Genomic DNA, 283,314 nt, shown 5'->3' on the forward strand with positions numbered 1-283,314 from the left:
TGTCAGCCGCTATGGATGAAAGATATTTTGGGAATTGCTTATTGTTTGTCTGTTTAGCTGCACCAGATCAAGAGCATTCTTACAGGTATTCTTGTGAAGGTGGTTAAGCAATGTTATGTGCAGACTAAATTCCATGAATGGTGGAAAACTATGTAAACTCTAGAAAGCTTTTTGTGCTACCACTTGAAGGTACCTTGAAAAACATGATACCATATGAATGAGAAAGTGATGTATGTTTTTATGTTTTACACAGAAAATTTGTACTATAGTTTATATTTGGTCTCGCAATAAATTATACATCCATATATATCAGAACACAAACCTATCTGTACTTTAGTTTCCAGTAAGTTGACCCAGTATAAAAACCACGAGTTGGCCCAATGTAAAAACCACACATTGGGCCAATGTTGGAACCACAGCAAAAATTACTGTTGCCGAACGTTGTGTTCTTAAATTTGGCCAACCATTTTCCATACAGTTGGCCCAACCACGTTTGGTTACTTGGGATACATTTATATTATAATTTATACTTTGGATGCAATTAGCATGTGTACAACATTTTACCAATTTTTAGAAATTCTAAATCTTACAGATCAATATGATTAACAATTTTTATTGTAATAACATTGCTGTAGGAAAAATAAGTCAGGAACAGAAGCAAATATGAAAATACTGCTACTTTACACTGTAAACAGTGAAATTACAAAATCAGACAATTAACTGCCATCAAACATTATCAACCATTGGACAAATCCAATGTGAGGTAATGAAAATATGACAGGAAATAGAAGATTCATCACAGAAAAAGAAATATGTTTCTTCAATACTAAATAATATAAAATTATAACTCTGAAAATGTATGTAAAAAGTTTATTGAAAAATTGACATCACTCTAGAAATACAATAAAATGTATGCCTACATTTATTTGAGCTACCATAAATTTATATAGATCTATACTTAATGATTAGGAATATTCACACTTCTCTTCATCTGCATAGCTAACTTCCCGCTTCTTTTGGACCCAAAAGAATCTCACTTTCCTTTTTTATACATAGCAATTGCACTAAGATGAATCTATCATTTGTTTAATGATACAGTTCTTTTTTAATTCTTGGGCACTTAAAGAATGAATTGCAGAAAAGAATCACACAATGTGATTGGTTCACTTTGTGCTTCTTTGGTAGAGTGAGGAACACAATGAACTACACAATTAAATAAATATTTATACATTTTGTTAGCGAATAAAGGCATGTCAAAACTTTGTATTGCAGGCATTTTTTCCAATAGCATTACATTCTATTGTTTGCAGTATTTTGTGCAGTTACTTTATGTTTTTTAAAACATAATTATCTATAAACATAAAATGTGTATTTTGAGGACAAGTGAAAACATACCAGAACAAGACTTTTACCAGTCTACTAAAATAAATGTCTTAACTATATTACCCTTCTTTCCCACCACCAAATTTATGAAAACTGTATCCATAAACATACGAGTCAAAAATCACAACTCGAGATCTAAACATTTTTATCAGGTGTTAGTTGGAAGACATTCCCCATAGGCTATTTACTGTTGGTTTCACCTTACAAAAACATGTAGATCTCAATGTTTTTGGCATAGCTCCTTGATTCTTTTTTCTTTTTAATGCTTCTTTACAAAACACAAATATATATGTATACATGCATGTGATTTTTAAAGTATAAATTTAGAGTGTATTTACCCAATGTAAGATGAAATTGGGATTTCAAGAAATATTTCTGTGCTCAATATTACTAGTGCACTTAGTGAAATGTATACTCAAATGAAAACATCTTTTTTTGGTAATGCTGTTGGTAAGAAGCCTGCAGACATTATCTTAATTTTGTTTTAACATTACAAAGCAGTAGCAGCCAAAGATTTTGAACTAACACCTTCCAAGGCTAGTACAAGTACATTAAATTTAACAAACAGTATATAAACACACAATTTAGAGGGATTAACTGAATTAGTAGTTTAACACAAGTTTTGGTTTATCTTGCATGAACTTATGATGAAGTAAAACTGCAGTAAATAAGAATCTTCTCCACTGTAGTTGTAATTTAATAAAGCATAAAACAACCCTCAATTGTAGTTAATTTATGAAACTCCAGTTTGTTTCTGTATCTTTTTATAGACATACATTGAATTTTTAATTAAATTTATCAAAGACATCAGAGTGTCTACTTTACAGTGACAGATGTCAAGGCAGATATCAAAATACAGATACAATGAAATCTAAAATAGTTGAATAATATCTTGTTCATTCTGCGATGTAGATGAAATGTTTCATTTTTATTTGAAGCAACCCCAAGTTCAAATAAATATTATTATTATTAAATGTTTCTCTACATTCTATAATTGTTCTCTTCAGATTATATTATCATAGTTTAAAACAATCTACCACATGTGCTATACACCGTAAATAAATTACTGTGCCATAAAAAAGAAGTGCATTCACAAGTAAGTTTTTTTTACTTCAACCTTGAATTATAGAAGTATGTTCAATGTACACTTGTACTGTTTTTTCTTCCTATGCTGAATACTTTGTACTAACCTTGCCTTAAAACTATTTGAATTAAGTGACAAAATATTTGGCTACTATTACACAAAATGTATGGATTGGTAGATAGACATTTGAAGAGTATAGCATAAACACAGAAGGACATAAATGCTAAAACAGACACACTGATTCACAAAATTCCTTTAAGATTTTTAAATCATGTATTATACAAGCTTGGTGTTCAAGTAGCTGAAAAAAAAATATATATCATAGTTTTTCTTCTGATAATTCACACAATATATTGTAACACATACTATCAATTTTCTTCTGATGTCCGACAATATCTGACCAATAATTCGAGCTTGAAGATCTTTAGACATAATTTTGCTGAAATAAATCTTCACCTTTTGTTGCCAGTTTGTCACCACCACAACAGTACAACTTTTCTGTCTCCAGCAAGTAATCCTTTCAATAGAAATGAGACATTCAACTGGCAGTCTCATATATCGGATTACTTGACGTCAAGTTTCCTTGTCCCGTGCTCGACAAATGACCAAGTGTAGAGAACGTGGGATTGGGTGGCAATCGGTCATACACATTTCGGAAAAGAACTTCCGGAGCAAACATGGCAGGACGAGCAGAGTTATTTGGTGGGGGACTGATTCCAACATTTTCTATGCTGGATAGTTTCTCCCACTGCTTCTTTTTCACTCTGTAGAAGAATATAAAACCTCCGACGAGGCCAGCATTGAAAAAGAGCAGAGTAAGAACCGAGGCAATCACTGTAGACTTTGGACTGCACACATATCCATCTTCAGTGTAAGCATCTGAAAAGGGAAGTGTGTCATTTGAAATTGTATTGATACAAAAAGAATTGAAAGCTACATTCAAGATTATATGCATTACATAAATGATGTTTATTAGAAGGTAGCATAAAAAAAAAGTATGCCATTATATTCATGCCAACATTAATTGTTACACACAAATAGTTAAGTATTTTTATGAAATTAATATACTTTTCAATACAAATACAGATGAACAATCAAGTAAAATTTGTTCACTTGGCTGAAACATAGCAAAAATCAGAAACTAAATACAGAATAATATATCACTTGGAAAACAATATAATTATTGCTGCTATTGGTATTGGCTAAAATAGGTTTATGGGTGTATCAAGTTTATTGCAAAAATTGTTTCTTTTTAATACTCACTTTCACCATAAGGTCCTGCTGGATAGAATTCTGGTCTGGTACCCTTTCCACCTAGTCCATTCATAGGACCCCGATTCTTATCATTGTTCTTTGTTGGTTTGGGTATGGAATCTTCACCAACAACCAGCTACAAACAGAAATCATACATAAATTTAATTCTTGTTAAAAAAAAATACTTGAAGATGAGACAAAAGGTATTCTTTTGAAATCTAGTGTTAGAATAAATAAACTAGATAATGGATAATGTCCAATTAAGATTGCATGCTAATAGAGAACCATTATCACCAACATTCAAACAAATTTTAAATGAATCTATTAATTTTCCTCCCAAAGGCCAGAAAACCCATGTTCACACCACCAGAGTAAATGCCTCAGATATAATTTATAATGGTATATTTTAACTACAAAATAACTAAATTGCATAATTATAAACAACTGTGTATGTATACTAATATTGTGTAATCCAGTAGTTTCTTAAAAGAAAATTGCTGGCTCGGGGGCCAAGCACGTTTAGAGATCAACTTTTGATCTTGCCTCTGAAGTTCCCAGATTCAAGTCCTGGTGTGGACATGGGTATTCATTGTGAGTGTTTGTCATTAATTTCATGTAATCATCATGTGTGACAAATTGAATTGAATTGAAATGTTGTTTTAAGTCCACGTTATGTATAGAAAGGCTAATTTGGACTGGATCTACAGTTTAAAGTGGGATCCGAACCACTATGTGCCTCCACTGGGTATCGAACCCAGGGCTCCTTGATTGCAAGGTGATGATGCTACACAGCGCCAGCAGGGAGGCCTATCATATGTGATGATTATGTGCAAAAAGTGGCAGAATAGAAACGTAAAAGGGAAATAAAAAAATACAGAAAAATAAAAATGGGATCTATTTTCATTTACCTGAAGCTGAAGAGGAAGCTCGTTGGGAATCCCAGGCATAGGTGCAGGTTCCCTGACATTTGGAGGCTCTTTCCCACTTGCAGGGACTTTTGTGCTTGTAGGACTTTTCGTACTAGTTGTAGTTGGACGTGGTGGTGCTCGTGTTGATAGTTCATTTCTGATTTCAGGACCACGTGGATGAAAGTCATTGGACGGATTCAAGGGCAGTTCAGTTGAAGTACTACTTGTAGGACTTGATGAAGTAGTTTCATTTCCTAAGGAAGAAGTTACAACATTGTAGAACTTCAAAATAATCCTTCAATACAGAATGGAATATGTTGCATATATTTCACAAAATACCAAGAAGAGTACAACTACAAAAAGGGTATTTACCACATCCAATTTAATAAATGATAATCTACAACATTTGTTCAAGCATATTCACCCCCTCTATATTTTGCGAGAACAAGCATGTTTTACAGAAATGGCTGCACATAATTAAAAATATTAATTTACTGCAAGACTCCTGCATAGCTGAAGAGTCTGGTGTGGTTAAAAGTTCAATCCCCGGTGAGAGCTCCAAAATCTCAATGTTGACCTAGTATGAGGTGTGACAATTTAATTCCCAGAATGGCCACTGCATGTTGCTAGGGTGTTGAGTCAGGCAAACGCATGTACCCAACTATGTTTGGACTTGTTCCAACTTGCAGTTACCAGCCACTGATCTATTCATTATTAAGCAGTTGAGGAAGTAAAGGGTGGCCACTCTAGGACCATGATAAAATTCAAGAATAATCCCGGGTTTTCAAGGCAAACTTTCCAAAAAGTCAAGGGTACAAGAGATATTTTCTCTATTTCAACCTTAGGTATTACCACCTCTTACCATCCACACACACCACACACACACAAACATATTAACAATATGAAGGGTCTGTGTGATTCCAATGTATACAAAAATTCAAATTCAATTAAATTGAACAGTGTATACATATTTAGCATATTTAATTTAAAATGCAGAGTTCACATGTGCCATTTCACATACTCAGACTCGAAATACATCTACAAACACAAATCCCAAATGTTATGGGATATTTAAATATTAACCTACGAAAAATTCTTAATTGTATAAAGAATTTCAAACTCAAATTTATCTAATCAACTTCATGATATCTTATCTTGCAATAATCTTCTGTCTGCCAGAACGACACTACTTATAACAAAGTAAATGGATTGAGAGAATTCTGTTTCATTTTCCATGCAGCTTTCTTTTCTTTACCTTCCTCGATAAAAACAAAAGCTAAACTGTGAAAAACTTGCCTCAGGGCATTAATAAATATGTATTAATAAAAGTTGCAATTTTTCATGACTACGTAGAAAAATTCAAGCATATTTCCCGGAGCCAATAATTTATGCAGAATTAACAGAATTCAAGGAATTCCTGGTGAGTAGACACCCTGAAGTAGCATGTGTCCTTGGTATACTGTTGGAGAAAAAAATCTGCAAAAAAATGGTGCCTGAAACCTTGACAAAGTACTGGAAACAACGTTGGCTTCACATTTCATCTGGTGTTTTACACAATGCAGAGGTGTTTGATAGTCATTACCGTGTTTATTTTCAATACAACTGGAAACAAAATGCCAGAGCAAGCAGTGGAAAACACAGAATTCACTTTGGCCAACAAAATCAAGAAAAGCAGGCAGTTCAAGACCATGTTTGTGTGTTTCTTCAATCACAAGGGATAGTTCACTATGAATTCATTGCACAAGACAGTGAATCAACAGTTTTCTTTGGAAGTGCTGATAAGTTACGGGAATTTATTAACTGAACTCTGGCATGGCAAGTGGATTCTCCACTTCAACAATGTCCTTGCACATGATGCATTGAGAGTTCCTGACTAAGAAATCCATTACAAAATTGAACCAACCACCTTATTCACCCCTGTGATATTTGGCTTGAACAAAATTAAAAAATGCCGGCCGGTTCAAATCCGGGAACTTTTCTAACGGTGAAAGCGGCCCCGGCGCCCACCCAGCGTCGAATAACATGGGTACCTGGGGGAAACCCTGGGGGGTAAAGGCGGTCAGGGGCGTGATGCTGATCACATCACCCCCACTCACGACCGGATCAAGAAAGTGTGGGGCGTTACCCCCACACCCCCTATACGACTTCATGGCATGGTGCTATGCACAGGGGAACACTTTACCTTTTTTTTTACCTTTTTTGAAGGGTCAAAGCTTTGCTGATCTTCCTGACAACCAATGCAATATGACAATGTTACTAAAGGTATTCTGGAAAACAATTTTCAAGACTGTTTCTAGCAGTGGCACCATTGTCTCATGATGTGCATAACTTCACAAGGAGAGTATTTGAAGGTGACAGCAGTCGCTAATGCATAGGTAAGTAAATTTTGCTTTCACAGTGCCATTCTGGTTATTAAATAAATTGTCTTCTCATATTATAAGGACAATTGATAGGTCTTGGCTCTCGGACAGCTGCTTTGTCAAGCAATTTAGTTTTTTGTGCAATACTACTTAATTGTAAAGTTGGCTTTTTGCATGTAACTAAATTAGCATTATACAAATTACTCCCTCTGTCCCATAATTATTGTCCGGTACACCTTTGTTGGTTGTCTCATAATATTTGCCCGATATTCAAACTGTGACAAAGAACATGAAACACGAGAATGAGTCGTACAACTTTATTACTCAAGGATCAGTACAAATTGTGCTTTCCATGTGCCTCTTCGTCTTTCATTCCTGTACTACCTTTTTGGCATACCGGACTTTAATTATGGGACAGAGGGAGTAGTTTATATCTGAATGTATATATCTATAAATTAATGAGACTAACAAGACAGATATACAAAAAATTAATACAGGATATATTGGAAAATAGTTTAAGGCTAATGACAATACACTCTATTAAATATAGTTCAAGATATTAGAGCCATATGTAATATTGTATACTGTAATTACTTTGAGATTGTTGTGCAAATTATTACTACAGTAATTGGGCATAGATATGAATATTTGTACCTTGGGATAATGCACTGCCTTCACTGTTACTAACATCTTCTGGCATGGGCTCTGTGCTGGTCATTTCTTCTTGTACAAAAGTAGCCACTGTCTCAGATGTTGTGGGTGATGTTGTTATTTCTGTGTGAGGATTTTCTTCTGTAGACATCGGCCCATCTGTTTCTTCCAAAGTCATGTTGCCAGCAGAACGCCTACGTCTTCCATAGGAAGGAACACCATTGTAACAACGAACCTGAAAGAAAAATGTGTAGATTGTAATTTCACATTTTCCTGTTCTTCTTTGACCAGGTGACAATGATCCGTACATTATTTTTATCTTTGGCTTTGTGCCCCAAGATATAATATTGCAACTAAACATTTTTATATGATGATAATATGCACATTTCAATATAATTAATAAAAATGAAACATGAAAGTTATGCAACCGATTGTGAACTATATTTTATGGCTTGGCTCTAATGTTTGGTTGGATCATTCCAGGTTCACTTTTGTACTCTGTCTTACATCTAAACTGCAACCCACTTTTTTGTGATTGTACATATCTATTCAGATAAAGTGGCAGTGTACCCTGATGGCATAGTGGTAATGTAATCACTAGGGATAGGATTTTTATGACCTAAAAATCACCACGATATGCAAAATAAAATATGCTCTTATGACCTAAAATTGTACAAAATATGCACTATAATTTGAAAAATATGCCCTTATAACTGGACTGTTTCACACATCAATATCTAAATGCTGAGATATTTTACATATGTACTGTTTTTAGTTCACTTTATGGGCCCTGAGTTGCAATGCACAATTAATACTTTCTGTAAATTTTCAAATAAAAATGAAAAAGATTTTGCTGCAGTCCAAAAAAACAACAAATGAGTGAAAGTGGGAGTAAGAATGAATCCACTTCGAAAATGACTGTGTATTTCTTGAAAAAGGGAAAATAAGCTGGATATGACTGAAAATCCATCAAAATATGCTCTATCATGCAGAAATGGCCAAATATGCCAAAATGTGCCTTTAAAAAGCACCTTAATTTAATTAGTTTCTTCATAATATGAATTTCTATATATTTAGGGAACACATCACCCTCACCAAAAAAAATATGCTGTCATGAAAATCCTGGCTCTAGTAATCACCTTGTAATCAAGGGATCCCAGGTTCAATACCTGGTGGAGGCACATAGTGGTTCAGATCCAACTTAAAACTGTACGTCAAGTCCTGATTAACCTATCTGTGCATAAAGTGGACTTGAAACAAAAACTCAAAACCCACTAAGATAAAGTGGCAGGTACTTTACTTTACAACCCTATCAAGTGTGAAACTTATTTCTTCTATTTCAGTTATTTTACATCACATTTCTACATCTGGGGTTAATCACAATGATGAGAATGAACGATGAACTGATGAAATGGAAGCTGAGACAAACACAATGATACATCCATGCCGTGCCCAGGCTTCAAACCTAAGACCTCTGGCTTCACATGAACAGGAGTGCATATACTAGAGGTGATCAGAAGAAAAGGTTACAAGGGGTATAAATTTCAGTGTAGTGGTAGTAGTCAAGTAAATATGTGTTGTATGTAGTGATATCATGTATATCGAATTGCATGTCTAGGTGTGTCCCATTCTGAGCAGAAGTAGCTGTTGAAAATAGTTGCACATTTGAAATATTGGCCAAGGACAAAAGTGAGGGTTGCGATTCATTTTTTTTGGGCCAAAAATGTTTCAGCTGTCCAGATTCATAGCAAAGTGGTGGAAGTTTATGGTGAAGATGTGATACAAAGACAGCATGTAGCAAAATGGTGTCATGCCTTTGAAGTGACACAGTAAGAAGTTTAAAGTGATCCCATCAGCCAGAAAAAGTTCTGGATACTGTTTTCTGGGACACGTCTGGCCTCTTGCTGGAATACCTCGAAATACGGATGCACTGTTAATGTCGATGCCTATTGACAGATGCTTCAGTATTTGCGGGAGGCCATCAGGAGGAAAGAGACAGAGCTCTAAAGGAACATATGTCTGGACATTACTTACAGAACAATGAAGATGTGAAAACTTTTACCTCCAGATGGTACCAAAATCATGATGCAAAATTTTGATCAACCAACATGAATAACTTAATTGAGAGGTGCTTGAACATGAATGGTGATTACGTGGAGCGGTAGTGCCATGTACCCACTTTCAACCCCACACACTCATTTCACACTATAAACAGTACTCTGTCATTTACAGGCTTCGTAACCTTTTATTTGATCACCCCTACTACTATTTTGAGTAAAAATCTGTTTATAACTTTTGATTACATACTGGTTCACACCCATCTTGACAGAAGTGAATTGTTGACACAAAGTTGACAGTAGCTGTTGAAGGAAACCGGAAAGCCTTAAATTCTGCAATCAAGTCTTTAGAACCTGGTTCCAATTCCAAGGAAGGAAAGATATCTGGATCTCTGGGACATCTGCAAAGAAAGGAGAAATTTTATTAGCATATATATGTAATTAAAATAAAAGGACAAAATATTCTTCAGTATAGTAATAACACCAAGCACAAAGTATATTGATAAAGACAAATAGGAACACCAAAAAAGGCAATGGAATGATGAATGAAGAAGGACTTTAGAAATTGTTCATACCAAAGAAACAAGAAATTATTATTAAGCATAAATTAAATGGCATGAATGACACGAGAGACTGAAAAGTGTGGATATAAAAACATACAAGTGATAGTTTGATTTGTTTTATTTTACTTTGCTTCTCTGCCACTTTTGGCTAATTGCAGAAATAAGAATGAAAGTGATGAAATGAAATTTGTGAAAGGACACTCACAAACATACAACCAGGACACAAATTTTGTCTGTATTTCAGGGTATGACAGTCAGTACAGCATAGTTCTTATTTCTGTAACGTTTGAACTGAAATTTCAAGGTGTATGTGAATTAAGTATAAAAATCTGTAAAAATCTTAACTTATTCAAAATTATTGCAGTAGGTAATGTCGAGTGGCATGTTGCTTTGCTCCTACAATCACATAGCAATATAATTTTTGTTTTCATTGATACAGACATCAAGCGATAAATGTCAGTTCCTGGCTAAAAATGAGTGAGTGGAACGTAATGCAATTACATTACTCTTTTTTTTTGCAATTATGCAAATAAAAGACTAGAAAAACAAGTAACATGCGAAAAATGATGAAAAACTTGAAGAAATGGCCTAAAACTTAAAAAAAATAGAAAATATGATGAAAAAATGAACAATAAAATTCACATTTGTATAATCAGAGGTTCATATTCAGGATTTTTATACTCAGGAGCAATGCACACTACATAAGGAAAAATAGATGACATGTCATCAAAATCTGGGCCCTGCTCATTAGTCTGCAAAATGCAGTTCAGGATGTACAATGTGGAAGAGAGGTTGATATTTGTGTGCCTTCAGAAAGGTTCACCCCTTACACCCTCAAAGTGGAAAACTACATGAAAAAGCACATTAAGTTAATGACTGACTTCATAGAACTAACTTACCCCGAGTTATCAATAAGAGTAAGAAGTTCTCCATTGTCTGTTCTAGCTTCTAGGTTACGAGCATAAATTCCAAATGCACTTGATGGGTCACTTTCAATTCGGAGTTGCAGAGGCTCACCAAGACCTACTATAGCTGCTTCTTGGCCATTTCTCAATAAGATTCTCATTCTTACGTTAGGAGTTGGGGCTGTGTTTGTTACAATATTTGTTCCTGATGGTCTGAAAGGTACTCTGTGGAAAAACAAGAAACATTATTAAAGCATATCTGTTCATATAGAGCAAAGCATAACATCCATACACATATATTACATGTTTTTACATTACATAAATTACTTGACATTTTTGTCAAGGAATGTGAAGTTCTAACAGGAGTATTATTTTTTTAAAAAAATAGCCATAATGAAAGAATGAGACTGTATAATGTTGATAAAAATTTCATAAATGAATGAATTAACATAATGTAAAGGCAATAGATATGAATTCCATTAACAAATGAAAAGTTGTTTCAGTTCACCAAATTTACTGCAATAATTTCAACTTGAAATAGTATTATGGCAACTAGTAAATATTATAAATTTAATAGGGATAGGAATATTATAATTTACCAATATAGGCATATTGGGGTCTACTGGCAAAACTTATCAGAGCCACGGTTACATGCATGAGGATGAAGCAAACATTTAGGTTATTTATATCAGACTGGTATATTATTGGTTATTGCTAAATTTTATATCTAGTTTATGACAGCATGCATTTTTGTGTGCATGCATCTGTGGAGAAACATAAATGTGCATGAAATGTATAAATACCGTATTTACACGTGTATAATGCACGTGCATGTATAATGCGCACCCTGGTTTTTGATGGGAAAAAGCAACAAAAATTATATCTCGTATATAATGCGCAGCATAATCCAGGTTCAAGAAATCGCTCTCTTAATTGTAGGTCGTAAAGCTGTTGCTACGCCGATCAAGAGTGAATGACACCATTCCTATTCAGTGAGTCACCTGTTGCGTCTTGTGTAAACAATAAGCCACCAACAGATGCCATCTGCCCCCTCTCCCTCCACTGTGTTTAGCATCTCAAAGCTCTCACTCTTTAACCACCTTATTTATTCTGTAATGTAGTAGAAAGCGAGATCAAAATTACATTATGGATTTGCAGTGATCAGGAAGTTATTTTCTATTATTTCTTGCCCAACAAATACCGGTGATACGCATCCCACATGACGGAAGGTGCATGCTTGAATTCCACCAGAACGGCACTGCTTTTCTTGGTGTTGCAGAACATTACATCACTAAGTGAAAAATTGTGGGACATGGCCTTTAAATTTTTATACATGGTTTTGCTCATTTCCTCTTTACTTTTTCTAAAAGAACTTCAAAATGTATATATTTTTCATGACTAACATAACATTTATTACACACATTCAAGACCCTCAAACTAGCAGTTACCAGAACAAAATTTCTTCCATGTATGTCATATTATTTGGCCAGTAATACAATTTAATTATTAATTTCTATTTCCTTATCTTTTCTTTCATCCAAAGTACAATAAAAATCAGAATGTTCCTTCATTTTGTGATGAGCTTATTTCAATCTCATTGCACATTAGTGTTGCCATCTTGAATGGAATACTGTTGCCATATTCAGAAACTGCATAATTCAAGCTTTATAATGATATTTAACATGATAGGGTTCCGTAAACATGAAAAATCAATGCAAGTGTCACAAAATCGTGGAATGACCCTGTACGGTTTCATGTTCGCTGTCTGAATTATTCCATGTATAATATGCATCCCAGTTTTTGGGAGCAAAAATTTTGGAAAAAGTGTGCATTATACATGAGTAAATATGGTAGTAAGTGCTAAAGTAACTGGCCTAACCTAGTCACGTTAGCATTAGGAGCATAACTTAAATCTAAGAACAAATATACAACTCATCTAACTTACTCATGGTACATATAAGAGTGGTATTATGACTGGAAGTAATTTTTCACAAGGCAAAGAAAAAAAGGATGGAAATATTAATGGAAGCTCATTTTAATCGCACAAAAAGTCAATCAAACCACTTTGTGCAAGTAGTCTGTATCCCATGTAACAGTAAAAAAAATGGCTGAGAAATTTGTACATTGAACTATGTGGAAATGACAAATCATTCTGTACAAATTGTGCAGCAAGTCATCAGTAAGCCTCTTCCGAACATGCTTATACACATATGAAGAACTCAATCCATGGAGAAAATAACTGTATGTAATGATGCTATCTGAATTACACAGTCAAAACTTAGGGTACTTTTTTGCATAAATTGTCAGAATACTTAAACTTTTTGTAAATTCTGAGTCATGATGCCCACACTCCAGAAAAGTACTAACCTGTATTGGTAATGAAATTCAAACCAATACTTTTCAATACCAAGACAATGGTCAATTCTGGTTGGCTCTACTAACATACATAGTTCCCTAGATCAATACAATTCCACAGTGAAACTACATACTATAACATTTTGCTCCACTTGTTGACAATTTCTCTTGCATATAAGTAAACAAAGTACAAAATTAACATGCAAACCTACACAAGAAACAAATTTATGTAAGAATATATAAAATGAATGTAAAAGAAGAGAAGAAAGAAAAGTACAATATATAGGGTGCAACACAAACAGGGGTCAATATTTTGAGAATTAACTGTACCCAATGTATTAGGAAGAATAATGTGTGAAATTCTAGGAGACATGCAGTAATGGACAGGAACAGTACAAACAAAATGTAATATGGGAAAACCACAGAACTACATAAAAAAACACACACTGTATTATGTAAGACAATTTAGTATTTATCAAACCTCTTTCTTATTCTAAGAGAAAATAATTAGAAAATGCAGCCAAGACTTACCTTCAATCTACATGCACTGGTGACCGTATATAAAGGCAACAATACTTCAAAGTGAAAGCAGCATTGGAAACCAACCATCAAAGATCTTGCAAATGATGTTGTAATGCAACTTATATTTCCATTTTTTATACGTATATTTTTTTATAAATCAATTTGTTGGAGTAAAATAGACACCAGGTAGGATTGCATTTAGCAGTGGTGGAAGCTTACTTCCATGATCACTTCTTGCTTTAGTATTTTTACTTTCTGATACCATAACTTCACTGTGAATATTATTTCAGTTTATTCCACTTTTCATTTGTTGTATTAACATTAAAGTCTGTTCCTTGAATTTCGATCTTCTAAACATGTGCAACACAATATCCTCAGTTTCTTCCATACAAGGCTTCAACCACATCCATCTTCTTCCCAGTATAAACTATTCTGAAGGTTAGTTCACCACTTGATAATATAGGAGTATCCTCTTCAATCATGGGCATTGTTCCCATATTATATACACATAATGGTTATAGCATTTGTCAACATTTATGTTGAGGATTCACTTTCAACATCAGCAGCATGTCATTGTATGACAATACTGTTCCAAAATAACACACACAGAAAAACCAAGGAAGTTAAATCTTCCTCCACCTCTAAAACAATACCCACCGTACAACTAACTGTGTCTATTTTACTCTAACAAATTGTTGATGATGCAATATAATCAATGAATTTGATAACAGAATTATGCGATTAATATTATGAATGCTTTTCCTGAATATCTGTATATTTTCTGTGTAATATTCATCAATGATAAAATTCCTCTCTCTTGGAAAACTTACATCACTTATATTTATTGTATCTGTATTTAGGGCATTTTTTATTAAAATATCTTATTTGTTTGTAAATGGCATGTATTTTTTTGGTTTAAATTTTATATAAATTCTCATTTCATAAACACATATTTCCAGTATTTTAATAATTTTCTTATGTATTGTCTGATATGCATGGTGCTTTTTTTACTATTTCACAAATGCCACACCATAGAGGCTGGATAGGAAGATGAATTTTTAAAATATTTTCTGTGATATCAAGATATGCTATATCTTTAAATAAGTATTGCACATAACATTTAAGGTCTCAATTTGTTCATACAATTAATTCTTGACTTTCTCACTGGATATTATGATAATACTTGTTTTAACTTTTGTGAATTCACATTGTGCATAATGTCTATAATTGATAGTTCTTGTAATATTTTGGTTGAGTTGAACCCAGTTTATTCTGATAAATTCATAATATAAATTTAATATATTTTACATATTTGCCTTGCACAATCACTAAAATTGAATTGTCCTCCATTTTCCAGTTTATTTGGAATTTCCATGGCTAGACTTGTTAGTAAACTAATCCATTCACAATAATACGCAACAGTATTTTATTTTATTTGCCTTTTTCATCACATCAGCTGATTGTGAAGCTCCTTGTTGTTTATCCTTACATGCTTTCTGTTTTAAATAAACTAGCCCTATGTAATACTATGTGTTAATAAGTTCTATTATGATAAACTTGATGATTGTCATTGACAGTTACAGGCTCCATATTGAAGACGTAATTTCCAACAGATCATTCTCTTCTTTTTCCATTGACTTATATGATCCATTCATTGAAGTAATCTGCTACATGGAAGTAGTATTCTAATAGTTTTCTTTTGATTTTGTACAAAGCCATGCATACTTTTCACAAATAATTTGTATTTATATATAACAAATTACACTCTTGCTAGAAATACTGGAAACTATTTTTGAGTTGAAACTAACATCCCAGCACAGTTCGTATTCAATGTTTCTATTAGTTTTAGAGAAATTAAAAATATTTTGTTTTGTTTATTCTGTCAATTTGCTGTTCTGTATTAAACAGTAATTTACTTTTTTTTTAAATCTTATTTTTGGCCTGTGTTATTTACACAAAATAATATAATTAGTCTGTACTTGCTTTAGAAAGTAAGAAAACATTCTCTTGAAGTTACTGTTTTACCCTCTAGTGCATACATATGGATTTCAGGCACCCCAAATATAATTTTGCTGGTTTTATTCATAATTTAAAGAATTTCAACATTACCAAGTTGTCAATGATATTAGGCATATACATTCATATTAGTGACATTTAGTTTCTGTTTAGCACCATTTGATATTGAAGATCTTAGAACTTAATTTGTGTGCAAATGTATTGCTGGTTCATAATTCCCAAATGAAAAATAATTGTTATATTTGTCCTTCCAAATATTGTGATGATAATTGCTGAAAATTCATCACATGATCCTTAATTTTGAATTTGTTTAAGGTTCTTCATGTAATTTCTTCTGATATCACTTAATTTCCCAAAACTTCCATTGTGCATTCCTTCTCTTTTAATGTTCTTCTTGCAGCTGAAGTTGTGGAATAAACGGTTCACAATTTTATCTTGCTTTATGAATATTTTGTGTAAACTGAATTTTAATATCCACTTGTTGTACTCTCCTTATAGTTACATTATTACAATTAAAATGAATCATTATTGACAACTCCTTTTAAGATCTTGCTAACATACACATCCAACCTGGTGACTATAATGTCCAACAAGTAAATGTTTATAAATTCAAACAGGATTATAGAAGGTTTCCTCAGCTGTTTTTGCTTATTGTAAAATCTAACTGAAACCTTGCTCTTCATTTATGGAACAAATAATAACCAACAATGACATATAAGCTAAAAATTATTTGCATAATTATAACTTATGTTCATTGTTTAGATTTAGATGCATTTGTATTTTAAGTACATCTTCAATGAATAGATTCTATTGTGATTATTTCAATAAGTGTTGTTCTACAATAGATATTTATGCAACAGCCATCTCATAATGCAGTATCACATCTCAATCTATGATCTGCTCTTATATTTTTGCTTCCATGAAAGTGACCTCTTCCATTGAATTTCATAATTTGGAAGGAAGCTCCTCTGATTGCTTTGTAGGAGACCCCATTCCTACTTTATCTTCACGTGCCTTTGATAAGGACTTTTCCATCCATTTGTCTCAGAAAAACATTGGTTTGTTACTCACGTGACACTGATTCCACCCCCTTCTTGCTCACGAGTTCCAGATGGTGCGTAAGAAACTGTCTGGTCACTGGCATCGAACGAACATTCCACCCTCACCGTCTTATCTGTTTCTTGCATAATTACTGGATTTTGCTGGATTACAACATGGTTTACATATCTTCCACGGCCCTGTAACAGAGAAGTAAATGCATAAAATTGATTATGCACAAGTATCAATATGGATTTCTAAAGTCAGATTTGTAAATCTCTCATTTTCTAATAATTTTCTGCTCAAGTCATTTTTATTAAGTGATCCAATACTTTTTTAATGAAAAACACAGAATCACTGAAATTACACTTTGAAATAATATAAAGAAAAAGGAACATAAGACATAGGTGAATGATTACTCGGTACAGTCGCAAGAAGTACTAGCATATTCATTATGGACACCAACCACAATGACTTCATAATGAATTCTCTATGTAACCAGTGGCCAACCATGTAGGATTTGACCAGTTCCTTAACAACCATGCACCAATTATAAATTGGTATCAAGGATAAATTGACAAGTTTAACTGATTATGCAATCAAGAATGTTTTAAATTATACATATTTTCCACTTTATTAGGGACGATGTAGCTTATGATATCCCACGATTGCTTTATTTATAATGTGACATTTCTAAGCAAGTATGAAATTGACAAACACAATTCCTCCCACACGAAGTTAGTATTTGCAAAATATGTCAAAGCTGACCAGCTAACATTCATTAAGGGCCTTACCATTGTAAATTAGAATGCACAATTCAAGATAAAAAAAAAAAGCATGAAATGTATAATTTTAACCATATGTAATACTTCGTAATCATCATGTTGCCACAGTAAGAGAGACAAGCACATTTATTCAAAAGCACATGCTAAATTGTTTGCCACTAACATGCATTTCAAATATTTCTTTAATTCTACAAAACCTCTATTAACTTATGCATTGATTACAATATGATAACAAACTTGAGTTTGAAATTACACTTTAGAGGGCAAAAGAAAATGTATCTGTCACTTACAAATTCTGAAGCAGACAAAAATCAGATTATTTTTACAAGTAGCAGATTTATTTCATCCTAATAGGGATGAGCCGATATGAAAATCTGGCCAATACCAATATAAAATTCCAAATGGTACGTGAAGAACCTGAATGGATCACTGACCTCCTTAATAAATGCATGTTTCGAGGTGACTGCAGTGCAAAAAGATGTTGCATATTTAGAAATTTACTTTTTTAAAAAAGTAGGGCATGGAGATTATTCATAACAATTATACAAAATGGCAAAATTTTGCACTAAATAATAAGATATTTATTTATAGATGTATCGGATCAGTAAAATAATCATTAATTTTACTGATAAACCAATACACAGATATACCTATATCAACCGATACCGAGAGATAACTGTCCCATCCCCACATCCTACCAAACAACCCTTCAAAGAAATGCAATGAACCGTGTCATGAATGAATGCAGCACTGCGTTTTACATGCAATAGTGCTGCAGATTGTTAAAAAAAAAGTGGGTGTGGGAAGCCAAAAGAATTTAAAATTGCTCATTTCATTGTATCATTCTTACTGTGGTACAGTTACATGCATTTATATTCCAAGGTTTGTTAATGGGGACGAGTCAAGTAGTATTGTAGTACAGAGCTTCATATCACTTGGCTCTTACCCAGGAATACAAAAGCTTCTGACTAACTTCATACAGATGAACAAGCTTACCTGTTGCACAGTTCCACATTGTGTACCCATGGGTATCCTAAGTACAAGCTGTGATTGTCCACTACCCATTTCAAAGCAAGCTTGTGGGTTTCCTGTAGCATACACTCGCCCTTCAAAAGGAGCTCCAAACAGGAATGTGACCAGCATATCTGATTGTGTGCAATCGACTCGCACTAAAGAGAAATTACATTTATTAAAATAATTGAAAAATATTTGGCCCTTATAAAATACTAGCAACAAATTGTGACATTTGTTACTGACATTTTTAAATTTTATTTACTGGCTTTAAGGAAGAATTCACACCAAAGAGACATGTGACATGAGAGTTTCACACCAAAGAGACAAGGTGGATGTGACATGCAGCAAACGACACTTGTTTCTTTACTCAATTCGAATAATGATATCGATATAATTGCATGAATCAGGTTATTAGTCACCCCAAAAAAAAAAAAAAAAAATGTAACAAGAGACATTGTTACATGTAAATAGAGTTTTAAAATTTGTGCAAGTTATTGAAACTTGAGAGAGGCATGTTGTGCATGAGAAAAACAGAAAGAATATGCATATTACTTATGTGAAATTTAGAAAATTTTGCACTTCCGCATTGCACAATTTAATGGTTAAATCCTATTAATTTCGAAGATTCACTGTCTTCATTCACAAAAGGGTACGACGTTTGAAGCAGAGATGGTGCCACATCACTGCATTGTTTGTTCCCGGGCGGTGGTAGTTGCGATTTCTCCCATTCAGTGCCGCTACTACCGCCGCCCGGGAACAAAAAATGCAGTGATGTGGCACCATCACCCCTTCAAACGCCGTACCCTTTTCTGAATGAAGACAGTGGATCTTTGAAATTAATACAATTTAACCATTAAATTGTGCAATGCGGAAGTGCGAAATTTTCTAAATTTCACGTAAGTAATTTTAAACTGCGTTTACCACATCCATCATGAATAATATGCATATACACTATACTTTCCAGCCTGGATAAAGTGAAGACAAACGCTAGAGAAATGGTTCTCAACCTTCGTGAAACCATGTCCTGGTATTTTTTCTCTTTCATGATTTTTCTTTAAAGTCAAGGCCTTTAGTCCAAGAATTTTCCTTGTAAATACCTTTCCAGTATTTAAGATTTTATGCATAATTTAACATGTACCCATGAAATTAAATATTGATAAATAAATTCTGACAATCAAAAAGAGTAATAATACGTAGTTGGATTATGTGTAGGATTGTTGACAAATATAAAAATATGAATGACGAAGCTGTAACGTCGTCTCCTTGTAATTAAGTGATCCCAGGTTCAATACCCAGTGGAGGCACATAGTGGTGTGGGTCCCACTTGAAACTGTATCTCGAGTTCTGATTAGTCTATTTCTGCATAAAATTGACTTAAATAACAAAAACTCACAACTCAAATATGATACTGGGATTGTGTTATTTGTCAATCAATTACATGAAAACCTTTTGCAGCTCGGTATAGTTGATACAAGGGCCCGGGTACTTTACCACATTGACTGATCTAATTTGGACTAAAGTGCCTCCATCTGCTGGCTTTTATAAAATAAAAGTAGTGACTCCTTAAATGGCCAAAACACGGCCTCTGTACACATGTTGAAGGCAAATTACAGCCAATAACTGCATGAAAATACTTGATACAGCGAAAAGAACGTTGTGTTTAAATCTTATATCAACAAATTAAAGGTTCAAACTTGTTGTGAGGCCTCCAGTTGGTCTCTCTGATAATAGCTCATTGAGGTAACGCATTCACTGCGCATACGCGAACAGCAAACTGAGGAAACACGATGCACGGTATTGAGGAAATGGCACAGTCCGAGCAACACACAAGCGACATGAGACATGTGCAGCTTGTCATGTCTCTTTGGTTCGAAAGGTTCAATTGATTACCGGGTGTTCGCTTGCAAGAGACATGTGTCTCTTGCAGTGCATCGCATGTCACGTCTCTCTTTGGTGTGAATTCTCCCTTAGACTTACAGATACACAAGATTGGTGTGTATAGTGAGAGAATGTACAAAATATTGGCAGAGAACAATGGAATTAAAAATCACTTGATTAATTGAAAAATAACTGGACAAAAGATTAATGAAAAGGAAGATATTTTAACCCAGTTTGTATCATGCTGTGTGTCGTGATTGTGATTATTGCAGTAAAATTACACAAGAAAGTTATACATTAAATATATTATTAGCATATTAGTTCTTGAGTGAATCTGAAAACAACAACAATGGATAAAAATATGCATCTACGAGGGGATATCAAAAAGTAATAAAGTAATTGAGTAAATTTTTTACAGCCACATGGAAATGTATTCACAAAAACTGAAATATATATATTTGGAAGTACATGTATTTTGCCACCTTTCCACGAGATGGCAGGTGTTTGCACCTCGCGCAAGTCGAGAGGCAGTTGTTTCAAAATGGCAGTTATGCTTGAGAAGTTCGACACAGGTGAGCTGTAGTGTGATTCTGATTCTGTGGTCAAAAGGACAGAAACCACCTGAAATCTATCATGACTTGTGTGCAGTGTATGGTGAGGTGTGCATGACATTCACAAATGTCTGTAACTGGTGTGCAAAGTTCAATGTAGGGTGTGTAAATGTCTTCGATGAACCCCGTTCTGGACGGCCTCACACATTCCACACACAGAGCAATGTTGACGCAGTGGAGACATTGATTCAGGAGGACCGGTGGTCATCAATCCGAAGAACAGTGGATGCAGTGGGCATTTCATATGGCAGTGCATACACCATCATCCATGAAGAAATTTGGGTATCGTAAAGTGTCAGCGAGATGGGTCCCCATACAGCTCACACCACAGCATATGGCGGACCATATGGGCATTTGCTCTGGTACCATAGGGCTGGAAACGCATTCCTCGACCTCATTGTTACCAGGGATGAATCGTGGGTTTTTCATTACACCTCTGAACGAAAGCAACATAGTATGGTATGTTAAACACACAAACTCATCCCACCCAAAAAATTCAGGACAACCCCCTCTGCAGGAAAGGTCTTGCTTACCATTTTCTGGGACAGCCAGGGTGTCATTCTTGCTGATATTGTGGTAAAAAGAGCAACTGTAAATGCTGCTGCATATTGTGCCACACTGGATCGTCTATGAGCTGCTCTGCACCGTAAACGTCCAACAAAATCTCTGGAGGCAGTCATCATTCTCCATGACAATGCTCGTCCCCATGTGGCTGCATCAGTGATGCAAAAAGTCAATTCTTGGCCTTGGGAAATTCTCAAGCATCCAGTCCAGACCTGGCCCCATCAGACTTTCACCTGTTCGGCCCACTGAAGGAACACCTTGCTGGAAAACAATTCAGCTGCAACACGGAAGTTGTGACAGCCATGCGTTGTTGGTTACGCGTCCAGCCAAATGATTTCTACTGCATGGGCATCGAAAAATTGGTGTCACGGTGGGACGAATGTATAAATATGAATGCATGTTATGTATGTTTCAGTTTTTGTTAATACATTTCTGTTTGGCTGTAAAAAAATTAATCAATTACTTTTCGATATCCCTAGTAAATAAAGTTGCATGAGTATGTGCGTAAAGTATTACTGAAATTATACTCAGTCCAGTGCTCAAAGTGAAGGGGAATGTGAAAAATTGGCAAAACATCTCTCCAGCTATCTCACTGTCACCATGTTAAACCGTAGGAGCATCCCTTCAGCTATCCCCAAGGTTCAAGCAAACATCCCCCAGCTAACATTACCCACTTCAAGCACTGATCTATCATGTGTCTAACCCCAAATGTCACTGCATGCTACAGGTAATAGATTAGATCACAGAAATTATATAAAAGAAATAGTGATAAAGAATATCATATTCACATTTCTTTTGTACAGTATCAGGTACTCTACAAAGTATCTGAAGAGATTAGGATAACTCATAGTGACAGAGCCCGTGAGGGCCAGGGCATACCAGTCTACTGACTGCCAGCCTCACTCCCACCTGTTGAGGTGGGAGATCACCCAACCAGTTATGAGGTGACATGTGGTCAGCACAACAAACCTCCAGTCATTGTAGGTTTCCATGAGGTTTCTACTCATTCATAGCTCCCCAATTTGCTCATGATGGTGGGTGGCCACCAGTCCCATACACAGGCCAAAATCTCAGGAGAAAAATTGTCCCACTTCCCCCAGGAGACCCGAATCTGCACACGTTCTGCAGCTGGAGTCCAAGGCATGATGCCATGGTGTGGGACAAGAGATTAGGATAGCCAAGCTTTTATAGTAAAACTGTACAGCAATTACCTTCACGCAGCTAATGAATCAACCTTAGCCTCATATATATTAGTTAGTACAAGTTTGTCAAATATATCCATGTATCAATGAAAAGATTGCTTAAATCATAAACAATTGGGGTAAATCTAAATCAAACATATTTGAAAAATGGTGAGCAACAATATCTATTCATTCATAAAAATACAATAATAATGTACTTACCATTACTACAACTGCCTCTCTCACTGTAAAAGAAATCTCTGTCTGATAACAATGCTGATCTGTCTGCAGTAAAGGCATCGTCAGAGCTGAGGAAGCATTCCCGTCGTACAATATGGAAGTTAAATGAGCGGCACTGAAATTCACGTTCTTGATCACAGAGTCTGCGGCATTCATTAACATCATAAGCCCGAGCCACAAAACGGTCGCTATAAGGTAGAAATCGACCTGGTTGGTCTGTATATTCACAGTTTGGAGGCTCTGCAAAATACAATGGGAAAAGTTAATAACAGTGTCAATTACTATTTGAGGAAGGTATGAAAGTTAAGTAACACAAGTGAGGAACCTGCCAATTAATTTTAATTGCATTATTTTGTATTTTACTTATTTTGTGTTGCTTTTTCTGCCACTTATGGCTTATCATAATGGCAAGGATGAGTGCCGATTAAATGAAATTGATGAAGGAACACTCACAAAGAAACACCATGCACAGGCCAGGACTTGAACCAAAACTTTTGGTGGCAAGACGGTGAGTTGAGCACCAAGGTACAAAGTATGGGTAGTGATATTTTTTTCTTAATTCTTGCATCATTCTTTCCATCATTGAAGCAAGTCTGGATTCACTATTTATTGATAGATTGTATTATGTGTTAACATTAGATGTACTCATTTCTATCCTTTAGCAAATTGAATTGATGTCCTGCAGCAAGATTTTATTCATTTAAATAAACAAATTACTAAGTACCTGAAAGATGGTAAAACAATATAGCTTAAGATTAAACCTAGAAAAACTAGTGACAAACTTTGGATTTTACACTGAAGAGTTTATAAAATATACATGTCTACTTTTGGATATTATAGGTGGAAAGTTTTGATATGGAAAAAACTGTAAACAATGAGCAACTCAAAATTTAATTTTTTTAAAATTTATTTTTTTACACTAAAAGTAGAAGCAGTAATGTAATTTGATATTTGCACTGAACACTAACTAGAAATTGAATCTATATACTTTACTTCACATTCCCTATAATTACACAAATATATTCACTGCATACTATTATGTACAGTCACGGACACTTCTGGGTTGTAATGATCTCATTGAAAGTCAATGAGATTGTTACAACCCAGAAATGTCCGTGACTGTACCTTAACACAGTACATACCATATTATGGCAATATCCATTACATGCTAATTTCATTAACACAATATTACTGCACAAGTTCTACAATACAGAATTTTGATTTCAAGTGGCTCTTATAAATTGCATAAATTAACTACTTACGTGGTGCACATTCATTCTCCATGTAATCCACATCACTGGAAGTCCTGTGGAAACCTTCAGGATGTGTTCTTCGAGTGTCAGGGCTCAACTTACAGATGCGATCTCTTTTGTAGTAAGTAGCTGATCTGGAAATGAAAATAACAATTACCTTTCTGAAGTAATTTATCTATCTTTAGATTCTTCAGAAACTACTTGCATGTCAGTGTGGGTTCTTTTTCTAACTCAAATACCCATTCCTTTCACAATTAGAATAAAATTGGTTTATATTACTTGGAAAATATGGTAAGAAATCAAATTTTATGTAAAGCAAAATCTGTATGTATATCTAGACACATGTCTTTCACAATAGCAAAGTTATTATATTGTTATTAAACATGTATCATGGTTTCTTACCCTGTTATAAATGGAGTAAAGTTGCAAGTAAGTTTCTCTGTAAAATTTTACTAAAACAACATATGACGCACATGATTACAGTAAAATGTCCAAATGATAACACTCGACTTAGTAATACAGCAAAGATTTAATTTGCAACAAAGTAAACTGTATAACTTATTTGACTCTCCAAACAATAATAATAATAGTGTGAAAAAATATAATGTAGCCACATACTATAAATAAAATAATATAAAATATTATATTTTCCTGTAGGTCTATAACAACATCAGTTTCTCAAAAAAGAGTACTATGTTATGTAGGTTTCATTTTAGCTGACTTACCTGCAAGTGATCCGTGCAGCTCTTAGACATTCATCTTGACACTGTCGACGACTGAAGACATTTCTAATATCAACAGAATTTGGTGCTACAAACTCATAGCTTGGAACTCTCGTGAATGCCCAGGCTTTTGCACATGGTCTCTCTGGAAAAACAATTATCTGATTGTATAGAAGTTTTACATAATATGTGAAATTAGTACACATCTGTGTAAGCTGCACTTAGAATGAGTAGTGATCAAGAGTTAAATCATAATTGCAGCATTTTCTAAATGCTAATACCGTATTTACACATGTATAATGCTCACCCTGGATTTTGATGGGGAAAAATTACAATTATATCTTGTATATAATGTGCAGTATAATTCAGATGCAAGAAATAGCTTTCTTAGTTGTACAAAGTGCATGCATGAATTCCACCAGGACATACTGCTTTTGTTAGTGTAGCAGAACATTACATTACATTACAAAGTGAAAAATTGTGGGATATGTCCTTTAAACTTTTATATGCAGTTTTGCTAATTTCCTATTTACTTTTTCTAAAAAGAACTTCAAAATATATACTTTTTCCATGACTAACATAACATTTATAGGAGGCACATTCAGGACCTTAAAATTAGCAGTTAGCAGCACAAGATTTCTTCTATTAAGGCATTTACACACTTCAAATATGCGTATTGATAGAAGGAATATAATCCAACCGAAGTAAGACATCCTCGCTTCGTGTCTGAAACAAAGGAGAATGAGACTCATCAGTAAATTTGCAAAATTGATGCGGTTGCTAGGTGTAAATTGCATTTCATATGACCAAGAGATGTAGGCGTGGAAAAAAAAATGAAACAAACAAAAAAATCAATCAAAGATTTCAACCAAGGCTAATTAAGCCAAAACGGGCTGTTGTGGGGAATCCACAACGGTCCGGACGGTACGCCCCTGACTCGAGAGTCATTGGGACACGGTCAACCCCCGGTATCAATTCGCGTACTGTCGCAATATGCGTCGTGATGTGCGTTGCAATTAGCCAAAGGTAATAAAACACACGACGGTTTAAGAAATTGATTAAATTTACAGTTACGTCGTCTCTTAATAATGCCATTTGAATTTGTAAATGTAATATGAACCTAAATCTGCCCGTGGACTTTTGAGTATAATTCTACGAATGTTTAATTTACGCACGAAGGCATTGGAAGAGGCCAGCCATCATTATGAGTACTGAAATGATGATGAATTATAATCGCCAACTAGTAAATAAAATTTCGACCGCAGCTTCGATGCGAGTGATGGCTTGAAGTGCAAGAAATTGTGGCGTCAGGATAATTCTCGTAAATATTCTGGGGTGGGGAAATTCTAAAAGCTAAGCATGCTGGAACATGGTTCGATCTTGTCCGGCTGCGAGAGCAATACAGTCGCCGCTAGGCAACAGATTATGCGAAGTCAGGAAAAGGTAACGGGAGATGTATTGTTCTGCTCAGAGTCGGTTGCTTGGAAAAGGAGCGGAGTTAGCCATTGTGCATTGTCATATTGCAATCCTGTCATTGTATCAATTTTCACCTCTCGGCCGGAACTGTCCAAGGTTACTGGGTGTATGGGAACGCTGAATCGTAGCCGTCAGAGTTTGCTGGAATTAACTAACGCTGGTAAAAACGGAATGGAGGAAATTAACTTGCAAGAAATGTGAGTTATTGCGTTCTTGCGGTTCTCCGCTGGGTACTAGGAGGGGGGAGGGGTAAGAGAGAGAGAAAAAAAAATAAAAAAAATTGTAAGGAAAAGAGAAACGTGACGACGCTTGCAGAAATGTGTACTGAACCGTGCACCAAGAACTCGCGTGCAAATCTGGGGTGTAGACATAATGGAAACTATAAATTTATCGCAATGAAAAAAAATTTATAAACATTTTATATTGGCACGTAAATCAATTATAAATCATCATACATATCGTGATGGACAAAAGCAATAGGTTGATCCTGAGCTAAGATATTAACTGAAATTGGTATTAAATAAGACTCAGTAACACCTTCATCCATTACGTCAGGTAACTGTCTTTCAGGAGCACAGGTGGGAGGAGCAGGGTGCTGACTACACTCAATCTCAACAAATGGTATTGGAGAAGGGTTTAGTGGTACTATCCCCTGGGTGTTTGTTTCGAGTTCCATGCAAACATTTTCATAAACATGATTCATTTCTGAGTTAACTTCGCTAGCTATGTCATGTAGTACCACAATGTCTTGTACTTGAAGCTTCTTTGTTGCAGGCTTAGAGCGATAAAAACGAGAACAGAGTAAAATAATTACTAAAATAAAACATATAACAAAGGTTGCAATGACCAAACTGGTACAGATTACATACGGGAATTGGAACGCTTCTGAAAGTATCTGTGTAAATGATAACGCCTGAACTGATGGGAAATTAATATATAATACTATAAGTACTCCCAAACTATTCATAGTAGGATTGTTGCAATCCATTCCTGACCACTTAGTACACTAAATTTTCGTTAATTAGGCGTGCTATGAGCTCTATATATATATTTTTAAAAGATACCGTAGCTGTGCGTTTCCTATTCGGTTCTTAAATATAAGTAATCCTATTCTGTTTTTGCATTATAAAATTTATTATTAGAGGCGGGTAAAAGGAAAAAAGTTGGGAAGATGTAAATCCGATGATCTGGAAATAAAAAAAATCGACGCTAATAAATATGTGAATGTGTTGTTCAGTCATGAAAATTCTCTAACACTAAAATTACAGTGGAACATCTTATGTTCACATTTCATTATTTATATGTGCTTAGCACATTTATTTGAAAAATATAACTAAAGTCTTCTGGAGACCTACATCTTATGCCATTTCGTCGATAACGAAAGGTACTTTCACCAGTTAATTGGGATCCCTGGGTAACTGGAGAAAGGATAATCAAAAGGCGCATTAAATTATATTTCGTACGTATCACTACTATTATAGTATTGTGTAGGTACTAAATAAACTCCTGGTGTCCATGCGCATTACAGAAAATATATATATCGGTGTTGTTGAAAGTCAATGTTGCTTTCATCTGACGATGTAATTTAGTGTGCATGACTGAATATTTCACTTAGTGGCAACCGTTTGGTTAGTAACAATTGATTATTCACACATAAAATTTATTAACAAATGAAAAGGTAAAGAAATGTTACTCGTATTTTATCTTTAAGTGAAAAGGATGTTGTAAAACCTATATGACGAGATAACGCGCGTACATGCATTGTTTTTAATCCTCGATTTGCTCCCCTTCTTCCGTTATGGGCAGATCTTCGTCGCCATCTCCATCTGAAGGTGGGTGATAAATCTTCAAGCGTTGGACAGCAATCTCATCGATGACGGTTTTACCCCGCTTGTTCGTGAATTCCACCTTGTACATGTTGGGGTTTATTTTTCCTAAAATTGTAGCAGGCCCGCGGAAAATATTACTGAAACATCGCGCCCCGCCGATGCGGTTTGTAGGATCAAATATCAAGACCTGGTCCCCTTGATTGAAGTTCACAGACTTATGCCGTTTGTCGTAGTATTTCTTAGTCTCCTTGAATCGTTTCTGTAGGCATTCGGCCGCTGATAAACGTGCTTTTTCCAGGATGCGTATCTTCGTCTCGTTGGACGGGTGGTCACACGGTGTTGCGTGGAGAGCCGCTTCCGCCGGAGTCCGGGGTTCAAAGCCGTGAAGTAGGAAAAATGGTGAACTCTTCAAATTCTCATTCCTGCTAATATTACAGGAAAAAATAGCGGGTTGCAGGTAATCGCTCCAGTTACAGTGTGAGCTCGAGACAAATCTCTTGAGAATCTGTTGCAAAGTGCCATGTGATTTTTCAATAATCCCGATTCTATTGTGGAATTGAGCGGGCGCAAACTTAAGCTGTATCCCCATTCTAGAGTTCAATTCCTGGAATACTTTTGAGGTAAATCCTGTACCTCTGTCCGTAGTGATTTCTAGCGGACAACCAAATTTAAGTATTACTTCCTCGTAAATAAAATCAGCAGCGGTCGCAGCTGAAACGTCGGATACTGCCTTGCCAATGAGAAAACGGGTCGCAAAATCCGAGCACGCTAAAATATACTTGTGGCGTAACATGCCACTCGCAGGATAGGGGCCGCTAAAATCGACCGCAATTCTCTCAAAAGGTTTTTGTCGGGGGAAGGTTAAAAGCTCGCCATTTGGGAATCCGACAGGTCTCTTATGCTGCTGACAAACAATACATTCCCTGACAATTTTCTGTATGAGATTCTTCATGAAAGGGAAATAGAATCTAGAAAGAGCATTATGATACGTCTTGGTAAAGCCGAAGTGAGCTCCACCTATAGGAGAACAATGAATCGATTCGACAACCGATTTTTGCAAGGATCGGGGTATACATAGTAGTTTCCGAGATCCACCCGCCATTTTATGTTGCCTATATAGCAAATTATTTTCCAGTGTGTAGGAGCACGCTTGTCTCTGAAGGGTTGGCGAAATGTCCACATTTTCGTCTTCTGGGCTTTCCAAAACTTTAATAATATCACCAAAAAATGAATCTGCACGCTGGTGTGAGGCGACGTCCACAGTGGTGTCCTGCAATAAAAACATGCGTGGTTCTGGCAACTCTGGCTCATTGTCGGCAGGCAAATTGCCACACTCTCTGCTAAGTGAATCTGCTATATTTTGAGTAGATCTACAGTGTGATACAGTATAATTGTACTCTTCGAGAATGGAAGACCACCTTAAGAGTTTAGCAGAAAGATGACGTGATGTGCGAATATAGGTAATAGCTCGGTTGTCTGTAAATAAATCGAACTCCCTGCCAAGTAAGTAGAATCTAAAGCTTTTAAAAGCATATAGAATTGCAGTAAGTTCCAATTCAATTATTCCTAGCTTCTTTTCATGTTCTTTTAACGTGCGACTACAATATGCGATAGGTTGAAATTCATTCTGGGCGTTAGGCTGCATTAAAACGCCAGAAATCGCCTTTGTGCTTGCATCGGTATAAAGACGCGTTTCCTTGCCGGGGCTGTATGGTAACAGAACCGGGGCTGTAATCAGTGCATGTTTTAACTTCTCGAAGGCTGCTTGTTGCTCGTCAGTCCATACGAATTTCTTGTTTTTACCGATCAATCTTTGTAGTGGTTCAGCTATTTCTGAAAAGGATTTGATGAATTTTCGGACATAAGAACAAAGTCCTAAAAAACGGCGGACCTGCTTTGTAGTAGTTGGAACTTTGTAGTTGGTGATGGAGTCAATTATTTTGTCAGACACGGAAAAGCCATGCTTTCCGATTTTGTGCCCAAGTGCCATAATTTGAAAATATGCAAAATGACATTTGTGTGGGGCCAGGCGTAATCCTGCAGCAATCAGGCATTGAAATAGCCGTTCAAGTGTTGTTAACATATCTGAAAATTTGTCGGAATAGCAGAAGAGATCATCCATGTAGGATGAAAAATGGTCGTTATTTAAGCCAGAGCAAGCCAATTGAAGGCAGCGGGTTAACGCTGCTGGAGATGTAATATGGCCTTGTACCGCATACTGCATTTCATAGTGACCTTTCCCAGGAATTGTGAATGCTGTGTACTGTTTTGAACTCTCCGATAATGGTATTTGAAAAAATCCGCTGCGGAGATCACACGAAGTATAGTACCGCTTGCCACCCATGTTGTAGAGCGTTTCCTGGAGATTATTTATCGAAAGCGCGTCAAAGACAGTACGTGAATTGAGAAATCTCATATCTTGGAGTAATCTGTAACCACCATCTTTTTTACGAACTAAAAATACAGGAGAATTGAAGGGTGAGGTGCTCGGACGAATTACGCCTTGCCGTAACAAAGTATCAACTTGATCATAAAGTTGCGCACGAAGATGAATCGGTACTTGATAAGGTGGCAAATGAAAATCTGAATCATCCTTTAGCCTGATTTTGTGCTCATAATTTGTCGCTTTACCCATATCATCTTCGGACCACGAAAAAACCTGTTTATATTTGTGCAGTAATTGTAGCAATTGTTCTTTCTCTTCGGGTTGCAGTTCGGGATTAATGTCAAGTGTAGTGACGTCGGGCTGCACGCCACTGGGTTGTTGTGATTCTGCTGTGATATTAACCTGTGCATTTTTAGTACTTTCTCCAAAACTTTCTTTCTGAACATAGATTTCACTTAAACTTTCCCTACTTGCGTCCGTGCACTGGCTAGAGCTGTCACGAGTGCAAAGAGGATGCCAAAGTTCGGCCTGTCCTAGTCTTGTCCCCTTTTTAATAATAATGTTATGCATAAGTGGATTGGTTACCCAAATCAGGGGTGAATCCGAGTTGAGAAGAGCCCGGGGGATTAGCAAGCCGGATTTAGTCTGAAATCGTTGATCTGGTTCTAAAAGATTCCTAGCCTTATCGTGAGTATTAACTAATTTCACGGGAATGCATAAGTGAGATCTAGGTTTTACTCTAATCTTTTTAGGGGCCACAAATTCTGGCCGTAAAAGGTGTTGTAGCATATTTGAAACTTTCATGGACACAGAAAAAGGTTTACCACTTTCCCTCTGGATACGGTTTCTGGGAGGAGTACCAAAACGTGTTAAAACAAGTTTGTTGGACTCAAAATCAAGATTTGCCTTGTGACTCTTTAAGAAATCATTTCCCAAAATAATGCCATGCGAAAATTTTGGAATGTATCTGAATGGGTGTCTGAAGGAATGTCCATTAAAAGAAAAGGTCAAAATTACAATTTCATTGATTTGGAGTTGCCCATTAGTGACGCCTTGAACTATTGTATTAATTTTAAATCTTGGGGTATGGGCGGGCGCTGGTATATCTCCTATAACGCTAATTTGAGATCCGCTATCCAAAAGGAACTTGTGCTGCGTACCACAGACTTTACCATTTACATAAATTAAGTCAGCATTTTGAAAAGTGGAAACTGTCAACGTACGACCTACAACATTTGCTGGGCATATGTTTCCTTTATGCCCAGTCCCTAGTCGTTTAAATTGTCTCTATTCTGAAAACAGACAGACGAATCATGATTGGGATAATTGCAAATATCACATCTCTGCCCCTCACGGCGGTCACCGGGCGGACCTCGGTCGCCCCGATCACCGGTCGCGCCCCGGCCCCGCGAAAAATTGCGCCAAGAATGAAAGCGCGAATTTCCATTGCGCCACTGGCCGCGATTGGGGGTCTGATAATGTCTGTTCCGACGAGAACCATTTTGTTGGAAATTATCATTACCACGGCCAAAAGAACCTCTGTTATTTCTATAGTTACCTCTGTAGGATTGACCTTCATAATTAGTATAACGTGGGAAGTTATTTCGGGTGTCTTGTGTATGCCTGTCCTGCTTATTCTGGGCGTTCACCATTTCATCCATCTTAAGAGATAAACTCTTTAATTGAGCTTCGAGACCTGTCTCCTGAGACGAAGGTCCCGGGGTCGAAGGTCCTGGGTTTGAAGGTACAACGTTGTGTACTCTCAAAGAATCCAGTTCAGCCTGCATGGCGGTGACACGCTTCTCGAGGTCGGGATGGGCCTGAGAACGTGGTGTTTCACAAGGTCTCGCCGGCGTGTTGTGAAAGGGGAGCTGTTGCGCACATGGCAGTTTCAATTCATTCACAGGATAGAACAATGAACCTTTCTGAGCTTCTGACATCAACTCCTGGATTTTTCTCTGTTTGATCAAAAACTGAATTTTTTCGAATTGCTTTAAATCTCGCAAGAGCTCAGGGACCGAAGCATATTCCTTCTTATAAGTTTCGCGAATGTATTCAGGTTGAAGACCCAAACACAAATGTTTTATTTGTTTACTGATGGGCATGTTCGGATCCATTTTACATAAGAGAAGCTGCTTATCTCTTATGTAGTCCGAAACTGATTCGTCGTCTCGATGTAGCCTATGCTTAATGCGCTCTTCTAATTGCAGCTTGTCTATGGATCCGGTAAACTCTTCAATCATTTTAGATTTAAAGAGATCATACGTAATGGCCTGATTTCCCATAGTTTGTACCCATGCTTGGTGCCATCTTAAGGCTGGCCCATGTAAAAGAGCCGGCAAAACTTGTAGTTTTTTCGGGGTATCCCAATCATTAAGTAGAGCTAAACTCTCCACTCTATCAAAAAATTTAGTTGCATCTTCTCCGGCCGTGCCTTGGAACTGTAAGCCGTCCAACAAGAACGGGTTAATAAAACCTGTGCATGCCATAGCTCTGGGCGGGACTCGAACTGGGGTGCTAACAGGCAAAAGTCTAGCCCGGCTACGGGTAAATACAGGGCTACGCCTTATTGGGGTGGAGGACGCAGATGGTTGAGTATTTACAAAACTGGATTCTCCGCCAACCACATTCTCTGCCAAAGCTTGGATTCTATCTAGGGTTGCATCTAATTCGTCACAATAATCTAAACTGAACATTCCACATCATTAACCATCACGACGTCGCTGTCAAAAATGAAATAATTTGCCGTGGTCACCAATATAAATTTAGAACAATGAATGCAATTTGTGAGAACATCAAGTGGCGTTAAGAGTGCAAAACACTAAGAAGTGAGATGTGAGAAAAAAATTAAGTTCCAGTTAGTAAAAGGGGTTGCTGTTAAAGTGTGCGACTAGTTTTCCACAATATCATCACTCTCTTGGGTTGGCAAAGTTGCATGTATTGCAAGATGAAATAAATAAAGGCTGATACCACCATTACGTGGAAAATTAACGGTCTATTCTCATCGCATTTCCGGAAAGGAAATGGATGAGAGGCCCAATTCGCACCTCTACCACGTATTGAGACGCAGGTGAACAGAAGGAAGGTTCGGGGATCAAACCTGGGCCTTTTAGATAAAAGTAATTATTCTATTGGGGGTTAGCGGTAGCTCGTAAGCTCTCGCTTGGCTGCATCTGCATACTGCAGGAGGTACCTGAATGCACTTAAATTTACATAACACTTTATAGAATGGCAACTCTCTAGATTTGGGTTACAATGACCTTAAGCCTGCATTGGCAAAGGATGGCATTAAAAGTATATTACCTGTCTCTCTCTTATTGGAAGCGTGGACCGAAGAGTTTCTAAAATAACTGTCACTCGCTTGCTGAAGTTCAGTTCGCCTCTTAAAATCTCACACAGCTTCGCTGCACTCCTCTCTCCAAAACTCAAAACCCCCTTCCTCTTACTCCAGAACCACTCTCCTGTTCTCTCCCAAAACTCAAGACCAACTCCCCTGCAAGCCTCTCTCACCAGATCCAACTCCCTTCCTCCTCATCAAAACTCCTCCCCTTTTTCTCTCTCATCAATTTTCCTCTGCAAATATTGGCGAATGCTTTTCGCTGAGCTGGTGCTGAAGTTAACACTTTCCTATACTTCCTGTCAGGCTGCCTAGCTACACGTAACTCGAAAATGAAAATGAGGGATACGTGACGTATGTTATATTATTTAGCCAGTAATACATTTTAATTATTATTTTATTTTTGTTATATTTTCTTTCATCCAAAGTGCCATAAAAATCAGAATGTTCCTTCATTTTATGATGAGTTCATTTCAACTGCATTGCATATTAGTGTTGCCAACTTGAATGGAATACTGTTGCCATATTCAGAAACTACAGAATTTGAGCTTTACAATGATATATAACATGATAGACTTCCGTAAATACAAAAAATCAATGCAAGTGTCACAAAATCTTGATTTGATTTATTTTACTTCGCTTCTTGTGCCACTTTTGGCTAATTTGCAAAGATGGGGATGAGTGATGATATGATGAAATTGATGAATAGACATCACAAACATCCATGCCCAAGCCAGGATTCGAACCTGGGACCCCTGGCATCGCAGCACGATACGCTAACCACTCTGCCATGGGGGTCAGCTCACAAAATCTTGGAATGACAATGTATGGTTTCATGATTAGACTTTCTGAATTATTCTGTGCATAATACACACCACAGTTTTTGGGGACAAAAATTTTGGAAAAAGTGTGCATTATACATGAGTAAATATAGTATATTTCCAAAGAAACTAGCTAGTCATTAGATGAGATGGAATTTAATTTGCTAAATTTTGTAACATAGTTGAAAAGAAAAACACGTCTTAAATTCTGTAACATAGTTGAAAAGAAAAATACCTCTAAGGCATATCTTCTGAAAATATCCAAGATCAGGAGCAGGTTGAAGGGGTGCATTATCAGAATCAGATGATCTGTCCAGGGCATAACATCGCTGACGTCCTCCACGAACATTTTCAAGTGAGATTGCTAAGCACCTGTCTCTCTGTTGTGCACACTCAACTAAACACTCTGCTGTGATTCCAATGTCTCCTCGAGTTCTAATAGGATCCCTACAAAGAGAAAAAAATAAAGTGTGTAAAAAGGTTACTTGTACATTTGTGGCACACTTTTGCAAGACATTCTACACAAATAAAAATATTATGCTCATAATTTTTTCCAGTGCTGGATGTAGTTATTGGTAGAGGCATGCAAATTTCGTTTTTGACGAAAACACGAAATATGAAATAACATGCTGTAATATTCATTTTTCATGTTTCTGAAAGGTGTGAGGTGCATTTTCCTACCCTATTTTGTCACGAAATAATGCAAAATGAACTGCAAAATGCGAAATATACTCTTAAACACGAAATTTACCATTTATATACCGACGCAACACTTTCTGAAGTCTGAAGTATCCTGTGGGTTATGCAATTCATGGAAAATGGATTAATTCTGCTGTAATATTTGAGAAGCAAAAATGGACCCCTTTATACAGGAATAAACTTAATACTCTGGTAACTCCATAAATGTGCTATTATAAGGGATATGTTTATTTTATGTAATAAGTGCAGTTTATAAATCAAATTTAGGATTATATTCACAATTTTAAAACCAAAATGCAATTTTATATGGACCTTTTGATGTGATTATTCACCGCTATAACACCGAAATTTTATTTTATTTACCGCTTTTGAACCCGAAATCGACTCTGTTTTTGTACCGAAATTTTACTTTTTTATTTACCAAAAATATGTGCCTCTAGTTATTGGTTACTTTGAACCCACTATAAAGTCAGTGAACCTAAGAATAAATAGCATTTGAGATATGTTTCTTTGTGTGTGTGTTCTTTCATATAATTTGAAGAGACAAAAAATCCATATTAAATAACTAAATAGTCATAGTGAAATAGAATGATCTGCCTTTCACCACCAAAGATAGCCTTCATCAAGAGCTATTCACAAGTAGATACAAATACTTGCCCCTTTGTTTTATAAATGTGTGTGTCATTACTTATGCTATGACATTGTGAAAAAGTTACAATAACTAATAAAGGTACAAATGTATTCCCTCCCTCTTGTTTTCTCTCAAGGTTCACAATTTAAAACAAAGATATTACCAACACTTGTTTTAAGTCCACATTACGCTCAAGGATGCTAATTGGGACTGGACATACAGTTTAAAGATAGATTCAAAGCACTGCATATGGTGCCCGCTAAAAATCTACCTAGTGTCCCTTGATTACAGGGCTAATGCAATCAAAAACATATATATTTAACTTTGGAACAATACATACTACAAGAAATAACAGACACTGAACCAATTTGAAATATGCTGCTGTGGTAAATGATGAATACAAATTTAAATGTACTATCCTCTTAAAAACATGCAATGAATAATCCCATACTTCCTGTTAGAGACAATACAAGGAAATGGCTACCAACAAATAATTGTTATTGGAAGAAAAGTCAACTACCACCAAGACTACAACCATCAACAATTAATATTAACCAATTCAAGTCTCTTATTTACATTTATTCAGTCTTTCTACCTTTCTCAGATATATTTCATGATTTAATGTGTTGGAGTTTACAATTAATCTGAGGACTAAATGCTCTGAAATGTATAAGATTTGACACCTATAGAGAATATTCAGTACTCTAACACAAATACCTTTTTTTGAACTATAATGTTATATAGGTTTCGTACTTTACCTACATATTTACCAGTCTTTACATATATGTATGTGTATAGTATGTGTTGTGTGTACCAAAACTTTCAATCAGCTCTACGCTGGAAAAAACATTGCAGCTGTGAATACCACTAAGAATTAAAAGAATTAAAAAATTTATTAATTAATAAAAAGAATTAACAGAGTCCTTTGCATATGATTGGTTAAGACAATCCCATACAGATAGAAGAGCAGAAATAAAGCAATGGTACATTAGATCTTGGTTTGATTCTGAATCAAGCTCTAGGTTTCTTAATAGAACACCTCTGGTGTGTACCAAAACTTAATACAGTGGACTATACGTTTTTTCAGGGGACCAATATGAAAAAACTTAAAAAGTGTGAAAATTTTATAACATTTTGTTCTCTTGGAACCATGAGAGTGAATGTATAAGGAGGAAAATATAAGATCAAGGAACATAAAACTGAATAAGAAATATAATCTGTTAAATGAATCTATAAAAGAGGTAAAGTTTCCTATGCATACAACACTGTGCCATGAAGGCACATTTAGGGGATGCTGGGGTAGGGCCCTACACAATCTCAATCTCTGCCATTTTGGAGGTGATGTGATCAGCACCATGCTTTGGCTGCCTTTACCCCCCTGGTACCTATTGATTTGAGAGCCCCAGTCTCTCTTTGCATGGGGACAAGGCTGAACAAATTCCGACCTTACATCACCTACCCTGGGAATCAAACCTGGGTCTCCCACACTGCAGTCAGACACCCTACTGACTAGATCACCGTGGCTCTCAATCTATGTAACATTATCCACAAACTTATTGGCCAACCAAGCATTTTCCATTTTCATTTTCATTTTCAGAAAATATTAGTTTTAAAGTATTGCCGAGCCGATACCACTTTGAACCGACACAGATACAATACTCCCTCCGATACTGGTAAAAACACTTGAAAATTGTAACAGGTGAAGCAGTTCAGAGTATTTATAAATTTTAATATACAAATTTTTAATTGGCATTATTCCATATCAATCTACAAGAATTTTGCTTTAAAATAATAATATTTCACATGAGATAATCTTTTAATCACACAATCTATTCCTTCCCACAGTGTTGTTGCATAAATAATTAAATTATGTATTTTGCATAATTTTCAGGATATTTAGATTCTACAAAAGTGACATTCTTGGGTTTTGGTGATTAAATTCCAACCAATAGTTTTAGATGTCGATACCACTGGTATCGACTCAGCCTAATTTATAGTCTATACAGTGGAACCCCGATTTAACGTTCCTCAATCTTACATTTTCCTGCATTATATATTCAATCTTGATGGCCTGAACATAGCAAAATGTTATAAAATTTTCCTCGATTTTACATTTTCCCTGCATTTTAAGTTTTTTCAGCTTGGTCCCCTGAAAAACGTAAAATCGAGGTTCCACTGTATTCAAAATCAGTCCCAGCAAAATATGCAATACTGTCACCAATTATAATATGAATGCTCAATGTACCTTCTACTGTTTGGATAAGCAGCTCCAGCAATCTTTTCATAAGTCAGCGTGTATCTGCAAGGGTAAGGGTTTAAGTCTGTTGCATCAGGATAAGGTTGAACTCCAGAATCTGTAGGATACGGTGGGTATGCAGGTCCTGGTGGAAAAGGTCCTGGTCCAGGACTTTGCCCTCCAGGATACAGGGGATTGTAAGGATCGGTTGGGGGTTGATGTGGCCCTGGTCCAGGTAATCCACTGCACTCCTTCTCAGCATATAAGGCTCCACTAAGAACTAGAAATCCTGTAGTACCAGCTGTGGCCCCAGTGTCGCCACTTAACAAACACTGATTGGTATTTATTCCAGTCTAAAATAGAGGAGTAAAATTTATATTTTTTTTTCATAAAGTTTACACTTTGGATAGACTTTAACATGCAACATCTATTTTCAATTACTTTGATATTTATGTAGAAATTTCAACGAAAAATGCAGAACTCAGGTCTCTGCCATTGCTCCATTACCTGAGCCAGCCAGGAGGCAGACATTTTTCACATGTCTACATAGTAGCCCTGTGCATGCCAAATAGTAAGGGAGTTTTAACATTTATTATGATTTTCTTATTCAAGGCATCTATATTGTTCTTCGATATTCAAGATATTTCAAGGTGAAATTGAAAGCTTGGTGAAGTTTCAATTTGTTCATGATATTTTAGTGTTGAATTTAAAAAGTAAGTCCAACATGACTGTTTGACCATGTTTACATACATGTTTAACTATTGAAAAAGAAAAATGTTTATTTCTCTCGCTCTGCAGTTAACTTTTAAGTTTACATCTGATTCTAAAATTCCACACTGTTTGAGTATTAATTACAAACATATTTATGTAATTAAATAAAATAGTAAATAAAACAAATTAAAATTGTAATGGTTATATTACATATTTGTGTCTAGGTATGTTTGACACAGTTCAGGGAAATTGTATAATAGGTTTCCCAAGAGCAATGTCTTGAATGATTTTTAAAGTTAATGTGAGCTTGTAAACAGAAAGCAGAATACATTCGTGTTAAGTTATTAAAAATTAAAACTTGTATAAAAATCTAGCACAGGAATGTTCTCTGCTTTTAAATGCTGAGTGGCACCGACTAGAATCTAGATAGATTACTTACCTGGCTAAGAAATGTGTATGATCTACACACAAAGCCTCTCTCTACATCACATGCATGTTGACAACTTGAATCGCTGAAAGCTGATATTGATTTATCTGTATACAACAACTGTCGGTCTCTTTGCTGGTTTCTATACACGCATCTTCCAAGAGCTGAAAAGAAAGCAGAAATAATAAATAAATATGAATATTTTGTGCTTCTTTCTGTTTTTAGAAAATGTCATGACTGAGAATAAGCTCCAACATATCACATTCGAAAACTCACATGCTGCTTTGCAAAATTAAATGGCATACCAAGGAGTTCGAATAATGTCCACATTTTAAAGAATTGTAAAGAGAAAAGTTGAATATACATGTATTTTCTCTTCCTCTTTTTCTAAAATATAAGGTCATTTTAAAGAACTGTAAAGAGAAAAGTTGTTTGTACATGAATATTACTTTTTTGGTGTGTTCTATTAGACAGAAATCTCATTCTGCAAGATAATTTCAGAGTAAAGTTGAGTTTTGTTTTTAAGTTTAGTTTATGCACTGGGCATATAGTTTCAAGTGGGATTCCAATCACCTCCACCAGGTATCAAACCTGGTAAAAAAAGGTAAAGTTCTCCCCTGTGCTTAGCACCACGCCATGAAGGCGTATAGGGGGTGTGGGGGTAACGCCCCACACTTTCTTGATCCGGTCATGAGTGGGGGTGATGTGATCAGCATCACGCCCCTGACTGCCTTTATCCCCAGGGTTTCCCCCAGGTACCCATGTCATTCGACGCTGGGTGGGCGCCGGGGCCGCTTCCATCGTTAGAAAAGTTCCCGGATTTGAACCGGCCGGGGATCGAACCCGGGACCTTGAGCATGGTAGTCAGACGCGTTACCGACTGAGCCACCGCGGCCACCCTAGGTATCAAACCTGGGACCCCTTGAATATTTCAGAGTAAAAAAAGAAGTAATATGTTCTGTAACTGAAATGAGTTTTTATTATAGATATACTTAGTTCTTTTCTACTTATCATTTACAAATTTTCTACAAAGAGATTCTCTACATTTGGTGACAATGGATATGCAAAACTGCAATGTGACTTGTAGACACAGTAATAATACCAGGTGTTTCATAAATAATTGAGGGATTACAAAAATTTATTGCAAGTAAACTATTGAACTTTTGTTAATGAAACCAGTCCAGAATGAACGAGGAACTCAAAACAGTTTTTTTAACACCTACAAATGCACCACAGGTGACACAGCATGCATCCATGCGATAGGAACACAAACAGTTTGTGCATGCATGTTTCATTAAGCTGAGAGTTCATATCCCTGCCGCTAGGCGACACTCAAATCACCCACATAACTCAGTGTTTTGTGCAATGTTTTGGTCCTCAAGATCACGGGACCTTACACCGTGTGACTTCTTTTTGTGGGGTTTCATCGAAGATAGAGTATTCGTCTCACTGATGCTGCGTGATATCACACCTAAGGAAGCATATTATCGCAGGGATAGACACAATCAACAGGACCATGTTGATGCAAGTGTTACAAGAAGTAGACTATCATGTTGATGCATGCTGAGTCACCCATGGTGCAAACATTGAACAATTATAGGTGTTAAAAAAAAAACTGATTGAGTTCCTCGTTCATTCTGGACTGGTTTCATTAATGTAAGGTCAATACTTTACTTGCAATGAATATTTGTAACCCCTCAAGAATTTATGAAACACCCAGTAATTTAACTTATTGCAGAAGCATTTTTCAGTTGTCAACCATGTGATATGTGGAAACAACTTTAAATTTCATAAAGCTAACATCAGGCTCTACTTTATTACCTTGTTACCATAGAGTTCCAAGTTCGATTCTTGGTAGAGCACATTCTGTTGAATCTCATTTAAATCTGTATGTTCAGTCACAACTAGTCTCTGAAGGTCACCTTGTAATCAAGGGGTTCCAGTGAGGATCATTGCACAGTGGTTCCCTTCACACTTAAAACTGTAGGTCCAGTCCCAATTAGCCAATCTAACCATAAATTGGACTTAAACAAACTTGTACTTCAAGAACTAAACTTTGAACACAAAGCTGTTTCCATTTATTCTAACATGTCACCAAAAAAAGTTCTGAATCTCACAGTGTTATCCACATTATCTGACATTTTATTTTACCCAAAGTATAGTACCTAAGAAAAAGTGTTATGCAATAATTACACTAAGTATAAATACTATAATATGATAAATAAGGAGGTAATATCACAATTGCAATTATGCATTACTGTGCTGCTTGTAGCTTTGAATAATTGCTCTTATACCTAAAGCATATAACACATTTGAAATATCAGCATAATGTACACAGACATTTACTTACGGACAGAACATTGGTTCTCCAAATAATCAGAGTCAAGAGCAGCTACAAAGGCTTGTGGTTGTGTGAATCTGTCCTCTGTACTAAGACGACACTCTCTTCGCCTGTGATTATACGTGGCTGATCTGATAAAAAAGAAAAATATTTTTGAAGTATTTCTTTGTGTAACATGTACACTGGTTTATTCATTTGGAAAACTGCTATTTTATAATGAATCATCTCAATACAAAAATCCAACATCTGAATAAATTTGATCTACCTCATAACGTCATAAAAGAACAAAAATAAAATAAGTTATAAACCCATTATGTACATCAATTAACTGCAAGGTGATTTCAAAGCATGGGATGCTGTGCTTAGCACAAAAGAAAATAACATGACATGACATGACATACCTGCAACTGAACTGCCTCTCTTCTAAGCATCTGTCTTCACATTCAGTTTTGCTAATTCCAGGGTATCTCATCTTTTCAAATCCTCTTAGTTCAAAATTCATATGCCTTTCAAAAGTCCATGCAAGACCACAGCCTCCACCTAGAGATGAATGAGAGTGAATTATGTTGACTTGGTCAGGTCTTCTGGTTAGTTTGCTAACATTTAGAATTTATGTACTGCAACACTCTTTTCTCATACAACCAATGCATTTTATTGTTCACTCTACCCTTCAAAAAACAGATGATGTACTGAACCTTTACAGTCCTGTGGCGCTTATGCACTTTTTACCTCTGTCCCAGGCCATTTAAACAAGTTTTGTAAGGTTTAGCAAAAATCGTTATAGCTTCCCTATGGCAGATAATTTAGTGAAACTAGAAACATTTTACTAAGAATAAAATGTACTTTGACATAGAAAAGATAAAGTGTTGTTATCTGTATGTATTTGTTATTATTCGTGGCTTCAAATGTCAAAATTGAAAAACAAAAGAAAACAAAAGACAAAATTTTGCCCCCTTCCCTCCCTGTTGAGACATGGGACAGGAACAAATTCTATGTCCTATTTGCAACAACATGTCTACATTATAATTCAATATTTATTTTGTTTCTAATGCCTTTTGCCATCCGAAGAATAAATTAAAGAAAACTAAGTGCATGAGTTATTTTCGACACGGGTTGGCAACATGCACAAATTTTTTTTAAATTTATTTTTTATTATAAAGACAGGAATTTCAAATATACATACACGAAATTGGGTACCAATCATTTCTGTGGATGTCGTTCTGCTCCCAGTAATTTCTTAGTTTGTCTTTTTTGTTGTGCCCCATTGACAAACAAATCACAAGGAAAACAAGCATATCTCCATGGAAATTTCCTGCTGACGGGTAATACATGGGTTTGTTGATAAATATTGTTCATAATATCTGTTACTTTCAGATGTCAAAAGTTCCATAATTTGTTCATCAAAATACAGTCTAAAAACATCCAGCAGAGTGGAGTTGGCTGAGATGTTACGTACTTTCAGTCCCTGATTGCCTTGAAACTGTGGGACTGTAGGCCCCACAGTGATCACCCCTGGCTGCTGCCATGTCTCTGGAAGAAATTCTTCATCCTCTGAATCACTTGATTCATTTCCACTCGAGTCACTAACATGTTCACCCCTATCACGTACACCGCCGGCCCCTGTGGCCGAGTGGTTAGCACATCGCGCTTCGATGCCAATGGACCCGGGTTCGAATCCCGCTCGGGCTTGGTTGTTTGTGAATGTCCATTCATCAATTTCATCACTCATCCCCATCTTCACAAATTAGCCAAGAGGCACAAAACGCGAAGTGAAATAAATTAAATCAATCAATCAACCAACCTATCACGTACAATTTCCCGCAACTCCTAGTTGCTTTCCAATTCCCCATCTGTGTCAAAACCGTCTAGTATATTGTTTACCTCCCACTCCAAATCCTCTAGCCATATAGTCGAACTCATGTTCACACAACACACACACACGCAAAAAAAAAAAAAAGAGTAAAAAATACCTCTCACTACACTCCCACGATGATCAAAACATGAAAAAATATCTCACTCCACTTGCAAACATGCAATAACTATGCACACGACGTTACTGCAACACCTCTGTGAACTGAAATGAAGCGTCCTTTTAAAAATAAAAGGGACAGTCAGCTGGAAAAATTACACGATTTATTTTTAGCCCTGATCCTATCTCTTACTTCTCCCCCCCTTTCATTTTCCTTCTGAAAGAGGAGTGGTTGTCTTCTGAAGCAAGCATTGTGCAAAGTCCATATTCGCGCAACACACACATTAAGTAAAAAATACCTCTCACTACACTCCCATGATGATCAAAACATGAAAAAATATCTCACTCCACTCACAAACACGCGAAAATTATGCACATGACATTACTGCAATGCCTCTGTGAACTCCTTTTCAAAATAAAAGGGATAGTCAGCTGGAAGAATTGCACGAGTTACTTTTAGCCCCGATCCTACCTCATACTCCTTCCCCCTTTCATTTTCCTTCCGAAGAAGAAGTGATTGTCTTCTGAAGCAAGCATTGTGCAAAGTCCATTTCACCCGCTGAAACGTTATTGCTGCAAACACTTTTGACAACAACGCCCCCTCCCTCTCCGACCATGACCTGCTTCGGCATGTTGAGAAGGAAAACATTAGACAAACGATTTCCTCATACGTCGCTTTCCTGCAAGGCATGAGATTGTAAACAACCATTGTAAACAAGCATTTACAACGGTGCCAACTCACTTCTGTGAGCTTTGTCATTCGATGTATCTTTTACTGTACCAACAAAGAGGAGGTGTAAATTTAGCAGCTGCTGCTGATGTCATTAGGGAGCTGAAGAGCACCAGCGTTACTGTCAATGCATATTGAATTTCAAGTTCCAGCCACTTGGAGGCATGAGCATCGAAAGTAAACAGGGTTGCAAGGCGACGAAAAAATGTTCAGTTCCATTGGTCAGCATATGACTGATCAGGACTGTGGCCAAAAATGCCATCAGTCAGCATATAACCAATCGGGACTGTAAAGGTTAAAGGTGTATATCAATATACTGATGTTCTAGTACTGCACATTAAATGCCTTATTCAAAGCTTATATTAAAATTGATTAAGAAGTCAGTATACCAAGATAAAATGCACCAGATCATAAATTCTGGCCATAGTAATTTCAGTCAGATCATAACTTTTGTCAAGAAGTCAAAAATCATTAACATTATGAAATATAATGAAACAAATATATATCAAAACAACTTTGAAAGTGAACTACAATTCTCTATAATGAAAATGAAATTTGAAGGTTTTTAAAATATGACCAACCTCTCAAACAGATGGATTCAAAGTATGCCATTCCCACAGTGGGACGTAAATCAATTCTAGCAAGTTCACTGTCTACTCCCAATCCCACACAATCATTTCTAGTGTAATCAAGATTGAAACTTCTGCAGCGTGGATCACTTTGGCATCGTCTTGCACACTGTTCTGTGATTCCCGGAACAGTTTCTCTCAGCAATGGATATCCTTGTTGTCCTTGAAGCTCATGACCAGTTATTTTTTCAAATGTTAGGCGACCAGCAGGACATCTCTCAACTGCACAGTGCAAGAGAATGAAGATATATTAATGAATGTGTCCACATAAATATAGAATTTAAAACTGAGAAAACAAATGTATTCCTATTTCTACATACAAAATTATTAATTACAGTGTCAGGTTCTCATTTAACTTAAATGTTAAATTTCTGTGACTTAAACATGATGTTTATATTTAAAAATGCAATCCTATGTACAAAAAAGGAAATTAATCCTATCACCATTTCCATTTCAATTTACATTACTTCAATAAAATAACTTCCACCAGGATTGATATAATTTTAACAGAACAAAAGCTCATCAAAGATGTAATTTTTGTACAGTGCACATGTTTATAATTCAAATAAATGATTTGTTGCTCTTGCTGTCTGTAGTTTAACACTGTTAAGGAGAATTAATGGTTCCCTGACAATTTGTCTATAAAGGTTGGGTACTGTATATTACATATTGTAGACCTCATCGTGCTTGGATATTTTGCAATGGGTGATAAAGGACAAAATTTCCCATGGTCTAAAACATAATAAGAGGGATATTGTGAGTAAATCTTACTTGGATAATTTTTGTGGAGGGTTATGAACCACGTGTGTTAACTCTTCCTCTAAACAAACATACTACTCAACATGGTTTCCATCACAAACAATGCATTGAACCAAACTCTCGAATCCTCTTTGAAAAGATTCAAGTGTGCACTGTTGTACCCACTTCTTCAAATCTACTTTCACCTCATCTGTGTCATTGTCCCTGAAGACTGTTCTTCACTGGACTGAACAGGCGTAAGTCGTAGGATGCCAAGTCCAGGCTGTATTGTGGATGGGAAACCAGTACCAGCTTAATTTGCAGATCTCTTAATTTGTTGCCAAAGTTGCAGATAGTTTCAGATTCTTGTTTGGTCTCTTCCTCCTAATGGTTTCTCTAAGCTTTTTGAGTGTCTCAATGAACCCGCTCACTGGTCACGGTATGGCCAGGTTCCAGAAAATCAATGAGAATGATGTCCTTTTCACCCCCCCCCCCAATAAAAAAAACAGCTTGACATTCTGTATGGATCGCTGGCTCTTGAACTTCTCAGCTCTTGGAGAAAAGGTGTGATGCCATTCCATGGAATAATTCTTCATTTCTGGATCATATATGTCCACATTTCATCTCGTCAATAGACTGAAAAAAATGTCTGCATTTGCTTCAAACACTTCCAGCAGATCAAAGCAAACTTCCACCATTCTCTCTCTCTCAAATCGGGTGTCAACTGCTGAGATAGTATAGAGGAACTTTAACAACGTGTGCCAAGTTAATAAAAAACTGTGCCCACTACTTTCAGTAAAGCTCTTGCATTTTACCTGAATGGCAGTTATGCTTAAATTAATTAATTTTCCTTGACTAGCAACTGTACAAAACCTATTTTTGGTTATCTTTCTTTCTGTACGTAATATTTCAAGCCTGCTTGTTAACTAGTACTGTTCTGAAAGAGCATAAACCAGATTCTTAATGTATACATTCAAGGCTACATTTTGCCCTTTATTCATTTTTTTAAACATATTACAGCTTTCATCTTATGGATATCAAAATTGTAATTTTTTTTTTATCTGTAATCATTGCCCTACAGACATGGTGGAAATTGACAGGTGAGGGGATGCCTGTTTGAACTTTGGGACTAACTGCTCCTATGGTTTAACATTGTGGTAATGATACAGCCGGGGGCCTACAGATAAACATAGGAGAATCATACTGCAATCAGGAACATGGCCAATGCGACATTTTTATTTTTATTAATCAAAAACAGCTGATGAGGCCTTTTTGTTTGGTTTAATGAATGTGAATGTTTAATCAATCACTAATTCCATTACTACCTCCTTAACAGATCTGAACCATTATTTCTACACTCTGATGACTACAATGTGAACACTATAGATAAGACAAAACTGCTAACTTACTTTTCAGCATCATGTGCAAAAGATAAATCTACGGAATTACATAACTATATCTTGCAGCATCTAAACATGAATGTGGCAGTTTCAAATTTAAAAAAAATGTTCAAGATTTTAACATAATTTAGTCTGTCTCCATTAATATGGTTTGGCTTAAATAAGTTATCTGCAACATTCACATTCTGCTGCAATAATACTGGATCAATTCATGGGTTCGGTATAAGAAAACTACTTTTAGAAAACCAAATGTAATAGCATTCCATTATGGCCTGTTCAACTACACCTCCACCTGCAAAATAAGATTCTTGCAGTATTATATGTTCTTATTCAGAATAGAACAACACTGCATCATTAAAGCTACACTAAGCAACTAAGGAACAATGAATGGAAAAGAACTTGTTCGTGGTTGCATGCTGTGCCCAGATCTACTCTATCTACAAGCAATTGCTGCAGCTGTGCAGCATGAGACATAATAGAGCCTCCATGCGGACAACTGTTGAGAGAGCTTACTGGCCACGGCTGCACCTGAATTTGTGGCGGGTCGCCGCTCTGGTTCTGTGCGGCTGAAGAGAGTACCTTGAGGATCTGTGATGGGGTTTCCAGGATGAGGGTGATGGTTATTCCCTGGTGAGCTTAGGTCTCGACAGTTTCTTTCAAAGTAGTTTGTCCCTGGTCGACTCATAAGTGCATCACTCCCTGCAGATGCTGGAAAATAAATATGCAAATATGTGAGAATTTGTTGCTTCTAACTATTATTATGGCAAGTGTTTACTTAATTAGGTTTCAAATCTTAATTGTAATTTAATGAATTATGACATCCTCCATGCAATTTCATTTTCTATATGCTTTTATATAATACAACAGATAATAGAAAATAAACTAGAGAAATTCTTGAAATTTTTAACATCTTATTTGTGTTAAATTTGAATATGTTGTGTGTTATTGTTGACTATTTTTAGTAAGTGGAGCAATATAGTTAAAACTGCAACATCCTTTTTACAAGGAATGTGGATCATTTACTTTTTCAGCTCTTCATAGATCAAATATCAGATCTGCATTCAAAATATTAACTTCTTTGTTCCATTCTTTCATCACTTTTATTTTCTATATGCTTTTAAAATTTAATATACACAAGTACAAAGTATGGTACAATTGATACAACTGGACCATAAATTAGCTTCGCATAATCAAAAGTTTAACCTAAAATTCTTCACAATTGTCCATATTAGCACTCTGAAATTTTCAATATCTTTAACTTCTTCCCTTCACATAACATCTTATTGTATCTAAAGATATCTGTTTGGCAGTTACGTGGAGATAGGTAATTTACTCTGATAAGTTTACTTTTAATTTTTCAGTGCAAATTTTCCATCACCCGTCTGATGACAAAATCGATTGCAAAGGAAAATTTGAGTGGAAAAATGAAAAGTAAACTTAGAGTAAATAACATCTTATGAATGCATTTGTTTGGAAAATGATAATTTTTCACACTCTAAAATCAGGTACTCCCATAGATCAAGTCTGGACTAATCATGGATTGACATTACACACACATTAAAATATATAAAATGAATAAAGAAAACTGTATCTCTGGCAATAATTTTCTTTGTGCAAATTTCTCAGTTTGTTTATGTTATGCATCTTACTAGTTAGAAGGAAAGAAAAATCAAAGATAATTTACCTCTGTCATCACCACTCATAAAGCACTGGCTTCCACTGGGGTAATATGAGTAAGAACGACATGTGAATTCAGAGTAGGTGTGACAACGCCTTTCACATTCACTTTCATCACTCACAATAGGCATAACAACATCCAAATATCGAGGATAAGAGTTAGGCATTGCTTCAAAATTGCAATATGTCTCAGCTGAAAGGAAAAATTATGCTGTATATAAATCAACTACTGTACTGGATACTATTTCGATTTGTTGACACACATATATTTCATGGTACACAGGGATAGAAATGAACATGGTAACACTCATTAAAAGTCTTATTTTATGATTATTTAGATCAACATTATGTAGAATTTGAATCATGAAAAGATTAATATTAAAAGGATTATATGGCTAGAAAACAGAACATTATTGTTAGGCTATGTGTCAATGTCAGAAATATGTTGTCCAGTATACATCTCAGAATATTCTATGCTGACCTCCAAGGCAGAGTGGTCTACAAAGCCAAAGATATATTATTGAGTTTGTCCCATTCATCAGTACATCATTCACTCTCATCATCATGATTAACCCAAGTAATGTAAAATAACTGAAATAGAAAAAGTGTTCTGTTGCTACTTCTCAGTGAATTTCTGCATGTTATCTAAATATTTTTACAGATCATTATTACAAGAGTGGTTGAAATATATACAAGAATATGTTTAATACAGCTTACAGCTTGCTGGCAATAAATGATACCATTGTTGATCTGGTAAGTTCTGAGCTCTTATAGAATCTATTAACCAAGAATTTCTTTCTATAAGTTTGAACAGAAACACCTGATGGCTTTCAAAATAAAATAAAATAAATAGGCACCATAGAATATAAATGGATGTTTAAAGCTTTACAAATGATCTACATTTTCTTTACTCCTGAAATGTCTTCAGTGGTCCAAACAAATCATAATCAGATGAAGACAGGTCAGGAATGTATAGTGGATGAAAATTTCTAGAATTTACTGAGAGTTGCCAACGTCTTGCCAGGCATCTTTTCTGATGGGTTGACATTGTCAGCATGTTGGCACTGTTTTTTTTTTCCAGCATTCCAAGTGGAATTTGCTACTTCATATTCAGATTGTCTAGTTTTTGGAATGTTACAAGAACACTGAAAATCTGTTTTTTGTCTGGAAATGAACGAAACTGCAAAAGCTACTGACAATAGTAACCAAGAAGTTTATTTTTTCTTGATGAATTAAAATTCCCTAGTTTGAAAAAATACATATACTTACGTGGAAGACATTGATTTTCTAGGTATTCCACAGAAGGGGGTGCATCAATGTATTCATTGGGCTGAGATCTTCTATCTTCTCTGCTAAGTCTACACTCTGCTGTTTGAACATCATATTCTGCTGAACGGCATTCAAACCTTCTCTCATTGAGGCATAGCTCTGCACAATCTCTTCTACTTTGCACCAATGGCACCTTCTTATCATCAAACCCTCGGATCTCTTTAGCTGGGCGGCGTTCAAATGCCCATGCTTTTCCAGAACATGCACGTATATTGCCTGAAATTGAATACATTTTCCTAGTGTGTAAGTTTTCTAGATACACGCCCCTGAAAATTGTATGGTGAATGCTTCACTGCAAAAACAACCAAATAGAATGGCTTTTGTACAGCAATTTCCATGTAAAATGCCCATATAACCATACAAAATTTACAATAAGATTATTATGGTCATTATCTTTGAATATTTTAATGTGTTGTAAAAGTAATAAATTTTATTTATATATATTTATAATTTATTAACATTACATTTCAGTGATGGTGTAACACAGAAGGATGTTGGACTAACAGAATTAAATATTATCCAAATTTGAAGATATTAATGCGTTAATAACTAAATTTTTAATTTAATAAAACATGATTACCAAAAGAGAAAATTGGAATGATATTTTCACAGATTCTGGAAAATAAATGAAACAATAGAAAGAATGATATTCAATAATTTGTCAGCTCGGTGACCAAGTGGTTGACTTTCAATCTCACCACCAAAGTTCCCAGGTTCAAGTTCCAACCTCGGCATGGATGTTCTTTATGTTCTGATCATTGCAATTGGACAAAAGTGGCAGAAAAATCAACATTAAAATAATAGAAGTATGAAATACGAAGAAAATACATTCTGTAGTTTAATTCTTTACTAACATTTTGAATTCAATCTCAAGGGATTCTATTCAGTGTTGGTGTCTGACTTTATCTATTGTAAATATAGGGATGATGGACAATTTCATATTCACTAACATATTTAGCTTCATGAAAGAAAATGGACTCCAGTCTTTGATTGATTGATCACATAAAAATAATGTAGAAAACAATGTAAAATAACTGACATAGGAAGACATAAAAGAACAGTGTGCATCCTGAATTCAACAATTTATGTATTTACAGAATAAGACAAAACACCGTGTTACATAAAGTTTTCCAACCACCAAGCAATCAAATCATGAGTTATGTCTCTTTTGTAAAACTGCATGTCTTATCATCCCTAATATTTTAAACAACTTCACAGTTGATCTTAAATATTAATACCTTACTGAAGATGTATATCTTATACAATAACAGCAGCAAAGCACGAATGTGATAAACAATCCATTAAAAATATTATATACTTTGGAAATAACTCTAAAAATCTAATTCATGAAATATCAAATATCACTTACAATTAAGGCAATATTTACTCACCATGCAAGCAGATCTTTTCAAAATAGCTTTGGCCTTCTCTTGGTGACAATTCAGTACTTCTTCCTTGAGTATTTCTATCCAGTTTGAAACACTTCATTCCATTGTAATCCAAACTAAAAGCTGGACAATCAGACCCAGCATCTAAGCATCTCTTTGAACATTCAAGTGTCACCCCAGGGGATGTAGCCATTGCAAGGCCCACTGGTTGGGCTGATCTCAAAAAGTGACCTGTTACTTTCTCAAAGGTGAATATTCCATCCTCACATTGACCTATAATAATAAATAATGCATTGGAGCTTACACGGTTCACATATAGTATGTAATTAACTTGACACACTCACTCATAAAGACTTCAATGCATTTGTTTATGTGCATGTGCACAAACACACAACAATTCTTTCAAATGCGATCATGAGCCAAACTCTACACGCACTCAGATACCACAGCTGGCATATGAAAATTAGATCAAGTCATGTTGCAACATGTTACTTTAGGGAGAGGTTTAAGTTCACTTTATGCACAGAGCAAGATTGGACCTACAATTTAAAGTTAGATCCGAACCACTCTGTGCCTCCTCCAGGTATCGAACTGGGACCCCTTCATTACAAGGTGATGCCATTACCACTACACCATTGGGGAGGCCGTTACTTTAGGGAGATTTCACATTGAACAGAAAAGCGATCATGTTGCTTGAAGACAAACCAATCAAATGCAGGCTTATGCAGCATGTCACATTGCTACAGTGAAAATAGCTGCAATAATGCTGCATAAGTCTACTTTAATTGGTTCACCTCAAAGCTACACAAAATACATCTCATCACTTGTCACTTTGGAGTGAAAGCTTTCTTACTGTAAAAAATACCCAAGTCTGCCACAGATGGAAAAATTGCTCTACGGTTCTACAAAGCTAATTTATTGAGCATGTACAGCCACCAGCAATAAAAATGGGACACCCAGATCCTTAAATACTGGCTTCCCTGCAATGCATTGTGTGTGTTGCCTAATTCTGTGGCAATAGCAACACCTCCTATTGAAAAGTTGCTACTGAAGTTGCCCCATTGAGGTAGTGGTATGCAACACACATAATGCATTTCAGGGAAGACAGTATTTCAGGATCTGGGTATCCCATTTTTAATGCCGGTGGCTGTACATATATGTAGAGTCAGGTGCATAAGTATTACCAAGCAAGCTGTCCATCACCATGTTTATTCTCTTTGTTTTATACAATAAGACCTTCAAGAATGAAAACAAAATGCCAAACAAGCTGCTGACAGCTTCTGCACCAACATACGTAACAATACATTCTGTAAAAACATGTAGCATGAAAGAGAAAAATTAGTGATTCTTGTGCATCCCACTGCATCATATACACACTCATTCTCCTCCCCCTCTATCTATGTTTTTTCTTTCTTTCTCACGGTCCTTTTATGGGGTTCTAGGTTCCTGGGTAAGGCATGGATTCATGTATGTCCCACAATTTATTTCATTAGTTCATCATTCAATCTCATCATCAGAGAGGTAGGAAAGTAACATCAAACAAGGTAGAAACAGAACACTTTTTTTTGGCTTGTTAGGTCAACCATGGCAATGGCACAGGATAAACAACTGACAGATGAAAGACTACATAATGGCACATCCAAGCTGACCAGGATTCTAACCCAGAACCTCTGGCCAAGATCTTGAGTCAATTACTCAATGCACTTAGCCATTGGTGAAATATAAATCTTTGTATGGCTTAGTGTAAAAAAAGTTAAGTATTAAGTTGAAATATGTGAAGGTGGCTACTCACTGACACTACATTGTTTCTCAGCATAAACAGCTCCTCTCTTGATGACCAAAGGAGCATTGCTCAATGAAACAGAATCATCTCCGCTGAGGTAACAGCGCTTTTCATCTGCGGCATAAGTAAAAGCTCGGCATGTAAAGGCACGGGTCTGCAAAAAACAATCAAGCTGTTAATTAAGGGCTCAAAAAATATATATTAATTAGCATTCTATTGGTATCAGCTTATGTAGACAGTAAAATTTACCGATCTTTTTACCCATCCAATATTTAAGTAAATAGCCTGTAATTTAGAGTAAAATTCTATGTCTTTTTGTTACTTTTTCGGAATATAAAGGTATCAATTATACACAACAGTTTCATAGTATAAATATATAAATATGCGGTTTCTTTTTCCAGGGCAAAAACCACTGGTTACATGCATTAATTAAGAAGCATTCAGGTTCTTCATGGAACATTTGTAATTTTCTTGAATTGGTAGAATATTTATAATTTTCACATCAGTACTTTATTGGTGTCAGCAAACATTTTAAATCAGTCCATACATAACAAAAAACAAAAGAGGGGCTTTAGGTTATAATGTAAAGATGATTATTAATGTTCTGCTCTTACATTTCCAACACAAGCAAACAAATAAAACTGATAATGAAAACTACTTTATAATAATTTGTATGCATGTAATTTCATAATTTCCAAATGAATATGAAATGCTGAAGCCTATGATATGTTAAATGTTTATAGTTAAAGAAATCCATTCTATGTTTCATAAAAGAGAAACATTCTATATTAAGAGCAAATTTTACACTTTGCATTCTTGTTGTGTATAATAAATTCTAACAAAAGTTACATAAATATATTTCAAGTGATTTATACAAGTTCTGGATCTTCAAAGCAACACCTTCTTACCTGTTTACACAATGCTTCACATTCTGCATACGTAGCTGCAAACTGCAATTCATCCATTGAGATCACTGCACTGTCATGTTTTATTGTATATCGGCAATCAGGCAATGCTGCAGGGTAAAAAAAAGTATTTTTCTTAACAACTAATATAAGCATGTACAATGAATTACAATAAAACTATTTGTTATGAAAGATACCAAAGAATATATCAAAACTAGAATTCATTCCAAAGAAAAATTGTTATGTTGTCACCATGTGATGCATTGGAGAAGCAAATGAAATACAGTGGAACCCCGATTTTACGTTTCCAGATTTTACATTTTCCCGCATTATACATTCAATCTTGATTATCCCAACAAAGCAAAATGTTATAAAATTTTAATCAAATTTTAAGTTTTTCAGCCTAGTCCCCTGAAAAACATAAAATCGAGGTCCCCAATTTTACATTCCCTGGTTTTACATTTTTGCACATTATACAATCTTGATGCTTCCAACATAGCAAAATATTATGAAATTTTCCTCGATTTTACATTTTCCCGCATTTTAAGTTTTTTTGAGCTTGGTCACCTGAAAAAAAAAAAAACATAAAATTGAGGTTCCACTGTATACATTTTCCTTATTTACAAATTTACTTTTCTGGCCCCACTGAAGCAAAATCTTTTAAAATTTTCCAAGATTATACATTTTTCTACATTATAAGTTATTTAGCCATAGTCCCTTGAAAAGCATACAACTGAGGTTCCACTACTGTACTTGGAAAGTAAGTCAGAATTTACCATCTGGAACACACAACTTGTAAAAAAAATTACAAAAACATCAGAAATAGGCAAACTGAAGCATGTGTCAATTAATATTGTCCAATTCTTCCTCCATAATAGACAAAGAATATTTTTTTTAAAACAGTGCCTAGAAAATGTATTCACATTAGATATGTTTACTGACATGTCTCAAAGACAACTGTGAGTAATTCAGGCATTGGCAACTTCATCCAGAAGCATACAAATAAAGTAATAGACAGTAAGAGGTTCTCACGATACTTACATCGCACACACTGGTTTTCTAGGTAATCAATTGGACTTCCTAGTTGCCTCCTAAATGAATTTGGCTGACTGCGTCTATCTTCTCTACTCAAACGGCATATGTGTTGTGTCTCATCAAATTCAGCAGATCTGAAAGCAAATAATTGTAATGTTAAGTATGGAAACTATGAAACACTAATAAAGATTTACATTCATTGATGATGTCTCCAGTTTACAGTTAAGAGAAAATGAAGAGGTCCGATTAAAATGAACTCACCTGCAAGTAAAGGTGGTTTCGAAAAGACAAAGTTTTTCACATTCTGCTTTTGTCTGCACATTTCTTTCTTCCCTGTCATCAAAACCTTCCAAGTAAGCACCAACCACACGCTCAAATGCCCACATTCGATCATCACACACCTTACTTAGATTTGACACTAGAAAAAAATTAGAAATTATTAGGTTAGCAAAAGGTACATTTATGCACACATATGTATAATAATAAAAATATGATAAAACATTGATTACTTGTTCACAACCAGATAGAATTTTGTTATTTCCTGTTGCACATAGCAATATAAAAGTTATAAGGCTAAGTCATAAAAAAGAAATTAAAATACAGAATTCACAATGAAGAGCAGGAAACACACAAAGTTTTCCTCTGATCCTTCTTCCATAACTTCGCCACCTATACAAATCTGAATAAATGGGATAAAACATCCACATGTGGAAAAAAAGTAAATGAGCTTCAAGTTTTCTTATCCAACATTTCGGAACTGTTTCCAGTTCTTTCATTAGGGTATACCAGGAATTAAGACAGTCTTTTTACATTTTGTGAATAGGTTTTATTCCATTTGCCCCTATCATCAGCAGTGGTTATGCAAACCTACAAGGAAGTGCCACTTCAAAGTTGACTCTTTCAATTCCTTCCTTCTTTTGTACACGAGCAACACATTTATGTTGAATTACATTAATTCATTTATTTGCAAGCTTCGTAAACATGATAAGAATATTTCTCACTTACAGACAGAATAATGAAATATTTGGTCTAGGAATTAATTTGTGCGGTTGTTATGCACACATTGAAGCTGTAGTTCAAACACAAAATACATAAATACCTTAAGAAAAATATTGTCCATCGCGAGCCACCACTTTCTCTCATCTGTCAGGCAAGTTACGGATTCCGTGGCGAAAGAAGTCCTCATCCTTTGAAGCGATCCAGTCAGAGACCCATTTTTCGATATCTTCTGAAGAAGTGAACCGCTGTCCAATCAAATCATTATTCATGCAATCGAGCAAGTAGTAGTCCGAAGGAGCAATGTCTGGTGAATACGGCGGGTGGGGTAAAACTTCCCATCCGACATTTTCTAAATAGGTTTTAACCGGTTTGGCGACATGTGGGCGAGCGTTATCATGTTGAAAAATAAGTTTATCATGTCTGTTCTCCCATTCTGGTCGTTTCCTGGCCAGAGCTTGCTTTAAATGCATTAATTGTCGTCGATAACGTTCTCCATTAATAGTTTCACCTGGTTGCAGCAGCTCATAGTACACCATACCTTTCATATCCCACCATATGCACAGCATAACCTTTGCACAGTGAATACCTCATTTCGGTTGTGATGGACCTGGTTCACCTGGCTTCACCCAGGCCTTTTTTCATTTCGGGTTCTCGTAATGGATCCACTTCTCATCGCCAGTAACAATGCGATGCAAAAACCCCTTTCTTTTCTGTCTTTGAAGCAGCAATTCGCAAATGGTTTTTCGTCTTTCAACATCTCTGTCTTTCAATTCATGTGGAACCCAATGTGACATCTTTTGAATCATTCCCATGGCTTTGAGGCGTTTGGAAACTGTTGTTTGATCAACACCTAATGCTTCTGCAAGTTCTTCCTGCATTTGACACGAATCCAGATCGAGCAATGCTCTCAATTTTTCGTCTTCAATTTTTTTTTGGCTGTCCAGCTTGCTCTTGGTCTTCCAGGCCGAAATCACCACTTCTAAACCGTGCAAACCACTTCTGACATGTTCGCTCAGCTAGCGCATGGTCACCATACACTTCCACCAAAATACGATGACTTTCGGTAGCACTTTTCTGCATGTTAAAGTAATGAAGCAGAACACCCCGCAAAAACACTTTATCTGGCACAAACTGCACCATGTTCAGTTGACTACAAAATGCTGTTGTTGACGCGTCAATCAACTGCCCTATACTACGAACGATGCGCGCTGACAGGAGTTTTCAACACATGTGTGGCTACACGGAACTGTGGGACAATACGCTCGTTACGCCATCTCTTGTCCAGGCGCACGAATTAATTCCTAGACCAAATACCAATTACATAAAATAAATATAGAATGCATACTTAATCACAATCTGCAAAGATGTTCCAATAAGAAATTAACTACTGCTTTTAGTGAGGCAAGTGTACATACAAATAACTACATGTATTTATTTGTATATTGTAATAAACTACCAAAAAATGACCTTTGTAAATTTTGGAAAAATCTTACTCAAATGCTAGTGCTATATTCACATCTTGTTACACTCAAAGTATGCAATATTTGTCACCAGTTTTGAAGACTAAATCTTATGAGAGTCTTTAAATCACACACACACAGCTCATACATGGAAAATACTGGTAATGCATAAAACTTACCTCCAAGCAGACAAATTTTTTCAAAGAAATTGCTTCCAACTTTGTCTTGAATATTGTTCCTCTGCCCTGCAGAATCCATTGTGTAAGACTGGCACCGAGAGTTTTCGTAATCTGCAATAGAAGGTCAAAAAATGTGTTCTGGATTTTTACGGAGCTATAAATTACTTAAAAGTACTAGTCACAAAGGTAACTAGAGATGTTTACATATTGATTAAAAACTACAGATGTTATTAATGGCATTCATGTAGTTTCCGAATACTTTGAAACTATGTCAGTTTACTTTAGGACACAACACAATTTTAAATATTTGATTTGCAATCTAGAGATGTTTAAATAATGATTAAAAACTACAGATGTTATTAATGGCATTCATGTAGGTTCTGAATACTTTAAAACTATGCCAGTTTACAAAATTTTAAATATTTAATTTGCAATCCTGTAAAACTTAATTTTATACTGTAATATCAAAATTTCCTGAAATCACTGACCCACTGTAAAAGCACGGCATGTTTGCGTTTGTCGACAAATGGCAGTGCAGTCTCTTGTGATACCAGTTCCTGGTTGAGTCAAAATGCCTTGAGAAGTTCCAAATAAAAATTTCACTCCTGTCGTCTTTTCGTATGTTTCCGTTCCACCGAAACATTGAGCTGTAGAGAGAAAGTAGCAGAGCACATTACAATCTCCAAGAAAATTTTCCACATAAAAGACATATTACCTGCATCTCCTACACTTCATATTTCACACAATAAACATAATATAATATAAGAGTGACTGTTTTTAAAAGTGATGTTATAAGTAGGGTTCAGATTTTTATGTAATTCCATATTTTTTTTCCTTTGTATGTAACCAAGCAGAAATGACAAATGCCAGTGGACTGCGATGTTAGGAATGATATACATGAATTTCATGTTGCATGAACAAACATTTGAAATATGATTTCTTAAAAAATTCTGTGTACTTGTTCTTTACTACTACCGCATTCTTCATTCAATGTGAATATTCTTGTGTACCAATGAAATTTTAATCCATTTAAATCTAAATTGCAGTGAAAAAATGTCTGGCCAAGTCAAGCTACTGAAACACATCCAAAAAGTTTCATGAACTTTTCAATGCCTTTTAGCACATTACAATTTCATTGTTTAAAAATAACTTCATAAAATAAGAATTATTTGGAAATTAATTTAGTATAATTACTTTCTTACTGTCAGCAACCTCAAAAATGGCACAGGACTGAAGGAAATGACCGAACACTATGAAAATAATATTAAACATTTTAATATACTTATATATTTTTTAATAAAATATTTGTATTTTTTTCTGCACATTCATGAACAGTCCCAGGCACATATTTTGACCTTGTTTTAACATTTAAAATTCAATGTTTAAGGAAAGGCAAATTATGATGATAATTCCTACAAACACTGGGGCAAATACATATAATTCTCGACACAAGATGGTATTTATAGCAAGCATGTCAATTGGATTTTGCTACCTGTAGCAAATGGACTGGTTTGATATATTTTTTTTGACAGTCTTAAAAATGGTGGAATAGGGATAGAGTTATCCTGAAAGGCATATGAATAGTAAAAAAATAAATTTAAAAGCCATCTTATTCTCATTTCAAATACCCAACAACAAATAAGATTATTGTATTTTGATTTTTTGAGAATGTTTTTCTTCTTTTTTTTAATAATAATCCTGGCAATGAGGATGAACAATAACAATGACTGGACTGAAGCGGCAACAATCACAAACAAACTTCAAACACAGTACCCTTGACAATGCAATACAATACATTAAATCCTACACAATTCATTCCTAAAACAATTCAGAAAATACACAATCAAACTTACAATTTACTTGTGTTGATAGTAGTATCACCAAGAGAAGTTGTACAAGTTCTGTTGGAATGAACTGCCTCCACGTCTGAAAGAAAAATACGTAAATTATTCACTTGTTCCCAGCTGATAATAAGGGTACAATAAAATTATTCTATGATAAATGTAACACAATTAAGCCTTGTTTCCACTTCAGAAAAAACACTAAACTGTTGACCAAGGCAGTCTTTATTTACATTAAAAAAGCACTATACACACGTCGCTTCAAGCATCTTCTTCAGACTAAGAATTTGTTTCAAAATATAGGGTTGGAATGTTATGTGCATACTTTTCAATTCTCATAAATAAAGGCTGCCTTGGTCAGCAGCTTTAGTGTTTTATGATAAACATAAATATTGTGCAAGGAAAAAAAATGATTAATAAAATTAAAATAGTGGTCCTTGGAGATAAAAGTTATGACTAATAATTTTTAATTTATGTTTTTCTTTTATTACAAGTAACATTTGGGGAATTTAACTATGGAGAAATACACAATTACTCAGTGAATCAAAAATGTGACAATGTTCTAGAAAATAATGGGTTAGTATTTTTAAGGCAATGAGCAAATAGATGATTTTATACCGTTCGCGAGGCACCGACTAGGAACACAAATTTGAAGACACGGGAACTGTAGGAGTTGCTTTGCATACTGGAACACCTCATAGTGGTCGATCAGTTCATAACATTGAACATGTTATGAACATTGGCAGTGTTGAAATTCAACCCAAAACATTGACCAGAAGTTGCTAGTCACAACTGGAGATCATTTGACACGTATTGCACTGAATATTTTAGCAAAGACTTGCATCTCATGCCTAGAAAATTCAATGTGTTCCAAGTCCTTAATCCTAGAGACAATGATTTGCATTTGCAATATTCCCGTGCCTTCCTCAGTATGTTGAAAATGATGTCAACTTTCATTCAAATTTATTTAGGAGCGACAAAGTGCATTTTCAATTAAATGTAAAGAAACAAAACAACTTGCAAACCATCAAGGAATTCTTTAAAAAATTACATATAAAACAAATCCATCAGCTTATTTAGCATCACCTTACATATGTGTTATGTGATGTGTTAAGTGCAGGTGCAATTATTAACATTGATGTAGGTTACATCATTGTTTGGACAATAATAAGGTCTTTAGTCTTTACTATGATGACAAATAATGTTAATCAATGGTGCAGGCAGGACCAAGTCTCTTCATACGCAAATAAAAACTAAGAAAAATTTCCCACGTTGCCCACACTTGTTAGGTGTTACACATTTCTCAATTTTTAGCTATCCTGCGAAAAAGTAGTTGCTTTTTCTTTCAACTGTTAAACACTTCAAAGGGACTAAACAACTCAATAGGAGATGGGGCCTAGGGGGCAATTATCCTCTTACCCTAATGGCCAGTACCCTATCAATTGTATCACAGGGTACATTATTTTGGGTGACTGTGAAATTAATTTTTCTCCCGTATTGAAAATTTGTGACTATTTCTGCTGAACCAAATTTTCTTTCCAGTGTGTTATGATCTTATTATGATCTAGAGAGTTTGAAGTGGAAATTCCTAGCTGAGAGTATGCATGGGGCATGGGAGAGAAAATGCTTATGCAAATTATCTCGGTTAGGGGGTTGCTTTATGAAAGTTTTCTTAACTGGCAACTAGCAACACCCATGTCTCCCCAATTTTCAATACTGAAGATCTATTAAAAAAACAGGTCTCGTTTCATGGAAAAGTCTAAGAAATATGTGTTCTGTGGTATATGACATCATTAAAATTTTGATTAATAATATCAGTTTGTTTGGTAAAGCTACATTCTGGGGGTCAATAACAAAAAAATTGGAAGGCAGGGTATTTGGGGCAAAAGTTAATTTCTTGTACAACTTGATGGGGAAGACTAGCCAACTGCTGTACATCTGTCCACCTCTCTGACATAGTGGGATCAAAATGAGTGCAAAAATTGCAGAAAAGGTGATATTCTTGCCAAAAAAAACAAAACAAAAAAAAAAAAAACAGGATAAGACTCAAAATCTGACAATGGTACAGACGTAGTATTCTCAATTATTTTTTTTTTTACTAAAGGGCCTCCAATATATTACTTGCAGGGGGGCCACGTTATGCTACTGGGGATTATGCTCAATATTTTCAATGTTCTTGTTTTCCACCTAGAAAAAGGAAATACTGGTACTTATTCTTTTATTTATTTATTATTTGCTCATTATCATGCTTTCCTCTTAGACAAGCTACTTTACACTGCAGCGACAAACCCAGAGAAAGGCTATTCACGTTACCCAAGACAATGCAGATGAGGGGAAATTTCAGGCGACACTTTCAAATGTCAAATTCAGCACATACTGTGTTTTCTGCTAGAAGATGGATGGGACAGGGATGGATAAGCCTAGCAGAACTATAAACATGTACGAAATTAATGTAAGTCTAGTTGGCTGCACTTTTTAACACTCGGTGCAGTGCAGGTGTATTCAGTGTCAGAGTGGTGCAAGGAAATTACGTTCAACCAACTATACGGAAAGCTGTGTTCAAGTTCAGAAGTTGCTTTAAACAGTCATTTGATTAGTTAGCATGCACCACGTGACCATACACTATACATACACCGGTCTGGAAGGTAGTGCAGACACCAATTACACTACTTGACTCCAAATCAACAAACTAGACAACTCTGTGTTGCTCCGTGCAACCAACTAGACGCTTCGGTGCAAAGAGAGTCAAAAAGTGCAGCCAACTAGACGGGGCTCGTAAAACAAAGATAACCATATAACAAATAGAAGATGGGCCAAAATTTGTTCCACGCCAAAGGTCAAAATAAACTTGAAATCATTATATAGCACATACATCAGAATGAACACTCTTTAATATTTCATTGCCTACATACACCTTTCTTTTTACATATTTTTGTTTCATTCCTATATTTCAAAATGTGAATGTTAAAAAGTCATATGACAGACTATGTGTTGTATTTGGAAATGTTTTGACGGTATTTATACAAATAATCATTGAATATTACATGACAAGGTTAATTAATTGATGGCTTACATACCTGTAAAAACTACGATTTCCATGGCTATCTGTTTTGAGCAAACTAAGATAAATTAATAAAAATAAATTATCATCTGTGATTTTAAACTCACAACTTCAAGTAGCAAAAATATGGTCTTTCAAATTGCCACGGACTGAAATGCACGGGCAGCCACGAGTTAAAAAGGTGTTAAAAAGTAGCATTGAAACACTTGTGTGCAATAAGGCATTTCTTACATAATTTAACAAAATAATTACAGGATGGAAAATTTCTACACTTGAGAAGTAAAGATATGTCTGAAAGTAAGGTCGTCTTATATGGATTCACATTCATGTTAACCATGGATGATTTCTCACTTCCTACAGTAGTTTTATTTGGCTCTTCACGTTTTTATTAGGCACCACCAATGAGGTGGGTCCACCATCATAATAATAAATAAATAAAATAAAATATATTTTTAAAAAATGAAGCCACATGGAACATGCTACAGTTTCAGCACCTAGAATGAAGACGCTGTACTACTGCATGCCAGGGGCGTCGCCACTGGGTGGGCGAGGGTGGGCTCTAGCCCACCCCAAAATGGTCTCAGCAAATCCGTCTGCCCACCCAAATAGAATAAATACAATATATATATATATATATATATATATATATATATATATATATATTAGATAGCAAAAGTAACAAGCTGGTAAAGCATTATACTATAAAGCAGACAAAGCGGCCTTAACATATTGACTAACATAACTCAGTTTCACTTCAAAGATGAGGAACGTTTCTAGATTCTCCATCTCAATTGGTTTCCTTTCATTAAGGCGAGGAGGGACAATTACGCACTAGTTGTGCATTTATTTCAATATCGTCGGATTGGGCACTGCTATTTAAAAACGGGTTTAGTATGCAAGAGAGTATGAATTTCTCTCCATGTTGCACGTGGAAACTGTTTTTCAAGTTGATTAGTAAGCTAGACACGATGTTTGAAAAATATGATTAATGAGTATTTACAGAATCCCATGTATTCCTTATGGGAAACCAACTTCAACTTCAAGTTACGGCTAATCAAATTGGAGTTTCGACTCTTCCTACTACTATGACATAGTTCAACGTGTCCTTTTTCCGTCCATGTACTTTTCTACGTCATTGGACGTTTGATATTCCCGAGAGAACGAATAAAATAATTGCCCCCATAGACTTAATGCATTTCTCCTTGCCTCATACGGCCATCCTCGCAGTGTTGCCAAACCTGATGTTCATAAAAGAGCTACATTTCACCATTAATAGGGCTAAAGATGACTTTCAAGGAGCTAGATTAACGAAGGCTGCATAAAGTGCCTCCTAGGGTAATTTTAGGTGTCAGAGGGGTGGGGGCGCTGCTATTACCGTTAGCTTTAAAGTGATGGCAATTCATTCTTAATTTTCACCGCCTAGATTTGGCGTCATCACCCATCTCAATAATCCAATGATGTTCATATGAAATCGAAAATAAAGGATTCTCAGATAATAATATTGTCATCTTCACCTTAGCCACAGCGCTATATATAAAAATACCTGGCAGGAAAGAGGGGGTGAGTGACGCAGCCTATATATGAATATCACGTCACGTGCAAAATTTACACTCATGGAAAAGGTTGGTCTTTATGGACCCGAGCCAGTGGTGGCATGATGGTGGGGCAGAGGACGGGTGCCACAGTTCACAGTCACACGAGTGCACGAAAGAGCCAGATCTGGCTGGCTCCAAAAGAGCGAAGTTGGCAACAGTGATCGGCAGCTGCCCCAGCGAGAAAGACCTAGGGGAAATTGTCATTCCTCCCCTTAACGTGCAGAATATAAACATGTAAACAAAACGTCGTTGTTCCGCGGTTAGGAGATGAAGCAGTGCTTTTCGTCAATCGATTATTTTTTTTCTCTTGTGTTTCTTGGAGCAGCGGTGTCTTTGATAATTTGTTTTCCTTTGTTGGGCTTCATTTACAAGTGGACAACAGCCGCAGTGCATTCGCAACGTTTCATTCTTAATGTGTGTGAGCAGTTGGTGGAGTTCATGGCATGGTGGTGTGCGTTTACGTATTATACTCGCTTATACGTATATAGTATGTATATATATATATATATATATATATATATATATATATATATTGCTTTTATTTGGTGAAAACTCGTGTGTAAATCAACTCTCTTTTGTGATTCCGTTTGTGTGAAGATTAAATTTTAATTAGTCTGATGTAGTGCAAGCTGATCAAGGGCTTAACATGTCAGTGTCCGATTATTTTAGACAAGATAGTAGAAAGTCTGAACTTGATAAAAGTCATTCTGATGCCAGTGTAGAGGAATTTCAAGGTACAGTATTTCACCAGTTGAAGTTGAAAGTGATTCAGAAGACTGTTTCGTTGACTACAATTTTAACTCTGCCCTTGGGTGGAGCAAGCGGAGCGACCGCACTGGGGGCTGCCAAAATGATCAAATTAAACTTTTAACACAAATAAAAACTATGAAAAAACCTAAAGAAACAAGAAAAATGATTGAATAAATTTGATTAAAATGGTTATTCCAGAATACATTCCAGTAACTGTGACTAAATGAGTTTTAGTAAATAAAATCTTTTTGGAATGTTATCAATTGGAAATGATTTTCCCCAAGTTTCGTTTGTCTTGTACAAGAAGAGAGAAGCTTTTCTTTAACTGATGATAATATTTATATTTTTTTTACAAAACACACGAAATTTATATGACGAATATTTTCGAACACTAATAAAAATTGCATACCAAATATTTGTAATAATTGCATTATAGGTACGAATGTAAGCCATGATCAAGAATGCTCCAGTACAGTACAACGTTCATTGGGGGGGGGGGAGGGAGGCGCATCCTCATAAAACATCACTCCACCATGAATAATTCCCACCGAACCAGATCCCAGCTAAAAATATTTTATCCACCCTTGAGCCCACCCAAAGAAAATATTCTGGCGACGCCACTGTAGTGACGGCATGGACGTCCACAGGATGTTTTCCAGGGAGGGGCGCAAACGAGACATATTTCCCCTCATAATCGTGCTGTCTCCTAAAGAAAACATATTAAGATTGAAGCCATCGCGTTCCTGCAATACCCTTCCAATAATTAACATAGATTACTGTGAATGAAATGAAATATATATGTGTAATAAGTTTATGGTAACATCCATTTTCCAGGGGGAGGTGTGGCCCCTCTTCCGGACGCCCATGTTGATGACACGATGTCGAATGCCAACATAACCTAAAAGTTTTTCTTTTTTTGTTCTAACGATCTTTAAAATAAAGAACTAGGGATAAGCGAGACGGAATCTTTCTCATCAGGATGGAATTGGATCCGGAAATTTTAAAAATACCAAAGTTCGGAACGGAAAATATTCATAATTCCCAACCAAGTAGGAAATTTTTTGGACCGGGTATGTTCAGGACTTTTCGACCCTGAGAAAATCTCAAATTCTGCACACTCTCTAATGTAAATATTTTCGCATTTCCTGAATTTCGCTGTTTATTTTATATGTTCAAATATAGTTGCAGAAAAAAATGAAAACTTTGAAAAATAATTTAAAAAATAATGCTACTGTAAGAGCAGTGCTCAGAGTGGGAATTGTTGGGGTGGGAGGAGGGTGTTTGCACGAGTCTTAAGGCAAAATAGATATGATGTGGTTCAAAACGATGACCAAGAAGACAAGTAGACGAATGCTTTCTGCTATCTGCCGGAAATAGTGTCCTCTCGTTTCAGCTACCTTCAGCACCTTGCGAAAGTAAGGTCCATTGGCTGGGCCCATGGAAGCCTATTTTAGAGGGCAACCCGGCTTGAACTTCCCAAAATACGTATAATTGTGGTTATCACTTGTTGACTTGAAAATTCTTAATTTGCAAAACACTACCTTCTGTTATTAATGTTCTAACGTACAGCTACAATGTAATTGAGAGTGCGCGGACTGGAGAGAGATAAGAACTTGCACCGACAAAATGGTCTTCGATGAGAATACGCCACTGGATATGTCAGACCTTTTTACGCGTCTTCAAGAAATCTTCATGAATTGAGATCAGCTTTTCTAACACCAGATGGAAATTTGGGCTGTAATATTCACTTTGTTTCATTACTATAGACACTCACCATGTTCTTATGTTATGCAATATTAGCTTCACATGTTCAATAAAAGATAAAGGTAAGGTTATCCACTCTTGAACATTTTCAGTTTCACTTTGGAAAGAGTATCGAAGAGAGAGCACAAAAGTCACTCAATCTGTTCCCCAAATTCACCACTAATGGCCGCCACCATGCACATAAGTCTTGAACAAATCACAACAAACTGCACATCATGAAGTATGACTTGGTTTCACGTACAAAATGTCACAAGTGGACGTTGGCCTTCTACAGTTTCGTACCTTCCAACCAATTATAGCCGCATTCCTTTTTGTCCCTGCATGCTCTGTTGGGGATTTTGAACCTTATTCACACTTGGATATTCCATTCGCAGGGCGTTGCTGACAAACACCGGAACCACCACCTCTTCCTGTCGTATTGTTGGAGAGAAAGCGGCAACCCACTCTCCGCGCAATCGTTGGCCATAGCAAGAACTCTTTAATAATATATTAACAAAAGTGTACTCGCTCTCTTCGGCGCTATGAGAAGCGTCTGCTGAATCGTCAAGAAACGTTTCACTTAAGTATGAAGATAAGATGCCAGAAAGTTATATTCTAGAACTACATGCACTAAGAAACGCTTCGTGATATCACGAGGTCATGAAAGTTCTTTGTCTACATTTTTCACGACGTTTCGATCTCACATTGAAACTTTCACAACTATTTGAGAACAGCCCTAAGTGTCTTAGCTTAGCAGTTTTAAATATCATCAGGAATCAGCCAGTCACTTATTTATAAGGGATTTGGATCTTTGCATATGTGAGATATTTGTAATTATCTCATGGATGTAAAGAGGTTTATAATGAGCCTTTTACAAGTGGTTTGGATCCCACTTTAAACTGTAGGTCCAGTCTCGATTAACCTTCTGTGTATAAAGTGGACTTAAGACAAGAGCCCAAATTTAAACAAGAATTCAAGGAAGAGTGGACAGGGGCAGAAGGTATGAACTTCGCCCCTCAAGAGCAAGCGGCCTACCCCTGAAAAAACATGTTAACAATAAAGGAACTTAATTATTTTTATTAATATCGTTGGTCGATTTTCGTGGTGAAATGTTCAGCGTAACGCGTTAGGACGCCAGGGGTAGCAGCTTCTAATACTGGGTAAGGCACGTATGTTTGTGTTTGTTTAGATTGCAGAAGTTGAAAGAATAAACACATTTTTTTATTAAAAAAATAGATACAAAGTGAACGTCAATAGAGATATACAGATTTTTTTTAAAAAAAAGTCGTAAGGGTGTCTGACTGTCATGCGGAAGACCTAGGATCCCTTTCAGGGATGGGTGATCTCAGGTGGGAACTTTTCCGACAATGTCTCTGAATGGAGATGCTCACCCAACCTCTACGTAAAGACGGCGGGAGGGTGGTACTGATCACGTCACCTCCACTATGGACGAGATTGAGAATGTGTTGGGCCTTACCTCCACGCTTTATGGCACTAGGGTATATATAGGAAATAGATTTACACTTTTATGCAATCGTCAATATGAATGTTTAGATCATGAATGATTGAAGCTATTACAGGATTCTTACTACTCTTTCTCGAATAATTGACAAGCATATAACTGGGGCAACCAGTTAGTTCTGCAGTCTATAAGAGAGCGTATGGTAAATGGCGAATGATTGGGTTCATTACATTAACATTTCACAAGTACTTTTCTCTATCGTATTATTTTCTCCTTATCGTTTCCTAACTTGAGCTTTAATTTATGTTGAACAATTTTTCGATCATTCTATTTTCTAATTGGAAGATTTATATCTTGGATCATTCTTTCATATGCAAGAATTCCAACATCTTCATCTCTATCAATACGCAAGAGAATTAGATTTTTGGGGATCACTGAATTTTGAAAGTTTTCTATATTACATGAATATGAATACAATGTCTCAGTTATCTTGTAAAAATTATGAAACCGCATGGAAAGATGTAATGTATATGGATGCAAATGTACTTTCTCGGAGGCTCGTAGCGTTAAAAGTAGGCCATAGTCAGCAAAACGTCGCTAAGAAAAGTTGTTCACCTCGATGCCCTTTACTCGTCGTGACGCACGATAACTGCACTGTATATATTACACACACACACACACATACACATTTTGGCCATTTCCCAAAATCAGTAGGCTACATTTTTAAGCTTATGAAACGAAACTCACAGTAACGGTAAACTTGTACTACAACTGCACAATAAAATCTTTCAAATATGTATGTAGTGTTATTTAGGAGAAGCAGGTGTGGAGACAAAGGAAGGAAAGTCATCAATTTGGTGACCTTGTGGGCATGATAATTCTAATAAATTTAGCTGAAATTCTTACGGCAGATAGACACCTTAAAATTCATGAAGGCTATTGCATTTAAGCAAACTAGGACAATAGGTTACAAGATGAGGGAGGAAGAAACATTTTTCGCTGTTACGATAAGTTTACCATAATACACATTTTTCTTCAAAATGCTGTATAGAATATATTCTCGGAGTGAAAGATTGATTGATTGATTTGCTTTATTTTACTTCGCTTCTTGTGCCACTTTTGGCTAATTTGCGAAGATGGGGATGAGTGATGATATGATGAAATTGATGAATAGACACAAACATCCATGTCCAGGCCAGGATTTGAACCCGGGACCCCTGACGTTCGTAGTGAAAGAAACTAAGCTCACAGTAGTTTTCGAGCATTTATTGGAGCACAATTTTGAAAATTTTGAAAATATAGTTATACATTATAGTGTACATTATATATAATGTACTGAGATGACACCGTAGAGGATTGATATGCTGTTGTATTTAAGTGAAATTGGTCAAGGCATTTCAGTACGGCGGACAAAAATCAAAATTCTTTTGTATCTTGCAAAAGGTTTAAATGTTGCTAATTAGTCTAGGCTCAAATTTCGTAGATTAAGAAACAAAAAATATTAGCAACCTTGGGGCACAACTCCAGCAATTAGGTTTCAATAAACACTTTCTAATATTGTGGCCATGGTAACTGAATCAAATTTTATTTTAGGTTGTAAGCTGAATTTCATACAGCTGCTAGGCTGGTCCGATGAATGACTTGGTATTGCATTTGAGGGATATCGGTTAAAGTGTTTCAAGGTAAGGGACGAAAAGACAAATTTTCCTATGTTGTTGCGATGATCTTAATTCTCCTGATACAATCAAGTTTCTGTTTAGATCACGTTTCCTGAGATAATGAAACGAAAATCCCAGGATATCACCGGAACCATACGTTTTTCATAAAACTTTGTAACATAGCATGCAGTTTAGGAGGGGCATTGGTTCAAAATGGGGGTAATTTACAAATATTACTGCAGAAAATTTAGAGGCTTCAAGCTGAAAACCATACAGATACGCCTACTAACATATGTCTTATTGAATGTGAGTGATATCGGTCAAAACGTTTTAAGGTGGCGTATTTTAAACTAATAAAACATTGTAAAATACGCTTGGTACGATTAATGTACGATAGAGATATTTTACAGTTCGTAGAAATGGTAACAATTATTTAAGATGGCGATGGATCTTTGGCCCGCACCAGAAAGTCGTTTTCGAAAATTCCTCTCATTGCTAAATAGTGCTATGATATTTCGAATTCTAAAAATATATCACTTCAAAATGCCTTCTAGAATATTCCTACGAACCTTCGCGTTCTTTACTTTCGTTATGTTCTAGCGTATGATTTATGAACACCTTTTTACAAGCCACTGTCCAGGTTGAATGAACACAGAAACTCCCCAATTATAAGAATGCAAGATTATTTAATGAATTATCTTTATAATATGATCTGGACATATATTTTTATACACAGTGTTTTTAGGCGCAATATTTTCAAGTGTCATTTGTTATTTTGAATCAAACTACAAACTTGGTTTGACTTGTGTTGATAATATGTTGTAACTCCAACATTTTAAATTATTTATTTTCAATGCGTATGTTTTCGTACAGTATCTGGGGACAACCCTGGGAAGTAAAGGCGGCCGGAGCATGTTACTGATCACATCACCTCCGAAATGGCCGAGATCGAGAAAATGTAGGGCCTAAATGTGCCTTCATGGCACTGTACTATATGTACAGGGAACTTTACCTTACCTTTACGTAAGTGGGACTTCGGTCATGTACTGAGTAAATACATGTATGAATGAATGGCACTTTCGTGGTACCTTAAGCCTATCTTCTACATAGATATCTAGACAACAAGAATAAAACAAATCACAGAAAGATTAAACTTTAACGCTCTATAAGGACTTCGTGGGGCCTCCCCGATGGCGCTGTGGGAGCGTCGTTACCTTGTAATCAAGGGGTCCCGGGTTCGATACCCGGAGGGGGCACATAGTGGTTCGGATCCCACTTTAAACTGTAGGTCCAGTCCCGATTAGCCTTACTGTGCACAAAGTGGACTTAAACCGCCAAATCAAACCAAACCAATCTATAAGGACTTCTAAACGGATGAAAATTTTCAGAATGGGACTATCATGGCGATCTTTTGAACGAGATTAATTTTCGAAAACGACTCTGCTGGTCCAATCCAGGCGGCCGTAAGTATCATAATCATTATTTGAAGCCATGTAATTATTTTAACAGAATTAGTTAAATACATTAAGGCTGTAAATAAAAGTAGTTATTCTGAACTCCCAGACGTAATAGAAGGCACTAAAGTAACAACAGTTAGCTTGTTGAAGCCAAGAAATTCAAGAAAGATCGAGCAGGAACACGGGAGCGACTCAAAGTGCTTCTTATCCTGGAAGGAAGAAAGCCAACATTACTGTCTTTTGGGTTGCATAAAGGCACGGCGTTCCTTGAGAAACGGAACGTAGGAAGCAATGAGGTAAGAATCTAAAGTTTCTAAGGAGAAATCTGATCGAAGTTTTTAAACACCCGTGTTTATTCTGCATGGTGGGTGGTTAAGAGGTTATCGCAACTCTCCTTGCCTCGAGGAGATTGACTTATAATGGCTCATGCTCTAGAGGGATAGGACGTCATACTGGTGTCTTCGAGTCTATTCTTATCATGCCAGTTATCAGGTGATTCGTTGCCCATATGCATACACATATTTGTAACAGTTATCTTCACAAAGGTGCATAAAATAAAAAAAAACTCCTTATCTGAAAAAGACAGAAAGTAAGTAGTTCATTATGGAATCATTACACACAAAAGTAATCTTCTCGTAGGTTTTGCCGAGATATGATCTTCTAGGTCTGACTGATTCGGAAACTTTGCAAATATTTCGAGACTTTCTACATAAACATACTAGAGATAAAGTTGAGATCGAGATTCTCTCATCTCCTCCCTCCCCTGCCCTGTTTCCTCTTCCAGTTCATTTCTTTCTTCCTACTGGATTTCTTCAGAAGAGCAAATGGTGAATTTAAAACCGAGAGATTCAGACATGTACAGGTTGATTATAAAGTCCAAAGACATTTTTGAGAAATCAGCGACTAATAACAAATAAATGGTACTACAGTACAGAAGAGACACCAAAACACAAAAGTAACACTTTTCCACATGACCTCCATCAATTTAAAAACAAGTGTCCCAACGGGACAAGGTAGAATTAAACACCTTCTCCAACTTTGCCGTAGTGATCATCTCGCATTCATTTCGTATGCGTTCTTTCAGCACTGTGAGATTGGCAACCTTAGTTTTGTACACCTGCTCTTTGATAAAACCCCAAGCCAAGAAATCCAGTGGGTAAGGTCAGGTGAACGGGATGCCCACATACGAAGAGATCATCTTCCTATCCACCTGTTGGGAAAGGTAGTGTTGAGGTACTCTCGAACAGTGGTTGCGAAGTGAGGCGGTGCACCGTCTTGTTGGAAGACCACTGTACCAAGGATACCATCATCCAACAACTGCGGCTATAGGAACAGTTGTAACTTGTCGAGGCAAGTGCCTCCATTGATTGATTGTTTGTTCCACAAACATGAATGGCCCATAGACGTTTTGTTTGGTCATGCTGAGCCAGACATTCACTCTCGGAGTGTCCCTTTGCCATTCGATGGTATCATTGGGCGGCTCATTGCCCCATATTCAACAATTATGACGGTTCACATGTCCACAAACGTTGGGACACTTGTTTTGAAATTGATGGAGGTCATGTGGAAAAGTGTTAATTTTGTGGAGGTCATGTGGAAAGTGTTAAATTTGTGTTTTGGTGTCTCTTCTGTACTGTAGTACCATTTATTTTGTTATTAGTCGCCGATTTCCCAAAAAAATGTCATGGGACTTTATAATCACCCTGTATACGTGACCAGTATTATTCTGAATTTACAGTGTTCGATTTAGAATCGAACATGACGCTTGACTTTCGATTAAAAAACTTTTGTTTAAAAAACTCTTCCGAAGAGCTCTATTTTGAGTCAGATCGACACATCTCCACTTCTAATCGTTTAGCAGTAAGGTGGAGTCATGTATCTGCAAGTACTGACTCTTTTTAAGAGTCAGATATGTTCCTAAGAATACATTATTTTCTCTCTCCTGCAAATTTGATAAATTGGTTCTCACACGACGAATTTATGATCACCATATTCTCCACAGTTGAGATTAATTCAGTAAGGAAACGTATTGTTCTTATTTATCATAAGAAAAACGCTAGAACATACAGACAACAAAAATGGATAGTAAAGAAAAATACTTTGCCTTCACTCCAAATAAAATAGTTGTTATTAGAAATGAGCACTGAAATTTCACCATAGATGCTCTTTTCCATTCATATGCCCGAAAAATGACTAAAACTATACTCACTGACGCAGCAGACCTTTGAGGACTAGGACTTCCAAGCGACGCATTAAGTTTTTATGTCTCGTATTATTGATTTCAAGGAGTTTCGCCGGCTGTTATCACGATGCTGTGGCACCAGACATTTTGGAGCTCTTACCGGTGATTGAACATAGGACCGCTCGCAACTAAGATTAGAACACTAACCATTTGAAGGCGAGATAGCTGTCATAAAACAACAACTTATTTTTTATTGTGTTTATGTCTCTAGTGATTTATAAAATATGAAATATGTAATTTTGATATAATCATTAGCTTGTTATCCAAGGAATACAATTTTGAAACTTAAACTCTTGTTCAAAGTAGAAAATGAAACTAAAGTTTTTAAAAAATTTTCTCATTTAAAAAAAAATCCTTTGGCATTAAAATGTATTTTTTAAGGATTGAAACAATTATATACGTATGATACCATGTTCCTTTGTTTACTATTCCTCGTTTTATTTATTTTATAGTCCCTACCAAAAGTTTAAGACCACCAAGTTTTTTCATATAAATAAATCCTGACCGAAAGTTTTTGGTACAAATATGGAGTGAAATTATATGGAAGTAATATAATGTGTGAGGCATATATTGCCGAAAAAATATTGGTATACGAAAATGGAAAATCAAATTTCTTAACTGAAAAATCCAGCATTTTGAAGTACAGATGAATGTGTATACAAGTAACCGACGTCGTTATGACAGTACTGAATTTTCCCAGTATTGCGGAACATGAACGCAAAAAAAAATCCAAAAAAATGTTCTCGTGTTTTATGTTTATTTTTTTCAAAATTTGCAAAATAAAAAAAGATACAGCGAAAACTGAGAGTTTTTCAGATAACAATATCTTCCTCAGCGACTACGCTGGAGGGAACAAATTTTATCAGTCATTAGTTGAAATGTGTGTCAATAGATGGCGCAGAAAGACATACACGAGTAGCAGCATTGTGCAAGTCCAAACCTGTTTTTGTTACGCTTGATTCAGGCTGTTTGAATCGCAAGCTACGTGATAATGGGGAAAAAAATCTGTGCCCGTGGGCGTGAAATGGCAAATAATTGGTATGTACAGATGCAATAGGTCTCATAGAGAAATAGCAGTCGCATTGAATGTGAGTAAAACCTGCGTGGCGAACACGATAAACATATTCAAGCAGGAAGGTACAGTGGTTGATAAACCACGCTGCGGCCACCCCAGGGTAACGTCTGTACACATGGAATGAGATTACGCCCCAAGAATGTCAGAAATTGGTCCGCAGCATGAGAAAACGTGTGCAAATGTGCTTGAAACTTAAAGGTGGACCTATTGACTATTAAAATTTCACACTTCATTCATCAAATTTCAGAAGAAATGTTTGTTTCCAAGTATATTTTCAAAGTTCAGATTTAATGATTTTACAAATTGTATCTTTAGTTGCATCTATTAGTTATAAGTGCATTAATATGCCCTTACACTTTCTTGATCTTGATGTACCTTTCAATAACATTACATAATAATTCCAATTTTGTATTAAAGTGTTTATTTCATGAAGAGCACTCGCATATGTACTTTTTCTGTTTGTCTGAAAAACACATGACAAGGTGGTCTTAAACTTTTGGTAGGGACTGTATGTATTGTGTACAAGTGAAATATCTTGGATGTGGAAAGATTAGGGATTCGGTATTGAATTATATGTATTTTGTGCTACTATATATATTCATTAATCTAGACTTTCTGCTCCAACAAAAGTCTCTTATTTCAGAAGCAAAGTGCTGTTCAACTGGATGAGCAATCCAAAAACAACCTTTGTTGGTTCGCCGCCAATATCCATTGCTCCCTTGAGGTGCCTGGTGTTGTGTAATGTGATATTGTAGTGTGTTAAAGTTAATTACATGATGCTCAGCTAGTATGTTGAAATTACGAATCGAGAGGGTAACGTCTTGGCAAATGACCAGTCGGACATAGTACGGACACTGTCCATAGTGATATTACACACACCCACGTGTGTACTCGATGGTATTGGAAACTTCTAAAAACGTTCTCAGCACTTTATATGAACAACTTTGCTACAAATTCTATATGGAGGCTATAGTAAATCTGATAATACTGTTCCGTTAGGTTCAAGTTATGTTCGTTTTCTATTGCTTATTCCTTATGTGACATTATTTACAGATACTAGGTTAAGAGAGACGTTATTTTAGGTACTAGTTCTGTATATTAGCTATTTATTTCTCCAAAAGAAGACTTATGTTCCTACTGAATGGAATCTAACAATGTTACATCACTTTGTGATGATGTAAAACCAGGGTGAAATGTCCAGAATTATAGATAAAGGATGGGACTTTGAAACTATATAATATTTATTTTGTAATACAGATGTGTTTTATGTAATAATTAAATTTTATCATTATTACTTATTATTTGAAGAAATGTTACACTTAAGCTATGAATTTAATTTATTCTATAACTATAAAAACAGTTTTTTTGCCCTACACACGTAAAAGTGTTATGCTATGCGATCATATTTACAATTTTAAATATATAAAATGTGGGAAGTTATCATATAAAGAAAATTACAAATGCTTATAATTTAAGTAAATAACATAAGGATCATACATATAAAAGCAAAGACTCTCACATGGCCAAATTGTTAGTGCTCTTGCATTTAGTGTTAGCGGTCCCGAATTCAATTCCCAATGGGAGCCTTCAGATTTTCGTCGTTGACCAAGCATCGTGAGGACAATTGGAGAGCTAATTGAAATAACGGGCTTCGGGCTCGAAAGAACTCGGCGCGCTGATAGAGTTTAAGTTTAGTAATATGTAAAGGGCAGATTCCGGGGCTAGCACATGGGAGGAAGGCAATGAGGTAAATGACCCACGGTGTCAGTATTCTTGTCATTTCCCAGGATGTTACTCCCTCGCTTCGTAATTTCAACATTCTAGTTCATCATCATGCAATTGCCTTCTTTTACTGCAGTAGATACTATACTGTGTAGTACAGAATAAGATGTAGTTTATGCACCACTTTCGAAGTAAATATACAGCAGGAATTATTTGATCAGGAATTATTGCCTTTTGAAGAGTCAAAATAGGTAATTTCGCTTTTCCCGTTTTAGCAAAAGTGGGAAGGATGAAAAATTTCCTACGTACGTGCGTGTACACGTAGTAAAAGCATGTACGGTGTGTGATGCGTTGTCGAAATACAACGTAAGAGCTTTACTGCACGCACACGAAGCACGCCGGAAGCAGATAGCTGCCGGCCCACTTGGCGTGAGGTGACTCCGCCCAGTGCACGGTCCACGGAGTTCGCTGTATAAATTCAGTGCAGATTAGGCAGAGGCTACTTTGGACATACGCTTCGGTTATTCACTTGTGAAAAGCAGGGTTGCTTCGATTTCAAGGAGTTACTCGACGTATTTATTCATTTTGTTTCTCAAGTTTATTCAGTTTCCATTGTTGCAACTTACATCTATTTTACAATATAATTTAATAAAGATATTAGAGAACATGAGCGACTATCATGTAAAGTGTGACCAGGGACGCTTTTGGGGTGTCTGTTAATGAGGATGAGGTGCTAACACAGGCGCCATGAGCAGGTGTTTGGGGAGGTCTTTGCCCACCATGAAATAGCCCACCCTCCTGCTCACTACATTAGCTCACGCATAGAGAAGAGGGAAAAAGAGAAATAGAAGTAAGGAATGATAGAACTGGCTAAAGAAGGAGAGGAAGATAGAAAATAGAAATAAATAAATAAACAGATCAAGAAAGAAACAGATTAACAGAGAAGGATCAAGAATTAGATAAACACGCGCAGAAAGAAGAAAATGAAGAAACAATGGAAGATAGAAAAGAGATAGAGAAATAGAAGAATAGAGGGAGAAAGTATAAAGAACCCTCAATGAAATTCTCTGGCAACGCCACTGACCACAAGGAAGTAGGTCTAGCTTTTCTTTAAGAAACGAACGTCGAAAAGATGCCAAAATAACATTCCCCTTACGGCCGTAAAAACCCTTTAAAAAATTCCTGTATATGTCGCTGCATGAAAACTGGAAAATTTTTCAGTTGGTGGCTTTACACGTTGGATACTAACTAGGATCATGAGCATGCTGTGTTCAAACTGGTCGAAAGTTTTCCAAGGTTGTCTGCTCAAAAGTCTCGATTTAAACCAACCGAGATGTGTGCTATGAAACTTTACATTGCTTTGCTAAGAAATATAATTATTTAACTCGAAGTGAGAATTTACTATGATATTTAGTAAGGGGAAAAGTTCATCGGGAATCACAACAAGATATGTATATCTTAAATATTCTTAATAAATTCTCCGTAGTCTAGCGATTCTGCATTATAATCCTCGGTAAGGCCTTGATAGTTTTCGTCTTGAAAATACTTGATATGATATGATTTATTTGCATCCAAGGACTACAATTTTGTACAAGTAGGTACATCTGTAGTATGGCCGTTATCACATTTGTATTCTCATAATTGTTTCCTGTCGGTTTTATCCCACTTTTTGCTAATTGCAACGATGAGCATGAATGCTGATAAGGGCCACTCACAAGGAAAACCCATTCCAGGTCAGGACTCGAAGCTGGAACTCGATCATATCATATGGCCGCATCACATATCGTGATGGGGCCATAGATGCGAGCATCAGTCATTTCCAACAATATACATTTTGATAATAATAACAATAGAAATAATAATAAAACCACTAACAAAGAATCAAGGAGAGATATGAACTTATCTACTGGAATCTGCCACCATGCTATTTGTGACAACTTAATTCGAACCGACTGTCTGCTACACATTTCTCAACTGGAATAATTTGTAACTCCTGACCATGTTATTAGTTTTTCTAAATCATTTCTCCTAACAATCTAATTACCATGAAGATTTTATAATGCATTTTCCATTCTCTGAACATGATAGAGATTTGATTTGACATTCATTACTTTTATGTGTGGTTGCAAGAACTGCTACTTTATTCATATGGCGTTTGTTAGCATCTAAACCACCCTATTTTGTAATTCCATTGAAACTGTAGATCAGGAATACCAGAAGCGAAGGGATTTACGATGAATTTTTACACTTGTTTATGAAGAATACACAACTCAAGATAATAGCATGAAGAACATGAACAGAAAAAAGAAAAGCTGAAGAAGTAACCTTCGCTTTTTATAATAATTTCAAGTTCCATATCAAAATTCCAAGTTGAATACTGAAAACAAAGAACATAGAGTTCTGGAAACATTTCTGAATTCTATTTTTTAATTTGATTATCCAGCTCCATACTTGACTTAAAAGCCCACTCGTATGGAAAAGTAAGCCAACAAAGTAAAAAAAAAATGTGCTCCCCTGTGCTATGCACCACGCCATGAATGGGCGTATAGAGGGTGTGGAGTTAAGGCCCCACACTTTCTTGATCACGGCCGAAGGTGGGGTTGATGTGATTACCACCACCCCCTGGCCGCCTTTACCCCTCAGAGTTTCCTCCAGGTACCCACTTTATACGACGCTGTGTGGGCGCCGGAACCGCTTGAACAGGTGGAAAAAATCCCGGATATCCCCCGCCGGGGATCGAACCCGGGCGGGTCATTCTGATTATTTTTATACTGTATTTTTGTTATTTTACGTCGGTTTTCTATATCTCTAGGTTAATCATAACGACAAAAACGAATGATTTTGATTTAATTTTTGTTATTTAGCGTCGCGTTTCTGACACTTTTGGCTAATCGCGAAGACGAGGATGATTTCAAAATTGATGAAGGAACTCTCACAAAGAACACCCACGCCCAAGCCGGGATTCAAACTCGGGACCCCTGACGTCGTAGCGTGCTGTTATAACTACTCCGCCACAGAAGGCGGCAGAAAAACGAATGAATAATTGATGAAAATACATAAGGCAACAAACACAACAAGATCCTAGACAAACCCACCTTGTCTAGGATTTCTACCTACATATTAAATTATTTAAAAAAGATTCACTTTAAAATCAATGTAATTCAGATCTATTTCTAATATTGACATCTCTCGAATGAAATGGGCTTTCATAGAGACACTCAGATGACATCGAATTTATCTTATCGTTACAGGTATTGTAGCAAACCGACAGAGAAAAAATATAATTGACGACAGTCACCATGAAACACTATTTATTAAATGAAAGAAAAAAGTGCTCCATGAAACTTCTCAAGGTGCTTTTTTTTTTTTTCAGGGCTCCGTAGCCACGCCGAAAGCACTTGTCGCCAGAACATTAAGCGCGCCAACATTTTTTTTACGGCGTCACTCGAATGACAAATCAACAGTGACCCAGTTCTATGAAATACGACAGGATGCGTGACACACATTTCAAAACGTAATCATCCTCTTCTCCCGCCATCAAACGCCACTTATTGATGTTTGATGCTCGGCCATGGTTAGTGACCAACGAAAATGGCGCAGATGAAAAATTCGCATAATGTTACCTAACAAGATCTACTTTCTATTCTTCTCCAAAGGATTATGGAGGATCTGCAAGCATAATCACTGGCAAATTTATATTCGTCCTCAGAATTTATGGTGCAGAAACACGAAGCTGATGCAACGGACGAACCTTAAAAGTAGACCATTGAGTTTCCTGCTTCCACTACGATTCTCCCATATATAACTCACAATCATAGGCGTCGGGAGGCGAGGGGGTGGGGGGGTCGAAATGTCCGTCGGCTCCCTCTTTAATTTGCCATCGTTCATTTCAATTTACGAAAAATAAGGAAACTTGGTCTTTTGTTATTAACAGGAATGCAGTTCAGTTATATAGTATTCGAACAGAAGAGCCAAACTTAAAACTACGTTAGACCGAAAAAAGCCAGGTTATGTATTTTCATATTCTACCATTTATTCCAAAGATTACCTAAATGTTTCCACGGTTTTCAAAATTTAAAAAAAAAATAGTTTTATGTGAGAGGTCAAGCAACACAATTTTGTGACTAAAATTTCCCCTTACATTTTAAAGCTTTCTCTTGGACGAGGTGTGTAAAAGTTGAAAACAAAATAGAATAACTATGCATTTCAGTACACTAAATGTTTAAAATGCAAATGAAAAGAAATGAGCTGGATAATCAGTCATGTGGTGGATCGATGTTATAATAATAATAAAATTTCAGAATTAAATGGGTTTATTTTTATGAGTTCACAATAGTTACTATTTCAAAATTTTTATTATTACTATTTCTAATATTTAAGTTTTTATCAATGGCCTTACCCTCCTCACAAAATTTTTCTTTTACAATCCAGAGTTCTCGAATTCTTCTGTTCACTTGTATCAGAGGAAATTATTAAGGCCCGGATACTTATGTACTAAAACAGTAAAATATGTACATGTACAGTAATAAAATATATATATATATATATATACTGAAACCACTGTAAGAAATATGTAACATCAAAACATCGTTTTACCAGAATTTCCGGCCTATTTTTTTTAAACGAATCACGAAAGTCAGACAAACTAATATAACTGCAATATTTAATGTAATATTTTACATATTCCTGTTGTTTTTCCAATACACGATCCCCGTAACAGTAAGGAACACAAAATATAATTTTCTGAATGTTAGTGACAATGGTTCTACATTAGCATGCAATGTTGATTGGACATTATCCATTGTCTATTAACTATACTTTTTCTAAGACTATGTTTCGAGAGAGCACCTCTTCTCACGTCTTCAGATGAAATTTCTCTTGCCGTTGGTGGGAATCGAACATACGACAGACCTGTAATTTTTACTACAAATCCGTTGCTTTAAATAAACTACATCCATCAATTAGGTTTAGGATGGAAAAGGAACAGAGCAAACGCCTGCCACTCCTAAATCTCCTATAGATCCGGAAATCAAATTTCAACAGCTGTCTATCGAAAGCCAACACGCATAGGGAGATACCTACACTACAAATCAAACCACCCAGTAGTACAAAAGAACGCCATAGTCCGCTGCCTAAAGGCCTCCCCGATGGCGCAGTGGTAGCCTCGTCGCATTGTAATCCGGTGGAGGCTCATAGCGGTTCGGATCCCACTTTAAACTGTAGGTCCAGTCCCGATTAGCCTTACTGTGCATAAAGTGGACTTAAAACACCAAGTCAATCAATCAATCAATCCACTGCCTAAACTCAAGAGCCAGAAGAATCTGCTCAAATCCGGCAACACTCAGACAAAAACAGGAACACATAGATACAATAAAACTCAATGGGTATCCACGAACCATAACTAAAGAGACGTCCACAGACAAGCAGTGAGATAAAAGTACTGACCCAAAAGGCACAGTATGCATACCACACATTCCTGGGTTATCAGAAAAGATAAGTAGAATTGGTTCAAAATTCCAACTTTACACATCATTCAGCAGCAAGAAGATACTAGGAAGCATACTATCAAACACCATACAAGCTATCAAAAACTGCATGTGAATGCGAGCGAGCTTAGATATGAAAATCAGGACGTCCTCTACAGAAAAGGATAGATTAACACAAGCAGTATACATGCAGATAGGTCAAAGATAGCCGAACATGCATGGAGTGAATCACATAGAATTCAGTGGAGCAACGTAACAGTACTACTACTACTATTATTATTATTTATTATCTCAATAGGGTTCCAGTTAAGCCATGCAACATTTCATTAGAACAATATTAATAAAAATAGAAATAATGACTTGATGCCCTATGTAGTAAGAAAATATACAAGAGCTACATCTAAGGAAAATGAGATGAATTTACATGAGTATGTAGAGTGTTACATAGTAGCAATGAAATAAAGAAAGTTTGAGTGTCATACATATTTAAAATAAAGGAAGGTGTACGGGTGTGTAGATTTGAATATGAGTGTGTATGGAATTACTGTTCGAAGGATAGGGATGAAAATTTTAAAGCATATGTGCCTGGTGGGGGGGGGGGGAGCACTGAAAATAATATTACTGTGAGTTAGAATTTATAGGCATGTGAACGTAGAAGACGACAGAACTGCGCTTTGCTGGTACTGAGTTTGACCTTCGTCGAGAATGAATTGCAGGTTACCGCTGCTAGGTACGAGAAGGGCTTATGGCCAAATCTGCTTTTGTTAGGTTTGGGGATTACTAGGTCTCTTTGTAAGGACGTTCTGGTGTTTCGGGTGCTCAACTCAGAGCGGACCTTAAGCCTATTATGCAATGGAGGTGATTTGTTATGAATACTATGGAATACCTTATCCAGGTAGATGTAATGTATTCTCGAAGTGACTGTGGGTATGTTGTAAATTTTGCACAATTGTTGGGAATTATTTTCTTGGGGTGCATGTGAATGGTTCTTAAGCAATTTTTTTTGGATTGTTTCAAGTTTCTTCATATGAATTAAGTTACCGCCAAAAATAAGACTAGCGCCATACTCGAACACAGGACAAATAAAGGAAAGGTAGAATTGTATACTAAGATTTCTATTAAGATATTTACGAATTTTTCGAAATATGTAAATATGGTGATACATTTTACGGATATACGTAGTTACTTATTTGGAGGTTAAAATTTAGCTGGGGTCGATAGTGATTCCGAGATACTTTAAATGATTACTCAAAGGTACCTTCGCGTCATTAAGGGTAATATCTATCGTGTTAGCCGGGATTCTCTTACCAGTGTGAAGCACCATGCCCTTCGTCTTTGCAACATTAAGCTTCAGGTTGTTGATTCTGTACCAATTTAGTACTTTGGGGAATGAGTTTTCCATTTTCTCCCTTACATCCTGGTACGGTACGTTGCTCCAACATGGACGAGCCGGACCCTGTGGCCGAGTGATTAGCACATCGCGCTGCGACGCCAAGGGTCCCGGGTTTGAATCCCGCTCGGCCTTGGTTGTTTGTGAATGTCCATTCATCAATTTCATCATTTCAACACTCATCCCCATCTTCGCAAATTAGCCGAGAGGCACAAAACGCGAAGTAAAATAAACTAAATCAATCAATCAGTCAATCACTCCAACATGGACGAGAAGGCAGTCATCTGCGTACATCTGAGTAATCGATAAATCTGAATTTATTAGTGTGATATCGTCAATAAATAGGTTGAATATTTTTGGGTTAAGTATAGAACCTTGTGGAATGCCGGAGGACACTGACTGTTCGGTGGAAAGTGAACATCCTACTTTCGTTGAGATTTTTCTATTCGCGAGAAAACTTTCCATCCAGAAACCAAATCTATTCTTTAATTTTTGTATTAGCAACTTGTGGTCAACAGTATCAAATGCTTTGCATACGTCCAGGAAACTGTTTGGTAGTCAATTGTCTGTCTATTACCTTCTCTAAAACTCTTCTCAAAGTAGGGGTTAGGGAAATAGGCCTATAGTTAAGGTAGGAGATCCAGATACTACACAAAGAACGAAATTGGAAACTAAGGAAAATCAATGAAGCAGCATTCATAGCAGTGGTTCAAAACTCTATAATTCATCCCAGTGTATAATTCAAACACATGTGGTCCCCTCTCATCAAAAATTACAAATAGTAGCATAAACGGAGCAAAAATGAGTACAGAATTCTGGGGATCGCCGTGAAGTAGTTGGAGAGCAACGGATTTGTAGTGAAAATCACAGGCCTGTCGTAGGTTCGATTCCCACCATTTCAAAAAAATGGATCATGTAGCAAGTCAAAGTTTTTGTAAAAATTTTGTTTTAAGTTCTTGGTGCTTAGATAGTCTAATCTAACTACAGCTTAAAATGCGAACCATTGTGTAATGTGCACTCAGCGGGGATTGAACCTAGGATCCCTTAATTACAAGGCGAGAAAGTTACCAACCGGGAGGCTATTGTAAGTGTCTACTTAGAGTACGCATGTAATTCAAAATTTGTGTTGAAATTGTTATTGTATTTTTAATTGTGAATATTTTTATTGTGTACTTTGTTTTTCTGTGTGAAAGAGAAGAAGTGTTCACAACAATTAACAAGAGTTAATATGTAAGAGAAACCATATTTCATAAAATCTCATTAAGCTGTTAGGACTATTTACTGTCTCGATTTACTTTGAGGCACATAGTGGACTTTAAAATATCAACCGACAGACCGAAAAATTGGATAAGGATTAATTAGAGGAACAAATGCAAACATCTTCTCAACATGCAATTTTAGCGCTGAATACATGTATGCAATGTGTAAAACATTTAAGCTCGCAACATTCCGTGTGATCTAGGGCGATGAGGTTCGTATCGTGTCAAACCTCAACGATTTTCACACCGTTGGCCTTTGAAAATGTTCTGATATTTTGTGAAAAGGCAGAAACGCTCATGCAGGTGAAAAGCGAAATGAACAAAGAGGCCGTATGACCTCTGCAATACAGGCACGAGAATGGATCTTCCGGGGCGTACCAATTTTCCTTCCATATTACGGTTTTCAGGAGTCATTATTATTGTCCTTGAGGGTGCTTCCCGTCTCTGTTTGTCTCAATTGTGATATCTCTAATAAAGAGATGAAAGCTTTCCGATTGGGGGGTCATGTCTTCCTAAGGTCAATCGGGAGGAAGAGTTGAGTGGTGATTAATTTTGCAGCAGGGAATGTTTGAACTTGATTTTCAGCAGGGCATGTGATGATGAGGTTGGTTTCCAGACAGATCTGTTCCTGATATCAGGTTATTAAAGAGAAACACACACGAACATACATATGCCAATGCCATTCCAAAGGATGGAATGATATTGAACACCCCAAATAAATATAAACATAATTACAATGTTGCATACAGCAAATACCTATTAAAACATATTTTTTGTTTTAAGGCCTTTTTAAGTGCCCATTTTGTAGTTTTAGTGCTTATGTGAGTGTCTACTTTGGTTGCCTTTTTGTTCGCTTATTTAAAGAATTGATAAAGTGTTGTACCAGGACAGAATGCTTCAACAATTTTCACCAGGGAATTTTAAAACATCGATATTATGAAAATGTCACAACTTAAATTCTTTTTGTGTCTCAGAACGATTTTAACTACCAGAGATTTGGAGTATAATCACTTGGCTTAATTATAAACGATGATACGAGTAATTTAGTCCGTGAAAAGAGACATGGATTTTGTAGGGTAAATTAAATGTATTCTCTTCCTAACTACTTTGAGCCTTCCGTTATTATAAAGAACAGTCTCTTGGGTGAGAGGTCAATGACGTGCACAGTTAGAATACACACCTTTTTCCAATATCTCTTAAAAAGAGAAGCATTGAATACATAAAATGATTTTAAAACATCGCACTGACTATTGTGAAAAGTCATAAATTCCCTTTACAGACGCATCCTTCCCATTAAACTCATTTTATTATGTTTTCCGTTTTCAACAGCAGCCACTATGCTAGTCTCCTCGTATGGTAGAAACAAAATCGAAGTCGTGTAAGTCGTGTTCTGCTGAAGCAACGTTTTTAATCCAGACTTCTATTTATTAATTACACTCCGACATCTGTGATTGTGTTACACTATTACTTTTTCCCCTTCACTATCTGATATGTAAATTCTATGTTTCTCTCTATGAAGTTAGTTATAATATAGTTAGAACATCATGTTGAGGGGACATTACTATTTAATATAAATTAAATTTTTCTACTATGTTATTAAATTTAATAAAGTAATTTAACTTTTGCATTAGTTTCAATGTATGTTCATAACCTAATTTTATCTTGAACTTTACAAAAATGTACAAAAATACCCTTTGCAACATAGCTAAATAAATATTTTGCTTAATTATCTAACACTAAAGCGAAATTTTGATGTAAGGTCGTTTTCCCCATATATATATTTGTGTGTGTGTGAGTGTGCGCGCGCGCGATATTTGAAAAATTTCCAGCGCGGGAAATACTAATAACTACCCTTGAAGCAAGTTGATAGTATATGTATATAATTACGCCAACTTTGTATGGGGACACAAATAGTGCAATGTTTGATCTGCCCACATAATTCTAACATGTGTCAATCAAGCTTAATTAAGATCAACACAAAAACTCCTATGAGCTATTAATTTTTTAAGGGATGGCCCATTGGCACTTCTTAGCCAGGTTGTAAACGAGAGATTCCAGTTCCATTTCAAGTAGAGATTTACTACGTTTCGCATCGCTTTGTCCTTGTCAGTCTGGGAACTATTGGAAGTGACTTGACATTATTCCAACCTTTAAACCATGATTTCATGATTGTATTAACTGTATTTTTTGGAAATGTTTATCATTATGGCGCCATAAAGTCAACCTTGGTGACATTTTCTGCCATGGCAATGGGCTTGTATTTTCAATTCTGGTATAAGTTTTTTTTTCTTTTTTACCAGAATGAATGACGGTCATGACCAAGATTTAATTGAGAGCTTAGTTATCATCACTGTCCTCACAATTTGAACTATTTGTTACAAATGAACAATGAAGAGTGTCCTCTAGCATGATGGAAATTTAAGATAAGTGCATGAATGATTTGCAGTTACATGGTGAGATTTGCATATGGCGATACGACGCAAGGGGTCCCGGGTTCGAATCCCGGCCTGGCCAAGGCTATTTGTGAGCGTCCATTCATCAGTTTCCTCATATCATCATTGATCTTTGCAAATTAGCCAAAAGTGGCACAAAAAGCGAAGTAAAATAAAGCAAATCAATCAATCATTCAACATTATGAAATTTTGCACAACTCCGCATTAAACGATTATAAATAAAATAAGAACATATCAGGTAGTTACAACAAAATTGGGGGATCAAAATATGCTGTCGGTAGTGTATTTTAATCAAGTAATTTGAACTGAAAAATTCTACTTACATTTTCTTCTAGATGGAAGCTATCCAAGCAATTTATTTGAGGAGAAACCGTATAAAATTCATATCTGTGTATCCAATATAAATACCAGAAACAATATATTAATCGTAACTCTACCATCTTTTACTGTGTTGTTACCAATTTCTGTCAGAGATAATATTCATTTTAATGTTATTTTTTTATTTTACACTTCCATGTGTACTCGTAAAATAACATATCTAACTTTAGACATTAATATCCGTTAAGTTTACGTGTAACTGTTTCTTTAAACAAAATGTTTGCTTTAGAAGTAACGATTTTTATTTTCTTGCACTACATTATTTTCATCAGACCAGATAGTATATTTAAAAGTGGCCTTTGGGGGCGGCACACGTCCCTTGTAATAAAGGCGTTGAATATTATTGTTACGATGAACCTCGGTGGTCTAATCGTTAGGGAGTCTAACTGCCACGCGTTCGATTCCAGGGATGGATAATATAAGCTTGAAAGTATTTCGACCTTGTCCCAGCTTAAAGCGACTCTATGGTTCACTCAACCTCTCATAATTTGATACTTGGGGCAACCCTGGGTGTAAAACTCGCCGGAACGTGGTGCTGATCATATCACCTTGAAAATATGGCCGAGTTTGTGTGTGGTTCTCTACCTGCACATATCTCTATGTACCTTCCTGGTATGGTGCAATGAGCAGGCAGGATTTAGTTTACCTTCTTACCTTACTCATATTATTGTTAATGGTTGTTCTTTAGCCGTTATTCCAGCTAAAAGAAAATGTCTTAATTTTCCCCCGATTTTCTTAAATTTTTCTCGAAGTTATTTATACTATTTGAAAAAAAAAAACATCAATTTTGAAACACGATACAACTTGATGCTAAAGCACAAAACTATAGTTTAACAGTGAATATATTTCGCATTATCCACTACATGATTTAGAATTAATTCTCCAAAAACTCCAAATGTAAAAGACATCTGTTATAACTGGAAGTCAAATCAAGCATTATTTTGGTGGAGGACACCATTTTCTGTTTAGTTAGGTAAGAGGTAATCTGTGTTATTCCTGCTTGCATTAATAAAACTCATCGTATATTAAGTAAGGATGAGTTTGACTTTGAGTTTTGTTTTAGGTACAAATGTTCTAATCGGGACTGCACCTGTAGTTTAAAGTAGTATCCGAAGCACTATGTGCCTCCACCGGGTATCGAACTTATGTAAGGATGAACCCGTATAATGTAGCGATTAGTATTCCTCCCCGGAACGTATTTTGTGTTCCGAAAACGGCGAAAAATCATTCACAATATTTTTATAAATTCATAAAATTGAACTCACTCATTAAAGTCGCAAATTATGATATGGTACCTATGAAATTACATTATTACTCTAAATAAAATATCCAAGTTTGGAATAAAATACATTTTTAAACTCTCGATTATTACTTATGCTGCAGTAACTAAAAAGCTTTTCTCTGGAAAAGTTAAAACTAAAATTAATTTACATAGCAAGAATATATATTACAAAGAGCTTCAGACGCAGCTGGTATACATCGAATGAAAGTTCTGGAAGCGGAAATGACGAAACTGAGAGTCTTTAAAGTGTAAGAAGGAATAAACAAAAGAATAAACTAATGAAAAAATATACGAGGATACGAAATGTTTGGTAATGAGAAATGTTTTGCTGATTGCCATATGTATACACGAGAATACGTTGCATAGGATAGGATTGGACTATCATAAAATATAAAGACATACTCAAGGTCTCCCGAGCTTGTAGTATGAACAGACTGGTTACTTGAGCTATTGGAAGCGTTTGGAATTTGAGGGTGTCATAAGTAACTCCAGGTGTTATATGCAGCCACGTGTATTTTATACAACTTCTTTTCTCCATGTGTCCCTGAAGTGCTTATTAATAATTTAATATAATTTTCTTTTTCTGAGAATTCCATCACATTAGGTCAAATCTTTCTTACGCACATCCCGCTTACAAATGTTAACAGACTTATAACCAGACTTAATAATGTGTACTGGAAAGTTTCGGGTCTCACAGACATTTGCAGAACTATAATTTGTCTGAAGTTTAACTTCCTTAGAGGCTTTAATGATGTAATATTATCTATATATATTTACTATATCTGTGGACTAAAACGATGAAAATAGTGTATATAAGTTAACTTTATTCTAAACATGATTTTAAGAACGAATTTAGTACACTCATCAATTTCGAATTAGGAAGGGTTGAAAGGGGTGTAATTCATCCTTATTTTTTAAAAGTTTATATGTCCAGAGCCATTACAATTTTTATGGAAAAAAAATATTTCGGGAGAGGGGAAAGTAATGGCTAATGATGTCACAATTGAACCATTGAAGCTTGATATCAGTACAAAGCGAATGAAAAAAAAAGGATTCGTATTACACCATTTCGGACAAAAACAGACCTGAACACTTTTCATTTCAGGGATGAGGCTACCCCAGCAATTGCTTCTTCATGTTCCGATGTGTTGTCATGATGGTAGAGTGTTGCGGTGGGCGGAAGCGAGGCCGGGGGCCACGTCCTCACACAAAGCACAAATCAGATGACCTCTACTAGCCACACCCAAACGGAAAAATTGTTCATTGACTTAGGGTTAGCTCATTAAATAGCAAGAGCTTCCTGCCGGATGCTATCGTCCTCACTTCCCACAATGCCAAGCTACTCACACACCATATTGAAAATATAAGTTTCACAATATGTGTGTATGATGCCTTCAGTATGGACGGGAAAGAATTCCTCTTTTACACATATCCAATCATGTGCTTCCATATTGATCAACATTATATTAGGTAGATATTATCTTTGAAGTACGTAGGAATATAATCAAAATGTCCATAAATTATTTATTGACCTTAAAAAGCATATAATTCTGTTAGAGTGGCATTATATAATATATTAGTTGAGTTTGGAATATCTAAAAAATTGATATTATGATAAGAGTATGCCTTAACGAAACAGAAAGGAAATTACGTGTAGGTAATACTATTTAATTTTAAACAGGAGATGCTTTTTGCCTTTACTTCTAAATTTAACTTAAGAATATGTAGTTTGAAAGGTGGAAGAAACTACAGAAGGACTAAAATCAAACAGTCACTGAGGTGTTAGCATATGCAGATGATGCTGACATGCTAAGAAATGATGTGAACACAATTAGGAAAAATACTAAAATACTTGAAGAAGTAGCATGCCGAAATCAAACCTGACTACTAATTTGAATCAGTTTCTAAATCCAAATACTTGAGGGTAATATTAAGAAATTAAAATTATTTTAAAGAGGAAATTATTCAGGGTATTCAGGAAATTCAGGTTAGTTTCTAGGTGTCGTGTCATTTGCGCCAAGGGTTCTTATCGGTTCATTTCCGCCGTGACATATGTCAAGACCTTCCTAGGCTGGTTTTCCCACAATCCAGAGTGTCATCACCGCCGCGCGCACGTGTGTTTATGGGCACATGGTGCATAGTGCATAAAGTGGACTTAAAACATGACGTTGCACAGCTGTGTTTACACTTAAATGTTAAACCTATCCAGAGAGTCAAATATGACTTTACTTATTTCAAAAGACGTTACACAGGAACACTTGTATCAACTTCATTCCACAACATAAAATACATAAATCAGCATCAGCCTATTAACTATTAATCATTTATACACTACATAAACTCCTCGAAGATCGCCCGAGCTTCTGTACTTCGAAAGAACACACTCAACACGTTTGTCCTTTTGATGTATTGATATTTTCTGCTCTTCCTAGCCAATGGACCCAATTCTGCCATCTTAATTGGAGACGAGTTTCTCTTTGTTTCCGCATTTAAGGCTTCAAGCAGCACGTAAACATTGGGTTACATTTTTTCCCGATGACTTTGTTAAGCTTTGAATGCCATGACTCAACGGCATTATTTGTCCTGTGTCTTTGGTTGCAACAGTTCCACACAGATATTGGAACATGTTCGTTCTCCAACCGCTGTTACACGAAGTAGTCATTAAAGAATGTGGAGAACTGTCCATGATGAGTAGGAATCCCTCTTCTACTTCTGATTCAGGGGTCAATTCTCCAAATTGCTTGTTTAAAGTGGAAATTGCATCCAGAAATGTAAATATGGGACGGCTTTCCCGTGCGTTGTCTCTATCATTTCCATATTCTCACCCATCTTGTCGTCTCTCTCAAGTCTCAGTTTTACATTAATACTAATTTCCCAATGTAGATCTCTCATATATACTTTCATCTTACATTCATTTACCAATCACCTTCCTTTTCAATCGAAGATAAACGGCCGCAGCTGGACAACGTCATAAGCACACTTGCGCGCGGCGGTAATGACACTCCGGATTGTGGGAAAACCCACCAAGGAAGGTCTTGACAAATGTCGCGGCGGAAATGAACCGATAAGAACCCTCAGCGCAAATGACTCGGCGCAAACGACACGGACTCTCTATTCTCTTGTCTACTATAAAATAACCTGAAGGATAAAATATACAGAATAGCAATTATGCCCGTAAGGATGTGATACATGTCCTCTTACACTAAGCCAAGAACATAAATCAAGAGATTTTGAAAATAAAATCTCAAGAAAGATATTTGGCCCTAAATGAGATGAAATAACAGGGAAGTGCAAAAGGTTACATAATGCTGAACTGTATATTCTATATTCATAACCTGATATTATTACAGTAATTTAATCAAGAAATACTTTGGTAGGCAGGTCATGGGAGAGGATAGAAATTTACAGGATTCTTGTTGTGAAACATAATGGTTAGAGTCCTGTAGGAAGGTCAAGACAAAGATGGAATGACAATTGGTAAAGATCGTCAAGAGTGGATTGATCTTGCCCAGACGGGACAGATGGAAGAAATGTGTTGTGTATTTCTGTTACTATCAACCTTCAGGTTTAGGAATACTAGAGAGTTAATTTGTTAGTGCTTGACATACATGCTTAATGTAAACCTAAAATTTCCCGTTCTTATTTCACAGTGCCATGAATGCACATACGTATGTGGAAGTAAGTCCTACATTCACGATTTCAGCTATTTCTTGAGGCGATGTGATCATCCCCACGCTCCAGCTGCCTTTACCTCCAGGATTTCCCCCAGATACCTATTTATTAGAGGCAGACTGAATTACAAAGTCGCTCCATGCAGGGACAAGGTTAGAACATTACAGTCTGTCTCGGGAATGGAATCCGAATTTCCCACTTGGCAGTCAGACGCTCTACCAACTGGACCACAGCGGCCCCTGGTACGCTTAAGTCAATATATTTAACGTACTGTTTGACTGGGAAAAGTCAAATATGAAATAAAGATAACCAATAAAAAAGTAAAAAAGTTCTCACCTGTGCATAGCAGCACGCCCTGAAGGCGTATAGGGGGTGTGGGGGTAAGGCCCCACACTTTCTTGATCCGGTTGTGAGTGGGGTGATGTGATCAGCATCACGCCCCTGACCGCCTTTACCCCCCAGGGTTTCCCCCAGGTACGCTGGGTGGGCGCCGGGGCCGCTTCCATCGTTAGAAAAGTTCCCGGATTTGAACCGGCCGGGGATCGAACCTGGGACCTTTAGCATGGTAGTCAGACGCGTTACCGACTGAGCCACCGCGGCCACCCAGCGGTGATAACCAATCTAACTTTTAATGTGTTTGGAGAGTTTATTTTCTTATTCTTCTGGGGACGTTTCAGATGAATTTTAATAGTTGTTTTAAGTCAACCTTATGCACAGATAAACTAATCGGGACTGGACCTACAGTTTAAGGCGGGATCCGAACAACTGTGCATTAGTATCTCAATCGGTTATCGAACCCGGGATCCTTTGATTACAAGACGGCGACGTTAGCACTTCACCATCGGGGAGGCCCCAACATTTCATGTGAACTGGACCCTATACATTGTACTTGGAGCCCTTGCTTTTGCTAAATGGGGATATTTTTCATGAATTGATGAGCTTGAGAGAGAATTAAGGCAGTAAGAGAGTAAAGAGAAATAATTATCACTAAATTTAATATCGTTTCACTTAAAGGGTGCACAACTTAAAATATTTTTTTTTTACGATGAGGCGTATTAATATTAAAAACTAAGAAATAATATTTTTGTGCTTTGCATTGTTAACTAGAATGAATATCGTCCCACTACATGGGCAATTATAAATATTGATATTATTACTTTGTCTTTACACCATGATATGGAAATTTCAATTACAATTGCCGTGCAGTTGGTATTGTATCGGCAGAACTTTCTTTTTTTATCGTATTTCATTTTCAATTCTAATTTTTAGTTATAATTTCTGGGAAGTGAGTAAGTGTACTATATTTAAGCAGAAATTGTATTCCCTGCTATTTCTTAGAAAGTGTATAACAATGGAACTGACAAGGTTTGAATACACGTAGGTTTTCATAATAGCTTTACATATCCGATGTTTACTTTCATTACCATTTCTGGCTTGTGAATTTAGTTAAAATAATTTGAGAAGCCTGAATCTTTCCTTACAATATGTAGGAGAATAATCAATAACATAATGAATTAAGTTAACTGTTTATACTTTTATTAATATTTTGCCTTGTAATCAAGGGGTCCTGGGTTCGATACCCGGTGGAGGCTCATAGTGGTTCAGATCCCACTTTAAACTATAGGTCCAGTCCAAATTAGCCTTACTGTGCATAAAACACCAAGTCAATCAATCAATGTATTAATATTGAATTAAAAATTCTACTTTAGCATACAAAACTCCAGCACTATTTTGGGTTTATCTATATAGTCGATATCGTGCTGACCCCACGTCACCCCATTACCGGTTGAAGATCTTCACACTCTAGGTAGGATTGTGGGAGGGAGACTGGCTTGTCGGGAGATAGGCCAAGGCCCTTTCGGGCTGTACAGCCACGGGTAATATAGTTCATACGTTTTTGATAAGAGTCTTTTAAATTATGTTTTCACAATTTATTTCCCTGCGCAGAAGGCAATTCGGTGGATTTTTCCAGGAGAAGCAAGCAACTGACACTACCTGAATTTGAAATTCTGTAGTTCCTTGGTTGAGTCTGTATCAATTCTACTGTTTGCTCTTTTATCTGATGTCTCTTGGTGTCTTAAATGCTTAGACAAATATTTCAATTACATAGAAAAAAATATGTTTATGTTAGTTCCATTGTTGAGTACACTGGTACCTATGCACGATTGTGTATTTAGAGTCACTAACGTGAATGCCCATGTTATTTAATCTACATATATAAAAATGGATGTATGTGTGTGTACTATATGTGTATATGTGTGTGTTTGTTTGTTCCGGCGTAACTCTCGAACGCCTGGAGCGATTTCAACCAAACGTGGTACACGTATGACTTGCAATCTGGAAAGAAATACTGTGGGGGTAAGACACCCCTATCACCCCTAGGGGTGGGGGTAGAAGGGGGTGACATGTAAAATTAATCGAAAACGACAGATATTAGTATGGAATAAATAATTTTCGGGGTTGCTAAGATGAATAGTGACACTCCGAATGCCGTTCAACTCTAAGTTCATCACCTATCGGGATGGAGGGTGAGAGGGGGTGAAAAATAAAATGTCAAAATTGACCTAGATTAGTGTCGAAACCATAGTTTTCAGAAGATCTTGCTCAAGATAGGGAAAGATGGAAGGCCTGTGTTGCTGCAGCCATGAACCTTCGGGTTTAAGAAGGCTAGAGAGTCTATAAGCTAATTGGTGACATTCAAGATGAACAAACTTGGTACAGATATGATTTACAATCTGGAAAGAAATACTGTGGGGGTAAGACACCCCTGGCACCTCTAATCGAAAACGACCGATATTAATATGGAATCCATAGTTGTCGGGGTCGCTAAGATGAATAGTGACACTCCCAATGCCGTTCAACTCCAAGACACCCCTGCCACCCCTAGGGGTGGGGTGGGAAGGGGGTGACATGTAAAATGACCGATATTAGTGTGGAATCCATAGTTTTCGGGGCCGCTGAGATTAATAGTGACACTCCCAATGCCGTTCAACTCCAAGTTCATTTTACACTATAGTTAGAATTCATTATATTTCTGTCTAATAGAAGATCGGTATAAATAAATACCCGGCCAACGCCGGGCAATAAGCTAGTTTATTATAAACAGGAAGCCAGAGATCCCAGGTTTGTATTGATTTTCATGCAGAAATAAGAAGGGTCTGAATTTGTGTCAATTATGGTCCTTATGTCTTCTTGATACAATAAATTGAAAGAAATGTGTTGTCCACAATGAACGGACCATGAGTAGTTAGTTCGACTATAATTTTAGAATTCCTTTTCCCATTTGCTGACACTTTGTTAGAATTTTATTAAATCTTATCTTCTGCATTTAGTTATTAATATATATATATATGTACATATCATACACACACACACACACACACACACCCAGACATTCACACACTCACCCACAGAGAGAGAAAGAGAGAGAGGAAAGTTTAAAGAGGGGAAATTTATTTACTATCCCTAACCGGCCTCCTAAGGGGGAAACAGTCAAAGGTCGAACCCTGGCCAAAGAAGGGACTCCTTTGCGGCAAGGGGGTGAATATTTTTTGGATTGTCCGATCTATTCAAATTTTCTTTTAATTAATGAAGTATGGCACGACTCTATTAAGATAAATCTTAAGCTCTTTAGGAAAACAGTGTCAAATGACAGAGGCATGCACAGTAAGTGTGAATTAAAAATAACAAAGGCCAAGAAAAAATAGCTTTCACAACATGAGTTTAAATCCATAATCTTTTCATTAATTGAAGAAAGAGAAAAGTTATCCGATTCATAACAATACTAGATGTGAAATCCAACTATTCCACTGAATTTACTAAATCTAATGAACGTAAAAACATCAACTTTACCACAAAAGTTCAGTTTCTTGTTAATGTGACAAGTACATTTTCAACTATGGGAAAGTATAAGAAGCGCGGCTGCGAATTACATAATTACAGTCAATATTTTTCTGTTGAATTGTTTATTTTTCAAATACACCTGCACGAACATGTCATTTTTTTGCATCTTATCAACAGCGTTGTGGTATACTCTATTAAGCGGCCAAGGCAAGGTATGATTTCCACGAGGACACATTGAAATGTAACCAATCTCGCTTAAACTCGATTAGGCTATCTGTCCATAATCTTCTGCAAATCTCGAAAAACGAATATCTACAAATATTATCAAATCTTCAAGTTTTACCCTCAACGTATTATATTCTAACTTTTGGACAGCCTTATAAGTAGGGACATTGAATTTTCGCGATGCGCGAAATCGCGAAATGTGAAAAAAAGATGCAATTTTGAACATTCTGCACGTAACTACACCCCCAATGATGAAATATGCATGAGTTTCATTCGCGAAGTAATGCGATATGTGTGCTTTTCCACGAAATGGACGCTTTTTCGCGAAATAATCGTGAAATATCATCAAATTAAGTAGAAAACACGCAAAAACCGGCAATCGAGGTTGTGCGCGCAAACTGTCGATTTGTAACGAAACGTTTGCTTAAAGTTTCCTACCACTTGCAGCTGAAGAACGTTTTATCTTCGATCACATCAGGAAAACGCTGCAAATTGTAATTTCCCATGCACATAATCTCAGTTCGAAAACTTCGCCCCTGTCAAGCTGCATTTCTTTCTTCCCCCGAATGTCTACTCAACTTCCAGTTGCATTGGACTTGCTAGCTGTAGCAGCGATAAGATTAGTCTGTTCCCGCACATCAAGAGAAACAATGGTGTCATTTGTGTTCAGTCCTGAATGAATTTTGTTTATCATCATGTGATTTTCAACATGTGTTTGTGTATGTGCAGTAGTGATTATTTTATTTGTTGGACAGCAAGGATATCCTTTAAATACATACAATGAATAAATCACTTGAGATATGCAAATTAGAAATGAAGTGATTTTGTGTTGATGTTTTCTTTTTGGTTGGACAGCTAAGTACTTGTGTATGTGTACAGTATATAAAAATGAAGTAGTTTATCAATTTATAGCTCTTTTGTATGTTGTTTTCTCTCATAATGAAAAAGTGTGTGCCAATTATTTTTTTTCACCGCTGGTATATACCGCTGATCTAACATTTTATTTACCGCTCTCCTCAGTTTTTATTTACCATAAATTTGTGTCCCTACTTATAAGATATAAGACCGCACATGAAGCGTAATTTCATTTTCATTTTTATATGTAGCTATAATTTCTAGTCATTATGGGTTTTCAACAAATTATCTTAGAAATGTGAAAGTCTGTACCTATTCCCATTATAATTATAGTAGTAATATTTAATCCTACTCTCTAGTGTTGGATTTATTGTCATATATTCATGCAGTTCAAGCGTATTTATTTAATTAAAAGAAGATTCCAAATGCAGGGCATTAGCCATTTTACATTGAGATATACTAACAAGGGAAAATAACAACACAAACTAAAATTACATGCGGAAAAGTGACTTGACAGTTTTACACTACAGCCTTCCAAAACGTGCCTGATTTTCAAAAATGTCTATTTGGTTTGCTATATTATTGAATTGACTGGGTAGTCTGTGGAATAAGGAACGCTGCTAGGAGGCATAATCTTGGCTTTTGATAAGCAAATAGTTAATTGTTCGTTTGGTGCGAGGTTTTTTTTATCTTTAATTTCTGATATTTAGCGTCACTTTTCTGCCACTTTTGGCTAATCGCGACGATGAAGGTGAGTGATGATATGATGAAATTAATGAAGGGGCAAGCACATGGACACCCATGTCCAGGTCGGGATTCGAACCCAGGGCGCCTCTGACGTCGTAGCTCGCTGTGCTAACCACGCCGCCAAGGGGTGGTGCGAGGTGGCACTCGAAAGTGAATTTCTTTGAGAAAGCTTTCATTTCCTGATTTTGCCAGTGGCTCTTTTATGCAGGAACATATGATATTCCAGTTTGTGTCTCTTATTTAAATTTTTGTTTTAAGTTTACTTTATGCACATATAGGCTAACGGGGATTAGACCTAAACTTTAAAGTGGGATCCGAACCACTTTGCAATGTGCCCCCACCAGGTATCAAACCATTTGTGTCTCTTGTGAGGAGTGTGGATTTTTTTAACATTTTCAGCTGTATGAGCAGTTGTGTTGATGGAATAAGATAACAAAAAATGACCAAGAAGAAATTAAGAACGAATTTCTTCTATCTAAATTTGAGGAGCATGCAATGGACCAGATGGAAAAGCACTCTTCAATCAATTTCAGGCGGAACGAAAGATTTGTAAAATGGGCTGGGAGCAGACAGGTTGTTTATTTCAGTAAACGATAGAGTAGTTGCAGCACATGCATGGAACCCTTAGTGATTGTGGAGATGTTCTGAGAAAAAGAGGATGATTCATCAAATATGACGTCCCAGGTCCTTCTGTGTGGCAAGTTATTGAACACAATTATTTTCTATGAAATACTTTGGGTTTAATCTTTAAGGACAAGGACGTCGTAGTATATTTTTGAGGGTTAAATTTAAAGTTCCATATTTCAAATCGCTCTATTACGGAATCTAAAGTCTTTTGTAGAAGGGTCATCTCACTGAAAATTAAGATTTTATATTTTGCAGCCACCAGCGAGCAAAAGAAAGTTTATACATGAGTCAAATATATATTCTGGAAGATCATCAAGGTACAGGATGAAGAGAAGAGGCCCAAGAACACTACCTTGGGTTACACCAGAAGTTACAGCTTGCTATGAAGAAGAGTTTGCGTAAAGTACAACTTTTTGTTGTCTGTTTTGGAGATTGTGTTTGCACAGAGATATAATCGGTAAGATACGGTATGCGCCAAAATATACAGTACTGAAACTCGCGCACCTCGAACGCGCATGTGCGTTTGTCGATGGGGCGCATAGCTCCAGCCGCTCGTGTTCTCAGTAGTGAAAAGGAAGTTATAACTCGCTAATAGTGTGTATGTAGTGTTTTTTTCAGGATAAATAAACTTACAGACGACAACAATGTAATGTTCGTCTTTTAATTTCAGTACTGTATATTTTGGCACATACTGTACTTTATGCAGTAGGTAATTGTGATTAATAGAGTCAAAAGCTTTCGAAAAGTCGAGATACACTACAGTCAATTGGGAGTTTTCAGATACAGAGTTGATAGCGTCAGATAGTAAAATGCTCAAGTTGGGTAGATGAAGGTGCCTGGTAAGAAACCGTGCTGTGCTGTGTTTATGTGGAGAGGTAAATTTGTAACGGTGGTCTTTAATTATCTTTTCACAGGCGATAGAAAGTGGTGATAAGAAGGAAATGGGTCTATATGAAGAAATAGCATCCGTGTCTCCAGTTTTATATAACGACAACTTCTTCTGCAGACGTGGAGAGTCTTAAATGCAAACGTTATCTATACTACTTTATAAAACCTTAGTATGGCGATGTTTTATTCATTTCATAAGACATGCTTCAACAGTTCTTACTTGTCAATAGGATCTAATCAAAGCACGATTAAACCAAATAATTGCCAAAATAGCATATATGCACCGCAATAATAATAATTAATATATCCTTCCCATTGTACCACAATATTAAGCAAAACTTGTTTTATTCTCAATAAATTACCCGTAAAACATTCTCGATCTCAACCATCGATGAATTATTGTAGTCGCCATGTACAATATCCGATGGAGGCGTATAGTTTGAATTGTTTGAATTCTTAAGTCCACTTAATGTACAGATAGGCTAATCGTGACTGGACTTGCAGTTTAAAGTGGGATCCGAACCATTGTGCAATGTTCCCCCTGTGCATAAAGTGGACTTAAACCTCAAAAATCAAAGAATCATTGTAGTCAACGTTACACTTGTACCGTTTTACCGGCATCTTTCCCCGGATAACCAGTGATGGAAATACAAGGACCTCAAAGCCATTAACATTATGAATCTATTAATTTCGTGAACAACCCTTCTTTAATCGGTGTCCCCAAAAATATAGATATTTAAATGTGATTTTTAGAATGTTAAAATGCACTTAATATGTATTTAACATTTTATTTCAAGGTGGCTGCAGAGGCACTACACTCGAATCCTAAAATACAAAAAAATGAGGAATTTTCTAATGATTATTTCAGATAACCAAACTGATAATTGATAATAATGAAAGTTTAATTGCAAACAGCCAATCGTGAAATAAATGGAATCTACATTTTTTCTAGCATTAGAAGTGTGACTCACCCTCAAATGTATATTTAACGAACGATTTTGAACGACCTTCGGTGAATTTAGAACACTTTACTTAGTCTGTTTTTATTGGTACAAACATGATGAAGAAGCTAAAATGAAATTTTTCAACGATACTGAACAGATCCATTTACAAACTCTTACAGACGTATTTGTGTTCGAGTCCCGGCCAGGACATGCACGATCTTTTGTGTTTTTGCTCCTGAATTAATTCATCATCATTCATTCTCATCGTAATGATTAACATATAGAGTTAAAATAATAAAAATACAAATACGGATATTCAACAATGTAAATAATACGTGAATGGGTATTATGTAAAATTCGTGAAGACACTGTTATCGTTGTAGAGATGTTATGAGAAGATTGACTTGCATTCGAGTACATATTTAACATATTTCTTAAAAGAGCACTGTACAGTCATATCAATTCTGTGATAACATAATCCACTATTAAAGTGTGAACAATATGTAGAATGCTTTAGTTATACCTGGAAATTCATTATTTTTGTAGAGGTAGTCACGGGAAATAAAAATGGGGTACGTAGATTTTGAAATACTCGTTTCCCTGCATTTCGTGGTCGCACTTGCCATTGAAAATCTGATATTGAAATCCACTCACAACCTTAACGCCTTACAGGGAAGCGAGTATTCAGGATCTACTTGTCCCATTTTATTTATTTATTTATTTAGCAGATAATTCTAAATACAGCTTTGGCCATTTTACATTGGAATGTAATAACAATGGAAATAACAAAAAATAACAATTGCCGGTGACTACCTCTACAAAAATTATGAATTTCCAGGTATAACTAATGCATTCTACATATTGTTCACACTTTAATAGTGGATTATTTTATCACAGAAAAGCAATAGCATTTTGTACATTGGTAGTGATTGCTGCTACAATTGTTTTAAGCATTGCCATTGGCTGTTAGCTTTCTGGGGGTAGTAGTAATCTGTGGTGGTTAGGCTTGGTTTGGTGTTTTATGGCCACTTTATGCACAGTAAGGCTAATCGAGACTGGACCTACAGTTTAAAGTGGGATCCGAACCACTTGTGCCTCCACCGGGTATCGAACCCGGGACCCCTTGATTACAAGGCGACGACGCTATCACTTCGCCATCGAGAAGGCGAAGTGATAGTGATCTTAGAAGAAGAAGAAGACGACGAAAATGGTTGTAGCAGCAATACCGACCTTGTACATTATACTATGAGGTCTCGAAAAATTAACTTTTCATTCTGTATGTTTGCAACCCTGCAAGACAGTATGATGTCATCCAAAATTTGAATCGTTCATACATACATATGTATGTTGTATATCCCATTTTTATGTTTCTACATTTTAAGAAACGTATTCGTAAGTTTTGTCCGTAGACACTCTATTATGAAGGCTCTTCCATTGAGTGATTGATTCCATGGCACTACTAAAATAACGAATAAACGTGCAACAGCAACGTGAAATCCGTGCCTCGTTGTTGCATACATATAGGATTCAAAATGCCGTTTTTCAAGAGTTCGTAGTCTCGAAATGAGACCGCAACGAGTTAAATGCTATTAAGAAAAATGGTTCGACATTCATTACTGTGTTGTGTTATATTGCGACACAATGTTCTTAGGAAAATAATATTGAAGCTTGCGCGTACAGGAAATTGCATTGATGGTGAAAGATCTTAGAACAGGAGGCAGAAAAGGAGAGAAGTCACACTCCAAAATACATATACACAAGGTAGACCTTGGTTTTGTTCTTCGGGCCGTGACGTTAATTCCGGTATTGTATGTTGCGTGAAAACCCACATTTGCCTGTCCTTGTAGATACGTAAACAAAGAATTGTTTGTGACAAATCTTCTTGTGGCAAATGACAAAACACAAAATAAAACCGTGGACCAGTAACCAGGAAGAAAACATAATATACGTGGTGGAGATGAGATGAGTGTTTTGTAATTAATAAGATATACAACAAATAATAACCAAAGTTCCCATAATTACTTGAAGTACATATACATTCTGGCTTTCCCTAACATCGCGGAAAACGCGGAAATATATAAATATAGATTTTTAGAAGTGAGTAATACAGTAGAACACCAAAATATTTTCCTCAAATATGTGAACAAGATAAAACTTACAACAGATTACATTAATTGTTAATGTGTGCTGCAAAACTCACAAATGTCTTTACGTAAGAAGATCTTATATTAAAAGTAATTGCATTGAATTCATCATAATTCTTAGAGTGATTATGAAAGTCAAAAGTAATTGTTCAGGACCTCCCATTTTGACGCCTGTATTATAGGCAACTCTGTATACACTGTGCAATGAACACGAAAGGGATATTGAGGTGACGAATTCGCAGCGATCAACTTCACACAGGCTCTTATGAAACGATTCACATCAGCTGCATTACGCAATATCACAAGAGCATCGCCAAATCGTTAAGTCCAAATTCCACTTAGATGGAACTAGACCTGAAGTTTTAAGTATGATTCATGTCCCAAGTCGGACGCTATAAGAGAACGTGAACTGCCTTCTGAGTGTCATATTATTCAAGCAACGCATAATGCAAGTCATTCTTCAAGATACTTTAGAGTGAAAACAGAGAATCAATTAGTCCTATTGAATATGGAAAAAGTGTCGTCTTAGAGTTTCGTTTTCTATAGCACTGAATCTATTATTCTTTTATATCTGTCAAATGGAAGTGAAAAATCTACACATTGGTTGTTGGCAACAAGGATAATGTAACTGTGACACATTCTATTTATTGGTGAGTTTTTATATTTCTGAGTTTTTGAAATTTTAGAAGTTAGAATATTTCTATTACGCAGATTATTTTTTCTTATATTGAATTGTATTTGACCGAGAAAGGAGCTGTTGTCTAAGACACCATTAATTGTTTTATACAAGTAGAACTGTTCTAATATTTTTCTCCTATTACTAAGACTCTTAAAACCAAATATGTCAAATATGTCACGTTATTTTGTCGTGGGGACATATCATATTTTTTGTAAAAGAGATACCTTAGGAACCTTTTCTGAATTCTTTCTAAGCTATTTTCGTACGATCTATACATTGGAGACCAAATAACGGATGCGTAGTCTACTTCTTACTCTATTATATAGAGTTGTAATACAATGTAAAGGTAAAGTGTTCCCTGTGTAACGCCCCACACTTTCTTGATCCGGTCGTGAGTGGGGGTGATGTGATCAGCATCACGCCCCTGACCGCTTTTACCCCCCAGGGTTTCCCCCAGGTACCCATGTTATTCGACGCTGGGTGGGCGCCGGGGCCGCTTCCACCGTTAGAAAAGTTCCCGGATTTGAACCGGGATCGAACCCGGGACCTTGAGCATGGAAGTCAGACGCGTTACCGACTGAGCCACCGCGGCCACTGTATACTATGAAAATCTCTAGAATTCCTTATAACAAAACCGAATGATCTGTAGGCCTTATTTACCATATATGATATGTGTTCTTTGAAGGTCAAAGCAGAATCAATGAAAACACCAAGATCTTTGATTAGGTTCACCTCTGGAAGTAATTTACCACAAATTGAATATGTACACCTCAAATTATTTCTTTTATTCGTTAGTTGCATAAAGTAGCATTTATTTGTACTAAATGTGAGATCATTTAAGCAATTCCAATCATATAGTTTCTCTATATCTTCTTTGAGATCTATTGTATCGTCTAGACCATAAATTACTCTTTACAATTTAATATCATCAGCATACAAAAGAATTTGTGAGTTCTTAACACAAGTTGGTAGATCGTTTACATACAAAATAAATAAGAGAGGTCCTAGATTAGATTCTTGTGGGACACCGGAGTTTACAGTATATTCACATGATTTTGATTCTTTGTAAGTTACATATTGTCTCCTACCCTGGAGATATGATTTCAGTAAATTCAACATATTATTTGTCAAATCAAAGCCTGATAGTTTATGCAGAAGAATATCATGGTTGATTTTATCAAAAGCTTTTGCACAGTCAATATAGATTGTGTATATACCAGATCTACAATAGAATGTATTATATACATCTTGCACAAAATTTGTTAAATTGGTTGTAGTAGATCTACCTGGAAAAAAACCATGTTGGCAATAGCTTATGTAGTTTTTGACGTTTGAATATTCTTGCATATAAAATTTGTTCTAACACTTTAGCAGGTGCACATATTACAGCAATTGGTCTATAATTTTCAATTCTTGTACTTTCACCTGATTTTAAGATTGGGCAGACTTTAGTTAATTTCCAAATCTTGGGGAAACATTGTGTCTTCATTATTAAATTATAAATAAGACATAGTGGTTTCTGAAACTCTTCGGCGCAAGGAATGGAGGAATTCCATCTTGTCCACTGGATTTTTTCGATTTTAATTTTTTTACTGCATGCCAATATTCCTTGTCAGTGATCCCATCATTAGTGAGTGAACTAGATACCTTTAATTCAACTTCATCGGTAATTTCGTATGTGCTAGGATATTCAGCATAAACAGATTGAAAGTATGAAGCAAAGCTGTCAGCTATACTTTGATTTGTTTGTAAAGTTCTGCTGTCATGTATCATAGTTTGATTTAAATACGCGTTTCTACCTTTCTTATTATGTACATAGTTCCAAAAAGATTTTATATTAATGTTAATGCTTTCCTCGGTTTCTTTAATGTACATACGATATGCTTTATTTATAATTGCCTTTGCCATTTTGCGAGTTTCTTTATATTTTGTTTTACTATCATCAGCGTATTTCATGCGTTTTCTATGATATTCCTTACGTTTTAAGGTTTTAATAATTTCTCCAGTAAACCACTGAGGGTATTTGTATTTTCTGTGGATCTTCTTCTTGGGTACAGTGTTATGAAATACAGAGTTCACATTTTCATAAAAATAGTTTACAGTCTCTTCCACTTCACCCACGCTAGTAATGGGAGCCCAGTTTATGTCTCGTATCATTTCGTATAATGTTAAAAAGTTTGCCCTCTTAAAATCTAATATTTTGACTGGATTTCGTTTCAACACATTTGTTCATATTTTAAAATGCACATTTAATATTAAAGCCGGATAGTGAAGATCTTCCTTGACAAGAGGCATCTCATCCCTATTTACGATGATATTGTTATGTACATTTGTTAGAATTAAATCTAGGATTCTACTATTGTGATTTTTAATATTGTTAATAGAATGTAAGTTATAAAGATTCAAGAAATTGTCCAAACTTCTGTAACAAGTTCCACCTGTTTGCAGGTTATAGTTGGAATCTACAATTTCGGCATATTAAAATCACCAATTACAATAATGTTATTGTTTTGCAATTCTTCGTAGTCTTCAAACAGATCATAGAACGATATATAATCATTCAGACATTCAGAGTTGAAGAATGGGTAAAGTATACAGCAATTACATAATATATTCTATTATTTAAGTTTACTTTTACACATAAAATATCCCTATTATTGTCTAGAATAATATTATCAGATCTTATATTATGCTTAATAGCAATTAATGCGCCTCCTCCTCTCTTATTTTCTAACCTGTCATGTCGGAACACATTATAGTTATCATCAAACAATTCATTACAGTATACACCACTATTTAACCAAGTTTCAGTAATAACAATTATATCGTAACTATTCACAATATTATTTACATAAAACTCTTGTGTTTTTGTATTTAGACCTCTAACATTTTGATAGTAAATGGAAATGTCATTTGGGGAAGCCATTTAGAGTCATGCCAATTTAGTAATATCTTCAATTGTCTTTAAAACAAAAGCATTCCTGTCGCCTTCTCTTTTTCTTAGTTTAATCGTACCTAAACTGTCAATCCACAAGAATGCATAATTTTTCTCTCGTTATATTTTTCTTGCTTGACCATATATGGTCTTACGAAGAGGTGTTAAGCTTTCGTTAATATATACACTGTCATTACCAGAAAATCCTACATGGGTACAATTAAGATTCCTTTTAACCTTTCGTTTTTGTACAATTTTCTCTTTATCTGCCCCGCCTTACAAACTTGACAATAATACCTGCTGAATAGAAAATTTCAGGAAAATTCAAGTTGTTGATATGAAATGGCAAGGATTTCAAGTGTAACAACTGTTCGAGACTCTGTCAGTCAAATACTAATATAGAATAAATTTTATTCCTTCAGTGGTTCCGGATTATTGTAGATCCCCGCTTGTACTCTTCCTATTAAGCATATCATGAGCAGAAGACAGCGTTGCACTGTGCAACGTGAATCTTAATGATTGAGAACTTATTTTGTAGCCTACTGCTACTGACTTCCTGTCATTATACTTTACTTAAAGTTCTGCTGGATCTTGAACTTGTCTCAGCAACTGTATCTTTGAAATTCTCTGGTTTCGAAATAAATATTCCAAATTCTGTAAAATTACATCTATTTATACATATTCAGCAGAATCCTTCCATTGACTCCATCCACTCTTGTCTAGTTTCTAGTTGATGTAAGTTTCGTGGTACCATAAACATAGTTTCTATAGAGAATATCTAAGAAAACGAAACCATTCTACAGAAAATTCTTTCTCACACTTTTTACAGGCAGGCTAGTACCGGTAACTACTCTACCAAGTTGCCGTAGGACTTAATCACATCATGCTTACACTAGAGAGAGAATGCCTCAAACTATAAGGATAATAAATCAATTTTCTGGTAAATTAACGCAGAAAGAAATCTGTTCTTAATGTAGTTAATTTTACTACAGTACATACATGAGTTATTTTGCAAATTGGTAGAGATTAGCATGCATAATTACCTAGATTTTTTAAAAAAATTACAAATTTCATTGAGGCCTGGTTTCTGCTAAGTGGCGCCGAGGAACAACTTGAAGAGTTCATTAATCAAGTTCGATTTTGGCCTCCCGATAGGGTAGTGGTACCGCTGTCGTCTTAGGACCAAGATGGCCCGGGTTCGATATTCTGTGGAGGCACATTGCACAGTGGTTCAGGTCCCACTTGAAAATGTAGATCCAGTCCTGGTTAGCCATTTTGTGTTTAATGAGGACTCAAGCTCGATTTTATTCACATACATGTTGAAGACAATACGCTGGATATTTTTCTTCTAACAATAACTTATTGGCGTCCATCTTCAGATCTTTTGAAGGGGTAAGATTATAGCTATACCGGCCTCACTTTCGGCCGCTGAAACAGTATGTATTATTACATGAAACTCTAAATTCACTAGTAATGTAGGACAATAATTTGTACCATAATAATATACCATATTGGATGTGAACCCCACTCCGATGGCCGAAGATTCCTCTAGATGAACTCTAAACATGTCCACTTTTTTTAGATATCAAAATGTTGGAGCCATCCTTCAAAATGAAAGAAATTTTTGAAAGAAATAATTTGTGAGATACGTCAAACATACGGGTAACCATTATGTTAGGACCTTAGGACCTGACCTTAAGACCCACAGGAGATTCTATCGGAGACTAAACACGTGAATCAGTATGCAGACGATGCAGCATACAGTTTGAAATTGAATCGAACCTGGGACCCCGAGAGTTTCAGACACTTTCATCGACACATGCAATGGGCGAAGTATCTCCCGTGACAAATGGCGCCAAACAGGATGGAATCTCAGCATGGAGCCATTTTTTGCATCCGTCACGATCCTATCGCAAAAAAACAAAACTTTCAATGCCAAGCAGCCTGCGCGAAGAGACAAAAATACCACGCTCGTACGGCAAAAGCTTTTGCATGCGTCTCCACCATCGGGAGGTCACGTAGACGAGGGGAAAAGGTGCAGAAATCAACCAACCAAGGACGCTGCCACATTATCCACCACATAATGAATGCCGGATGTAGCTGGCCTGGGCGCTATTGAGAGGCGAGCGATTCCCCGGAAATGGATTTGTATGGCAAATCAGGGCCGATGCACCGGAGAGAGCCCGTTACTAGACACGCAGGAAGTGAGGGGTCGACACGCCAAAAAAGCTTTTGTGACTCTGCAGGATGGAGCATTCTTCCACGCAGCTTCGGTTCCACGAATCCCCCTCCCCCCCAACACCCGCCTCTCCTCTCCCAACAGGCTCTGTAAGCTACAACATGGTACACCAATCATTTTAGTTTCTACAGCATCCAAGAGTTACGCCTGACGTATGACGCAGAATGCTTCGTCGGGTTGCAGAAATTTTTGTCTCTGTTGTACCGCCCGTGCAGATTACGATAACATGCTTAATAGGAAGGACAAAGTAATTACCTATTGATGGCCAGTCCTTGAAATAATGAATCGATGGGCGCTCTTTTATTTTCAGAGGAGGTGTGAGGGAGAGGGGAGTTGTTTGATGTGTGCGAAAGCATATGGCAGCGTTAGGTGCCAATTATTTCTAATTAATTCGCGCGTTATTTATTGTTATTATGTATTTAATGACGAATAATAAGGTGGCGTCATTGTATTGTTATACTCATTACTCTGACACATCTACTCTGTGCGTTTCTCTAGGCGTTATTAGGTCTCTCAAACTCAGTGAAGCTCTTTGTATTGAACTGAATTTTAGTTATGTTATGTAGATTCCTACCTTTTCGGTTAATCGCGAGGATTTGTGTAAATCACGAAATAAGTAAGAGAAAAACAAAAAGAAAATATCCAACCTATTCTAATCACTACACAAATTACAGTCGTAGGAATTGTATTGACCTCTTTCACTTCACCCAGTGGCGGCTCTTGGGTTCCAAAATCTGGGAGAGCAAGGTGCCAAAACTGGGGGGGGGCAAATACAGTATATTTCCTTTTGTAGATAAGGATTAGCATAGTGCCGGGGCAAAAGTGGCGAAAAGTGGCGAAAAGTGGGGAAAACTGCCCCCGCCCCCCTAAGCGCCGCCACTGACTTCACCTATCTACCGGCCTTAAGTTCCATTTAACTTTAATCTTTCTCCTTCCACGCATCTTTCACATTGCCTTGAGTTCAGATTAATATCTCCGGAACTATATACTCGTTTCTAGGATCAAACAGAAAAACAGACTATAAGTGCAAAACTTGAATTAGCAGGTACAGTCACCTGCAATAAAAATTGGACACCAAGATCCTGAAATACTCGCTTCCCTGCAATGCAATTGTGTTTGCTACCTAACTCTACGGCGATAAGCTAACTTCAGTAGCAATTTTTCAATAGAAAGCTCGGTTATCACAGCAGAGTTGGGCAAACCCATAACTCCATGCAGGGAAGAGGGTATTTCAGGATATAGGTGTCCCATTTTTACTGCCCGTGACTGTACCTTGATTAGGGAATTAATTCAAAGCATTATATCTGGAGGTGATTCATGTATGGTTTATTATATCGTGGCTCTACATATTTACATTTGTTTCACAGGTTCATAATTTAAAATCAACCAATTCTCTAATTCAGCAAATTAGCACCTTTGATTTCCACCATTGACACTTCGATAAACGCAGCTGTAGCATAACTACCTCCGCCGGCGCACCCTGTATTTATTAATATTCCGATTACCAACAGCAACCTCCTAGAAGAACTAGAGAGAAGCCTTCTAGCGTGTTTCCTTACGTAGCATCTTCTTTATTTAACCCGCGGCAATACGACGCCTTCTCGAAATATTTCATACATGCAAATCTGTCATAATGGGGAAACTGGTATGCTAATAAAGATTGGCTTACACTAAATGCTAGTTTTTACTTCTGATATCAACCAGTTTACTCCGCCGTTAACGATCTAAACGCCAAAGATTTGGAGACAGTCTCTCCACGTGGAGCAGCGTGGTTACGTCGTCGCCTAGTAATCAAGGGATCCCGGGTTCGATACTCAGTGGAGGTACACAGCGGTTCGGATCCAACTATAAACTGTAGGTCCAGCCTCGGTTAGCCTGTCTGTGCATGGAAACACCAAGACTCTTCTTGTCCTTGAAAACATCAGGTCTGTCGTGGTCCCTCAGTTTTATAAACCTTTTCGAACAGGCCTATATGAACTAACCGACCTTTAACTACGCACTGGTCATGGCGACAGACAAGCTGTTGCTCTGCTGTAATCCTGGTTACACAAAACCGAAGCTTTTATAGGAGTACGGTTGGTAATGTAAATTCCCCGTCGTAGACCTGAAACTTTCCATTGCAACGGCTCTTTCTTTCTTTCTTATTTTTTTTTCCAAAAGAGAGCTGCTCTAACTGGGTAGCTTAGCACAGGGATAACTAATATTCAGCAAAGCATAATAAAAAAAATGACATACACACAAAAAGGCATATTAATTAATCCTTACACAAAATTGCTGGCCAGCTGTTAATTAACTACATTGAAACTACATTAAAGATTAATCCCGATATTTACAGAATATGACCTATTAATTGGTTGGTTCAACCAATAGTTGCAAATTGGTATAGAGGAATACGTTATCGAATCATTTTGTGACGGACAAACAGGTGCTTAATTTGCTATTTAATCAAAAACCAAGTATAAAATTATCATACAAAGCAATTAACCATCTAGATAACATGTTCCTGAACAGTACCACAAAGCATTCAAAATGTGTTTCACAGAAAAGCATGTTTTTCTAGTTTGTGTTTAAGCCTATGTTTCCATGCACAGATAGGATAATCGGGGATGGATCTACAGTTTAGAATGGGATCGGAGCCACTATGCGCCTCCACCGGATATCGAACCCGTGATTACAAGGCGACGACGTTACCACTACGCCATCGGGATCGGATGATGTTGAAGATACATAGATAGATAAGCGAAGAGACATACATAGCAAGAGAAGCGTGCGGTCATATATATGTATTTATTTATTTATTCAAAGTTTCAGATACAGCACTTTTAAGGCCATTTTACACTGAAAACTCTAACAAATAACAAAAACAAGTCAAGATGGTTTAAGGTAAAAACAAGAAAAGTTAAATATAAACATAAGGCATAAACAAGGAAACAAACAAAGATTTACATATTCATTTTTAGGGAAGATCGGAAAATGCTTTCAGGGGCAAAAATGTCTATGTTTGTGGGTAGTTTATTGTAGAACTGGGGCAGCCTGTGGAATAGAGCGCGCTGTATTAGGGAAAGCCTAGCGGTAGAGTTGTGGAACAATTCAGTGTTTCGGGTGGATCAAGAGGGAACTCTGAAGTTGAATTCTGTAAGAAGAAATTCAGATCTTAATTTCCCATTGATGATTTTATAGAAAAATTTCATATCGGCCATATCGCGTCGGGTCTGCAGTAACTGAATGTTCAAAGTAGTCAGGATGTCAGGTTTCTGAAGATGCCGCAAAGAAGGAATTCTATGACGAACAATGGCGGTAAAGAAGCTGAGGACGGAATCCATGCTAGAAAGATTTGTATTGGAAGCCGTGGCCCAGACTGGAGAACAGTATTCGAGAATCGGAGAAATGAATGACTTGAAAAACAGGCTAAGAGAAGTTGGAGTATCAATTTCAGTGAATCTGTAGAGGAGGCCTAAGAGGCGCATTGCACTTTTAGTTGTAGCTGCGATGTGTTCCTTAAAGTCCTGAACATGAAAGAATACTGAGAGCAGTAAACAGTAACATTTCATCTCTTGTCAGTGTCCTTTAATTATCAGTTCCGAGGTCGCAGTTATGCTGATTGCATAGCACCATTCTCGAGAACCAGATTACAAATAGAATCTGCAAGTAGAGCTAATTGAAATCGAAAATTGTGTTCCTATTAAATGCTAATTCCTTTGGTCAAGATGTGTCAATTTCTTCTGTAACCTTAGTCACGCAGGTAAAATTCAGATGGCTTTCACATCCAAGCAGCATGCCACAGATCAGAATAAACTTCCAAATAGCTACACAAACAAAAACATAATAAATAATTAAATCAGAGCACACATAGGTTAATTTACTGACTCAAAATGGTTATTTCCTGTTACACGTCGCAGATGTTAGTATCCAATTTTGAAAGCAGGTCCGATGACGATTGAAAGTTGAACAAACATGTTGAAACAAACTTTGTCACAATGGCGGGAGTGGTTGAGCAAACGTATCCAGCAATAGTGTCAATTTATAAGGTCAAATAGGGATAATTGCGATGATTTGTTGACTAACCTTGATGGGCATATAATTGGCCAAGGACAATACCCATATCTGTACCTAAACCTAATTACTGATTCTTTTGTATGTCATGTTTGTCTGAGTTAATTCCGTCCTAAGCGAGCACAATGCATACACGATAGTACGGTCTCCCAGATAGCGTAGTGGTAATGCCCTCGCCTTGTAATCAAGGAGCCCGGGTTCGATATCCTGCGATAAGCACATTGTGGTTCAGATCCAATTTTAATTAATGAGCCCAGTCTTGATTGGTCTATCTGTGCATAAAGAGCGTTTAAAACAAACTTCAAAGAAAATATCCGATATCGAAAATGGTGGGTTACTTCGTAGTAAATAAGATAAAATAAATAGGACATGATCTCCTATTGCAGTTCCTCGATTGTGTAGGTTTTGGATTATTGTACTTCTATCGTAAAGTTTGTCATCGTAACGACATTGAATGGTGCCGGCCCTTGTGGCGGAGTGGTTAGCACATCGCGCTACGACGCCAGGGGTCCCGGGTTCGAATCCTGGCCTGGGCATGGATATTTGTGAGTGTCCATTCATCAATTTCATCATATCATCACTCATCACCATCTTCGCAAATTAGCCAAAAGTGGCACAAAGAGCGAAGTAAAAGAAAGCAAATCAAATCACAAAAGTCAAAGACATTGAATGGTGGTGGTGGTGATGATGATGATGGATGGATGAAACAATAGATACAATTAATTCATGATTTACCAAATGTTTGAAACAAAAACGTTTGCTGCTCCTCAGAATATATCACAAAGGAAGGGTTGAATATTCACACACTGACACCTACACCTTTCCGGACAGCCATAAATAGGCAAATAAATAAGTTTCACTACCATTATGAATACGAGTAGTAATGAGAATATACGGCCAACTTGTTTACCTGAAATGGCACAATTCCATTAAAAGAAACTTTCTAGCAAGCACACTAAAGGAAAGCTAATGTATTTGGAAATTCCATGAGAATCATGTATAAAGAATGTGGAAAAAAGTTTACACTCATAATTAATAATAGAAGTGGTAGTATGTATTTTATATGTAGATAGAGATAATGCAATAAGTACAGCTGATGCATTTTTGGCATAATTTGAAATTTCTTTCTCCAACATTAAGGCTGCAAGAGATATTGACTTCATGAATTTGAACTACAAATTTGAATCAGTGTGTACGAATTAAACTTTTTGTTGATTTAGGAGTAAAAAAGGAAATGCATATATTTAAAAGAAAACCATATTTCTTCTTTCAAGTAATAACAAAAGTCATAACAAAGCATTAAAAGGAATAAAAAAAACTCACTGAACCACCTTTCCGGGAATTCACTATTCGTCTACATTATTTTTTTCAAATAATTGAAATTGAATAAACAAATTTAGACGTTATTATAGAACCAATATATACATTTATGTATATATGTGTGTGTGTGTGTGAACTTCGAAAACACAGTCTATCAATTCCATGTTCTTGTTCAAGGATCTAACGTGAAAGTGATGAAATGAAAAGCCTTGCGTTGGTACAGATTTTCTAGTCTTATACACTTTTCGCATTAAATTTATAAACATAATACCCTTTCCTAACCAATAATAGCAAAATAATTACTTATAGTACCTAATGTTCTTGGGTATATTTCTTGATACTAGACGGGTATGTACTAATACCTTCATAATAGTTACGCGTGTTGTCAGTGATTGAACTATGAAAGCACACAACAATACTTTCTTCACAAACAAATTTATTCCAGAAAATCTACAAATTGTAAACTTCTATTGTAATAGAGGGTGAATTTCTCGAAAAAATCTAGTTTTGATCCTATAGTCGAAATGTCATAATTAAAACGCTTTTCAGGCTCTGAAAAGTATAATAATTCAACATTTTGATGATTTTCATTAAAATAAAAGAAGTAGGTTTAGAGAGAGAGAAATAAGGGCAGAGAAAAGAGAAAGAATAACAAAAGAAAAAGAGAAAGATCCGAAGAAAGAAAAGAAGAAGGGATAAAATTAAATAAACTGAGGAAAAGGAAAAGAGAGACAGGGAGGATAAAATTAAGCCATCTCTGCGCTGGTAGGGATGAAAATCTATCTCTATTCGCAGGATTACTAGGGCCTAGTGAGGGTGATCCTCCTTATCCCCCCCCCCCCGTTATTTCGCACCTTGACTAAAATGGTAAAATTTTATAATACTTTTATATACTATATAATTTTATATACTACAAAGTCATATGTGCACACATTAAAGCAATATTGCGTTCCTTCGCTTTATTGTGGAAGAAATCAAATTTAATTTACCTTTAGAATTTTGTAAGGTTTGCTAATAAACATCCATGTAGCCTGACGACTGAAATACATTCTAAATGGTAAAATATTTGCAGACGTTGTTATTGTTGTTACCTACACCCACAGTCAATAATGAACTATATTTAACGTAAGAAGAAAAATCACTCATCTTCAATAGTATAGAGATGCAACAGAAACTGTTAATATAAAAAGAGGTGCTCAGTGAAACAAGAGAAAAGTTTCCTCCCTAAAAAACGTTGAAAGAAACATCTACAAGGTCTGTCCAAAAAATAAACTGAATCTTTGAATAACTACTGCTGCTGCGTAGTTGGATTCTTCAGAAGCAATATAGCACTTGAAATATTTACTAAGCATTGTTTCCATTTCTATTCTACAAGTGAGATAGTGTTCCGTTCTTGCAGCGATTTACTGAGGCCCGAAGCTCCGGCAAACAAAATGGACAATGACATGGCAACAAAACAACTGTTGTTCCCCAGACACCCTATAATTCTTATCCTGTACATGCGGACATAGTTTCAAAATAGTAGACGAATTTCAAGAAAAGTCACTACTAGGGCTTGCAGGCTCTTCCACAAAACGTGTACCAGAAGGCATGCCAACAATGAAAGAAAAGTTGTCAATGATTAGTTCTATATTTAAGTGTTCCATTGCTTTTCATGTTCTTATTTCTCAGGAGTCATTGATTACTGTTTGATACTATTTTTACTCAAGATGATACTTAAATTCCAAAAAACTCGACACAGCAACATTGAAAACGTACAGAAATCTTAAGGTTTTTCACCTTTTGTAAGCATGTGTGTGTCTTTTGTGACTTAAAATAATGTCTCATGAACGTGCAAAACTTTTCCTTATTTGATTGATTGATTGATTTGGTTGGTTTATTTTTATTCGCATTTCTGCAGTTTTGGCTAATCGCGAAGATGAGGGTGAGTAATGATATGATGAAAGTGATGGAGGGACACTCACAAAGAACACCCATGCCCAAGACGGATTCGAACTCGGGATTTTGATTATTTGAAGTATATAGCAGTTATTGAATTCCAAGTTTTAGAAGTTTCATTGGAAACGAGTAATTTAATTTGATCAGGTTTTTATTTTCTTAAAATATCATCATATTATACGTACTGTCAATTTAGAGATTCTTCTATTAGACGTTCTGGTAATTTCTGAAAAACAAACACTAGTCCAGGCAATTTACACTTTGACCTGGGCAAAATCGCTTTAGAAGGTTTTTAAACAGTTTCTAGCTCAGAAATCATTGCTGAATAACATATCCAAAATCAGACAAAATCGGACCACGGGAAAACCGCCAAAAACGGATTTCAAAATGGCGGACTGGCCGTTTTCTACTTAAGGCAAAAATAAAGTATAATTTACAGATTTTAGAGAGAAGTAATGCTTTTATTTCCATTTAATAAAATTTAAACTAAAATTATCTCTCAACAATATGAAATATTTTATTGTGTATCCACCCCCAAATAGAACGTAGGTAATTCCCTCTTTTTACAATTCCAACCCCCCTCCCCCCAAAAAGAAAGAATCGTACGTACACTAGTGACTGTCATCATATTATTATTACAACCATTTGCCACGAACTGTTGAAGAGGACAATCGATTACGCGTGCATCCACATCGTGAAGTATCATCAAGGTTCGACGTGCAGGAACAGCAAATCATCTTTAGGAGGAAATTGGGATTTACTGGGCGTACAGCCATAGCAGAAATAATTCCTTACAAGCCATCCCCATCCTTGTGCCTCTATCATCTCTTCTCTATACTTACAGATTTTTATTTGATTGTGCGAAAGTTATTGTACTTTGTGGATGAATCGATAGGTGACAAACACTCAGGTGTAACAAACGATGTACCTGTTAGTTAGTACCTGACATCGTTCGTTTGTGGATTCCAACGACAATCTCAGTCATACAACGGAAGCCTTTCTTTTTTTCCAACGGCTTCAAGATCTGAAAGTTGACAGGAATGTAAACAAAATGAATTTGCAGCTGAACGGAGTTCAGTTACCATTAATTAGCTTGTTTAATGCTGAGAATTTCCCAATTGAGCACATTGTGGATGTGGTTTTGAGTTTTTGTTTTAGATCCATTTTATTCACAGATTCGCTAATTAGGACTGGACATGCAGTTTAAGGTGGGATCCTAATCACTACGTACCTCAACCAGGTATCGAATCCTGAATCAATTTAATACAAAGCGACGGACGTTATCACCATCGGGGAGGCCAGAAAAATTATCGGTATGGTATTGCAGTCTGTGAAAACATACAGAAACAGGAGCAGCTTGCGAATGTCAAGACCCAACAATGATTGAATTCCGAGGATATCGTACACAGTATTGGGAGATGTTTCCCGCCTTATTTCACTGCGATAGTACGACTTGAAACCATTGTCCTTGGCATGGTACAGAAGCAAGTCGGCCTTTTCCCTCTATTAGTGTTGTACAAACAGATGAGGCTGCAGCACGAACGATGTCCATATGATCATCCGCACCTGCATTGTACACAGCATACTGGTGCTTCTTCAACGACTCACCAATAAGGGAAATAATTGCTTGGTTGTTATTTTCATTAGCTTGGAAGTGTTATTTCTTGCCGGCGCTGAGATTAACATTCCTACTGGTCTTGATGCAGTGTCTGCTGAGGATTATGCCTTTGTCATAGGAAAGTCTCTGTAGCCATCAGAAACAACTATAGCCCTTCCATCTATTTACAGAGAGAAATCTACATAAGAGCTTGCAATGCTCTTATGTGTTTCATTGTTACGCAATTGAACTCAATGTAGGATAGATCCACCATCCAAAAAGCACTGGCTTGTACACTAAATTTCTTCCATTCGTAACTTGGTATATTTGAGTCTTGCATGACCTAATTGAGACTTGTCGGCTCTCTTCAACACACTTTGTCATTCTAATAATGCAGCCTTAAGACATGACATCTTCCAGTGGCACCGCCAGTGCAAAAGTCGTCATTCTCTGAAAGAGTGCTGCATCTACACGTATGTCGTATCCGACAGAGCTCACAACAGCAGCAGCAGCAGAAAATCCTAGGTTTTCACTTTGTCAACCTTTTAGCAGAATATTTGAACACCTCTTTCATCTCTTTCTCAATCATTTTGAAGATGATGTCCATACCGATGAATTCATCAAAATTTACTGCTATATTAATGTTGCAGGAACTTGAGTCAAAATGGAATGTGGATATAGATTCCAGTCGTTCTATTCCTTTTTTAATAACATTACGGTCTCCAGTTTTTCTACTTTCTCGCATTTCATTGTGTTGCTCACTACCTTTCAAAAAAAACTCTGGTATATTCTTGCATTGCTAAGTTGTAAGTGGAACACAAGTGTATGGAAAACAGCCATGTTGCCTTCTAGATTTCTGTAAATCCGCTTCCTCGTGTCAGTCCTCACCTGCTTTGCAGAGAATGCATTAGTACTTGTTCTATTACTAGGTCTGATCCTAGTCGGACCCAGGGTCCCGGATTCGATACCCGGTGGAGGAACATAGTGGTTCGGACCTCACTTTAAACTGTAGGTCCAGCCCCAATTAGCCTTTCTGTGCATAAAGTGGACATCAAACAAAAACTCAATCCGAATCCGGCCCATAATCTGTCACTTCATGTTGTTACAAGTTTATCTCCCAGGAACATTTTCTGCACGGTTGGATTTTTAGATGACAAAAAATGTTTTCTGCTTGTATAGGGGCTTGAGGCAATTGTGACGTCTGGCTGCTGTAAAGATGGAGAGAAACTTCAGTATAGCTTGCAACTGCAAATCGTCCACGAGACGGTTCTATCAGCATTTATCAAGTTACATGCAATGCTGATCATTCTTGGTGATCATATTTTAACTACATTTAACTACATCTTGCCCATTGTCCAATTTGTTCTCACAAATCGCGCACAATTAAGAGATTTTCATTCTTAAAAGACAAATTATAATTTGACACAACAAGAAAACACAAATTATAAGTAATAATACACAAAATATTAAAGATTATTCACAATTAAACATAAAATGTTCAGAAATTCACAATAGCCAGTCCGCCATTTTGAAATCCGTTTTTGTGGGTTTTCCCTTGGTCCGATTTTGTCTGATTTTGGATATGTTATTCAGCAATGATTCCTGAGCTAGAAATTGTTTAAAAACTTTCTGAAGCAATTTTGCCCAGGTTTGAGGGAAAATTGCTTTAGTTTGCCTGGACTACGCGTGTTTTGTGACGGTACGAAATGGTATATTGAATAAAGGTGTTGGTACCGCTATTTGTTGTTTTGTAATGATCCCTCGTATTGTGTTTGGAGGATATTATTGCTTGGCATTATGTGAATGCATGATACTTACTTAGGGAAACAGGACGCTGTCACAGCGAGCGTAGAAGATCACAGAAACATGTATATACAGGAAGAGGAAACACCAGGTCAGAAAATATCATACACCGAGAGTTAGAGAATACAATGGCACAACCCAACCACACCCTATAAAATACTAAATACGAAGCAATAGAGAATCAATGAAAATTATTTGTGGTCAAAGTGTGAGCCACGCGAGCTCATATCGACATGACCATCTGGCATATGCACGAGAAAGATTCTGAGAAATCACACATACCAGACTCCGCATAAAGTATGACTACCTGACGGCAGACGTGCATTATTCATTACATGATCTTTGTTGACAGCCTGTGGTATTTTATGCCAAAAGAACAGTTCAGTGAATTTAATGTGCAATCACATAGGAACAACATCGCATAATTGAAAAATAGTACATGTGTGGGTTGAATAAGTTTTATTTCAATAGGGGGAGATTGTTATTCCGTTGTAATTATTTATTGATATATTATGATATTGTTATCTGTTCTTATTAAGGTAAGGTAGATGAGGATTTCCGTGCACATTTCACCGTGCCATGAAGGCACATTTAGGGGGGGGGTGTAGGAGTAGGGCCCCACACATTCTCGATATCATCCAATTTTGGGGGTGATGTGATCAGAACCACGCTCCGGCCTCCTTTACTTCCACCCAGAGTTGCACCCAGCTACACATTTTATTTGAGGCTGGGTGAACCACAGAGCAGCTTATGCAGGAATGAGGCCGGAAAAATTACTACCTGAGTTCACCCATCCCGGGAATTGATCCTGGGTTTTCCTCGTGGCGGTGAGACTAGAACACCGTGGCTCCCTGTTGTTATTTGTTATTACGTAACCCTATAATTATTTCCATGGTGAGATATATAATATTTATTACTTCTAATATTATAGCTAATAATAATAAAAACAAAATATTGTAGCTCACACAATTTTTAAACTTCAAATATAAATCTTGAAATGTATGTTTTCATTATCAAAAAATCATGCTCGAAGTAAGTAGATGCCTGCTTCCTTGTCATAATGTTGAACCATACAAGCATCCTCCTGCCTAAGTAGGGGGACCAGGGTGGAAAGTTAGGAATGGTAGGGTGGAAAGTAGGAGGTGCCAAAAATCCACCTCGCTCGGGTGAAAATGTTATCTTGACCTGCCCCTGATGAGAAGATGTCGAAATGTACGTAGAAGGGCATTTAGGAATTGCTTCCTAAATGTTCTGGAATTTCATTGTGTGGAAGTAACCAGGAAAGATACAAGTAATTGAACGAATAGGGGAGGAAGACAAGTACCACCGTTTATCAGAAAATTACTGTAAAATTAGAAGTCTTCCTACAAATGATAAAACTTAATACATTTTAGAACTATAGTGCAACAACCGTCGACTAAGATGCTAGTTGTAGATTGTGCTTTTTCAAGAATTATGCGAAAAGAAGGAATCAGTTTAACGCGAGCCTAAAAAAATGCGCTTTGAAAAAAATTTCTCTTCCCCCGAAACCGTGTCGCAATGTAGCCATGGACTGTAGATTGACAACATCCACGGTGAAAGTGAAGCATTGACAGTACGTGGAACATTAATGCCCAACTTCCTGATTTGCAAAATTGACTTTTAGCCATAATGGAACACTGCTTTGCTGTGGAGTGGATCGCAGGGGAAGAAGTAAATAGGTGAAGGTCGCTTTAAAGAACGTATATCTTTTTTACTTTTGTCCTCCCTTTAGCGTTGGTCGGAAACTTACTGGCTGCCGTGGCCTCAAACGAGACCATCACGTCAATGGTTGACATGATTTATACGGTTTGGATAGCGTTGAATGTACTTGAAGCTCCCTAGCATTTACCATGACTTGAATAGCGGGTCTTTCCCATGACGTAGTGGTAACATTGTCGGCTTGTAATCAAGAGATCACGAGTTCGATCCCCGGTGGAGGTGTATGACCGCTAGGAAACCTTAAAGCAGTCTATAATCTAAGCAGATGTAATGCAACTTCTAAAGTTGAAGGAGACACACAAATTAAGTGGAAGTTTCAAAAACAGATCGTAAGAAAGAAATGAAAATAACATGGCATGCGATTTACAACAATGTGGAGGTATTAATGCAACACACCCACTGAATTTCAAGACCCACAACCCAAAATTTTAACAGAACAGTTCTCCCGCATGCACCTTTAACAATGGTTTTAACAACAATTTTGCAACAATTACCGGCTCCGTGTTCAGAAACCCAAGGACCAAGAACAAAATCAATCTAATCAAATTTCCTAGAACTAAACATTAGGCCCGTAACAATTAAACCAAGTTCCTCTGTACACGGTCAGCTATGAAGTGGTGCTCTCGACAAAATCATCATGCAATTCCCTCAGAGTGGTTCAGATCACACTTTAAACGGTAGGTGCAGTCCAGATTAGCCTATCTGAGCATAAAGTGACTTTAAGCAACCTAACCTTAATCTAGAAAGCAACGACAACAAAATGGCATATGATAATTTAAAGGCGGATTAAAATTGTAAATTACGCATGCAAATAAGGAGTAAAACTGTTAATATATACTACACTAAAAATCCAAAAAATGGTCACCATAATGGATAAATTATATTACTGTGCTTGTGTTTCATTTTACGTTAATAGTGACGATGGAAATGGATGGTGATCATTGACAATAGGCATGTCCAAACCAGTACTCGATGTAGTAACTACTATAATAAACATGTAAACTATTTAATAGTTTACATGTTTAAGGATTACAATTTGTTTTAACTTCTGAAATCATCAGTATCAAGTTTACACTTTGCACTTAAAAAAAGGCCTACCCCAGAACACACTGGATTACAGCATTTTCTTGTCTGAACTGCTGAACTGCTTTATAATTTTGTAGTAAGTTGTCAGTACTTAATACAGACTTGTAGACCCTATCCAAGTTGCTCTTGCCACATTTCTTCTCAAAACTGATGAACGAAGAAAAATTAGTATTGTGTAGTTTTTCATAAAAATTGGAGTTGCTAATGCCAGTGGCAAGTTAACAATAATGTTTTAGGGAGGGATATATTACACTTTAATTTTCTTTTGGCAAGACTCTGCAAGGTTTGAGAATTTTTAAAGATCAGAATAAATTTATAAGGGCTGTAGTACCAAACATGGGTATAGGTGTAGTATGTCTCCACATTGGAAGAAGAAGAAAGACAATAAGTGTAGTATGTCTCCATATTTGAATAGGTAGGAAGTTTTTCATTTTTGTATGTTTCCCTTATTTTACTTTCACGTAGGTTAGGTTAGGTTAAGTTAGGTTAGGTTAGGAGTATTCAGTGAACACTGCAAATCAGAAAACTGACTCAACCAGGACTTTTAGAAGAATGATGAAAATGTTTGCAAAGAACATGACTAAGAGGAGACTTCCAAAACATGACTTAGAAAAGTTATCACCAGTGAACACTCCTAATCTAACCTAACCTAACCTAACTTACCGATTTTCGCATGTCGAGAATGTGGATGCATACTGCCGTGATTAAATGTGGAGACATACTACACCCATACCCCAAACATGAGCGTATTTTCTGTCTAATCAAGATTGTAAATAGTGGTTAAAAGTCACTAACACCAAACATAGAAACTTCGCTTTTCTATTTCTCTTGAAGTCTACACTCACGGACACTTCTCGGTTGTAATGACTCTAGTCAGTGTGTTAGTTATAGCCCAGAAGTGTCCGTGACTGTACAACAGCGCTAATTATAGGGTATCGTTAGGTGACTTAACTTTCAAGATAAAGACACGAGAGTATTTGAATCGAAGTCCTTTCTTAAGTAGGGTTTTCCACAACAATGCTGGCCTTGGTATTTTAACAGTTGAAGCTACATTTTCAAAATTCTATCCATTATTATGTTCACTTTTAACATGGCAGATGTAAGAAAACACCCAAGACGCATGTAGGGTACTAAACAGGAAATGACAATGTTCACTGTAAAAGTTCGATCATTACATGGAATGTTAATGTTGAAAATGCATGCCTGAGACAAATATCATATCTTCAGTGTGCAATACTGCAAGGAAAAAATTAAAGGTAAAAATATGATTCCCTGTGCGTTCCACCGTGTCAAGAAGTCACAGAAGGGTTGTGGAGGAACGGTAACACACATCCTCGATTTATATTTTAGCAGAGGTAGCAGCTACTTTAGCAGCTACTTTCACCATTCTAGGCTCGTTTCAAGTATTCATTGACGAGAGCCTGCCATGCGGGAAACCCTGGTTCAAATCCCCAGTCGGATCATTTCAAATAGGAATATTTCTCCTTGGTGTCCTTACAGGCAAAACTCTACACGACTTGTGAAGTGGAGTTAACTGACGTTTTCTTCATTAGGCCTTTAAGAAATTTTGTTAGCTTCGTTATAGACACTGCAATGATATCTTCTTGGGTTATTGTATGGCATACAGACTATAACTATCGTCTTCAATGCTTCATGCTTTTCCGATTTCTGGAAACCAGATTTTCAAATTTATCTAGTTTCCTCTTTCTTCGAGCTGTAAGTTTCAGATAGAATTGAGACTACCCTTCAATCACTGCAAGAAATATGAATGCACTCGTAATCAGTGTTTGGAAAGTTACTTTTTAAAAGTAACTGAGTTAGAGTTACAGTTTCTTCACCCAAGAAGTAACCTAGCTATTTTAAAAAGTCTCTAATTTACTTTATTCTACCTAGGTAGATAAAATATAACTTGAATTACGTGTTCAATCCATGAATGTCAAGGTGCTGTTCTTTTCCTTCAAAATTGGAATCATATATTTTTAATGGTAATTCAGTTGCTAACTTGGTAATAGAGCACTGTGCGAATTAAACTTTTGCTTTGGGGGGGGGGGAGGGTATGCACTCCAAGGCCTCCCGCAGGAATTTTTCTTGGGGGGAATAGTAAGATTTCATATCTTGCCCTTCAGTCATGTAAACTTGTATTGTGGTTGTTTTGTTGTTATGTTATTATTATTGCTATTGTTATATTATTATTATTAATAATAATACTTTACAAATCATAAAATTCAAATTGAATTTAAAATATACTTTGGCGCTTTATACAAGTTCAGACTGGAGTCTGCTATCTAGCCCTGCTGTTCTAAGTACCTTGAAGAATGGTTCTAACCTAGGTCATTAAATCTTACTTAATACATTTATGACGTAATTTAGAAACAGTGTATTTACATTCTAAGAAAACCCGAACTCGTGCACAAAAAATGCTATCGAACTAGTAACACCGAAAACTTTTCCAAATTTCCATTGTCAGGTTCAAACTTAATGTCAATTTAACCACCTACAAGTTTGTTGTGAACACTTGAATACATATTCGGTGTGGTTGGTCAGCTGCAGAATGGTCCTCCTTTAATCCAGGAGTCTGCATACTTTTCGGCATGGAAATCTTTTATGACTAGGCAATTAATAGACACAAATAATTTTTCAGTTGCGTTTCTTACAGTTAAGAAATGGTATACTGTATGCTTTCAATTCCATTTTCTTTGAGGGGGATAAACACTTCCCTGGCAGGGATAAAAATAATTTTATTTTGCCTGGAATGAAATGTTTTGTGGGGGGAAATCCCCGGCACCCACCAGTTAATTCGCACACTGCAATAGAGTGCACGTTTCTCACAATATTAATAATCATCAACTTGCTCATTCTTTCAACACTGAACATTTGGTTCAATATGATGCAAAATGTGGCTGAAGAAAATATCGTTCCATGCTAAAACGTAAGGAAATGCAACTGTAAGAACAACTATACTCTATCCCGGTAATCTCTGGAGCAAGGTCGCGCAGAAGGATAGGAAGAAAGTGGGCGAAACGAAGCTGTACACATATTTAGATATTGCACCAAATAAGAGTCTCATTTTGTACAACATATTACAACATATCGTAACCTCTCCTCAGAAACTACATAAGCTATAATGGAAAAATTTGGTGAACTGATAAATGTGTCAAATAATAGCTAAATGAACTCAGTCGACCTGAACACGAACTTACCTCTCAATATGTAGGAAACTATCAAATACGAAGAAATATTTTTCTTCAAATTGAAGACCTGGGAAATATTAGTTTAACACGACATAAATTATTCCGTTTGGCACGCCGTCTGCCGGTGGGAGCAATATAATCGAAATCGAAATCGATTAATTGTTATTATTGCTGGGATAGCTTCACAACTAGTGAAGGTGTAAATATGAAATTTGGTGAGTTGATAGAAATGTAAATTATCAACTTGGTGCGATATGCATATTCTAGACTGACCCAACAATCGAACTGATCTATATAATTGTCGATTGCTCTAAAACTACTAGATATACAACGATAAATTTTTGTTGACTGAATAAACTGCATGGTGCTATTTGACTGCGATGTAAGTCATGGAAATCAGTCAATAGAAAAAAAAACAATCGATATTTATTAACCTTCAGTATGTATTGCAAATACAAAACAATATTTGGAATAACGACAGACCTATCAGGTACTAGTTTATTGGAGTAAAACTAACATAATCTGTCAGTTTTATATTTAAGAATATATGTAAGCAATGAAATAACAAGTTACCTGTTTCTTCAGACAGGCCCGGAATTAGGAATTAGGAGTCCTTGGTAGTTGGTGGCTAAAGTATTGTTCTTCCGTCGGCAAAAGGGCATCCACGGGGAAAAAATTTCTTTGATAAGCACAAAATGGAAAAAAAAATTGTGGTAAAATATAACTAAGGGTCCGACCTAACTTGTATACAGCGGGCAGTCGTTACGCTGGGGGGGGGGGGGGGCTGGTTTCCCCCTCGGTCTTCCACTTTGTGGAGACAAAATTATTTTTAAACATTTCCAACCTCATGCACTGCATAAGTAATCGAATTTCCGTTGCAAAATAAATTTCGGATACTAGAAGCCAGAACAGTATTTTCACTCAAATTGCATATACGAGGGAGAGGTGAAGTAGCCAAGTATCTTTAAGGAGTAATCTGACAAGTTCATGTTAGCATAACTCTCATGGACTCCAGAGGTCCCGCGTTCGAATCCCGGCCTGGGCATGAGTGTTCTTTGTGAGTGTCCCTTCATAAATTCCATCATGTCATCACCCATCCTCATCTTCGCGATTAGCCAAAAGTGGCAGCAAAGTGAAGTAATATGAACCAAATCAATTAATCAATCTTAAGGAAACTTTTGTAGTCGTGAACACTTCTGGGTTATAACACAGGCATTAGCTCTTAATGGGATTGTTACAACCCAGAAATGTCAGGGAAGGTACTATTATCAGCATTCCCCGTGGCTCTACAGCCCTCGAAGGTCCTTGGCCTATCTCCCGACTGCCAGTCTCCCTCCCACAATCCTACCTAGAGGTGTGGAGATCTTCAACTGGTAATGGGGTGACGTGTGTAGACGAACCCTCAGCATTACCAGCATAGTGAGGGAGAAAATATTTACTAAATATATTCTAAATCGACAATAATATTAATATAAAGGGATCCAAATGTTTTCCTGGAGTGTTAACTTGATTATTCTCTTCCAGCACTTTTCGTTTTGTTCATTCGGCGCTCTCTTGTGTCGGCTACTAAAGTTACCCTCCCACAAATATGGATGGCTCTGTATTATGGTACATAAATTAAAAATATTATTGAGTACATTAGTAGCGAATTTATGTGAACCCCACCTGGTCACCCCTATTAAACTGTTCTAACGTCACCAATGATAGGGGTGAAATTGTTAACCTCGGATTTCCACATATATAAATACGGACCTGCCTGCAGAAAGGAAATAGAGGAAGTGGTTGAGAGATCCAGCATGAAGAATTTTGCGGTTATAGCAAAAGCATCTTAAACTCGTTTTAATTTTAAGTTTGTTCAATTTTCTTTGTACGTATAGTACATCTTCGGGAGACTACGAGACAGAACATCGGATTCTCGGCTATCCATCTACGTGGTTTCTCGTTTTCTAGAAATAATTGTTACATCTATTTTGACCACAGGTATAGCCGATGTATAGAAAGGATCGAATGTACATACAAACGTGGTGGGATATTCCAAAGCAATTGAGTCAGTTCATGAGAATGACTCTTGATGGTGCGATATGCCATTATAAGTATACACCACAACCATCAAGATTTGATCTAGCAGAATTCAGATGAATCAGCAAAACAATAACCACATACTTAATTACAAATTGATTGATTGAGTTGGTATTTTAAGTCCACTTTATGGCACAGTAAGGCTAATCGAGACGGGACCTACAGTTACTTAGTTACAAATGAACGATACATCGAACGTTGGTGGTATACTTACATTTGTGTGTGCTTGTACTGATTCCCACTGGAAACCGTTTGTAAGACCACTAACAATGTACACAGGTATGTACGGATTTAAGAGTATAGAAAAAGGTCACAGTGATTAAGAGTGCTAATCTTTAATATAATTCTGTATTTATCTTTAAAAAAATAATATTACGTTAATATTAATATTTTGGGACAATGAAGCAAAATTATGAAGCTCGTGTAATCATATGTTATTAGTATTGTGTGCAAATGCACGTGCTTATTAAAAAGGCATATTTTAGAAATAATTGTTTTGTTATGCGTTTTGACACATATGTTGGCAGTTCTTTCCATAAATGGATATTTTATTATATTTTGCATGTAAATGTATATTTTAGAGAATTTTTCAGGATTGTTACTTCTCTTAACCAATTATATGGATTCTCATATTGGAAACTAGTTTAGATATATCTCCTCAATTAACCTGTAGCAACCATGGAACCATCGTATGGATGAAATCAAGGTCACTGAATCTCCCTCACTATACAGGAAGAGTCAGGGAGAGGAATGTCTTGCTGGATGACAGGATGCTGCTGGAACCTTACCATTTTAGGATAATCTTTTTATTTATAGTTTCTGTTATTTAATCGTGTAATCTATTTCCTGAGCATCAAGGTGACTAAAGAAAAGTGTTCTTTGAGTTCAAATATAGCTATGAAAGTGTAGTGACTGCACGTAAGGACTCAAGATGAACAAACGGGAAGGACACAATATTTTGTGAGGGGCAATCCCATTTTATTTGCACTTAGATATACATTTTGCATGTAATATTTTAGGTAACAATTCATTTAAAAAGCTCTTGTTATCTGTTGTGAGAGATAGGGGCACAGGAAGGAGGATGGGCAAACTAAATGGGGTGAATATCCAACTTTTCTGTTTCCTTGCAGCACCCTTACTGGGGATGGATACTGGGAGAAGTCGAATGTTGTCAATGGAAAAGTCGTCTTTTGTAGTGTTTTCTTAGAGTGAGGTGAGAATACATATTTATTTTATTTTCCAACCAAAATAAATTAATGATATTCTAATTTAAATAACATTTCCTTCTACGTATGAGGAATATATCTTACATAAAATGTAACCACTGAATATGCTTTGATGAATAATAAGCTGTTTTAAATTATTTATGAATAATCGCAAGAAGTACAAAGTTTTAAGTTCAAGTCGGTTAATTTTTACTCAACAAATTAGCGTCGCTTTACTATCACTTTTGGTTAATCGCGACTCGCGCTTGTATAAAATATCACGTCATCTGATCGTCCCAACCCGCATAATTTAAACTCTGACATTTTAAAAAGCACATTTCCCCTTCGTTCATTGGGATCGGTAGGTAATAATTTTGCGACAGACATGTTAAGCTTGAAAAATTACGGTCGTACTTCCCTCTACTTCCCGATATATAGATTTTTTTAACCTGCAAAGACTGTTTCTCCATTTTTCTTTCACCAAGGGACGTGTCGAATTCACAAACCCGGTTTCACTGTCAGTTGTTTTCCCCTCTTATTCCTTCCCTGCAATGTCCATACCTTCCGCGTTCGAGGTATGTCTCCAAGTCTTCGCGGATTTTTATGAGTCCAGAAGGTTGTAAGCCCATAGTGTACTATAACTCATGAATGACGTATTGAAACTAAATAGACAGGTGACTCTATAGTAATTTCTGTTGATTTAACTAACTTTGGAAAGTATAATTAATATTATTATTTGTTAATAAAGATTATTTGTGAAGGAATATTAATTTTAAATTGAATAATTTAAGTACCTAGTACATGATCATTAAGTTCCACTGCGCCGATAAGACAATCCTCATCTCACTTCTTTATTAATAAAGGGGAAACAAGAGATGTACAGGATTATAAGGTGAAGTGGGGAACGTGGTAAGATGGGGATGATACCGTCGAAATTTCTCATTTCTAATGAAAAACTCCCTGAATTTGCAATGATGTGAGGGAGGGTTGCTCTCGACTCGTCATACGGTCTAGAATTGAACGGGGTTGCAACACTACAAGAAGGAAGAGGCATGCCAGCGGATTCTTGTGATTCGTCGCTCACAAATTTTGTGATCAAAGGAAGACCCTGCATTCAACAAAAATAACTGGGCTCGTCAGTCTGGTGAAATCAGTTATTTTACGGACACTGTTACTCATTTTAATCACATTCTAAGAACGGTTAAGGCATACTCATCCTGTGCATGTTGCTTTATATCGCTATCTGTTAAAATTATAATACATTTTCCGAACTAGTGCAGTTTGAATCCATCAGCACGCGCGATGTCTGAAAGCAGCATATGATTCTCACCGAACAAACCAGCCTCCTGGCCCGTGCGTTTGGTGAATCTCGTTCTTGCACGAAACGCACGGAATGCGACTTTTGGGACAGCATAATGAAACTCACGAAACGCACGGAAGCACTTATGGGACAGGCAGTTACCATAACTCGTTTAACGCGTTAAACTCGTGCGACTTTTGGAACGGGCCCCCTAAAAACCCACTGGCCCAAGCTAGAAGAGCCTATCACCTTTCATTACTCGTCTGCTTGAAACAAAGTGCGAGCCTCAATCGACGGGAGAGACCTCATCGAAGCAAATGGAAGGTGAAGTGGGGTGGGACTATTTGATGTGTTGAAGGAGATGGTGTTCAATATAAATTCACTGTTTTAATACCCGGTGGAAGCACATTGCAGAGTTGTTCGGATGATCGGATCCCACTTTAAACTGTAGGTCTAGTCACGATTAGCCTATCTATGCATAAAGTGGACTTATAACAACGATTCAAACAGACAAATAAAAATTCGTTGCATTGCAGATTTATTTGGGTCTGCATGTATAACTGTGCGAGTAGGAAAGAGTCGCCACTGTTCCTAGGGTCTCCTCCGTAGTGCGGTAACCGGTACATTAATCAAATGCAGAAAAACTTAACGTAACAGTTTCTGGCTAAATTAAATAACCAGATTCACTTTCAAGTAGAATTGTATTGGAATTCTTCGCAAAAGTTCAATTTAAGACAGTACAATACGAGTAGGCAGCAAGAAAATAGAACACGCAGTTTTAAATTCATATTTCAAAGTACCGAAATATGAACCCTATAACGGGATCTTTTTTTTTAGGTTTTAAGTCCACTTTGTGCACAGAAAGGCTAATCGGGACAGGACCTAGAGTTTTAATTGGGATCCGAGCCACTGTGTGCTTCCACCGGGTATCGAATCCTGGACCCCCCCTTCGATTACAAAGCGACACTGCGCTATCGGGGAGGCTCTATAACGGAATCAAACAAAGGTTCTTTTATTGCAGTATAATATCTTAACTAGATAGAGAACCCTAGTCATGATTCCTACGTGATTATAAACCAAGGTCAGAATTATATCTGAATTCCAGGACAAAAGCTCACACAAATAATTTGAACCATGTCATTGTAAACAGTCAATCAATCGGTCGAAATGTAGGTCGCGTAAGTTGTTAAGAAGTAATGAAATGTGAAATTATGTGATAAGTTTTCTACATTTTGATCCCAGGCAGTAAGTACAATTTTATTATGTTGAACTAAATTTATACTCAATTACGAGTGTTAGATTTACATGCGCCTTGGAAGAGTTGCCTGTCTGAGCAAATTAGCACTAAATAGCATCCAACTTATAATTTTTCAAAACTATATTTTTCCATTTCGTTATTTCTAACCTTTTGACTTTTCATCTCAGTAACATTAGTGCTTATTAAAATTATTTTTCTCATCATGGAATACCTATAATCATTGGAAAAAATCTCATTTCATGGGTACAATTTGGATTTTATAATGTATGGTTAAAGAGAAGATCATAGACTACTATTTTTGAAAACATATATATTACATTAATTTTTATATATATTCTAAGGAAAATGTTATTTTAAATTTAGGTGGGCATGGACACACCAGGACCATCCGCTCAAACCACACGCAAGGAAGTTTCCTCGCTTTATCTAACATGTGTAACATTCCAAATATTATATATTCAATTTGGGAATATTACTCGTACTTTTGTACGTTTATAGAGTTATTTCGGAGAAAATAAACTCTCCACCGCAAAATACGATAGCGCTACGGCATTTAGATGGTGGTGCCATCTGTCGTAGATAAGCTAAACTATACTCTCCTCCCCCCTTCCCCTTTTCTTGCACGATTCCCGATCGTCAGTCACACAGTTCGCATCCGGTCTTCGACACAGCCACCTACAGTCGACTAGCAGCGGAGCAGGATCGCCTTGCCTATACGCAATTCCTTCGCCCACGCATTGCAATGGTGAGATGGGAATACAACTTTGGAAGCCACGATTTCTAGACTCGTGTAGAGGCGTACGAATGCAGTTACGTGATCCATACCATGTGCTTGCGATTGTGATAAGGACCATCAGAAGGATTGCATCAAGGTAAAGTGACGATTATAGATTTTTGATCCTGCTACCGACTTGCCCTGTTTGAACTGTACAATTACTCTCCCTTTTTGTGTGATTATTCAGCGAGCTGTTTGTTCGGAGTTTTTTCTCCAACACGTTACCCCCCCCTTTCTTTTTGACTCTTGGATGTAAATTAACGTGCCGAATATATTGGTACAGTGCTTTCGGAGAGTGAACTCTAATAATTTATGCATGCATTTATTGGAATTGTTAATGATACCAAGTGAAAGTACGTCCAACACAAAGTCGTAGACATTTCAACTCCTATATTTAGTATAACAGTCCAATTCCAAAGAAAAGAGCGACTAGCTCTCTATTCTCATGCTTTTTGGAGATTGAATAATCGATTGTGACAAAGAAAATAAATTTGTTTTTCTTTACGCAAGGAATTGCTGTGCAGACACTGTTGAAAGACAGGAAGTGACAACTTAAATCAAGTTTGTCAAATGACAAAGTGCTTTTTCTAATTCTTCCCTTTTTTCCCGTTTTAATAAGTCGTGTCCCCCGAACACCTTAAGCAGTAGCCTCAAAGCCATGCACAATAAATATATATATATAGGTATGTGTAGGGTACATACACTTGATTGTACGTAGATGTTAAGGATTCGTTGTTATTGAAGAACGCCTCCGTAGATTGTTATTGGCATTGCGTTGCCTTTTGTTAAGTAGTGCAGTTATGTTCCTTGTACTCGTTTTTTGTAAAGAATATTCCCCACTCTTAAAAATGAGAGGTCGAGGGCCATGTAATAATAATTCACGAGTTACTAGGAAGTCAAGATAGTTTAAAATTGTTGAAATAAAAGGAGGTTAAAATTGAAGTTTTCTTTCCTTTATCTTTTCTTGCTTGCTTCATTCCATTAGAGGTAAATTGAACACATTGAAAGAAAGGCAATATAAGTGTATATACATATAAATAGGTATTTTGAATAAGAACCAGGATAATGTCCTTGAATGGTTAAAGTCATTATACGTCTTTTTGACTGTTCTCTCCCCCCCCCCCTTTCTTTGCATCTATTTCTTGAAAAATTACGAGGAATATTAAATTGTGCAATCCTGTTTGATCAATTAGTATTAAGAGGGTTAATTTGTGATTAAGAATTTTTGTGCCGTCATTTTGTTACAGGAACATTGCTGTGGACGACATAAATAATCAAAGTAGTAGTTGGAACGGAATCTTCGTGATTTCGACCGTTCCTCGGATTCCTGCATTTTAGCGGAACGCGACGTTGCCTTTCTGTTGATAGTTTACATGTTTTAGAACATATTTGCTCAACAGAAAGGTAGCGTGAAAAAGGTGTTTGTGACCCTTGTTTGGAGCAGGCGCTAACAGGGATATATTTACCACGCGCTTCCAATAACTATCGTTAACTTATCGGGTTAGTTAGTTGCCTTAACCAGACAAGCGTCATACATGGAAATAAACCTCTGCCAGATACTGATACAATGAATATTCATACATAAAATTCAACGTTCTGTTTTTAAATAAAAGAGGACGGTTTGAATTACATGCCATTCAAAGTGTAGGAGATCAGCAAAATTCCCAATTAGCTTAACGATTTAATAGAAGGGAAAGAATTACGAAAGTGATTTGTTAACTAACTTGGTTTTAAGTATGGAACAGTTTTCTTGTGCTCTCACATAACACATTCAACAATGATGTCATTTTAATAAAAACTGAAGAACATTCTTCTCTTTTTCCATTGTAAAAATTTGTGTCGTCAATTTATTTATAATTTGTCACTCTTTCCTTTCTATATGTGTGCCTCCTAACTAACAAACTTTTGTCTTCGTAAAGTTATGTTTACGTGTCCGGAAAAATAAATTATAAATTATAATTTCAGCCGAGCATTGTTGAGGACAAATTTATAATGTGGACAAGATGATACAACCAAGTTCTCAATGGAAAAGAGAGCATAAAATATGATATTACATAATAAGTGAAACAATGTTAACAACAAAAATACCAATAACTTACCTAAATAAAGTAGACAGAAAAATAGTGACAGCTTAAAGTATCATTGTGTATAAAAATAGCATTTGTGCAAAAATAAGTTAATATGGTGCAATAGAAAACTATCAGGCTTGAGCTAAGTTTTGACCCATTATCTTTAAGAACTTAGCTCTGCCGAAGTTTACATGCAAATGTCACATCAATTATATTATTTAAAAGAGTGAACAGTGCTAAAAATGCAAGCTACTAGAATAAAGATTTAAGTTTACACTAACCTTTTCTTTCGGCTTCATCTTGATCCCGCTCCGTTACTACCTTTTCTGGCAGACGCAAGACTCCATGGACAAAGTTCTACACACTTCTTGTGTTGTTGAAACACGGTCCTTGTTGTTTGACGGAAGCGCTTCTGTGTCTCCAACAGCGTCCACTCCACTCACACAACTGATCCACGGCCGATTCAGATTCGGTACTTTCACATCAGGATACGGATGTAGTGACCAATCAGATAGCTGCAGCATCCCATGAGCTTACATATTTATTCTTTGTCGGTTGCCCCAACCAGGTGAAACGCAATGGCCTTCCTCTCGTATTCAGCCCAGCCCTGAATGTGCACGAAGTGTAACCTAATGTGGCAATAATTAGATCCAATTGTGATTCAATCCGCCATCATTTTGAGTCACCACCTGCAGATCCGCAGGGAGGCTATATTCCAATTACCTTTTTCTTCCTTTTCTCAAAGACAAGAAATATTTCACGAATTAAAAACAGCTGATAATAATCATTAGCATCCTTTAATTGACTGAGATGACTTCAATGGAGTTTTTTTTTGTCATGACGTTCTGAACAAAGTATTTAAAGTTTATGAATAAAATGGGCACATGCAAGACTTGATTCAATAATATAAGCAGCCATAATTCGAAACTTAAAATGTATTTACAACATAATTGCTGGTATGCAGTAAGATTATACATCGTAAACAGTTTTTTTGTCCAGATTTGTCACATCCGTTTTTAGGATATATGACCTCAAAGCATTCTTTGTTACATACTATCATAAAGCTCAGACAATGGCAAACCCGTTATTTATATTTCCTGCTCGATTCGTAGAATTACAGCTACTATTTCATCGTATATTACCACCTCCATAGCCGGCCTCCGTGGCGGAGTGGTTAGCGCAGCGCGCTACAACGCCAGGGCTCCCGGGTTCGATTGATTGATTGATTGATTTGTGGTTTTAAGTCAACTTTTTGCACAGAAAGGCTAATCGGGACTGGACCTACAGTTTAAAGTGGGATCCGACCGAACCACTGTGCCATGTGAGTCCCGGGTTCGAATTCCGACCTGAGCATGAGTGTTCTTTGTGAGTGTCCGTTTATCAATTTCATCATTGATTTCAATTTCATCAATCATTTACCTACAAGTCAACAATATCATCACTCATCCTTATCATCACGATTAGCCAAAAGTGTCAGAAACGTGAAGTAAAACAAACCAAATCAACCAATCAACCACCTCCATACTTATTTCTGCAACATTTTCAAGTCAAACAGATAGAAGGGGTAGTATTTTCCGATACATAACTAACTGAAGACAGAACAGTCGCTTATGTAATTTAGTGTTAGCGTACTAATCCAGCAAGCTGAAAAGAGTATCTAAAAGCAATCGTCGAGTCCGTCTGTTCGTCTGTCTGCTTGTACTTATCGAGTACCAATTGGGGAGACAGGGATTAGTTGTTACACATTTTTTAATATTTTTTTCTCGCATTTGTTTTTGTTTGAACCTTTTCATATCGATTGAAATTGAAAGATTTATCCTTGAGGTTCATTACTTTAAAAAATCATTACACTTCGGCAGAGCTAAGTACATAAACGTGTTACATACAGTGTCCGAATTAAACGTTTGCTTTGGGTGATGTTAGGAAACCATGCATTCGGAGCAGATAAATGTACAGCCACAGGCAATAAAAATGGGACACGTAGCTCCTGAAATACTCGCTTCCCTACAATGCGTTATGTGCGTTGCCTAACTCTACGGCGGTGGCAGAAGTTGCCATTGAAATTTTGCTATTAAAATGCACTTCTGACGCATAGTTAGGCAACACACATAAAGCTTTACAGGGAAGCGAGTATTTCAGGAGTAAAGTGTACCATTTTTATTGCCGGTGACTGTACATTATTATTATTATTTATGTTATTCTACGTAGCTTTTCTGCCATTCTTGACTAATCATAGGATGAGTGATGATTAGATGAAGAAACACTAAGAAAGAAAACCAACCGGTTCTGTGGCCGACAGGGTTAAGTTGTCGACTTTTGATTTTGCCAACGAAGTTCCAGGGTTCGAGTCCCGACCTTGGCATGGGCGATCTTTGTTAGTGTCTGTTCATCAATTTCATCTGAGAGTAACTCATCCTCATCGTCGATATTAATCCAAAGTGGCAGAAGTGAGACGTAAAATAACAAAAATGCAAATACAGAAAACACTCATGCCCAGGCCGGAACTCGAACCGGGGAACTTCTGTGAGAAGATCGCGAAAGTAGACCACTGAACCAGCTGTATTATTCTTATTCTTATTATTATTATTATTATAGTAGTAGTAGTAGTAGTAACATAGAGTAGAGGGAAACGTTGTGATAACTGTTAACTTCATAATAAATCATTCATTACTGAATTCCCCCCCCCCACAAGTATTCATAGTTCCACTGCTGGTTCCGCTTATTTATTTATTTTTATCCATTATCGTTACATTTTAAATAACTCATCTGTTAAGACAAAAGTGCTGTGTCATAGGAATTTTGGGGGGACAAATAAATTGAACTTTAATATTATGTATAATAAATAATGAACGATTAATATTTTTATAGTTTAGCTACTATACATCTGTTCTCTAAACTAAAATTGAGAGATTGATTGAATTTTAAAACTGATTTTTTTGTTATTTAAAGTCGTTTTCTACCTCTGGGTTAATCGTGAGTAGATTATTAATGTAAGGGATTCGAATCGCAAGGAATGGACATTTGTGTGAGTCCTTCATTTAATTAATTAGACACGGATTGTGTTTGTGTTTGTGGTTTGAAAGGAGTACAATTTAGTTGTGTTATAACCAGACACCGCCTGGTGAACCGGTGGTTGTTTGACATCAAGTCAGTCGATCATTACAGGTTTTTGAAGGGCCTTATATATGGGAGAGTTCTAAAAAATGGGGGCGTTGTCGTCTCGGACGCCGAGGCAAAAAGAGGGTTAGACAAGCCGAAAGAGAACAATTAAAAAATAATAAACCTCATGTCGCTCAGTATCAATTTAATATAATTGTCAGTCTGCAGCAGAAATAGATCTCAATTTTCTTGCTCGCTTCGGGACACTAACTGTTCTGTAAGACACGTCAATTTTATACTTATTACTTAAAATAGTCGATGAAGTTACTATAAAGATATACGTATGGTTGAACAGTCATGGTCACTTATGGTTTGTAATGATCTCAGTCACTTTCAATGAGAACGTTACAACCCAGAACTGTCCGGGCTGCGTTACGAGACAAAAACATATTTCCTGTATGTACTGATTAATAGGTTAGTTATAAAATAATATTTTTCTCGTGTTATATTTACGTGTATTTAAAGCACACGCGTATTGTTTTACAATTCTGTTCTATGCTGTAATGAGTGTCTTAACTAATAGCGCCACAGGCCCTACAGGCCCCGTGGCGCAAGGATTGGCGTCTCAGGGAGCCACGTCAATGTCAAAATAAAATAAAATATATTAAAAAAAAGATTTCATCTATTTTTGTCATCGTATTTTATTCGAACCCTGATTATATACCCTGAAAGTGTGAGAGAAAAAGCTATTGGTGGTAAATAAGGATAGAAATGAAAATATACAGGGTGTTTCACTACTATGTTGACCCAGTAAAATAATTATTATGGAAATGCTATTTATTCTATCAAGATCAAACTGTGATACAGCATACTTAAAATATATATTATGGCTAATGTTGGAAACAGGTGCCTCTCTGATGTATACACAGTGTGGTGAGTCTTGTCATTTTGACAAATAGTGCAGCAAGCATAGCAGGATTCTTCTTCTTCTTCATAAGGCACTACAACTTCATACACTGAAAGTTTTGGCCTTCTCAACAATTTCTCTCCATTTTTTACTGTCTTGGATGCGCTTCCACCATTTTTTGATCTTCATATCTTTCAGATCCTTAATAACATAACCTGTCCATCTGTTGTTTGGTCTGCCTTTTGCTCTTGTTCCTCCTGGGTTCCATCTGTATATCCCTTTAACTAGGATTTCCTATGTCATTCTATGACCATGTCCAAGCCATCTTAGTCTTTGAGATTTGATAAAGTTGATTATGGTGTTCTTTTGAATTATTCTGTTTATTTCATTATTATTTCGAATTCTCCAAGTACTTACCAGAGTGCAAGCCGGGGACATAGGGAAATGGGAAGCTGAACGATATTACGGCATTCCAGCGAGAATCATATGTCGAAGAATTGAAAAAAAGGCGATTTTTCTAAGAAGAGTCTTGGACCTGAAAGGGTTTTCGGTGCACAGAATAAAAATAAATTAGTTTCCCATATTCAACGTCTAGGCGCAGTAGGTTTCGCTCCAGACAGACAAGCAGTGAAGGTGTTGGCGTACAAATTTGCTGAAAAATTAAATATTAAACACACGTTCTCTCATGTATCGCAGATTGCAGGAAACGTATGGTTAAATTCCTTCTTGAGGAGAAATCCTGAACTTTCTTTGCGACAAGCTCAAGGCCTCTCTATCAACAGAGCTCAAGGAATGAATCGTGAAGATGTGAAAAACTATTTTACGTTGCTAGAAAAAGTTATGGAAGAAAATGATCTAATGAATAAACCAGGTAACATTTTTAACGTCGATGAAACAGGATCCCCACTCATTAACAGACCTGGAAAGGTTGTGACCTCCAAAGGTTCAAAGACTGTGCACACATAGACTGCAAAAGAAAGGGGAGAAAATGTAACGCTGATAGGGTGTTGCAGTGCAGAAGGAACATTTCTTCCTCCTGTTCTTATTATGAAAGGTATGAATACATAAACTGAATTAGTTGATAGACTTCCTGCTGGATCCGATGTCTACATGAACCCTAAATCATCGGACATTAGTGCTGATCTGTTCTTCAAATGGTTCAAAGAACACTTCGTTCCCAGGAAACATCCAGGTAAAACGCTTCTACTCCTAGATGGCCATTCATCACATGTCCATACATTAGAGCTTCTGGAGTATGCGGTTGAAGTTGGTGTTATCGTTTTGTCACACTACACAAACCCTTCAACCCTTGGACCGATCTGTATTTGATCCATTAAAATCATATTACAACAAGAAAGCAACATCATGGATGAGAACCTATCAAGACAGAAATATCACAAGATACCAATTAGGATCTCTCATTGGTGCCGCGTCGAATAAAGCTGCTGCTGTTGGAAATGCCATTTCATGTTTCCGAGCCTGTGGCATTTACCCTTTAAATTCAAATGCTATTCCCGAATACTTCTTTTCCATTTCTGATGCTTGTCAGTCAGGTCCTAGTCCACTTTCATCCACCCACACCAAAATATCTGACCATATTGATTCGCAAGATCTAGAGTCATCTTCATCGAGTACCTCAGGAAGTCTCTCCCCTGTCACAGTTAAACCAACAACCTCACAAGCAACACAACTGACACCAAAAGTAACTCAACAACCTCCTTTTGTGCCCCAGAATCAATTACCAGGAATAAATTCAAACCCTTCAACATCTACCTGTAGTTCTACACCCACGGAAAGTTCCAGTAAGTACCTCCACGCTCCACCAGCTGAGTCCCATTCCAGAAGTTCCTCGCCAAGGTACAAGGTTCAAACAGTCAGCCGAAGTGCTCAATTCCGCTTCCAGACTTGCAAATATGAAACCAAAAAACTCACAATCAACTTCCAGGATCAAGACAAGACAGAAAGAAAAAACAACCGGCACAAAGAAACCTGCGCCAGATGCTACAGCGAGTGGATCTGAGCAAGACATCAACAATTGTGTGGAATGCTGGTAGGTAGGATTACTTCCTCACGGCTTCCAAATCAGACTGGATCCAGTGTGTTACATGTTCAAAATGATTACACAATGGTAACACGAAACCTGCACTGTGTGTGGACTGTGGAAGAAAGAATATTCGTGAGAAGAACTTAAAGAAGCAGAAGTGAGTCAGTGCGGCATCTCTCCTAGTGTTTTTGATGACACACAAAATTCAATGCTTTTGTAATTTGAAAACATATCCATTGAAATTCTTCCTAATGGATGCCAATATTTTTTTTTCTTAAAGTGCAAGGCCTGTAGTTAAGTTTTCATGTCGATAAATTTTCACAAATGCATAGATTTTTTTTTCTTATATTCAGTTATGAAAAAGTGCGGCGTCTCTCCTCGTTTTACCCTATATGGTACACCCGGCCGCAAATGTAATGGTAGAATAAAAATTTGCACAGCCGAAAATAAGTTGGCAATGCTGCGCACACCGAGGCATTCGTGATAAGACTCATGAGGAGCCTCAAGCAAAGTTTTTTCAACGCTCAACTTCAGTACCGATGCTACATGTCGATTGGCAACTTTCGGGAGCATGTTGTCTGTCTACACAGTTCTCCCCAAATGCCTGTTGAGAATGATTTTGTGTTCACGTTTTCTCTTTCGAACGTAGGTCTGACATTGCAGTAATCTTACATTATTTTTTGTTCTTATTTTGCTTTACTTTTACCATGACACGATTATAATTTATCGCAACTATGAGGATGGATGACAATTAGATTAAATTGATAAAGAAACAGTACAGAACTCGAACTCTGAAGCAAGAGCGGGGAAGTTTAGTCACATTGTTCTAACTCTCGGACACGAGTTAGCTTATAATTATATGTAATTGCTAAGGAGTATTTTATCTTATATTCATGCGTAATAGCTGTTTCTGGACACTTGATTTATGGGTGGTATTAGATCGAAAATTATTTCTTCGGGGACAATCCCCTTTCTGTTTGACGGGCGCTAGGGGGAGGCACATCTCGTTCATAACAGAGAAACAATCGTAGCATACAATTGAAGAGTGACGTGTAAAACACTATTTTTATTATACGTACGGAGATCAGTTGGATATGGCAATTGCGACATGCAAGTTTCATTTTCTCATTATATCTAAATTGTATCCTAATTCATAATCTCGAAACAACGCAAAATGTTTCCTGATTTACGCGAATTCATAATGATTAAACTAAACAGGACTTTTTAAATGTTAAATCTTGGTGAGGGATTTTGTGCCTCAACAGGAAACTAAAATATACACATACAATACTCATTCACTACAGCTGTAAATAAGCTAAACTTGAAATGAAGAGGTAATATTCATATTCATGGTAAGAGAGAGAGGTAGGAGGTGCAGTAGGTAAACCAAATATGCAAGGAAAATGTGCAAGTTTCTACTGTATGTGAAAATTTTATGCCTCCGTGGAGGTATGGTTAGCATAGCTCCTTTCAACAGTCTATTAACAATATTATTGCTGCAGCAATGCAACTTACGATCAGTAAGTAACTACCACACATTTTGTGCATACATAGGCAAATCGGGACGAGAACTACAGTTTAAAATGGAATCCGAACCATTATGTGCCTCCACCGTGCATCGAACAGAGGACTCGTTGATTGCAATGAGGCGACGTTTTGACTGCGCCATCGTGGAGGCTCTCTTTAATCAGTTACATCTGCATAGATTAGCACAAATTGATTTCAAACATATTTCGCACATTAAATAGAATTAATTATCACCACAGACGGGAAATTAGTTTCAGGGAAAATCGGAAATACGAGGAATATCTGTCCCCCTTTTCGTGTTGCTATTGCTTATAAAATAAGAAGCATTTCATATCCCTGTCACAGTCTATTGCCGCTATTGACTGAAGAAACAACAATGCTTTAAACTCGGAAACCAACACCGCAGGTTCTTTTTCTGTCATTTCAAGTCACTGTTCTACCACTCTCGGTTAATCGCGATGATAAAGATTAAAGATGTTATAGATGGAAGTGGAATGAAGACAATGACACATCCATATTTTCTGTCCAGGTTCTACCTCCCGACTTCGAAACGCGTGCTCTAACCAATTAGCCACGGGGTTGGCCATTTCATGCTTGTCAGTTCACCAAATTAATCTATTCGCCATTCAACATCCAGAGGTAGAAAAGCAACGAAAGATAACGAAAAAAAAACATCCACTTATCATCAACCAGCAATTTCATGCTGACCAAATCCACACACTAACTTCTTATGGCATTCTTATTGCAGATTGGACTTGAGGATTAAAGATCGCCCACTTCCTGGTTCAAATCGAGGCAATTCAGGTGCCTTTTCAAAGCTCCTTGGAGCATGCAGGGTTTCCAATTTATCATAGTCAAAGATCTGCGACAATATTACTACTACTACTACTAATAATAATAATTTGAATTGTTATTTCAATGCAGCATGGAGAAAAGCACAGCATTCCAAACACACGCGTCAATCAGAGTGAATGCCTTCAAAATAAACACGAATTCCTGATAATAAAAAATGAGGGCACCTATGATTTAAAAGAGAAAAAAGTTGTTTTGTATCTCAACTGCATCAAATGTTCAATGCACATGTATTTTTTGTATGTGTGTGTGTGTGTGTGTGTGTGTGAACAATGAGCATTAACTAAAGAAAGTTCTTCGTTCGTTCTAAGTGGATAAAGTATAGTTAGGCGGAGAAGAATACACAGCCACCAGTCCACCTTCCCATTGTTTACACTGGCACGTTTAAATTTCTGATTTCAAACGACAATAACATTAACTATTGTAAAATGTTTTGTTGGTAAGAACAGCGAGACATTCCAGATGTGAATTATAGGGGACATTTATGCACAAGAGCTGAAAAGTTCCAACAAATTCTTGGAATCGAACAATGATCACCCGCGTGGTTGTCAGACGCCCTACCAACCAGACCATCGCATATCCTTGGATGAGTTCCATACTTTGATTATTTCAATTTATTTTAATATATTTTCTTGTTTTTATGGATTTTCTTCACACTTAAAATGTCTCACCTCGTTGACTAGACAATTATTTCGTATCAAAGAAACAAACGTGCTCCTAGTATTTGTAAAAATCGAATGACTAGAAAGTAATTTCGTTCTATTGCTTTCATAAATACTATATTTATGTAGATCTCTACTACTTAATAGTAGTAGTGGTAGTATTATTTGTAGTAATTCAACTAATTAGTTAATTATAAGTATTATTAACTATGATAATTATTACTTAATTACAGTTTAATAAAACAACGTGAATTTGGAGAAAGCTTTAGAAATAACACTCCCCTTGATGAAATCCTGAGTACGCTACTGATTGCTTCCGAGTTCGAGTCCTGGTCTCGGCATGGAGTTCTATCTTTGTAGTGTTTCTTTATCAATTTAATTTAATTATCATCCATCCTCATAGTTGCGATAAATTGTAAAAGTATTATGATAAAAGCAAAACAAAATAAGCATCAAAACAATATTGTAAGATTACAGCAATGTCAGATCTACGTTGGAGAGCGAAAACGTGAACACAAGATTCATTTTCAAACAGGCATTTGGGGAGAACTGTATAGACAGACAACATGCTCCCGAAAGTTGCCAATTGACGTGTGGCATGACCTTCGGTACTGAAGTTGTGCGTTGAGAAAACTTTGCTTGATGCTCCTCAAGCGTCTTATCACGAATGTCTCGGTGTGCGCAGCATTGCCAACTTATTTTCGGCAGTGCAATTTTTTTTCTACCATTACATTTGCGGCCGGGTGTACAAATCCAATTACATGTTTTTGAATTCTTTTCAGTACCACGAATCCAGTACCAGCTTGATGATAATCTACAAGTACTGATTTATTTATTTTTTCTACTTTTTTGCCAACTTTGGCTAATTGCGAAGATAAGAATGAATGGTCATAAGATGAAATTGGCGAAGGATAATCACAAACACACATGGACAGGACACAACACAGCCTCCATAGAGGATTATCCTAGCTGTGAGTCCAGACGCCAGAGCCTCCTTGGTCTGCAACAATGCAGTCCAGGATGTACTACGTGGAAGAGAGGTTGACATTTGGGTGTCTCTAGAGGTAATCCCTTACAGCTCCCTCTGCAAGTATTGAAAAAGCTATGTGTATGCGAAATCGAAATCCTCCAGTTCTTAGAACAAAGCAAGAAATTTACACAGTTAGAAGAACTCTTGTAACATTGAAAACAATTTCTTCATACTGTATGAGGACAGTATTTCAGGAGTTACAGGAAAACCATACGTTAGATTTTTTTTTCAATCTTTGGTGGACACTATGGATAGCCGATTTGAAGACAGGTTTATTTCCGCATGTAATCGAATTAAATGCAGATACACGGCCTGTTCAGATGAGGGTCAACGGTGTTTTAAGGTGACATGTCAATGGCTTGTTTACGTGAAAAGGTAAATTTTAATGTAAGGGAAAGCATCTGCGTAATCACTAGTTTCCTGCTTCCATAATAAATGGACTTTCAGTGTATTGCTTCTGTGCAGAAAAATTTACAACAAAATGGGTCAAGTCTAAGCATCACAGTGCCCTTAATAAAGCAACTGGCAAACCAACGAACCTGCAGGAACAGTCCCATTCATATATTTATTCATTGATTTATATACTTTTCTTACAGCTTGACTTTAGAAATTAACTTCGAATGATGTTGATTTGGGTTCCATTTGATATAAAAATACATTTTAAACAATTAACGTCCAATTATAAGGGTACTTAATACACAAGTAAGAAAGATAGTGCGTGTGAGTATTAAATTAATGGAAACATTTGTTTCTGATGGGTAACACAAGTCAACCCTGTTTTAATGTCTAGGAAACATCGCTGCTCAATTTCAACTAGGAATGGTAACAAGATGAGACGAGTCGAGGCTTGTCACAGCCTCGTCTTGTCTCCTCTGTGATGAGGTCCTTCTCGTAGTCTGTCAAAACTTATTCTTCGTAGATTCACTTTATGCTCATATAGGCCAATTGGGACTGGATCAACAGTTTAAATAGAAGCATAATTATCTGATAAAATTATATTGCATTTTCAACGAATGGAAAATATAAATTCTGCTTGTAGTGATGAAACACGAAAACGTTATAATTTATATAACTTCATAGGCAGTAAAAATGAGAAAATATTTAGTTCCGTAAAATTCTGTTTAAAAATTTGGAAGGAAAGAAGGTAAGTCGTAAATTCTCCTGAAGGAGATTTATATCTTATCAACCAATGGACTACTTCTTTAGAGAAGTGTACCCTCTCCCTTACACACAGGGACATTAGTCTGCAGCGTGATTTCCTGAAACTAGACTTTATTTTATTTAATCTTTCACACTCATTTTATACAATTTTCATCTCCTTAATAAGGTTTCCATGAACACAGGTGAAAAGAACTAAATAGTGCCACAACATAATAGAACAGGTTTACTGTGGTTTGAATTATTTTCGAAAGGAAGAAAATGGTTGTAAACAATATAAACTTTATGTGTTGAGCTATTAGAAAATAAGTTCTTTCCACAGCAGCACCTTGCGGCTGTCAAATTATTTGAGGGGGTTATAAGTTGGATCTACGGATTTAGGGGGGTACTATACCCTCCTCCAAAAATTTAGGGGTGGTACAACGTACCCCTGTAAACCCTCCCGTTCCTGCGCCACTCATGCTCTTTCGATAAGTTGGTAAATGAGTGGAGCCCACACCACAAGGCAGCTCTACACATTGTTAACACGCCGAATCAAACAAAAAATTCTAACTTCTAACAAGCACCTTGGACTGTGTGTGCAGCAGGGAGGGGAATACCAAACACACCTTTTGTCATACTGAATGTATATGTTGAACGATGCATTTGCTGATGTTGGTGCCAAGTTCTTTGTTGTTGTCGTTTCCTCTTGAATGTCACAACGTTGAAAAATCATTAATCGGAAATGCTATTGTGTCCAAACGATTATTGTCTAAGTTTAGCGGAATACCAATCAGAAAGGAGGGTATTATCAATGATTATTGATTATATTACACGTTAAACCGATCAAATGAATAATCGGCTCGTAGAAGAATAGGGATTAGAATTAGATTAATGGAAGAATGTCATTGTTATTATTACAACAAGAACCAGAATATATGACTAATAAAATATTCGCTTGTATGCTAAATATAGAAGTCGGAAAGCTAAATTAAAATATTCAAAAAACAAAATAATAATAGTTTATGAGTAGTATAGAATAAATATTTTTGAAATCAGCTAAAGAGATAAGGTTGGAAGTTAGCAAAGGTAAAACTAAATGTATGCTTACAGGCCGAAACCAAGTGTTAGATAATAATCAAAATGTAATTATTGATAACAACTCGTTTGAATCAGTTTCCAAATTCAAGTACTTAGGCGTTATACTAACAAATGAAAATGATATTAAAGAGAAAATACAAAGCAGCTTCAATTCAGGGAATACGTGTTATTTTTCCTTCATAAACTTTTATCTTCTCGTATAATATATAAGAAACTAAAAGTTAAAATATACAAAACAGTAATTTTGCCTGTAATATTATATGGATGTGAAACTTAATCTCTTACATTAAAAGAGGAACATAAATTAAGAGTATTTGAAAATAAAATCCTTATGAAAATATTTGGACCTAATAGGGATGAGGAGACAGATGAGTGGAGGTTACATAATGTAGAACTGCACAATTTGTATTCCTGTCCAGATATTATTAGAAGAAGACTTAGGTGGGCAGGCCATGTGGCACAAATGGGAGAGGAAAGAAGATTTTACAGGATTCTTGTTGGGAAACCTTATGGTAAGAGACGTGCAGGAAGGCCAAGACGAAGATGGAGGGATAACGTTGAGATGGGGACCTAAAGGAAATCGGTAAGGATAGAAAAGATTGGATTGATCTTGTCCATGATAGAGACAGATGGAAGGCTTGTGTTGCTGCAGCCATAAACCTTTGGGTTTAAGAAAGCTAGAGAGTTATGCCGTGTCCGAAAGGTGCAAGACCGTACTTGAAGCGAGCATCCTCCGAGTATGGTCTCGCAGTGCGGTCTTGAAGTCGTGGACTGGAAGTGAAAGTATTTCGAACTGCACTTCGACTGCAGCGCCAAATACGATCAGTAGATATAACCGAGGATTCGTTGGTTCTCCACGTTTTAAACACTTGTTTTTCAACACAAAAATCACATAGCATTTGCAAATGTTCTTATACATACATTTTCACACATTAGAAGAACTGCAACCAACAACTTGCTGGCTTTCTACCTCCGCGATTTGAAACAAATGAACAACAAATCCACTTGCCACGTGACCGAGCCTGCAACTTGGAGTGCTCTGCCCTGTGGTCTTGATTCCTCGTGAACTTCGCGCTTTCGAACTATACTAGGTGACGTCACTTCCGTCAAGACCATACTTCAAGTCTGCACTTTGTGCCTTTCGGACACAGCCTTTGTTTGTTAGTTAGTAGTACGGAATAAACAAATATTCCAAATCACAAAATAATAATAATAATTTATAATGGACGCTATTGCATTGTACCCCACAAACCCCTATGTAATCAGTTAATAAAGTAATAAATTCATTGCTCTATTTGTATTTGGGTTATTTTATGTGCTTTTCTAACAATTAATTTGCAAACAATTAAAAGTCAACAATGGACACTTTTTAATGCTCCTACATCTCCAACACCATTCGATTTGATTTGATTTTTGTTATTTTGCGTCGCTCTTCTGCCACTTTTGGCCACTCGCGACGATGAATAGGTGATGATATGATGAAATTGACGAAAAGACACTCACAAAGAACACCCGTGCCCAGGCTGCGATTCAAACCCGAAACCCCTGGAGCGCTGTGCTAACTACTCGACCCGACACCATTCGAAAAATTACGAATTATCAATACGAAATTTGATTAATTGAAAGAACTGTGAATTATGTACTTCATCTTCTCGATCGGACTGCCTATTTGTTCTAGACAACAATCGAAACCAACGATATATATCGATTTCTCATGAAGTACGGTAACAAAGATGGAAACAAAACAATCGATGGAGAAGAATATCTACCTATCAGTAACCTAACATGGTACATGTATTAAGAACCTTGACTGTGTGAGTGTGAGTGACTGTGTGTCTATGGCAGTAAGTCGAAAGTCAAAAATTGATATCTCAGAAGAAAGTAAAGTTATAAGCATCGAAAGATATATCAATTGTAAACCTAATCCTACAAAATTGTCCCCGATTGGTCAATCCACCCTATCGAATCATTCGACATTTGATTGCTTGGAAAACAGATTCAAAAATTAAATTTAGTGCACTGAAACATATATCATATCCCTCATAACCGGATGTTTAATACCTAAATCGAATTGCCCGTTTGTCTGCCAATGTGAGTTTTAAAATGGACAGCAACAATCGGGATTATAGCGGCCTATCAGAAAATATATAAGAGCAGCCAGAGACACTTATGAGTTGTAACAACCCCCCTGACTTTCAACGGAATCATTACAACCTAGAAATGTCTGTGACTGTACAAATACATTGTGTGGGTAAAACGCCGATAATATAATAATTTGTAAAAAACATTAGATATCACGATTTGTCCTTTTAGGAAATTTAGGAAAGACGACACTTGATGTATTGAGATCCGATTCAAATATGTAGTTCACAAGCACTTCCTTAAAATGAATCAAGGGATATGACAATGTACTGATAAGCATACCCATAAGCATATCGCGATTAGCAAACGTAGTTACAACTTCTTTTCACCTTCTTGTTTCTTGGGGAGAGGCACAAGGGCGTCTTTCGATGGTGTCAACCTGCCCATAAATTTTGAAAAAGGAGATATGACCTAAGGGAATATTTGAAACATTTTTTCTAATATCCAATGCTACACGTAACCATCTTTTCATGTATCCGGTGTTCATTTTTTATTTTTAATTACTGAACTAAAAGAGGACATTATCATGTTTAATGATTTGGACCTCTTTACATGAAGGGATCAGGATCAGATGGTTCCAAACCACATTTTCGTATTTGTGATAAGTAGACCTCGGATTTTAGGTTTTTAACCTATTTTTCTCTTTACAGGTATGTAAAAAATATAAGTTATGTCAGCGTTTCGTTAAAGAGCGCAACAACTGATGAAGTTTTATAGTGAATAAAATAAACTATTTTGCTTGTTAGAACCTATTTTAGGTTTATGTGCCTAAATCAAGTCATTTTTTAAAGTTTTTATATATTTTTAAAGGTTATACAGGATTTTTATATCACACAGAGGCATTTGTTCTGTTTGGTTACGAAAAAATACAATGACGAATGTGTTTGAAAAGTACTTATCATGTTTTGACTCGAAGAACTTATCATGTATCTTTAGCATTTTTAAATATATTACTATTGTGTGTTACTAACACAATTTGTATAATATTCAATGAAACACTTGGGTTCGAACATTTTTATACTAACTCCATAACACATGTATATCAAATCAACAACAAGTAACCATAACAACAAAATATATATATATATATATATATATATATATATATATATATATATATATATATATATATATATATATATATATATATATATATCATTTGAAATTTATGGCTGTTTCAGCCCATGGCTCCATAACGTAACTTCCACTAATATATAACAATATTCCCTTTGGTTGCAAAATGAAACATAATAATAACAACAATCATAACCATTCTAAACTGGTTCATATCTGCAAGGTGGTTTATGTATCCTTGCAGACCTTCGTGGAAATGCTGCTGCTGCAGTGGACTCTTGTTTCGAACATCCTGGCTTCTCCAGGCCCCGCATACCTCCTTGTCTCTGCTGCTCCATTTCTTCATTGTGAGCCACAGAAGGTAATTCCATATAGTCCAAGTTAGCAAATTGATGATGCTCACCACCAAACTCCTCTGTACATCGTCTCGAACATTCACCATTTCCATATCTTCCACACTCGTTCCTTCTGGAAATCTCTGGCTTCAAAAACGAAAAATGAACATTTCTTGTGTAATTGTCCCTCTTAACTTTGAAAATTGAGTGCGATAATTGTCCTACTATCTCGCCTTTTTCATACTACTTTTTTATCTGGACAATAATAATATACTCCAGATCCTTCTTTATAATGCTCTGCCTCATAAATAACCCTTGTTCTATCATTATCAATTAATTTATTGGCGTTTACTTTGTATGAAAATAAAATTTCATTTGGTGATTTGCCCATAATCACATTTACTGTATTGTTGTGATAGAACAACATTCTCTTTAAGAATTTATCCACAGAAGCATTGCGGCTGTTGACGTTGCCTTTTGGTATCTCTCCTGTTAAAGTCATGTACCTTTTGACGATTTGTACGTGTCTTTCAACTTCTCCATTTGCACAGGGTCTATACGGTGGACTGTGAATTAATTTTATTCCATGATTGGTACAAAATCTCTGAAAATCCCTGCTGGCAAATGGTGGGCCACCATCAGAACATATGGTATTTGGTATTCCAAAAATGGAAAAATGATTTGTCAACTTCTCAACAGTTTCTTCAGCCGTTAAATGAACAACTTGCCAAACATTTACGTATTTACTAAATGCATCCACTAAAATAAGAAATTTATATCCATGGAAGAAAAAAATGAGCTATGTGTACTCTGTGAAATGGTTCATCTTCAAGCTTCCATGACACATACTCTTGTTTATTTGGTGCTCTTGAATGTCTTCTGCACACATCGCACGACAGAACATAATTCTCAATATCCTGGTTCATGTTTGGCCACCAAAAGTACTTTCTTGCAACATGTTTGGACTTCACAACTCCAGAATGAAATTTGTGCAAGTCTTGTAGAACCTTATTTCTCAATTTTGGCACTACAATTCGCTCACCATGGCATAACATTCCATTATTGCAATTGAAGACATTTTTATTCTGAGAAAAAAAAATCAATTCTCCACCAGCTTCTTTACGTGCTATATTTCTCCAATCCTTCACTGTGTATTCATATGCTAGTAACAATGTTACATCCTGTTTCATTGCTTGAGTTACTTCCTCAGCTCTTAAAGGATCTTCACTCATCAATGTCTCATTATCCAAGAAATAAATAGGTAAATCCTCTTCTTCATTCACTAAACGTGACACAGGTAATCTGGACAAGACATCAGGCATTCCTACATTCTTCGTGTAATGAATGGAATAATCATAAGTTGCTAGAAGTAACCTCGATCTTTGCCATCTCATAGATACTGTAGGAGAAAGTGCTTTGTCCGGATCTAATATCGATTTAAATGTTGAAGAATCTGTTAGAATTTTAAATTTGTTTCCTGCCAAATATATGAAAATGTTTTATACCTTCTACTACTGCCAAACTTTCCTTGTCAGCTTGAGAGTAACTTTTTTGACTATCTGTTAAAGTAGCTGAAAACATGCAATAGGTTTCAGCACTCCTTCTATTCCATGTGTCAACTGACAACCTATTCCATAGCCACTTGCATCCGTGACTAAAACTAATGGCAATCGAGTGTCAAACGATAGTAAAACAGGTGCAGAAACTAATAGCTGCTTAACTACTGCATAACTAGCTGAAACTCCCTCTCACATTCTTCGTTCCAAAATTATTGTATACTCTTCTTTTGCAATATATAAAGATTAGGTATCCTAGAACTCAAATTAGGCAAAAATCGTGCATGATACGCCACTAAGCCCATGAAAGTCGCCAATTCCTTTTTATTCTCAGGCACCTTACATTTTAATACTGCCTGAACATGTTCATTTGTAGGAAAAATTCCATGTTCCGTGAATTTCCTTCCTAGAAAATTTACTTCATGAACAAAAAATTCAGACCTGCAAATTTACTTTCACATTGTACTGCATCAATCTTTCCAAAACTAATTTAGTTAGTTTGTAACAGTCATACAATGTATCTGTTCCTAAAAGAATGTCATCAATAAATGAGACCACTCCATCAATACCACCAAGTATTGTGTCCATGGATCTTTGAAATACTCGAGAACTTATTTTAGTTCCAAACGGTAAACGTTTATGTACATATAAATGACCTTCATTTACAATGGTAAGAACACGTTGAGACTTTTCTTCGACTAATAATTGATGAAAAGCTGAACGTAGATCAATCTTCGTATACCACTTATGTGAACCTAACTTATGATAAAGATCGTAAAAAGTTGTAAGTGGATATTGTAAAGTATCTACATTTGGATTTGCAGTTTTGCTATAATCAGCACATACACGAATACTTCCATCTGCTTTTCGCACAGGAACTACAGGACAACTCCAATCAGAACTTTCTATTTCTTCTACGATTCCTTGCTGGCACAAATCTTTTATTGCCTTGCCTACTTCATCACGCATAAAGTAAGGTAGATTGTAACCTTTCCTTTTCACAGCTACAAATCCAAGCTTCAATGGAAATCTAACGTTAAAATTTCTTATGGGTTCCGTAATGTCATTATTGAACAAAATTTTAAATTTTACTAAAATATCTGGTATCAACTTTGCTGATTCCTCATTTGATGTGTTTGTGTACAAGCTCCTTGTAATACCATTCCAATGTTTTTTCTTTTATTTGCCCTTGTACAGTATCAATTACCAAACTTCTTCTCCAATCGCCAAAGAGAATACGCAATCCTGCTCGACCAACTATAGGGTTTAAATCATTTAAATCTCCTACTATAAATGGCATTTCATAACTCAGCGAGTTATACTTTACAGGTAAGGAAATTTGAACCTCAAACTTCAACTTGTCTCCTGTGATAGTACCATAGCCATTTTTGAGTGGATACAATCGTAAAACTTCGCTGCTTTTCCATACACTACCTTTAGGTAAAATGTTAGCAAAATTACCCGTATCCACAATGAACTTAACTGGTTCATTGCAGATATATAGCAGAAAATGTAAGGGTTGAATCTCATTGCATAATAACTTCTCAACATCCTTGCTACTTTCTTCACGTTTATGCTGTAGAGTATTTATTACGTTTATGCCAAAAATATTGTACTGGCTTCCACAATAATCCAAATTTTTGCCTCGGGTTTTGCTTATCGCATCTTCCTCCTCAGAGGGTGTAGAAGAAGATCTTACATTTGATTCAGTCTTATTTAAATATTGCACAGCCCTTGAGGTGTAGATAGGTTGTTTTTGATGCATGAAATCTGCCTTCTTCCCAGGTGATCTATTATCTACATTCTTAATTTCACTCTTGTATCTACAAACATTTGAAAAATGATTTATCTTGCCACAAAATCTGTAAGCTTTTCCCATACCTGGACAACCTTCAGCTCCGTGTTTTTGTTTCGAACCACATCTATAGCAAATCCAGTTAACATTCCTTGGACTGTCCTGTTGCAATTGTCCTTTATAACATTTTTTTACCTCTAATTTGCCCTTGTACATATTTCTTGGGTGTACGTGTTAACTTTGTGGATGTTTGAGTCTTGCTGAATATGGCTACCAAATCTGTCTAGTACTTCATGATTCCTAATGTAGTCACAAACATCTTTGTATGTCTTTGGAGTCTCCATAATTAACTTCCTTTTAAATGTACCTTCGTCAAGTCCAAAAATGGTTTGCTGCTTTAATTCTTCATCAAAATCTTCTGGCTTAAACCCACATGTTAATGACAACTTTTTATTCGTGATATATATAATCATGCATTGATTCGCCATGCTCTTTTTTAGCATTTTTATCTCTAGCAACTTGTTTGTTTTGGGTTCGTAAATATCAACGAGTTCCGTCAGCAAAACCTCGACAGGAAAACTACTAGGATCATTAGGAACTAATTTAATATACAATGCCTCATACGCATTATTTCCAATCACTAATAACAATAAATGAACCTTTTTAACTTCTTTAACTTCTTGTGCTTTTAGAAATGAATCAAATCTTCCTACCTCATAGGATTCGAAGAATGGAAATGTATTCATTTTCGAACTTCTAAGATTTCAATCTTCTATTCAACTACAAAAATCTTATTAACTGTTAAACTTACAAATGTATCCAATCCATCGTCGCCACTTATCATGTTTTGATTCGAAGAACTTATCATGTATCTTTAGCATTTTTAAATATATTACTATTGTGTGTTACTAACACAATTTGTCTAATATTCAATGAAACACTTGGGTTCCAACATTTTTATATTAACTCCATAACACATGTATATCAAATCAACAAGTAACCATAACAACAATATATATATATATCATTTGAAATTTATGGCTGTTTCAGTCCATGGCTCCATAACGTAACTTCTACTAATATACAGGGTGATTCTTTATGTAGTTTACAACATCAATAAATTATAATTATTTATTGGAACTACATACAAACTTGGTTTATATGTCATTATGCAGCAAAACACTTCAAGTTTTGACTCACGTAGTGTGTAGTTGCGGAGTTGATCACATGCGGCCCCACCGGTCTATCGTTAAAAATGGCGACTTTCACTGGTGCGAAAAGAGCTAAGTGCGTGTTCTGGTTCGAAGAAACCAAGTCAGGAACAAGTGTACAGCGAATGCACGGAAAAACCACATGAGCACGTGCAGCTGGTTCGTGACAGTCCCAAAGTGAACGTGTTTTGCGCTGTTTCCAGAGAAAAGGTGAGAGCACAATCACCGGCAAACTCTATCTGGATTACACTCCACTCGACTTTTTTGTGGGGGTTTGTGAAATATAGGGTGTACACCCCTCCCCTATCTCATAATCTTCATGAACTTCAAGATCGCATCACAACAGCCATCGCTAATGTTACCCCTGAAATGTTGATTAATGTTTGGCAGGAAATTGACTTTCGTTGGGATGTGTCCAGGATGACCAACGGTGCACACATTGAACCATAACAGATTTCTAATAAAAACTTGAAGTGTTTTACTGCATAATGACATATAAACCAAGTCTGTATGTGGTTCCAATAAATAATTATAAATTATTGAAGTTGTAAACTACATAAAGAATCACCTTGTATAACAGTACTTCCTATCGATTTCCCTTCCTCCAAGTGGATGGTGATTTTTCAAAGCTCTAAACAAAGCAAGATGTCTGGTTCCACTGTTACCTGTGCAATCCAAAGTGGTCTGATCTGTGTATTCTTGCTCACTTTCGCGTCACTTCGGTGCTTTGTGGTATTCACGCCTCGCTAACTAACATTTCAGAATTGAAGTTTGCACCACTGACTATGTTTTTGTTGAAATATTATTTTCAGCATATAAGATGATCCTCACAGACAAAATTGCGGAGTTTGAAAAACATGAAAAACGATTGTTGCCTAACTATACGGCAAAGAGTGGATTTTAATAGCAAATTTCCAATGGTAAGTTCTGCTATCGCCGTAGGGTTAGGCAACACACATAACGTTATGGAAGATAGTGCGTATTTCAGGATATGGATGTCCCATTTTCATTGCCGGTGACTATACCTAATCAGCATTTTTCAGGAATTTTGAACTATTTTAAGTTTTTTTAACCTACTTCAGGATTTTTCGAGCCTAACTTAAGATTTTTAGGACCTATTATAGGATTTTCCGAACCTATTTTAGGTTTTTTCGAACCTATTTTGGGATTTTTGGAACCTATTTTAGGAACCTAAAAGCACACTTTTTAGAACCTAAAAATCCAAGGTCTAGTGATAAGATTCAAAAAGAGAATTTTTCACTAAATCTAGGTCGAGTTGGTAATATGCATGTCTTAGAACTGCAAAGTTTTGTGATAGAGACAGAATGTAGAATGTTATTTTTGGTAATAATTATTATATCTAAGCAATAACCAAGGGAACTCAAACTTTATGTGGTAAAAAACGTGCGATTAAATGGGTAACAAATTCATAATTCTGCTTTTACACTCGAAATTTCTTCTGCCATTCATACTTTGTGGTTTAGTCAATCGAAAAAATCTGTCTTCATAATGTCTGGATTACTATATTATTGAACAATGTCTGGAACAATATTCATAATTACCTTCACTTTCTATTGTGAAAAATGGAGAATAATAATTTTAAACATAAAGTAATTAAAAGATTTTCCAATTTGAATGTAACCAATGTGCCTTGAGGGCAAGGAGATCGGGAGGTAAATTTACTTAAAGTTTCAGGCGCAGCATTAGGAACAGCTCACATTTAAACTGTGTAACAAGCCTCACAAACACAAAAAGAAAAGGGTGCAAGCAGATTACATAACAATTGCTAACGACGATACTCTGTTCAAGACAGAAGATAATACGATGTTGTAAGAAACCGAAGAATATAAATCAGCGGACTTCAGGATCCTAAATGTATTTTAAAAATGACTTCTTTACAACACACATCCAATAACTATGATGAACATGGTCTTCTGTACGGTCCTCAAGCCTTTTGCTTTTGTAGACTTGTCTCTCGTTTAAACATATTTGAGGATCCCGAGGCCTAGGACCTCCACTTAAGGCTCTTGGCGACCGAGGCAGAAATTATTGCCATAAAACAAGGAGAGAGCCGTCTATAGTTGTACAATTGCGGAACAATTGTATGTGTACTTTTGTTATTTTGCGTCACTTTCCTGCAACGTTTGGCTAATCGTGCCGATGAGGATGAGTGATGATTAGATAACATTGATGAAGGTTGATTTGATTGACTGATTTGGTTTATTTTACTTCGCATTTCTACCACTTTTGGCTATTCGCGAAGGTGAGGATGAGTGATGACATGAAATTGATGAAGGGACGGCCACAAAGAACACCCATGTCTAAGCCGAGATTCGAACCCTGGATCCCTTGTCATCGCAGCATGCTGTGCTAACCACTCCGCCACGGAGGCCGGCAATTGATGAAGGCGTATTCACAAAGAACGCTCAAGCAAAGCCGGGACTAGAGCCCAGGAACTTCGGTGGAGAGATCAAAAGTCGACCATTTAACAAGCTTTTTTTATTTCACATGTACAGTCACGGACACTTCTGGATTGTAACAATCTCATTGACTTTCAATGGAATCACTACAAACCAGAAGTGTCCGTGACTGTACATAAATACTATTATTTTACATAGATCTTACAATTCTAACATTTAGTATTAGTATCCACATAGCCGACTTGGAATATTTGTGGTCTACGTTTCAGGCTGTAGTTGTATGGGCAATTTAGATTAAATTTACTAATTAATCAGTCAGATCTAATTTGCTGTCCGTGATTTTCTATAGATACCTCATTTCAGCTAGATTTTCGACGAGTGTGTGGAAATTGGATATTCAAAGGTGGTCATAAGGTCACATATGATGCAACACTTGCATGTGATCGAATTTACTTCTGACAATCAATGTAACCCCTTCGCATGAGAGAGATCAATGCATGATTTTTCTTTAAAAAAAATTATATATCAGTGTATCAGTAGGGCCGACAAGTACGTGTGTGCGTGATTTTTCGACTGATCTGATCATAAGTTAGAACAGTAGAGCCGCGGGTCGATGATCGATATCGTGGACAAACGTCGTCAATTTGAAGCTACGCCCAGGCGCTTGGTTATCTGTTTCTGATATGTTTCAATGCACACAATTCAAGGTCAGATTCAAAATCACAAAGTAAGCAGCCACGAACCAACTCGAGTTAACAATCGTATCGGGAGTACTTGTAGCATGACTCTGTTCCCAGATACATTGACCTGCTGCTGTATAACACTGACTGTCAAATATCCTGTCGTAAAACCGAGGGGTTACTAACAATGGAACAACGACAAATGCGACAGGAAGTAGTAAAAGAAAGAGAAGGGGGAAAAAAGGTATCCGGGCGTTCTTCATGAAATCATAAATTGAATAAAATTCCAATCTTTTTCTGCTACTGTAAAAATATAGCGGTACGTTTCTTATCTAGTCAAAAAAAAAGCGCTTGATGTAATTCGTGTGATGTATATATGTTGATTCCCAGTTAAGGTAAAGAGCTCTTGAGTGAAAAGGGAGAAAAATGTTTTGTAAAACGAAAAAATATTATCCAAGTAATTTTCTTACATAGGTCTACTTCTTAAGTTTTAAATTAAACAATATATGGGGGATTATGCCAGGGGGTGAATTATCCATGACAACAGGAGCAAATTTTCTGCCCTGTAAGGAACGATTAATTCCACCACGCCCGTAAATAATACTTATATTTTATTCTGTACTTTGCATTATTTTAAGTAGATTTTTTTGCCAATTTTGGCTAATTGCAGAGATGAAGATGAATGATCATTAGACGAAAATGATGGCGGAACACTCGCGTCAGAGCCGGAATTCGAACCCAGAATTTTTGGTGCCGAGATCGTGAGTCCAGCACTCAACGGGCTCAGCCACCGAAGCGGCAAGAGTGTGCTCTTTATATTTCCATTACATTTTCAATTGTAAACGTATTCATGAAGCAAATATAGTTACTTGTTTGCAAATCGCACCCATCAGTGTAGTCATTATAAACACATCGTGAAACGCTGTGAAACTTATGTTATGTACACAATTTATTATTAAGAAATACTCAATATTCAATAAGTAATATTTGAAGCAATTGTTATTGCTGGCTAAAAAGGAGTTAGGCATAATACCTAAATGTAATGCAAGAAAGTTATAAGACGAAGAAATCTATTCCTTAGTCATGCTCACATTAAACTCCTGCAGAAAACAAACGAGTTGATGCACACTTTTCGTTATTTCATTTATACATGTGTTTTGTGTGTAGAGGGAGGGTGTGTGCATAGAGCCGCAGTGGTCCAGTTGGTACAGCATCTGACTGCCACGCGAGAGACATGGGTTGCATTCTCAGATTTTGTGATTTCAGGTACGACGTTTTCCACTAAAATTCGCTAAGGGGTCACCCAGCCTCTAATGAGTAGGTACCGGAGAGGGGGGAAAACATAGGAAGACGGAGCGTGGTGCTGATCACATCACTTCCACAAATAGCCAAGTTAGTGAGTGTGTGGGGCCCTATCTCCACATATGCCTTCACGGCATCTTGCAAATGTGGCGGGAGTTGCTTTCCATATAATACGCGTGTATGTATGTGTGTGTGTTTATATATATATATATATATATATATATATATATATATATATATATATATATACAGGGTGTCATTTTAATTGCGCCCACAGACCACAGAAACGTATAGAGGTCATCAAAACAAACAACTTTTCTCGTTGGTTACAGTCGTTCAAAAAAAAGCCCGTTTTACAGCCTGAATGATGGCAACCCAACGTAACATTTGATCGGATCTGTGACATCAGGGCACGGTAGTGTTGCAAGGAACACATAAATTTTGTGAAAAATGACAGACTATCAACTACATTATTATCTGTAAAACGAAGCGAGGAACGCGTCCAGTAGACCGAACATCCAGGGTATCAAGACCTACCAGCGCCAGAAGCCCAGCTGTCATCCCAGGGAAAGGGGTAAGTGAACCAACGATACGAAAAATGGTAGAAAACATATTCAAAACGTAGTGGTAATATCGATTTTCTCTCAGCCTACATGTCAAATATCGTCAACAACATAATGTTATTGGACTTACAGCTTACATGTGCCTGTTTACGGCCAACTACATGTCAAATATTTGCAAATCTCGTTGCAAGGTTGATATCTACAGGTTTGTGTCCTGACACATGCGTTGTGGTATTGTGGTGCTGATAACGGGAGTATCCGAGGTTCGCGTTATTACATTATGGTTAGAACACGTGCAACCACAGTAACAACCTAGTGATGAATCAGTAGCGAATATACTGCCATGTTCACAGTTGCACACGAATACATGTGTATCCGGTGCGTAGATAAACAGAGTCGTCTGAGAGCTTGTTTTACTACTACTTATATCCCTGTGTTTTCAACCGTTTTTGACCCTTGCCTCATAATGCCCTGAATTTACATTCCATGTTACTAACCTTTGGAATTTTGAGTTCTTTCATTTTTATTTCGTCAACTCTTCAGTGTGTAACAGACAACCAGTATCAAATGGACGAAGTGGATACATCAATCTTTAGATGTCAACTTAGCAACGAGATTCAACAATATTTGACATGTGTAGGCTAATAGACAAAATCTGATATTACCACTCCCTTTTGAATACGTTGTTTTTCTACCATTTTTTGTATCGTTGATTCACTTCCCGTTGAGTTATTGAACACGTTTTCTTGCTTTGTTTTACGGAACATAATGTGGCTGGTTGTAGCTATGTCACTTTTCAAAGAATATGTGTGTTTCTGGCAACCCTGGCATGCACAGATTCAATACAGGAAATGACATCACAAATGCGATCAAATGTTGTCTTGGGTTGCCAGCATTTAGGCGGCAAAACTGCTTTTTTTGAACAACTGTGACGCACCAACGAGAAAAATGTTGAGAAAAGTTGTTTCAATTGCAGTTTCAATTAAATGAGTGTAGATCGGAGGCTAATTGCCCTAGAGAGATAAGTGATATACCGTTGTACTTGGAATGAACCAGAGATTCAGACTATATGAAATTTATGCAAATTCGGCGTATATGTGGCGGGGGGCTAACTCTCAAAATTCCAAAATTTCGGGAAAAAAATGGGGTCCCCCTTTTCCCCCCAAGAAAAAGTACATGACAGTGTCGACATGCACATGGAAATGAGTTGACATGTAAGGAACACAAAAATATTTGCATTATTATCATATGACCAATGTAACGTGAGTTGTACCCCCAAAAGGAATGGTCGGCACACCACTGATTCAAGCTTCAAAATGCAGCGGTACCTTGAAATGACTTTAGCTCAGAGACTATTTGACCTGGAGATATGAACGATATACCGTTGTACGCAGAATAAATCACAGATTCAGACGATATATAATTTATGCACATTCGGCGTACATATGGAGGGGGAAAGGGGGGAAATCCCCTGAAATTACTTTTTTTTTTAAAAAATGGGGTTTCTTCCCCCCCGCCCCCGAAAAAAAAGATATGAGAAGTTCAAAATGCACACAGAAATTATTGCTGGCATGTAAGAAACAGAAAAATATTTGCATCATTGTCATATGACCAATGTAACGCGAGTTGTACCCCTGAAACGAAAGGCTTGTATGCCACTGTCTCAAGCTTCGGAATTGAGCGAAATGCAGAGTTACATTGAAACTTTCATTTTGACATCGGATACTGATAAACAAGCTTCCTTCGAATGCAGTTACCAGGCGGGAGTGAAAAGCATTGCTTTAGAACAACAAAGCCTGCCTTCCTTTGTCGGCAAAAATTTTCCCTTGAAAAGAGACGCAAAAGAGAAGTCCCTTTTCCCGCCTTTTCCCCTCCATTTTCATGAAGAGAAAAAAAGTGCAAGAAACATTTCTGTTAAATACATGTGTTAGGAACAATATATATACAGGGTGGCTCAATAAGTCACTTAACACCCTCAGTACAAGGCCACTGCGGCATGGAATTTGAAATTGGCGATGACCAATCGTTATCTGGCCAAGGAGGAACCACATTGACGCCACCCACACGGTCGGCGGCCATCTTGATGTCCGCCATCTTGAATTCAACTTCAGAATTTTAAATGGGAAGGGGATCGTGCGACATATCAAAATGGGCTAGAATTTCACGAGAAATGCAATGGTGAAGGTTTTTCCGACGTATCTTTAACCAGTAAAAAGTTATGACTGAATTTTTGTACCAATTTGCTCCTTTTCGAGGTGTTAGAAAAATGCCTTAAAATTTTATTAGCGCTCCGGTAATGCATCGAGATCAAAGTGACGTCTATGGAGAGACGTTCGCATGCCATTGTACATTTTAATCGGATACATCCATGAAGAGCTGTGCATTATGAATGGTTGTCGCGAACAATTTACAGTGTGACGCTTCCATTGAATTAAAAGTCCTTCACAGTGACAAGGCTAATGTTTATGTTCATAAGGATGTTTATAAACAGAATATGTGACCCTTGTCATCTGATAACTAACTTTGGACAAAAACTGGTTCATAACGTTCCCATAAGTGTTCTGGTGTTCTTCCCTATTGAAAAAACTCTGTAAAAAGTATCTTCTTCCATAAGCAAGGATGAAAAAACTGTTTATTTAACAAATCCAAGTAGCCCTAAGCATTTAAGGTTCCGTTGATGGAAAATTGACTAACCAATCGTGTTCCACACAGCACGCCACACCATTAACTTACCAACACTAACCATTCAGCTTTGATCTGTCGAAAATGGGTTATCAGATAAAAATCATCGAATATTCTGTTTATGAACTTCCTCATGAACATAAACATTAGCCTTGTCACTGTGAAGGACTTTTAATTCAATGGAAGCGTCACACTGTAAATTGTTCGCGACAACCATTCATAATCCACAGCTCTTCATGGATGTATCCGATTAAAATAATGTGCAATGGCATGCGAACGTCTCTCCATAGACGTCACTTTGATCTCGATGCATTACCGGAGCGCTAAACAAATTTTAAGGCATTTTTCTAACACCTCGAAAAGGAGCAAATTGGTACAATAATTCAGTCATAACTTTTTACTGGTTAAAGATACGTCGAAAAAACCTTCACCATTGCATTTCTCGTGAAATTTTAGCCCATTTTGATATGTCGCACGACCCCCTTCCCATTTAAAATTCTGAAGTTGAATTCAAGATGGCGGACATCAAGATGGCCGCCAACCGTGTGGGTGGCGTCAATGTGGTTCCTCCTTGGCCAGATAACGATTGGTCATCGCCAATTTCAAATTCCATGCCGCAGTGGCCTTGTACTGAGGGTGTTAAGTGACTTATTGAGCCACCCTGTATAAAAAAAACGAAATTCTAGCCAAAAATAGAAAAGTTATAACGTAAAAACTACGACCTTGACACAGCGTCTCGATCGAGACGCTTGGGGCCGCGAGGGTTACATTTGGGTATCTCGACCGAGACGCTTGGGACCCAAAAGTTATGACCTCTACACATTTCTGTGGTCCGTGGGCGCCATTAACATGACACCCAGTGTGTGTATATATATATACCGGGTGGTCCATTTATAATGATAGTATGGAATATCGCATGCAGAATGCATCCAATCGAAAAATTGCACAGAATAAAAGTTTGATACTATTGAGGGGTTAAGTCAATGCCGCAAAAATTTCGTCGCCGCCACCCACCTCTTAGGTTTCAGATTCATTTTGTTCCCTTTATATAATAATGGTTTTGGTTTCCGTTGAGAACATTGCATAAACGAATTGTATTCAAAAAATGTGTGCAAAGAATTCGGCAAAAGAAAATTGTTTGCAATTTATGTTCTTGTGTAACAATAAATAATATTAATTTGTTCCAACTCTTTGGTTTCAAGGAACAATTTCATATGAACAACACTACTCACTACTCCATTCAGGCTCGAGCCATGTTGGACACAAAGTTGCCTGGTCGATGGATAGGACGTGGAGGACCCGTTTCTTGGCCAGCTCGTTCACCCGATCTCACGTCGCCTGATTTCTGCCTTTGGGGACTACTTAAAGAAAAGTGCTACCACGAAGTTCCAACAACGCCAGAAAACATGAGGCAACGAATTATTGATTCTTGTGCCTCTATCACTCCTGACATTTTGGGACGAACAGTGTGGAGCTTCAGATACCGTGTTTTGAAATGCATTGAAGAGAACGGTCATCATTTTGAACATTTGATCCTTTAAGGCTCCTTCATACATTTGACGAAAGTCGAATCTGAGTAAGAACGAAAAAAAGGAGGGTCATATGGGTTGGTTTTTGTGTGGCTTACTCTGTACGTATCTCTGACGTAACAGAGTACGTCACGAGATTGGCAGTCTTCACAGTTTTCTTGGGTCTCAGCTTCTACTGCCTCGTAGAGCTCCGACACAGTAAATAGTCCCTAACGAACCTACACAAGTTATGTTAAAGAAACAGCGAAATGATTTTAAAAAAGTATAAAAGATTACCTACACATGGAAACAGATCTTCATATGAGATCGTTGAAGGTAGGCATTCGCTGTTTACTGTTCACGGCTGACGGGAGAGCAGTTGGGGTGGGGTGGGTAACTGAGGGGAAACAAACACAATCGCTTGCAAGGGTGGAAGGACGAAAATTTGTTTGTTGTGAAGCAGTTGACCATCTGGCGCGCAGGCGAGCGAAGAAAGCAAACATGAATTATCGTTCTTTTAACACGTAACGAATTTTTCATGGATAGTAAAACCGTAATTTGATGACAAAAGATTCTCAAACATTTATGAAATGGAAGATAGTAAACACAGCCGTGCTTTCATGTCTTGAATCTTGGATATATCATTATGTGGGAGAGACAGGGAGGGGAAAAGGCACTTTCTCTCTCTCTCTCTCTCTCTCTTTCTTTCTCTTTTTAATCTTCCATAAAGAGCAATGAAAGGAAAACCGAAAACTGTTCCTATTTTGTACCTAAAGTAGAATTTAATTGGCTTACGAAGAATTTTGTCGCGAGGTGTTTCAAGTTTGTTTAGATTTTAGTATTTATAGTAATAATAACAATACATTGTTTTTTGATTGATTGATTGTTTTGCTTTATTTTACTTCGCCTTTTGTGCCACTTTTGGCTAATTTGCGAAGATGAGATGGTGATGAGTGATGATATGATGAAATTGATGAATGAACACTCACATACAGCCATGCCCAGGCCAGGATTCCAACCCGGGACCCCTGGCATCGTAGCGCGATGTGCTAACCACTCCGCCACGGGGGCCGGCAATACATTGTTTTTTTTTATTATAACACTTATTAACAATAGTAATCTAGTAATATGAACTGGATGTGACACTAATTAGTTTAAAACAGAGCACGAATTAAACATTTCTTCAGTTTGCCCAGTCAGTGATCACAACAGGTTCATTGAATGGACAGTGTTCCATAAGATATACACATATCATTCCGATCATGTACAATTAACTAGACGTATGCTAAAATTGTAGTTTTACAACTTTGCTTTTACAACGAACAACGCTCACACTGGAAGAGCAAAGTTGTGCGTTACTGAATTAGTAGTCTTTCTGTATTATTTTCTGCAGATAAAGTTTATTTCGGTGAAGAGTAATGAATGGGATGATGAGAACACACATTGCCATCTACACCGCAGGGAACGGAGTAGACTGGTAGACTCAATTATGCAGTTTTTGATTAGATGTTATTTTTATTTTTTATTTATTTTATTTTTATTGACAAATGTTAACAATTCCAATGGCTACAAAATTGTTACAAAAATGGAATCACACACACATAAGTCATTGATTTTCAAGATAGTGGTCGACCTGGGCACCATCTAAGTCAACACAGGCTTGTAGGCGCAAAGCAACATTTTCACACGCCTTACTCCTGAACAATCACCTCACGCATATGTTGCTCACTGTCAATGGGATTAGCGTACAACTTGTGTTTGAGGTAACCCCAAAGGAAAAAGTATGGTGGGTTGATGTCGGATGATCGAGCTGGCCACTCCACAGGCCCTCGACGACCAATCCAGCCATCAACCTCGTTCACAGCATACCGTATGATGCAGCCATCTATCGACAACAAAATGTACTTTCCAATTTTTCCGTGTGCTGTTGGATTTATTGGTTACTAATGTTCGAAAACTGCCCAATTGAGTCTGGCCCACCCTGTATACTATTCCAATTTTTGCTTATTTGAAGTACAAATAACAAGAAAAGAAAAAAATTCTGACAAACAGGTAAACAATTACTGGGCTACAAAAAAAATACACGGACACAAATAATGAGCTTCTTAAAAATTCATGAATAGCAGTGCACGTAGATACACTATGTAATACAATAAGAACAAATACATGACAACGAAACTCTCATAATAATTGGAAAGCGCCCTGTGTTTCTGTACATTACGTTACATAAGCTAATAATACTTTGCGAACAATTTATATGACAAAATCAGTCTCAAAGGTAAACATATTATCTGTTGCTATACAAAACGTTGATAATATCCATATACAAATCTGTATGTCGACAAGCAGGTGTTAAACCGTCGTGACTAATACGATGTTTCACGGCCTTTGTCACTCCTCCTCCTAATCTCAGAATGCTGGATCCGATTCGTTTTCTCAGGTGAACATACTTCAGTTTACTATTAGTGCTTATGAGTCTCAGTTTCTTACAATAGTTCCACAGTAAGTGATTAGTACACTCAATTTTTTCCACTATGACATCGGTGTAAGGTCTGGTTTCTAGAATTTTTGCATACACGCTTGAATACCCATCAGCCACAAGAGTAGCGAACTTCACACCGTACAACTCCAAACTTCGTTTAAAATGTTGCAAACTCCACTAAAAGATGAAACGCACGCGACACTTCAGTAGCAGTTACAGTCTGGACAGTCTGGCCACGGAAGACAAAACCATCTGGAAGGACTATTCCAAACGCGAGAAGGGAAGCAGGTAGAAACAAGCTGTAAACAATGCTGTCATATTTCATCTGTGTGCGTTTGTTTGTGTAGTTTTATTTTCGCTCGCTGTGTTGTGTTCGTGATAGCTCTTACACCTCGTAATAAACCGTTTCGAAGTGGAACAAAAAAAAAATCTGCACAATCAGTGGCGTATTCAGAAATGTTTCGGGGGGGATATGAACGAAATGTCTACGAATAATAATAATAATAATAATAATAATAATAATAATAATAATAATATTTTAATTGAATTAAAGTAATACTAATTTCAATATATAAATTAATATATTATTATTACGTGACTAGGTAAAGAGGCAAACAGTGTATATTCATTCTGAAGCTTATCTGTAGTTAAAAGTAGAAACATTTACATAAGAACAAGTGCCTGGCAATTAAATGAATGTCAAATAGAAGAAGAATTGAATACTATTGCTTAACGAAATAAATGTTAGATACAGTGAAGTTTCTGATTAATATTGTATACATATTGTTATGAGTTGTAGTATGCATAAACCTTCTTTCTAATATCATTCAAAGCCGTACGATCCCAATATAATCCTTGCCTTCCAATAAATTCACAAATGCTAAACGAGTATTGTTATTATTTTATTACTTGGTAATCTTTTCGTTTGGGGGAGGGAGTCCAGACACCCTAAATAAATACTTTATGTCTTTCAAAGCCTTATGATGTCAATCCTAATCATTGCCTTCCAATATATTCAGAGTAAAAATAGTAGTACTTGTTAAGTATTTCGGGTGCTATACTTCAAAGCCGTATTATATTTATAGCTATAATCCTTCCCTTCCAATACGCTTTCAAAGGAATTATCCATCGAATATGCAAAAATTGCTAAAGGAGTATATTTACATTATTTAATTTTAGTACTTCATAATCCTTTCGGGGGGGGCGGACCCCCAGCAAACTAGTTCTACGTATTATAGCGTAATATTTGCCAAGGAGACCGATTTAATTGAATTACTCAAAATAACGTTACTGGTTTACGTACATACACAGGCAAACTTTTAAAAAAGGTCTCCCTCCTCTTAGTTAGATTGGAAGGTAGTTGGAAACACTTCACTACTCCTGTATTGGATAAGAAAGTGGGGGAAGGCAGTTGCAGACAAGGTCATCACTACCCTATGTGCACGAAAACTTGTTTCCGGAAAGCTTTCTGTTGGAGTCTTGTCAGGCACGATCTGGGCAGTTTGTGGAAGATTTTTGTGTCCCCCCCCCTTTGTGTGTGTGTGTGTGTGTGTGTGTGTGTGTGTAGGTGTGTGTGTGTGTGTGAACGCGCGCGCACGCCGACACCTGTTTCTTTTTAAGTTTGGCGTATTTTATTGCATCGACTAATTGCTGTTATGGTTAGGAATGAACCAGGTTAGCAATGGGTAAATAAAAAAAAGTATAAAAAGTACCAAAATTCCTGGCATGAGTAGTTATTAGTAGTAAATGTTAGGTAAAGTTCCTCGTGCGCATAGCAACGTGCCATGAAGGCACATTAGGGGAAGTTGTTAGTAGAGCACCGCATATTCTCGAGCTCGGCCATTTTGGAGGGGCTACGATCAGCATCACGGTCCAGCCACCTTTTTTCGCCAGGGTTGTAGTAGAAATGAGAAAAAAAGAAATATTTTGCATTCTGCGTATATGACAGTATTCTTTGGATATTGTCCTTGAAGTATCTGTTAACATCCTAGCCCGCAGCTTTTTTTTCAGGATAAACTAGTTGAAGGCCGCGAGTGGTTCCTGAGAAGTAATGAACATGTCCCACAATGCGCAATAATTTAGCTCACGTTTCTTGGGGGGAGGGGGGAGAATGATATAAACATTTCTTCTACGAATGCTTACGTCATTGTGACCATGGAGTGTATTTTGCAGACTAACGAGGATTTGGCGTCTAGACACAAGGCCAGTATAATGGTCTGTGGAGTTTGGGCTGTGCCCTACGTTTGTGATTGCCTTTCACAAGTTTCATCTTAACACACCTTTTATCCTTATCTATGTGATTACTCAAAAGTGGAAGAAAAGCGAAGTAAAATAAATAAATCAATATTTCTTCCTGATCGAAAATTAATGTTTCACCGATGTAATGCATCAATATAGTCATGTGAATTATTATTTCCGTCATCATAGTGTGCTTAATCATTCCTTAAAGCATAGACTTTAACGCTGTTGTCCTTAGGGTAAACGATCTTAACTGTGTGGAAGTTTTTATGTAGGCAAAAAATGGTTAAGAATAAATCCCAATTGATTGTTAGAAATTTAAAATATTATATCTCTGACGTGACGCATATTAACTGTTCTTAGTTCATTGTTAAAGAACGATTTCTCCTAACTAAAAAGGATTCCGGCCTCCTTGGTAGAGTGGTTAACACAGCTTGCTTAAACACGATCTTGGCATTGTGTTCGTTCGGTGTTCATTGCGAGTATCCCTTCATCAATTTCATCATTTCATCACTCATCCTCATCGTCGCGTTTAGCCAAAAGTAGCAGAAAAGCGAAGTAAAATAAACCAAATCAAACATAAATAAGAAGCTGAAGGGAAAAATATTCCATTACCAAAAATAAAATATATAAAATACAGTAATTACTTTGTTGGCACTGCAGTTTTTTTTTTTTTTTGGCAGTGTGTAGCTGTCTTAGGGTCGTATGTTCGAATTAGCTGCCCTCAAAATATACGAAGAGTGAACGATTAATGGAAATGGGGATGCACATTTCTATTACTTTAGTAAGCGTTCTGTCGTAAATCCTGTGGACACAGTTTGATTTTCGTGCAAGGAATGGTTCCTGGGACATCAACTAGGTCGACGTTTACTTATAATGTTACGAGGGTATGGATTTCTCTCAACAAGTGCAACACGGAAATTATTTATACAATATGTTTCAGTAACGTCGTTTTCTACCTCTTGAAATTAATGGTGACTGGAGATGAAAAGACACACGTGGCAGATTATAACGTGCTTTGAAGACAGAGGTCTTAAGTTCGAACCATGATTAAGGCATGTTTGCCCCATCACATCCATGTTATCAATTGGTCAATCATTCTCATCGCCACGGATTAACCAAGAGGGAAAAAGGCAACTTAATATATCCTAAATAGAAAAAAATACAGAAAAGGGACAAGGAAATGCACATATCGTGTCGAGTCGAGGTTGTGTGTTGCAAGACGGAAATGTGTAACTATTATCGCAAGAGAACGTTCAATTATATAAGGGCAGAACCATATATCACAGAATACAGCTGAAATTGTTGTAGGTTGACGTGAATTCTTAATCTGCCTAAACTCTTGAAATACTATAATATCAGGTTTTTTGTTCCACTTATTATATCAATTTTGAGGGTCTTCATGACCGAGTGCTTTGCATACTGCTCTATGAAACCGGAGACCCTATGTTCGATTGATTGATTTGCTTTATTTTACTTCGCTTCTTGTGCCACTTTTGGCTAAGTTGCAAATATGGGGGAGGCCTCCCCGATGGCGCAGTGGTAGCATCGTCGCCTGTGATCTAGTGTTCCGGGGTTCGATACCCGGTGGAAGCACATAGTGGTTCGGATCCCACTTTAAACTGTAGGTCCAGTCCCGATTAGCCTTACTGTGCATAAAGTGGACTTAAAACACAAACTCAATCAAATATGGGGATGAGTGACGATAGGATGAAATTGATGAATGGACACTCACAAATCCATACCCAGGCCAGGATTCGAACGCGGGGCCCCTGGCGTCGTAGCGCGATGTGATAACCACTCTGCCACTGTGGCCGGCATTTATTTTCGAAGCTTGGGTAATATTTAAGAGATTATTGTGTTCGTTCATTTTTTCTGGTCACTCCAACATTCGTCCTTATTGTTGAAAGTAAACAAGAGGGATATAATAGGGTCGTAAAAATAGCAAAGTTACCACTTTTTACTTTTATATTTGTTTTAGAGCTAATGACAAAAGAGAGAAAAGAAACGAAAAAAATAGACAACCTATTTTCATTCATATAGGAAATAAATCGCCAGCTCAGAACCTGATTTCTTGAGAGATCAAAATGGACAACAAATATTTCTTCCGAGGCCGAAACGCTGTGCTAATTCCTTGATGACTCATGGTTAATATTGCTCTTCTGTGTGGTGTTCACGACTGACAGGTGTGCAGGTCTTCCTTATCTTGGATAGAGTTTCGGCATTGACGCTGCAGTGTTTCCAATTCAATATCGGTTTTTGTCTTTGTTTTCTTGTAAAAGGTGAGGCCTTACTAAATATTTACACTGTACAATGTAAACGTCTAATGGAAAGCGACAAATACTTCCCCATTTGATGATGTAGTAAACGGATAGGTATTATTTATATTTCATTCTGAACCCTTCCACAATACGTGAACGTCTGTGTAGTTATTTTGCCGGCGATTTTGTAGCGCTTGAAACTTCATTGTTGTTTCTGCAGCAGACGATTTTCTCGGAGCCCACATCTTACGCCAAACACACTTGCTGCCGTCACCCATATTTTGCAATTGAACACGTCCAGTTGAAGCATGCACACTTCCCTGCCACTTGCGATCGTGTTTTGTCTTCACGGCAGTGGCGTACGCAAGGGGGGGGAGTACGGGGTTTAAACCCCCCCCTTGAGCTTTTGAAATATTATGAAAAATGCTGTGGAAAAAATAAAAATGACCAATTTATCACTGTCAAGGACCTGCGACACTACTACTACTACTACTACTACTACTACTACTACTACTACTACTACTACTACTACTACTAATAATAATAATAATAATAATAATAATAATATAATTTGAATTAGTATTCCCATGCAGCACGGAGAAAAGGACAGCATTCCAAACACGCGTCTTTAAGAGTGAATGCCTTGAAAATAAACACGAATTCTTGAAAATAATGTAAGGGCAACTATGATTTTAAAGAGAAAAAAGTTGTTTTGTATCTCTGCTGCAACAATGTTCAATGATCATTTATTTTTTTGTGTGAACAATGAGCATTAACTAAAGAAAGTTCTTGGTTCGTTGAAAGCGGCTAATGTATAGACAAAGGCTAGGCCGACAAGAATAACTCAGTCACCAGTCCACCTTCCCGCGGCACGTTTGAATTTCTGAATTCAAACGACAGTAAGCTTAATTATTGTAAAATGTTTTGTTGGTAATAACAGTGAGACAATCCAGATGTGAATTATCGGGGATATTTATGCGGCGACAAAGCCGGAAAAATTACAACCAATTCCGGGAATCGAATCCGGATCTCCTGCATGGTTGTCAGATGCCCTACTGACCAGACCCCCGCAGCTTCTTGGATGAGTTCCGTAATTTCATTATTTCAATTTTTTTAAATATATTTTCTTGTTTTTATGGATTTTCTTCACATTTAAAATGTCTCATCTCGTTAAGTAGACAAGTATTTCTAAGAAAGAAAAAATGCTCTAGAATTTGATAAAAATCGAATTACTAGAAATTAATTTCGTTTTATTGCTTTCATAAATACTATATACATGTAGATCTCTACTACTTAATAGTAGTAGTGGTATTAGTAGTATTATTAGTAGTAATTCAACTAATTAATTAATTATAAGTATTATTAATTAATTATGAGTATTATTATTTAATTAAAGTATAATAAAACAATAGTAATGTGAATTTGGAGAAAGTTTTAGATATAACCCCCCCCTTGATGAAATCCTGCGTACGCTACTGCTTCACGGTCTATTTTGTTGTATCCCTCCACGCTTCTAACTATCTGCATGAGGTGTCGCCACAGTGCAGGGACACTTTTACGTATTGCAAGGGTTTCGTTTTCCTCAAACAGTCTCAAAATAGGAAAACTGACTTCTACAGTGATGATGTTAATGTCAAGTACAATGAACATTGCATGACCCCAACAAAACAGTTTTCCATAAGCTTGTGTGGTTAACGAGATAATTGCATGTGAAAATTACGGTTTTCCACATTTTTATGCCCAATTTACTTATTAATCAGGGTCTTTTTTTAAATTTCTGCTTTGTAGGAATTACGCAGCCATATTTTCTGAAGGATAGAAAACAAACCCCGAGGTCCTATCTTTGCTCGTAACTGAAAAATCTGTTTAAAACGGAACGTCTGCACTGCGCGTTTTCGTCGTGGTATGAAGGAGCCTTAAACATTTATTTGTGTACCTCAAATGATAACTAATTTGTAGTAACATACTTAATTTTGTTGTTCATATGAAATTGTTCCTTGAAACCAAAGAGTTGGAACAAATTAATATTATTTATTGTTACACAAGAACATAAATTGCAAACAATTTTCTTTTGCCGAATTCTTTGCACACATTTTTTGAATAAAATTCGTTTATGCAATGTTCTCAACGGAAACCAAAACCGTTATTACATAAAGGGAACAAAATGAATCTGAAACTACCAAATGTTTATAAATGTTCGAAGTTTGCAATTTTTTTACAAAAATTTTCAAACAAAAAATTCTTCTTTTTCAACACGTAATCCAAATATGTAAAACGAATGGGGGTGTTCCATTTGAAATTTCAAATTTACCCCCACCCCTCTAAGGGCATTGACTTACCCCCTTCAATAGTATCAAACTTTTATTCTGTGCAATTTTTCGATTGGATGCATTCTGCATGCGATATTCCTTACTATCATTATAAATGGACCACCCGGTATATATGTATGTATGTATGTGTGTGTGTGTGGGGGGGGGGGTATTGGTTCTCTAAAAATAGTTGATTTTTAAAACAAGAAAATTGAAATGCAGAGTGAATAAAAATTTATGAAAATTTAAAATTCAGTAAGGACAAACGGTGAAACAAAGAACGACCTGGAGGTATTTCTGTGAGCATTCATTTGGCACTTTGAATTATTTTAATGAGTATTATTGTTAATGTTACTAATTATAAAAGTAAGCATTCAACACTCATGAATATGAATTTCCTATTAGCATGGAATGTTAAATGGACATTATGCATTGTATGTCTTTTTACCTATTCTGTCACTACGTTTCAAGATAGCACTTTCACTCCCGTCTTCAGGTGAACAAATTTCTAGTTTCCGGTGGTGCGGGTCGAACCAACGACAGAACTGTGCACTATGCAAATCTGGAGCACTAGTCACCTACTCCACCGTGCTTCATTAACCACTTCTTGTTTCAATTAAGTTATTTTTTCTAATTCCTGAGTAGTGAGACCGTATTTGATTGAATTCTACACCGGGGTGGCTTATTGGGGTTTTGGCCATGGCTATGAAACCTGCTGTCTCATTGTCCTCCGTTCCAAAATTGATTCTGCCTCGTTATTTCATTTTTTTTCTATGGACAAAATGTTGGAGAATAACTTGTCGCGACTGATGAAGCATTAATTGTCACGGTCGCGATTAACTTAAGTATTTTTGTTTTAAGTCCACTTTATGCACAGATATGCTAATCGGGACTGAACCTACAGTTAACAGTGGGATCCGAACTACTATGTGCCTCCACCGGGAATCGAACCCGGAACCCCTTGATAACAAGGCGACGACTTCACCACTAAGCCATCGTGGAGACCCTTAACCTATGGATGTGGAAACGTAGCGTAATATAATGAAAATTGCCAAAGCCGAATAAAAGTTCCTTCACTAGCGAGTCTTACGCCGACCTCCGTGGTGGAGTGGTTAGAACAGCGCGCTACGACGGCAGGGGTGCCGGGTTCGATTTCAACATCCTCACCTTCGCGATTAATCAAAAGTGGCATAGAAACGAAGTAAAATAAACCAAACCAATCATAGGAACGATTCTCACGAATCTGCACATACACCCAGTTCAATGTGTCATCTACTCTAATGCTCCCCAATTAACACCTTATCGAAATGAATGTCCAAGGTCCAGTTAGGCAGGCGTTGCACGAGACATTGACCGTATTGGTTGATGGCCTGTAGCTCGCGTGATACGAACATTGTCTCCAGTTACAGGCGAGAACAGATAGAAAAAGACTGGCATAATCTTTTTCTGCAGTTCGTTTACCCATTCCTGATTACAGTGCCACGAAGCAATGTTTCGATGTGTATCGGAACGCGTCTCTTTCAACTTTACTAACCATTAATGGGCGAAGCCAGAGGACCGTCAACTCACTTTCAATTTGTCTTGTGAAGCGTGTTAAATCAACAAAGTACCGGACTTTTTCAAGTCATCTACTTCTAATTAGCTAACCGCGTGCTTCTATTTAGGGCTAGCGTGCAAACACGCCGAAAATTGATGTTCTTCCTCTCTTTTAAATTACACACATTCATTGAAAACTTTTCGTATGTTAGATTTGCGTGTATGCTCTCATACTGCTACAAGGTGACTAGTCAACCTGGGAGAGAAAAGAAAACAAAAGAAAAAATTCTGTATTTTGTACTCCTTACAACAAAACTGTTATTTTCTTAAACAACAAATCGCTATGAGATTGATTTGGTTTATTTTACTTCGCTTTTCTTCCACTTTTGGCTAACCGTGAAGATGTAGTATATGGGCTAGCCAAGAATTCGGTATAAATGGGGGGTACTAATTTTCCTTGATGCCACAGTTATATGGGAGTGTAAGGATACCAAAAAAACATGATTGCCATTTCAAAGTGGTAGCTAATAGAAATGGCGGCCGATCCAAAATGGCAGATGTTGACATTTGAATAAAACAACTATATATCTGAAACGAACGGTCCGATCTCAACGATATTTTTTTTTTTCAAATGAAAGCTTAATATGTGTTCTATACTTAATGTTATCTTATGTTTTTCGATAGGAGCAACCGTTAAGTACTAGTTAATCACGGATTAACAAACAATTTCGTATTTTTTACTATTAATTTTATATTTATCATTAATTATTAATAACTAGGCATCTGAGAAGAAAATGTTCCAAACACAAATTGTAGCGTAAACGCTTAGCTTTAATTCGAAATCTTACACTTGTTGTTTTACACCTTAGAATTCATATAAAACTAATGAATTATGTAGAGCGTGCAGCGAATTTCTCTAGCAGGATTTGCCTGTATTATAACTGGTATTGACTATTGAATAATATATTATTGTTATATACATGCAATAACATTTAATATTAATAATAATAATTGTTGTTGTTGTTATTATTATTATTAGTTGCTTTGTTGTAGTAATACTATAACTACCCATGTTACCGATGTTCATGAGAGAATGTTATCGATTGAATTGAAATTAAAATTTTGTATGCATCAGCACTCACCCGTCACATTACACGAGGCCAAGCCCCTTACAATGTAGAGGGTCTTTCATTAAGAGTGATACTTTTTAATTTTTTTTTAAAAAAATAAACCACTCAACGTATCAAAGTAAATTGTGCTTTATTTTGAAGCTTAGACATTGCAGTTATGTTCTGAACAAAATATCGTTCAAATGTCCACCACGGCTTTGAACACACTGACTCACACGATGGCTCCACTGATCCTGATTTCAGTGGAAAAATTATCTTCTCAGACGAGGTGCATTGTTGTCTTAGTGGATTCGTCAATATGCAAAATTGTCGTTATTGGAGCGAGAAGAACCCACAAGTGGTCCATGAGGTGCCATTGCATTCAGAAAAACGCACTGTGTGGTGCGATTTATGGCGTGGCGGCATCATTGGACCTTATTTCTTTCGAGATGATGAGAGAAGAACCGTTACCATCAATGGCAACCGCTACAGATTCATGTTACACGAATTTCTGTGGCCAGAACTTGAGACCATAGATATTGAAAACATGTGGTTCCAGCAGGATGGCGCTACGTGCCACACAGCTCATGCTACGCTCGATTTGCTGAGGGAAACGTTTGGCAACCGGATTATCTCAAGACGTGGATGTGTGAATTGGCCGCTACGGTCGTGTGATTTAACACCCATGTTTTTTTTTCTTTGGGGTACATCAAAGCCCAGGTCTATGCTGACAAGCCACGAACTTTGGAACATTTGGAGGCGAACATTCGTCAGGCTATCGCAGACATAACGCCACTAATGTTGGACAGAGTGATTAACAATTGGAGCCATCGTGTGCATCAATGCGTTCAAAGCCGTGGTGGACATTTAAAAGATATTTTGTTCAGAACATAACTGCAATATCTAAGCTTCAAAATAAAGCACAATTTACTTTGATATGTTGAGTTGTTTATTTTTTTTCAAATTTTAAAAAGTATCACTCTTAATGAAAGACCCCATATAAGAAATCACCATGCTTGTCTCTAAAATCTTCTTACCCAGGGGAAAAACCGAGGCTGTACTGGGGCACTCAGCACATACGTGTATTCCTATGAGCAAAACACAGGAGAACATACCGTGCGTCCATTTCGATCTTCAGCCGAGAGATCGGGAGAAGCGTGGCGGGCGGCGCTGACGGAGATGCCGACATTTGCGGCCTGTAATGCCCGCTTATTTTTATGGACATATGCAGACATTTATATAAATATTGCAAAACGAGCTCTAACCTGTGTTATAAGAGTTGTTCAAACTGATATCCACCAAGTGCCAAGTGTGTAGACTTTCGGGGACAATACGTTGAATAGCGTGAAACTTTCGTGCCTGTAGCTAAAGTCCTTCTGGGTCGGGCCGAGAACTTATCAGCAGGGTTTCGGAGCGGAGTGCGGAGCGTACTAAAGGAGCGCTCCGGAGCGACTTCGAAGCGTCATTTCTACTCCGCTCCTCGCTCCGGAGCGGAGCGTGGTACGACAACACTCCGATCCGGAGCGGAGTGGTTCGACTTTTTGAGAGACACGCTCCGCTCCGGAGCGGAGTGGTTCGACTTTTTGAGTCGCACGCTCCGATCCGGAGCGGAGCGTGATATAACAGCACTCCGCTCCGGAGCGGAGTGGTTCAGCTTTGTGAGAGACACGCTCCGCTCCGGAGCGGAGTGGTTCGACTTTTTGAGTCGCACGCTCCGATCCGGAGCGGAGCGTGATACAACAGCACTCCGCTCCGGAGCGGAGTGGTTCGGCTTTCTGGGCCACACGCTCCGATCCGGAGCGGAGCGTGATACAACAGCACTCCGCTCCGGAGCGTGGTGCTTTTGACAGCTCGCTCCGATCCGGTTAGGGGTTTGTTTTTACACGAATGCTGTAATGCAACTATGAATAATGGGAATGTGCACATTAAAGCCGACTTCAGTGACGGAGTGGTTATAGTGGAACCACATGGAAAAGAGCCTGCAGTCCTATTTCCACGTACTCTAGTTGTTTGTCTGTATGATCGCCCCAGCTTGGAAGGGAGGGACAGAGTGGATCATGCTTCCTTATGGCCCTAGTCGAACGGGTGAAGGGGGAGGTGCGTGGGGACTTTTGGCCGAAGCTTTTTTGTTTGTGGTCGCTCTACAGTACATCACCCTATGACGTCAGGGATCCGTGGGGTGGTTCAGATCCCGGCATGGGCTTGTACAGGGTCAACGAAGTTAGTAATAAGTTTGTTTTATACACTTGTATGTTGAATTGTATCTTCTGCAAATATGCTGTATAAAGAAACAAACTGCCGGAGTACTAAGTGAGGCGAGTGTACAATCTTTGTGTGTATCGTTCATCAATTAATCATAACATCGATCATCCCCATCTTCGCGATTAGCCAAAAGCAACAAAGAAGATAAGTAAAATGAACTAAATCAATCAATCAATCATGCACATTAAACATGGGTAAAACAATACAAGAATGTTGTTTTGGCAGAATAGAGAGAGAGAGAGAGAGAGAGAGAGCTATAGTACGTAAATTGTTCATTTGATGTAAGTTGAAATATGAATTACGTAAATAGTATTTCTGTATTGAGATGTACTATTTTGTATTGTGACTCTTAGATATAAGAGTTTGAATGTTATGTGTTGAATGGGTTACGAATAATTTCAAGTAATCTGTTTTTCTGCTTTGCGGATTTGTCCGATCCACCTCCCCCATACAACAGACAGCTTTGTTTTGTGCAGTATTCCGTGTTCCTTGCAGGTGACTCAGTGCAGTCGGCTAGCGCATTGGTCTTGTGCCCGTTTCAAGAGGGAAGGAGGTTGAAACTGGTACATAGCTTGTTTGTGTGTGCTGTCGGGGTTGAGAAATTCGTTCGCTGCGCTGTACGTTGCGTTCGACGTATCCGTCGATACAATCGCCTTTGCCAGACAGATCCAGTGTTGCCAGTTGTATTAGAATTATGCTAAACCACTTCTGGCTAGATTGTTCTCTTTTAAAAGTATTACTTGCGCGTGTTGTTATTCTCTTCTCTGTCATAAAAATAAGCCTTTAAAAGCTGTGTTCTCTTGTATCATTACATGCATATTATTTGTGCTTGTCAACGGTGATGTATGGACATTTAATGAAATTTTTAACGCCGCTGATACATGGACGTCTTCAGGATTTTTTCCAGGAAGGGACAAGCAAGGTATTTTTCCAAGGGAGGGGGGCAGAATGAGGCAGAATTTCCCAAAAATAGTATTACTCCCCTTAAAAAAATTCTACACTTTGAAGTTATCATGTTCCTGCAACGCCCTTGCAATAATTAACATATATTACTGTGACTGAAATGAAATTATATGCGTGAAATATATAATTTTTGATTGACTTTCATTTCCGGGTGGCGTGGCCCTCTCCCTTCCGGACGTCCATGCGAATGGAGAAATCATACCAACCAGTCTCAGTTAATGGAATTATAAGGTGACTAGATTTGTTAAATCAATATACAAGAACAACAAAGAAAAATCCGTAATTGTTAATTCTATGCATCATAAGCCACGAGAATCATGGAAGATCTATACTGTAATAATGAATTGAAGGAAACCATGCCGAGTTATTATTTATAGTTTACCTGTTCAAGTAGGAATGGAAAGGTGCACAAAAAGAATTACAAAAATGTATGTAAAAGAAAACCAAGTATTTCGATCAAGTTATTTCTATAATTGTAATCAACAATGACCAATTGTCCTTTCAACTAAGCATAAGTTTCAATTTGTCTTTTCCGGACTATTACCTTTGCCTTGCCTTTAATCATATATTTCTCATGTTCCGTAATTTTAAAAAAATCCTAGATAAGTCGGTACAAAAATAGGACACCGAAACTATGGAAACTATGGAAAAGAAATACAATACACACACAAAACACACACACACACACATACGTAAAAGATATGCATAAGAGATTGTCCATTTGGAAATGAATTTCCAAACTGTATTTTTATGCTCTTGTGAATAGATGTAAAGGAAAGTGAAGTCTCTTATTGTTAAACAGAATTACAAATGTATATTTGGTTAAGGATTAATTTATCACAATATACATTGCAATTATACATTCAACATACGTTGAAACAATGCCTTTTGTTATGGACTTTTGGTGGATTTAAGACTCCACAATGCGCTATCGAGAATAGACCTACAGTTTAAATCCTACCTAAAGTGGGATTCGAGCCACTATGTCCCTCCACCGGGTATCGATCCCAGTGCTTCTTCATTACAATTCGACGTTGTTACCACTATGTTATCGGGGTACAGCGCGCTACATTTTTTTTCAGTACACATTTATCAATTCTTTCATTATCATCGTCGCGATTAGCTTAAAATACAAAGCTAAGTAACAAAAATCAAATCAAATGCCATCAGTGAGGAAGGCACGTACGTATTTCTCGCAGCCCTGTTTTTCAAAATGAAACCATAAAATTCAGGACATGATCCTATCCAAGTAGATAATATTACATTTTGTGTTTATCACGGTTATTAAGGTTTATACATCTTGTTTCGACTTATCTGCTGACTACACATTGTTCATTACTGAAAACTTGCTTTCAGTTTGCTGTGTACAACGTACTCAATACAAAAAATATTAATTTTATACGTATACGTTTTCTGGCTTTCTAGACTCAGAAAGTTAAATATAGCAACATTCCATTCGTCGTTTTTCCAAAATTTTTGTAATTTTCTTATAACCACCATGCCTATTTCCAGGTTACTGCTTACAAACTTGAAATGTTAGATATGGCAACCAGACATTTTGTAATTTTTGCAGTAGTATACGTATGTAACCATTAAATACCTATTTCAACTTCCTGCCTTTAAAATTGGGAAAAAGAATCGATATGACAACCCTGCATTTCATACTATTTAAATTCCCCTGTTCGGCTGTATACAAACAGCATTCCGATTTTCGACTTTATACCTTCATAAAAGTAAACCAAATGTGCCAACTTACATTTTTGGTTAAGCCGGTTTTCAACTTTCTAGTGTCAGGACTTTTAAAAAGTTAGATATGAAAACTCTGTATTTCAAATTAAAACGTTTCCTTATTGACCGACGGTAACATTAATAAGCATGATTCCGATTTTCAACTTCATACATTCAAAAATCGAAAAGTTAAAATTAGCAACCTGAATTTCCAATTACTTTAAACTTTTCCCTTTCGCTACATTCAAAGTATCATACATAACCAGCGTAAAAGAAAGTTAGATATGGCAATCATGCACCAGCGAGTGTTTGCATGAACACGTGTCTGCCTTTTATCTTCCTCCGTACAAGTTGCTTCGCCTTTCCTCTGCATGCTCCTAGCCTTTTAGAAGGTCGAATGGATTTTCTGCAGTAGTTTCGCCAGTGTTACTCGAACCAATATTCCGGAAATTTTCCAATTGCCGCTGCTCCGCTCCGGAGCGGAGCAGGCTAAGACATCGCTCCGCTCCGGAGCGGAGCGAACCATTTCTTAGAATCTCGCTCCTCGCTCCGGAGCGTGGGCAACAGTCGGAGCGTTGATCCGCTCCGCTCCGAAACCCTGCTTATCAGCCCCCCTCGTAACGTGAACCTTCCGGCTGGCATTCCAATCCTCTTACTAACACAACAACACACATACACACTGCAATAACGGCAAGTAACCAATAATAACACTCTTGCGCACAGTACGAAATTAACACGCTCTTGGTTTACATCTGCTCGCCACTATATTCACAGCTCTGTCGCGAAGAAACAAAAAACTCGAGCTCGGAGATTTCGGATTGCAAGGAAGCTCACGAACACCATTGACTTTTAACGGTTTCGTCTACAGCGTAATCTTGATACAGTGTTGCACATTCGAAACCTCCAAACGATCCCCATCGACACAAAACTCTTTCAAGGATATAAACTTAAGCAGGACGTTACTGGTCAAAACTATGATTAAATTGTTTTATTATCTGTGGCTCTTAACATCGTTTCTAAAGCGTATTTTTTGTGTATATAAGGGCAGAACTTGGATGAATTACAGATGATAAATTATAACACAGGTTAGTGCTCGTTTTGCAATATTTATATTTAATGTCTGCATATGTCCATAAAAGTAAGCGGGCATTACAGGCAGCAATTGTCGGCATCTCCGCCAGCGCCGCCCGCCACGTTTCTCCCGATCTCTCGGCTGAAGATCGAAATGGACGCACTGTACAACCATACAAAGGTAGCCTCTCCGATGGCTTAGTAAAACGTCGTCGCTTTGTGATCAAGGGAACCCGGGTTCGATACTCTGTGGAGTCACAAAGTGGTTTGGATCCCACTTTAAACTGTAGGTCCACTCCGGCCGGATTAGCAAATATTTGCATAAAGTGGACTTAATAACAAAATCTCAATTCAAACAACCTTACAAAGGATTGTGCTGACGGTTAGGTTCAGACGCCAGAGCCTCGCTCGCCTACAAGACTGCAGTTGCCAAGTTGAAGTACGTGGAAATGAGGTTAAGATTTGGGTGTGTTCAGAAGAACATCATAACATACGTGCGTACTCTTTATTAGTTATTACAGCCAAAATGTCTGCTTTCAAGAAATTGATGAAGGGACACTCACAAAACAACCATGCCCGGGCAAGAATTCGAACTCTGGACCGCTGGCGTCGTAGCTTACTGTGCTAACCACTCCGCCATTGAAATCAAGAAATTAACAGGAATAGTTACAATGCAATTAATTTTAAATAATCGCCATAAGAAAACAAATGTTTTCTCATTTTTGATAAAACTCCATAAACATCCAATGACTGCACCTCGAGGACGTCAAAGCGAGCTACTTTTATTAATAAAGAAGTTTTGTATCAGCGCTAAAAGCCCACCGAAAACTAAAATTTTATCCTGAATGTATACAAACACTGGGCGCACGACGTTTTCAAATTTCAAGTGGGAGTTTGAAATAATCCATATGTAGTAAGTTCAATACCTGGCGGAAGGTGTACACGCAACGGCAAATTGTCCATCACCATTTCCATTCGGTCTGTTTTACACAATTTGATGATCATGAACTGAAATAAAGACGACAATAAGCAAAGGACAATACCTGATTCTAGTGTTGCTCACGGGACGGGACAAGCCTTTTGAAATTCGAGACGGGACGAGACGGAATGCCTTTCTCGTCTCGTTTTCGAGACGAGACACCAGACGGGACGGGACGGCTTTTGAAAAGTCTCGTCTCGTCTCGAATGTCTCGAAAAAATAAAAGCAAAATTTTTAATCAGTTGCAAATACTTGTTTGCTTGGAATAAAGTATTTCAATTAGAAACGTTGATAAGCGTGTATTAAGTCAAAATAATAAGACTATTCTAGAGAAAGGCATGAATGAATACCTAAACTTATTTCCTAAACTCTTTCGAAACACAGCGTTACTCCCCATTTTTTTCAAAAAATTATTCCAGGTTAATAACTTTATGTTACGATAGTACTCCAGATACTAATGCAATTCTGAATAACATCAAGTAAAAGAGCAGGTAGAGAAGGTGGAAGGAGGGGCCAAAAGATCGTGGAATGTCTGCGTCCGAGGTTTATCTTGTAAAAATATTCTCAGCTCTATAGGCTGGAAAGATAAACGGATCGACGGATATGGTTTATTTTTATTATTTAATTTTTACATCAAAGGGTGTACAGAAGTGATTGTTATTAGGAAGTAGGAAAAGCATTGTAGGAAACATGGAAGTACAAATCGATAAGGAGTTGTTGGGAAAGTTATTAAGGAGTCCAAGATATTAGCAAGACTAAGAGAAGGAGATAATTAGGGACAAATAATCATGCATTATCCCACTCCGAACAGCTGAGAGCTAAAGAGGAGGAGAAAATACGGGAAATATGGAAAGAAGTAATTTGGTGATTTAAGTGTTTACAGGGATCCACGACAAGATTTTACCCCATGATTATTTGCACGGGTTGCGAAATTATTAGAATGTTATGGACATTTCGGATATGTCTTTGTTGAGAAAATTCTTGTTGTTTCCCTCAGGCATTCTACAGGTGGTTGGATTCGAATTTTTTACGTCCGTTTGAAGATTATTTCCAATGTTTTTTTTTATTTCTTTATTTCTTATTTAAGGAGAATACTATTCCTTGGATTGTAATAACGAAATACTGAGGCTGATATAGAATAGATTTCAAATGTGGAAGTGCACTAAGTTCTGTATAATCGTCGTAGAAGGAAAATTTGTTCTATGAGGGGACTCACCGATGGTACAGTGGTAGCGTCGTCACCTTGTAATCAAGGGGTCCCGGGTTCGATACCCGGTGAAGGCACATTGTGATTTGAACCCCACTTTAAACTGTGGGTTCAGTCCCGATTAGCCTTTCTGTAAATCAGATGAAGGACTGTTGTAGCTGTTCTTTTTATTCTGTAAATTTAGCCTTCAAGTTTATGAGCAAAATACATGTAGTATCTACTGTCTACATTTTCACTCGTTACTAAACACATTTCACAAAGTAGTTTTATCGAACTTCAGAGGGAAGCTGACAGCAATGTCAGGGTGGCGGGAGCTTGTTTACGACCAGGGTGTATTCCGAGACTATTTTTCGCCGTTCCCCACTGACAGAGGTTTCGCTTTGAACAATGGACACCGTTGCTTCAGGGGGCAAACACCAAACATAGGGCGAGGTTGACCTGCAGTAGCGGGTACGTGCCGTGCCATAAATCCAGGCCTAAAGTAGGAATGAAAGTTGATGCAAGGGAGGGGCAATAAAAATTCTGTAATTTGGTTTGCTTGTTGACAGGAAGTTTTGCAAGAAAAGCTGAAAAGGAAAACGGCAGACTTTGAATGAAAGAGGGACAGTGAACACAAGTTATTTGTATTATTCGCCGACACACAAGCTTCCATTTCGAAGGTGAGGCTATCAGTAGCGAAGTTATTAGAGGGTTGGAAGCAGTGACGACGCCAGAGGGGGGCAGGGGGACGCCCCATGTCAGACACTTCGCCCCCCCCACCCAGGCCCCCATCTGAAGTTAATTAAATATCGAATAATAAGATAGTTCATTTATAAGAGTATGACGATTTTCAGCTTTTCAAAGTGGTGTATTCTGCATGATATCACTTTCCTGCTTATAATACCAACTTGATTAACAAATATTAATTTGCTTCGTCCAAGATTCGAGCGCCGCCCTGGGCATAGGTGATTTATCATTCATTTATGTCCTGTAATAGCCGAGATTAACCTAAGTTTAAACCAGTCTTAAGAACTGGGAAAAAGTGTTGAATGTGGATGGTTTTAAAACATCACGAATATTTTCAGGACCACAAAACATCATCTGTAGTACGGGCTGACAACGCTAATTATTAAAAGACATTCAAAGTTGATTCAAGATTTGGTTGGTTGGTTGATTTGGTGGTTGAAGTCCACTTTATGCACAGAAAGGCTAATCGGAACTGGACTTATAGTTTAAAGTGCCTCCACTGGGTATCGAACCCAGGACCAAAGGTGATCGACGAAAACCCGACACTACATGTCAGTTGTTGTGGATTCATCGCGGTTTCTTACTATTCAGGGACTTGAATTTCGAGATGATGAGTCTGAGGAAACCTTAACAAAGGGGATTTCTTCGATACTCTTGAAGCTAATGAGGGGATATTATTTGGAAATGTATTGAACGTGAACAGTAAAATGCAAATTACACTTAAAATTCGATTCAAAACATATCGCGGGCAGGTATTAGGATTTGCCACCCTTCAATCATTAGATGCAGGTTCGCTCTTTCTCGTACATATCAATATCGAAGAACTTCTTCCCACGAACTCCATAGGTGCCTGTAATTGGGTAGCACAGACATACGTTGGAGTGGTAGAGTAAGAGTAAGTATTGCCAGGGTCAGAATATTTCTTGAATTATGAGATAACTGTGATAACATTTCCCTGAAAGGTGAAACACAAATTTTCTTCAGGGTTACGAAGATGGTTGTCCTTAAAATCTTTGAAAAGACTTGCTCGAAACAGGATGCTGGATGCAAACTGCCTCATTTGGCTGTTCTTGCCATTGAGACGAAATGTCAAGTCCTGGACGTACCAAAGGTGCGCAATGTGTTCTTCAAAGCACATAGAGCAGAATTCTCCTACAGGAGAATTGCACTTCACTAAGTGCCTCACATTGTTTCTAATATTTAAGAAGATTCATTTCTTCTAACGTCACGTTTATTTTGCAAGAAAATTAAACTCTTCGAAGCATTATTTTCATCATTTATATTATTATCTTATAACTTAAATATTTATATCAGTAGTTTCATCTCAAGAAAGACGATGAATTATAAAATTATGAATGTCTTTCAATACTGAAATAGGCCACTAGAGACAACGCAACTTACCAATAAAAAAGAATTAATGTCTTTATTAAAACGAATCATGTGGAGATAAACTCGTAATCAAGAATTAAATTTAGAAAGTAAACGTCCACTCTAAATAAAAGACAAACACAAAACACCATACATGAATATAATAATAATTATAATAATAATAATAATAATAATAATTACTATAAGTATTATTATATAAGTATATATATGTGTAGTGTTTTCGGGCGTTTTAATGTGAATGCCCCCTTACAATATTTTGTTGCCAGCCTTCCCTGCCGCCGTCACTGGTTGGAAGTAAATTTATTAGGACGAGGAAAGTAACATTAGCTGTTGACAGTGTTGCACCAAAGGACGTGATATGTGCTACTGTTTGTATAAATGATAGAAAATTTAAGCAAAAATTTATAATTGTTGAGACTTGAGAGTTGTTTCCTTCATTTGATCGTAGGAAGAGGTTTTCTGAGACAGAGTGGGATTATTTAGACATACATGGGAAAGGGTGGTTGTTTAAAGATAGAGACGTACTTTGCACATTTTTTAAAAGTTCAGATAAAACGAGAAATTAGCCTTACTGTTATGAAAAGAAATAACGCAGTACGGGGAAATAATAACTTCACATTTCTCGCACCTGGTGGGATGCAACACAAGAGTATTGCAGGAAGTCTATGAACGAGGATGAAGAAGGATACGTGAAATTTGACTTACCTGCGGGTGAATTAGTGGATTCTAATATTCTTAAGGTTGATATTGTTTTGTTTTTTTTAGTCCACTTGATTCGCAAATAGGCTAAATCGCGAACCGACCTACAGTTTAAAGTGCGATCCGATCCACTTTGTGCCTCCATTGAGTATCGACGCGAGGACCCTTCATTACAAGACCTCGACGTTATTACTACGCCATCGGGGAGGCACCCAATTTACACAAATATGTTGATTCCAATAACACGTTATATGTATAATCTGCTAATGATGCACTTTGGGTGCATCTAAACATATTTTTTCAACTATAGCATGTCTAAAAGAATCATTGAAATTGGGATTTTTATAACTTCAAGAGGCACGGCTCTGTAAATGTGCGATATAAAATTAATGCAGGTTTGCCTTCCATACGTGGTGGTTTTGTCACGTTTCTTCGCTTCGTAAAACATACACTTTTGCAGGAAAGGCTTCTTGCATCCTCCTGGGGGCTTGCTCTAGCTAAACAAAAAATATATTTGTTTAGCATAATCGAGGGTTACATATTCCTGCCGAACTTACTAGAAAACAAGGATTCTATTGGGATCATACTGCTTTGAATGACAGTATCAATGAAGTTTTATGTACGCTACTACTTATAATAATGAGCATAAAATATTAATCAGGAACTGGATGTAACATCTTTTTTTGTTATTCAGCAAATATTCAATTCATCACCTTTTTTACATTAATTTTCTTGCCAGGACAGCTGTTTTATGAAGATTTTGACGATCTTAACTACACGTAAGCTAGATATTAGCTAATATTCGTGCTATTATATTACTATTCTTCTACCATCTTTGTAACATTTCATGCAATAACAATAATAGAATTGATTAATTTACATATTCAAGTGAATAGACCTATGAATTATATTAATGAATTAATTTAAACATTTGCTTAATTGTTGTCGTTAATGTTATTATTATCATTTTTTCTGAAACACTTGGCTCAGACACTCTCCCCCGACATATATTTCTAGATGCGTGCCTGCCGAAGAATAAATTAGATCAAGCGGTGGTGGTACTGGACTTAGAGGCTAAAGGGAAAACAAAGAATTATGTGCGTCATAAGCTGAACATAAGAGACAGCACAATATCACAAAGAAACACTTTTTGAAACTTATGTCATAGAAGATGTTTAACAATATTAAGAACAATAAATGCTTTCTATTTGTAATATACTAAATATTTAAATTTTAAATAGTCTTTTGTGTCCGTACTACACATTTAAAAACTTTTTTGTTGCTGCTGAAGACCTTCTGAACTCCGTGCTGGGGAAAGCCAAAGCCAGGCAGCAAATTAAAATACGCAACGTGACAACAGCGTCTACGTAAGCTCCTCTCTTCTGGCTTCCATTCGCTCCTCGCTGCTCAGCAGACGACTTTTTTCTCGTTTCTCATTGGCACCAAAACTGTCGAGCGATCGCTAGCGCGGGAAACGGGACAGGTTCTAACAAACTCGGTATAAATGTACGATGGATAGACAGTTGTATGAAGCGAGAAGAAACACAAGGTAGATTTCATAAGATACCTAGCACACAGTAACTAACAAACTGCATTTTTAATATTAATGTCCTCATGATTAAGGAACCTTATTTATTCTCACCACGCAATGGGTAAAATATTAGGAGCATTATCCCACTTTCCGGAAAAATATTTCGTGTTTCTGCTACTTTTGACTTTTGTTGGCATGATATCCCGGATCACTTTTACGAGACGAGACGAGACAAAACGAGACGAGACGAGACAGAACCCTTCGAGACGGGACAAACGAATATTTTCGAGACGAGACAGCATTTTCACGAGACGGGACGGGACAGACCAAAGTCTCGTCTCGTCTCGTCTCGTGGGCAACACTACCTGATTCGAATCAACATAAATTTATTTCCTTAAAACTACACAAAATGTAGAATAAAAAGTAATGAAAGTAGCGATGGACAACTTGCCTAGTATTATCTTTGTCGTTGACTGTACGATACCTGTGTAAGAAAAGGTTTGCAGTTTCACAGCACGGAGACATCAGGACGAACAACTTGCTCGCTAAGACGCTACGAGCATTCAGAAAACAGCATTTTTTCCTGTATGTGTGCAACCGCTTCGCGCATTTTCAAGATCGCCACTGACCTGTTTCTGCCGGAAACGGCAAAAATCTTTAGTGCGTTATGGTACCAATCAAGGCAAATTCTTCCCACTGAAGTAACAGTACATCTAACCGAAACTAACGACGTATATCTGGAATGGAAAAGCATCAAATACGAGAGGTAGCAAAAATAGGGATGTGTGGTATTGAGGTGTTACATATGTAGGATACACTTACATGATGGGTCACATCATAATCAACCACGATGGCTGGAGCAATTCAGATAGAGGACAATAAAAACGATAATTGAAAGAACATTGCTGAGAACTTTCAATGGTAAGAGTCATAAAAACAAGGAACATAAAGGCAACACAAGTGTGAAAGTGACAGGGCGGTTCAAGATAAAATTTTCACCCTGGCGAGATGGCATTTTGGCGCCCTTCCCCCTTAGTTTCTACTTGTTGCCACCCTCCAAACTTTCCACCACTCTTCAATAGAAAAGATATGATCATGTTATATATTTACGGTTTTAACGAGAAAAAATAATAGCCTTAGTTTTTAAACACCTTAAGAGTTACATTTATTTAATATTATGTTATGTAATTATTTAATACCTGCATAAAACTAAAAAACTCAATGGCGCAACAGCATAAAAAAGCTAATCGCTACTGGACCTATTTGGCACTGGAAATCTTCGCCATTGAGAACCAAATCCGGGACAGCTCGTTTACAGGTCGATGATGTTTATACACGAATAACATTAATACATATAAGTGTATCAGTGGCACCGATACCAGTTTTACCCCCCCCCCCCCACATGCCATGAATAAAGGGGCCCAATATAAATCGAGGTACATAACTTTTCCTATAATTTCCAGTCTGCTAGATTTTTTTACACATGTAAGAAAATTTAACGAGAACTCAACAACACTGATACGCAAGAAATATTGAAAAAAATATCTAGGTTAGGCAAGATAGAATTTTCTTGTGCTTCGCTAAAATATGGATCTCAGAGTCCACGTCGGACTTTATTTGTTACAAGTCTTGCACCACTATAAACATTCTACTGGTTACGTAAAGATCATTTTGCAAAATATTGTGTGCATTGTTAGAATTATAATATTATTTTATTGCTCAAAAACAAATGTTTGACAATCGATAAACAAATGGGAACCCCTTCAGTAATGAGTGATTTCTTCGATTTCTGAGTCATTAATGTTTCATATTAATTTTCATATTAAGTTTCTGAAAGGTTACGTTCCTATTCACCTCACCCACCACTCCAATCGACGCGCCGCGGGATCTGCGGGGGCCTTATCGAGTCAACTGAGCAGAACCCTACAAAACCTAGTCTCCTTGCCCAAACATTAGAGTTTTCCTCTAAATGATGCCGACTTTGCCAGTCACAGAAAGTTTTAGATTAATGCATTTAATAGGAGAATCAAGTTCAAGGCAGAAAATTTGCTATAATATACCGTCAAAAATTTAAATCATGCTGGAAGTACAGACAATGTATTTTTCTCATTTTTCAAAATACACAATGTAATATGAGCATAAGGAAATATGTAGAATTGAGGCTATTCTGTCAATCGGAATTGTTGCTACTTTAATTGTCTTGACCCAACCTTGTGGTTGCATGGCCTTGTAGTTGGTTGTGGGGCTTGTGTGCTCTCATGATATGCTAGGCTATACCAGCGGTAGCATAGCTACTGGTAGGGTCTCCCATGCTGGGCAGGCTAGTAAGGAGGAGCCCAGACTAAAGGCCCAATCACACGGAACTGGATATCCAGTTAGTTCGTGGTGAACTGGCTACCTGCCCAGATGTGATGGCTGTCTGTCTGCCTGGCTGACTGCTTAACTGGTTTGAAGGAATAGGACATGTTCTAATTGCTACAGCTTTTCCTCGACTGGATTCTGTGGAACAGCCAATCAGAGCAAAGTTTGGCCATGTGAAGATAATCTGTGAGTTTGTAAAGGGAAGTTTTTTGTCTGTGTTTTCCGAGTGTTGGCTATTTTTGTTAGTTTCTCGATAAAAAAAAAAGAAAGAGATGACGTGAGTGCATTCGTGTTCAGTTCATTAATATTTAGGTATTTATACAAAGCGATGAGATGTGTACGTGACAAATATGATTAGCTGAAAATGAAAATCATTATTACAAGTGCATTAAATTAAATGTTTAATTTTTTTAAAATTTGTGATTGAATCCTGCGAATCTCATGTATGAATATGCATACTCTAGTTAATTAAAAAGCTTGTTCGGTACGCATTGATTACCATATTTTTTTCGAGCCAATCTCTAGTCCATACTTTTCTATTTTAATTTTTAATAAATGCACAAAGCAGTAATTCTCTTACAACATTCTTCAAATTGCTCGTCCTGATTGTCTGCTCTGCGCAATGTCTTATGGGAACAAAAGTCTATCGGCAAGTACTGTAATATGTATCGTGTGAGGCGAAAACTAGCAAATGGGTAGCCAGTCCAGCGCCAACTAGGGCATTCCTACTGGAAATTCAGTTACGTGTGATTCAGACTTAACAAGCAACCTACTGGTCAACGGCTCCGATGGCGGAAGAAGATGGATGGTCATCTCAACGCCAGAGCAGGTGGATGAACCGAGGATAACACCTCTTTAATAAACCGTGGTTCAGCTGGCTCCGGCTGATAGTGCCATGCAAGGGCACTTTGCCAGGATTACGGTAAAGTCCTCAACGGCAGAAGCGGCGGAGAAGGAGTCCTTCGCTATGGCGCAGATGGCGGAAGAGGCAGCCCGCTCTCTTGGGAGTAATGCCTTGTGGTGAAGAGGGATCTTCAAAGGCTACGGGAGATAACCCAACAGAAAATTAGCAGGCTTGGAGGCTTAGATAGCAGCTCTATCACCAAGATCGGGTGCTATGGGTTAATTACCCGCACACCTTAAACTGGCCTATTATTGAATCTGAAGTGAATTGTCTTGAACATAAATACACAAGCTCTCGCCGTCCAACACCGTGTGTAGAGGATATCAAGGCGAACGTTTTTCTTATTAACAGTTTGCTCGTTGAGGACTCGTTTCAATGCTACAAGCCACCGAAAAATGGAATTTTCTATCTTGAATGATTGGAATTCCATGGATTGTTTCGTGGTTGCCACTGACATATTTTTCTTTTCTGTCTGATGAGATTCTAAAACGACAGTACGCTACAGGAACAATATCACGCTCTGTCGTTGATCTTAACCTTTTCCTTCAGATAGTGCATTTATCACCGCACATGCATATGTTGCTTATTGTATTTCATGCGTTTCAATATAAGAAAGAATTCGTAATACTCCATTCGTAACATTCTATCTGTATGCTTCAACAGATTTTGCCACCTTCCAGTGGCCGTAGAAACCGTGCATATCCTCGTTTAATTGCATACATGTAGGATTCGTAACATTGAAATGGCCAAAATAAAAAGGCAAGATTTGATTGTCAAAGTCGAAGTTTGCTTTAGTTACACGTTATGCTCAGATAGGCTAATCGGGACTATATATACAGTTTAAAGTCGAATCCACACGACTGTGCAATGAGTCTCCATCGGGAATCGAATCCGGTATGCCTTAATTACAAGGCAACGGCGTTACTACTACGCCATCGGAGAGGTCTAAAGTGAGCAAAAAGTCTCTACGTCCTCTAAAAGTTTTTTATGGGCGATGTACGGCGACATCCTGTATACATGTTCTCTTCCCACCAACGCGCGCTCACACATACACAGCAGCACATGCTGTGCCCCTCCCAGAAAAAAATTCTGGATCCGCCTATGTTTCTGATCACTGAAGGTTATCTAGGGGAAAAAATGACAATGTGATAAAAGACAACAAAAAATGGAAGAGAAAGCGAATGCAAAGTGATGAAGTTCAAAGTTAGAAACAGTTCTGCCTGAAAACCAATACAGAATTGTACAACTGAATTTATTTCCTTAGTGTGTACAGAATTCTAGCATTGAAATTAGAAGATATGTATAAAAGTGTTTGTATTTCTGTTTTGTTAATAAATCTAATGAATAAAATTAATTTGAACAACATTAGGAATTATTATAAAATAGTTGTAAAAGTTATAAGCTTCAAAAATTAAAGAAGGAACGAAGTCGTAGTATTCAATATGTTAGGCTACTTATCGGAGGTCCCCAACCATATTCTGGGGTGATTGACCCCCTTCTCCCCAACAGATTTGACGCCCATGGACACTGGATATAATATTTCTAATGCAATTAGAACTAGTTTGTATCGGAAAAGCAATGTGTTTCCATTATCATTACTTTCTTTTGTGGATGTAGAAATTTTGTACGAATTCATTCACTAGTCTTGTGAAAAAGCTTGCAACGTGAATATTTTTGTGCGAAATCAAAACTCCAAGTTCGTGCGAGGAAAGTAGCATAACTTAGTTTAAAAGTGTTCCCAATTTTGTCTAGTTAAGACTGAAAGTTTTACAATGTATCAAATTAGACATTTTATTGTGTTTATGTGGTAAATGTCTGTTATATCGGAGACACATTTCTATCGGATATTTTCAGTTTTAAATGGTTCGTACTTACCAATTGTGTATTGCGAAACATAGTTGAAGGTGCCATTATGCTTTTTACACGAAAATAACTTTGATTTTTCACATTACGAGTAATTCTTTAGGGTCCTTTCTTCCGTTGCGGAACATACAATATGGCATGCACAGCTGTGGATTATCGCGCGTCGTGCTTGTTTTGTCGATTTGGAGTGGGTATGCCGTGTTTCAACCTTCTTAACCGAAAAATACCTACTTTCGTGTTCATTATGTCATCACAAACCATTGACGGATAGCCCCAAAAACCATTCACGATAGCCCCAAAAACCATTCACGATAGCCCCACGAACCATTGACGGATAGCCCCGAAAACCATTTATGATAGCCCCGAAAACCATTCACGATAGCCCCACGGACCATTTCCGGCAAGGTTAGGTTAGGTAAGCATAGTTTAAAAAAAATCTTATAAAAAAAGGCACGGTTGGAAACACAGCGTGACTTTCGACGCTCGCGCCATCTGCAGGTACATATTGGAAACAACGGCATAATGTTGTCGCTTTGAACAAAATGCAAGTTTATTATATCAAAAGTGCTTATTTCTTGTTGTGCAGCATTTTATAGTGAGAAAATACCTCCACCAACTTTCAAAATGCTACAGAAACTCATTTCCGTAAGTAGTTTCTTCTGTAAAAATGAAGAAATGTGTCTCCGATATAAGACATTTACCGTTTATGCAAATAGGACACAGCCATTTCTAACCTCTGCATCCAGCCCTTGCGCGTCGAAACCTATGGAGCCAGGAGCAATCCCAGAATTACGCCAAAGCTCTGCGGACCTCCATAGCGAAGTGGTTTATGATATTTATTTATTGACATTTACGATACAAGCCCTTGGGTTGTAGGTATCCTATAATGTTATTATACCGGGCGGGGCACCGAAAAGTACTAAAGCGAATAGTTCTGAAACGCGAAGGTTTACGTCAGTTCTGACGTCACCGATGTAAATGTGGTCAAGGGGCCCAGTGGACAGAGCATGTCTGGTATCTAGTCGCCATCTTGAAGTCCTCCATCTTGGATTCAGCTCATTTTCTTGAAATGGGAAGGGGGTCATGTGATACACGATTTCAGGCTAGAATTGACTCAGAAACACGAAACAGAAGTTGTTTTCTACATAACTTCATTCTGAATAAAGTTAGTATTGACCGAAGTAGGATTGTCAGCAATGTAATGCCAGGTTGTTTTCCTTGTTCCAGGTGAACCAGCAAGTCACAAACTCGTCAAGATCGCATAGAAATGGTGCTGCTTAGTGGTGGCCTCAGGGTGAGTGTGGGCGTCCGCAATGCCCAGCATCCAGATTTGCCACAGACATCACAAGAAGATGTGACCAAATTCAGGGAGACCACCTCGAATAAGAAACGAGAAGTGCCATTGATACGCGGTTTTCGCACAAACGACAAGCAGAATGCGGGGCACAAAAGTATCATACGTATTCGGGGTGCCGGCAATTATCGGAAAGTCAAATGTCTCGAACGAAGGGACATGTTTTGAAATGGAACGGGCCTGCGTTACATGATTCAAGTACAAATAAGGACGGAGATACGGATTCACATTGTAATATGTTGAACAAAACAAAGTTCAGGTTGGCCCACTTGACCGCCAGTACTGCTATGACGGATGCGGGCTGAATCCAAAATGGCAGACTTCAAGACGGCGACTAGAGACCAGACACGCTCTGTCCACTGGGCCTCTTGGCCACATTTACATCGGTGACGTCAGAACTGCCGTAAACCTTCGCGTTTCAGAACTATTCGCTGTGGTACTTTTAGGTGCCCCACCCGGTATATACACACACCGCCTTCAACTTATACCCCATTGATTTAGAAACATTTAGAAAAAGATATACGTATGTACATGCATACATAACAATATATGATCCTCTTCTTTATTTGAGATTGCCCACTAGGGCTTCCTCGATGGCGCAATAGTAGCGTCGTCGCCTTGTAATCAAGGGGTCTCGGTTTCGATACCCGGTGGAGGCACATAATGGTTCGGATCCCACTTTAAATTGTAGGTCCAGTCCCGATTAGCCTTACAGTGCATAAAGTGGACTTTAACAAATCAATCAATCAATCAATCAATCAATGCGATTGTCCACTATCACTACCTTCACAACTATGCACTCCACGCTAAGCCTATGCCTGAGCCAATGTTCCATACCCTTCACTCTCACTGACCCCTTGTAGCATATTTTTGCGCTCCCTCCAGACTGCATGTAAATGAAAGCCCAGGACTTTGATGTGCCCTTCCATCATATCTCTCCTCTCCTCTCCTCTAGATACTGCCTGGGTTGTCTGCTCAATGCTGTCCCTTGCATTGTCCCCCCAATTTGAGTTGTCTGAGGGTTACCGACAAAAACACACTCGATTGGGATATGATCCCTCGTCTCTTCTTCGCCACATAATGTGCAGATGGCACGACCGTCCGGTCCCTTGAGTTTGTGTGGCCTCCACCCCCTAGTAGGAACCAAGCGAATCAATTTCTTTGCTGGTACGTACATGTTTCAATTTAAAGCTTCCTCCCCCATTCCACTCAGACCCGTGGCGGTTGTGAGGTGATTCACCCCCACCCCCAACAACAATATTGTCCTAAAAACCTCCCCACCAAAACTTTCCGGGGGAAGGGTTTTTGTTCAACAGCACAGATAAGCAGTTAGTTTTGACTTCAAATATACTTTACTGAGGATAAGATCGAAAAAGCACAAATAACGAAGGATAGTGCCTGTCTGTGTGTGTTTGTGAGTGTCTCTACATATCAATCTCTTTCTATCTCTCAAGAGACTATTAACAAATCTACACAGATAACAAAATATACACAGCATAAGAAAAACAAGAATGCAAGACAATATAAGTATGAAATGTAATTGATTTATATTAATATAAAGCAAAAACTAAACAAAAATTTGGGTATGTATAATAAAGAACGTTTCAACTATTTTGTAATTTATTCACATTTATAACCAGTTTGTAAAGGAATTAGTTTGCTGCCTTATAAATATCTGATGTTCCTTTATGCATATACAGGGTGCTCATAAGGTCCCGGTACCATTACAAAGAAACATAGCTCGGAAACTACATGCAATAGAATAATGATGTTGATTGCAAAATGACGGTTTGTTAGTTTCCTTTTGTTGCAGGTGTGATTGACCAAATTGACAACACTACAAGAGAAAACACAATGCGTGCTGTGGTATGCTGAGTACAAATCACCAGTAACTGTTCAGCGAGAATTTCGCCGTCGATACGTAACAGATCCTCCGTCCAAATCAAGCACTATGAGATGGCTGCAGAACTTCAGAGACTGGTAGTGTTAAGGACTTACCTCGGAGTGGACGACCAAGTGTATCTGATGAAACTGTCGACAAAATCCAAACTGGATTTCAACGCAGCCCCCAGAAGTCAATTCGACGAGCCTCACCAACAACCATCCATAAGGTGTTGCATAAGCAAATACAGCTTCATGCGTACAAAGTGCAAATCACTCAGGCTTTGCAACCAAATGACCGTCCTTTGCGTTATCATTTCGCCAGTGCCATGCTGCAATCAATAGACGAAGACAATGACTACCTTCAGAAAGTGATATTTTCTGACGAAGCCACGTTCCACGTGTCCGGACATGTTAACCGCCATAATGTTCGGATATGGGGTTCGCAAAATCCCCATGCCACTTGTAAACACATGCGTGATAGCCCAAAGTTGAACGTGTGGTGTAGACTGATGCGTGATAGAGTGATAGGTCCATTTATCTTTGCTGAGAAGTTCATTACCAGTAACATTTACTACGACATGCTTGAACAGTACCTTCTTCCTCAGTTGGAGGAATTCCAGCCAACCGTAATTTTTCAACAAGATGGGGCACCCCCTCATTGGTCGAAGGATGTTCGAGGTCTTCTGGATAGGCATTTCCCTGGCAGATGGATAGGCCGTGATGAACCTATTCACTGGCCACCGTGCTCTCCTTATATCACACCCGTGGATTTCTTCATCTGGGGGTATGTCAAAGATTGTGTTTACCGCACTCCTGTTCCAGATGTTGCTACTCTTCGAAGAAGAATAACGGAGAGCAGTGGCGGCCGGCGGCAAGTATGATGGGTAGTGCCAACGTGATCAAGAAATCGAGAAAAACAAACTCCGCAATGCTCCCGCCCCCTCCTTGAGGTTGCCCCACTGGCCAAGATGTTTATCCTCGTTTGGTAACGTGGAAAACAGTGTGTGTTTAAGTAATAACACACTAATACGATTCATCTTCACTCACTAACCTATCTTTATACACTACAGGACACTTCACTAAAAACACAATTACAAGAGGAAGGGAAAACAAATCTTCTCACCTTCTCCTCCCCCATGCACACCTATTCCAACTGGATGTTGAAAATGTTCTAGACATTTGATGTAAAAAGAAATTGTCGAAATGCCAAAGGAAACTCGCATCACCATAGGATTTTTTACTTTTATATTTTTAAAAAGTCTGGATGGCCCCCCAGGCGCATCTATCTATTATCAAAATGTTCATTTAACTTTGGAAAAATACTAGGTTCGTTTCTCCAAAAGTTGGCAGAAAAGTAGATAGTACCTTTTTCATGAATTACTTCCCCAACGGGTCTTACAAATCCGTCGTATTTAGCGACTTATCTCTGAAGATGGCAACTGTGTCAACACTGCGAAAGTTCCCTCGCTGTGCCACGCGTAAACAGGCACGACTGGTGTCTTATGGGCTAACCCCATTGGCTAACACCACCCCCTGCCACCTTCTTCCCGGCTCATGGTGGAAATGTTACTCGCTGAAACTTCTCCAACCCTCTGCACGTGTTTCAACTTGGTTAGGCCAACTCTTGGGTGGCGCGGACCGCTGCCTCGCCGAGGGTACGAAACAGCTGACGATGCAGTGAGGAGGTTGGGGCGGTTCATATCTAGTCTGTGGTTGGGGCGGTCGTCACGTCAGCTTGACCGATTGCAAGATTCGAATCTCCTTGTCTGTAAACTATCAATGTATTAATTTAACAATACTTGGGCTAGGTATGTATTTCTTCTGAGGGTAGTGCAATGGAACGGCGGCTCTCCCCCTTGAGCCGCCGCTGACGGAGAGTATCCTAACTGTTACTAGTGTAATGCTGGGGCGTGTATGGGCAGAAGTGGATTACCGCCTTGATGTTCTGAGAGCAACTAGAGCGGCGCACATTGAGGTGTGTGGCATATAAACGTGGAGAGTTGTAGATCATTTTGCAATCAACAGTATATTGCATGTAGTTTCCGAGCTATGTTTTTTGTAATGGTACCGGGACTTTATGAACACCCTATATAGGATTAATATTTATTATTTATAATAATATTACATAATAATTATTAAGTAATTCATATGTATATGAAATAGCATAATATATATATATATATATATATATATAATGCTTTTATCTATCCATCTATATAATAATTCGTATACATAACATATATACAGTAGCGGCGATTGGGTGCCAACACTGGGGGGGGGGGACAAGGACAGTTTAAACCCTCTTCGTAGATAAGGCTTAGCACTAAGAAGCCATAGCGCAGCAAAAGGCGGGGAGCAACAGCCGCCTAGTGGTTTCTCAACCCTGTGCTTATTTTGGACACCCTAGAAATGCTTATGAGGGAGTTCAGCGACTGAAATACTGCTGTTACTCGTTTCAAACCATGTGAAAATTCTGGGTTGCATAAAAATTATGTCCAAAGATCAGTTATCTTTCTAATTAATCGGTATATTCTGGCTGAGGCTCATTCAGGCTAATCGGGACTGGATCTACAGTTAAAAGTGGAATTCGAACCACTGTGCAATGTGCCTAAACAGGGGATCGAATCTAAGATCCCTTGATTACAAGGCTTTCAAGGAGGAACAAAATGAGCAAATTGTCATTGAGAAAAGTTGCTCATCTTCATGTTCTGTAGTCTGTACAGCCTATGAACGTTTATTGATGATGTATGGGGACATGATGTGTACACGACCTTGCCCTCTTTTGCACCCCCAAGCACACATACACACACGCGCACGCACGCACGCACAAGCATATATGAATGTTTACAGTACATGCTGTGAGCCACCTTCCCCCAGATAATTCTGGATCCGCCTATGTGGTGTAGCTGATAGTTGCGTAGTGTTTCAAGAAAGTCCACACTTATCTTGAATTATATAACACCTCCCCCCCCACACACACACTTAAATAAAAAATAAAATAATAATTAATCAAATGTACTGACACTTTTCACCATTAATAATATTTATTTTTCAGAGTCAGGCATGAGTTAGTTGCAGTAACCAGGCACGAACCTAGAAATACATTTCGGGAGGGGGGGGGCAGTCTGAACCATGCATCTCAATAATATTAATAATAATATGAATGACGAAATTTAAATAATTATATTATAATTATATTAAAATAAATATTGATTAATATTGTATTATTATTATTACATAAATAGGTAAAATGACTATATAACAGCAGGTATTCATTATCTAGCTTACGTATAGTTAAGATCGTCAAAATTTGTATAAAATCAACTGCCTGGGCAAGGAAATTAATATAAAATAGATAAAGAACTGAATATTTATTGAATGACAAAGTAGATTGTTAGATCTAGTTGACGAAAAGTAAAGTTTCTGATTAACATTTTTTTGCATATTTGTCCTTCAAGGCCCAATGAGCCGAATATAATCCTTGCCTTCCGATAAGTTCGGCGAAAATCAATAGCCACCGATTATACAACAAATACTAAACAATATATTTTTATGATCAAAATTTAGTACTTGGTAAGTCTGTCGGTGGGGGAGGGAGCGGTTCGGATCCCCCTTAAATACGTCCTTGGCAGTAACGGCTTGTTCCGGAAATTTGTGTGTGTGTGTGGAAGGATGTTTTCCTACATCTTTCATCAGGGGCATAGCTTGGGTCCTAACCTGGGGTGTAGGGGGGGGGGGCACAATATAAAGTTTTCCATCTCATAACAATAGTGCCCGGGACTATTTGAGATATCATAAAAAGCATTGCCTCCTCTATGACACAGTGGTAACGTCCTCGCCTTGTAATCAAAGGGCCCTGGACTCGATGGAGGCACATAGTGGTTCGGATTCACTTTAAACTGTAGGTCCAGTCCCAATTATCCCTTCTGTGCATAAAGTGGACCTAAAACCAATACTCAAACTCACAAAAAGCACTCTTTATTTCTTTCTTTCTCAGGCTCAAGGAGGTTAACAAAAATACCCTTGCAGATTTTAACAAATCTGAAAATTTTGATGTCCAAGTGCCCCCTCTTGCTCCAGTCAAATGTTGCTTATGTCCCTCACCCACTCTCTATACCCCATGCATCACTATTACCGAAAAGTAGAGAAGCGAAACAAAAATTAAGAATCGCAAACTTCACGCACATTTAATACACGGACATTCAAAATGTCTCAACTATTCAAAATTCCGAAAATCAGGAAGTCATTTCCAGAAGTCTGGATCTGGAAGGAAAAATGTCTTTCCAATCTTGGTACGACATTACGGAATCACGCACACGTGCAATAAGTGTCTGTTAAATTGCTAGAGCAATAAAGGATATAATTGCGAATTCCAGGTAGGAATGTTTTCTATAGTTTTCACAGGGAGGCAAATATCCCCTCTAGCTATGGGACTGTTCCAGCGGTCCCGGGTTCGAATCCCGGCCTGGGCATGGGTGTTCTTTGTGAGTGTCCCTTCATACATTTTCATCATATAACCACTCATCCTCATCTTCGTGATTAGCCAAAAGTGGCAGAAAAGGGAAGTTATCTAAGCATAAAGTGAACTTTAACAAACTTTGATTTTGGTAAACCTTATCGCCCATTTTAGAGCATTTGGATTTATAAAGCCCGAGATTCGATTGGGGACGGGGGGGGGGGCGTTGAGTGAGATGTGGCTTCAGGGCCGCCGTTAGGAAACGCGAGGCCCTGTGCGAACTATGTCTGCGAGGTCCTATATTTTGAGAAAGTGAAAAATATAAGGTACCTGAACCCAATATGGCCTATCTAAGGTTTGCCATTGTTTCTAATGGTACGAAGTCTGAAAGGTAAAACTAATCGCAAGATTCAAAAGAGGGAACGTTTCTGGACGTTTACTGAAAATTGGAGTCGGTTCCAAACAATAACATTTGTGCAGTGAAGATTTTATTAAACAGTAATGTTTAGGACATATTGGGTACATATTAGGGATGGCGAAATCCGTTTTTTTTTAAAAAAAAATCCGGAATCCAGATAGTAAAAACGGATAATCCGGATTTCGAAGGGAATCCGGATTTTGAATTGAATCCGGATTTCGAATTCGATCCATCCTGGCTCACTCTTATTGTAAATGTTTAAATAGCACGTAACTAAGTTTGCAGCTAATTCCAAACTGAGAAAGAGGAATAGTTGGCTAACTGGAAAGCAATGTGACCAGTGTTGTTGCAGTAGTATTGTACAACAGTTCTTTGTTTTGGCCAAACATGCCCACATTGCTCGATGGCTCCTTTTCTGTCGTAGCAGTTGCACAAGAGCGATATTTTGATAGATTGGACAAGTTCGCGCTTCAGTTTAATGCCCAAGCACTTTCTGACGCCGAAAAAATATAATCATTTGCATTTGCTTCCTGAGATTACATGCTTCGGACCTCAAACAATGAAATCGTATACAACACAAAATGTCATATATATTTCTTTCTGCTTTCGACCAAACTTTTCTTTGTTCATTTAAAATTTCAAAACACGCGCTTGTAGTGGCAAAAACAAACAAAACTGAAACAAGTCACTAGTAGTTTTCAGTTTCATTGACATATTTTCATAAAAGCCTATTAGGTAAATGTTCATTGGTATTTGATGTAATGGCTAGAGAATGCATGTTTTCTATATTTTCAACATCACACCCCCAAAATGTCATTCCGCTCCCTCTCAGCACACCTACATGATTAATATTGGCGCCGCCGCTGCTCTCGTATCATACGTACAAAAGAATATTCAGATTATTGATTGATTGATTGATTGATTTGGTGTTTTAAGTCCATGTAGGCCATATTGAGTCTACCTTACATAGTGCTCGTTTTTCCTTCGTTTTAAATAGGAATTTAGATTAAAGTCTAAACTAAGCACATTGTTGTAAAGTACAAATTATGAGTTATCATGATATTAGAGATATAAATACATATCAATTTGGAAGATGCAGTAAGTGATAACTTCTATATGAAATATTAAATCACTTAGAACACAATCACGAAGTCCAGCTATTTCGATCTTTGCTAGTGTTGCCCACGGAACGAGACGGGACAGGCTTTTAAAAATTCGAGACGAGACGAGAATGACCATGTGTCATAAGACAAACTAATATTTTCGAGACGAGACAGGCCAAAGTCTCGTCTCGTGGGCAACACTAATCTTTGCCTCAAGTTACTGCATTATTGGTGCAGCCAACAGGTTCAATCACGTCATTCGGACAGTCTAAATGACATACTAACGTCATTTGTTGAATTAACCTTATAACTACTTGGAAACAGCAAATAGGCCATATTGGGTACTGGTCCATATTGGGTTCAGGTACCTTAGATATCTACCACACCTTGTAAAATTCTACATTAAAACCAACAGGATCATTAGTATTGTATAATTATCACCCCCCCCCCCCCCAACAAATGATAATGAATTGAGTTGAATTGAAACTGGTTGGCAAAATCTGCAAACCTCCTCTCTATGGGAGGTGTTCGAAGCAAGTATAAAAAATAGTATCCCCGGATCTTTCTTGTATATTTCAGCTGCAGGTAACAAAAGGGAATACGCCGACCAGGACAGTTCATTACGTTTATCTTCTGTTTACCTTTCCTCAACAGCGCGGAGCCCTAAAATTTGGTGTCTCTGAACTTCAACAATCGCGAATAAAAGTTTATGCCAGGAAATCTGTAGAAGATTGGGGTCACAAACAAAAAATTGAACTATATTCCCGACGAAATTTTCTCTTCAGAATGATCTTTTCACGTCAGACTTGCGGTTCCCAATTGAGACTTCGGTTCCTTTTTCCTACACAATTATAAGTAGCGCTCTATCGCAAATGTAGATTTCCTTTCTTTTATTTATTTTATTCCAATGTTACCACTAGGGGTGTGCGGGACAGAATTTTTTGGGTCGGGAATTTTTTTAAATCCCGACAAAGTCGGGAAATTTTCGGAACGGGAAATGTTCAAAATTTCCCGAAGATCTGGAAATCTCGAATTCTACACGTCATTTTCACTTTAAGTGATTGTTTTTGCATTTCTGGTACAAAAACTAACAATTTTAGATAAGTTCCAAACATTTACAAAACAGAAAACGTCGAGAATTAACGACTTTTTAAAAGGACCATTCGGTATTTCCCGACTGCTTCGGATCCCGTAAAGTCGGGATCGGAATTTTTTTTCCCGATCCCGGTCCCGACTTTTCGGGATCCCGCACACCCCTACCACGTTCGCAAAAGAAATAAACGTGAATGATAGATTCATTACTATTATACGTATAAATATTTCAGAGGCGCGAGGCCCTGTGCGGTGGCACGCGTCGCACACCGCTAACGGCGGTCCTGTGTGGATTGGTCTCTTTAAAAACTACAAATTCAATCCCGATTAGAGTATGTGAATAAAAAGGAATTTAATACAAAGGTTTTATTTACTAATGAAAACAGATGGGAAATTCTGAATATTGTCCATCCCGAACATCAAGATTTTCTTTTCATTTTCCGTCTCGATACAGTTCCGACCAAAAATTTTCGTACCATGCTAAAACCATGATGTCAAATTCAACAAAAAGTAACTTATTTTAATGGATTAAAAAACTTGGATCCTATAATTGGATATTTTATGACTTTCCTTGGTAAGAATCTGAAAATTTCGACATAAAATTAGCTTTGTTTACATTTTTTCGTTATCCGGAGGACCGCGGTGGTTTTAGCGTGATCAGGGGTTCGCAAAAATGACATCAATTTGTAACTAAATGGCAACACTGTGACAAAGTTGAAAATTGCTTGTCATCATCGTGAATTGCAATTGAACTTTAGATTATTTTTTACATTATTTTATTACTATGTACATTTTACGGATCGAGCAATGGTCTTCTGAGTCACCAGAGCGCAGAAATTCTCTAGGGAAAATAAATATTGCTAGGTGCATTGTCATTGTTGAAAAGGTTAACACATAGAACGGCGTTACGGTTTCTCTTTGACAGCATTATTGGTTAGTAATTGATTATGTTTCACTGATTTTTAATTATGCTAAATAAATATTAAAAATAATGCATGCTGTTACAAGTACTTACTAAACGGGTTTAATTTTCCTGTTCTTTGTCTGTGGTAGGATGTAAAATTTAACCCTTGCACGTAGTCCTGCAGTGCTTTATTTTGCATGTAGTCCCAATACAGACTAATCGTTAGAAATATCCGAACTCATGTTATAGTTCAGTAAAATTTGTAAATACGTATCGACTGTGCTTCATCGTTGTTTTTTTTTTAAGGTACAGTATATAAGGTAAGGTATAGTGAAAACACATTTCACTCGTTTATTTCCTAATTATTTACATTTGTACTTACCTGTTATGCATAGCGGAACATTTTTGAACGTGGGATTTTGCTTTTTACACTGAAAAAAGCGTAATTTTTCACATTACAAGTATTTATTGTTCGATGCTAATTCGCTTTCGTTACACACAATATGACGGGCAAATCTTGACTCAAGTTGTCTATCGTCAGCTGATACGCAGTGTTTCCAAACTTATTAACCGAAAAATACCGCACTAACTATTCACAGAAGGTTTTTAAGCGAAAATTGATCCACAAACCATTCACGGAAGGTTAGGTTAGGTTCAGTTAGGTTAGGCAAAGATAGAAAATTAAATTGGAAAAAAAAATCACAATGCAACATGTCATATTGTAAAACTACCGCATGGTTGCTACACTAACAGGGGGTTACATAATCGAACGCACAGAATATTTGATTCACGTAGTCGACGGTAATGGTCGCAAGAGCTATCTTGCATCGGAGATACATTTATGTCGAAAAATACATGATTTACCGGCCGAATAAGATGAAGGAAGGGAGAAAACACTTCCACGAGCTTCCAAAAGTCTACAGAAACTCAGTTCCGTAAGTAGTTTCTCCTGTAAATTTGAATGAAGAAATGTGTTTTCACTATACCATACTGTTACCTTTTTTAATCAAATATACTCTATATCATTCACAGCAAATGGTGACACATGAACTCTCTCATCCGCAGTAAATAACTAAAGATCAAATTAGCATTTTTATTTTATTGTATTATTGGCACTGAGTAATTCGACCTACATATAATTTGAAAGTAGATTTAGCAACTATTGATGTGGACCAGCTTTTTTTTTTTTCTTAAAAAAAAATTAGGAATGCTGTTTAGCATTAACTCTTTATTGGGAACGCATTGAACTTTCTGGCACGTTTCCTAAATCAAATAAATACTGCCAGTGTAAGACTGGGAAGATAGAAATTGCAGGTTTCACAGTTCCATACACTTTTGTTATGTAAGGTGGTAGTGCGTTCAGTGAATGTCCACAGTCATTGAAAGTTAACTATTTCATGTAACAGTTTAGCAAATGCTCTTGATACAAGGAAGATATTGATGCCCTTGCACAAGAAGTGAATCATATACAAATTATGTTCAGATTGATAAACTATGACAAAGGTGATTACCTCTTTTGAAGACAAGGGGAAGGGAAGAATTTTACAGCAAACAATAGTACTTATTCTGTATATTGACAACCGAGAGATGTTACATTAAATTGTAAAGTATTCAAATGTCCTAATGACATTACATAGTATGGCCAAAATTCTGTACTATGACAGAGTCTGGTGACTAATAACTGATCTTTTGCCTTTCTTGCTAGTGGTTCTTGAAATTTATAGCTTATCATATAAACATGGACATATTTTTTGCAGTTGTTCCTGTTATTGATGGTACAATTAACATTGATGACCAAAATTTAAATAGCAATGTGTGTTATTTGCAGCAACTGTTTGGTGAAGATGATTTTTCTGTCTTCCATGAACAGGATTGCCGGAAGTTGATCATTTGTTGACATATGAACTCTTGCTCTTATCTATCAAACATTCTGTGTGTGTGGTGCAAAGTGGTCTGATTTATATTTTGTGTAATTCAAATTTGGGTACCAGTTTCATAGATCGGGGACACATTAAAATCGGTTATTTTGTGTTTCGTATGGTTCGTACTTACAAATTGTGTATTGCAGAACATAGTTCAAGGTGCCATTATGCTTTTTACACGAAAAAACGTACGCAGCATCCGGTTGTCGTAAGGCAAGCAAATGAAAGCAATGGCAATTGTGAGTCGGTGAGATATTTCTATTGAAAAATACATGATTTCCCAGTCAAATATATTCCACGATGAAAGAAAATAGCCCGATGAATGTTGTAAACCTTGGAGAAACTCATTTCCGTAAATAGTTTCTTGAGTAAAATTGAAGAAATGTGTCTCCGATGTATGAAACTGTTACCAAAATTTGTATTTACCATGTGCACTGGCATGCATGGATTTTATTTTTTGGAGGTACTGGAATTCTAAACGTTGATATTACATAGCTGTGTTCTAGGTTGAGGATGGGACACGCAAAAAAATATTTTGTAATTACCATTTCTAGTCTTCATTTTTTAAAAGTTTTTCAAAGAAATAAATGGCAATTGAGTCATTTTAAGGGGGTTTGCATTTACTTCTTGGTTCCCCACAGAGTTATTTTATTTGAAAATTGATTTTCTCAAAATTTCGGGAGGGGCTGGAGCTCCATCATCTCCCCTTTCCCCACTTTCCTACGTATGCCAGTGAGCATGTGAAAAAGTTCTTCTAACCATTAAATTAGACGGTCACTTTTTCTATTTTAACATGTTAAAAAAGTGGCCGCGGTGGCTCAGTCGGTAACGCATCTGACTACCGGGTCATTCCATGCCAAATCAACCAATTTTTTAAAAAATGGTTGCATGACCATTTTAGAAAAATTTCATTTTTAGTACATAGGTTTGTACATGTTTCTAGATATCAAAACCAATATTCAAAAAAAATTATTGTCTTTAGTTCTCCTGGGGCAGCCATTTTTCCAACATGGCGCATGGCTTTTTTTTGCTCATGTAGCAGTATACAGAAACCTTAATATTTCAAAAACCATTAAAGCTAGAGACCTAAAACAAAATTCATTTTGTAGCTAATGAAGTATACTTCCTATGATATTCAGGTACGTTTTGCTTGAAATTGCATCGTAAGTACGAAAATTATGGTGGAAAATGGGGTAACAATAGTTAAAAAATTGCATTTTTAAGCCAGATTTTTTTAATGAAGGGGTTTAGTCTAAGGCTTGATTTTTTTCATGTGTAGACCTACCTGCAGGGTGTCTGTAAATAAAATATCAGCCCTTTTTTACAGCATGGGCTCAAACATGGCCGTTCATTGAATTTTGACAGTTTTCGGGGTTAAATATCTCAGATGGGTCCCCGTTAAAAATTCTGAAATTTGGCACATGAACCTAACTCACAGTAAAAATCTCAACTTTTAGATTCAACTTGTTTTGGTCAATAATTTCTGACGTTGCAAAGTAAGGTTATTCTCATACTTAGAATAATGAAGTATTTTCTTTTTCTTTTTTAAATTTGGATTAAATAAAGCCTCAGGAAATATAGTAACATAAGGTTTTAATACCTGACTTACCATAAATTGAAATTACAAGGTATGACAATTGAAAATCTGCGAAATTTCATTGCAAAAGGTTTGATTTATGAAACATGTACAAACCTATGTACTAAAAATGATTTTTTTCTAAAATGGTCATGCAACCACCATTGGATGGTTTGGCATGGAATGACCCCTACCATGCTCAAGGTCCCAGGTTCGATCCCTCGCTGGTTCAAATCCGGGAACTTTTCTAACATTGGAAGCGGCCCTGGCGTCCACCCAGTGTCGAATGACATGGGGACCTGGGGGAAACCCTGGAGGGTAAAGGCAGTCAGGGGTGTGATGCTGATCACATCACCCCCACTCATGACCGGATCAAGAAAGTGTGGGGCGTTTCCCCCACACCCCCTATACGCCTTCATGGCATGGTGCTAAGCACAGGGGAGCACTTTATATTTTTATCTTAACATGTTGAGTGTGTTTTGTCAATTAGATTAGATTGTCTCCGTATTTCTTCACTTTCTGGGCCCGTTGACCCACTGTACGTACCCCCTCGAGAATTAAGTCAATTTTTTTTTTCTTTAATCGACAGCTTTCAATATTTTACGTAATATAATAGTGGTTCCAGCACTGGGAAAGCACAAAGAATTGATCCCGAAGTATGGCCCACATAGGTAAAAACCTGCAATTTTGGAGTGCTTTTGCCACTCTTTGTTAGTAAAACTGTTTGTAAAAGATCGAAAGAACACGTCGAAAATAACTATCAGTACCAAACCAAGAAATCCTAACCTAACTACTTAAAATTATAGCTGCTGTTATGGAATGTCATTTTGGGTGCTATATTCTCTTGCGCGAACCCTCCGTGCTGTTCTGCTTCATGGTACAGTAACACACTAAGGTAACAGACTTACTTTTCTTCACAATAACACATTTCCGAGAGCTAAAATCAACTGAAAACATTCATAAATAACAAAATCTTCATAAACCATGCAAAATATTTCACTGTCTCTAGGGGATAGAGAGGTCCAAGGATACAGTGTACAGTATTTTCTGTGTAAAGGTCTGGTCACTGATGCAACCTGCTTTCCGCAATTTAATGTTTTGTATACTACTTGAAATGCATCAATTAGTTCCTCCAATCTTCAAACTTATTGTTTACATTTGTTTCCAGCATTCTAAATGCTTTCCTTACCATCCTCTACAATAATACCACATAAAATAATACCAACAATCTGAATTCAGAGCACAGCTTAAATACAGCATGTCCACACTAGAGGGATCGAGAAATAAATGCTCGCCATTTAAAACCAGATAAGGATATTGCTGTATTTTTCATATGACAGGAAAGGGAAACTCCGAGATTGTGCAACACTGTTTTCACACAGCTACACGGTCGCGCATGCGCGTCAATAGCTTTTGTCTCGAAAGGAAGCCAGGCGCCATTCAGTAGTCAATCGCGCAGTGGAAAACATGTGGACACCGCAACAGAAAGTTCAGTGCGTGTTATGGCTAGCAGAAGAGAAATCTGTTACTCGGGTTCAATGGTGTGTTCGTCGTACGTGGAATGTGGATCCACTTTGTCATAAAGAGATTCTCCAATGGGTCAGAACACACTGAGAAACAGGTTCTTTACTACCGCAAACCGGCAAACATGCGAAAGTGTCTGTGAATGAGGCAACAATCGAACGTGTGAGAATGGCATTTGCAAGGAGTCCAAGGAATTCTATCCGAAGAGCTAGTTCCGAACTTCAAATTCCTAGATCGACTATTCACAAGGTTTTACACAAACGACTCCATTTGACTGCTTACAAGATCGAGCTTCATCACCACATAAAGCCAAATGATCGTCCGCTTAGGGCACATTTTGCAGCTGAAATGCTTCTGCGATTTGAAAATGACAACTCGTATCTGGACAAGATTGTTTTCTCGGATGAAGCAACCTTTCATTTATGCGGCAAAATCAATAGGCACAACTGCCGGATATGGGGTTCAGAGATTCCCCATGTTATTCAAGAACTTGAGAGACACACCTAAAGTGAATGTCTGGTGTGGATTGACGAGGAACTCTGTCATTGGACAATTCTTCTTCTTAGAGGCTACAATCACAGGACATGTGTATCTGGACATGTTGCAGAACTTTGCCATAGACCAATTTCCCCCAGGATCGATTTTCCAGCAAGATGGAGCACCGGCCCATTATCATCGACAGGTGCGTGACTTCTTGGATGAACGTTTCCCCGATATGTGGATCGGAAGAGAAGGACCCTTTGCCTGGCCACCCGATTTGACCCCATTTGGATTTTTTTTTTCTGGGGATATGTTAAAGACATTGTTTATCAAGGAGACAGACCAAGAAATTTGCAGGAACTGAGGGGCCTCATCAAAAATGCAGTAGCGCTTGTGATTCCCCAAATGCTAGAGAATACTTGGCGGAAAGTTGAATACCGTTTAGATGTGTGCAGAGCCACCAAAGGTGCACATATCGAGTTGCATTGAACATCATCTGAAACTCGGTGAGTTTTGTATCAAGTAAAAGTAAAAGTTTATGTTACCAATACATTCTGTTCACTAGAAATTATCACTTATTTCTCGATCCCTCTAGTGTGAGATCATTTCCCTAAGGCCTGATTGTATAAAACAGTTGATCCTCGATTAGCCAGTAAAATTGAACTGCAGTAAGGCTGAACTCTGATTTTGTGTTGCAGAAAAGTTGAACTGAGATTAAGTCCCTGCGATCTGAAGTCACAGTTAACCCACAATTCTTCTCAGATCAACAGACTTTGACCATAGTTCAGCTGTTTTATCATGGTTGTACTAACAAAATTTGCTTTAAATGTGTGTTGCAAGTGAGCATATTCAGCAAGATTCAAAGAGGGGAAAATCAATTCATAAATCCTGTTTCCATAATAATTATAAGAAAGATCCAAACATGCACAACAAGGTGAACAATGATAAATATTTCTTACCAATTTTGAAAATGAAAATATTTTACTGAATTCTGATGTCATGAAACTCAAATCAAAGGAAGTTGTGGCATCTCATATAGTCTTACCTATTGTTAGAAACTTGCAGCTTACCACAAGTCGCGGTAGATGTCGCAAATGCTTTGAAATCAAAACCTCGCTCAGCGACAACGGAAGAAACGCAAAAGTCCTAACAAATCTTCCTTTGCTGGAAGAAAAATTTCTTGTCTTTGCGCTTGCAACTGAGAGTGTTGTATTTCCTTACTTTGAAATTGAACACAGAAACAATCTTAACAATTATTTACAAAAATAACATTTTGTTATGAATCAAGCAGTTGTCTATACCCCAAAAAAGAGGACATTTCCCAATTTTCCTAAAACCCTGCCTGGATAATTTTTAGGACCCAAAAAAGAGGACATTTCCCCTGTAAAAGAGGACATCTGATAGCCCTATGCATATGTTGTTAGGTGAGTTCTGGTAAGATTGGTGGTGTTATCGTTATTTGAACATTTTTTTACCATTCAAAAACAGATGGAATTTTCTTTCCCCTTATGCTGGCCATAGTTTGGGATGAAATATCTCGGTTATTTGTGGCTTCCACACCCTGAAACACATTTTATATTCCATAAAACTTCGAAATCTATCCATTAAAAGAAATTTGACTCAATTCTTGAGGTGGAATCGTCTGCAAGGGCCCCGGCCAAAGTTGCAAAGAAATGCTTTCATTTCCTCTTGCAGGTCTGGGTAACCAAAGTCCGTTCCTCAACTTCAAAAAATAATCATTCAATCAGTGACATGGTCTTTCTGTCTTTCTAAATTTCTTTTACCTTTTGGCCTGTATTTAATAATTTTTGAGACAAATAGCTATCTGGCATTCTCAAAACACTGATCCCAGTTTAACTGTTTAACTGATATTTTTAAATTTCTTCCACCATTTATTTTGGATTTCTTCACTTCCAATTTTGTCTCGTAAGGTTCTTCAGTTAAAGACTGCAAAATGTCATTTGTGAACAATTTGTTCTAGTTTTATCATGTTGACAAGTCCAGCATTCGCTACCATATAGAAGAGCTGGTGTTGAAATTATGTTATGGTATCTAATTTGAATTTGAAATGCATTCACAATGACCAAAATAATTCTTGCTCCTTGGATACAGATTGAATTAGTGCATCGTATGTAGAGCGAAAGGTTTTATACACAATTCAGAAGTGCAAGCAATCCTTTATTTGATCCCTCTACCCCACAAGGAAAATTGCGTATGAAAATAACAACAGGCTGTAGAAAGCTTTGACTCTCTGAGTATGCTTGCAAACACATTGTAGTGTTACTGATTATAAGTTTGAGAATTTTGTACTAAAAAAATAACTTATTTTTGAACTGAAAATGTGTCTTTTCACATTATTTGCTAGCATTTCCTGACTGCTTCCTGTAAGTAATTGTGACCTGTATTTGGGTACAGTGGGTCCTACTTCTTATAGTGATTTGGAAACCCTATAGTTGTGAGACCAGTATAATCATACAAAGTGTGTATCTATTCCTGAACCAACCATAAATCAAGCAACATAAAAATAACCTCTGTTGTGAAATTCTATATTTTGTTTAGTTTTCTCTTTGATACCCAGTGGAACCATATAGTGGTTCTGATCCCACTTGAAAACTGTATGTCCAGTCCCAATTAGCCTTACTGTGCATAAAGGGGACTTTTAGTTTTCTGTAAATTAGCTTCATGTTAAAAAGTGTCAGGAGAAAAATGCTGTATATTTAAAGGGGTATCTCCATAATAATAATGTACAGATTTTCATGATGAGTCATGTCATCCATTTTATAAGATGAAATTATTCACTGCTGCTTCTAGAATGGAATTGAGAGCATTCACATGCAGGGGTTTATATACATCTTTTTCTCTGGTACTCCAAAAAGTTATGTTTTATGCAAAAAAAAAAAAAAAAAAAGTGCTGAGATACAGCACTCTACTGAAAAAAAGTGTTCATACACAACACTTTTAAGGTAGTACCAGGCACGCTACTGACTATTTACTTCTTAATATCCATTACCTTTTGCATTTAAAGACATGATGCATTTTTTTTACGAAGAATGTTACATGGCGGTAAAACTTTCATTAAAAATGTTTTAAAAATGAACATTTTCAGATCAGTTTTTTAAAATCTATTCTGCATATCAGTCACATGCATTTGTTGATTTTCAGCTCACTTCACACTTACAGGTAAACAATTAACCCTTCACTGGTATCATCTCATAATGTAACGTAACTGGTATCATTGTGTCTGATGGACACCTAATATATTTCATTGTGTAAAACATTATTTTCATTGATTTTAAGTAATTTATTTATTTCATGTCCTTCTTATGTACATTTTGAAGTACTTGAAAGAAAACACAATTCAAAAGAAATAAGGGCAAAAAATACCACGTGAGGCACCTAAAAGTACAACCTGAAATAGCGAAGAAACCAAAAACAGTAGCGATGTGAGGTTTGCGGGAAACAATAATATCAAATGGGGCTCGTAAATCAGAGGTATGGGGTGGGTCGAGAAATATCGACAAATGGGGCATCTGGAGCAAAGTCATATTTTTTTAAATGGAACGATATACAATAACATGCATAATATAAAAGAGCACACGCAGAGAAACACAACGCCGTTGGTCTCATGCATCTACTGCACATAGGAATGAAGATATGACCATGTGAAAATATGTAAACAAACTAACAAGTGGCCCACTTGACCGTCAGTACCACGGCATGTAAGACTTCTCAGGTGCCTGACAGAACTGCCTTTACGCAGAGCAAGTTTTGATAGCAGGTCCACGAGATCGTGTTAGTTCATAGCAAGCAGTCGTAGTGGTAAGAGCGAAGATTATGGTGTTCACAAACATAGAAAAAGCGGACATGATCCTGATTTATGGGGAATGCCGAAAGAATGCCTCAGAAGCCTACCGTGTGTACGCAGAGAGATATCCGGACAGACGACAGCCATCTCGACGTCTGTTTGGTAAGTTATTTATTAAATTAAGAGACACCGGAAGTGTAACACCACGAGCACGTGTGCGGAACAAGCCAACTACAGGTGAGGCAGGTACAACAAATGTTCTCGCCGCTGTTGCTGTGAATCCGCACGTTAGCTCCCGTGAAATTGCCAGGGATGCTGGGATGAGTCAGCGAAGTGTATTGCGCATTCTGCACACACACAAGTTTCACCCATATCATATCTCCCTCCATCAGGAACTTCACGGGAATGATTTTGTGGACCGTGTTCGGTTTTGCACATGGTTGTTACGACACGACACACCCGATTTGTCACGTATCCTCTTCACTGACGAGGCAACTTTTACCAATCATGGAAATGTCAACCTAAGGAACATGCACTATTGGTCGGTGACAAATCCATATTGGCTTCGCCAAGTGGAACGCCAGCGCCCATGGAGTGTGAACGTGTGGTATGGTATAATGGGTGAACATCTCATTGGCCCTTTTTTTATACAAGGGACACTGAATGCTGACCGATACATACAGTTTTTACAACATGAACTGCCTGTACTATTGGAGGACATACCACTTCAGACAAGGAGGGACATGTGGTACCAACATGACGGGTGCCCAGCTCACAGTGCAAGACGCGCTACAGCATGTGTGGAAAATACATTTCGAAATCGTTGGATTAGACGTGGAGGGCCTGTCAAATGGCTGGCTCGTTCCCCAGATTTGCTACCGTTAGACTTTTTCCTGTGGGGAAAGCTGAAGGAAATTGTCTACCGGGATGTGCCAACAACTCCAGAGGATATGCAACACCGCATTACTGCAGCCTGTAGGGACATTCAATACGAGATGCTACATTCTGTGCAACGATCTTTGCGTGGGTGCCTCGTTGCCTGTATCGCAGCTGACGGCCACCACTTTGAACACACACTTTGACAGGTTTTTGCTTCTTACGCAGTGGTTCTTCGACATACTGTCATGGTCATTTTCATTATGCTGTAACACTGTCAAATACATGGTGCTGACGATGTCTACTGTATTTTTTCTTCCTTTAACACATTCTGTCTTCATCTTGTCCAATGGCTTCCGACATCTCATACTTGTACATGCCGTGGTACTGACGGTCAAGTGGGCCACTTGTTAGTTTGTTTACATATTTTCACATGGCCATATCTTCGTTCCTATGTGCAGTAGATGCATGAGACCAACGGCGTTGTGTTTCTCTGCGTGTGCTCTTTTATATTATGCATGTTATTGTATATCGTTCCATTTAAAAAAATATGACTTTGCTCCAGATGCCCCATTTGTCGATATTTTTCGACCCACCCCATACCTCCGATTTACGAGCCTCATTTGATATTATTGTTTCCCGCAAACCTCACATTGCTACTGTTTCTGGTTTCTTCGCTATTTCAGGTGGTACTTTTAGGTGCCTCACGCGGTATATAATTCAAATTCAAAGGCAACTCATGTAAGAAATATAGAATCCTGTATGATATATTTTTTAAAATGTTTTAATATTGTTATTAGTTTTTATAACATACACAATTTAAAATGAAAATTATGACAGAATATGATTTTATAAACTTATCATTTTGGAATCAAATGATTTGGTTTTTTGGAGCACAGTGTTTCCTATTAGGAAGTAATATTAATAACCATTTTATTTTCATGCAAACTGGCAGTGAAAATTATCATTTTTACTAACATAGAATATATACTTATATTACAAGAATCTGTGAAAAACAGGATCCTGTTTTTTACACAAAATGTACATGTTTTTCTAATGTCAACGAATTCAGGAACATCGTGTGGCTTGAATTCCTCTTCAATCTTCAGAATCCTCCTCATGTGGAAGATTCTTCACCTCAATCAGCCTGTGATGCAGTTGTGGGGAGATCAGAGACATTGCAAGGGTCTTCATAAAATCAATCCTGGTCATCAATGACACATCTGTGTAGGCTTGGTGAAGAATAAAAGCATTGACACCACAGCCTACATCAACAGTGGTAAAGAATATTGCCATTGGCCATCTACGAGTTCTGCTGGATGTGTAATTTACACACTTCTGATCCAGTCCATCAACGCCTCCATTAGTCAGATTTTAAAAGAAAATCATCTCTGGTTTTCCAGTATCAGGGGTGGCCTTGTTGCCTTATAATCAATGGGTCCCAGGTTTGATATCCGGTGGAGGCACATAGTGGTTTGGATCCCACTTTAAACTTTAGGTACAGACCCAGTTAGCCTTACTGTGCATAAAGTGGACTTGAAACACCAATTCAATCAATCAATCCAGTATCAGGGTCATCACTCATAGAGTGGTGCATGAAAGAATCATTCACAGATGAATATCAATACTAAGAGCAGCTCGAAAAAATTTATTCAAAGTTAGGTGCCAGCTCTGGAAATCAGGCACCAGGAAACTACCTACTACTACTAGCATTTGTGCATACTACAGTGTGTTTCAAAAGTCGCACAACCCAAACTTTGAAAATGTATATCATGAAAACTGTAAGAGGTATTTACACCAGGTTTTCTGCACTAAACTAATCATGTACGCTATCACTGGGTTAATAAATATATGTTAGCATGTATCCAAATAAAAGCAATGACATTATTTTAAAAAATATTGTTAATTTGCTTAAAACATCTGAGAATTTATTTTCAACAATATATACCAACATAGAAATTTTCAGCGAAAAATGCAGGTTCAACCAGGACTCGAACACGGGTCTCTGATATACCGTGCGTGCCATTGCTCTAACCACTGAGCCGGCCTGGCCTCGCGTGATTTTTCGCTGTTGCTGTTTTACCTGTGTGGAATCTTCTCTGCCAGTGCTACCGCAACGGGATCTGTTGCCTTTGAAATACAGTAGACTTCGACGTTGCCTGGTTCCTTCCAGCGTAGAGATGTTAATTATTGAAGATCAGGCACACACAGGAAATGTACTACGTAGAAATTTTCAGCGAAAAATGCATTAACATCTCTATGCTGGGAGGAACCAGGCAATGTCGAAGTCTACTGTGTTTCAAAGGCAACAGATCCCGTTGCGGTAGCATTGGCAGAGACGATTCCACACAGGTAAAACAGCGACAGTGAGAAATCAGATGAGGCCAGGCTGGCTCAGTAGCTCAGTGGTTAGAGAAATCGTATGGTATGCCAGAGACCCAGGTTCGAGTCCTGGTCGAGCCTGTATTTTTCGCTGAAAATTTCTACGTAGTACATCTCCTGTGTGTGCCTAATCTTCAATAATAATACTAACTCTTAACAATTTGTGGGATCATTTGTTGGTGTTTGACTAGTCATAAAACAGTTGCTTTGTGAGGTACAGCAGAAGCAAGGGATTTTTCTTGGAAACCCTCTTGCACATGAGTGTAAGAATGAGTAGTAAAATACTCTTCAGCAATGCACACGTGCTGCTCCAAAGAATACGCCATGCTGAATCAATTAAAAGAACAGGCATAGTAGCATCGAAAGTGAGCGAAGAGAATTCAGTGTAACCAGAGGCAGACTAGGATTCTCTCAAGAGTCCAATTTCGGCACAAAATCTTGGTTTATGATTTTTCACGTAAATGTATAGCCAATACTTAGGCACATGTGGCATGCGTCTGTTGACAATATTTCGACCTGCTAGCATTGCCATATATGTCCCAAAAATGGTACTTTTTCACTCAACCCATAAAATCGCCAATAAAATTCCATCAAATGTTGCACATGACCAATATTGGTCGCAAATGACAGATTGACATAGCATCAGTCATCAGACATCTAATTATGACCCTTCGATAATTTCTTAGTATTTTTCTCATTCAAAAGTGCATTTCTGGAAAAATTTTAACGCTGCCTTCCGCCAGTTATTAATTTATCTAAATTTTCTGTATGAAGAAAACTGATAATTTATGCATTGAAAAATATCTCAATGGGTGAGACTTTATAATGCAGAAAACTCAGTGTAAATATCTCTTATGGTTTTCATGATATACATTTTCAAAGTTTGGGTTGAGCAACTTTTGAAACACACTGTATAAGAAGATAGCATCACGGTATTCAAAACATCGCTACATCATTCGAGAAAACAGGAAATGGGGTGTTGGGGGTCAAAGAGTAAGAAATTATTACTGACACTCTGGAATGTTCAGAACGTTGATTAAAAAAAAAAAAAAATCATTTGCTAACTTACGCCCTACTGCAGTCACCAGGCTGAAATTTTTAGTCGCCATGGCGGACAGGAATTTCTGAACTCTGACTAAGAGTTACAATAATAATGTCATATTAATCCAAAACAGTCACAGCAAAGACAATAATGCGAAGGCAAGGTTTCCTAGAAAAAGCTCTGTAACTGGTATCGTATGTCTCCGAGACAGAATAGCAACTTTGTCACAATAAAACTCATTGTCAGATAACAATATAGGAAGCACTTTTCACTGCACATAGGCAACAACCCAAGTGGAAGGTACAGGGAGGGTGAGAGCAATACCATTTCAGGGGGGAGAGGGGTGGGAACGAGAAAAAATGACCAATGGAGGGTTAATACAAGGACATGAAAATCTTTGCCCTTATTCCTTTTATATCCATATATTAACCTCTTTAAGTTTTCATGTGATATTTTGTGACTGTGTGCATTTGCTCTGTGTGGTGTTAAAGTCTTCCATTTTTATGCAGGAGTGTGTAGCGAGTACCATGGAGGATGGCTTTGTAAGTGTGAATGGAGTGCCGACACACATAATAACGTGGGGTGGATGGATCAACAATGGACTAAAAGAAGGCAGTAGTGTAGTATTAATCATATCAGGTAAGTTTATTTTGCCCAGTAAAATGACTAATAAATTCATATTTTTTTAATATTGTAGGAATTGTGATGGAGGAGGCATGTAAGTGAAGAATGAAGAGATGGTTACATTAACACCATAGTACACATGTGGGCAGTGCAGTGCCACTTAAAGATATTGTAACAAATGTAACTGGTTATTTCAGGAATTGTTGTACTCATACTCCATTATTTTTATTCATGCAGCACTGATGCTACTGCAGGCATTTACAATTGCAGTGACATGCGGAGACCTCAGCACTTGAGGTAGCAGCTGATTATGGGTAAATCTTTGAAGCAGTGTGCACCCCTCCCCTGCACACACACACAAATGCATAGATTACAGTGTGGTGTCAATGGAAGTGATAATTTGGCACAAAACCTGATTTATTATTTGGATCCAAGTCTGCAAATACTTGAATCCTCTATGATGTTCCACTTAAAAAATTAAATGTGATATTCATCTAATGTTATAGTAATAATAACCCATGACACAACAGCCCGTGAGGGTCAGGGCCTACCTGCCGAGGTGGGATATCATCCAACCGACTTACGGGGTGATGTTTGGTCAGCACGACAAACTCCCAGCCATCGTTGTAGGTTTCCATGACTGGGTTACTCTACTCATTCATAGCTCTCCAATTTCCTCACAATGGTGGGTGGCCACTGGTCCCATACACAGGCCGAAATCTCAGGAGAAAAGCCGTTACGCTTCCCCCAGGAGACTCAAACCTGCACTGGTTCCATAGCCAGAGCCCAAAGCATGATGCCTTAGACCACATGGCCATGGTGCAAGACTCCAATGTTATAGTGTATAGTTTAAAAATTAGTCCCCACCACATCTGACTACCATGCGAGAGACCCAGGTTCGATCCCCGGTGGTTCCGGCACCCACCCAACGTCATATAAAGTGGGTACCTGGAGGAAACTCTGGGGGGTAAAGGTGGCCAGGGGCGTGGTGCTGATCACATCACCCCCAGCTCGGCCGAGATCAAGAAAGGGCCCCACACACCCTCTATATGCCTTCATGGCATGGTTCAAAGCACAGGGGAACACTTTACTTTTTTTTTTTTACATCTCTGTAAATAGCTAGAAAACAGATGTTAAATAACCAAATACAAACTTTAGAGTTGTACTTTGAGTGAAGGAAAATCTTGTCCTATTACACTTTTGATTTTCTTAACACATTTGCACAAACACATGCACATGCAAACATCAAAGGGTGTTATGGGGACGTCGGAACCCCAATTTGGACTTAATTTTCTTGAGGAAAATGAGTCATTATTTTACCCCATTTCCCTACCAATAATGGCATTCAAAATACTTTGCAGCAGCCTTACTTCCCCCTCCCCTTATAAATTTCTTGGTTATGTTTATACAGGCAAACACATGCACAGACATGTAAGGAATTTCAACGGAAAAAGGTCTTTGTTTAAATTTAGAGTACAGCTTGAATGTTTGCAATATCCCGCAGAAGGAGCTCTGTAGGACATAAATGAATTGTAAAATAGATTTGGCACAACAGTCAAATATGTAAAAAAAATCTACTAATCTCATAGACCTTAGTGTTTATAAATACTATCATATAAATTTAAGGAATAATGTATCTAACTTTACAAAAAAGAATCATGCATGCACTATATATTTGTACAGTAAACCCTCATTAACACGAATCCCAAGGGACCGAAAAATCAAGAGTTCGTGTTAAAAAAATTGGTGCTAACGGGGACTCAAATTTTATTGTTGTAATACAGTCCTTTCTACACATTAACCATTTACAATACGTATTATGTATGTCGTCATAGAAAAAACTACTACAGTACTACAGTAATTAACTTTAAAAAATGAAGTACTCAGATCATTTTCTGGTGAAAAATTCCTGTATATTGCACTGTCGCAGATGGGAACCCAAATGCCTGGTAACTTCACGGCCAACTGTACTCATAGCTTCCGTAAAACTAGCAGTCAATTCATACTGGCTATGTTTTAAAGAATAGAAAAACACATCTGAACACGCAACTGAATTTGTTGGTTAAATACGTATAGATCCACCAAGCTATCTGAAACCTTGGAAAATGCGAACTACAGGCTTCCCCGTAACTTTAACTAGCGACACTAGCGCCACTTCTCCCTCGCCAGGTTTTCAGAAGGGTTGGTGGATCTTTATAAGTTCATTGTTGACGCGATTGTCGAGCAATTGCACCCAAGTTTTAATCTTGATGTTACTCGTACTGGCTGTGTTTTAAAGAATAGAAAAACACATTTGAACACATTGTTGATCTGAATCTGTTGGTTACAATACTGTATAAGTTTATTGTTGACACGATGATAGAGATTGTTGAGCAATTTCTTACATACCTAGCAGAGAAACAACAAAAAAAAATATGAAAAACTTTGAAAGTTTGTGTTAAATGAGATCTAATGACACAACGGACTAAAAAACAGTTCGTAATTCGTGGTAACCGAAATTCACGTTAACCGATAAAACTTTCTATAAGATATAATACATCCCTGCTGGGAGCAACATTTTGTTCATGTTAACCGAGTTTTCATCTTAAGCGAGTTTGTGTTAACGAGGGTTAACTGTATTATGGCCATACTTGTTTATCATTGTTTTTAATATTATAAATGTTCAATTTATGTAAAGTTGTGTATCTCATACGTGCGTTATGTAAACATCTTTGATGTTTTTATACTGTAACATCTCTTATACTATATCTTATCTATATTTACATGTATCTGACGATATCCATACCCATGGAAAAATGGGTCAACGGATAAATAAAGATTATTATTATTATTATTATTATGATATAGTGTATTTTTGCACTTTTCACTAGAACATTGTATCACCACAGCCAAAGTACAGACATACACACATATACGATACATATTTCTGATTGTTATGCTTATCAATATATATTCATCATATATGCATATGCCCCTTTCCCCTTGGGAGATAATGCTAGGCCCTTTCGCCTTGGAGATAATGCTACTAAAACAAAAGTGATAGAAGTTTTTTTTTTTTTACTTATTATAAATAAACTGTTCAACAATGGAAATTGAACAATAGTATCGAACTCTTATCAGTTTTGTTCTGCTGATCATGAATATCAAAAGAAATTTGAAACTTAGCTCTAGTTTTCATCTTATGCAGATTTGAAACTTAGCTCTAGTTTTCATTTTATGCAGGTCTGTACCTATGAGTGAAATTTACAGTAAGTTGAAAAGTATCTAATGCAGGTTGGCCACACTGAAAAATTTTCAACTTTCAGTTGTTTTTCATTTAACCTCACTTGTACTGTGTTGCTCTAGAAGTACAGTTTCATGTGTAACAGCTATTACAATTGCTTTGTCAAGTTCTATTGAATAAGTGGTATTTCATGTTTCCGTGTTGGAAATTTAATTGTTTTTCTGATTAATTTCAAAGGGCCACAACTAAGGTTACAAGCATTTAGTAAATAGAGGAAGATTGGATTAGGTAAATAATTATGCTCTCCTAGAATTGTCAGTGTCAGACACAGTTCGATTGGAAAAATTTCTAACATCATTATCATCATTATTATAATAATAATTCTGCAAGATATTGGCAAGGTTGCTTTGATTGATTGATTTGCTTTATTTTACTTCGCCTTTGTGCCACCTTTGACTAATTTGCGAAGATGGGGATGAGTGATGATATGATGAAATTGATGAATGGATACTCTCAAACATCCATGCCCAAGCCAGGATTCGAACACGGGACCCCTGGTGTCGTAGCGTGATGTGCTAACCACTCCACCACAGGGGCCGGCACATGGTTGGTTTGGTTATATTGTTGTTACATAACTCCGGAGTTCAGGCACTACAACAGTTCGAAATATGGCAAAAGATATTTCAATATCCAACAGTAATGCTAAAGAAACTGTGAATTTTCTCAATTTGTTTTAGCAAGTGTTGTAAGTGTTCAAGACCTCAGTTAGGAATCGAGATAAGAAATGGTGAAATAACAGTCTATCATCAGCATCATTATGAAAATATACCTTTTAGTAATGTGTAAGAAGAGAGAGAGGAAAATTTCTACCAAACAGCCATCCCCAAACTCGAACTTATGTTTATGCTATTTGGTTTCGGATGACTTGGAAAGTCATGTTAAATTACCCATAGATAGCATAATAGGAACAATTTACACCGCGCAAGACTCAAATCGCGATGGGAGATCAAATAGATGCCTCAATAAATGAGGGGAATGAAATGTAAGGCAGTAGCAGAGCCATTAGTTTTATTTTTTTATTTTATGACGAATTTTGCTAAAGTTTATTTATTGTGTACATGTTATGAGCAAGTTTTCAAATTGTGGAGTGGTTCGACATTGATTAGATTTTGCATTGCATATAAATTCAGTAAAGGTAAAAGAAAAATAATAAATAAGTAACAAGCAGTGAGTGAGTAATGTTTACCAGCGGGCAGGAAATAAACTAGTGGGTCATTCCACGTGAAATCACCTAATTGAAAGACAAAAAGTTGCTTCATAGTCACAGATTTGCTTGAAATTTTCTTTACTGATAGATACTTGGTCCACTATAACAAATATGTAAATATTAGACTTATCCAACAAATAGGGCCTCCCCGATGGTGCAGTGGTAACGTCTTCGCCTTGTAATCAAGGGGTCCCGGGTTCGATACCCGGTGGAGGCACAAGTGGTTCGGATCCCACTTAAAACTGTAGGTCCAGTCCCGATTAGCCTTACTGTGCATAAAGTGGACTTAAAGCAACAAATCAATCAATCATTATCCAACAAATATGTTGAAAGTTACAAATGTTTGAAAATTTGAAGATTTTCATAAATTGGCTTGACGAATGAACACACCACCTGGCACAAAATATGCCATATCTTGAAAACTATGTGGAATAGTGTGACGATTTAGGTATTGTTGGAAAAGAAGAGGACAGTCCTAGTAGAAAATACCAGTGGTACCATTCTTGCATGCTCAGAAAGTAGAAAATTCTTTAAATAAAGTAATATGTTGTGATGAAAATACACTCCACTTCGGGTAATTGTTTAATAGGGAATCCCAGGTTTTACCACAATGAAAATCAATACATGTTAAACAAAAATCAGAAAGGTAATATTGTTCATAATAAAAATATCACAGGTTTCAGTATTCAATGCATGAATGTTTGTTTCCACTGGCACACAGTTATATTTTTTGGAAAATGGCCTAAACCACTCACAAATTACCACTAATATGAATACACACAATATTATTAGAAATGTTGAATACATGCGAGAAGCATTACTGTGATGTTTATCCACTTTTGGCTCACAGAAATTGTACTATAGTACTTGCGCGACAACTTGAGCTCTGGAGAAAGTAGAAAATGGAGGTGTCCATGTGGGTTTTGTCAAGAACAAGGCAGGCTGGTGCAGCAAAATTCCAATGTTGCAACCTACGGTTGTAAACAATTTCAGGTCACTCAGTTTAGATGTATTTTTGCATAATTGCGAATCCACGCAATAATTGTGGGAAGAAAAGCACGAACCCCGTTTCCAAAGATACCCACCAACCTCCATGGCGGAGAGTATCACAGTGTGCTACGATGCCAGGAGTCCTGGTTTCGAATCCTGGCCTATGGATGGTATTTTGTAAGTGTTTCTTCATCAATATAATAAATCGTCATCTTCGCGATTAGCCAAAAGTGGCAGAAAAGTGAAGTAAAGTAAATCAATCAATTGAAAACCAATGATGCCATTGAAGCATACCCAAAAGAGAGCCACCGGCTTCTCTTAAAATGATTAAAACGGAATTTCTTGAAATCAGGGGAAAGTGAACTCCTGAGAATTGGAGAAAATGTGCAAGAAAAGCTATAATAGATGATTTTGATAAAGGGGCTATTATGATACTTGCAAGAGATTCATACATTGTGGACAACACTGTACCTACACCTTTTAAAGAAGCTTCGAGAAAAAATCAATTTTCAATTTGGGACCACATTAAGGAAATGTTGACATGATCTTTGTTTTCCTTATAAAAGATCTGAATCCAATAAAGGTTTTGATGGAAAAACCAGATATTGTATTGCGTGTGGATTTCTTGAGATATATTCATGACTGCCAAGTCTGGAAGAGCCTTATACTATTTAGGTGAAACACACACAAACCAAAATCATATGATGCCATTGACAATGTGACAAAGATGTTGCAGGGCCTCTACCACCAAGTGGAAAACATAGGAGGCTTATAATGGCAACTATTGATGTAGCGCAGATTCCTGTGGACTTCCGCACATAAAATATTTAGGCCCATAGTGAAAAATACATATATCAAGAATACCATAATGTATGTACATATTGACGATGTCAGATGAGGTGGACAGACATTTTAACCTAATGACTTCTGTCATTACGAATGGGAGAGGGAAGGAAATGGGGGAAGAGGAGCTGCATACAAAGCAACCGTGGCTGTAGTAGGTAAGGTTAGAAGGTCGAGATACTTTTTTGTCAATTAAAACAATATACTCTATGTATACAGCTTTGTTAAGAAATGTTCCTGGTTATCAAGCATTCTGGTAACATTTATTGGGAAAAGCAAGAAATTAGTGCAGTTGCAAACACTGCTTTTGAAGGGTGGAGAACTCATTATGAGGGTTGTCACTGCCTCCATGGTCAACTCGAATACTTTCTCCTCAGAGCTCAAGACCTATAAGACTAGAGTATTTTTCTAGAATGCATTTGGGTCAGTTAATATCGAATGGCCCATCACTGACTGCTTGACCATTTTTAAAAATTTCATGTTTTTCAAAGATAGTTCAAAGCAGGCATTATTTTTCTAAAACTTGACTTTGTTTCAAAATGGTGGCCATTTTTTATTTCATGACTTCTGGTATTTTTGGCTTTTGCAGACAGTTGCGATAATTATGATAACTCAGTTAAGAAAAATGATAGAAAGCTGTGTTAAAAGACATTGTTTTCAGTACATTTCAAGCTTTCTTTTATGTCCTGTACCTTTTTTCACAGTCTCAAATGAAAATGGCTGAAATTTAATGCCAAAACTAATGTTCAATTTTGAATAAAAATCAAAGTTTAGGATTTTCTTTAGTAGGGAAGTAGTGTCACATCAGAGCTGTAATTTTTTTAGAGGAAACATATATGTCCAAAGTTTTAGCAGAAAATATTTGAGCTCTGCTATTGGTTTCCTCTTTTAGTTATGGCTCTTTGAAAATGTTAGTTTTTCATTTTTACAAAATTTGAGCCACTATATCTCTGGTGGGGGACCTAATAGAAATTTGATATTTACAGCACAAAGAGTACTCTATGAGAGATAACAACTGTAAAAAAAATGATGTTCCATGCATAATGGGGAATTTGGGCAAAAAAGGTAAATTTATGTTGGTTACAAATAAATATTTCCTTTTAATGAACTCTCATAAAACTAAAATTATTGTATTTATTAATCACATCATGCAAATGACATAGTAAGGGCCGTTTTTTCAATGTTGCAGTTAAGGTTTATGTTAGCATGTAACTGGAAGTTAGTGAAAATTTTGGTTTTTCAATGTACAGTTAGCTCGTAATTGGAACTCTGGTGGCGATTATCTTTACTGGTACTTCTTCTTGCAGTTACCAACCTAACTGGAAGTTGCGAAGCAACATGGATGCCTCGTGCAGCTATCGAAGTTCCACACTCGCAACTTCACTGTCACATTCCACAAGATATGATTCATAAAACTGTTAAATTGGTACAGAAAAATGCTTGTTTTGTTTGGCAGAGCTTACCAACGTCCATGCAAATATGGAAATTATGCAGCGTAATTGCTAGAATTTGCTTGGCAAGGTTGTGTTAGAGAATTTGTGGCCAAGATATCTGGTCTACCAGGCGGAACAATCTCCAAACAGTTGTTTGGTGTAGTTGTTAGCGGCACCACCTTTCGGAGCATGTTGTGTTTTGTAATACGAGTTCGAGTCCTGGTCACGGGTATTTTTTTTCTTTTCAATTATTTATTACGTGTGTTGCATTCAATTTATGCATTATTGTTGAGTGATCTTCTCGGAGAAATATTACATTTAAAATTATTTTTACTTGTACCTTCATATTTTTAGAAGTTTAGAAAGCATGTTTGGGGAATAATCACCAAATCAAAGGATGTTGGCTTACCTTCTTGTTTATTCTAGACGAACACTACAGCTACACTACAAACACTGAGTAATACCGAAGGAAACACTGAGTAATAACGAAGGAGACCGCTCCCGTCTTTGTTCTCGCGATGCCTCTGGAAATCTCCCTCTCTCTGTTTTTCGTCCCCAGTCTTTCACCCCTGCTTCCAGGGGTCAAAATCACCTCGCGTCTGGTAAGGCGGTTCCTTCTCCCCCCGTTAGGTGGCAGCAAAAGTCAGCGGCTTTCGGTGGCTGTCGCTACACCAGCCCCCCACGGAGAAAAAGGGTTACACCTTGTGTGGGAGGCGAAATGTTACGCGTCGACCAGAACGGGTGACGTAGTCACCTCTTGGTGACGGACTCTCTTGACGTTGCGCCGATGGTGGTTGGTTGGTGGGGGGGTGCGTTGGTGTCTCTGAGGAATCCTTGGTTGGTGGGACGTCCTCCGTCCAGGTGTAGGCAGGTTTGACCCGGTCAATGCTGACGCGGGTCTCACGACCGTTGAGACGCAGGGTGAAGGTCTTGCCGTCTTTGCTTATAACTTGGTGTGGTCCGGAATACGGTGGTTGGAGGCTGCCTCGTACGGAGTCGTCACGGAGAAAGACGTGGGTGCAGGTTGACAGGTCCTTGAATACGAAGGTGCTGGGTTGATTGTGACGGGAACCGGATTGTGGTCGCAGGCGAGCCATGTGTTGCCGAAGTCTGGAAATCAGGTCGGAAGGGTCTTCCATCCGGGTGGCTGTTGGTGGCACGATGAGCTCTCCTGGGAGTCGGAGAGGTTCGCCGTACACCAGTTCGGCAGGCGATGCTGCGAGGTCATCTTTGATGGCCGCGCGAATCCCAAGGAGCACGAGGGGCAGGGCTTCTATCCAGGTGGAGCCAGGGTGGCACATGAGTGCTGCCTTGAGGTGGCGGTGAAAGCGCTCGACCATGCCGTTGGCGCACGGGTGGTAGCTGGTGGTGCGATGGCGCTCGGAGCCGATGGTCCGTCCTAGTTCGCGGAAGAGTTCTGATTCAAATTGCCGCCCTTGATCTGTTGTGATGCGGGCGGGGGAACCGAATCGCGAGATCCAACACGATGTGAAGGCCGTCGCGACGTCCGCCGCGGTGATGCGTTCCAAGGGGAAGGCTTCGGGCCAACGGGTGAAACGGTCCACGGCTGTCAGGCAGTACTTATAGGGTCCCGCTGATGGGAGAGGCCCGATCAGATCGATGTGCACGTGCTGAAACCTTGCAGACGGAGGAACGAAATTGCCCAATGGAGCGTGCACGTGTCGGGAAACTTTGGTGCGCTGGCAGTCTTGGCACGATCGGGCCCAAGCGCGACAGTCTTGCTGGACTCTGGGCCAGACAAAACGCGACGCGATTAGGCGCGCGGATGCTCGGGTACCGGGATGACTGAGGCCGTGCAAGGCATCAAATATGCGTCGGCGGTGCGCGGCGGGTACATACGGCCGGGGTTTCGCGGTGGAGGTGTCGCAGTAGAGCTTGACTTCGGTGCCAGGTATGTCCATGAGCTGGAGGTGGAGGTCGCAATCGCCGTTCAGGAGCTCACGGAGCTCATCGTCCTCTTCTTGGGCGGAGGCGAGGGAGCGCAGATCGGGGGAGGGGGTGTTCCCGCGAACTGCATCCACCCGCGATAGCACGTCCGCCACCACGTTAGAGGTGCCTTCAATGTAGCGGATGTCCGTGGTGAACTGAGCGATGAAGGAAAGTTGGTTGAGTTGCACTGGAGGTAGTTTGTCACGCCGCTGCTGGAAGGCGTAGGTGATGGGCTTGTGATCCACGTATATGGTGCAGTGTTGCGCTTCCAGGATGTGACGAAAGTGCTGAACGGCTGCGTAGACTGCGAGAAGTTCGCGGTAGTACGGTGGCCACTCGGTCTGCTTGGTGGTGAGTTTCCGGGAGAAAAAGGCGAGGGGTTGCCACGAGCCGTTGGCGAACTGTTGCAGGCATGCACCGACGGAGGTGGCGGAGGCATCGGTGAAAAGTCCCAGCGGGGCTTCGGGATGCGGATGGGCCAGGAGCGTGGCGTTGGCAAGGCTGGTCTTGCAGGCCTCGAAAGCTTGTTCTAGGTCCGGCGTCCATGGGAATGGCTGGGATCCTCGGAGGGTGGTGACGGCAGCATGCAGAGGAGCTTGGTGTTTGGCAGAGGATGGTAGGAAACGACGGTAGAAGTTGATCATGCCGAGGAAGCGACGCACGCCGCGAGCCGTGGCTGGTCGTTTGAAGTCCTGTAGGTCTGCGATGCGGTCGGGAAGCGGTCGTGTGCCGGCAGCGGAGACTTCGTACCCAAGGAACGTGACGGAGGGGGTCCCAATCACACACTTCTGGGTGTTAATCAGGATGCCGTGGTCCGAGAGACGTCCGAAGAGGGCGCGTAGGTGTTCGCGGTGTTCCTCGTGGTTGCGTGATGAGACGAGTATATCGTCGATGAATGGAAAGCAGAAATCCAGTCCTGAGAGCACTTCGTCGATGAAACGCTGGAACGTCTGCCCGGCGTTGCGTAGTCCGAAGGTCATGTATGGGAACTCGAACAACCCGAATGGCGTGGTGATCGCTGTCTTCGGGATGTCGTCTGGGTTGACAGGAATTTGTGTGTACGCCTTGACCAAGTCGATGACCGAGAAGACGGTGCATCCGTGGAGGTGGTTGCTGAAATCGTGGATGTGCCTCACTGGATAGCTGTCCGGAATCGTCCGGGCATTGAGGCCACGGTAGTCCCCGCACGGTCTCCAGCCCTCCGTTTTCTTGGGTACCATGTGCAGCGGCGAAGACCAGGGGCTGTCGGAGCGACGTGCGGTGCCTTCGCGCAACATGGAGTCGAATTCGGCCTTGGCTATTTGTAGGCGATCTGGAGCGAGGCGGCGAGGTCGGCTGGACACGGGGGGGCCCGGGGTCGTCCGGATGTAGTGAACCGTGGAGTGACGAACTTCTCGCGGCGTGCCGGCGGGACGCGTGAGCGTCGGGAAATCGGCTAGGACGTCGCTGTATGAAGAATCGTTCGACAAGGCCTTGATGCTGGGTTGCATAGTGTTCGTTGGCTGGCAGGGAGCCGAGAGTCCCGTTCGTCCATCGAGCAGGCGCTTGTTGCGACAATCCGGCAGCAGCTCAAAGTGGTCCAGGAAGTCCGATCCGATGATGGGCACGGAAACGTCCGCGATGACGAAACGCCATGAAAACTCGCGACGCAGGCCGAGTTTGAGGCAGAGGGGCAGAATTCCGTACGTCTTGATCGTCGAGTCGTTTGCGGCACTGAGCACGTAGTCGGTCGGATGGCGTCGGTCCGGGAGCAAACGTCTCTGGAAACAACAAATATCCGACCCTGTGTCGACGAGGAAGCGGTGGCGGCTATAGCGGTCGGTCACGTACAGGCGGCTTCCACCAGGACGGCAGCCGTTTGCCGCGACTAGCGGCTGCCGTTGGTGTTTGTTGTCGCGGGCGCGTACGTGCATGGGTCGTTGCACCTCTGAGCCTGGTCGCCGAAGCGGTGGTGATACCAGCATATTCGCTCATCTCTTCCTCTTGACGGCGATCTGCGGCCGTAGCGGCGCGGGCTGGTACGGTCACGCGATTGCGAGCGGCCGCGGAAGGCGCGAAAGTCGCTTTGCAGGGACGCGACTTGACGAGTTAGCTCCTCGACGCGTTGGAGAAGCCGAACCGTGTCGGAGGCGGGCGCGAGTGGCGTCGCGGTCGCGCAGATAGCCGGCGGGTTGGGCGAGACGAACTGTGCGGCGATGTTGCTTGTCGCGGGGGTGAGCATGGGGGGGCTCACCTCCACGATGCGGTCCGCGAGCGTGGCAAGTTGGTCCAGCGGAAGTTCCGAAGACTGCACCTGCAGAATCGCTTGAACTTGAGCGGGCAGGCGTTGGAGCCACAACGTGCGCAGCAAGTCGTCACGCATGGGAGTGGTGCCTGCGAGTGACTGGAGGTGACGTAGGAACTGGGACGGTTTGCGACTGCCCATTTCTTCTTCCATCAGGATCTGCCGCAATCGTTGATTTTCAGACAGGGAAAATCTTCGCGTGAGTTCTGTCCGCAGCCGGGTGTAAGGGTCGGTTGCCGGTGGTGTACGTATAATGTCTCTCACTTCGAACGCGTACCGACCTTCTGTCCCACGACGTATGCGAACTTCGTCTCCTCCCGGGTGATGTGGGCGATGGTGAACTGGGCCTCCACTTGGGAGAACCACAATTCCATGTCCTCGGGCCAGAATGGGGGGAGCTTCACACTCACTCGATGTACGGAGTCCTGTTGCGATTGTACTGCGTGCGGTGCTGGAGTCCTCGGTTGAAGTGCTTGCTGTCTGAGTTGCTCGTTTTCCCGCCTGAGTTGGTCGAGCTGCGCTTGAAGTTCCTCTGTCATCGCGGTGTAGTTGGTGCGTCCAGAACAAAGGGGGATTGGGCGCGTCGTCTAGCGTGAACTTGTTCGATCCGGCTGGTATGGTACACAAAGGGGGTAATCACAATTCACGGCCCCCAAAAAAAACGATCACGTCAGGGTCACCAGTTTGGGGAATAATCACCAAATCAAAGGATGTTGGCTTACCTTCTTGTTTATTCTAGACGAACACTACAGCTACACTACAAACACTGAGTAATACCGAAGGAAACACTGAGTAATAACGAAGGAGACCGCTCCCGTCGTTGTTCTCGCGATGCCTCTGGAAATCTCCCTCTCTCTGTTTTTCGTCCCCAGTCTTTCACCCCTGCTTCCAGGGGTCAAAATCACCTCGCGTCTGGTAAGGCGGTTCCTTCTCCCCCCGTTAGGTGGCAGCAAAAGTCAGCGGCTTTCGGTGGCTGTCGCTACACATGCTTACTATTAACATGTTGTTTTTTCGCTCAACAACGTGCATAGAGAGGTACAAAGCATGCAGTCAAATGTACAATATTTACATATTAATAATAATAATAGTGTTTATATCAACAAACAGGTATTATTAATGTCTCAACTTTCGAGTTCTTCACGCTTCTTATACAAGAAAGTATTTGCGCTTGCTCCTCATAACATCATTTCCCCCACGTGGAATTGGCCTTTATTAGAAGAAAACCAAATTTGTAGTGCTGTCTTTCGTTAATTTATTTCGTAAGCATACAAAATGGATACACAGCCATTGTTCCTATCGTTTCACAATGCAATAACGTGCTTTCGAGCGTGGCATGCTTGTAGTTCTATATTTAAATGCCAGGCTGTGTGCCAGTCAACGCGGTTTGAAACTATACTAACAGATGGCGTGCAGATCGATTTCCTGTAATTTCCGTGCTTCAGAATTGCCAACACACTGTTTCAGAGAACAAACCATGGTTTAGTTAACTGGCAATTACTTTCACATTGAAAAACCCGGTGCTGGTTAAGACTGGCTGTTATCTCCAACTGACAGTTAGTTAACAGAAAGAGTAACAGGACATTGAAAAACTGGCCCTAAGTCTGTTAGTAGCTATTATCAATGAAAAGATGTGTAAGGCAGGGGTTTGTCTCAACAGGTTACAACATGCAAATGGAATACCATTAGTGGAAATATTCAATCTTCCAAGTGTGAACCCTTCATTCCCCCCCCCCCCCCCGCCCTTGTGCTTGCTTCCTTTCTCTCTTATAAATCTTTTTTTATCCAAGTAATGTCATATTTCCAAGAAAAGAGGAATATTGTTTGTTTTTACACTAATTTTCTTGTGAGGAGATTGCATTTAATATTAAAACAAATTTCTACAATTGAAAGAGAATCCCTTTCTCTCTATCACAACTAGAAATACCACACAGATGTAGGTGTCGCTTACTTTCCAAGCTATGTAACTGACATTTTGAATGATTATGTAAGTAGTGGCATGCTAAAGAATTCCATTTGGAGTTTTGTGTTTAGAAAATCACAAAGATATCTTGTGAAAAGTCAGGTATCAGTTTTCACATTTATCTGGAACTAGTCACGCCAAAAACGTTAATTCAGAAATTCACTGCACTTGGAACAATTCAGATCTCGTGAGGCCGAAACACTCAATAAAGGCAATTCTAATCAAGGAATGGCTACTGGAGTAGTTGCTATGTAGAAAACAAACCAAAATGTTTGATTTCTTTAAACCAGGGTCAAGTTCAAAATGAATCTCTCTTTAATGTTTAGATTCTAACTACGTTGGCCTACTGAATCATATTTTGAGTTACATTTGAACATTGAACAATTTGTGAATTTTATCACAGTAACAATAATAATATGTGAGATTCCATGTTAACATTAAAAGTGAAAAGTTGTTTAAGTTCAGTATGAAAAATTCTAGTTCACTAAAACTATAGACACTGTAGTACTATTACCTATTCAGTATCAAAGTGTTCACTAATAAAGTGGCAAATGAAATGCATTTAAGAATCAAATTTTTAGATTCGGTAATATACCACTTTATGACGGAAATAACTTGTATTATACTGTATCATGTTCCTCAAAATAGATACTATTACAGTATTTTAATAATGATATGACAACGTATCTAAATCTGATTTGTAAGTAATTCTCAATTATACGTATTATTTTCTCTTCACCTTGACATACGTATAACTCAGGTTCAACTGTACTTGTATGTATGTATCTGTTCTCCAAAAAAGATGCAATCTCTTGTTTTACAGGTAATCCAGGTGTGGCAAGCTACTATACAGATTTTTCCGAAGTTATCTACCAGAAGCTTGGAATTCCAGTGTGGGTAATACCTCATGCTGGCCATGAAGTACCACCAAATGGACAATATTTGCCTTCTTTAGATGGTATGTATTATTGCTTTTATTGTTACATGCCTCAAGTTTGATATAAGGTCTCACTGTGATCAAATTTTATTGTCACTTATTGTATTATCTTTGCTGAAATTAATCAATATTATTACAAATATTAATGTTCATTGCAGCAATTGATTCATAAGAAGTACAGATATGATGTGAACCATAGGCTGGCATGGCTAAAACGAATGCTTTGCCAAGTTTTCATAATTGTAGAGGATGTGGTTTCATTTTGACTCCTTATTAGATTTAAACTTTATCCCTTCCCTCTATATAATGGTACATAAAAATGTGGTATGTTTCCAGAACCAAACATGTTTCTTATTTTCAAGAAGGGAAGTCTACATTCTGTATTCAGAATATGTGAAATTCTACTTTGTTCATTTGCTGTTTCTGCACATAAATCTCACCATCACAAATGATTGAAAGTACCAGAATACCTACAGCACCTACAACAGTGGTACAACCTGAAGGAAAATCCACTCTGATTTTTGTACATTGCTCCCATTCATGGAAGTTGTAAGAGTAAATAAATATCAGCTTGCATCTTTGATTTGATTTTTTATTTCTTTGTGTGGATATGCACATTTTCTGTTGTACATAATTTAGGCTTTTTATCCAAAGATTTATAAGAAAAAAATATTTCAAGTATATACCGATTTTGCCCTACATATTGCTCCTGATTTCTGAATCTCTACAGGTACATTTTTTGTGTTGATTTTTATTTGGGAGGTTGTAGATTCAAATCCCATGGCCAGCCTGGTTATTCGTGGTTGCTCCAGATGAATGTTGGAATGCCACATTTATTAAGGTAATTCCCTCCATTCTTTTCCTCATCACAGTTAATCAAAGCATACATATAATTGACATGAATCAACTAACGAACTTTTATTATCAATAGTGATCCAATAATTCCACTATTAATTTAATCATTATGTTTAATCTGCACAAAACTTCAGAAAATTGCTTTAACTTTTAGGAGCCCGATCGTCTCAATCGAGATGCTCTCATGTAACCCTCGGGGGCCTGATCATCTCGATCGAGACACTCTTTTAAGGTTGTAGTTTTTACGTTATAGAAAAATGTGGGAAAAGGCAACTTCTTTTATGCGGCTTTTTTCAAGGGAAAAATTTTGCCCACAAAGGAAGGCCGGCTTTGTTGTTCTAAAGCAATGCGTTTCCCTCACCCCTGGAAACTGCAGTGGAAGGAAGTTTGTATATCGGTATCAGAGGTCAAATGGAATGTTTTCCATGCGGGAGCAAGCGGGGGTTGGGAGTTGGGGGAGGGGTTGTTGAAACTGCATTGTAATAATGTAAAAATAAAGATTTTTGGGGGGATTCCCCCTTCCCCCCTCCATATATATGCCGAATGTGCATAAATTTTATATCGTCTGAATCTGTGATTCATTCTGCATATTCATTCATCTCTCTAGGGCAATTAGCCTCTTAGCTACAGTCATTTCAAGGTACCACTGCATTTTGAAGCTTGAATCAGTGGCATGCTGACCATTCCTTTTGGGGGTACAACTCGCGTTACATTTGTCATATGATGATAATGCAAATATTTTTGTATTTCTTACATGTCGGCAATAATTTCCATATGCAGGTTGACACTGTCATGTACTTTTTCTTGGGGGGAGGGGGGAATCCCCATTGTTTCCAAATTTTTGGAATTTTGAGTGTTCTCCCCCTCCCCCTGCCACATATATGTCCAAATTTGCATAAATTTTATATAGTCTAAATCTCTGGTTCATTTCGCATACAACGGTATACTCATCTCTCACTCATCTCTCCGATCTACACTCATTTAATTAAAACTGCATTTTGCTCAAAATCGGCTCTGGCATCAAGGGTGTTACATGTGAAAATGGCCTTGGGCTCCAAAAGGTTAAGAAAAATGAAAAATAAAGTGAAGCAAAGTTGGGAGGGTGTGAGGCCAAAATAAACCAGGAAATTTAAATGCAGTATTTAAATCTTCCAACTACAAAAAGGAGGTGCTTCTCTTTATGAAGCATTATTGTATTAATTTTCAAATAGGTACATCTGTGACAAGGCCTTTTTCCTTAGGAAGAACCATAAAAGCCATGGATTGTTGAATTTGTAACACCTTCCACTTATTTTATATTTTATACGAGAATTTTAAGTGGTCCTCATCTAGTGCTTGCAGGACCTTGTAGTTAATGATCCCCTAGGCTATACTGGCAGTAGCATAGCTACTGGCAGGGTCTCCCATGCTGGGCAGACTAGTGGGTGAAGAGTCAGACTAAGAAGCAAACTAATGGTCAACGGCTAGAAAGGCAGAAGAAGATGAATAGTCATCTCAAAGGCTGAGGAGGTGAAGGAACCTAGAGTAGTAATACCGTCAACTCTCGATACAACGACCTTTCACAGTTCCCAGGAAAAGGGTCGTTATTTCGAAGGGGTCGTTTTGGAATTTGCACCTACTTTCAGCTTAAACGGAGCTCAAATGGACACAAAGATGCCTAGGAGACGGTAACACCATTTATCCTGGTAGTTATACAACCTGTTATGCACATGATGCATGTTGTGAGAAGGAAAATAGAACATGAAAACTTTTTTAACACAAAAAAGGATTTAAAATAATGTTACTTTCTTTTAATTGTGTAGTCGTTGCTCTTCCAGGAAATTCTTACAATTCTAGTTCATGAGAAACCCGTTTGCACTGAGACCTATGGAAAGGAAAACAATCTCTCGCTTATTGCAAGCGAAACTCGAAGAATCTTGACAGCAGTCACACTGGTGCCAGCAAAAGTCGGGAGATAATCGGGCTGAATGAATGTTGGATTTTATACGGGTCTACTGGAGCATTGTCTGTTGCAAGATTAACTGCTAGGATAAGATCTCTCCGGAGAAACAACACAACCTTTCTAGGCACCAGACAAAAAAAAAAAGGCAGGGCTGTAAATTTCGTTCTGGTTCATAAGAAAAAAAAGTCACGTTATCTTTGCTTCAACCAACTTCATTGTCGCCCCCTCCCCATTCAAGGGAGCAGTCCAAACTCCTCCCTCAACTTGCATTGTAATCCAGCGTGAAAAAGGAAGCACGCAACTTGCGATCTGTTTTCACCCAATGCATATTCTAGGACACGTCATTAAACAGTGTCACAGTCGATGATGATTCGGGTTTGGAATTGGATTTCACTTTAAACTGTATATTTAGTCCCGATTAGCCCATCAGCATAAAATGAACTCAAAACAAGCTTTATGAAACCTGCACATTTTTAGGTATCAAAATGGGAGATCGTTATTTACTCTCACATTAATCGACAATTTAATGTTGGATTTAGGAGTATTCTCGATCTCAAACATCCTCTCCTCCAAACGTTTTCCCCATGAATAATGTTTCTTTAAATCGGACTCAGCGTCCATTCCTACATTGAGAACTTTTTTTCTCCCACATGAATGGTTCTGAAGAAAAGTGGCGATTATATTGTGTGCATTTCCTTCCAACACGCTCCCAGTGTTGAGGAAGTTTATTCTTGTCAGATGCAAAATAAAATTTACAGTTTTGCTTATCAGAAGGTGCAGAATATGAAGTTGTTTTAACTGTTGTTTTTCTTTCTGGAGATCAAATTTCCTTATCTTCAAATCAAAACAGCTTTGCGAGATTCAAAACAATGGCTTTTTGCTTCACACTGGATGAGTCATTGCTGTTATCGGCAAGGGACAGCTTTTAGATGCTAGACAAAACAATGGCGCCAACTGCAGCATAAAAACAAGGAGACCTGCTGGAAGTTCGAGCAACAGGTGGTCAAAGAGAAAATCCTCAGCATTTTAAGATAACGCAACTGTCGAAGAGGAATTTTTATCAGCAGTGTGAAGAAGAAAGAAATTACCCTTGCTTTACGTTTTACTATGCAACAGCATTTACGGGCAATATTTCCTATTCCTATGCAGTAAATAGCATTAAAAGAAAAAATAGGACCTGAATTCGGCAATTATCACATTGCCTCTCTGACATAGTCCTGCACACCAGTGGCGGAGAATGAGCTGGGAAGGGGGCACTTTTTTTTTTTAAAGAATGTATCCATAACTTGTTGCCCCATTTTAGACGTCAAAGGAAAAGAGGAGCGGTCCACTTCCACCTTCGCCTGAAATCACCCCATGTGCACACACGAGCAAGATAATCGTGGTTGAAACAATTGTCATCGCTGCCCCCCTCCCCCTACATGTTTGCTGAGAGGAAGAAAGAGAGAAGTCACTCAGCCAATGGAACACTTTTTTGGCAAATATTACGACATCGGCACAGTTAGGAAAACGTATTAAGTGGAACACGGGAGTTAAGATCGAAGTAAACTTTTGCGGAAGCTTGGATGACAAATCATTAAGTGGGTTGACGATCTTTAGTTGGCCTATGTGGCTTTGATTATCTCTAACAGTTTCACTTTTTTATGAAGTGTTAAAGAACGTGTTTTGAATGAAAACGGTTACTGGGAGTTTTCAGCTACAAGGCCAAGAGTTGCTCACTCATGGGGACCTGCTGAAATCTAGGTCAGAGCTGGACAGACAGTCCAGACTTCCAGGCACCATGTATTTGTCAAGGTCGATTTAAAATAACATCCAAGCACATTCGATCTTCTCTTCTCGCGTATCCAAGAGCAAGCGAAATCAGAATGGCAAAACAAGCCTAGCATGTTGGGTAGCGGCCGTCGGGTGCAGGCTAACATTGGCGTGCTTGGGGGAGGGGAAGGTAGAGGTCAAGTGCTATTGGATATCACTGAAGTTTGGTGTGGTGGTGTCTAATTTTAGATCAGACCCACTTGCTAGCGGTAGAGCACTTGTGAAGGGAATGGGTGCAAATCAAACAAGTGCAAGAAACTTATTTTTCGGCCAATTTCCTTCAATTTTTCAACTTTTTTCCAAATTTTTCACGGTTCCCGGGAAAAGGGTCGTTACTTTGAGAGGGTCGTTATATTCATGGCGTGGTGCTATACACAGGGGAGCCCTTAGTTTTTTTACTTTTACGTAGAATCGAGAGTTGACTGTACCTCTTTAACAAACCTTGGTTCATTTGGCTCCAGATAGTAGCATCTTAAAAAGGCCCCTTACCAGGGATACGGTGAAGACCTCAATGGCATGTGTGGCATAGAAGGAGACCTTCGGAATGGCAGAGATGGCTAAAGAGGCAACCCACCCTCTTGGGAGAAGAAGGAAACCACTGCCTTCCGGAGAAGGGGAACTTCAAAAGGCTAAGGGAGTAAACCCTTAAAGAAAATCCTAGTCCCGTAGGTGGGAGGTTGGGTGCTATACCAACAACTCAGCCCTGGGAAAATCCAACAGTTACAAAACCTCAACCAGAGCCTCGGAAGGATGGACATAAATTGAGATAACCAAGGGAAAAGGATATGGACCATCAGAACACTTCTCAAACAAGGGGCCCTAAAAATAGTCGCGGACCAACTGATTAAATATAACATGCAGATAGCTGCCTTATAGGAAACAAGGAGGACAGATAATGATATACAAGAAACAAAGACACATGCTAGTATGTACAGTAGTGGCAAAAAGAAGCAGGGGTGGCCTTCATAGTAGAGAGAAGAATGAGAACTACATTTTTTAATGTAACCATTATAAATGTCTATGTACCCACTGAAGATAAAGAACACCTAATAAAAGATGACTTCTATGATAAACTACAGTGGACAATATACAGTGTACCATCTAGCGATGCGAAAATAATAATGGGGGACCTGAACGCACATATAGGCAAAGAAGAAATTTATATAGAAACAATTGGAAGGCACAGCTTACATGGAAATTCCAACGATAGTGGTTAAAGACTCATTGACCTGGCGGCAATTAGTAAAAATATGATAATAGCATCCACAATGTTCCCCAGAAAACAAATATACATAAATTAACACAGAGATCACCTGATGGAAAAAGCAACAATCAAATAGACCACATTTTGATAGATCGAAGGAGAGCAACAAGCATTCTAAATGTATGACCATACAGAGGGGCCAATTGCAGAACAGACCATTACCTAGTAAAGTAGTCTTCAGAGAATGAATAACAAAATCCCAAAGAAACAAAACGGAACCAAATCAGAAATATGATATTAAGAAACTGACAGAACAGAAACATAGTGAGAGGTTTAAGAAAGAATTAGCGCACGAACTAGAACAAGAAGGCACAATCACCATGCAAACAATTGAAGAAGCCAAAGTGAAGAAATATGGGAGAAGATAAAATCTAATATTGAGGAAACCGCAAATATGGTGTTAGGACCAATGCAGTACAACAAAGGGAAGGAATGTTTTGATGAAGAATGTAAAATGGCCATCCAAGAAAGAGATAAAATAGTATATCTGTCATATCTGGATAGACCAACTGTCGTATACCAATTGAACATATACGCCGGACTTGATCTGCATCAGCATTGAACGCCAGACCTGGTTATTGAATGTTGTTCGTTATCAGTCTGTGTATTGTTCCTGTCATGTATGTCTAAAAAGTCATAGCCGTTCTTCGTGACGAGACTTCTTTCATGTATACCAATATGTAAGTTGTTGTACTTGTTCTGTTACTGTGTTCCTGAATTATACACTTTTGTTTGTGTTACAAATTCTGTCTTATTCTTAACTCCATTTTTTGGATAATCGAAGAACTGAAAGAACCCGAAACTCAACACCAACAAGAGCAAAGAAACAAAAACTGAAGGAGCTAGGGAAAAGAGTATATAATATATGTCATAGGAAGAACAGAAAACATGTAGCAAAGGAAATTAATAAAATTAATCAAGACTTTAAACAAAGAAATAAATATATGGCATACAAGGAAATAAAGAATATATGGGAAGAATTTAAACCAAAAACAAACATCTGCAAAGATAAAGATGAAAAATTACTGGGGAATGAAAAACAAATATTAAATAGATGGACTGAATACTTTGAACAGTTACTGAACAACACAGAACTACAAAATAAGGACCGAGAAATGAGACTAAGGAGGGAAGAAGAGTCAGAAGAACCAGATGAGCCACCCACACTAGCAGAAATTCAAAATGCTATTCAGAATCTAAAAGACAACAAAGCACCAGGGAAAGACAAGATACCAGCAGAAATATGGAAATACAGAGGGAAGAAGTTGTTAGAATCCCTACACTTATTCCTATGTAAAGTCTGGAGCTTAGAACATATGCCAGATGACTGATTGATTGATTTAGTTTATTTTACTTCGCGTTTTGTGCCTCTTGGCTAATTTGCGAAGATGGGGATGAGTGATGAAATGATGAAATTGATGAATGGACATTAGGGTGATGACTTTTTTACAATCTCATTTCCCTGTATCATATTTTGAAGAGCTTTCATTAAAGATTAGATAAAATCTTACTTTCAAGGTGATTAGATAAAAAAAACTCACGCACAAAATGATTTTAAAAATTTTATTTATCAGTTTTTTTGCCCATTTTTTGAAGTCACTGTAAGCAGATATAAAATTGAACACAAGCTTTAGAGTCACATATATGCAACATTTTATAGGGTCATCAAACACACAAGGAAGTCAATTATTCACGATAATGTCATTGGACAGGATGAATCTCAGTAGGAGGTTGTCCTTGTTGCGGCAGGAGTCGTGCAAGTCTTGCATAACTTTGATCGCACGCTCACAGCACTGGTTGCTGTGATTGGAGATTGCAATGTTGACTGGAGATTAATCTGTTTTCCAGTGGGTTTTCAAGCATTTGAGACCTGTTGGGTAGTCATTCAGAACTGCAGATAGTTCATCAAAATCTTCAGCGCGGAACAATTGACTGCTGAACCAATGGTCAGCACATGAGTAGGAAATGAATGAACAAATTTTACGCAGTCTGTTCCGAGTTTCAGGCATCAGAATAAACGCAAGAAGGGCTAGAATGGCACGAGAGTTCCATCGTGCATTGCTGATGTTTGGGATCTGTTGAAACTTCACGAAGGGGATCTCATTCCTGTCAGTGAAGTGACGGAAGACACGAGTGAAGTGGTAGAGAAACTTCATGTCGTCTCTCCAGACGCCTGTTTCCTTAATCTCAGTTTTACCGTTGCTCAAAGCTGCTTTCAATTTATCATAATTGCTCATCAAATCCTGCACAAAGAAGTACTCGATGTTTGGTGATTTAGTCGAACCATGGAGCTCATCTTCCATGACAACGCAAAGAACGCTATCCAGCACATGGTGCTGGCAACTGATGAACTTGGGTTTGGGGTGACCTTTCTCTTCGAACATTGTGTTTGCCGTCAAAGGTATGCTCCACTTCTCCAGATGAAGCGTGCTCACCAAGTGCTTCTTCATCTGAGCAGCTCTCGTGTAGATAGCCTTGTGGATTGCTGACTGACATGGGGTTGGGATTTCAATGCCCTCACCAGAAAGCTGGCGGCACACCTTTGCTGCTCCGTGGGACGACAGCTTTGAGCTGGTAACATGGCGTCTTGCAATGCCTGTTGGGTTATACTTCCTTGTGCTCGTTGATGCTTCATTCTCATCCTCCCAAGGACTGTCTTTGCTGTTGTCGGATGAGTCCGTGTAACTGTCGGAACAATCAGGTGGCGCTGAGCTGGTAAGTGTTGACACAGTCGCTTCCATTGCCTTCTTTCGCTTGGATGGGTGGATGGTCTTTGCACTAGCACGTTTGCAACTGGAATAACCAACCTGGCCCTTGCTCTCAATTTGCAGTTTGTAGAGGTTCTCATCCTCTTTGCACATCCATTCTCCTTTCAACTTGGTCACGTCAAACAGTTCATTCAATGAATCAAAATGTTGTTTCTTTCTGCATCGCTCATAGTGTTTCAGAACGTTTGCTAGTTTTGCACAAATGGCTTGATCAGATACATGCGGGAAGTTCAATGTTTTGCTCCATAGGGCTTTAAGCTCCACAGCAATTAGACCGATCCTCTCTCTCCGTTCTTTGGCAGTGGATTCAAGAAATTTGAAGCGTCCAATGACGTGGCTTTTCAGGGGCATGCGACTCCGTTCACGCAAGGGTGCTTCATAAATTACCACGTTGCCTCTTCTTGATGGCGCTTGAAACTGGACTAAGTTCTTTGTCCAGGTTTCCTTGTTCTTCTCCGTGTTAGAAGAGCTCCTCTTCAACAACATGTTGTCTTCTACTCAGGAACTGAAGTAGAAAAGGCTTTAACGTAAATATTAAATACGTAACAAATTTAAGAAACTGTTATTGAATTTCCATATATTTTATTTAAAAACAAGCAAAAAAAATTATAGAAAATAAAAAAAGACAAACACTAATAATATATTAGATGCTTAATTATAATTAGCGAGAGAGTTTAATGTAGCTCACCAAATAATACAATGATTTCTTTATAATATACTCTGGATAATGCGCAATAGTTATAATAAGGCAATAATAATGTTGACACCAAATTAATCTAATTAAAACTCAACTACCCGCTTTGAACACCTCGCTTATATAGCAGTTTATACCACACTGCGTAACAGCTGAAGAAAATTTTAGTACTGTACAGAAGCTTCCAGAGTAATTACGTCACCGTGACGTCTCAGTCCGACCGGACGGCGCACAGCGTTCTATGATTTTCTGGAATATTCCATACAATTCTCTGGTGCATAAATTATTGCACAACTCCGTTTGCTGAATTATATTATTTATAAATATTGTTAATACAATTTTATGAAATGGTAAAATGGCATACATAAAATTTAAAAATGATTTGTGCGTGACCTTTTTCAATATTTCAATGGAATATACCTCATTTTAGTCATTAATAGCAAAAAGTTCATCTATTTGTGCTACAGGAAATAATTTTTGAGAAAAAAAATGAAAAAGTCATCACCCTAATGGACATTCACAAACAACCAAGCCCGACCGGGATTCGAACCTGGGACCCTTGGCGTCGCAGCACGATGTGCTAACCACTCGGCCACAGGGTCGGGTGCCAGATGACTGGAAAGATAGTATAATTTGCCCCATATTCAAGAAAGAGGATAAACAAATGTGTGAAAATTACAGAGGAATATCATTGCTGTGTGTGGCATACAAGATATTGGCAAGCATACTTAGAGAAAGACTACAACCATATACAGAAGAAGCATTAGGAGAGTACCAAGCCGGCTTCAGAAAAGGCAGGTCTTCAATAGACTAAATACAAACAGTCAAGACAGATACTGGAGAAGTGTTGGGAAGCGAATGTACCAGGTGGTTATAATTAAAGTGACGGTGTTCAGAGTGGTACAGCACGGGCTGTAATGAGAGTAGCAGTCTGAAACTTCGTAGATATGCTAATGAAGCAATGCGCTCGCAAATTATGAAAAAAAAAGAAGTTCCAATTCTCGCCACCAGGGTAAAAAATGGCGCTGTAAGCAGTCAAAACGTGGAATTTTTCGTAACTCTGACGTCAAAGTCGGTGACATTGCCTAACCATTGTGTGAACTCCCTGGTTGTTGTTGGTGACGCTTGTTGCTTTTTCCTTTAGTAATGTTCATGTAATTCGAATAGTGAAATTGTAGCGATATTTTATTACAAAGAGTATTGTTTTCTGCGATTTATAGTGTTTTTCCTGTAACTATACCAAGTTTTGAATGCTTACAGCGCCATTTTTTACCCTGGTGGCGAGAATTGGAACTTCTTTTTTTTTTGCATAATTCGCGAGCGCATTGCTTCATTAGCATATCTACGAAGTTTCAGACTGCTACTCTCATTACAGCCCGTGCTGTACCACTCTGAACACCGTCACTTTAATTATAACCACCTGTTAGTAATAACATTGGAAACATATTCAGAATACCTGCAAAATTAATTTGATGAGTAGAAATGATGATGCAGAACACCAAAGCATGTGTGAAGAATGAAGCAAATGTGGGAGAGAGCTTTTCAGTTAATCAAGGTCTCAAACAAGGAGATGACTTGGTGCTGCTCTTGTTCAATCTATCTCTGGAATATGTGATAAAGAAACTAATGTAATGATAGATACCAGGAGAACATTAGAATATAAATCGACCCAAATAGTTTGGTATGCAGATGACATCAGTATCATAGGAAGATCAATAAGATCAATTAAAGAAGTGGTGGAAACACTAGACGACAAAGGGAAGGAAATTGGATAACAAATAAACAAAAATATCAAAGAAAGTAAAGTCAAAGGAAAATCATATAAAAATTGGAGAACATGAATTGGAAGTGATATCAAGTTTACCTTATCTAGGAGTATTAATCACAGACAAAAATGATGAGATGATAGAAGTAAGAAATAGAATGCAAAGAGCCAATATCCTTCTCATTACTTCCATTGATTAAATATCATGGAGCAAACCATAGAGCCTAAGTTACTTTGCGTAAAACTCTTAATTCACAGCATAATGATATATGGAAGTGAAACATGGACCTTTAATGAAAGTTCAGCTGAAATGGTGGACCTATTTGAATGGATTTCAAGAAGGTGATGCAAGGAAGTTTTGGAACAGATCTGTGGGGAGACCCAGAAACAGATGGGAAGAAGCGGTTGGAGCAGACGCAATACAACTACTGAAAACTAGGAACTGGGAGAGAGCAGCCTTAGATAGGGTGGGATGGAAGAGGAAGTTTAAGGAGTTCATGGACCGAATATGGGCCGGAGTGCCATAGAAGAAAAAAAGAAGAATTTTAAGTGTTTTTTATTTTATTTTTCATTCAATGTTTCATCCTGGTTTCCCAGAACTTTCTCAACCCAAGATAACCACATAACTTGATAACAAGATAACCACATGGCTTGAGAAAGTTCTGGGAAACCAGGACAAAACGTCATATGAAAAATAAAATAAAAAACACTTAAAATTACCATATATTATTTTGCACTCATTGTATATGTTGTACATGAAATATTTTGCACATTATTATTTATCCCAGGTATAAGTATGCCTTTCATTCATATGCTTCACTTGTTAACTTCATTATGATAATGTGCCAATGATTTTTAAAAGCAAAATATGTTATCAGTAGTCACATAAATTTATCTCTCTCTTTTCAGAACACACACAACTGTACAACTTAGTTGGCCAAACAGAACACAAGAGAGCTTTCATTGAGAAGTATGTTCCGAAGACTGTCAACATTTATCTTATTGGACATTCAATTGGATGCAAGATGATTATGGATTTATTAAAAATCGATGATATAAAACAACAAGTAAAAAAATGTTACATGTTGTTTCCTGCCATTGAAAATTTGGCAGATACTCCAAATGGAAAGAGATTTATCATGATAGCAAACTACTTCCTACCATTGATGCTGATATTTTGCTGGATATTTACCTCATTTCCAATGGCAGTCAGAAAAATGTTAATTGCAGGGTATTTTTCTATTGTTGGTACTTCTCCCCACCACAGTGTGAAACCAACTATTCTTCTTCTTAACCCAACAGCTCTTAGAAATGTATTTTACTTAGGAATGGATGAAATGCATAAAGTTACAGACCTAGATGTAGAAGCATTACAAAAATTTAGTGACTTGCTGTTCTTCTATTTTGGTTCAATAGATGGATGGTGCCCAGTAGAAAATTATGAAAATTTTAAGAAACACTATCCTTCTGTTGAAGCATTATTGTGCAATAGAAAATTTCGACATGCCTTTGTCTTAGATTCAGCAAAAGATGTGGGAGAATTAGTTGTAGAATGGATTCAAAAAGTAAAGTGATATTATTATTGTTATTAACTGAGAGAGCAGTAGTTACATTTTTAGGAGAATTGTTACCATTATTTTTTTATTGTTGGATATCACAAACAGCTCAGAGTAATAGTCAATTACACTAGTTGTTTTGTTCTGTTTTCAATTCTAAATTTTGTGTGTGTTTAGTACAACTGAAACACATTGTTGCTTGTTAAATTTTGTAGAATTTCCCATTTTTTGCTGTGATATGGCCTAAGAGTTGCATTTGTGATTTATTGTCTGTGATATTCGAAATGGTAGAAAGTTTTTAAGATTTTATTGTTTACAGTCTTATTCAGAGTTAGCTTTTTTATCATTTTATATATATATTAGCTTTTCTACACTAGAGCTGAGTCATACTGGCTGGTAGTTTTCCAGAGTTTGGTTGCTTCACAGGGGCTGTGTAAATGCTACATGGAAATTATGAAAAATTCAAATTTTCATTTATTTTCTGCCAGTATTATGTGAAAAAAAATGGATTTTATGATTAAATTACATCCGTGTTAACATTCCAATATATTTTTTTTTTAAATATTTTAAATTAAAACTCTGGCAAATTAATGGATATAATTGCAGTGGAATACTTACATATTGACATTTATCAATTTTTGAACATTTTTTTAATGTTACAATTTTCTAGCATTATCAGCAAGAATCAGGAAGAGTGTTAGCATTGGTGTCAGTATCATTTCAAAGTAGTTTTGGCTCTGCTCTCTTCTTTACCTTTCCACTGAATTGATTTGTTGCAGTATAACCTAGGCTTGGTTATCATACTAGTTATAAAAAAAAGTAGCACTAATTTGGAATATATTGCATATAAATCTATGTCATGAAAGCAACATTCAAGGATTAACTTTAAATAGTGGGACCAAAATATTTAGATGTAAATTCTCAATACAATTTGTCAGGTACATGTATGGATATAATGTTGTAAGATTATGTTTGTTTTAACAGTGGTGATAACGTTTACAGGCTGAAGATAATATTTTTAACCATGCATTTAGAAGCTAGTTCCAAATGATAAATTCCAAAAATCAAGCTACTTTCAAGTATACATATGCGGGCACAAATATATTCAATGGTGATAACACCATATTATTTTATTATTTATTAATAAAACTTTGCAAGGCTGTGGTGATGTTGCCTTGCAATCAAGGGGTCAATACTCTGTGGAGGCACAGATGGTTCGGATGGCACATTAAACTGTAGGTCCAGTCCCCATCAACCCATCTGTGCAAAAAGTGGACTTTAAAAAAAACTCAAATCTTGCACATTGTCATTTTTAACATACTAATTTATCCTTAGCTATTGATACAAGTTAATATTGGTGAATATTCTGGTAATAGAAGGAACTGATTGAAAACCTTTACTAATAATACTATGACAGTATAGCTTCATGCAATGTCTGCTATAATGAGAGGGATATACACTGACATAAAACATAAACATAAAGGGATTATATGTATATGTATTTATTCTGGTATTAAACATTTTATTTTTATTCAATAGAACTAGTGTTAGTTTGCTATGTTCTTGAAGATTATGATTTGTTAGATATTTTTAACTTCTAACATGTTTATTGGCTGTTGCTTGATTTTAAATTGAGTTTACTTGATTGTGGGTGTAAACTGTTTAGTAATAGAAGAATGGAAGTTAAGTTAATGTTCACAAGTTGTTAAGAAGTTTTTCATCATATATATGTAACAATTTGCACCAATTTATTTTCTCCAAGTTGAAATTATTTTTTTTATTCTTTTTTGCTTTTGCAAATAATATTGTAATTTTTATTGCAATGTTATTAGCAAAAGTAAAAATAAATATTTAAAGAATGATAATTAAAATGTCATAATTCTGTTTGACAATCGCCTCACTTCACACATTTATATACCATCAATTCAAATGGAGGTATTCATATTCAGTGGTGTTACTGCCCAATGCAAAAAAACTTTACATGTTCATAGTAGGGATGGCCAAACGGATCCGGATCCAGATCCGGATCCAAGAGTTCCGGATCCAGGTCCAAAAGTTTCAGATCTGGATTCGGATCCGAAAATCCGGATCCGGATCCGAGAGTTTCGTATCTCAATCCCATTATAATATTACCACACCTTAGTCCTACAAGAATTTTTTTCAAGTGTTGTTCCTAAAATACTTTGCTACGCATCGGCTAACACACTCGTGCACAAATGTCCGAAGTGATTTTATAAATGCCATTGAAACGAATATGTATTCATTCGAATGTATTGGAAATGAAAACGCACATAAATGTGAGACATTCCATTCCAGGATGAAACCTTTAACACATATAACAAGATAGAAATGTTATACAAAAATTATACAATTGTTCTACAGTTACAGTTTTACAAATTAAAATAAAACATTATAATATATGCAGTGTTTAATAATTACAAAGTGTAAGACTAACAAGGGAGGTTATGTAAGTGTCGCCCTCCGATTTCCATGAAATTTGGCAGTATAGTAGGGCCCAAAGGAAGAATTAGGTGGTTTTTTGTTTCAGCTAAAAATCGGTTTTAGGGGGGCAAAACCCCCTCAAATGTCAAGATGAGGACAAATTGAAGTGAGGATCTGACCCCTCTGTCCCTCCGATTTCCATGAAACTTGGAAGGTGTATGGTGGGGCCCAATGGAAGAAATACGTGTTTTTTTTGTTTCAGAAAAAAAACTGTTTTAGGGGGCAAAACCCCCTCAAATGTCAAGATGAGTACAAATTGAAGTGAGGATCTGACCCTGTGTCCCCCTCCGATTTCCATGATACTTGGCAGGTGTATAGTGGGGCCCAAAGGAAGAAATACGTGTTGTTTTTTTTTGTTTCAGCTAAAAAACGGTTTTACAGGGCGAAACCCACTGAATTGTCAAGATGAGGACAAATTGAAGTGGGGATCTGACCCCTGGTCCCCCTCAGATTTCCATGAAACTTGGCAGGTGTGTGTATAAACGGGCCCAAATGAAGAAATACGTGTTTTTTTTGTTTCGGCAAAAAATTTGTTCTAGGGGGCAACCTCCTCTCAAATGTCAAGATGAGGACAAATTGAAGTGGGGATCTGACCCCTGTGTTCCCCTCCGATTTCCATGAAACGTGGCAGGTGTATAGAGGGGCCCGAAGGAAGAATTACGTGTTTTTTTGTTTGAGCTAAAAACTGTTTCAGGGGGCAAAATCCCCTCAAATGTCAACATGAGGACAAATTGAAGTAAGGATCTGACCCCTGTGTCCCCCTCCGATTCCCATGAAATTTGGCAGGTGTATAGAGAGGCCCTATGCCCCCTGTTTCTTCCTATGCCATATTTACGTGGTTTCGGGGTCAGATCCCCACTTCAATTTCTCCTCATCTTGACATTTGAGGGGGGGCCTCTATACACCTGCCAAGTTTCATGGAAATCGGAGGGGGAGACTTTGACCTCCCTAGTAAGTTTATTAATTAATTACAAATCGCGCACACACACAATATATATATATATATATATATATATATATATATATATATATATATATATATATATATATATAAAAAAATTTGACCATATGATACCCCGTCCGAAAATTAGTAGTTTTCGAGATAATAGAGTTTCTGTTGTTTTTTCTAAAAATGACAATTTTCCACATAAAAAGATGAATTGAGAAAAAACTGATAATTGTAGGGAACTTATTTAAGCATTTTCTGATAGCTAACAAACAAGTGGTTCATTTAAAAATAAGTTTTTTCCAAATAACAATCACATGTAAGTACCGGGTGGGTCTAAACTTACAAGTGATGATAAAAAAATGCACTCTTAGTTTACTTGGCAACGTATTAATAACAAAAATGGTACGACACGAACCGTACAAATTACTTAAATTACTTCCTTGAGTCATCAGCTATCCAACAAGGTACAAATGTTGCTAACATTTACATTTGTGTACAAGAAATAATACTTCATTCATCTTCATGTGTATGGAATCAATGAACAATACAATTAAACAACATTACACGTCTTGCTCAAAGTGGGCACCTCCGTTACGAATGCAGGCACATAAGTTTTTACGGACATTTGTTGTCTTAACTCGTGATGTGATGGTGGCCTTGACGTGTTGACCAGCTGTTAAGATCCTCTCCCTGAGCTCTTCTTGCGAGTTTACCGGTGCCTTGTCATGTGGCTCCAAATGTAAAAGTCGCAAGGCGTCAAATCGGGGGATCGAGCCGGCCAGGGAATCGGTCCGCCTCGGCCAATCCATTTCTTTGGGTACTTTTCATCCAGCCACTGTCGCACGCCCAGGCAGAAGTATGGATGGGCATAATCAACAATCATTTCATCGAGCCATTTTTCCTGCCCCAAATCTTAAATGGCATCACTTATGAACATTTTTTGCGGAACGGGATGGCAATGTTGTTGGAGGATGTGCCTCTAGCTACAAGACGTGACATGATTTATCAGCATGATGACTGCCCAGCTCGATCCCCCGATCGATTTGACGCCTTGCGACTTTTACATTTGAGCCACATGACAAGGCACCGGTAAACTCGCAAGAAGAGCTCAGGGAGAGGATCTTAACAGCTGGTCAACACGTCAAGGCCACCATCACATCACGAGTTAAGAGACCAAATGACCCGTAAAAACCTGCGTGCCTGCATTCGTAACGGAGGTGCCCACTTTGAGCAAGACGTGTAATGTTGTTTAATTGTATTGTTCATTGATTCCATGCACATGAAGATGAATGAAGTATTATTTCTTGTACACAAATGTAAATGTTAGCAACATTTGTACCTTGTTGGATAGCTGATGACTCAAGGAAGTAATTTAAGTAATTTGTACGGTTCGTGTCGTACCATTTTTGTTATTAATACGTTGCCAAGTAAACTAAGAGTGCATTTTTTTATCATCACTTGTAAGTTTAGACCCACCCGGTACTTACATGTGATTGTTATTTGGAAAAAACTTATTTTTAAACGAACCACTTGTTTGTTAGCTATCAGAAAATGCTTAAATAAGTTCCCTACAATTATCAGTTTTTTCTCAATTCATCTTTTTATGTGGAAAATTGTCATTTTTAGAAAAAACAATAGAAACTCTATTATCTCGAAAACTACTAATTTTCGGACGGGGTATCATATGGTTAAATTTATTGCAAATTGTCTCTACTTTAACCCCTTTCAGGGAATATATCTAATTACCAGTCACCCTGTATATATATATGTATATTAGCAGGTAACAATATGTTATAAGCACATTCTTACTTTCCAAAGAAGCGCATGTGGGATGGCAAAACGGATCCGGATCCGAAAATTCCGGATCCAAAAGTACCGGATCCGGATCCTATGGATCCGCGAGGATCCGGATCTGGCCATCCCTAGTTCATAGCAGGTGTCTATGGTTGAGTTGGTCATGGATTGACAAAATAAGTTCACTTTGGATTCACTTGGGGAAAAACACAACAGAGACTTAGTAGATCCCCACAAAAGTGGTCACTTGCGCTGTTATGTAAGCCATATAGCATTAAAATTAATTTTTATTGAAATTTCGTACTGGCTTGGCCAAGCACATTTAGTGGTTGACATTTAATCTTGCTACCAAAGTTTCTGGATTTGATTCTCAATCTGGGCCACAGTGGAAAGACGAGCAGGTCAGTGCATGCACATTGCTCTCAGGTGAATGCATAATTCTGACATCATCTGATTGATCAAAAGTCAGCTGAGGTGATCTGTTTGAGATGTGACAAGTGCAGTTTCTGGTTCTTCTTTTCTGTAGCCCACTGGATTAAAGACTTGCTATGTTTTCTACATTTAGTACGAGAATGTAACTACTTTGCAAAACTGAATATGCATAACTGGGCTGATTACTGTCCTGATCATTGTAAAGACCAAAAGAAGAAAATATCATCACGCGAGGTTTATTTTCCAATGTGAGTTTCAAGACTGGAACATAATTCAAAAGTATGTAATATAATAACAATCCAGCATCATCATGACAGTGAACCTCATCCTAATGAAGAGAAGCAGTCTTTAGTTTCCAGAATTTAAGGTAGTGATTTACTACCAATCAGAAGATTCGGAAACTAATGATCATTTGATAATCCTTGGAATGTAGTGAAATAATTATTTTGGTTTGGTACATGTATCAGATTGCAAACAAGCTCGGCAAGGTTCAGTTCTTGAATTGAAAAATCTTTTTCCCTGACCAACAGTTAAAAGCTTTCATTTGAAGTGTGCAAGTATACAAAGACTACATAATGGCTGCATGTAGTTAGTGGCATTAAAGAAATTCAATATTTTTTTTTTGTTTGTTTTTCTCCCACCTCCCTCCCTCTCTTTCTTTTACAATGTTTGTGTAAATATGTGACCAAATAAATATTCAGTGGCAAAAATAGACATGGCATGTGTTGTTAAGAGAATTCAAAAATTTGAAAAATGAAGTAGAGAAATTAAACTTGTGCAAATCTTCAGTTAATTTTCACTAAGACGAAGTCGTCACTAGAAAAACAAATGTCACAACAATCCAGGTGACTCAGGAGAAGAAAGCTGTATAGTGTTCGATCACCCTTGTTAGTTCAATCAGGCATCTTGCACATCGATGTCTGTACTTATTTTGATAAAATTAATCTTTTTTCATTTAATGAATACCTGAGGACTGGCAAGTCAGTATCATAATAACAATATATAAAAAAGGAGACAATAGAAAATGTTAAAACCACAGAGGAATTTCCTTACTCGGTGTCCCAGGAAAAAATTATGCTTGAATACTGGAATCACATTTAAGAACTATAATTGAACCCCATTTAGACGAGGCTCAACATGGATTCCATCCTGGGAGAAGCGCACAGGATCTCATTTTCAGCATACGTCAAATTAGCGAGAAAGCTATAGAATTTGGGAAAACAGTACGCATGGCTTTCATAGATGTAGATAAAGCTTTTGACCCCATACCTAGGGCAAAGATCTGGGCAATTATAAAACAAAGAGGAGTAGAGGAAGATCTGCTACAAGGCATAAAGAGTCTGTATAAAAATGCAGCAACTATGTTACAACTGGAAATGCTAAATAAGAAGGGGTTGAAACAACAACAGGTTTGAAACAAGGATGTATACTCGGTCCCCTCCTTTTCATCATATTGATGGATGAAGTCATAAAGGAATGTAACAAAAAAGTCAAAGAAGTTACAGCTAGGATATAAAAACATGATGTCAGTACAACTGTCACATTTTGCATATGCAGAGGATATCCTAATTTTAGGAAGCTATGAGAAAAATCTACAATATAACATGAAACTTTGGAATAAAGAACTCCTAAAAGATGGGGATGAGAATAAATAATAATAAAACAAAGACCGTGATAATAGCAAGAGAAGAGGTAGAGCATAAAATATACCTTGAAAATCAAGAATTGGAACAGGTTAATAGCTTCAAATATCTGGGAGCAACAATACAGCAAGATGGTAAAATAGACAACGAAATTAACACCAGAATCCAAGTAGCAGCATGCTTATTTAATGCCTTGAAGAGAAACTTCCTCAATAGAAAGGAAATAAAGTCAACAAAACCAGCAGTGTATAAAACCATATACATACATACCCACGATTCTGCACAGCTGCAAGTCCTGGACATTGACATCAAAACACCAAAGTAAACTGCAGACAATGGAAATGAGATTCTTGCGTCAGGCACGTATCCAGAGGGGGGCTTAGGGGGCTCGAGCCCCCCCCCCCCCCCGAAAGTTTTAGGTTTACACTAGATAAAATGAGGTTTTTGGTTTCTTGTGGTGTGAAATAAAATAATGTGACAATAATTTAAGGACATAAATAATTATCGAGGCAAGACGGAGAATGTTCCGTAACCATGTTATTTATAATAGCACGTATCCAAGATGGAGCACAGGGGGCTCGACCCTCTCCCCAGGAAATTTTTCAGTTTACATTAGATAAAATTAGGTTTTTGGCTTCTTGATTAATGTGAAAATAATGTAAGGAGAGAAATAATTATCGAGGCAAGACGGAGCATGTTTACACCCCTGTTATTGTTAATAGCACGTATCCAAGGTGGGGATGAAGTGGCTCGAGCCCCCTCTCAGGAATTTTTTTCAATTTACACTAGATAAAATTAGATTTTTGGCATCTTGAATAATGTAAAGATAATAAATTTATAAATCTGAGAGAAATAATTATCGAGACAAGACGGAGAGCGTTCCATAACCTTATTATTGTCAATAGCACATATCCAAGGTGGAAATCAGGAGGCTCGAGCCCCCTTCTGGATTTTTTTCTGTTTACACTAGATAAAATTAGGATTTTGGCTTCTTGAATAATGTGATGATAATTTGGGAGAAATAATTATCGAGACAAGATGGAGAATGTTATATAACCCTGTTATTGTTAATAGCACGTATCCAAGGTGGGGTTGAGGTTACTCGAGCCCCCCTCCCCCCAGGAAATTTTATATTTTACACTAGATAAAATTAGGTTTTTGGCTTTTTGAATAATGTGACGATGATTTAAGGAGATAGAAAATTATCGAGGCAAGACGGAGAATGTTCTATAACCCTGTTGTTGATAATATTGCACGTAAACTTTTCTTACGCTTTCGGTGTTGTCGCAGCGCACTTGAGGACTATGTAGAGACTTGTCAGCATTTGGAAGCTGCACAACAAAGGTAGCGCCACACGTAGGGCGATTCGTTGTAATTTCTAATCTCTGGAAGGCGGGAGAGGGTACGTTCTTGAATGAGAGAAGGAGTCAACTACTGGCAATATTAACGAATCGTTTTATCTGTGGAACGTTCTAGAATATAACGAGGATATAAATACGCGGATTCAATTTTTTGGTTGATCTGCACAAAGAATCGGTTAATGAGATTTCAGAGGTAAGACAATTCATACAGTCGATTGGTGATCATATCAGTCAGCGTCCTCTGGTAGCTTTATGAGATATATAGTGATTCGAAAATGAAGACATTGACGACAGCAGAACTTCCGGGGCCTCAGAGTAGTGCTAGCTCGGTTCGAGGGCCGAAGAGATCAAGGCCTCTCTCTCTCTAAAGTGAATATTTCAGCAGTACCATATATTTGAGTGTTTTATTAAAACAGAAAAAACTGCATAGATCAACTGAAAATCAAAGTTTTGAGTGATGATTTAGTTTTGCCAGAACTAAATTTCGTATATGCAGTCCGAGAATTTCATGGTAAAAAAAAACAACTTTTGTTTAAGCCTACTGGGTTCGAAACACATTCAAACACTTAACTACCATAAAGAGACAGAAAATTTTATGAATGTCGAGAAGAGAAAGGAAGATGTTGCATATGTACACATTTTAGGCGGAAATTGCAGGCTCTACCAAACCCAAATCAGGGCTCTACCAACTGAGCCACCTAGCCATCCTTGACTTCAACCGATTTTTCGTTAAAATGTCTACATAGTACAGTACATGTCCTGTGTATATCAAATCGTAAGGTATTGCCTGTATAGTGAACAAGCACAGAAAATATAGGAGAGAGAAGAAAACTGAGGTGCATTCCCACCGGTTGATGAGAATTTTTTTCTGTGGTCAACAAGAGCTACTACTTCGAGGTGACAATGACAGTGGCCTAATAAGGGAGATTTCACACCGTGTCGCCTGAGGATTTCACAAGTCGAAATTAGGTTTATACTGCCTTTTGTGTCGCTACGGTGTGAAACGTTGCTCTTGATTGGCCCATTCCAATTGACATGTATTGCGTGTCCCTTCAGTCTGAAACCTTCCTAAGTCTTGAAAATCCAAGTCACAAGAATGGAAAATTAGGGCCTTGTTAAGGTTAGGCGTGAAGGCAGGCAGACGACAGCACCCTAAAGGATCATATCCAAACCTGCAGGAAGAACGCATCTTACTTCAATCTCCAATACGGAATGATAAAAACTTCTGGTGAGTTGATTTTAAAAAATGTGTCTGAGATAAAGAGAGGCGTGCCCACGATTTTCGGAAGGGAGAGGGGTTAGGCATACTATTTTTGGTGGTCAGTCCTGATTTTCCCATTTTTTTCCTGTCTTTGACGTTCCTCTTTTCTTTTTTTTTTAAAAAAAAAGGAATACTGGGTCAAATGGGGTTGTGACCTCACCAACCCTCCCTTGGGCACGTCACTGGAGATAAATGAGTAAGCATTTGATCATACTGAGAAACGAAACATTAGATGTGTTGGGAACGGAAGTGTTTTCACTGTGCATTAATTGTTTTGTGATCCACCTGTATTCGAGTAGACTTCCTTTATTTCGTGCCGATATATTATATGACAAGACAGCGGAAGCTGTGACAGGCATTTTTGAACACTTGTGAGTGCTAAGGCCTGAATCTGAACAATTTGGTGGGTTTTGGCTTTTATACAAGCTGCAAACATGGGAGGAAAAGACAAGTTAGTGGTGTTCAGGCTCGAATCAGAGAGAAATACTCGAGAACTGTCTGCGTCCAGTTCGCAACCCACAGTTTGAATCTCGCGTTGTCGAGTGGATTGTCCATCCCGTGCATGTGTAACAGCTTCGTAAAAACTCTCAAAGACACCATAGATGTTTTTATGCCAGATGAGAAGAAATGGACAAACACACATACCGAGATGGTTCCGGCACATAATGTTAATGCATGGAAACAGAGGAGTCGAGTGGTAAAAATGTTCCGATTTCACGTTCTGATTAAAATGACAGCCTTAGAGTGGCGACGATTTAAGGGATAGTTGCTCCCCATTTTTTATTTTCTTGCCTCAACATTATGGCATCTTAATGTTAAGCCTTGTCTGCCAAGAGAAAGTAAACTTTCCTTGCACCCCCCTTCGCACCCCCCCCTTTTTTGGAACCCATTGCCACCACTGGTCTTGAACATACAATTGTGAGGTTCTTACTATACCCCTTAAAAAAATGGTGTTGAGCCCCCCCCCCCCCCCCCGAAAGGAATTCCTGGATACGTGCCTGTCTTGCGTAATGTAGAAGGAAAGACAAGAAGAAGAGATTGAGTGAGAAATCAAACCATAAGAAATTGTTTGAGAGTTTCTCCCTTACTAGAGAAAGTAGAACAGAGCCAACTCAGATGGTTTGGTCAGGTGAAGAAAATGGCTGGAATGCACATAGCCAAAGCAGTCTAGGAAGTGAAAATGCAGGGGACAAGACCAATAGGAAGACCTAGAAAAGTGTGGGAAGAGCAGGGACGTCGCTAGGTTGGTCATTTGGGGGGGGGGGGGGCGACACTCCCACACACCTGTGTGTGTGTGTTGGAATTAAAATTCTTACAACATACGCCTCGAGTTTACATAGACCTCCTATTTGAAAGTCATTCACGACAGAAGGGCGTATGTGTATTTGCCTTCAATTTTCTCACAATTCATAAATATTAGAAAAGTAAAAAAAAAACATGAAATACAACAATTGACCTTTCCGAAAAACAGTGCAAAGAATTACCAAGCTACTTTTAATTATATAAAAGTTGAGTAACTTCAAGCAAAACTTCTTTTGCTTCTCCTGTAAAATTTATAAAATGTTAGATATGCCCTTCTGCTTTGAAAGCGACGATATATAACCATGAATTACTCTCTGACCACCAAACCCCTGTTTCACAGCTGACAGTCAACAATTGCTCAGAATGGGGTAAAAAGCGGGAGAGGTTTCTTGGAAAATGCATGGAAACGTACCTACTGATGAACGATGGGAAGTCTGTACATTACAAAGGCTTATTACTTTGCTTCAGTCGAAGCAATAAAATCCCAACCCCTGTGGCTTGCGAGTGAACACCATCTTTCTCATTCATCCCAGTTCAGGAAAAGGGACAAAGAGTTCTATGTCTGGTTTGTCCCATCGTCGTCTCTTGCCATTTCAAAAGTGTGAGGTTATTCTTGTCCAGCCATAAAGCAATTAACCCACAGAGTTCTATCGGCGTATCCATAATCCGCATAAACTGAGACAGGGAAAAGAATGGTTTTCAAGGATTCTCGGAAGGAGTGATTGTGATCTCAAGGGAATGTGGACAGATGTTGTTACCACTTAAACTGGTGGCCATGGAGAGAGAGTGCATTTTCAGAAGGTTTCCGACTTCCCTGGGCGAGCTGGGCCATTATACTCCTTCAGTGTATCTATTTTTGTATTGGACATGGAAGAATCAGGGAAACTGAGGGACAAAGAAATGCCTTGCTTGTGTGGGTCATACAGGAGAACCATTCAAGAGCAGTGTTTCAAACTGTAACGAAAATTTACTGAAATACTATTTTGCACTTTTTATCATCAAAGTGAAATTTACCGTATAATATGCAGACACATTTGCCGGGGCCACATAGACATTTGCAGGCACTTGTGCCCCCCTCCCCCATGACGTCTCTGGGGAAGAGGATGTAAAGAGACCTGTGGAAGTAAGGGGCAGCAACTGGAAAGAAGTGCAAGACTGGGACAGATGGCAATCCTTCTGGAAAATCTCTACACCGCAAGGTAGAAGAGGATGGATTAAGTAAGTAAGTAAGTTATTACAAAATATGTACATGCAAATCTGCCTGCAAATATAAGAGATCAGCATGTGGAAAGTTTAACAGTATTAATGAATATCTATCCTACAATTTCTAGTGAGACTCAGTTGTACTGGTTTATATCCAGAATTATTTTTCACTTTGAGCTTCTCTACTGTGTTCCAATGAATTTCTTCTTTAATTTATTTCATCTACACACAATATCATAATTCATCCTCTTCATTGCAATTGACCTAAAAGATTAGAAAAGTGAAGTTAAACAATGAAAAATTCATTAACAGTAACAATTAGATTAACTCAAAGATGTTTTCTTTTCCATATTACTTATATGCGAGCATTTGCCTTGGGTCCCTCCCTTGCCCCACTAATGTCAAGCTACAGACTTCTATGGTAATTTCTAATACCATTCAGATAATATGGTTACAGTAACATGCACATGTTTTTATTGGGGGGGGGTGAAACTGGAGCGTATTACACCTAAAGGAAACTTTAATAAAATTTCAAGATACAAATTAATTGTCTCCCTCCTCCTGTGTGTATTCCTGCCCTAGAAAACCAGGTAACAACGGTGTTGGGAAGCACTGACCTGAAAAGCAAAATGTTGCTTTTGAAATGTAACCGAGGTGGTCAGCATAGGGCTAAAATTTGTGTTTGCGTATGTTCATATCATTTTCTGCCAAAATTGGAGATAATGAGTTGGAATCATAAGTTACATCCACAAAAGTACACCACTGCCAACACCAGCATGTGATTGATTTTTAAAATTATTCTGGGCACGTTTGCTGTTTCACCTATCATTTCATGTCTGAAAAACCCTCAATGAAACAATGCGGAGAGCAAGACTTTTTCATGTTAAAACTCACCCATTTTCTTAAATTACTACAGAGACACTGTTGTTCAAAGACTAAAATCTCCATGCCCTAGTTAAAAGCTGAGGCTATAAAGAGACACTGCACACAGGTCAAATAGGACAACACACAATGCCACAGAAGACTATACTAGCTGTGGGTCCTTCCACCAGAGCCTTGCTAGTCTTCAAAATTCAGTCTAGTGTGTACTACATACTTGGATGAGAGGTTGACAATATTGTACCCTTCGAAAAGTTCAGTCTAGGTCAGGACTCAAAACTGGATCCTTTGGTAACTAGGTCATCAGTATATCACTCAACTTGCTTGGCCTCCAAGATGCCTTGTATAACTAATAGAAAGCTACTCACTAACTTGATAAAAACCAAGATGACTGATGATATGCTAGTAAAGAATACTTTTCATATCAAGGTATGAGTTTAATGACTGACTAAAGAATATCATGCTCTAGAAATATATTTTGGTGGTTAATTTTGGACTTTATGAGATACATATTTTCTTAAACATTCCATCCAATTTTTCTCAAGCTCATGAAATGTTTGGTTCTGCATAATTAACATTCTCTGCACCCCGCAACTTACAGTTGTGCACCCCTACACATTTTTTAAATTATTTTTTTTAATCTTTCTTGTCTAAAAATTAATTCACTTCTGCATTTATATTAGGTATTTACAAATATGAAAATACATACATGTAATTTGAATCTATTTAAAAACTGGTACAAAGGTTTTACAAGATAAACTGTAAAAATATTGTATTATAATTTTACAATTACAAATGAAAATCCACTGTTACTACAAAACTTACAATATTGTTAAATGCTCATTACCAGTCCTCTGCGTTTTTTGATGGAAGCAAATTCTTGTGCTAGTTTTGTCAAGTCCAGTTTTCGAGCATGAACACTTTCAATGCTTAGCAGCATTCTTCTTATGATTTCAGTTGATTCTACATTCTGAAATGAAACAATTTCTGTAGCTATACTGCAAGATCTTGTTCATATTTCTCCCAGAAGTTTGTAGCAGATTCCCCTACAACAACTAAAAAAGAATCTTAACAACAGCACAATTTCGCCAAACCTTGCTAAAACGCGGGCAGTAAGTAGGAGCAGGGAGGGGTGAAAACGTTTCCAGCAGGTCTACCCTTCTGTGACATAATCTATGACTTGAACTATTCAGCTAATTAAGGTTTTCTTCTAAACTGGAAATTCACTTTCTACTTTTCTAGTGATTAACATTTTCTGGTTGCAGTTTTAGGGGCATAAAAATATAATGTGTTCGGTTGAAAATATATTTTAACACCGAAAGGAAAACTTTTCTGAACTATCGGTCTTTCTTAATTTTTCATTCTTACGGCGCTCCCAAAGCTCGTGTGTCCCCCGTACCATGGGGTTTGTGGGGGTGTTGTTTGCACCACTGGTTCTGCAAAGAATGATTCACTGCTTCCTCCTTTTAGAGGAGTTCACTTCTTCAACTCGGATGGCACCGGAAAGAGGAGTTTTCAGAATCACATCACCCACTTGGTTTTTACACCATGGGCCTGTTCCTTATTTGTTAGCTTCCCTTCATCAGTTTCATCTAATCATCATTCTTTTGTGTCATTGCAATTAGCCAAAAGTGGCAGAAAAGTATTCTAAAATAAGAAAAATACAAAATAGTGAAATAATGCAGTTATTTGTAGAGTTGTGCACCATTGCCCCACAGTTTCATGGCTGTTTGTTCAAAGCATGCATTTGGCAGTCATGGACGTCTGCAGGAATTTTTCCAGGGAGGGCCAAGAAAGTTATTTTTTTCCAGGGGGGCAAACAAGAGACATTTTCCCAAATAATAGTGTTGTTCCCTCAAAAAACATTTCTTAAATTGGAATTTATCATATTCATGCAATAATTAACACATATTATTGTGGCTGAAATGAAATTATATGTCAAAAATATATAATTTTTGATTGACTTTCATTTTCCAGGGGAGGGGGCACGGCCCCCCTTGCCCCCCCTTCCGGACGCCCAATTGGCAGTGCTAATAACTTGTGTATTAATTGTTCAGATATAATCCTCCATATGCTTTACAGATACACCATTCAGTTGCCTCGTGTGAATGTCCCTTCGTAAATTTAATCTGTCGTCATAATTGATCAGCAGAAAAGCTACGCAAAATAAGATCAATACAATAATAGAATGTAAAATATTTCAAATTTATAATCTTGTTCATTGCTCATTTTGCGCATTTTTAAGTGCCCAATTTACTAGTCTCTTGTGCCTGTAAATCCTCTTCTAGTAATGACAGTATGCTTGTGGTTTGGATATGAACATGCTTTTTTGTGTGTACACATGTAAGTATTACAGGCCCTAAATAATTTAAATAACAACTATGATAGTATGTACATTTTCAAAGGGGGAAATTTTCTTTTTCTGTTTGGGAATTAATTTAAACATGTCTAGCCTTGGAAAGCAAATCCAGAGGATGAGACATTTTCTGTCTTCCACCCCTTCAATTTGAACATGGGATATATGTGCACTTACATGTAACTACAGTTAATTTTCATGATTTTCTTCAATCACAAAACAAACATTTTAGCAGTACAGAAATTAGAGAATACAAAGCACAAATTACTGATTTCATTTTGTCTGGTGATTCCATTCAAAAGAGGCTGTTTCTATGCATAGTATGTTTCTTCAGTTGTGGGAGAACATGAAATGTACTTGGAACCATTCTTACCTTTTTTTTATGAGTAAACACTCAATATTATAAAAATACAGCAATTGTCCTTTCCCAAATTCCATCACATAATTATTTTTTTCCCCCCCATCTTGCTTCACCTGCCTGATGAAGCATTTGCTCTTAATAAATGTTACATTATTGGAAACACTTTTATCATTACATTTATCCAGTTCCTTCCTATGACTTTTCCATAAGTCTTATACTATTACATCTACTGTTACATGTGAAACAGAAAGGGCCTCTTGAATTGGAGATGATCTAGCCTGAAATTTTACAATTAATGGCAACGAAGGAAGGCTGGAATATAGTTCTCCATCAAACTTCAGAGCATTTTTTTTTCCTTCAGCAGATAGATCCATAGCAGGGATTTCCATGCTTGGATCAAGTAAAATACTAGGTGGTGTTCAAGTGTAATAGCTATGTCATGGACAAGTGTGGATCCCCACAATGCAGGGAGTGGGCTGTACAATGTTTTCTATGTGCTCCTGAAACCTTCTCTAATCCCCAAAATTCACCAGATAAGTGTCACTCATATGGAAAATTCTGTTGAAGAAACATGTGTTGTGGGTCAGCAATGACACAGTTCGAAGTGGAAATTCTTTGAGGCGAGCAGTGGATAGAAAGAGCCACTGTTGCTTACTGCCAATGAATGGAAATGTATCAACAATAAGAGTTAGCTCTGCTGTACCAATCAATAATGGACACCACACACAACTTCATGACTTTGAGTTTATTTTTTAATATGTGGGAGGTGGGCGAGTGGTTTGCCAGTAACATATCGTAAGACTTTTGTCTGTGAGAAGCAGAGGCATGCTGGGTCAGCGAGAGGGGCCAGGGAAACTTAACATGTGGGCAGGCCCCCCTTTCCCCCTCGACCAATGAAATATTAAAATGTGAACCTACAAAAAGTACAAAAATAACTTAGACGATTTTTCAACTTTTTAAAAATTTAAATTTTGTCCTTGCGTAAATGAATGTGTTTGTTGTGCAGAGAGGCAGGCTCCAGAAGTCTGCAGTCTGCAATATTGAATAGTTTTAGTTTTATAACCAATGATGCAAGGTTACCGATTTAGTCGGGACAGTCCATTCATTTTAATCCCTGTCCCGACATTTTTCGAACTGCAGTCGTGATGTGAAAATGTCTCTTTCTTTTTGTTAACTCACATTTAGATATGTTCTTTATAATAATACTAATTACTAATATGCATTGTTTAATTTACAAATATATTATTTTCTAAATGTAGAATTATCATGACTGTTCATTGGTGCTGGTACAAGAAAATTAAAGGGAATTTGAAAACATTGTTAATTTGCGGAACATAGAACTATTCTATTACTTCGGAGAATTGGATGTCAACAATAAGCTATATGCCACATCACACCTTTGTCTGTAAGCATCTGCGTGGCGATTGTTGGGATGAGGAGAGCAGGGGGGGGGGGGGGATACCACCGAATTGAATATTTTCCCCGTTAATTTGGACCATAATATTGCAACTCTACAATTTTAAGTTTAGCTCTAGCTGCAATACTACCATAGCATTGGTGGTCACTTCTAGTACTCCAACAGCATTTCGCCGACAACCATGGTGGAGTGGTTAGCACAGTGCGCTACGATGCCAGGGAGTTCCGGGTTCAAATCCCAGCCTCGGCAAATGTGTTCCTTGTGACTGTGTTCCTTCATCAGTTTCATCATATCATCGCTCATCCTCATCGTTGCGATTAGACAAACTTAGCAGAAAAGCAACGCAAAGCAACCTAATTCAATCAACCTCACAGCATTTCTATTTTTTTTGTTCCACATATTCGGATCTACCCCCTCCCCCATAAAAAATCCTGGGTACGGGCCTTATAGCCATATGGCCTTTATATACAAAATAAAAATAAAACACGAATTCACGATTATGACATTTTATTGATCATTATAAACAGAAAGCAAATTAAATAAAATCTAATAAAAACATTTATACTTTTTATAATATATATATCTGTATAAGCACATTTTCTGATTTGACCCATTCTTAAAAAAAAAATCCTGGGTACGGGCCTGCATGTAGGGTACCCTCCAAAATGCTGGATGGGCTTGCCTTCTCACACATGTCCAATAGGAAAAAATCACCTTTATACACCTCTTATCATAAACTTATATATTGTAAATTGTGTTATGAATCTACTAGTAGGAAGATTCCGCTGCTCAGCCAATGTCTCTCTTATTGCCACTCAATAAACAAACAAACTTGGTAATTCATGAACTTTTACCACTAATATGTATTTTAATGTGTGATATTTAAAATGTAAATTCCCCAAATATTTTCAACAGACCCCAAGTCTTTTTCACATTCAAACAGTGTGCGAATTAACAGGGGGGATGCTGGGGATCCCCCCCACAAGACATTTTAACTACTTTCATCCCTGCCAGGGATGTTTTTATCCCCCTCAAAGAAAATTAAATTGAAAGCATACAGTATACCATTTCTTAACCCTAACAAACATAACTAAAAAATCATTCGTGTCCATTAATTGTCTAGTCATCAAAGATTTCCATGCAGCCTTGTGGATTAAAGGAGGACCATTCTGCAACTGACCAACCTCACCGAATATGTATTCAAGTGTTCACAAGAAACTTGTCGGTGGTTAAATTGACATTAAGTTTGAACCTGTTGATGGAAATTTGGATAAGTTTTCTGTGTTACTAGTTAGATAGCTCTTTTCGTGTTCGAGTTTTCTTAGAATGTAAATTATTAATTATTATTGTAATTATTATTATTAATTATTGAGCTTACAGGTTACTTTGATTCTGTAACTATTAAAACAGTATTTTGCCCTACATACACCGTTTATAAATTATGTCGTAAATGTATTAAGTAATAATGACCTACATTAGAACCAATGTTCTAAGGTACTTAGAACGGCAAGGCAGTAGTTTTGTTTACTGACTGGTAACATACATACAAATTTGCACACCCAAAAACCTATCTCCCGAAATGAAATCACAAGTACGCCACTGATTTGGCCCAATGGCGCCAGCAAGGGGGGTTGGGCAATTGCTCCCCCCAAGATATTTGGGAAAAGTTCATGCAATTCGAATGGTAAAATTGTAGTGATATTTTCTTACAAACAATATTGTTTTCATCGATTTACAGGATGTCAGTTACAGCAATTGAGGACTAAAAGTGGTAAACGTTGTAAGTGCCAAAAGCGAAATTGTTGGAAAGGAACGGGCACACTAGTGACCTCTTTACACGCCCTTTGAACTACTTAGAGGGCTACCAGCCACATTTCACGTTTACCACATTATGAAGCATGGCACATTTCACAGTTTAACATGGAAAACGGTGTTTGAATTATTGCGGCACTTACAGCGTTTACCAATTTTAGTCTTCATTACTGCCATGTCCAACAAAAAAACAAAGAGAACGTTTGCACAAGAGACAGAATCATTGATTGATTGATTTGCTTTATTTTACTTCGCTTGTTGTGGCACTTTTGCTAATTTGCGAAGATAGGGATGAGTGATGATATGATGAAATTGCAAATTGATGAATAGACACGAACATCCATGCCCAAACCAGGATTCGAACTTGGTACCCCATGGCGTCGTAGCGCGATGTGCTAACCATTCTGCCATGGGGGCCGGCTCCACTATAACCTGTAGGTATCGTACCGAATAGCCTCTGTCCATATGGTGGGGGTCAACGGATGAATAAAGATTTTGATTATGATAATGCAAATCCGCCGGTCCCCGTGTTGGAGTGGTTAGCACCAGTGGCGTAGCATTATAGTACGCCCGGCGTTCCCTGATTTAAAAATTCAAAAATGCTGTAAATATAAAGTAAAACTTGACTAATTTCATATATGTGTGACCTTCATGGCAATACAGAGGTTGGTTCATTTATATTGAGCCGAATTCGAATGTGCCACCTACCTAGGAAATGCAATGTTTCCACCACCGGTTGTGTTCGATCTGCAGGCCACCACTATTGACTATTGCCCGGCATCGGAGTTTCCATTGCAGGAGACTGCGTTGCAGCTGGACCATGGGTATTGCATCCCACTCCTTGTTACAGGCTTTCCACAGGCCGGAGATGGTGCGGACTCAACGATGGGACAGGTGCCGCTTGAGGAGCCCGAAAGCACAATAGTCCTTTAGACTGGCATCTGGACTCTTGACAGGGATGTCAGAGAAGGGAATTACAGAAATTCCAGTTTCCTGTTCCACTTCCACCGATCACCCGCTAGATGACGTTCATACAGCCTCCTGCAGTTCCTTTTTCGCTCAGCCACATGACACGGTTTCAGGGAGTGCACACTGCTCTTGTGAATGACCTTGAGGCGTAAATACATCTGAATGGCGCAGTTGATTGTCGCCTGCGATGTGCGGCATTTGCTGGCCATTGCACGCTGTGTGGGGGATTTTTGGAGGTCGCCATACGCCGAACAACATGCAATAGCGGCAGGGTCCTCTTCACGGGAGGCCGGTTTCTAGCTGCTCGCATAGGTGTGGTGGGCCCAGGACTCTCTGCCGCATATTTCCACATAATACGAATCACAGTGGCACGACCTACACGAAAATTATGCACTTTACACATTTCTACGATGCGCGACGCCGTGAACTTACCGTCGGAAAGGGCAACAACATACCTCTCCCAGAATCTGTTCAGTTTCGGCGGCATCAGACTACGCTCGACCACACTGCTCTACTATGGCTACCGAGATACTGTTGCTCAGCGTTGCCAACCTCTCAGCTGCGAAAAGTGCTGATTGAACAGTGAAATTATGCCAAAACGGTACTCAATGGTGCTAGAACATTTATTATTAATAATAATAAAGAACAAATAAAAAAACTGCCACTCTCACTGTACACAAAATCTAGACTTGTTTAAACTGGTTCAAAATTGTTTAGTTTCCAGGCAAGTGGTACTTTGTACAGGGATGCGCACCAAAGAGGGTTAGTACTAGGGTCAAGTGCTCATATTTCGGATAGGTTCCTAATTTCGGATACCAAGAAATTTCCACCTTAGAACAGCAGCGCCGAAGTGCAGATAGTGCCAACTAACACGCTACTTCGTCCCCCAGTTTCACCCTTGTGCGTGACCTTGAGCAATGTTTCTTTAGTGTGTGGCTGATATTTCTGACTTTTCCGGAGTTTTGATGTAATATTTCACCATCCAAACTTAAGGCCTACAACTAGAAGATTAGTATTTACTCACTTCTGTCTAAATTTTATATAATCTTGAGAGATTCAGCAAACATTATTACGTAGTTTCAGTCACATTATTTCAGAGGGGGAACGCACAGAATTGCCATATTGAATATGCGACTGGGTTTCCTAATTTCGGATGCTACACGGGTACCTAATTTCGACTATCCGAAATTGTGCACCCTTTCCAAATACTCATTAGTAACCCTATCCGAAATTAGGAAATACCCTATCCGACATTAGGCAACCTTTTTGTCAGACTAAAAATATGCATACAATTCTTTGTATAATAAAATATACCAAGTATTTCTTATATATGTTAATATAACTTTAAGAAACATTAATAAATATATGTTCAATGTTTATCAACACATTTATGGTTTATTTTGTTTACATTTAGGTACTGAAAATCTAATTTCAAATTAAGTATCCGAAATATGGGCATTTGACCCTAATGTTTAGAAATTCTTCCAAATATATTTACAAACACAAATAAAAATAAATCAGAAAAAAAGAAGGGTAAAATTTTCGTATCCCCAAAACGTATTTCTTCAATTTTACAGGAGAAAGTACTTACCGAAATGGGTTTATTTATACTTTAGGAAGGTCTTGGAAGTTTGTTTTCACCTCGTTGAAATTTTTTTGCCTTTAAATCAAGTAATTTTCGACATTAATGTCACTCCGATGCACGAAAGCTGTTCCCTTGATGTCCGTCTACTACGTGAACCAAATATTTGCGAGCGCTTCATGACGTAACAACCGGTCAGTGTTTCCAAATACGCGGTTTTGTAACTGTGTAACAGTTCTAGAACGTAAATAAACGTGAGTTACTGTTCATCATTTCTGATTACGAACTTGCGACAACATGACGTGCACAGGATCAGTGGCGTGCTCAATGTGAGGTTCATGGCGGTTATAACCTCCCCTTTCGCCCAGTATCTCTAAGGCTATTTACGAATGGTTCGTGGGGCTATTTATGAATGGTTCGTGGGGCTATCCGTCAATGGTTCGTGGGGCTATTTATGAATGGTTCGTGGGGCTATATATGAATGGTTCGTGGGGCTATCCGTGAATGGTTCATGGGGCTATTTATGAATGGTTCGTAGGGCTATCCGTCAATGGTTCGTGGGGCTATTTATGAATGGTTCGTGGGGCTATCCGTGAATGGTTTGTGGGGCTATTTATAAATGGTTCGTGGGGCTATCCGTGCATGGTTCGTGGGGCTATCCGTGCATGGTTCGTGGGGTTTTCGAACCCGAAAAAAATTCTAATTTTGAAAAACAAATTTAACTATGTTTGCCTAACCTAACAGAACCTAACCTAACCTTGCCGTGCATGGTTCGTGGGGCTATTTATGAATGGTTCGTGGGGCTATCCGTGAATGGTTTGTGGGGCTATTTATGAATGGTTCGTGGGGTTATCCGTGAATGGTTTGTGGGGCTATTTATGAATGGGTCGTGGGGCTATCCGTGCATGGTTCGTGGGGTTTTCGAACCTGGAAAAAAATACAAATTCAGTAACACGAAAGTAGGAATTTTTCTATGAAGAAGATTGCAACACTGCATAACCACTGATCATGGACTACGCTAGTCAAGATTTCGCCGCCATATCGCGTGTAACGCAAGCGTAAGTGAACAAAATAAAAATACTCGATATTTCGAAAATTGACATTATTTGCGTGCAAAAAACGAAACGCGAACTTGAAGAACCCTTAGGAATGCAGAATACGTAAGTATCAATGTGAAAAATACGAAAATAAGGGAATTAGAGACGTTTGGTGGTTACTGAAATTTTAATAAAAGGGGTACAGATACACTTAAATTCATGCTAAAAAGTACATATGGTCCTCCTCCACCCTCTTCTACGATTTTACGACACGAAGATCTGGTAGAGATGAAACGCATTGGTGGGTGGTGGGAACCCTGGACCGGTTTACTCTCTTTTGTCGGAAACATGTCCACTCCTGAAATAGAGGTGTGGATTGTGGAGGTACTTTTATTTTTACTTCTTCAGAAAACTTTCCTTTGAGTTAAACTTCTACCGCTCAGAGCGCGGTTGCTGATTATGCTAGATTTGATTGTTATGCCAAACACAGGGTGCTAGGTGCCAACACGGTTAAATTATGCTAGGTTTACCACCATTATGCTAGGGTTGGCATCACTGCTGTTGCTTGCCTCGGGGCAATCTCACGGCGATGCGTTGCGCATGCACGATACAGTGGCACATTGAATTCGGCTCAATATAAATGAATCAGCCTCTGTATAATAGCTATTTTTCGCGATCCGCTTGCAACGCTCCACTAACAACATTCGTTCTAGTATTTTCTTTTCAATGCCTTTCCTGGCCGCGAGAATTTTTTTTTTACAAACAGCTATGCCACATCTAGGGAATTATCCAATCAGAGGCGAGGATTTTGTTTCCCGCGCATTTCTGTCGTCTGCACCTGCTGCCCATTCCAGCGTAGCTCTGTAGCTTACCATTCAACTTACGATGGCTGGTGAAGAGTTTGTTGTAACTTTTACAAGTGATATCTGTATGGCAAACCATAGGCGTGCGCACGGGGGTGCAAGAGGGGGCAATTGCCCCCCATAAACTCTTACTTAGAAATTTTGTGTAGAGGAATCTAATCACCGTAGTCAAATAATATTATGCTCTGAAAAAAAAAGTATTTTCAAGCCGTCGAAACTTCCAAGCAGCTAAGGAAGGGGCGCATTATTTACTACGTAATTGAACTACCCAACTTCATTCTCTAGCAATTTTTTATTTTGTTATTAACACTCCCACATACTTTATCCGTTACTTGTGTTCCCTCTAAGTGTTTTCAGAATAAATTGCTCATACATTGGAAGTCAATAGCGGCGATTGGATGCCGAAACTGGGGATGGTAGGCGCCTGTAGCCACAATTTTATCAGCCGCCGACATCTAAAAGCGAAAAAGTGGGTGTTTAAATGCCCTGAATATGGATTTCTCAGTACATTACAACTAATTGTACAGTAGGATCCATGAGAAGTACCGTGCAAATTGTCCATCGCCATGTTTGCGCACTTTAATTGACCCAATAAGAGCTTCAAGACTGAAAAGAACACTCAAAACAAGCTGTCGACAACTTCTGCACCAGCATACAAAAAAAAAAAAAAAATGAAACTCATAGGATGTAAGAGAAAAATTGATGAAAATAGTCGTGCACAATTTGCCGAGCAATACTAGTGGACCGCACTGTACAAGATGTTTAATCCTGCTAAGAAAGTAATATTAATTACTACTACACATTATTTAAGTTAGATATTGTATTTGTAGGAATTCGTAGGGGGTTAATCCTCGAGCCCTTCTCCTGGCTACGTACCTGGTGGAGTGGGGCGGGTCAAGAACAGTTTAATTTTTCAAAGTAGACAAGGTTTAGCATTAAGAGGCCATAATGCAATGGTAGAAGCGTGTGTGCGTGTGCTCGTGTATAGGTTAAACTCCTATATGTAATTCTCTTTATTATTTTTTGTTCCATTGTAATAATATTGTATATATATTGTTTATTTTCTTTTTTAATACTTAAATGTAGACTACTAACTTCCATATTCAAAAATTGTGTAAACATGGTCAAGTGGAAGAAAAGACTCCACAGCCTTAACTTCGCCATGTAAAACAGGACGAAATAAATAAAACAATGGTGGCCCCTAATGACCGTCAGGGGCAGGCCCGCCGTTAGGGGTGTGCGACGCTTGCGACCGCACAGGGCCTCGCGCTTTGATGGGCCTCGCACTTCTAAATCAGTATTCACTAATTTCTTGTGCGTGCAAGCAAAATTGCATTCGAATAGAGGGAAGAAATGGAAGAGAGACATAATTCCTGTCAAAAAGAAAAATTCCATCATAACAAAGTTGAATTTCTCGTAACAGACACCTGTGTGTCCATTCTTGTCAAGCTATCAGTCAGAATTCGCCGACAAGGAACAGCGACGTGAATCCAACTATCTCGATTTCCTGCCGTATATTATTTCTCGACAGAGGACAGGCACCATAAAATGGTTGTTTGTCTACTCTTCAAGTTGTGGGACAACAAATTTGAGGGTGTGCCGCTCGGCACTCTTGGAATTTACGATGTGGCCAATTTGAGAAAAGATGAAAAGAAGATTCCGCATCAAGGCCCTGAAGGTCTGTTGGGCTCTTTTCAAGCTCTCGTGTTTACAACCGCAGCAAGGTTTCTATGACGGCAATATGAAACTGTCTTCCTTCCGAGTGTTTGGTATATACTCCAGTAGTGCAAAGCAAAGTGCAGGCTCTTGTTTTAGAAAGTATGAATGGGGAATTGTAGGTATACTAAAAACTCGTAAAAAGGCGATTTTATTATTATTATTATATTTTTCCGTGAAACTTTCTGAATATAGTTTAGCAAGTTGACTTAATTTGTAATAGTCGATTGATTGATTGAGTTGGTGTTTTAATCGGGACTGGACCTAAAGTTTCAAGTGGGATCCGAACCACTATGTGCCAACCCGGGACCCCTTGATTACAAGGCAACGACGCTTCCACTGCGCCATCGGAGAGACCTAGTAATGGTCGAGTAGAGGAAGAGACAAGGCCATCACCTACACGATTAATTTGTTAATACATTGGTTGTAAATCATACTTGACTTTGTCCTCTTGTTTACATTACTCGTGGCGTGAGGTGATTAGTTCTCTCTCTGTTTTAATGAAAATTTCCCATCCCACAAAGTTTGCAAGAAAAGTTTATGTAGGGCATTCTCATTGAGCTCTCTGGCAAGGAAGTTAGTCATTGTGATTTTAAGACTGGCAAGGGAGTCAGTCATTGTGATTTTAAGACTGGCAAGGGAGTCAGTCATTGTGATTTTAAGACTGGCAAGGAAGTCAGTCATTGTGATTTTAAGACTGGCAAGGAAGTCAGTCATTGTGATTTTAAGACTGGCAAGGGAGTCAGTCATTGTGATTTTAAGACTGGCGAGGAAGTCAGTCATTGTGATTTTAAGACTGGCAAGGGAGTCAGTCATTGTGATTTTAAGACTGGTGAGGAAGTCAGTCATTGTGATTTTAAGACTGGCAAGGAAGTCAGTCATTGTGATTTTAAGACTGGTGAGGAAGTCAGTCATTGTGATCTTCAGACTGGCAAGGAAGTCGGTCATTGTGATTTTAAGACATGAACCCACCTTAGTGGCCAAGTTCGTTGAGCCGTCAACCCCACAGACAGGTTCAAATCCTGGTCTGGGCTTCAGTTTTTCATTTCACTTCATTGCGAGTATCCACAAAATTCAAATAATGGTGAACGTGGGCGTTTCTCTGTGACTGTCCCTTCCTCAATTTAATCTAATCATCATTCATGCTCATCGTTACGATTTGCCTAAAGAGGGAGAAATGTGACGCAAGATAAGAAAAGCAGGTATAAGAATACGTTTGAGAGCAGTCCTAATGCTGGCACAATCAATCATTTGTCTCTTACTTTGTGACTGCAGCACTAAGGTTGCAAGAACTTTTCTTCATTGTGTTGTCAAAGCTTTTTTGCATGCATGGAATTTTCCCGATATTTTGAGGTGAATAATTCCCAACAGAGGATTGGCGAGGATAGGGTAATATTGCAAGCACTTCAGATTTTAAATAGCGCTCTTAGCACGCTCGTCAAAAATGGAAAGGGAAAATTTACAATTTCCTACCTCATATTTATCTTTTCAATAAATTTTCGCTACTTCTTGTCGGAAGGAAACATGGAAAATAAATATCAGTTTTTTTAAATATATTTTAGTAGTTTCAACATGTACTTGCGAACAGATTTATTTCTTAGAAATAAACTAATATAATTAAAAAAATACACAAGCATATTTCACTTCAGGCCTGTAGCCAGATTGACCTCTAGGGAATGGGGAGAGGAGGCTTACGGGTTATCACCAGGGGCTTTATAAACGAAGTTCATTTTCAAAGGTTTAAGAGTATTACATGAAAGTAAATTGTATGTATTTGTGAGGGGGGAGTCATTAAGTTAATACAGGACGCAGAAAATGTAGAAACATCATTCAAATGTATATAGTTTTTTTTTTTTTCAATATCTTGCACACACCACTTGTTCCCACTCGTAGCTGAAACCCAAAGAATATTCTAATTACTTCCCACTATAACCACAAGCAAAGTGTGATGCACGGCTGCGGCTGTAGCTCGGTAGACGCGCCGGTAGAGCATGGATTCTAAGCGAAAAGTTGCCGGAGTTGAAATGAATTTTGGTATGCTCGCCTACCTCACCAAGTCGCCAGCCAATGTCCACGAGCTCTGCATTAGAAGAGGGTGATGCATTGGAAAAAAGCAAATCGTCGACTTTATACATATATTATATACACACACGAAAATACTGTACAGACCCTATTACACAAGATATATATATATAAACATATAAGGCAACCATCTACTTTGGCCAACGTACCCCAACACATTCCCCCCTGGGCCCAAAATAGTGTTGCGCGCTATCACTCACGAAATCACTGTTGTGGGGGTGGTGGCCACAATCCTACCTTTGTCCGGCCGATGTATGTACGTCGTCCTCCGTCCAGCGCTGGTCCGTGTGCAGGGTCACAGGGTCACGGTGAGGTCCTCGGGTCGAGTCCCGACAGCATGGGAAAGGAAGCCTGGGCAACGACACGACGACTGCGGTCAGTGCGCGGGGTTACACGGCCGCACGGTGTCGCAGTCCACGGTCACTTGAACACATCCTTAACAGACAGTTCCAAGCCAACTCGGAACCGTGCTTCTTTATATCACCAACGTAATATCACCGGAACTACTTCGGTATAACTTCGCGGTAGTACATCAAGTGTCCAGAAACTCACTTCTCTATCTCACCGCGGTTCTAAGTCAACTGTCCTGCTCTCTCTCAATCATTGTCCTCCTACCGTTTCCTTCGATTCCGGGGTTGCCACATATTTTGGCGTCATCCCCTCCTTTGGAATGACCACCGAATCTAAATGGGGACCAATAGACCCTCTTGGATCCGTGGTACTGCTGAAAGCGGCCCTGGGGCTGTTGCTCGTCGGAGCCCCAAAGATTTCCTTACCGTCCGGTGCTGCCGTCTAGGGACTCCTCCACTCAAACACACACACACCGATGAACAAAATCTTCATCCCCACTATTCCATTTGCATGTCTTGTGCAGTTATATTAATTAAATATCACCCCCAAATACACTGTTTCATTGAACATAAATGGTCCCCCTTATCAATAAAATAACACACACATCTTCCATTCAATATCAAAGTTCCCCCTTTAATAACAAATACATGGTTCTCATTAACAAGTCGAACTACCCCTAAACACAATATTAATACTCTTATACACTGAACTTATGCCGATTGTGATTGAAGGAACGTTTTCAACACGGAATATAAGTATAATTTAGATATGTAGATGGTGAATTTCTAAGGGGGTTTGCGATCGCTGCTGTGGGCAAGCGAAACGTGGTTGGCAACACTGGCATGGCACCTTTTGACAAAAACAGACCCCTCCTTGGACGCAAGTGCGGAAAGCAATGAATCAAGGCTTCCCTATACATTTCTGGACAGGAGAAGCGGCAAAACGATGCCCACCGGCGCTTAGGTTCAAGGGGAGCAGTGTTGCCAGGTCTACTGATTTCGCAGGAGATTTCCTGATTTTCAGCACGATCTACTGATCTCCTGACAAGTTTCAAGAAAATGTGGAAATCTCCTGATTTTTTGCTTTCTTAAATATTTATAATGAACAATTATTAAAAAAAATCGAAAGTTGATTAAAAATTTACATATTCAGCTGGTGGAATGCAAAGACCCATGAATATTCCGCAGAGAGAGAGAGAGAGAGAGGAAGAGAGGTTGGGCAGGAGGGTCATACCAGGCTTGATGATATTGGGAAAGACGCACGGCTTCTTAAGCCCTTTGTGCATTGGGACTCCAAGAAGACCGTGTCCAAACTTTCCCCCTGGTGCGGTTTTTGTCAAAGGGGAGGCAACTGAAAACTGCTTACAACTAAATGCCAATGTTGCCACCCACACATACGAACAAGTATTCAGTTTTATAGTAGTGTTTATTGCAAGCAAATGCTAGATACAGGTTTAGGTTTTTAACTCTGATAAAAAAGGGAGTCCACATTACAAATGCAGCCAAAGTTTATGGTTATAAGAGCTCTTAGTAAACTGTCGATTGATTGATTTGGTTTATTTTTCTGCGCATTTCTACCACTTTTGGCTAATCGCGAAGACAAGGATGACTGATGATAAGATGAAATTAATGAAGGGACAACCATGCCCAGGCCGAGATTCGATCCCGAGACGGGATCCCTGATGTCATAGCATTGTGCTAACCACTCAGCCACGGAGGTCGGCTTAGTAAACTGCTGTTGCAAACTTATACGTCGCAGTTTTATTTCTTCTTATTCATCTCTTAACTTATAAATAATAGTTCATGTTTTTAGAGCGTTGTTTTTTAAGCTATTTCTGAGCGTAACTACCACTACAATTGCTCTTATTTCCCTTTATACACAATCAATACTGTGACGGTAGAAATTCTCTTTCCCGATTTTATACTAGGTAATCCTCGAATGCAAAAAGCTGATTTAATTAAAATTTACATTGTCTGGAGTAACTGGGGAAAAAGTTGAAGAAAAACCTGCGACTTGTCTAATACTGGGACAAGGGTTCGAATCCCGGACTGGGCATGGGAGCTCTTTGTGAGTGTCCCTTCATCGATTTCACATCTTTACGATTAGACGAAAGTGGCAGATGCGAAGTAAAATAGAACCAAATCAATCAACCAATCTGTCCAATACTGGTTGGTTACCTTCCATGATTGAAATAAAAGTTTTAATTCGAGGATATTTCGGGGGTTCAGGCATGATAGCCCTCCTCCATTGCCATTAATGTGAGTATGCTTTGAATGTGTTGTTAAAAAAATTACATCCTGTAACTTTGGCTAGTTTTAAATATAAGCAATCTAAGGTGTTATCAGGTAGAGTATTTGAAAATATGTATCCCCGAATGCGTAGTGGCTGAAGCTCTAAATCTTAGTTAACACAAAAATCACGAAATGTTTCCATAAAGTTTTAAACGCCAAGTACATAAATCCACGCACACTCAAAACCATTTATTTTCTTAGGGGGGGGGGGGGCAATCCTTGCACCCCACCTCAGCTTTGGCACCCCATCGTCACCACTGGTTGGGGGAAACTGAACCTTTACCTTAGGTCATTTAAGGGGGTGGGGTTATCATACCCACAGATCGTACCCTTTGAAGTGCAAATTCATAATAAAATTTCTATTGACATAACAGTAATAAATTTATCTTTTGACATCTAAAATTAATAATTAACGTTCAATAATGATAGTGGAAAGCTTTTCCCACTCTACCCCCCCCAGAACGTTGATAATCCGCTATTATTAGTTCTTCTGATTTTTTAAGCAGATCTCCTGATTTTTCAGGGGACGATCTACCGATTTTTGAAAATCTGACCTGGCAACGCTGAAGGGGAGATCAGGCGTCGGTCCTACGTTGTGACATGTTGTCAGTAACGAAGGACTTAGCCTCCTTTTTAAATACAAAAAACAGAATTTGGTTGAAGACCGGGAGAGGCTAGCGCATGATTGGGGTGGAATAACGGTGCATGCCGATATTTAGAAATAATTCCCCCCGTACCCGTGAGATTGGGAAAAGTGGATTTCGCAATAAAAAGCATTCCTGTAGCCGAACACGGGTGCCGAAGAACGCGTTCCTCAACCGGCAGAGAGAGCGAGCAACGAGGCAAGTTTCAAGTCAATGAAGCCAGTCATTCTTATTTGAGACGGTAGTGTGTGCGGGTGTGTAGCAGTGGCGTACGCAAGGGGGGGGGTTACCGGGTTTAAACCCCCCCCTTGAGCTTTTGAAACATTATGGAAAATGCTGTAGAAAAAAATTAAAAATCGCTAATTTATCACAGTCAAAGATCTGCGACAGTAATAATAATAATAATAATTTGAATTATTATTCCCATGCAGCATGAAGAAAAACACAACATTCCAAACACAATCTAAGCGGCCGCAAAGTTCAATTTTGCAATTTTTTTTTTTTTTTTTTTTTTTTTTTTTTGCAAAAAGTCGCGCAGTGACTCTCGCGAGAATTGTGAAAATTCCTTGCTTCGTCGCAGCGTGCCGACAATATTGCAAACGTTCTTCCCGGTATTGATTTCACATCCCGTTGTGAACTCTCAAGTGATGCTGAGTCTACATCCACATCATTAAATAATGTTGAAGAAGTGCTTTGTGAATCACCTAGAAGTGATAAATGTGTTGGAATGTCTATAAACTTACTTTTCAACGAAAACATAGACTCAGTGGAATTTAGCAACATGTATTCTCGCGCTTCATCATTATCCTGGGCGAGTTCCATAGGTAAAGGTAATGTAAATTCCCCCGTGCATAGAGCACCGTACCATGAAGGCACACGTAGTGGTGTGATGGGCCCCAAAGATTCTCGATCTCGAACTATTTTGCAGTTGATGTGATCAGCACCATGTTCCGGCAGCCTTCATCCCCCAGGGTTGCTCTCAGGTATCCATTGCTATGAGGCTGGGTGCGGAGACAAGGCTGGATAAATTCCAACCAATTCCGGGAATCGAAACCGGATCTCCCACGAAGTTGTCAGACTAGACCAGCGCGGCTCCTTGAATGAGTTTCATATTTCGATTATTTCAATAAATTTAATATATTTGCTTGTTTTTATGGATTTTCTTCACACTTAAAATGTCTCACTTATCATATACAAATAACCGTTGACTAGGCAATTATTTGTAACAAAGAAACAAAAGAAATGTAATTTTGTTCTATTTCTTTCATAAATAGCAGCTGCATTAGTAGTAATTAAACTAATTAATTATAAGAATTATTAATTAATTTATTGTTATTATTAATAATTAAAGTATAACAAAACAATGGTACTGTGAATTTGTAGAAAGTTTTTGAAATAACACCCCCCTTGAGGAAATCCTGCGTACGCTACTGGTGTGTAGAAACGCGATTAAGGGAAGAAATTTCGTAAAGTTTAACCACGATTCCATAAAGCTTTTAAAAAAGGAAGCAAGGGGGAACGCGTTTTTAAGAAGCCAGAAGGGTGCCTTCGAAAAAAAATATTACTACTTCTAAATACCGCGACGATCGATAAACAGGGCCTCCTTGATGGCGTAGTGGTAACGTCGTCGCCTTGTAACCAAGGGATCCAGGGTTCGATACCTGGTGGAGGCACATGACATAGTGGTTCGGATTCCACTTTAAACTGTAGGTCCAGTCCCGATTAGCCTTTCTGTGCATAAAGTGGACTTAAACAATTCAACAACGATCGATAAACAGAAATATCGTAATGGCGAAATCCTGGGGTTTAGTGTTAGTGTTGTTGCTGGTGATACAATCGAAGCCTTGAGTGCCAGTGGCGGTGGTGATCTTAAATTTAACTCTTCTGTGACCCAAGTGGGCAATGTAATAACAAATTGCGAGGAAGAGTGTATTTCATCTTCTGCACCAGATGATAGATTAGTTCAGCTTCTAGACTCAGGTCAGTTTCTGTCAGTTTTAAATAATAAATACATGCAAGTATATGACTGCACACACAAATGATATTTTTTTTCTAGGGCTTAAAGCGCAGAAACAAGGTCTCAATCAGCAAAAGTGATTAAGAACAGTTGGTTGCCTTGATGTCACCTTCCCCTACACGGTGTCAAATTTTAAATTTCATTGCTGGTAAAAGGGGATACCACGAACACGTGCGTAGGTATAACAATAGATAATAATTACATAATACTAAAAATCATGTTTGCTTTAACGTAGAATTTTACGAAAAACGGATGATGTCGATATTTGCACTTTTTATAATATAGGGGCCTCGCGAATATAGTTCGCACAGGGCCTCGCGTTCCGTAACGGCGGCCCTGGTCAGGGGTGCCCACAGTGAGGAATTATGGGGCAAGCTACACCATCGATATTTTTTTTGGGGGGGGGGGGGATTTTATCCCTTCAAATAATATAAAAATACAACATTTTTATATTTTTCCAAAATATATGTAAAAGGTTTACACCTTAGATTTTATTTAATTCATTAGATGAAGAAAAGAAAGAATTTAAGGGTATTATCGGAGGAGAGGGGAGAGAGAAATATCCAACTCATACATATTAGGCCTTATTTGACACGCGGGTTCTGGGGGATTCTGAATTGAACGTTGGGGGTGGGGGAGGGCAGTATTCAAATCTAGGTCTTCGATTACGGCGGTTTTGTGGGTTAGAGGGGGGGATTGAGTATTAAATTGAGGGGGGTATCCAATTCCTGTGTATTACTATTGGCTTAGACTGTTGATGAAATTCTGGTGTAGAAACTGAGGATTAATTTATTGGAGGGGGCAATATCCACTCTTCCAATATCAACAGTAAGTCTAAAATTGGCATGGTAATATTGGTGGTAGGATTGAGTATTAAATTTAAAGGGGGAGATAGGATGCTCTTTATAAAGTGCTAAATCTTAGATTGTCAAGGGATTTCTGTAGTGGAGAGAGAGTTCGAACATTAAATTTTGGAGACTGTATTTAGCGATATGGTATCCACACTTTTTCTTTCGACCCAGAACGTGCCAAAACAGAAGCTGGAAAAGACTAAATATCTTAGGATCCTAAGAAAGTATTGACACCTCATTAAATTAATATTCTTGAAAGCCTGCAAAGAAATGGATGAAAAAAAATATTCTTGCTTGCTTCGCTCGCAATATATTTCGAGGATCTGTGTTTGGCGCTTTACTGAAGTGAATGTGAAGTTTTATACTATAGCTGTGTTACAAGACATTCTTGATATTCATTAATAACATCACTTCTTAAAATATAATGCTTAGTGTTGGTATACTGCTTAATTTAAAGGAGGTGCATCATTTGGAACAAAAATATATCGAATACGCATACTTCTTGTCACAGAAAAATTTTACTTCATTTAACAAGTTAGATTTGCACTGAAGATAAAATCCACGTAATTATTGTTATGGGTTACTAAAATAATTATATTTACCCCAAGAAAACGGCGGGGGGGGGGGGGGTGAGATATTTGAAAGAGGAACCGTATTTTATTGTCGCCCTGAGCTTAAAGATTTCTAGCCAGGGTTCCGTAATGTCTCATGAAGCAATAATTGAATCGGTCATACGGCTGGAGCATGTTATTTTGTTTGCCATTGTAGAATTTTCTATTTTTATCTTAAGTTGTGTAATAATTTGTGTCAAATACTCAAATTGTGAGTTTTATAAACCGACTCACAAGCACTATTTGTATGCACATTTAGATAATTTAATTTACTAAACCAATCAATGTGCTAAGTTTAAGGTTTCTTTTCGAAAATCGAGCAATTAAAAAATGTGGACAGTTTAAGATTCATTCAGACATCAATTATTACGTATTGATCCAAACTATTTTTGGTGGATTATGATGAACGATTTTATGGACGGTCTTGAGTGGTGGGCACCCCTGTTTAGGGAGGAGGGACAGATTAAGTATAGTGTTAAGTAAAGCTAAGGAAAAGTTATTTTCGGTAGACACGCTGTCGTAATTAAATACTTTGTGGGGATTACGATATGATTTGAGGGCGCGAATCATATGATTTGGGGGGACGCAGGACATGATTTGGGCGGGGGGGATGGGCACCCCTGGTCACCGTTACTGATGGAAAAGACTAAAGTAGGTGTAGTTGTTTTCATTCTGCTCTACGAAACTATTTGTACATGTACAACCTTAGTGACAATGAAGTTCGACCAGTCACAAATATATTAGTGCGTTCTGAAAGAAGAAGAACACATGCATATGCTGAACATATTTTATTCAGCAGGCTACATGGAACAAAGGAAAACATAAATTTCCGCTGCAACGCAGCAATGTATGGTGTCCACACAAAATAAAACATTTTCGTCCATCTACACGTGACATTGAAGTTCGACCACTGTTAGAGGGGATCCTGTTTACCATGGTGTGACGCCGCCCTGTCGGCGAATAACTGTGGCAATGCGTCGGGGCATGCTGCGGACGAGTCGTTCAAGGTATTCCACATCGACGTGGTGCCATTCCTCCTGCAGGCAGGCGATAAGAGCAGCCACTGTCATGGGTCCCCTCTGTTGCACACGTCGCTTAAGAACACGCCACACATTCTCAATGGGCGAGAGGTCGGGACTCGATGGTGGCCATGGCAGAGTTCGCACGTGATGGCGAGTCAACCATTCTCTTGTCAGCCGCGCTGTATGAGGCCTGGCATTGTCGTGTTGAAAGATTAGACGCCGCCTGTGGAACAGGTGCCTTCGCACTGTGGGAAGATGCCGCTCCCGTATGCGTGTATAGGCGTGTGCGTTCACAATGACCTCTCAGACGTGTAGTGGGCCAACCCCAGATGCCGTCATGCATCCCCATACCATCACTGACGCAGGTTTCTGTACCCGACGTGCATAAAATTTTGCTTCATTCTGTTCCTCCTTCCGACAAATGACTGTTTTCCGTACTTTCCCGTACACAACATTGAAAATGGATTCGTCCGTCCACAAAACCCTGTTCCACTGCCGAAATGTCCATCCCCGGTACATTCGTGCCCACCGTAGTCGATTGCCTTTGTTCAACATGGAAAGGAAGGGTTTACGTTTCGCCTTGTACACTCGGTAACCGCATCGCTGTAGGTAACGGCGAATGATTCTGGTTGACACTTCAATGTGAAAGCCTTCTCGAGTCCACAGTCGTAATTCGGCCACAGAAACATGATTGTTGGTCTGGATATAGCGCCTAAATATCCGTAGGTCATGCACGCTCAGCAGGCGTTTTCGACCGGGGGCCTTATCTGGCTCTGTAGTACCCGTATTTTGGTGGTGTTTGATGATGCAGTGGACGGTTGACTTGGGTAAGTTCAGTTGGCGCCCTATTTCCCGTTCACTGAGTCCATCCCGTTGCAACTCCACCACTCTTCTCCTCACGGTGTTGTCAATAGGTTTGCCCCTGGCCATGGTGATGATGCACTGCGGTTCCTCGGTGCACAGCACGCGCTTATATACGGTGGACTCCCTTATCATGTCCGTGACGTCATGCTTCCGTCGAATGCGCCACTATCTGGCATTTCCGTATGGGTCTGGTGCCTGGTCGAAGTTCAATGTCACGCGTATAGTTCCCCGTTTTCGTTCTTTACGTGACCTTGGGTGCAACATGCTGGGATCACGATTCTTGCCTGCTCACACGCCTCCTCTTACACACATGCGTCACTTCTGCGGGTCACCCATTCCACCACCTATGCCTCTGTGAATTTAATCACGTATTCCTTTCTGGTCGAA

General features: G+C 37.8%; 2 protein-coding genes across 5 annotated transcripts; one reads left to right on the plus strand and one right to left on the minus strand.

Annotated features, from left to right (window-relative positions):
* Positions 1–855: 855 nt before the first annotated feature.
* Positions 856–134,981, minus strand: LOC145984009 (uncharacterized). 3 transcript variants are annotated; one of them, XM_083117313.1, is made up of 29 exons: positions 134,807–134,981; positions 60,313–60,385; positions 58,948–59,106; positions 58,460–58,570; positions 56,083–56,239; positions 55,828–55,955; positions 54,790–54,896; positions 53,891–54,035; positions 52,102–52,371; positions 50,651–50,926; positions 49,389–49,574; positions 48,284–48,412; positions 45,519–45,788; positions 42,640–42,778; positions 42,248–42,369; positions 39,910–40,061; positions 38,769–39,112; positions 35,429–35,640; positions 25,348–25,489; positions 24,632–24,756; positions 23,352–23,609; positions 18,878–19,050; positions 17,130–17,296; positions 11,160–11,390; positions 9,948–10,098; positions 7,644–7,875; positions 4,630–4,883; positions 3,731–3,857; positions 856–3,346 (listed from the first exon to the last, which is right to left on the minus strand). In XM_083117313.1, exons 1-29 carry the CDS (start codon positions 134,822–134,824, stop codon positions 3,006–3,008), a joined length of 5,199 nt encoding a protein of 1,732 aa, XP_082973439.1. In that variant the 5' UTR covers positions 134,825–134,981; the 3' UTR covers positions 856–3,005. The 3 variants fall into 3 exon arrangements, with proteins under 3 accessions (XP_082973439.1, XP_082973437.1, XP_082973438.1); XM_083117311.1 differs by having other exon boundaries at positions 48,218–48,412; XM_083117312.1 differs by lacking the exon at positions 134,807–134,981 and adding an exon at positions 67,481–67,731 and having other exon boundaries at positions 48,218–48,412.
* Positions 134,982–204,786: 69,805 nt separating this feature from the next.
* Positions 204,787–249,175, plus strand: sturkopf (lipid droplet associated hydrolase sturkopf). 2 transcript variants are annotated; one of them, XM_083117315.1, is made up of 4 exons: positions 204,787–205,010; positions 219,098–219,227; positions 233,986–234,120; positions 246,109–249,175. In XM_083117315.1, the coding sequence occupies exons 2-4, from the start codon at positions 219,116–219,118 to the stop codon at positions 246,771–246,773; spliced, it is 912 nt and encodes a 303-aa protein (XP_082973441.1). In that variant the 5' UTR covers positions 204,787–205,010; positions 219,098–219,115; the 3' UTR covers positions 246,774–249,175. The 2 variants fall into 2 exon arrangements, with proteins under 2 accessions (XP_082973441.1, XP_082973442.1); XM_083117316.1 differs by lacking the exons at positions 204,787–205,010; positions 219,098–219,227 and adding an exon at positions 226,559–226,600.
* Positions 249,176–283,314: the final 34,139 nt, after the last annotated feature.

This window comes from Lepisma saccharinum, chromosome 2, assembly GCF_977018435.1.
Source record: "Lepisma saccharinum chromosome 2, izLepSacc3.1, whole genome shotgun sequence".
Lineage (NCBI taxonomy): Eukaryota > Metazoa > Arthropoda > Insecta > Zygentoma > Lepismatidae > Lepisma > Lepisma saccharinum.

Excerpts from the sequence above, each read along its gene's own strand:
- sturkopf (XM_083117315.1), top strand. The coding sequence starts at position 219,116 with ATGGAGGATGGCTTTGTAAGTGTGAATGGAGTGCCGACACACATAATA. Across the intron at positions 219,228-233,985 it reads TGTAGTATTAATCATATCAG|GTAATCCAGGTGTGGCAAGC; the intron begins GTAAGTTTATTT and ends CTTGTTTTACAG. Across the intron at positions 234,121-246,108 it reads ATATTTGCCTTCTTTAGATG|AACACACACAACTGTACAAC; the intron begins GTATGTATTATT and ends CTCTCTTTTCAG.
- LOC145984009 (XM_083117311.1), bottom strand. Across the intron at positions 42,370-42,639 it reads GAGAGGCAGTTCAGTTGCAG|ATCAGCCACGTATAATCACA; the intron begins GTATGTCATGTC and ends CTTTTTTATCAG. Across the intron at positions 3,858-4,629 it reads AGCTTCCTCTTCAGCTTCAG|CTGGTTGTTGGTGAAGATTC; the intron begins GTAAATGAAAAT and ends TTCTGTTTGTAG.